General features: G+C 43.6%; 1 protein-coding gene across 3 annotated transcripts; it reads right to left on the minus strand.

The window, feature by feature from the left end:
• Nucleotides 1-13,287: 13,287 nt before the first annotated feature.
• Nucleotides 13,288-198,217, minus strand: NEO1 (neogenin 1). Of its 3 annotated transcripts, none has more exons than XM_084293686.1 (29): nucleotides 197,932-198,217; nucleotides 143,052-143,369; nucleotides 125,019-125,294; nucleotides 121,230-121,383; nucleotides 115,008-115,144; nucleotides 84,546-84,700; nucleotides 83,599-83,719; nucleotides 62,033-62,192; nucleotides 55,264-55,418; nucleotides 54,595-54,743; nucleotides 53,636-53,774; nucleotides 49,498-49,547; nucleotides 48,438-48,582; nucleotides 47,931-48,041; nucleotides 44,383-44,577; nucleotides 43,465-43,560; nucleotides 42,113-42,288; nucleotides 38,164-38,302; nucleotides 35,361-35,468; nucleotides 32,096-32,290; nucleotides 31,352-31,384; nucleotides 27,293-27,361; nucleotides 26,300-26,447; nucleotides 23,959-24,197; nucleotides 23,163-23,255; nucleotides 18,754-18,912; nucleotides 16,897-17,151; nucleotides 16,440-16,576; nucleotides 13,288-14,073 (listed from the first exon to the last, which is right to left on the minus strand). In XM_084293686.1, the coding sequence occupies exons 1-29, from the start codon at nucleotides 198,062-198,064 to the stop codon at nucleotides 13,990-13,992; spliced, it is 4,329 nt and encodes a 1,442-aa protein (XP_084149812.1). In that variant the 5' UTR covers nucleotides 198,065-198,217; the 3' UTR covers nucleotides 13,288-13,989. The 3 variants fall into 3 exon arrangements, with proteins under 3 accessions (XP_084149812.1, XP_084149811.1, XP_084149813.1); XM_084293685.1 differs by having other exon boundaries at nucleotides 62,033-62,252; XM_084293687.1 differs by having other exon boundaries at nucleotides 16,436-16,576; nucleotides 62,033-62,252.
• Nucleotides 198,218-288,358: the final 90,141 nt, after the last annotated feature.

Raw genomic sequence — 288,358 nt, forward strand, 5'->3', positions numbered from 1 at the left:
TCCCCTCTGGGGGTTTTAGAAGGGCTGAGTTGTTTTTTTGGAGTCCATCTGAAGAAGAGGAGGGTGACCAGGAGATGGATGGATGGGCCTGACTGCAGCTTGTTGTCTCGTTCCACCAATGCTCTGAGGGAGAAGTCCCGTCGCTGCCAGCCCGCTGGCCGCAGCAGAAGAATCACAGAACCACAGAACGGCTGAGGTTGGAAGGGACCTCTGAAGATCACCTGGTCCAATTCCCTGCCGAGCAGGATCACCTAGAGCACCTTGTGCAGGATGGCAGCCTCAGCATCCCTGCAGTGTGCACAGCGTGCGTGCTGCCCTCCAGGCTGGGGCGTGCAGAGCAAGGGAGGGATGAAGAAAGGCAGCACGTTAATCTTCCCTCTCGGTCTCGGTGTCTCAGTGTCCATGGGCTGACTGCTCTGAAGAGAACCGGGTAGGGTAAGATGTCAAGGTGGGGTGCAGTTGCCCCGGCCCTCCTCCTCCTTAGCCCAGGGGAGTCTGAGCTCGGAGGCACGGAGGGCAACACCGGTGCCCAGCCAAGAATCCTTCAGATTTGCAACTATGTTCATACCATTAAAACAGATTAAACCAGAAATTCGGCCAGCCGTGGTCCATGCTTCTCCTCTGATGGGGGAATCGAAATCGTTTGCTTGATTTCACCAGCAATAACAGCCTGCACCTGATTGATTGGCTTTGGTCTCGCCCTGCAGTTGCAGCATCACCGGACACATCTGGGGCCTGGCAGGCACCTTGAGCTGGAAAGTTTGGGCTCCCCTGATTTAAGGCAAAGTGGGATGAAGACAGAATGGGGCCTTTTGGTGCACACAGCACTGAGAAGCTACAGCCTTTACCTCTAGAGCAAATGTCTCCTTTTCTTTTGATTCTTTCGTTCTCTTTGTTTTTTCCGTAGGCCAAGAGGTGTCTCCAGCCACCTCACTGTAAAGAGTCAGGTGCTCAACTTTTCTAACACTTGTTAGAAACCCTTGTCCAGCTTCCCTCTGTTTCTAGCTATCTTGGAGTCCCTCCAGCCCACAGAGGGAAAGCGGAACTTCACGCAGCAGTGCCAAAAAACTTAATGTTATCACAGTAATGATACAGGTCCATACAACCCCTTCTCTTACCTCCTTCCACCAAAACCACTGGCTGACAGTTGATTTTTATACCGAATTGTTTGCAAAACTCTTGACATGTGCCTGTATCTTGAATGTTGCTGCAAGCATTACTGGGCACTCTTGCTTCAACGTGCTTTGGTGGCTCAGAATTCAGATGTAATCAGCTTCGGTCTTCCTTAAAGGGTCAGGGGAGCTCTTGAAATGTTTTTTTCTACTAGCTACATACAACTATGTATGTGTGAGTGTGTGTGGAGGGAGGGGTGTGTGTGTGTGTGTGTATAGATTTTTATATATATATCTATATATACACACATGCTTTTATATATATATAGTATACAGTTATACACATATGTAGTCTATTTATGCACATGTGTAAGCACGCACACACACATACACACACACACACACATTTATATATATATGTATCTCCTAGTTTTAAAATACATGTCAGTTTTGACCCTCCTGTAGGACTGATTGGCAGGTGATAATTGTAACGCATAGCTCCTGCTTTTCCAAAACATGTACAGGTTCATCTTGAAACAGAATCAGTTGACGGAATTGAAGCAGAGTCACAGACCCTCTCATAAGTTCAAAGGTACGAGTTCCTAGAGGAAGACTCACGATATCCTTTCAAGTATTATATTTGTTTTAACAACCTTTTTTTCCCCGTATGCCAGAGGGCCCCCTAGAGCGAACATCTCAAGAGGTTGGGAGTTAAGCTGTTTGGGTCTGGGGCATTTGATACAAGCGGGTGGGAAAGGTCTTCAGCCCAGCAATGCCAAGCCCTCGTGGATGACTGTCCCGTGACTGCTGCATTGGTACTTGAATCTCAACAACCCCTGTGGACACTCAGACAAATGGAGGTGCACAGAAACACCCTGAGGGCTGTCTCTGGTAGACGCGCGTTCCTTCCGCCAGGCCGGTGAACATCCTGCGTTCGGTTGGGTTCCTTCGCTTTGATTTTCACGGGGGTGCTGTTTGATTTTCCAGTTCTTAGCGGTGCAGTAGCCAATATTGAGTTACTCCGACTGGACCCCAGTCAACACTAGGCTTGTCTCAGTAGGTGGAACTATATTAATTATTATTGTTATTTTTTGTTTTATTTCGGGGGGAAGGGAGGGAAGAGTTCTAGGGGTGGGGTTTGCAATATAAAACACACAATAAAAAACCTTAGTAAATAAAAAAGTAAAAACCCAGCCCTCTGACTTGCTGTCTGCTTTGAGTGTTGAAATTCAGGCACTGTGGGAGGAGGTTTCAAGAAGAAAAAAAACACCTCGTTTGTCATTTCAGCCCTCCCTGCCCTACTGGAGAGAGATGACGAAAGGTTTTGTCTCACTTCCTATCTGTATTTTCCTGCTGTTTTCACAACTTTGGTGGCATGTTTACCTGCTGCCACCTCTCCACCTCACACATGCCTCTAGGCAGTGTATGGTAAGCCACTGACAGTAAAATTTCTACGCTTTTGCCTACACTTTAATTTTTAGCAGTGCAAAGGAGAAACCTGCTGGTTGTTTTGCTAAAAGTGTACGAGATTCCTTCACAGTACTGACAGATCTGAATCTGTGGCTGACTTTGTGAGCCTCAGAGAAGAGCTCAGGGAGCCTTTCCGCAGGATGCAGAAGTTAACAGCTTGGTATCAGGACTATCACAGAAAGCACATGAAAATCTGGACAAAAAGTCACCATTTCCAAGTCTTAAATTAAGCTCGGTGATGATGCCAGAGTCAGGACCTGAAGTACTTTTGGAAGGTAAAACTAGCCTCAAGCCTTATCTTTCACTTCACAGCCTTATCTCTCATTTCACTCCTGTGAGATCCTTTTAGAGTCTTTGTCCAAACCCAGACTAGGAAATGGGCACAAAATGGATTGCTGGGGTCAGTAACTCACACCGCAGCCGTGTGGCCTCGTGCCCCTTCCTCAGAGCCTGGTGAACACAGAGCAAAGCAGCCCAGCTGCTGGCGTGTGTCCTGCAGCCCGTGGCAGCGAGGTGCAGCCGGACATCCTCCTCCCTGCACCAGGAGCCTCCCCCCTGCCTTGCTGATCGGCTCACGTTCAGTTTTCTTTCTCTGAAATCTCATTGCCTTGGTTCCTTCTCATCCCATGGCTGCATTTAGCCCTCTAACCTTACAGCTCACCCAACCGCTGGAAGGCTTTAATTGCTAGCATGTGAGCAGTGTGTCCTCCTTGCTGGGATGAGAACAAGGTCCTGGATGTTCTTTAATCAGGACTCCCAATGCCAGAGATGCCATAAATAAGTAAATAAATGAACAGGAGCCCAAAGGCTGTGAATAAAATCAGGATTTTGCAGAGAAGGATGCTCAGGGACTCGCACACACTTCCACCAACACAGTGCAGTGCGAGCCAAGCAGGATGCTCCTTTTGGCTCTCTCCTCCTGCTTCTGATGGTACAGGAAAATAGGGGACCCTGATGGTCTCCCTCCATCAATCCTCTGACCTTGTCTGGCTGTAAAGGAGCAGAGCTGGTGAGGAAAGAGCAAACCAAACCTTTTCATCAGAAAATGCCATTCCCTTGAAACCAGACGGCTCTGCCCTGGAAGGTCAGTTCTCCTATGTTTCACAGAGGGAAGTGCAGGCAGGAAAATATTTGGTTTGCCTTTCAAAATAAATGCCTGCTCCAAGCTGTCTTACTTTGCATGCCGTTACCATTATGGAGGAAATGGGCTGGGAGTCAGTCCTGCCCTATCGAAACATAAAAGAAAATGAATTATACTTCACAGAAGATTTTGAAACTTCCAGGATTTTCATGAAGGAAGGAAGGGCTTGGAAGGGCTTGGCTGGTTTAGCCTATGCACTGCTGCCTCCTTATCTCACTGGAAGGACTCGAGACTGAACTGGGACTTCGTGGTACACACCAGCAGTCAGGAAGAAGCTGTGCAGGTACCAGAGCCAAGTCACCCTCCCATCCAACAGGGTGGTTTCTCTGCCTCTCTGCAGTGCCCCGTGAAGACCCAGCCTGCTGGGGTGGGGACTCAGAGCAGGAGAAGGCAGGATCTCAGCTCTGGGGATTTCTCCCTTGTCCCAGAAAACAGTCCCAGCCTGGCTGCCTGCCCCACTCACCTCCCAAGGAGAGATCTTTGGGTAGGGGGGTGATTAGCCCAAAGGGGGAGGGAGGAAAATGAGGCCAAAGCTGCACTGAGAAGGGGCTAGGGCTGGGGTTGTGCAGGCAAACAGCTGAGTCCTTTTTTTATCCCCGCTGCAAACCCCAGGAGCTCACAGCACGGTGTTGGTGAGCGCAGAAGGCCACGGGGAGCCTGCAGGGTGCTCCAGCGCGTGCCCTGGGGAAGGAGAAGGGATTTGCACCTTTATCCTTGCTGGGGGAGCCACCAAGCTCAGAAACACAGGTTTAAATAGATGAGTACATCATAGTGTGTATTTTATTTAAAGTAAAGAGAACCACACCCTGATGTCAGCATTCACTCCGTCACTCCTCTGGGGCCGAGCACATACCTGCCTGCCCGCGGCACCACTGAGCTGCACACTGCGTGGGCCAGGCTCTGCGTCCCCACTGCTCTGTGGGAAGGGAAACCAGCCACAAGGCAACACTCCCACCCACGTGCAATCCACAGCAGATAAAATACAAATTAAAATACCAATTAGCTTTGCTCTAGGCCTGCAGGATCACCCTCTGCTGCCCCACCACCTTCAGGCAGAAGAAGGAGGAAAAAGCATCCAGGCAGGAGGTCCATACCCTCAGGTGATGTGATGGGCAGAAATCTTTCCAGCCTGGCCCACCTCTGCCATGTACCTTGCTGGGACAGGGGTACAGAGCAGGAGCACAGCCCCCAGAGGGGCACAGGGAGGGAGCAAAGTGGCTGGGGAAGCCCAGGGAGGGAAGGGCGAGGGACCAGGGCATCCTCACCAGCCCCGGTGAAAAGCTGACCAGGATTTTCTGCTTCCCATAGGCGAGGGCTGTGTGAGAGCTTCACGGCTGCTGAGCCAGAGACAGCACCCAAGGAGGCAGGCAGGACCTTTCCCCTCGCAGGTAACTCCTCCTGCCCGGCACTGCTGGCTGGCAGCCACCTCTCTGAGCCCCAGAGAGCTTCATCCTCGCAGCCCCTCTGCACAAGGCAGCTGGGAGAGCCCATGCAGTGCACCCTGTAGCACTGTGTCCCCTGCTTGCCCCCACACATACCCAGAGCCATGCTGGGTGTTGTGTGCGCCTTAGGCCCCTCCACCAGGGTGTGACCACAGCCTCTTTGGTTTCTGGGCTCAAACCCACTCTCAGAAACCCGCAGAAGGTCAGCCAAGCCTCGTAGGCACGTGGTGAGCAACGCTACCCCCTTGCCAGTGCATCGCCTTGGCTGCCAGCACCTGATGGGAAGGGGAGGTCGCCCTGCCAGAGCTTGTGCTCTGCTCCCAGCGATCCCAAGGGACTGCTGTCGGCCTTGGCAAGGCGTCTTCAGACAAATCCCCTGGCTGCCTGCTGGCTTTTTCCCTTCTGGCGAAAAGGGGGTGAATTTTCACACGTGCACGTTGCCTTTTGCCACTGACAGCCATTTGCTCACCAATTCCAGCACACTGAACCTGTGCCTAAGCCCCACTTTGACTTTAGGCTGTGATTTCCAGGGAGCTGAGTATGGTACTGCCTAACCTGACAAATTAAAGGGAAAAAAAAATAAAAATCCTAACTTTATTATGCCACTTAAAATTTGCAGGAAGGTAGATTGATTTTTTTTTTTTTTTTTAATACTCTTTTTAAGGAGTGATTGCAAACCAGCTGCCTTTCAGCCTCCAGCTACCAGCTGACCCTAATCACTAGCAATGACTGCTCTGCTCAAGTCCACCTCTTAGCAGGCACCTGATTAGAAAAGACACTGACTGAAATCACTGGGAAGAGGTAGAGGCTCTTTCATGTTCATGGAGGAGAAACAGCAGCTTGATAGCTTATAGTGGGAGCCCAGCAGACAGCAGGCCCTTCACAGGACTTCCCAGGCAATCTCTTGCCCAGCATGAGCTGTGGCTACTGCAGCATGCTCAGGGCCAGCCGCCTCCTCCAAAATCCCCCAGACAGAGGGGACAAGACTTGAGAACCCTGCGTGGCTCCCAGGAGGGGAACGGGAGCTGCCTGAGGCTGCAGGCAGTGCCAGGCAGGAAGGCGTTAACAGCATCTCCAGCCCTGCGTGCCCGAACCTTCCCCTCCCTGGGAAGCTGCTCTCCCTGGCTGGGCTGTAAATTAGACAGCTCCTCTGGGTTATTCCCCCCACCTCCCTTTAGTTTATTTTTTTTATGCACCTGCCTTCCTCAGCTGTGATGGGCACGGCTGGGGCTCGCCCACGCACGGCTCGCAGCACGAGCACGCTTGCTCTGCCCCTCCAGCTCCATCAGAGGTGCCGTGGGTGGCTGGCAGGAGGGCACGGCCACTTGCCCTCCCCAGGCCCAGCGCTGCCTCTCCGGTGCCCTGTCCACCCACACTGGCCTCCTGCTGCGGCCAGAGGCTGCTGTCAGCTCCGTCCCCACGCGTACCCATCACTGCCAGCTCCTCTCCGCAGAGGCTCGGTGCTGACAAGCCTCTGCCCGCACCACGGGGGCCAGCACGGCCCCTGGAGGGGCTCACCGGGGATGGGAGCTGCTCTTTGCTCTCTCTGGTGCTCCGTCAGTGGCCTGGCACTGCTGCAGCAAACCCAGCGGAGGTAGGAGGGACCCGGGAGTGACTTTTTGTTCTTGGGGGGCAGGAAGGATAAAGGTCAGGGCTTCAGCACTGCTCCTTTGTGAGCATTTCTGCACCTTCCCCTGCTCTGCGAGGGGCACAGCACCCCAGCCTGGGGTCACACGCTGCTGGCCTGCCCCGTGTCTGCAGCTCCTGCCAGGCAGGAGCAGTGCCCCTGATGGGTTATTGGCCTCCCTGCTGCCTCAGCCCTCTCTTGCAGCTCATGATTTGTGGCAAAAATCGAGTGCCAGGACAACTTGATATTTCATGTCATTATAAGGCTTGTGCTGCCGGAGAAGCTGTGGCAATGGAGGAGGTGCACACCTAGCTCTGGGAAGGGGCTTAACCTGCAGCTTTTAATCAGCTCTACCAAGAAGACCCCAGAGAGCACCTACAGGAGCTGCAGATGCCCCAGGGACCAGCAGGGGCACCTGGAGGCACTTGTGCAATGACACATGACATGGATTGTTTTCATCCCCCAGCAAAACCGTCTCCAAAATCAGAGGATTTGGGTTCAAGCAGTATAAAAACAAGCAGCTGCCTGTCCTGGGGAGTCAGGGATATCCCCTGGGAGCCCGTGAGTCACAAGCACTGGGGGCTCAGCATCCATCACGTTTGCTGTGATGCTGTTGTTTGCTCACTGCGTTTTCCTCAGTCTCAGTGCCTCGGAGCACATCTCACGCAGCTCCTAAATCACCGCAGGCTGGAAATGGCTGCCCACACCCCAGCCTTCATCCCCTGATACCAAGCCCCAGCTCTCCAGGCCCACCTGCACATGAGCCTGGCTGGCTTGCAAAACAGAACCAGCCCCCAGTGCTGGATTAGACACCTGGGTTAATGCTCAGCACCTGGGAAGGGGCTGAGGGAGGGAGATGGGAAACACCTGGGGCAAGGGGCAGGCTCCAGTCGGCTCCTCACAGGGAGCAGAGAGCTCCTCCAGGCCTGGCTAGGTAAGAGCAGCAGTGGGGATTTGGGGGTGGCTCCCTAGTTGCAGCACACTTTTGGGGGTGTGGGTGGCCCTGTTCAGCCCTGGTAGGAGCAAGGCTGCTGGAGGCTGTGAAGGGGCAGCAGCAGGGGCTTGTGCAAAGGCTGCAGGCTTGGTATTACGTGGTTGGGAGCAGGCTGAGCTGGGAAGAAGCACCTTGTTTACCTGGGGGTAAGAGAGGCCAGTGAATGCTGTAGGATCAGGGAAATCAGCCCCGGGAGCCCCTGTGCAGCATCTCCTCGTGGGGCTGGGTCCCTGGGGTGTGGGGGTGTTGTGAGGGCCACAAGGCTGCAGCAATAGCACAGCAGGGGCAGGCAGAGATGGGGGAAACCCGGGATGAGGAGAGCAAAATGTGACTGCCAGAGCAGTCCTGCCGCCCGGGGCTGAGAGCGTTTGGGAGGTGACACTCCCACATCACTGATAACACAGTGGCAGCCCTCGAGACTGAGGGCTTCTGGAGGACAGACAGGACCAGGAAGAGGTGCAGGTTTCCTTGGCAGCCACAGATTTCTTTATTTTTTGGCCATGAGGCTCCAAAGCCTCACTGCGGGCAGGCAGGAGGTGGCTCGGAGCGGTGCGTGACCGGGGCTCTGCCTCGCAGCAGCTGCGGGGGAACCCCTGCACCGGAGGGAAGCCGCTGTCAGCACGGAGCTTGGCTGAGTTAAGTGGATGCAGTTCCCATGGTGATGGTGCCCACGGAGGAGCAATGTGGCCCGGCGTGCTCCTCGTGTGCAAGGAGGCTGGGAGGTTGCCCTGGGGGAGGGTGTGGGGTGGGAAGGGGCTTCAGGCACGTGGCTGCCCCCAGGTTCCCTGGGGAAGCCCCTTCCTCTTGCCCTCCCTGTGAGACGGGGTCAGGGCTTTCCAACCTGCTCCCAGCTCTGCCTGCTGAGGCTCTGCTGGCCAGGAGCAGTGACTGGGGTCACTCCTTTCCCCCTCAGGCCTGAAGCCCAGGACAGAGGCCCTCACCCCACCCTGACAGAGTGATGGAAGTACTCGAGCTGGACGTGCTGGCAGCCTGAAACAAAAGGGATGCAGCAAAACCACCAGGCATGGGCCAATGGGTGCTTTCCCCTTGTCTGGAGCCTGCTAGGTGTGAGTAGTCCTGGTTTGGATTAAGTTAACGTGGTGAATTTATTGCTACATCTCTAGCACGTCTCATTGAATTCTCCCAGCCTTTGCAGCAGTGGGGTTGCTGCTGTTTTAACCGTGGCTGTGCTGAGCCTGGTTCACATGAGCAGGGTTTGCAGATACCAGAGCAGCACCACCCTCCTGTTTGACAGAGGGTTGGGTGTCCTGAGACAGCCACAGCCAGGTTGGGAATTTCCTCCTAAGAAATCACCGAGGAAAATTAGCATTTGCTCTGAATTGCAGTCCTCTGAGAGTTGTCTCTCTCGGCCGCTGTCCTGACAGAGAGGAAGGTCTGGAGGAATGGCAGCATGTACTGGAAGAGAGGAGGGTCTGGGGAGAGATGGGAACTGAGGGAAGAAGGTGGGGCAACAGAAGCTGAAAATGGGGAATAACTGAAAAAATGAAAACAAACAAAAAATACTAAATTCCGCTCCCCTGGAGGACAGGGGATAGGTTCTTGGTCAAGTGCAACTGCTGCCGGGCCTGCCTGTAGAGGGGAAATGGGCCTGGCATCTGCATGTGTAGGGAGCCCTGAGCAGGGAGCTGAGCTGACTGGTTCAGGACACTTTCCCCTACAGCAAGTTTCTTTGCTCCCCCTCATTGTATTGGGTTCACCTCCCAGGCCAGCTGCCACATTCAGGCTTTTCTTGCCTGTTAAAAATGCAGGTTCCAGGAGCCACCATCCCCTGTGCGGTAAGAGCAGGTGTAACCTGACCAAGCCCCATGGTTGGTTAGGGTAGAGCTGCCCCTGCAGAAAAATGTACCAATTTAATGGTTTTGGCCAAGGTAATTTAGCTAAAATCACGTCTGCCTTCCTAGGAATGATCTTATTTGAGCTGAACGTTGACTTGCTGGTAGTTTAAAGCCAGCCTTAATTCCTGCCTTAAGACAGGAGGCTGCTTTTAATCGGAGAAGTCTGCAAGTGTTGCACCAATTTACCAAAGGTGTTTGAGTTGCTGCGAGTCAAACCTTTATGCCTATGTTGGAAGCATAAATGCTATCAAGGAAGGACACAGTGAGGCAGGAAGAAACCTAGTTTGCTGCAGGAGCTCATTACTATGCTGCTGCTAACAAAAGAACATCACTAATTTCAGTCTCCTTAATTAATGTAGGCTGAGGAGAAACAGTCTCTTCCAGGTAGATGCAAAAAATAGTGTGTTTGTGGTTTTGCCTTGCAGCTTTGCTTACCAGCAAGTCATCGCTGCCATCTAGTGTCCTTGCCGTGCACTGCCCAGCCTGCAGAAGGGCACAAATGCAGGTGTTCCTTCTACCTGCCTTACAACAGACTACGTGGCCCTCAGAAAACCGCCACCTTTCATCTGCCTTGACCTGCAATGCGAGTACCCAAGGAAATTAGCTGTGCTGGCCAAATAAGAGGTGGTCTTTCACTTCCTAAGCCAGAGGTTAGTAAATAGAGGTCATATTTTTCTGCTGTGTCAACTCTTTGTGTCTGCATCTCAGCTGTGCCTTGTGGCACTCCCAACTACATCACTAACACCTTTGTTCCCAGCTCCCTTACACGTCTCACCAACTCTTCCCTGACTGAGAGGCCCCTGCCCGGCTGCAGGGTCACAGCCTGCCTTCAGAACTGTGGGGTCCCAGTTTCCACTCACAACCTCAGCACAGTTGCAAAACTTTGGAGAGAACACTAGAACCTGCCTAGCAAAATAGGGATGGGGGAAGGGAGTGCAAAGCCATGCAGTAGCTTGTTCTCATTTGGCAGAGGTCAGGGTGAGGAAGGGTCTAATACCCTCAGGAATGTGGGACACCAGTAATTAGGGCTGGCTTGTGGAGAAGAGACTGATGACCAGCAAATCTCTTCAGTATTGGAGAGTGGAGTAAGCATGAAGGTAAGAACAAGGATATCACTTACAGTACTTTGAGTGCTATATTCAAGGATTTTTATATATATATATTTTTTTTTTTTTCTTTTTTTTTTTTTTTTTTCTGTGATTTACTGGCTTCCTAAGGTTCCTCTCTGAAACGTACTTCCACTGGCTTGAAATCCTGCTTCCTGAGGCTTGCTTGTTAGATGATATTTTTGCTATTGAGCTTGCAAACAGAGGGTAGGGAGTTAGCCAGGAAGACACTACATGCTCCGCACCTGTGTAGGGGTGGGAATAATGGTGTTAATGGTGTCCTCCTGTTCCCCTTCTTTCTCTGGAGGAAGCAACCTGACAAACTGCAACAAAAAAGGTTCGAGTAAAATCCCAAACCTGGTCACCACCTTGGTTAGGAAAACAAGGTAGAGGAATAGTTGAAAAGAGAACAAACTCTCCAAGCAGACCAGAATTTGATTGGATTAAAAAAAGTGTATTGGATGTCCAATACAAAATAATAAACATGAAGTTATTAAAAAAAGCCATAGAGTATACAGCAAATACTACAGAAAAGCAAAAAAATTGTACAGAAAGGTAGACGTCTACAGCAGTCCTCAAAATTATTCTACATGAGAATCATAAAACAATATACAGTTTTTTTTCCCCAAATCTCTCTGAGGGAAGCTGCCACTTAACAGCTCGACTATGACACTACAAGAATACACAATGTCCAAATTTAAAATCACAGGATATGTAAGAAAACGTAGCATTAAAATGTGAAAAAGTGCAATACAGATTGTACACTGAATTGAATAAATGTTTTTTTTTAGTTTAACCTTAAAAAACCAACTTTGAACAGTTGTTTTATCATTAAAAATATTCCCCTCCCCAAATTCAATGACAATATTAACATTCATGGTGTTATACATAAGTAATATTCACAAAGACCCACCAGCTAAGAATACTGTGTATGTAAGATGCTATTTCTTTGGGTATAGGTAAAAAATAGGCAAAGGAAAACATACACCCTTTCCTTTCAGGACAAGGTGTGTATTTTATTATTTAAATACATATTCTGTAGCTTATTTTGCCCTGAATTGTATTGATTAAAAGTCCAAACATCAATTTTCCAGGTGGCCCACGGTGCTCCAATCGATTCCCTCCCTCCTTTCCTTCAAATAATAAATAAATCCAGCAAATGTGCTAGAAATGATGGCACAAAGAGTCCAGGAAAAGAAAGGAAGTAAAACTAAAGCCCGAACCCCTGCTGCTCTCCAGAATGATTCGTGGGCTCTCTTTTTGTGATGGGGATTAAGAAAATGGGCCCAGAGCTTTAGCTGTAGCAAAACAGCCATTAAATATCCATTATTTTAATCCATTAAATATCCAATAAGGAGTGGGTGGGAAGCAATCAATTTTTGTTTGTTTTAAACTTAAAAACAGATCCTGGTATCTCCTGTTCTGTTCTAGCAGGTGCAGCCGTCTAGCTGAGGAGCTCTGGATTACGTTAGAAGTGCCCCACATCTGAACTGCCTGCCACCTGCACTGCCTCCATCATTAATGCCGAGCTTCCAAGCTAGAAATCCCATTGCTCAGGAGGAACGGAGTCTCCACATGAATCATCAGTAAGTTTGGGGGTTTCTTTCATCTTATCTTAAAAGTGAAAATACACACAAGGTTCTTGGGCAGATGGGTTTTGTTTATTTTTCTCACTGAAATAGTCTCCTTTTCTGCCATTCCTCCTCACAGAGTATGGCAGAGCTAAGCAATGATACTGAGAAAATAAAAAAAGCTTTTCTTTCCACTCATACAGGAGCTCTCTTTTAACTTTCCTTCCTTTCTAGACAGATAATGTGAACAGCACCTGAGTTGCTAATACTGTTTTTATTTTAAATGGTTTCAAAAGTGTAAAAAAATACATTTTGCCTTGCTTATGTCTCTCAAGAATCCTTAAGAGGATTCTCGTTTAAATGGCCTGGGATAGAGAAATTGCACTGGGGTTGGATGTGCTGCTGAAGGAGCCTGTGGACATGATGTGTTCTCAAAGGCATGGCGTAAAATCTTTAGAAGAGGTCCACAGCTCTCTGCTTGAAGAGGGCCAGGTTGCTCAAACCTCAGCAGCACCAGCAGCGAAATGCTGTGCCTGGGCGCTGCTGCCTGTGCCAAGTTCTCCGTGCTGCGTGAGTGTTAATCTGCACTTTAGTTTCATGATGCGGCCTTTAACCTAACAACAACAAAACAGAGCACTGATGCCAAAATAAGCTGTAGTGTCATCTAAACGTAAGGAACCCTACTTTACAGGAGGAATTTTTTTTAATGTTTCTAAATGACTCTCACTGCAATTCAGTAACCAGAGACACAGTATGCTGAAGTTACAAGGAAGGACGTTACAGAAGATGCTTTCATTTTCTTCAGTCTTTCGAGTCAATGTAGAAAGACAGGAAAACAACAATAATGAAACCTCCCACTGGATCCCCTCCCCTTCCCCATCTACTTTTCCCCACTCAAAATATTGAAACTGCACAAAAAGCGACAAACAAGCCTTTCAAATTACATTTCAATTCAAACAGACTGGTAATCTCACAGTGATGAGAGGAGAAAGTCAGGCTTTTAATAATTATAATATAAAAATAATAATAAAAAAAAGCTTACAAATAGCAGTGCAGCATCCCAAAAGGCCATGGATTAACTGCCAGAAGGGGACGTAATTATACGCAGAATAAAAAACAAACAAAACAACCCACACTGGCAATGAATTTTCATACACAATAGAACAAGCAGTCAAATGTCAGTCTAGGCTGTGGAAAACAACAGTTTCTCCTTTTTTTTTTGATTACATTAGTTTTTTTCCTTTTTATAAAAAAAAGATAAAATAAAAACACAAAATTGTACATAAATGCGAATGTCCAACACTGAAAAGGCAGGGCAATCACACCACTGAGACAAAACCTGACCAGAAAAAAAAAATGTGAAGTCCACTTTTTTTTTTCCTTTTGTCTGGATGCTAGATTTCAGCCTGATGCGTCCCATCCTGCATGGTCTCAGCAGGTAAATGGAATTCAACCTGGCAATGACTTCATTGCAGGATGATGACAAGAAAGGTCATCTCTCTTCGAGCTGTAGCACAAATGCACCAGTTGGTTTGTTTGCTTTCTGTGAATGCTCTCAATGTGCTGTCCCTCTTTTTCTGTATTTTTTATTCTCTGTACAATTCCTTGCATTCCAAGGCTGAGTCCCAAGACTTGTGATACGATTTGGAGTCATGTCCTGGTGAAGGTGGTCATGCTGTAGTGATGGCATTAAGGTCCTTCATAAGTCCTTCCAGGTGGGCCATCTCTTTGGTCAGCTCATCTGGTTCATAATTCTGTGGGAGATGGAAAGAGTTAGTTACTGACAAGGTGACATGCGGTCTTTGGAGAGAGACAAAGTAAGGAATAAGAAGTGGTCAGTGATTCTAGCACAGCTTGTGGCTCTGACACATGAGTAAGCAGAAGCAGATTTACTGAGAGTTATAGAACTAATACGTTGAATAACACTATTTTAAATGCACATCTTTTTGCAATGGTGATTTATGGTTTAACTGACTGTGAAACTGTGATCATCTTATTTGTTTCACCTGTGTCAGTTCCTGCCTCAAGGTAACAGCTGTCTTTGAACTGAAGTAGGTATTTTAGAAAGAGTGTCCTGGCTTGATTGGAAAAAAAAATTTGAAAAAAATCATACAGGTAAAATTGTTTTAAAACACACTTAGGCTTGCTAAAAAGATCATACTCCATTTTTAGCCTCAATTGTCTAGCTTCAGCTATTGTAATACTGTAATCTATACAGGTACATAGACGGATACCATGAATTAGTTCATCTCAAAACCTTTCTAAGCCAAGTCTTTCATAGAAGGACATAGAACTCTTTTCATAGGAGGCGAGCCAGGCTGCTCGTGGTATTCCAGTACCAGCTCTAATAGTGCCAAATCAGGAGCCCCAGAACTCCTGTGTGATCATTTCTGCTCTGTATAATTGAGGCCCATTATTAGACCTTCTGGCTAGAGCCTAGTATTAAAGCTACTGCTCAGCTGACTGCGTACCCCTAAACTGGAGTGCTCAGACCTGGCAGTGTTATCTCACTGCTGTGCTCCTAAATACAAACCCCTTCTTTCATTTAAGCAGAGAAGAGCAGCAACTTTCGATTTACCAAGCAAATCTAGACTGTTTTGTACCAGAGATGTCCTCTCTGTCCTGTGTCTAACACGCTATCTGCCAGCAATTGGCAATGATAAATATCAGTGAGCTGGAAGTATTCAGACTTACTCTTCTCATAAGGACTACATCAATTCAAATCACCTTCTAATCCTAATTCCTAAAACTCATAATTTAGCTAGCATATAAAGTGTGCATGATGACTTTATACTGTACTAATTTATTAATAAACTTATTCATGTATATTTTTAAGTTATAAATTTAATTGATGAATAACTAATAAGTGTTTTGGCACCAACTCTAAATAAACAAGTAACATAGGAGCGACAAATAGAGGAGTGAAAGTATACTAGATCAAGTACATGTATGCATATAATTTCTAGAGTCCAGCACATACAGAAGTAAAATCAAGAGGATGAATTAGAGACAACAACAATGTGACAAAGGCATGCAAGAAAAACGAAACATGACAAAAAAATCGTTCAAAATGAGCATTTCCTCTAACAGTAATACAATAGCTAATATAAGAACTTCTTGGCCTGTGATTTCAAAAGAAAGCTCTTTCCTGACACCTGGAAGATCCTCACCTCTTAAAAACTGTCTATTTCCAAAGAAGCTCAATAGTTGTATTTTTCTCGGAAAGTCAGAACACTTTCACAAGAATGAAATCTAAATATTTGGGATCACGGCTTTAATTAAACATTTTGGCTTTAATGCTAAGTTTTTCGTTCGCAATGACACTCTGGATGCTTTAGTGGCTATGCAACAGCACAGGAAGCTGCAGCTGCAGGACTTTAAAAGGATCCAGGCACGGTATGCTTGCAAAACAGATAGAAAAAAATGACATCTCAAAGTGAGCATGAACACAACACCTTAAGCTGTACAGAAGAGCAAGCGGCACCATTGGAGGCCTTCAGCTCTGTGAACAAAGATTCTCTTTACGCCAAGGTAAGCCAAAAAAAAGACGTGCAGGGGAACTTTCACAGCTCCAGTACAGAACCTTGTGTACTGAAGGCCAAGTCATAAATTCATCATCTCCATTAGGTGCTATGTGTTGTAAAAAATTAGAAGACAAGTATCTGGCTTTACTCCCTTCTTGTAATTGTGAGACCGTTACTCTACGTTCAGCTAATAGCTTCAAGACAGCCAGAATGTTGCTGGAGGTTTATCAGTTTTGACTCAGTGGGCCTTGTGGACTGGAATAGATGGAAGCACTGCGTCTGTTTAGTGGTGCATAACGAGAAACAGAGGTATGCTCACAGGTAACTTTCAGAATTAGAAAGTACTATTAATACCTGCATTTACGTGCTTATTCTCTGAATTCACAGCCTTGTGTAGAAGGTTTTGGCAGTAGATGATTTTTTTTATGTGGGTTAACAAGCAATGGCACTTGGTAGAAGTCAGAAGCCTCATTATCCTCTGCCTTTGAAAGTCTCAGTGCAGTCATTACTGAAGTTTACAACGATCATACACACAGAGGTTCACCATTTTGATACGCACTGCCAAACGAAGCTGCTGGCAGTGTAAGAGTACCTACGCTTTCCGAGTCCTCGAGCATCCTGGTGGTCTCCTGCACGTCAGGGGCACTGGGAACTACCACTGGCATAGGAGGTCGAGTTCTTCCTAAGGTCCCAATTGACGCAGTCTTCACCGAGTGAACGGGATGGTTAGGAGCTTAAAAGAAATTGTTATATAGTTATGCCTCAGTTAATTAATATTCTGCCTATTCAGAAGGCTCTTGGTAGTAGGAGAATAAAAAGGTTTCTATTAGAATAGAGGAAAATGAACACTTCAAATAATGAAATGCTGAATTTGAATTTTTGTCTAGTTAATCTATGTACTGAAAAGGGCCTTGAAAATAGAATCAAAAAAAATCAGTCCAGCGTCTGACACGTTTTCTTTGACACCCAACTCTCCCTATCATTTTCTGCTTAAAATCTCCTTCTTTCTTTCTCTGTGTGACAAGTGTCTCCGGCAAGTTTTCCCCTGCTCACCTTGCTGAGTCAGTAATGGGGTGCTTGGCAATGCAGGGTCGTACGTGGAACCAGCTGGTGGGACTGCTGGCACTGCAAAACTCTTCAGCGGGTGGGAAGGACGAACATGTGCTGTGGGGAGGTTCTGAGCTGAATCCTCCTCTTGTGCATTAGCCAGGTAAGCTCCTGTGGTGCTTTCAGGATCCTGATGGTCAGCACATGTCTGAGAGGAGGAAGCTGGCATGGTGTCCGTGCTAGGTGTGTTTCGAACAGATTCTACAACAGACAAGAAGCTGTGGTTTATTTCCTTTTACAGAAATTTTCTCTGTGGTCACATGGAAACAAAGCAGTAGTGTTTACAAGCACCATTCCCAAGATTTGCTGCTATAAGCTAAGAAGCAAATTCACGAGTCAGCTGTGTAGCAATTAACACCAGTTCCATGTAACCGTCCTGTTGTAGAGTGAACGGCAACAGCTGTTCAGTAACAAAATAAGCTGGAGAACTGAATGAGTCCACAGGTATAAGACCAAATCAACAGCTTTGTGTGGGAACAGCTACGTGTAAGAAGACAGACAGCAGCCTGGGCCTCAGACGAACAGCACAGAACACGAATCTTCAGTCTCATTTTATACTTCAGTATTTCACAACACAGGAATTCTTATATAGGTATATGTTCCGCATATATCACTGAAATGCATACAGAAGAGCTTTTTTTTTTTTTTTTTTTTTTTTTTTTTTGAGAAAGATTTCAAATCCATTTACTTGCTGAAAACTGAAATGAAATCCCAGGCTTCATTTGGCTGCCTGCAGCAGCTCCACCCACATCTCAGAGAACAAGATGGTACCTTGAATTTAGGGCATCGTGATCCTGATCAGACCATGTGCAGGAAAAGATCTGGATGGCAAGAGCTGACACTTCAGCAGCATAAACACAGCAAGAGGAACCTCTGCCTCTAACATATCATCTGTGTGTTTGCACCCTTGTGAATTGTTTTCAGAAGGAAAGAGGAAACAATACTGTTGGCTCTGGCACCTTAACTAAAATTTAGACCTTAAGCTACAGAAACCCAGAATTCACTTCATCTCAGGATGTTATCCACTTGCAATTTAGCAATACCGTTGCTTCAGAATTTTTTAAGAAAACTGGAGACATTACAAAAACTATCGCAAGCAATTGTGCGTCAAGCCTGAAAAACGCCGCATAGGAAACACCACAATTTTCTTTGTGCTTCAGGAGGATTAACTAATAGCTCTCAGTAACAAAATCTGGACTTTTGTTCTGTCTCACTTTTAAACACAACTAATTAGGAAAGTTATTATCACATTAAATAGCTCATATTAGATGTAAACTGATGTTTCAGACTCCAGGGCTGAAGGTTTTATATTAAGGAGTCTTCCTTTTTGAAGTTGTATGTATATAAAACATTAAGCCTCCTTTTCCAAGGGCATTATCACCTATTGAAAGGATCAGTATCTGAGCTACACGAGAAGCAGTCTACATAAAACGCAATCTAATTGTCAAGAATATTGTCTGTACTTAAACCCATCCCTCTGCCTCTTAGGGAAGTATTTTTTCCCATTCTTCCTCATAGTCTTCTATTGGCAACAAGCCAGGAAATGCTATGGGTCACCTACCGAAGCAAATACACACAGCGCTAGTTGCTGTCTGTCGTTATCTAAAAACCTCAGAAGTTAATTTTACTTTCATTCAGCACAAAGAGACTCAATGAAAGGAAGAAAAGTATCTGTTGGGACAGTTCGCATTCCTTGGGCAAAGACCAAAATGGTGACTGACCAAGTTAAGTTTCAGCTGTTGATTCCACATTTCACTCATTGTTCCAATACAATCAAAATCTACCTGCATGTTTATATCTCACCTGTGGAATTGGCCCTGTCTGAATGGGACATGGATGTGCCAATCGGCCACGGGTTGACCTGGTGATGGAGATAGCTGCGAGTTGGAGAAGCGAGGCTGCCGGAGTGGAAATGATGGTGAGGGTTATCGAGTGAATGGATGGGATGAGCACTAATCACAGCTGTGAATGAATATAAGACAGAAAAATGCTTAACATACAGACAAGCATGCACATGTACTGAAACGCACCACATCCCTCCCTTCTCCCACAAAGCCTCTGAGCAGGGGAGCTAGGACAAGCTCCCTCTGTGACAAGACACAAACCCCCCAAAGAAGCAGAATCCTCCATTTTCCTGCACAGCAAGTGCTCTTCTCTTGGCTGTGTCTTCCAAGAGTTCTGTTACACTCCCTTTAAAACTCCACATATTTTATGCTGTGCTATAAATGTCAGACCTAATACAGGAGACATCTGAGCTCAAATTCCAAACTATTTGTGACTGCCATTGAATTTCTCAACATTGTAATGGAATGTGGCATCTTTGGTTAATTAATTAATGTAAGACAAATAAGCATAGGACATGACAGACACCAAAGGCTCTATTCACTCCCTCTGTGCGGAATTAGTAAAGCTCTGCTCCTATACATTTAAAACTGAAAACAGTTTTTTCATTTTTTTCCCATTTTTTATCTTGCTGTCTTTATTGCATTTATTCCTGCTTGACACACGTGAATTTTATACTTACTGTAAAACATCCTTTGCCCTCACCCTCTTGTGACAACAGCAAAACAAAGTCCCACTACTCCCCACATGGAAGGAAAAGTGTACAGTTTAGCTCTTAGGAGAGACTGAAATACTGAGTTGCTCAAAATCACCCAAAAGAAGTCTCAACACAGAAAACAGAAGGAAAAGGCCAAAGGTCAGTGCTAGCATTAGTACCATAAAGAAAAACACAGTTGTAGTTGGTTGGTTTGAACCTTTTCTGGAAATTCTCCACATGTGGTGCCTTTGAAAGTTACTTTCTAGGACTGACGATGCACAAATCTATCATTATAATGGTAATCCAGTTAAGACTTCTTGCATTGATGCATGCTGTTTGAACTCAAAGGCTGACTAAAGAAACCTGAACCCTCTGACTTCTTCATTTCCTGGAAAATAGCCTGTCAGCAGGACAGAATATGGGAATTGATCAGAGAAGGTAATATGTGTACAGATTTTCAGCTATTGGTAATAACCATTAAGTTAGACCCACAGAAAGGCAACCCCATTATCATCAGCCTCCTATAAATGAAGAGTAACTACACTCCATTACTGAGCATTCGGTTCTAGATTTAAATCCTAGGGAAACATGTCCAGGGATACAGTCACAGTAAAATACCAGCTATTCTCACTAAGAGCCTCAAGGAAGATTACAGTGTCACTTTGTCTCACAGGGAACTGGCAAATCAAGGAATAAACCACAAGAACTGGGTGATCAGAAACTGTGGCAGAGATGACAGTCATCAGAGACACCGGGAGTTCTCCTGCATGTCAGCAAGGTAGGAAGCACGTAGACTGTAAGGCATAACATTTTATAAGCATGAACATTTTAATTACTTCTACTTGTAAAAACTACTGCTGTATCAATTTGGTCATTATCAAATATAATGAATGTCAGTACAAAAGACTGCCTAGACATTTCTGCAACTGCAATAAAAATCTTGCACATAACTCTGTGCCTCAGAAGACACTTCTTAAAAGCTTGGGGATGGAGAAAAAACAAGACCACAGTAGTTCTGAAACACCACCCAAAGCAGAATCCAGTGAGCAAGTTGGAAAAACTTGATCCAGTGAAAAACCAGGTCCTAGGTATGTGCACCTTCTCACCTAGCCATCCAGCTAGGGCAACTCTGCAATTACTTTTCTGGATACCTAAATCACACAAAGCTTTACAGTTCAAAAATCAGTATGCTGTAACACCAGATCACAATGTGCTATTTAATTTCAAGGAAGAAAAAAATTCATAGGAAGAACAAGACAAAGAAAAATGTGCATTAAGAAATAAATAGGTCTTTGCTTCCTAATATCCTTCCAGAAGTTTTGTTTTCCAGTTGTCAAAAGGTAGGGACTAACGAGGCATGCACCATTCCTGTTGCACTGCTGGAAATTATACTGAAATTGAACATACTAAGTTATCCTAATTTAGTACTTAAGAGGAAAAATATCTAGATTTGAACACTACAGTACAGGGAAATAAAGGAACAGGAAGGTATCTGCAGCCACAGGCTTAAACACACTAAATGGTTCTGCCTATGCTGCTTATTGAAAAGAACGTCATGTACCAGAACGTCCATTTTCAGTGGAGCTTCTGCAAGAAAGTAAAGACATCACCTTAATGTTTTCACTGACTGTAAAAAATCCTACAGTTGTAACTCCTTGGAGCTTTTGCAAACAGGACAAAAACTCAAAAGAGAGTCACAAAAACAATCTCAAGCCCTAAGGCACCAGAGGACCTTACTTATCCTTCCTGACATTTAGTGCATCGTGCTAGCCTGTTGCACCAAGCCAGCTGTGTCTGCAGCTGGTTCTTTCATTCTGGGCAAGGCAGGATCTATTGCAGGATGGAGGGGAAACACATATGTTTTTCAAGCAAACACAGCAGGACTGGCATTAAAAAAAAAAAAAAAAAAAAAAAAAAGATGTCAAAGCCAGGTTTGGTGCTGCAAGGAAAAATCATATCCACAACTGTATCTGCCAGCATAATCACATCAGCTTGAATACCATTATAAAGTGGAACTGGAATATGCTACCTCCATAAAATATGTACCACCACCGTATCTATCACTCTTGTCAGCTGCACATCTTCCCATCCTGTGTGGGAGTGATTGTGTAAAGTTGCCAGATCTTTGTCACTGAATTTTGTAGCACGAAACGCGCATTGCTCTGCTCTTTCTGTGCAGTACTCAGCATGTTTCAGCACTGGCTCCTGTACTCATTTGTATTATGTTGTGTTATGCTGCATCCCATTTACAGGAAGCCGCACTTGTCATTATCAGAAAAGTGCAAAGGAAGTCTCACTGCAGTCTGATTTTTTTTGTGGGGTCACACAAGTCTGAATTCATCACGTTCCAGAACCTGACATGGGACAGGGAATCATCAGAATCCAATAGCTGCCGTGTCCACCGTTAGACACCCATACATGACAGCAGGTAACAACAGTAGCAATTACCTGAGTTAAACATGAACTTTATGTTCATGAACAAGACATGTCCCTGAACAAGACATGTCTAAAGCTCATACCAAATAAGCATTGTGTGATTTTGCCTCACAGTTCTGTCGGTGCAGGTAAGCTTTTGTAAACGTTCACAGTTTTACTTGTGCTGAAGTCAAGGTTTCAGTCTAGTTGTTCAGAGGATTGGCAAAGTCCCTTTTCATCTCAGAATTTTATCATTTGAAAACCACAGGTATGTTTTAATTCTGAAAATATTTCATAATAATAATTGTATTTCTGTTACTTCAACACAATTTCTAAGTCAGCATACTTGCTCAAATTGTCATTAATTAGCAGCAAAATACACAAATAAGGAACAACAAACCAGACATCCTCCTCATTTAAAAGTCTGCTCTGCCAGACTCACAAAACCTCAGCCTCCAGCAGTGATGCATCCACATTTCAATAAATTAGTATAATAGACACATTGCGGAGCAAAACTACTGTACATACTGCAGAGGCTTTTGTTATCTTTTCCAAAAAAGAAGACAACTAATGGCAGAGAAGAGCCTGACTGAGATTCACCAACCCAGGAAGGCAGCAGGAAAGGCGAACACAGAATGCGCTACCGGGTCCTCCCGTACTAGAACCACAAATCTCTTGATGAAACCAGTAGGAGACTGGTTAAAAACAGACTATAGAAAGAACTATGTTACACAGCAGGTTTTGAACTTCTCGAACTTGCTACCACAGGAGACTAGAGGCAGACAGCAGTTTCAGAAAGGGGTCAAGACCTGTTCAGCAGGTCAGTAAATAGAGCACAGAAGTCTCAGCAGTGATGTACCCTCTGCAGTTCCTATCTAACAGCTGGATACTGGCAGAATACAAAGGGAATGGACTATAAAAAGCAGCCAGGCTCCTAGGCTCTCCCTAAGAGGCACCTGCAATTGTTGCTGCTGGAGACTGGGACAGACAGACTGCTGGACACATTCTAACTCTTCCCCCTTTTGCAGCATGCCACCCAGTACAGCTATTCCTTCTAACTCGATCTAACTCTGCCTTCATGATAAGGGATTCAGGATGCCTTCTTTGAACTGTTTCCACTGTGGATATGACAGAACTACTTAGGAGATGTAAGCAGGGAGACTGTAAGTGAACGTGTGTGCCTTTGCATACAGCATCAGCATGGCTTGTTTGGGTGCTCCCAAATCCAGGACAGCTGGTAGGTGGGCTGCTGACTTACGCTGAGGTGGCTGAGAATCAAAAGGCATCATCATCTTGGGCCTCATTCCCCTTCTTCCTGCCAGCGTGGACATGCTATCCTCTGACTCATGCCCTGAAGAAAGAATACTGAAGGTTATTTACCATGGAAGCAAGACTTCTGTGATACCATACCATGATGATTTCAATCCTCCTCTCGTTATTTCTGAGTGCAAAAGAGGGCTCTCCCATCTGTAAGCAGTTTTGTGACTCACAACTGACAAAAACAGCTCTCCCATCCTTCACCACGAAGTGGGGAGGAGGAGGAGTGTTAAAGATAACTGGTCACTCTCCAGAACTCGCCAGGCCATCAGGCTAACACAAACCTCTGGCGATGCAGCTCTGGGAAATGAGTGGTAGAACAGAGTCATGCGTGTGGGTAAGACGTGCTGGATCACCACGTAAACCACTCACCATGTGGAAACTCAGCCAAGCCTCAGAGATGAGCAGTAGCTGGCTAAGGTGCCGAAACCTGATTGTGTATTTGCTGAAAGAAATGTGTCACACACTTCTTACATGATCTTCTGATTACCGATCAGTATTTACTACAGGAAATTCATTATTTAATTCTCGTGCATTCACTTTCCTCAGTAAAACATGTGGTCCTTCCTTTTCATAGAGCCTTATAAACCAGGAACAAGACAAATTCAGTACTCGTAAAGTAAGAACAAAGGAATATTATGGTAACCAAATAACATGCCAATAAAGTGATTTTGACAGATAAAGTAAAATATCTATAGTTTTAAGAATCAGGATCAAAGTACTTGCTGATAGCTCACCTCTGTAGGAATTCCGCCTTTGATGGATATTGCTGTCCATGGAATTATCAACTGGGGTGATGTCTTGGGAGTTGCGAGGGATTGGGGTATCTGTCATGATTGGATTGGGATCTGGAGATTTATCAATGGGTTTTAGCTCCAGTCTTTCATGATGGATCCAAAGGTCAGGAGGCTTGACATCTTTGGAGTTTCCTTTGTACTTGTGGGACCCATTCACTGATTTGCAGGCAGCTCGTTTCCTTGGGAAGGAAAACAAATGAAATGTTCTTAGATGTATGCTTCCTTTCACTTGTTGAAAAAGGCAAATTTTCATTGAGATTTCTTTCTGATCTTGTATCCAGCTGAGCGAAAGCTACCCACTGGGCAGGAAGCTTTGAATTTTACATATAAGCACATATGACATCTCAAAGCATACCCCTGCATATTCTGCAACTCTGATGCCATGAATTTTGTCTCAAATGGTACCACATGCTGTAGAACTGTGCTCTACAGACTAAGCTTTCATTAACAAAAATTAAGTTTCCAGTGCTTATGGTTATTAAAAGAATATTCTAAACACGAAGTGTATGTACACCATGCTGTGCTGTACTCCAGGGTTTACAAACAACCTCAAACAATAGCTGCAGAAGGAGTGTGGAAATAGCCAATTATCCCAACAGGATGGTTAACACTAAAGATTAATGACAAGAACATTCATTTTACCACTGCTCAGGTTAGACACATCTAACTAATGTGCTTTTTCATCACTGTTGAACAGCATCAGCAGCCAACTGGGGAGAGTGCTTGTGGGGAAGACATTTGACAAGAAGGAATTTGGGAAAAATTAAATTCAGAGCTCCAGCACTGCCCCCCCTACTCACTTCTCCTTTTGGGCCCTGGCAGTGCTGGAGGAAGGCGTCCCTTCTAGGTAGCACATTTGCTAGGAATGGCTAAGATATCTGCCTATATACAAATTTGAAAGTATCGTCAAACAGAGCCTCTCGTGTAGGTGATACACAGCCAGACATGCTCCCAGCATCTGGCTGCGAGCTCTGTAGTTGAACAAATGAAGCAGATCAGAAGGTTGTGTGTTGCTGCATGTGGGAGGTGGCATTCAGAAACTGGGAAAGCAAAGGCAAGATTTCACAGGGTTATTTTTGCTGCTTGAGAAATAAATAACCTCTCTTGGGCACAAGACCCTGAACTTTCTCCTCTCCCAATCACATCTCCCAGCTGCTAGACTCTCATATCCACGTTCTCTTCTCCCAAGAATTTGCATTCTTGCAGGATAGTCCAGCTTCAGCAAAAAAGTGGGATTACCTTCTAAGCCAAGCTTTTAATCACTTTCTTATAACCCTGGTTTGCATAAAACAGTCTCTTCAAACTTAAAAACAATAAAAAGCTTTCAGCTCTGTTCAGTTCTTTAAAAGAACATGCAGAAACAACTTCCAGTAGCCTAGTGAATGGCAGCATCACTGCTGTCATCTTAATTCAGATGAGTGAGGGTAGAAGTCAGACACACAGTTGTATTTAGGATTCTGGAGCACTTTTCTAAGGAGTCCAGCTCCAGCTCCAGATTCCACTCCAGTAATCTGTCCAAGAATTAGCTATTATCATGCACAGCTTGGAAGCCTGCTGTGCACAGTGGAGGACATACTAAGAACAGAAGTGAGAATCTGCCTGAGCTGTTGAGCTCACACAGCTCTACACAGATGTATCAGCACAGGGTTGGAAACAGAAGAGCCAGGCCTGCATGCTGCTCTGCCTGAATTAATTCTGCCTCTGATCCTGGCGCAAGCAGTAACGGAAGCTGCATAATGAGATGTCAGCTCTCAGACGACCATCTGAGCTTCCAGCAAGACATTCACCAGAGATTGGTGTGATTACTGTAAGCACACAAAGCTGATATTCAGACAAGAATGCAAGATAATCCCAGTATTTTAAACAGTACTTTCTTCTCAGAGAGAAGGAGTGTAGGTCTATATGAAAGCATTGTTATAACATTTTTGTCTGTAAACCTTTGATGTTTTGTAAACTCTGAAATACTGATTAAGAAAAGCTGATGAACATCATCACCAACTTCATGATAACATCCATCAATACAACTGAATTATCTGCCAAACACTGGAGTTCAAACTCATGTCACAGCACTGCATTACTACATTGGTGTCAGAACAGAGCTTCTACAGCTTACAAGGCTTAAAAGTAATGAATTCTACATCATAAAGATATATCTATCATAAAGATCCATACATCATAAAGAACCATACATCATAAAGATCTATACATCGTAAAGAACAGATTAAGTGAGAAAAATAACTGAATTCATTGAGAAAGGTAGGACAGGGCTATGTGTCCTTACTTTTTCTGGTGAGAAGTGGTACGACGAGTGCAGAAGACAGCAACTATCACCACGATCACAATGGTGATGACTCCAACAGATACGATGATCACAAGGAGCATGTTGCTATCCAGGGGAGAAGTAGGGCTTCCATGGGGACTGTTACTGCCTGTAAGAGTAGGGAGAAAAGGGTTACTTTTTATTAAGACTTTACTTGGAAAAGATCCTCAACAAAAGCAAGGAATGCCAATACCAGACTGGGAAAAAGATCAGTAGAATAAGAAAGACAGTTTATCTGCTAGGATTTCATGTGAAATGCTTACTTATTTTTCTGTCATTCGCCAATCGTGTTTCTGTACAACTGTGTAATCTGTAAGGTGCTTTATAGATCCAGTTCCAACTACCAGTCTATAAAGCCTCAAGTTCACCCTACTCTAATAGCTATCATAAAAAAATTCAATAGTTGAGTCTGAGGAGAATTAACTCGGGACCATGCTAGAACTACAGCACAATGGGCATTCCCCTGGACCCAGTAATCACAGGAATTGTATCAATATTCTACAGCGGTCACTTTCCTCTGAAAAAAAACACTTTTTATGTAACACTAATGAGTGTTACCTTAGGGCAAGGCTCCACATTGCCCAGTGCTAATACGGAGAAAGGGTTAAGATGATTTTTTTCCATCCTAATATGTTCTCACTGAATAATTTTTACATTTGTGCACTAGAGCAGGCATTTAAAACTAAACCGAGAACAAGATCTACTGTCAAGACTGAAATGAAAAGGAAGGGGAAGGTATTTTTTCCAAATACCCTACACAGTAGGCAAGAGTGCTGACACAAGTCTGATAACAGTTTCTCGAGTGGGAACAGCTACCATCATACGAGAAAAAAGTTATGGAAACAGATTTGGTTTGGGTTGTAAACAGTGTACTATTTTTGGTGGGCTGTCTCATCACTCTGAAATACCACAAGTCACTGCATTTGAATTGAAAAGCTTTGTAACAACACTTACCACCGAGTGGTGGTTTGTAATCTGGCCCTATGTCCACTGGGCGGCTTCCCTTTCCTGCAGATCCTGAAGCTGAAAAAGTCACATATAGGGTAATTCTATAAATACATCTATACACATACATATACAGACACACGTACACCTACGTTCACATCAACACCCGCTCTAGCACTACAAGGCAGCTCCTTTGGAATTTCTCTCTGAACAATTGTGAGCATTTCTTAATCCTTTTCTCCCCATACATAAAGATACAGCAACTATGTTTCTCCAGGAAGAGAACCACTTCAAAAGAGCTATTAGCTTCCTGTGCTTAGTATCCATTTTAAACAATACAACAAAAATTATTTGCAGTAATACACAGGTATATATTGAGGTAAATGGTTTTGCCACACTTATACACACAGCTAATCATCCTGAAACAGTAGTTATAGAGGTTTCTTTTCCTAATCCCTAATTACGATAAGCGAGGAAGAAAAAGCACAGTAATATAATATTAAGTCCCTTCCTAACCTTAAAAGCTTGCTTTAAAATTCTCCCCATTCTTTCCTGTTTGTTTTACCTTTGCCACAAGTGACAATGAATTATCACGGAAATGTTTTTGGCAAAACCCAGGGAAAACAAATTAATTAGTTTCAAAGCATTATGTTTATAGGCTGGCAACAGAAGTAAACGTATCTATATGTTAATTATTACAATCCGAGGCACATGGCACAGCCTCTTAGCAGAATCTCCTGGGTGCTAGATGCAAGAGCCAACCTACCCATTGAAACGCCATCCTCCTGCTCCTCTACCAAGCACTTCCCCTCATGTAAATCAGGTCTAACTCAGATCACTTGCTGCCACAGCAAGAGGCATGAAGTCACAAGTTCACCTCTAATACCAAGATCTCTCCTGAGTTAGCAGAAGGCTTCCAGAAGAAAAGGTGCACAAAACCTGTTTTTTTCATCACTTATGTGTTTTCATTAGAATACACTAGTGCAAAATGACCACGAATGATAAAAACAACACTGTTCTTTGGATGTTGCATTACGTTTCCCCCCTTTACAATGTTCCTCTTAATGGAATTTGTTATACTTGACACATTTTTACAGAGGTAGGCACAAAAAGTCAAAACCACAAAAAACAAGTCCCCAGATACAGCAGTTTACATCTCGAAGAAGGGTTTTCTCAGTTAACAATCCACACTAATCAAGAACTAGTAAGTGTAAAAGTATGTGCCATGAATGGAAATTATTAATCTGAAGTCAAAAGTATGTAAATTAGTAACTGTGAAATAAAGACAACTGATAAGAACAGCAAAGGCACCAGCAAGACTACTGAATAAACCCCAAGGAGGACAATAAGAAGGAATGTTACACGTATACAGTGAGGAATTAGATGTAGTCTATAATAATGGGAAAGGCGTATTGCAGGACAAATCTATAACGAACAAGATATATTGCACCTGCCAGCCCAGAGAGGCCATAGCATTCAGTTAAACGAGTTTTCTCTTTGAAGTACTGGACTGGTAATTTTGCAGCATCGATGAAATAAATTAAACAGAATTTTCATCAGCTGGTATTTAATATATTTAGATCTGTACGACCATATAACTTGCACCAAAGAGATGTGAAAAAAAACTCGGTGAATTCTCTGAATCAAACCTGGCACTGAAGGCAGAGTGGAGTACCAGAGAAGCTTGGAGGGGGGCAGAGGAGGAGGCAATAAAAATAACTGGCAATATTTTAAAAAGAGAAATAGACAGCCCTATGCATTTTTAATGCAGGAGCTGGATCTTTATAATAGGCAAGATCATGGAAAAACTGACAGATAGGAGATGGGGGCATACTTCATGCCCATCTTCCTGTTTTACTGAAAACAGGTCTTTTCAAACAAACAATGTCAGACAATAAATTTAGTTCAGAACAGAAACTCAGAAACTATGCAGACATACTATATTTAGACTTCCATAAAACATTTCACTGAGCTTTGTTAAAAATAGCATAATAAAAAAGCAATGTGGCACATATTAACAAGATTAACAACTAATTAACTGATAAGAATAAGAATTATAATTGCAGAATCATTATTCACAAGGGATATTTCTAATGAGGTTCTGCAAAGACCTGAGCTTGGCCAAGTATAATTCAATATCCTTAATAACACTGTGAAAGAAAATTAAAATAATTGCTACTAAAGTTCACAGATGGCATAAAATGATGGAGTAGATAATAAGATATGCAAAGTCACCTGCACGGAGCAGCAGGGATGACGTGTAAATGTGGGTGTAAGACCCTGAGTCAGGGCAGTTTATCATGGGCCTGCACTCACTACCATACTGCCCCTGGACACGTGCATATGTGACAAGAGTGTAAATCACATTTTGATGATAAAAACGCTGGAAGTCAGAGATAGGGAGGAAACAATATTCTAGCTGTGGACATCCTTGGAACAACCACCTGCATGCAACCCTCAGAGGGGGGCAGCTCAGGGACACCAGGCGCTGGCACAGACCACGTGGCCTCTGTGCAGCAAGCAGCGTGCACACTGCCAGCCAAGCAAAGGTATCTACAAGGCACGAATGCCAGTTTTCAAAACATGGTGAAATTCAGGTATCTAACTGACCATGTCACTTCTCAGCGTCTAATTCCAGAAAGCAGGGACCAACAGCACAGCCTGTACACGGTGGGGAGCTTGCTCCTGAATACAGGAAAAGTGCTGACATGGGGGTAAGGAGACCAGAAGCACTGTGACCAGAGACTTGGTCCCACTGGACTTTGTTCCTTCCACTCTCGAATAACCTGTTCAGTATTCCTCAAGGACACAATTCTGCAATTATAGAACCTTGTCACAGAGCAAGCTCTTCTGCTGTTCAGCTTGTGTTTTCCTTTTCTACATTTAACCTATTGCCGTGATTTCTGATCTCCACATTCTCTTATAGGAATTCTGAAACAAAACTCTCTTGGCCTTTATGTAGGCTTTATGAGTTATAAATGTTATAAATTTATAAATGTAATCAAACTGTTAGTAGAAGAAAAGATTATTTTAGTATGAGATAATGTTGGATGAGAAGATTTAGTTATCTGCTGAAATGAAGTTAGAAGACTAGAGCAAGGGTAAACAGCAACTTTTAAGTAAAACCATTTAATCTTTCCCTATTCCATTCTACCTGCAAGAGAGGACTAACAACAACATGGGGAGCCTCTGCTTCCCCACAGACAAGCCTGACTCTCAGCTAGCATCTCTGTTATTCTAGTCTGAGTAAGAATTTACTTTGTAATTGCCTAGTAAAGCATATTTAAGAAATTACTTCCAAATAACAGGTTGAAAAGCAAGTTAAAAAAAAAAAGATAATTCTCATCCCCTTTAGGATCTATTTAATTGTATGTCTAAGCTGCTTGCCAATGTCCTTTTAAACATCATCCCTTTAGACTAATTCTTCCCCTTTTTATTAGGCTTGCAGCTTATTTGGAAGCAAGCAAAAATAGCCCTGGGACATTCCCCATATAATGCAATGTAGTAAACTCAAAGCTACCATTTTTCAAGCAAGTATTTGAAAGCCTTAAGGCTTTTAGTAGCTAATGCTGTGCTCTTCAGGAGAGTCTGGAGTCTAAATGAGCTGACAAACACAATCTCTCTTGCAAAAAAGCTTTCTAGAGCAGATATACTTTCCCTTATTATAAAAATAATTATAGACATAGAGCTTGCAAAACAGCACTTGTGCTAATTAGATAACTGTCTGATCTTCCTCCTCCATATACTGAGATCTTGCATCAATGGTCAGAGGCTGGCTGGAGTATCACTTAATCCAAATTCATTTTGACAGAATGATTCACCTCTGGCACAACCCACTCGTCCCTTCATGTGACATCTGACTACAGAGATCACTTTATATTCTGAACACCCAAACCACAAATAGAGCTTCCAGTTATTCCACTATTAAAAGCACAACAGGAACTTGCTCATTTATATTTAGAGCAGCAGATACTTGTTTCATTTAGGAAATGCAACAGCACATGGAAAGGAGAAAAAACAACACATGGAAAGAATTGAGTAAAAGAGAAAGCATGGCTCTTCATTTACCTTGATCATTAGGCATTTTATCTGAGGATTCAGCTAGTGGGACAAGCACAGGGAAGGAAAAAACAAGAGAAAGATCATAAGGCTTGAAGGAATGAGAGACAGAATTTCAAGTTTCCCATAGCATAAACAGACTGGCTAGAGTAAAGCTTTCAATTTTAACCATGAATACTCGCATGGAAAAAGCACCGTTAGATTCATAACTTTTTATTCTTCACCTCTCCTTAAAGCACTTTTTTTTCCAAGGTATTATGTTTGTACTATTTCACTAGGTAGCCCTCAGCAAGCACTTCGTGATTAAAGAGCCCACTGTGTCACACTAGTTCCCATTACATCAACCAAGCCAGCAGCGAGCAGTATTTCACTGGCTACCAGCTCCAGATCCTGCTGCCTTGGACCATTTTATCATGAGCAGACATGACACACAAGACCTAGAATCCTAAAGCAACTAGAAAGTAGTTTTCTAAAACACACATGTGGGACACGGATCCTCAGCATTAATAACTAGATGTCCTAAGGGCCCACCACTAATTTTGAAATAACACAAATAAGCAAACAGTTGAGCAAAATCTGCATATGCATTAACCATGTGCAAGAGCAATCAGAGGGAAAATTTTATTCTAATCCAACTTCATCATCTCCTTGTCTTTTCCAGTTTAAATATAAAATTCATGCTACTTGGTGCCTTATTCCTATAGGGATGGCATTCAGAAAACAAGGAAGCTATTTAGCTGTGTGATACTTTACCTTTTGGGGTTCTGAACTGAACTGCCTCAGACATAGGCCCCATGCCCTTGGAGTTGCGGGCCTGAATTTTGAAATAATATGGTGTATCGAGGGTCAATTCTTGTATCTGATGGGTCAGTCTGTTTCCTACAACAGGTTCAATAACCCAGTCATGTATTTCAGCATTCACATCCGTACTGTAGTAAATGATGTACCCTATTCAAAGGAAAGAAACAAAAGAACTTTATACATAAAAGAACAGGATAGTCATAAGATCTAACAGCAAGAGTTCTATCGACTTTTAATGATATTTGCACAGCTAAATGATTATGGGTTTTTGAAAGTGTATTCTTACATTTTCAAAGACTAGGAATGTATTCATGTATTCGACAGCCTTCCCATCTAAAATTTTAAGCTATTCAAAAGTATGTTGAGAGAAAAAATCTATTTAAAGTATCAAAATTATTTTTCATTACTGTTCATTAAGTATGGATGAATTCCTCGCTTCCACCTCTCTATCTGTTCATGGACCAAGTAATGTAAAATAACATGAACCTACTCTTATAAATATATCCTCAAAGTATTAATGTTTAGGGAAAATTGCTAACCTTGAAACAACAAAATATTCTCATGTACAGCAAAAGAACTTGTGTTTATGAGTTCATATTAAATCTAATTGGTTTATTACTTTTTCAGTTTATTAACAAGCAAACAATCCTGAGAGAACTGAAGCTATCTTGCAGGTCCTAGGAAAGCAGTACAGGAGGAGTATGTGATCTGGTGTTAAATATACTGCACATTCAAAGCAATACGAAGTAAAAGCATTGTGATTTCTGTCCCAGAGAACACAGAGCCCCTGGCATTAATTTGTCCAAATATAGGGCTAGGTCAGAGGCTTCATGCACAAATTGCTACTGCCCTTGTCCCACTGCCCACCTGTCTGTGGGGTTCAGTAGGAAGAGAGAGGCAGGTTCTCTGGAGCAGCTTTCAGTTCTTTAGAACAACGAAAAATCTTGCTGGTACCTCACATTCACGTAATTCCCAGCAGCCAGTATGGCATGGAGGATGATGCCTGAAACACCATTTGGAGGTCTGGTAGGTTTAATTTCTGCCCTTGGTGGTACATTAACCTCTGTGGGCTGGATTTAATAATTTGCTACTTGTACAGGTCACAAAGCAACCTATCTGTAACTTGTCTAGGAAGAGACAACACATGCACACAGCGACAGCTGAAAGCATTATATACAGCATAGTGGCACCAGATAACTGAGTTTCCTCATGACTGTACTAATTAGTCAGCAATTATTATGATGCAAAAGCATCTGGAATCCAGATTAGCACATTTCAGAATTTCACATCCATCTTAGCCACATCAAATGAAAATAGGAACTGCAAAGACAAGTAAGTATTCCACAGACATGCTATCCAGAGCACGGAATTACTTCATTGCACAGCATTTCTGCTATTACTGCACAGAATGAATTGTGCAGGGTTGATCAGTAATTAATTACTCAAGTCTCTGCTTTTTTCGCTGGCAGTGGCTCTGTCCAGCAGAGGGCACTCAGCTGCCACATCCCCAGAAATCCCTGCCTGGCTCCTTTGGCAAACCCAATCTGATCTTTGGTGGACTCATAGCCCTATAGACAAATAATATTTTAGCATTTAGCTCTTACGCAAATACTAATAAATACCGTGTGTTTCCATCCAACACCTATGAAAAAAATGCAAAGTTCTCCTTCCCAGTATAGACATTGCAAAGAGATTTGTTACCTGGAAAGTGTGTATGCTAATTTTGCTAATTGCACTGTGTAAGTGAATGCTGATCTTTTTGTATTATCGCCTTCCACTCCCTGATATACCCACATGATGTAAGGTGACAGACTTATCTTTTTAAGAGCACATATACGCTGGGGTTATTTGTGCCCTGCATTTCACACCTGTCAATGACCCTCATTGACCGTTAACAACCAAGTCCTTTAACCTGCAGTAAAGATAAAGGCTCCCGCTCTTCCAGTCAAGCTTTCCTTCCCATATGGAAGAAACATTTTGCTGATAATAAAGGAACGCAGAACTGGCTTTACAGGGACAAATGAAAACAGAGAAAGGTCCAAACAGCTATCTGTATGCACAGACAGAAATGGCTCGGGCATTTTGGCGCAGTGCGAGCTGCTGCTCTGTAGGAGTTGCATCCCCACAGCTGCACCTGGAGCACACAGAAGAGCAGTGTGCCGGTGTGTTTGCACAACCCTCCCACACTGTTGTTTTAGCACTGACACCAGGAAGACAGCGAGTGCACCTGGCACAGCCACAGCATCTTACCTGCAGGCTCTGGGCTGCAAGCTCAGTGCCACTTTGCTTTTTAGGGGTCTTTCTTACATTAATACTTAAATTACTGTAATTAAATACTTAAGAATACTTATAATAGTAAGAAAGTGTATTGCTTTTATTAAAGGCAGTCTCCAATATTCTGCCTTTTCAAAGGAATCAGACTCATTTTTGTATCCTGTCTAGAACACGGGCTGCAGCACTGAGTACTGTATAATCAGACTCTTGCCTTGGTGACAGGTTTCAAAGGTTTGATTCTTGTACCACAGTTAATTCTGATAACAAAAGCAAAATCATACAGTGCAAACTGTATGCTGATAAAATCTGCTTTAAGATTAAAGCCTGGGGGGGAAGAAAAGGAAAACTGAAGTGTATTATTTCAGAAAGCCTTTAGAAATGGGAATCCAAACAAACAGAACGCTTACAGAAAGGAAACAGTAATTATTGTTTTCTGTAAATGATTTACCCTACATGAAAGTGATGCAGTTACCAAGTCAAATAACAGTTTGCTCCTAATGATTATGTCAGGGGATTAATAAACAGGCTTTAAGTCTGTTCTGCGCCACAGCAATGGCAGGAAGATGACAAAGAGCACCGGGACAGAGACTTCTAAATAAAATACTGACAGGCCGGATGCATTAACAGATGTATTTCAGGAGGCTTGCTATTAGAATAGCACAAACTGATGAGGCCAAAAATTATTGAGATATTTAAACTTTCAATTATATTTGTGGTTAGACTCCCATTTCATACTGCAGTTACAGTTTATATCTTGATATATATTTTACTGGGTACAAAAGTAAATAATTAATCCGAGCTACTAAAAAGATCGGCAAAGAAGATATAGAACCTGTGGATAGCTCCAGGCTAAATATGGAACATGTTCACATAGTTATGTAGATTACATTCTGCTATTAACAAGCTATCTTGTATCTGCCTTTGTAGCTCACGCAAACTGCACCTGTAATTTTGCCATTGGCTTCGGATGGAGGCTGCCAGTTAACAATTATTGTCCGAGGTTTTCCCTCTTTGCTCACCACAGTCACATCTTTGGGAGGAGAAGTAGGAACTGCAAAGAAATGAAAAACAGGTTATCAGAAACAGTTTGCCCAATTTCACTGGATGTAAGTAATCTCAGCACCTTCACTTTTTATTAGAAGAAAGGCACGTGCAACAATAAAAACCCTGAACATTCACAGTCTTCAGATAAATCCACTATACCAGTACAGTGGTCTTACTGATTTACTCCATTAAACTGGCAAATGCCATCTGGTGCGCAGTATTTCCTTTTCATGGCAAGTTACCTGTTTCTAAAGCCTTTCTGTCACCAGATGCTGTGATTGATGATTGAGCTCATCTATCTTCAAAATCACATCGTCTTCAGAGAACTCTAGTAGTTGGGGTTAGTGACTACTAACATGAATTTGTTTGCTCATCAGAAAAACTGCATGAACTTGTGGAATAAACACATTTTATAGACACAGGCATATGAAATATCTCCATATTTTCAGGTTTATGGTGGGACCAAGACCCAGCAATGCCAATTTTCTACTCAAATCTGAATCAGCAAAGTAAATCCACCAGAGGTTTAGAAGTGTAGCCAGTAATTCTCAACTTACTTTACTGAACATTTATTTGTGATTTGCAAGGAAACCTGTACCACAGAAGCATGTCCAATACAGAAATACTGGCAGAACACACCTGTCCAACCTTGCTCCTTGAGTTACCAGAGAGCAAAACTTGGAGTGGGAGAGAGGGAGAGCTTTCTGCTCCCATCAGCCCCTCCTGCCTAAAACTCAGGAAATGGCACAAACCACTCCAGCGAAAGACTGAAACCTGAGACCTTTCTCCCTGCACACTCAAATATCCAGCTGGGGCTTGGATTAATGGCTTTCAAATGCACAGAGCCCATGTCTCCAAAGGTGCATTAACCAGCTACAGTTTGGAATGCCACATTATGAAAAACATGAAAACTTTTAATTAGGTAACTTTTAGCAAAGTATATTTGCCTTGGATATTTAATACTGTAATAGTAACATTTAGCGCTTATACAGTGCTTTCCATGTTTAAAGAGCTTTATGTATATTGCTTATTAGAAATTAATTTGCACATCCTCTGAGGTGGCTTCCTATTATCCCAATGCAGAATAATAGGTGAAAACCAGTGATGGCAAAAGAGATTCAAAAGTTACTGTAATCATTATCCTAGATACTTAAAAGCATGCTCCACAGAAATGATGTAAAGCACTAGTCAAGGCCCTAGAGTAAGCTTCAAAGAAAAAATAAACCTCAGGACTAGCCCTCAAGAGATTAGTAATGCAGAGAACAACACTGAAACCAGTTATCCTGTATTTTTCTTCAGTCTCAGTTTAGGAGCAAGTCCTGTACAACGCTGCAAGTCATGAGTATTCAAAAATAATGAGTCACACACTCAGGAATTTGGCGAGTAATATAAATCACAAGATCCGTTATGAGAAAATATATTTAGCTTTTGCTTTTTTTTTTTTTTTTTCGTTTGCCTCTTAGTTCCCAAGCTTTTAGGTCATATTTACAAATATTCCTTACAAGCACCCCAACTAGAAATGGACACTATTTAAATGGAATAAATGAAACTGCCTCTATCTCACCCTTGCTCCTGCACTTTGAGTTTCAAATTCTCTTCAAAGAACTTTATCTGTGCAACTTTTACAATCCCTGCACAGAGTTACGGATGAGAAGAGTGCGTGTGTACCAAATACAGTTCAAACACTGGATGTGCCTAGCAATCAGAAGGGGAAGTGAGCCTCCATGCAGACCTGGGCTAGTTCCACAGCTCTGACATTCTGTTTTTGGGGGAGTGCATTCTGACAAAGCCACCTACCTCTGGGCAAACACATCACTCTCACCAAAAACTAAGACAGTGTTTTCAAAAGCAACTGACGCTCACTAAGGGTTATGGGACTTCAGAATAAGTTAGGAGCTTTCTGATTTCATCTTTTTCTTAATCCTTGTTTTAGAATACTTGGATGACCTTACTAATTCTTTACATACTTGACTTTCTGCTGTGCTTTAATCTAGTCTGAGAACTGCAGGGTAATTTTAATAGGCTCTTTTTTGTCCCTATTCTTCAAATAAACAGAAACACCAGCATAACGAACAGTAAATTCAACTGCACAAAGATCATTTCACACTGTGGGATGATGGGGCTAATGAGGGACAGGTCAGGAGAGGTTCTGGAGCTCCCAGATACTCACAGGGCCCCAAGTTCCTCCCAGCGGCTACAAACCCTCTCCTGCTCTCCACTTGGAGAGTGCATCACTTCCACAGCTCTGGGAAGTGCAATGCCTATTCACGTTGAAGAATAATTTAGGGTTGATTTGGATGTCTTAATTTTTATTGGGATTTTGGTTTTGATTCATTTGTCTCATGCACTTCCTCACTGTAATAATAATCATCATCATGATACTGAATTTAAATTATTACTTGCTAAATTATTTTCTTTGTATGTTTCTTTATTCTCTCCTGCCTGTGAACTGTGGTACATTATTCATTACTTCTCTGTAATTTGATGTAAATTCTTTTGCATGCAATCATTGCTTTGAATTTTGGAGTATGTTTTTCTTTTTTAATCAGAATTTCTGACCAAACTAGAAAGAACCCCCCAGCAAGTACTCCTCAGCATAATCATTTTAAACACATGCTTTCCCTCCTCCAGGATTCTGGCAGACAAGACTTTATTGATCTCATCACAGATGTCAACCCTTCCAGAAAGGCACAGATGATTACCTAATTCAAAAGTTGTTCCATGTGCTGTCATACTCCAAGTACTTGATCTTCGACCTTTAGTCACCATCACAGAGAATTCATACAAGGTATTTGGTTTTAACCCAGTCACTAAATAGCTCAAAGTGGTTGCATTTGCAGTCTGAAAGAAAAACAAAGTGTCACTAACTTCTGAACTGAGAACCATCCATCACCAGCTCTCAGACACCCGTCTCAGGTAATATAACCACAGTCATCAATTCTCTAACGTTTTTGCTCAGTCATGCAATTCATTAATCAACTATTAAGGTGCCACTGTTTTATCCTGAGCTAGAAACTCCTTCTGCAAATAGCAAAAACATTTAATATCAATTATAGATTAAAAAAAAGAAACAACAATATGAGGTCCAGGGCACACTTATGCAGCAGGCCGAATCACTGACTACTTGGCAGGGGGTTAATTTACAGCATTTCATTAACTGATCTAACTAGAGAAAGCAATGAAGCACAGCTAACAATAGAAGTCCTTCATGAAATCCGCATCTTCCTTCCAAATTCCTGTTAACATTTTCAGTGAATTTTTAACATACTTAAATAAATAAATAAACAAACAAGTGAAGGTACAGGTGCTGAGTGACTCAAAGATGCCAAAGCTTTATTAACACTTAGGTTTTATCAGAAAGGATTGTTATCTAGGACCAAACACTGAACCACACATGGTTTATACTGTGATTTGTAACTCAGCCATTTACCTAGTGTTTTTGACCTTTAAATCAAACTATCTGATGGTTGTTATACGTGACCTAAACATAAATAGCATGTATTTGAGGCATATGGAAAAAATAAAGAGGTTTCTGTATCTATCTGTATTCCTTACCTTGACCTACACAAATCTAAATGTAGAATTCAAAAGCTAGTTGTTTCCAAATATGGCAGGGTCATACAACACCTGGATTATAACAGGTTTTATAACTATTGCCTTCAGAAAACAACTGTTTTCAGTGATTTCTTTTTCAAGGAAAAGACCACTTATAAATGCATATTCCTTGAAGACTCGACAAATAATATGGCCAAATTCTGCAGAGAAATCCCTTATTTCTCAAGTATACAGTGACACATTTTTGCTACACCAGGTGAAAGTTCAAAAAGCTGTCAGCCAAGTGATACTTAAATTTGTACAGAGTACTTTGCTTGTTCACAGAGGAGCATTTTGCCAGTTAAGACATCATAGGATTCGACAGACCATAAAGACATCATAAAACTAATCAAAATCAAATCTTCCATTACCTTTAAACCTTAACTTGTACAAAAGTTCAGTGTAGTTTCAAAGTAAATGTGATTGCGGCTGAATGGTTCAAATATTTAAGTGTAGAGTAGAACGGTTCCCATATTTGTTCAGTGGCAAAGCTTGACTGAACACAACCTCCCTAGTACAAACATGAAACCATGAGCTCAGAAGAGCTTTTCATCAGCTCTTGGGAGTGCCAAGCAACATCTTCTCCAGGCTCTTTGCAGTGCAGCTCAGGGACATGAGGAAAACAGTGATGTTACAGTAGAAACTGCAAAAACCTTTGGCCTAGACAATAATGTAATGTCAAGTCCAACAGAAAAGTCTTTTCCTAATGTCTTGCATTACTTTACCCCTGCAAAGTGCACCCATTTCTTACTCTCCACAACCTCTGGAAAACCCTAACACCATTTAAGCACTCAATTCTGTTTCCAGCACTTTTTAGCTCCCAGCTGAAGCCATACATAGCAGTTGGAACCCTTTTTAAAGGTTAAAGTTATATTTTCATCTATGACTTTGAAGCTTGGTAACTTTTAGTTTCAGTACACATCTTTCTGAATGTAAATGACACATGAAAGGCCAAACCGGAGTGCAAGACTTCTCTGCTTCCTTCTCTATTTTTATGCCATTTACTGTTTTTAAAATCACAACATATCGCATTATACTAAACCCTGCTCACCTACTAGAAATAAACATCATAAATATTACCTCATAAAATATATTTTCTTTTTATACAGTCCCATAAGATCTAAGTTAAGATTTAATATTTTAGCTTATGCTTGAGAGCACAGCTGATATAAATCACAGGAAGCCTGCGCATAGGACAACCCCTTGCCACCAACAAAGATTCTTTGAGAAATGCTCTCTGATCCACATTAGTGAAGCTACACGGTTCAAAGCACAGTGGAGTATTTCAGTTTCAGGAACTATATTACATCTGTTCCTGTGTTTATATGCTCTGCATGGACACAACCCCTATACAAACTTAAGAAAATAAGGCTCCTTGAGGTTTGTACTTGCATTTGAAGCATGCTCCCTCTTCTTGAATAAGTATTTTGTGAATGTAAGCATAGAAAGTGGAAAATTATGAAACAAACTATATCAACATCCCATTTATTGAAGGGAGTGGTGGATGAAACAACACCAAGTTGAACAGATGCAGCTCTGGATACCAGAGGACTGTCCTGAAGATAAGATTGCTGTGTGCGAGGCTGTGTGATGAAGAAGCTTTGATGCAACTCCGCAAACAGCCTCAAAAGGTGCAATAGGTAGCAAAGCTTCTAGAGAGATGGCCATGATGAGCAACACACTAGTCCATACTTAATAAAGTAACCAAAGACCTGACTAAAATACAGCAGCTTATTCAACAGGCACTGCTGAAAAGAGGTTTTGCCTGTCTTAAAATTGCCATTTGTTTTTGTTCAACTGAGCAGTACAGATTTTATCAGTGAAACAAAGAAAGAAAAGCCGGAAGCAAGTTCTCCAGACATCATGGTTTAAAAATGATGATTTAGGGCAAATGTTTCATACTTAGGTCCTCTGAGGCAAATGCTTTTTTAAATGAGTAATTTTGAACTATATTCCATCATTACATATTATTTTTGGTTCAGAGTAAAACTTCTTGACCACTGGCTGCCAGCACTGAGAACAGTGGGAGTATTTCATTTACCACAGTGTTTTTTTTAAAGCTCTTAACTAATGAAACTGCAGTATTATATAAATCACTCCCGAGACATCCCCTGCACATGACTCAGGAATGTGGATTCATAAATAACTTGCCTTTAGAGGAGGAACACACATACATACATCTTTTCATTTCAATCAAAAAAAATATCTGGTTTGTAACAAGATTGCTCTCTAAGAGCATAAAGGGAGCTCCACTAGCTGGATATTTTAACAACCATTTCCTCCGAGTCTCATTTCAAATGTGAAATTTGCAGTCAGCATTTTTCAGGTCTCCAAACAGCTCTGGAAATTAAAAAATGCAACCAACCGACTCAAAAGATCCAAACTGAAAAATCCAACCCCAAATTAGATCTCCAAATCAAGACAGGCAACAATATCATAAAGTTATCGTTATGTATTTTGTGCCCATCAGTTCCCAAAGAGAAGTTTCACTATCAACTTGGTATGAACATAAAGGGTTGTAAAAACAAAAATAAAGACTTAAAATTATCAGAGTAAATTTTTCCCAGTGCATGACTCATCACACAAATTCAGAGTCCTCTGCTAAGTGGAGAGAAGCCATTAGTAACACATACCTTATTAATGCATTATTGGCTCCTCTAAGGTAAGCCCACGTGTCGCAAAAAGCCATCATGTCAAGGTGAAGAACGAAGTAGTAAACTGTCACTGTGTCCACAGCTCCCCAGCAGAAAGTCATTCTGGAAGTGCCTTTCTTGCCCAAGTCAACTCTTCCATTCACTCACACGCAACACCCCATCTCCACCTCTCACACACATACCAGATACCACAAACACCTACTTCCACCAAACCCAGAAGAACTTTTGAAGCAATGATTTAACTGAGTACTACTGATGTGTGAACACAAATAAAACTGGATACACATCTATACTGCTTTCTAAGCACTTCTCTTGACTCTCAGCTTTTGCTTAACCATAATTTGAACATGAAACTTGTCATTAGAATATCCCAGCTGTGCTAGCATCGTTGAAACTCCAATACCTTGTACTTTGTATTTGCAGGAATATTGGTTTTCCAGCGAACTGTGTAGTAGCGAGCATCAGTGATCTTCTGGTTCTTTGGCAGAGAGTTGTCTGCCCAAGTGATCCTTATGGTGTCATGACTCAGAATGGAAGCCTGAACTCCCACCGGTGGCATCATGGGAGACGGATCTGGCACTGGAGTGTATGGAGCATTAATAACAAACAAATCAACTTCGGAAGTGTCTAGGGAATTGATGGGTAAAAAGTCGTGTATTATAATTAAAAAGGGAGAAGGTGGCATTTTAATGTAAACAAAAACAAAAAAGGGGAAATGCAGGGTAATACAATGAAATGAAGGTGAGAAATGGAGAAAAAGAGAGAAAAGCCAGAGTTAATAGGTGACATAAGACTGGCTAATACAATTACTGTTCCCGTAAGACAATGACGACATATCCATACTAGTTTGCCACCTAGCCATTAGCATTGAGTGCATGCAATCATGGCCTAAGAATCCCAGACATCCAATAGTTTTAATTTTGACTTTGTTTGCCTCAGAACATCCATTGATTCCTCCTCCAGAAAACACTGAGGAGGAAAAAGAGTGGGACTTCTGGATGGGTAAATACCACTTCATAAAAGTAACTCCCATCATCTTTTAAAGAATGCTCATGGCAGGCAAATCCCATATATCATGCAAATTTGCAGTAACTGAAAAAATGGAATTCCAATGTCCCCTATAAAATCTATCAGAATTCTTACTTTTCAGCAGATTAAAACAAACAGAAGTGTTAAACATTTGTACAAAATAACTAAATAATGTCAACAGTCTAGCAGGGAGCACAGCGAGCCATACGCTAGTAGTAGCTCACTTGCAAACAAATTTCTCTTTGTATTAATGTGTTACAAGACAAAAAACAATTAAGCCAAGAACTTGTTTAACATAAGTAATGGCAGACTGAGACTTAGACAAAGAAAGTGAAGGCATCATATTCAAAAAAGCTCAGTGTAAAGATAAAAAAAAACCTACACTTGTCCCTAAAAACAAAACAAGAACAACACCTTTAGAATTGTACCCATACAATTTTTGCTAATGTAATGGTAACATTTAAAATAAGAACATCTGTAAGTTGTTAAAAGATAAATTTTGTAATTTAGAAATAAAATCAAATTTAGGCAGTTAAATAAATGGACGAACCATGCAAGACAATCATTGAAACAGTATGGCCAATCAGTTAAAGAAATGGAGAGTACTTGATGACACTGAAAAACCACACATTTACATGAAATATAATCACATTTTCTGCTGCCGTGCAGAAGGCATGTTACTGATTTTCAGCAATGCACAACTTCAAAGCAGCCCCTTGCCTTTACCTGAATGAGGCCTGGTCACCGCGCTCTCATAGAGAGGAATTCCTTCACCAACGTTGTTGAACGCTTTCAGAGTTATAACATAGTGGGAGCTCGGGTCTAAAGGAAAAAAACAGTAGCATATTTTCAGTGCAACCTGTTTGTGAATCCTGTGGTGTTTTTTCCCCCCCCTCTATGTTTTCTCTGCTTTGTCCAGTATTTTAAGTAAATATATACGAAATAAGAAGAATAAGTTTGCATTGGAAATTTCTCCACAGAGACCTTCTTTTAGTGTACAACAGCTCTCATACAGCAGAAGTCTGTAGTCAGAGCACATCCACCTTAAGTACAGTCAAGCTAGTAATAAGAAAAAACATTTTAAAATGCCCATTTTAGGTTGCTCTACTAAATATTATCTAATACTCCAATTTTAGGGAATTTCCCAACAGTTCCCAATAGTAACATTTATTTTGCTATCAGGATATCTTACCTACCACAGGCAATTCTGTGGAGGGTCTATCCTGTATTTTAAAGTAGATGCCACAGTAACTTGGTGACATTTTAGTTTATTTTTCTGCCTGAAGCAAACTGCTTTGCAGCTCCAGAAGGAGAATAAGGAAGTGCTGCTCAGCATGAAAGTTCTTGTAATAGTTCTGGAAGGGAATGCATCAAACCAAAATGCACTACGCTTCAAGCTCAGTGAACTTAGGTGTGGTGGTTTTGTATTTTTTTTAGTTCCTCTGCCTCTTTGACATCAACAGAAAAATGAGTTTGTTTCAAATTTATCAACCGTCTGGCATCCCAATGTATTATCTTCATAATGATAAAGATCCTCTTAGAAAACATGCTGATAGTCTTATATCTTTGTCATATCATGATTAGAAAGCGGGAACATAAATTAGAAGTGAAACATTGGCCCTGGTGTTGATTTGTTTTCCTTACCTAAGTTTTCAATGGTGTAGTATCTCTGTTTATAGTCCACCTTGATGGTCTGTGCATGAGGACTGCCAATGCCATACCCTATAGCATAGCCTCTTACCACGATGTTCTGGTTTTCAGGTGGAGTCCAGCTCACCACGATACTGGTGACAAGTGGACGGACATGTAAGGAGCTTGGAACTTCAGGAACACGAGTTTCTGTTAAACAAAAATAATGGATTTAAAGGATTGCTCTTACATAAAGGTAATTACATGAAGAACCATGAGCTGGTATGGTGAAATGTAGCACTTGTACTGTGCTCCTATATTAAAATGAGTATGGTCCAAAGGAGAGAGTTTTATTGTACAAGAGAGAGCAGAGAGCTCTCTAATAAGCAGATGAAAGCTAACATTGTTTTGTACACTACTATATATTAACAGATACTTCTTTTTAAAGAAAAGACAGTCATGCTGAAGAAAATATCAGATCTGCTTCAAGGCAGATTTTTTTTTAATATATTTGTGCATGTCCTTTCCAATTTGTAATTTTTCAAAACACTCATTCAATTATCACACTCTTCTCCTCCACAATCTGCTTTTAGTTCCATCATATTACTTACTGTTGGCATTAAATAACTACCTTGAAAACACACTCATGATGAAATGCACATTCCTGAGCTCGCTGTAGGATTAGATAGAATATTCCAAAACTTTAACAACTGTCAGTAAACTGGATATTGCATTTGTGGCAAAGGTTTGTTGTGATTTGTCCTGTACCTGATGCCACCTTTCTTGTCACTGCTTAAATCCTTACGTCTGTTTTACATAACTCACAAAATGTATGCAGGGACTACATGTTCATACCGCAAGAATGAAAAACATTCAGAGTCCATGTCAAATGCTCAAACCTTACTCCCACAAGCAACACAAATCTAATCACAATTCAGCAGCAAGATGGAATGTAGATCCCTAAAAACAGAAGGGCTTACTTCCACGGTATCTAACTGCGGTCCCCTAATATTTTTACTGAAATGACTTTTCCCCAGTGCTGAAAAAAAAATTAAAAGCAATCTGAAAGCAAAACGGCGTGTACTAACATCCGTACCTTTGACTTAACTTCTCAGAAAAGAAATAATTGCTTTTGTCAGGTCACAGGAGCCCGCCATATGGTGACAGATATTAAATATTTTGTGCAATAGTAAACTGAGTTCCCCACTCTAAAATAAAATCTGTTCAGAGAGTTCTGCTTCCTGCAGGGATTGCCTTTTAATGAAACATGCTGCATTTATCTAAAAACATTTAATAAAACACCACAACAGTATTATTTGGATCATAATATGCCATTGGCCTGCTTGCCGAGGGAGTTTATTGCCTCCAGCTGACACAGCTGATCAATTAAAGTTCACAACTATTAAATACAGAAAAGCTACAGAATTGCAATATAAGAGATGACATTTTAAACTGCACAGAAGTTACCGTGCTGGGGATAAACTTTGTACAACTGTTTAACACCTTTTGCATATGAACTCCTTGTGGGACTTGCACCAACTCTGCAAAATTACACAGCCCTACTAACACAGACTTGTAACCGTCTGGCTCCCATTTGCATTGATGACATGATAAAGTTAATTATACTCTATTTAAATTCAAACACAACCACGGAATGGAAAGAAATTACATGTATAGATGTATAGATGCATACTGAACTTGAAAAATTAAAGATTAGTTGTAAATACACTATTTAAAACATCCACATGTTAAAATTGATGTATTAAAAACATCCACGTGAGATTACTAAGGAAAGAAAAGGAAAAAATATCCATCATCTTCAGCAGGAGGAATTAGCTGCAAGGTTGTGTCATATCCAGATAAAGGAAGACAGGCATACACATGCAAGTCATTTCAGCTCTAAAAAGCAAATTTTAAATAGCTACAAAACTGAACTCTACTGTTAACATTACTTTTTCTGCTGCTCTTGATTAAGCAATGGTAAGTAAGAAATAAGAGGACAAATATTAAGTTGAGCATCAGCTTTGCATAACACAGATTGAAAAATGGGCTCTCAAGGGGTTTAATCAGCTGACTGTTGAAGCAATCTTCCAACAGTGTAGAACAAATATTGGATCTCTTTTGTAATTCTGTCTTCCAGCTGCTAGCATAACTGAATCTCCAGTCACACAGATGTGAAAGACATTACTGGCAACCTGCAACATTAATTCAGCTAGAATAGCCCTCAAGCTACTGTAACACAATGAGGAGGGAGAATGACCTGCAAGAAGCATAAGGAACTTGTGTGCAAAAGAACTGATCACATACTTTTTTGAAATAGTAACTGCCAGAAATACGCTGCCCAGAATCATCAGCAACATCTAGGCAGTTCCCAAGTGATCTGCCATTGCCAGCCTGTTAGAAATGGCACTTCTCTGCTGCAATTTTAATTGCTTGTAGTCAAATTCTGGGAGATGCTCACAAATTTGCTTATTGGAATTCTGCAAGAATCAGGTTCCTGCTTGCAAATCATCCTAGTGTAGTAAATATCAAACCTTTGGGCCAATTGACAAAGGTCAACATTTTTCACAGAACTTTTTCTACTTTTACTGTTAACCTCTGCACTGAAAACAAGATGTTAGCATGGTTCTGTATGCCACATATCATGAATCTATAGCTTTGGTAGACAAGTCTTCATTTCTGGTGGAAGACCTGGTCTACAGTAGTCTACCAGCACTGGAAATATTATCAATCCCTTTTTTTTGAAGTGGCAAAAAGTAGCAGTTACTGTAAGCCAAATGTCCTCTTCAAGTACAAGAAAGAAAAAAATAGAGGAAAATGCTTTTAACAAAGCATAGTAGCAATAAAACACAGCGGTAAGATTCAGAGACCTACAGACAGCAGCGGTGTTCTCCACTGCTCCTTTCCTACCATGGCATCTCTCCTGCATTCAGCAAAGTTTACACTTACACCCCAACGCTGCAGCCACCATGCAGACACCCATACTCGGTACTGCAGTCAACAGTATGAGTAGTCACTCATTGTATCTCTGAATATCAAATCACTACGCTAAACTCTCTGAGCAATGCTTCAATGGTTTCATTAGCATAATTTAGGTGTGCCATAAATACATAATCACTATTTTACTTCCTCAAGGAAAACAGTCCTCCTACCTCCACTTTATAGCCTGTAAACAACTGCATGATTAACAAGACGAATTTTATTGCAGTATAAAAATCGAGCCATTATTATTACATAAATCTTATCATGTATTATAATTTAAATGTTGAATCACTGGCACTGTCATTCAATATTTAGTATTTCTTAGGAGGAAAAACATAGCGCTAAAATACAGTACTAGAAAGTGTAAAAGCAGAATTTAATTTTAAGCCATTTTATTGACTTGGTAAGAATTTCATAATTAGACAGAAATTAATTTCACTTCATTATAAATATAAAATGTTGCGACATTAGAATACATTAAAAACAACTCAAAAAAATCATCTCTGCCTTTTAAAAAAGCAATCAGACTTTACTGTGCCCTGTCTTTGGTGTCACAGATAGCTTCACACTTACTATCTTACCATCTAGATCGCTCTCAAATGTTTCTGCTGAAATCCAGTCAGTAGCTGGTCCAGTACCATTGACAGTCAAGGCAGCTACTCGGAAGCTGTATTCTGTACCTCGTTCAAGACCTGGGAGACAAAGAGCATCCATGATATCAAAACAACAATTCCAACCGTAAACACAGGAATCACAACTCTTAATTAAAATAGAGGAATTTTCTCCATACTTTTCTTTCTGCCATTCAGGCAACACAATGAGCTCAGCACCACCTTCTCCATGCAACTCCTATGCCTTTACATAAAGGTTTTAAAAAAGGCAAAACTAGGGCTAAAGAACAGGCTTTAGTTACCACTAGCCAGCCCAGACTACCTCAGAAGTTACAATCACTCCTTTTAAGTGTTTTTATTCTGCATTTACATGTAAGAATGCTACATAAGCCTGTAGATACAAGTCTCTGTGCCTTGGCCCACTGAAAGCACCTAAGAAACCCCTATGATAACAAATGCTTGCAAATAACAGCTCACCTTCAATTAGCTGAAAAAGCTGGGTCCCACCGATGCTCTCAGTTACATCACTCTTACGGGACACTTTTCGGTAGCGAATTTTGTAGCCTGTGATTTGCCCACTGTGTGTCCCTGCAGGAGGAGGCTGCCAGTGTAGCATGATGCTCTGTGGAAGGCAGAAGAGAATTACAAAGTCATTGCCTCTCACACAGCCTGAAAAAAAATACTCTACTGCTAATACTTAAGGAACACAAAGTGGGAAAACATGCAAACAGAATACACTGCATTTTCATATACATAAAACACGTGCTGTCTGTAAAAAGAGAAAAATGCTATCTGTAAAAAGTAAAAACTGTGATTCAGCAGCAACACAGGTCATAAAATTGACTATAAGTTTGCCTCAAAGTGCTTCAACCCTATTAGACCTCCTGATTCCAATTTCACAAACAGCCTCTTGGGCCGTTTCCCTTTCCATCTTATTTGGGTTATATTAAGATATGGTTTACTCGAGGGGCTGTCCTTAAGAAGTGGTATTTTCTTCAAAGGGTACAAGTTATCTGAACTGTAGTTTATGTGCATGAAGCTGCTGGGTTTTACCATATATGCAGTAAAAGACAACATTGGGGAAAGGGGTTAGAAAAGGATTTATTTTTTTTTAATCCTCAATCATAATCACTAAAGTAATAATGGTTAAGTACATATTTTTTAAAGGGCCCAGGACCTTGTAAACACACATACATATGCATACGCCCTGTAAACAATAGTTAATCACCAGGAACATATTCAAGCTCTGGTGCTTCAGGCTTTTGTTCCTGATTAACCCTCTTTCACAACTAGTCTCCATGCTTTGGAGTACTGTCACTGCCTCCACAGCATTCTGCTGTGCACAGCCCACAACTGGATTGGAATTTCTAATGCCTTGAGTCCCACATTCAGATATTTTCCTGTTGGGCAACTCATAAGCAAACAGCTGAAAAGCAGCATGGTAGAAGAAAGACCCAAAAGCAACTCCAAATTCTGGCTGATTTAAGACCCAACCTTCTATTTACCCGTAACAAAAAACAAATTCTCAGCATCTTACCTTGGAATTCCGCACCTCCAGCGTTAGATTCTGTGGTGGAGCACTGGGGACTAGAAACATTAAAGGAATTACAACTGAAACATTTCCAGATAACGTATCCCATACTGTATTTCCATATACAACTACTCTCTCATATAATTTGTTATGGAAGTACGAACCATTCAGGTTTAAGACACAATCTAAAGTGACTACAAAATTCTACACATGCTTTCTGACACGCGGTGACTGGTTGGCTTAGGAGATTTACTCACTTTCATCACAAAAAATTAACTCACTTTTTATTCAGGCCTTTACTTATCATAGGTATTTAAATAAAAAGCCTTATATTTAAAAGGACTTCTCGTTAACTCTATGAGATTACATTCAGTACTTTTCCAAATCAAGATTTTCATTTAGATGCTTGATTCTGGGAACCCACAGTTAAAATTCTAGCCCTGGATTTTGTCTCACGACTTACTGTAACAGGAAAACCTCAGTCAAGATGTGTCTGTGCTACTGAAAAGCACAGAGGTGAAGTGCACTGCTAAGATGGTATCTGCTTCTGAATCTCCATTCTTTGTTAGTTCTTTATTTGCTGTAGCAACTCGCTGGTCAGGACCATTGAAGTCCATTACACAAACACATTACTTATGAGAGAAACTGAAAGCAAGGAAGTCTCTGCAGCTCTCCAGAGGTGAAAGACTCACAAGTGTTATCTCAAAGGCATAGATAAGGGTTCCCTGACAGGAAGCTGAGGCTCCAACAAAGTACAAGGACAGGGAACTAGAGGTACAACAGTACTAGAGATTGTTCCGGCCACAATAATCCATTTTCCAGATAACACACACCAGGCAGAACAATGCCTAAGAAAACAATCCTGAGTGCATAAATGAGTGAAAGTGCTAAGTGAAAGATACCCCAGGGCGTGGTTTAATATCCCTCTCCCATTACCAAAAGGGAGATAATGACAACTTATTTTTCCTCCCCTCTTGCCAACTGAACTGAGTCTGAGATCACCAGATCTATTTAGGGGCTACATCCTTTAAAAAGCAAGAACATCAGGTAAGAGGAGGAAATGAAATAAAGTTAAGCCAGTTCTTGCTGTTCTTGTTTTATGTAGCTGGTGCCTGCTTTCAAGACAACCTAAAATGTCCTGGGTTTCACAAAGCTTGATTAATAATTAACACATATATCGCAAACTTGGTGAGAGACAGAAGATTGGCAGGACGCAGGAAAGGATTTATGCACGTAAATACATATACGTGTACCTTACTACACGCAAAGTTCATTTTATGTCAAAGTAATCCTAAACTCAGACCAGATTACCAAATTAACCAGATCAACAAATAAAATGTATTTCCTACGGGCTGATATTCCACGCTCAGGTAAGAAAGGCTTAGCCCGTTTTGGTAGGCTGTGCAGCAGGAGGACCTGACATGCTGCTGGTTCAGAGAGGCCGCAAGGACAAGCTGGTAAGGGACATGCCCTCTATCAGGGTGTGATGCACTGATGGTATTTCTAGTTGTGATACAGCACTGTTTCCTACAAATAAGGAACACTTATGAGGAGAGATGCAATCCTTACCAGCAGCACATAAACCCTGGTTCAAATTGCTGCACCTGAAGAGCTAATTATTCTGCAACAAACCAGTGTAACAGACTTGGGTTAGGAGAAGAAACCTACATGAAAACAAGGAAGCTTGCTAAAAAAGGTAGCTAAGAATGAAATATTTGCAGGAGGCATAGAGAGGGCGTACTGACACCACAATAGGAAAATCCAGGAAGAAAATGTGCGTTGTTCATCCAGAAAGATTCAATAAAGTGAAGGGGGAGAACAGCATGGTTAAGCAGCAGGGCTACACAACTGTTAGAAGCAAAAGGACATTCTTCAGAAAGCTATAGAAAATAAATTTCAACATGTTAAATGTGGAAACTTAAGTCAAGGTGATAAGAAGTTCAGGAAAACTTGAAAATGACATTAAAACTAATAATGCATTCTTCCTCAACAAGTAAGGAGCCGGAAAACCTTCAGAGTAAGCAGAGTTACAGATGACCAAGGTATCACAGGAAAAGAAAAGGTAAGGCCAGATGAACTACCTGCTTTGCATTTGTACTGAATGAAAGGCAGCAGAGAGGCTTCCATGACATCCTTTACAAGGTACTTAGAGTAACTCTCCAACTGAAATGTCAATAGGCAGGGTTACAGAAGCTCAGGCATAAGCTGCAGCACACTGGCAGGGTTAGATGCTATTCATCCAGGATTTCTAAGGGAATTTTGGAAAGAAACGGTTGCATTACTTACAGCAGGCTGTAACCGCTCACTTAAAGTTACCATGATACTGGGAGATGCCAGTATTTAGAAGGGGTTCTGCTGGAGCAACTACTGGACACCTCAGGTAATAAATCAAAAATCTGTATTAGCAAAAAAATCCAAAACTATAATAAAGTGTGAAAATCATAGATATGTGGTGAAATATGACATATCTGTCACTTTTTAAAGGGAAATCTTGCATCACAAACCTTCGGGAGAGCTCTTAAGAAACAAAGCAACCACGGGACAGGAGGGAAGTCCTTCCCGAGTACGCAACTGGCTAAAAGAAAGAGAAGGTGAGAACGTACATGGTGGGCGATGACCTGTGGAGCTCCAGCATGGCACATGCTGACAGCCCTGTCACTACGCACATTTCTAAGGGATGAAAAGGGGATGAGCAGCAATGTGAAAAATATCAGTACAGACAAGATCTGATGGTAAAGAACTGCAGAAAGACCCGGGGCTGTTCTGTGCCTGGATATTAATGTGACAAATTAAATTCATACACGGGAAAAATGATCCTAACTCCACATGCAAAGCGATGGCTCTAAGCAAACCAATTCCACTTAAGGAGCAAGATCGCTCTAGCCCAAAAATGTCACTTCAGTGCTCAGAATGAGCCAAAAAATGCTGGTAATTACACACTTGCATCTTTAATACAATTTTGGTCCTCCCTACCTCCATTTTTAAAAGCACATAAGAGACAAGAAACCTAGAAAAAAGTTCAGAAAAGGGCACTGAAGCTTGAAACAGCTTCCACAGCTGAAATGAGTAACCATTTCTGTCTTAAATCTGGGAAAGAGATGAATGAGGGAGAATACAGCAGAGGTCTATAAAATGAGGAGTGGGACAGAGAAGGCTGATGGAGACTGATTATTTCCTCTTTCAGGCAGCACAGCTGTTGGCAATGAGTAACACTAACACAGACTAAGAGGGATCAAAACAGACTACAAGGGAGGGATTTCTCATAGAAAGTTTAGTTGTGGGATCCTCCGCTTGATGTTGTGGATAGTAGGAGTTGACATGAGTTTAAAGAGGATGATTAGAGGCTTCGTGGAAGGCCAACTGTGTTAGTGAATACATAGAAACCACTGCAGGGACAAGAAGTCCCATAGAAACAAACTTCTGGATGCACAATTTGGGACAATAATCATTCTGCTTTGGCTCAGTCCTGGAGAGAGGATTCCAGGCTAGGCTCATTTTGGGTCTGACAGTTCTTATGCATAATTAAACTTCTGTAGAAAAAAAAAAAAAAAAAGCTAACATTAACTGTGATCATTCTACAATTGTTCATATATCCAGATTTGCTCACATTACTTTCTTATTTGCCTTACAGGAAATGCTGTTACCATCTCCTGCTTTCAGGATTACAAACGATTGATTTAATAATGTCTGTGCTGGAGTCCAAACAAAGCCATGCAACAGTTTTCCACATGACCACAATTAAAATAAAAACACTCCAAAAGCAGAAGTCTGCTCATTGGTAAAAATATTATAAAAGCTAAAAAACAATTTGGAGTGGTTGGGTTCAATATAATTATGTTTCTGTCCACTCTTAATACTTTGTAGACCCAATAACCCATGAAATAAACTTCTGTTGTTGAAATTAAGGACACTGTTGTTTTGTAATTGGAATACTGGATACTTCTGCAGGTATATTAATTTTCCTTCGACCAATTTGGAAAGCCCCAGGGGAACTTTCAGCATGCATGGCCATATGCAGAAACCATGTTATTAATACAGCAGTGCAGCACTGAACAACGACCTGAGAAGTCTTTCTGGTTTGAAATCCACTTAAAGGAAATTACCACATAATTCCTGCAAAAAGCCTTGGAATAAAGCAGCTTACCATCTGACAGCGTACGTACAACAACATCTTGCGTAGAGACACCAGGGCCATGTTTATTGTAAGCTACCACTCGGAAACTATACTCTGTGTATTTCTTCAATCCATTAATGGTGTAGGAGAGTCCTGCTACATCAACATCCTGTTCATAAGCAAATAGACATACGAGTCAAGGTCAGAATCAGGTCTGCAGTTACAAACCTCTCAGACTTTCAGTTCAGTAATACTCAAAGCCTAAAACAGGAAGGACACCCCTTGCACTCTGTAGCACATGCAAGTCAAACCCCCCAGTCATATGCAGCCAGGACTTGTAAAGATGCTATCAGTCAGCTTGCAAGAGGAAGTTCTGCCTATTCAATTTAAGTCACAACATGGACGCAGGTTCTACAAATGAAAAGGGATCTAGAAAATTTGTCTATTAGTAAAACTATTATGATATTTTTAACAGTGGGACACAAAAGTAGAAGAGGTAAGTTTATCTGAGGAATACTCATTCCTATTAAAAAAAATCTGACATCAAAATATTTTAAATGCTAACTAACGAACAAAAATATTCTTCCCTTAGGATTTTTTTTAAAGCTGGAATTGTAGTTACAAACCATCATGTGGGAAATTAAATGACTGGGTTTAATTCTCCCAAAGCCGTGATTATTTTTCAGGTGACAACCCGTACTTGCATAGAACATGCTGGATTCTTCCAGCAGAATCCTAAGCAAATTTAATTAGACACTCACCAATATCAAAATATCTATCACCGGATCAACGGACTCAAGAATTAAACCATTTTCTAAAAAAACAGGTTTTAATTTTAAATATTTCTGTCTTTTAGGCTAAAGGCTTCTGTCTGTCAGAAAAATGAATTCTTGGTAAGACGCTTCTAGAAATTTAAGGTAAAAACATAATAAAAGAAAGAACACTGTTACTGGCATTGTACATCACACAGGAAGAGCCATGCTCTGTACCTGCTCACTGTCCTGTCCCTTCTCCATGTAATACAGCTTGTAGTTCTGGATTTCTCCATTGCCAGACAACGGCGTTTCCCACGTGACAGTAACGGAGGTGGGTGAGTTGGCGTATGCTCGGATATTGGGTGCTGGACCAGGAAGCTGAACTGCAATGTAAGCATGAAACTCCGCTCGTCACCAAGCCTAACCAATACATTTTCAGGAGCTAAATATTTTGGCATCAACTTCACAAGTAATGAACTCGCATTCGAAGATGGATATTTTTCTGCATTTAAGCATTTCACATGGATTCACTGGTAGGGGGTAAAGGTGGCACCAAATTTCTGAAGGAGCTTCTCCTCCTTGCATCAGACTCCCAGTGTGTCCTGAGCAACTCTAACAAATCTCATCCTTTACATTTTCGTAGTTTTCCTTTATTCTCTGTCAGTTTATGATAATTGAAAAGTATTCTTTTATAACAAAGTTTAGAAAATTCAACAAGAAATGCTTTATCAGTTCTTCTTAAGAGTGAGAATAAAGCACACCAACGTGGTAGCGTGGAAAATTATTTTGAAACTCAGGTCTGCAAGTGCAACTTTTAAGAGTATCACCTCATTCTGGGAAAGGCCACGAACGGAAAAAAATGGCGATCACAAAGTCAAGAGGCTCAAAGTATTTATAGCTTACCCTCAGGCTGAGTGGCCACCTTCAGCGGTGCTGAGCTCTCTCCAGGGCCATGCTTGTTTTGAGCCACAACTCTGAAGACATAAACTGTTTCTGGCATCAGGTTCTGGATCATCACTTGTGTCTCTCCAGGACGACTCGTATTTTCAACACGTTCCCTTTGGGAAACAAAAAGTTTGGGCACGGAAACAATCACTGATTAGCAAGAGGGTTTTTGAGGGGTAGGTAAAGAAATGATTGCTATTTGGAACAAATCTAACATGCATCCCATTTGAATGTATCTAGTGTATTAATGATGTGGTTATTTATACCACCCTGACTACACAAAAACAGTAATCTGCCAAAATGGCTGGTGACAAAGCTTCTAATTTTGTAGCTTGTCTTTGAAAAAATACACACTAAACTAAAAGAATAAATTATACTCAACATCAAAAAATTCTAAGTAGCTTCATTGTTTTTCTCCCAACAGCATGCCATAATTCATTGTGACAGTTTATCCTACTACTCAGAAGCCACAAGAAAAAACATTTAAAAACTGTACACAGACTCTAGTGAGATTTAAAGACATTTCTGTTAATATGGTGGGGATGCTTTCTGTGTATTTTTCAAGGAGGCTGCTTTAATATTTTCTTCCATCTCCAAACTTTACTTAGTTCCTCCCTAATATTTAGATTTTTTAAAAACATCCAAAGGCTCTGACTCACACAGGCTGCAGCAGACAGCTGTGGCAGTTGCGGTATTACCACACAAGTAGTGGAGTCAACAGAAGGCAACGTCTGCCCGTGGCTCCGCTGCTGGAGACCATCCTTCGGCAGCGGTGCGCGCTTCTATCGCGGGCTGCCAGTGGGACACGTGAGGCAGGCTGCTCTCAGGTGCTCCAGCAACATGCAGGAGACAGCTCTGGGCCTCCTGCTTTGCCTGCCAGAGCCCTAAGGAACTGCCTGCTGAGTGGTAATGGGCATTTCTCTTCGATTTGGGAAAAAGGCAGGCATTTTGCAAGCTGAAAGCTAGAAGCCAGCTGGGAGAGCCCACCTGGTGTGCAAACCCAAAGATTACTGCCCTGCATCTAGTGAATTTCAATTACAGCCCTCAAGCACCCTGTGTGAAAGCCTGGTCTGGCAGCGATCATAGTTCAGGAAACGCAATCACTTCTTATCAAGCTCAGGACTGAGGTGAAGACCACGAGATTAATTATCAACTAACTACAACCTTTATTTCCAACACATTATTGTTGTCACCTGAACCTTCACACAGCTATGTTTGGGCAAGGACATCTACAGCCAGTCCTGGCTTGAAAAGAAGCTATCTACTCCCTGAAACAGAAATAACAGCACCGTTACAAAAGAAGCAGCAAAAAACTTCCCCACTGAGGAAATAAACACAAGGAAAATGTGAATGGTTTGAATACGATCCTTCCCCTTTTGTCTGGGAGACTTTGTTTAGCTCTACAGCAGAGGGCAGACGATTCTCATCCCAACGATTAGCTGCTATTAAATCATTTTTAATGCAGAAGCCTGGGCAAAATTATTCCACAGTCTCCTCTTTCCTACCTCCCAGCCATTATGATTTAATTTATACCATGGAAATCTGATGCCAAAATTCCCCTTTTTAATTTATTTCTTTTTAAATCAACTACTAAGGTTGATTTAGCATAACTAGGTTTAAAACATTTTCGAATCCCTGTTCATTTCTGCACTATTATACTGTATCTATACAGAGGAAAACAATATGCTAAATGTAACTGAAAAGCTGTTTAAACACATTTTCTAGAATATTCTCTTTCATGACAGTTGAGCTAAAATGGCATTGCATACGCAGCCTAATTTATTTCAGATTTTTTTTTTTAATTTTCATCTTTGAATGAGCAGCATCATTATATATGAATTTAAGAACTCTGCAAAGGATTCCTCTTCTTTTAATGTTTATAAAGTAATTTTTGCAAGAAAGAAGCTGGCAGAGAAGCGAGAGAGACACTGAAGCAATATAATTCCTGTTGCTGAATGAAAGAGGGGGGCAGGAAAAAAGATAAATATTTTCTCTCGCTAACTTTTCCAGTTATAGCTAAAGCAAAATGTTTGCTTGAAAATGCATTTTCAAATGGATAGCTTCCTTTAAAATGTATCTTAGCTATAATGAAGGTATCTGAAAACCCAGAATAAGTGCCAACTGATTCACAGCTGTGGAATAGCATTCATCTCCCATTGACATGCAAAATATATTGCACTTTCTGCCTCAAGTTTAAATGCGCTCACTGATTTTGTCTAGAAAAAAGTCAGCAATCCAAGGTTACTATTTAAAATCACCAAAAAAATTAAATTATTTTCAATGGAAACACAACATCTATCAAAAAATAAATAGATGAGCCAAAGCAATGCAATTTTCAGTAATAAGTAGGAATTGTGCCTTCCCTCACAACAGTATATTAAAAATATGTTGAGATTAATCTAATTAAGTGCTACATGAATCTCTCCTTTATGCCCTTTCTTAGGGAGCCTTGAGCACCTTTTATGAGCTCTGATGCGTTTAGGTTGGCATAATAGGTAGCAAAACAGATGGTCTATATGAATAACTATATTACCCAACAGAACATTATGACTATTCTAACTCATTCCAGTTTAATCCCCAATTAAAGAGCTTTGCAAACTGGTATTAAGGCTTAAAATAGCTGTCACATAGAGGGGGGGAAAAAGACTGCAGCTCAAAATCAGAAGCGAGAGTTCATCTGGAAAAGTAAAGTTTGAAGTCACACTTCCAAAAACAAAACCTTTGGGGAATTATTAAAAAGTGACCAGCATCTATGCCAGCCACATCAGCTGTGAAGCCAGGTAGTGAGCTCAGACGGACATTTTGACAGTGCCATTATGCACAACTAAACTCCATTTTGTGTTTGTAGCACACTACATTGCACCACAGGTTCAATATTATTTGAATCTATGCATTGGAGCAAGGTGTTGGCCTTCTCACAATTTTCTGTCCATATCTTGAAAATGTGAAGTTCTCCTGCCTAGCCGCTCACCTGAAGTTTCACAGAAATAAACCTCCCTTTGTCATCCGTCCTATACATCTGAATTCTCATACGCTTTCCAGGGGCCCTGTCTTGAATTTGGAATGCTAATGTAACCATATAATCTATGAGGAAGACAGGAATTTGTATCTGACCAGATTACTTGAGTTCTTCTGGAGGTATGGCAACAAAGCCACGATGTCCTCTTCGTTCCTACACAGTCCCCTCAATAAATGCTCCTCTCCTGCAGCTCCTTGCAGTTTCTGTTACAGAGCAGCCTCCAGGTCCTGTATTCTCACACACTCCTCCTTGACAGACACTAAAGTCCACCAAACCGAGCTTTAACCATTTCAGAAGCAAGGACCATTTTAGAAGACTGCCCTTTTTGCCGTAGTTCCTCATTTTCTGCTGCTAACAACCTTCTGTAGCACCCAAATTCGGCGTGCAAGCACACTCTGAGTTGAAAAGGGGAAAGGAATTCAGTGCTGCAGAATGGCTGCAAGGCAGGTGATTACGTTCCATCCATGAATATACTGAGGTCCTCTAAATCAGTCCAAGGTGCAAGTAAAGTAACACCTCATCGTGTTTCTGTGTGTATCTCACTGCACTGGAAGACTGTAAACTAAAAGGAATGTAAGGCAGCCGTGGCCAAGGCGAAGCCTCTCCCGGGGCCACTACCCCATGAACCGCACACCTCGTGTGCTGCAGAGATACGTAGGGCTGCTACTGTTCGCCATATCAAGTTGACTCTGCAAACCTTTAGTGATGAATTAGAGATGTCAGAATATCGCGCTGAGCTGTTCCACATCGGATGGACTTTCACAATCTCTTAAAAGCCCAATTTAAAAGGCAAATAAATCAAATGACCCAGAGTTTGATCGCTGCTCAAACCCAAGCAAGGAAGAGGCAACACGTAGTTTACTGTAAGGATCCAGTAATGCACGCAATGAAAAAGGTACACGTAGGCACAAATCTAAGAGTTTTAGGAGATGGTACATATGCACTTAAAGCCGCAGCAAAGATGTACGATCATGTATAATTCAAGCACCACAAGGCAGGCATTTAAGCAGTGTTTTATAATGCTGAGAGAGAAAGGAGGGTTGTGCATCCAAATCTGACTTCAAAATTTTCTGGTTTCTGACTGCTTCGTCATGTGGGACACTCACACCTATTTTTTTAGTCAATAACTAAGCAAAGTCACAAAAAAGCAAACAACTAGGCAAAACATACTATGTAACATCAAAAAAGGAAGAACATTTGATGAACAATTGCTTGCCTTTTTAAAAATTACTATACTACTTACCGTGCCTTTAAATTTCAAGCAAAAAATCCTACCCACTTTTAAAAGTTTAATCTCTACACAGTTGTTTTCTGTTGGTTTTGTGCCTCTTCCTTAAAGCCATATAAAACATTTAAATCCAGTCATAAATCAAACACCTCCACCCATGCACACACCAAAAGAACCCTAGCTAGCTAATGCTGGAAATTGGGATTTTTTAGACTCTTGAGTGCCAAGTTCAGATAATTTATTGACTGCACAGAATTCAGCTCAGGACTGGGAGTGGATGCTACCATCCTAATTATGGAGGGTTTTTCTCATTCTTTCATCCCAGGTGCCTGCAAATACAGCAGCAGACAGAAGCAGAGAGGCAAAGATCTCTGCACACCCCCAGTCCATTTTCTGTACCTCTCAAGGTGAACCTCTAGTGGGTTTGTCATCTCAGTTTTGTCCCTCAAAAATTAACTGGGTTCAGGGTGGAAGGGGTTTTAGTATCACTTCAAATACATTCAACATTTGAATTAATTTGAGCCATAATTTTAAACATCCTCTCAAATTCTCCAAGGAGTTTTTTCTGACCTCCCAGGTAGAAGGAAACACTCAGTTCAAGTTTAGCTGTTGTCCTATCATAAACAATGTATTACACTCAATTATTTGCTTAATTCAGCTTAACAGCTCCAAAATTCATGCCCTAATGAATTGACACTGGCAAGCTGTCAGCACCATCAGGGTGGATCTAACTTGACAGAGATGAAGCAAACAGTATCCGTACTTGCTTTCAGTGTGAAGGTGGAACCTACTGACACAAAGGCTGTCCAAGTAGGATGCATTTTTCTTGAGTGTGGTTCATTGTTGTTTTTTAATTCTATTGTTCTCATTCTCTAAATGCAGGTTTCAGGTCAGGATTTCACACTACTTTCACACTAACCTGTGAAATGCGTGATACCAACCGTACTTATGAGCATAGCAAAAGACTTCCTAAAACGGAGGAGCAGCAAAGGCCAGAAACTCGTGACCACCTGCCAGTGAAAGGCTTCCAGAGCCTGCCTTGAACCCTGATCCAGAAGAACACGTAAGCAAACAAAGATTTCATTGCAGCCAATGAAACCACCTGCTTACATGTAAGCACCAGCTCAAGTATTGTGCTGTGCAAACTTTCTGTGGGCTACACCACTCAAACCCCGGAAGGTTGCTTTTTGCAGGGTAGTTTCTGCAGGGTCTCCTGTAATTTCTTAAATTACTCCTCACAGATTAGGAGATGCCTCTCTCCTTTTGCTCTGCACAATGATTCTGACCCAACAGGGTCATTTTCTAGATTGCTGGAGTCCTGCATGTAGTGGAAGGGAATGCATTTTGCTTTCTCCAAAAGCAAGACCCAGTATAAGGAGAGGAATGAACCACCTCCAGCAAATTACTTTCTGAAAAACCCAGGGGGGAGATCAGTTACAAGCAGCAATATGAAGGAGGAAAGGCAGACAGCAAGGATAGCTCACAGGACACCACCATTTTTGCTGTCTTATTTAAAAATATCTCCAAAAAGAATTAATATTACCAAAATTAGGAAGTAGTAGAAAAAACCCATTTGTGAGGCACAGAAAATTTTACTAATTGCCCTAATTAGTCGTCTTCCATGAACCTAGACTCTTGTCTATCTTCAGAACTAAGAAAAAAGTGGAAATTCTCCAAGTACTAGCGCATTTGAGATTTTTTCCAGATGACTTTCCTAACTTTGCACCTCACTCTCTAGACAGTAAGTAGATAATTTTCTTTTGAGTAATAAATCTGATAATCAATCTAATTTGTAATTAATTAAGCACAGCTCAAAACGCCTGTTAGCTTTAACTTCTTCAATCTTATCACAACAATTGGAAACTAATTCTGAGCAGCAGATCCCATCAGTAAGAGAAATGTGTAGATTGAATTAAACCACCGGGACAGCATGTAAAAAATTCATGAATGCTTCACATTCACAAAAATTCTATTTGCAGGGATTCCTAGATAGGAATCAACATTTAACTGACACGATGGGAATCAACATTTAACTGACACCTACCGTGTGCCTCTCTAGAATCAGGCTATAGTTACAGGGTTTTAAAGCTTGAGCTGACTGCCCCCTCTCAACAGCACATGTAATACCTGGAGAGTGTCTACGTGCCTGCAGTGGGTGGCATTTACAGCCGTCAGCGTTCCCGAAGAGGTGTTACAGCCTCTGTGTTTAGCAGTCTGCTACAAGCAGGTAGCAACTGTTTGCAGTCAATCAAAAATAGGCACAAGCATTACCCCTAGCAGCATGTCTATGAGGCAATGATGCAGACAAAAATGCCTATCCCCTAATCAGGGTGCAGGAGGGAAGGGAACACAGCCCCTCAGACTACAGCTTGTAAGATTTTGAGCTCTGAAGACTTAAATTTGATAGCACTTCTAAGCAATGCTAGTGTGAAGAAGTGTCATGAAAGAGCACAACCCGCTTTACACGCTGAGATCTTTACCTGTTTATACCTTCCTTGGTGTAGAATATTGAGTAGGTGAGGTTGTCTCCCTGAGGGTCTGACACAGGTGTCCGCCACGTCAGCCTGATGAAGCGAGTGGAGACGAGGGTGGCCACAACATCCCGAGGGGCTGAAGGCAGTGGTCCCGTTGTAGCTGGTGCTAGATGGTCATTAGTGGCACTGGTCAGTGAAGTGGGAGGTAATGTTGGGATGGCAACATCTTGTCATGTGCAAACATTGGGGAATATGAAGGGCAAACATCACCACGGTTTTAAAAAAGAAAACAGAAAAAAAAAACAACAAAAGAAATAAACAAAACCACGATGGGAAACAAAACAAAATGAACACACACAAAAAAGGCCATTAAACTGAAGGCTGACATGCAGGCAAAGGTAACTACTGGAAACTAATGGGAAATATTAAAGGACACGTCACTGTAGAACAAGCAGACCAAATCTCCACTGTAATGGAAGTGGCAAGGGAAAGGGAAAGGTGAAAACTGAGGATAAAATATGCCCTCATAAGAGGGCATACCAGCAGCAAACAGTATTTTCATGTCTTTGTAAACCAAATGTAATACCAAGCATTTACAAATAAAAAACCTGCCTGTAGTGTTTATTCAAAAATACATCCAAACCCAATTTTCTATTTTATTTCATTAACATGCACAATTAATTCATACCATTCTTAATCATAAATAAATGACAGATGGAATATCCCAAATTTGTTGAAGGACTGCAAGCAATTGAAGGCTGGGGTGAGCTCACATACGACCTGCTTTCTGAACTGGCTGGGTCCTACTACTGCCAACGTGGTGACAGCCTTGGTACGGCAGGGCAAGTAGAGATTTGCCCCTAACTTTCCCTAAGATCCCCGTTTTCTTTCCATCAGTGTTCTTCCTCCCTCTCACAATATACTACACCACTTTACAAAGATACTAGCAGGCACAAGCAACTCGTTTTGTGTTACACGGAGGCTTTGCGAACTTTCTGCAGTCGGTCATGCACGTCTCCCTGTGTTACTGCTTTAAAGCTAGGCTAAATCTCCAGGATTATTGCATTAAAAGGTTGACAAGTTAAGAGCAGAAGTTGTAACGTACAAATAGCTGTTCTCCAAATCCTATTAAAGCAATCCATCCAGTAAATCTAACAGTAATATTGTGAGCAGCTGGACCCCAATTACCACAGGGTATTACAGGAAGCACAATTGGTTACAAAACCCGTAAGTTCAGGATACCCTGAATTTTTCTGGATTCTTAATTATTTACCAAGCTTAAGCCATCTGACTGCATTTTCCACACTGGAGTCTATGCTGCCAAACATGTTTATTAACTTGGTAATCACAGAAACTAAGTAAAATGGCTCAGGTTTCCCCAGGAAAGGAGCTCTGGATGAGTACAGCTTTGGTGAGAGCTGCAGCATCTCCACATAAAAACTACCAGGATGCAGGGGCTCATGTCATGAGAGACAAAGGAGACACCTGCATGTGAAAAAAGGACTAAACCAGCAAATGTTTCCTAAGCAGCCAAACCCAGGGAGTACTACCAGGCAGATGCACCGAGAACATCTCAGCTCCTGAAGAAGCCTACCATCAATCACAACCTTATTTTAAACTCTAAAGAAAACCACTGCCAACAAAAGCATCACCTCACATGTAGGTCTTCAATTTACAGAACTCATTTTTTCATTTTTCAAGCCACCGCTGATGATGGTGGAAGGAGAAAACATCTACTTTTATCAGACATGCGCAACGTGGTAAAAGCATGTGGGCACAACTATGAAAAAATTTGGTGTTTCTTATGAAGCACGTCTCTATGCAATGCCACAAGGACCTTCCTGAAACTCACATTCCTGCTTTGTCTCCTCTCTCAGAGGCTGCCCATCCTCTCATCTGGGAAGTTTCACTCCCCCAGATACTGCCATAAACACCATCATCAAGCTAATTACATTTCAATTATGTGTTTCTTCTTGCTTTGGTACTCAAATCAAAACTTCTCACTTCAGTAGCTATATTTTAGAGGACTCTGCAAGACTCCCAGAGCCAGCAAAATACATGTTTGGCTACTGGAAATACAGCTCACAGACAGACAACTACTCAAGAATATCTTCTTAATTATCCTTTCCACACTGCAATGGCCACAGATCACAATTAAGCATTCTCCAACACCCTCCTCCCATCAATGGGCAATGCCATTCACATCACATTCATTGCAAAATCTAAACTATTTTTAGGTCCCCATAATTACATTTCTTACAGGAGCACACCAGGTTTTATCTCCCAAGAATAACCATGTTATCACCGACTATGCGGTGCAGGATATTTAATTACACAGCTTCACCCCTTGTACATGGTACAGTATGATATACCAAGGGGCAAAAGCCATATCTCATGGGCCCAAAAGGTTCTAGCTGAAGTTACCAGTGCTTACAGTTACCACAACAACCTTCCTTCAGCCTACATCACCTCCATTTCCCAGAGCAGAGCTGTATGAAGGGAGATGTGGACAATTTTTTGACCCCATTGCTGGACGGCCCAGCAGAAGAGATGCTCTCCCAGATTCGCTATTAAAAAGATGGAAGATTTAGAGCAGAACAGAACAGTTGCACTTGGAAGTGACCTACAGAGACCACTGAGTCCAACAGTCAAAGGTCTGGTGGTCACTGGTGACTCAGATGGTGAGATTTAAGGTCCCAGCGACACTCAGGAAGGCACCTGGCATAACCAAGAAAATGGACTACAGGAGAAGAAAGCTGTGCATGTTCCTGGGACAAGTGCAATCCCATGGGCAGCCAGGACAGCTGGTTGATCTTCAGGAACGGACAGCACGAGAACAGTCTGTTTGTAAGTGCAAGGTACAAGCAGGCATGGTGAGAAGCCAGCATGGCTCAGCATGGAGCTCCTGGCCAAGCTGAAGCTCAGAGAGTGTGAAGGAAGCAGAAATGGAGATCAAAACAGCTAACCAGAAAAATACAGAGACACTATCCAGGTTTTCAGAGGTGGAATTAGGAAAGCCAAATCCATCCTGGATGGCTGGGCAGTGGGGTGTTTACATTTGAGTCCATGTTAATGGACTGGAGGCTTGACCACTGCACCTTTCTTTATTCCTTCCTCACAGCTTTTGCCACTGAGGATCAAGGTGCAGTGCCCTGCAAAACACCTCCATGGTGCCCATAGTTTTCTGCATCTTTCCCTAAGTGCCTGCTTCACTGGCATCCATTTCATTTCAAGTTTTCAATTTCTGTTCATTTTACAGTTCAACTGCCTATCTTCCTCTTTCAGAAACCTTTAATTTCCTATCCCTTTATTAACTAATTACATTAGTAATATTATTTAAAACCATGCAACAGTTTGAGGGAGGCTGTTATAAAAACAAACTCGTGCAGTACAGCTGCATCAGCCAAATGCCTTCTGAAGTAGCATCCTCTCAACCAGTCTGGTGAACACTTTGATTGACTGCTTCACACATTTATTAAAACTATTTAACATATGAAATGCCTCCATTTCTTAAAAAGAAAATTAAGACATTTCAAAAATATCCAACACTTCAGTGAAGAAGTTTCTTATATCCACCATTTCAGCTTGCTTTAACTCTAGAAAGACTGCAGGAAATTAACCTCTACTGTATGACCATACAAAACGCTGAAGAGCTGTTATCAGACTTCCACTCTTCAGTCCAGCAGCTCTTTTAGAGCTGGGATACCTGTACACACTTGAAATGTGTGAAGACACATACCTTCCATTACCTTCTATTAATACTTTGGTTTCCTCTGTTTGTCTTGGTAATATTGTCAGGTGATCTACTTCATTTTACATGCTCTTGATGCAAGGAATGCACCTTACCTACCTCTGAATATCCCTGCCTTTGGTTCAAACATAATACAAATATTTTAAGAATAATTAAACTGAAGTAAAAGGCTGAAATTTCTCTACAAAAAAATGTTCCTGATTTTTTTTTTCTTAAATTCATCTGGTTAATCTAAAACACCTCCCACGTACTCACGTATTTGTCTCCCTATGTAATGAAAAAGATCCATCTTTTATTTAAGTGATCTGCACACAGTGCATGAAGAACCTGCAGGCATCAAGATGAAGAGCCTGGGAGAGCTGCCAAGATTTCCCAGATTAACAGAAACTCAGTTTTCTCCTTGTGTAAAACTCAAAACTAGAAATATTCCTTCTGACAGCGTTATAGGTATATCGGTCAAACACAACAAAGGACTAGTAGCATCAGAAAAATAAACCATGAACCAAATAAAAGCACAAAGGGCTTGTAAATCGTACGAGTAAGGTAAGCAATGAATAGGCAAGAAAATTCACCCATTGAAAGCTGCAATTAAATACCAGCTTGGCAGCAATTTGGTACTGCTGATAGCCGTGGAATGTATTTAGAAGACTAGGTTATTTCTTCTCCTTTCTCCCCCATTCTTCCTCAAAATGCCTTGAGTGCCATTACAAACCGATTTGTACACAGCCGTGTGAGCAGAATGCTCAGCAGTGCAGAGCTGTGTTAATGAGTAATTACACTAAAATTAGTTTTAATGCCAGTAAGGGAGCAGCTTTATTACTTCAAGCTTTTAAGCATGGTGTAACAAGTAACATGCAAAACGAGTCTTTTCTTTCCAATATATACTTCACCACTTTTCAAAAAGCTACTCTGCTCTGGGATAGTCTTTACAGAGATATGCCGACACAGTTTCACATTAATCTCATTTTAAAAGAAAGTAAAATATGCATATTCAGCAAGTGACATACTAAAAACATGGGAAAATAATGTTGCACGCCAGACGTATATATAAAATAGATTTATCTTTTCAACCACTGCTGATAAAGCAGTTTTTCTGACGTGTGTTTTTCTAAGGGACCAAGACAAGATCTTTGCTCGATTTGGCATCACACAAAAGCTGTAGAGTCAAGATATAGCACATTGTCTTCAACAGCATTTCAAAGAAATCATTCAGCAAAAGAGCTGACACAAAATGAACCGCTCTCCCTAAACACTGGCTCCAGTGGAGCTGGGGGATGAAGGGGGCAGACCGAGGTTAAATAACTCAGTGTTGCTAAGAGGATGCATTAAAACTGTCCCAATACAATTTCAAATCGGGATCAATAGAGAAGGAAAATGGGAATCTGTCTGCATCTAGCCAAGTTAAAAGCTAACTAAAAAAAAAAAAAAAAGTTAAAAACACAGCAAAATATTTCAAATGGTCCCTTTTCTCCTTTGCGCAATGTATTTTCTAATGCTTATGCAGTAACCTGGGCAACAAAACAATGTCTAAATTCCTGAACAAACACAAATAGCGTTCAACTACTGAAACAACAACCATCACAGTACATCCAGAAATCCACCAATGTTAAGAGGTAGGCAGAGAAATTAGACTTTTTAGGATTTTTAGGCTTAGGAGGAATTAGGGCTTTCCTAACTGGCCACCAGAACCATTTGTTACCCGCAGTACTCATGGGCTAGAAGGGAAGCCATTACGTAGCTCTGCACTTATGTGATGCCCTGGGCTGGGGCACCCTGGGCGCCACACAAAGACTTCAGCTGCAGCACAAATCCCAGGGTCCACCTAAGAGAAGACTCCTCACCACTCTCTTGGCAGATTTTCTGGCAAACCAGGAGGTTCCCAGCTAGTTTTGGTGTGACAAATGCAGAGTGAGCACGCTGCGGACACACACCTGGACTGCTAACTGCTCAAGCCCCTCCTGTCGAGCTACTGTGGCAGGAATTCTTCTCCAAAGGCTTCTTCTGACTGGACATCACCTACTGCAAGTTTATTGCAGTGTTTTGTGGAGTGCACAAATACCCAGCAAGTATTAAAGACAGAAACGAACAACTAACCACTAGTGACTTCTTTAGTCTGAATCCTCACCCTCACAGGCCAAATCACAAGGTTTTAATTTTTCCAACATGATGCTGGTAAAGCCTCAGAGGTGTCTGTGGTGTCTGCCAGCCTGACGCACGCTGTGGTAGTGGCTTTTCATCGTGTAGGAGAAATGGCCCACGCTGCGATGAGCGTAATTCACTGCAGCCAGATAACAAACAATTCAAACACGGCTGTGATGCTATTCGGTCCTAACTGTTTCAGGATATTGATGGGATCTTTTAAAAACAACTCTGTCAAACATACCACGCCTGAAAACCAGTAATTGAAATGCTTTATCTGTTAGCTAATCAGCAGAAATATTTTCCATGTTGTCCAGCCCCTCCGGTTTAGATTTCCCTTTTCCTCCTCTTTTCCTCCGGTGGCATATTCACAGCTTCCTCCTGCTGTGGGCAATAACATCCCAATTACACCAGACAAACTACACGAAGTGCAATAGGAATGTTATCTGCTTTCAGCTTTGCCGCTGCATGACCTGGGACGAGTCCAACATCTCGTGCCCCAGCTACCTGGTGCTAACGACACGTCACTCCCACAGCCTACCTCATGAAGGTACTAGTGACATTTGTGAAGCCAAGATGCAGAAACACTTTAAAACCTACTGTGTGGCCATACTTAGACTGGTGGCCATATTCAAGTGCTGGCAAAGTCGCAGCACCAGGTATTTCTGAAGTGTAGTTGAGGTGTGTCTATGTCAGAAGGCAGCTGGAGGGGGAGCAGCACCCACAGGCTCAGCTGCTGGCCCTCTGCATTAGCTCTTGTGCACAACAGCAACTGCAGAGCGCTCCCAGTCCGGTCTCTTCCCAAAGACAGCGAGATTGTGCCAGGTCCAAGCCTATGCCGAGGCACAACTTGAGGGGCGAGCAACAGGGATGTGAGGGCTGAGATCCTAAGGGCTCTCCTGGAGCAAATGGAAATGTCCCTGTGGCTGCATCCCCAGGGCACGGACAGTGAGGCGAGCGGAGAACATGACAGAGCCGGCCAACAGAAAGTGCTGCGGGGACAACTGTGCTGTTTGGGGCACCAGAGAGTGGTTCATGTAACAGCAGTGCAGAAGAAAAGAAAGGCCTCTTTATAAGGACTTCAGAGCGGATTTTATAACTTTTGAGTATAAATAAATCTTTGGCTGAGGCAACAGAGACTTACTACTGCAACTAAAAATAGCAAATTACTATTTTGCCAAAAAATCTGCTAGAACAACATGACCTAAGACACTCAGATCTCTGAATGCCTTGGAAATTCTGTTCGAAAAAAATACCTGAGAAGCACCAACACATTCAAATTTTGATTTGGTGCACTCAGATTAAGCTGTTTACTAAATAACAACATTTTTCACAAAAATTATTAGTTAACTGATTCCAGAAAGGTAATCAAGAATTTCATATGTTTTTACTACTTTAACCGAGTGTGATGTTTTCCAAAATTTCAGCTTTAGTACATGGTATCATTTCTATTGCCTAGCAGCAGAAGGATTTAGCTTTGATCAGCATTAAGAGGTTGTGATACTTCAAAGAGTTGTATTCACATAAAAAAAAAAGAGACTTTTTTAAAAACACTTTTCATCAAAGTATTCAAAAAATGTAACAGGGACTCATTGCAATGTAGCAAGTATGAAGTAATAACATGAGAAAAGTCCAGGCGGTGAATCTATCCTTTACAATTTTGCTGTCATCTTTTTTCCCTGGGTTTTTACCCATTTATCAAATTGCTGTCCCTCTTCATATGCCTAATTCATAAATCTGCGACAGAAGGGACATCATCTAGTTATTCCGAACAGTCCCCTGCATCATACTGTAGCCAAAGAAAAACATATTAACTGGCACAAATAAGTTCATATAGGACAAACGGCTGAAGTTGGTACTTTGTCTCAATAGATCAGTTATAATAACTGAATTACTTCCTTCCCTTGGAAAAACTAATTAAAAGAAATAGATTAGACTGCTATTCCTCTGAAATGCTCTTTCATGAAAACTGAAACAGGGAAGAAGCAGACATGGAATGGAGTGTGTATTAAAATAATTTCTGCTGGATATGATAACACATGTTCAGGATCTCCTGGGCTCCATAAGGGCATCACCAGCACCTCCATTTAACTGGTGTGAGACACAGACCTGTGTCTGCTCTATGTGACCATAGAAAGTTGGCAGAATTCAATCATTCACAGAAAATTCAAACTTACACCAACAGTTGTATACAAAATTGTGCTTCATGAGGTAATCTGAACAGCAGAACCTTTTGTGTGAATTTGCTATATAAGGACATTTGTCAAAAAAAGAAAACCCATTAGAACATTTCAGGCAACACCTACAAGAAAGCCCAACAGTGGCCAGCTGGACCTAAAGCCCACTAACCTTGAAATTACTTCTAAAACTAAAATTGCACAAGCCATCCGGAAAGGAAAAGCGCAACTGACCCTATAAAGAGTGCCTCATGCATGTACAACTATGCGAAGCGGTGTATAAGGGACAACAGGCTCAAAAAATGAAACAGAGTTTGTATGTTTTCTGTTGTGGTGGTTTATACATTCTTTGCTATGATTAACCGAAAATCTATTACTATCACTCACCATTGCATATATAAGGCATTTGGCAACATAAAGGATGGGAAAATAACAGCATCTTGGATGCAGTATTTTTCCAGTAATGATTTTTTTCACAGCACCTTCACGTAGCACAAGCATCTGCGTGTCTTCCTTTCATCTCTCTGCCTGGCCAAGGAAGGATCCAGTTTGCGAGCAACTCTCTATGCTGGACACTTCTACCACTTCCATACTGGTCTCATTAAAGACAATGCTTTAAACTTCTGTACCATTTTAACTACTACAGAAAACTTTCTTTAAAAGTACCCATTATTTTCATAAAACAAAATGGAAATACCTAGTCATTTCTCTATTCTGACATCTTCTGCCTAACACAGACATATTTTTTTCCTGTAATTGCTTTAGATTAATTTACATTACCACTGGGAATGAGAACTGTTATTTACTCTTCACTCAACACATACTATTTGCAAAAAGATCACCAAAAGGACATACAAGCAAATTCCTATCTAATACCAAGTGATTATGAATTTTTAAGTGTTCATTTAGTCCTATAATCTAATGTAAAACGGACACTGAATAAACTGTGGTTATATAAACAAACTGACAAACACACTTTCCAACAACGAGCCCATTTTTCAAAGGAAGTCATAAAAGCGATTATGATAAAGGACACTCCTCCCTTTCTCATTTCATTACCAAGTGCCCTGGTGTAGAGGAAACAATCTGATTTTTTCCCGTCTCGCAGGACAGCCCTTCCTGCTGCAGCGCGTGCAGCAGCAGGGCCGCAGCGGAAGGCAGGAACCCCGCTGTTCACATCAGAGAGCAGTGGGTCAGGGGAGGATGTGAAGAAAAAAAGCCCTGCCTGTCTCTGGATCATGGGACCCGCACTGTAAAAAAAAAAAAAAAAAAAAAAAAAAAAGGAAAAAAGCCAAACATATCTCAAACTGTCCCCAAGGGGTTCAAAATTAAATACCTTTTAACACATTTTGTTATTGGAAAAAAATTCAACCCATAATTACGTACTGCAAAATGATGGGCTTACGTATTCATCACTGAACTTTTAAGATTCAGCATTTGAAATGTCTAGTGTTTTTGTTTTTAGCAACTACTCCCTGAAAATGGAGTCAAAACCCTCAACAAAACACAGATATAGGGCCCAAAACAGCACAAACAAAAGTAAACGCGTTAAAAAAATAAAAAAAAACGGTATAGGTTGTCTTTTTAATGTAAATACTCATAAACTGAACTCCTATGCAGAATAAAAACCTGTTTATAACAGTGGGGTCTGCAACAACATACCATACTTTGACTACAATATCTCATAACAGAAAAGCAATTATTTTGTTTCAAGAGCAAATGTGCTACACCCGAGCAAAGCTCTTTATGGAAGAGCAACTAATAAAACCATAATATATAGATTTTGGAAAGTGGTGGTTTTTACAGTATGTGGAGCCATTTGCATGTTTCAGGAGTTAGGCAAAACTGCTCCCGTGGTCTAAAGTAACTTGTTTTCTCACCTTGAGGGGACAACTTCACCATGCCTTCATTTCCAGCCTCACCTTTTGTGTTTTTTCACAGTTTCTCAGTTTTCACTTACTGTTTGCACACCGAGCATAACAGGGCCACAGTTGCTGTCAATGCTGTAAACACTACAAATGATTAACCACAGCAGTTTCGACAAGGCAATTTTAGGACTCAATAACTGCTCTGATGAGAGAGCAGTACCAGTATACTGGTATCACTATCAAACCATGCTACATGACTATTTAAGGATGCTTTTTCACTGGAAGAGCAGTGGTTAATTGCCCCCATTCTCTCTTTTCTTGGTAGCAGCCTAAACTGAAATAAATAAATTAATCCATCTGAGAGCAGCAGTTGCTGATCCACCAGGTGGAATTCCTGATACCACCCCACTTCTTGCAGGTAACTTGGATAATCCCTGATTTTAAAGCAAAGTATTTACATGACCACAGAGTTCCTCCAAGTTACCTCTGGATATAATGTCCATCTTCCCATTCAGGATGTAATTGGGTACTTCTCTCCTGTGTGTCTGATGTGCGTTGACCCAGAAGCGGCTAACAGTACACATAGGATTTACCTGAATATTAGCTTATATGGTATTCTCTGACACTTGGAAATGAAATATAATTTCCTTCAGTCATGGATCTGTTGACACTTCAAGCAGCGCTGCAGGAACACTTCTGCAAGCTGAAGTTTCAGCAGATGAGACTGAACAAGCTGCTCATATGTCAAAATTTACTCTTCATCAAACATCTATGTATTTAAATATCTACTTCTTATATGTATATAGTACACTCTCTTTCTTTCATTTAGGTGAATGCACATGATTTTTTAAAGGGAGAGAAGATACCAAAAACACCTTTCCACTTTTAAGCCATAGCTATATTTATAGCAATACTACTGTATGTGGTATTCGATGTTTATATTCATTTAAATTGGGTTTCTCTGTTAAAGACTGTATGTATCTGCTGCTTGCTTACCCTTTGCAGGCCATATCTGCCACACTGTTTTTACAGCAACTGGGTGAGCTACCAGAATGTTTGGGAATTTGGGATACTGACACCTATTGCTGAGACACGGCACCTATTAGCTCTGTGACTTACAACTGAGAAAAGCAAACCCAGGTATGAACTTTTTCTTTCTCATTATTTTCCTTTAGCACCTTCAGTACCAATGTGTCAACAGGAAACCATGCAGAATCCATTTATCTTTTATAAAGACCGTGCCTCCACAATTATCAGGTTCCTTTTTTTTGTGGGGGAGAGGAGGTAAAGGAGAGGGAAAACAATAATTGTAAGAAAACACTACATAGAATACTTCTAACACAGCAAGAACACTGACAATCAGCAGAGTTTCAATACTGAAATTAGGCAAACTTGAATGCATATTATTATTAGGAAAGTCAGATTGAGTTGTTAGGTATGTGCTTAATTTCCATGTGGTATAAAACCTACAAGCCTTTTTAGGCTATCTTGTCAACACTGCTGGGAAAATACGTGACATCAGAAGTAAGAGTCTTCTAGATTCAGTTACTCGGCCGTATGAGTCCTATTACATATGCAACCAAACTGTAAACCAATCCTTTCTGTTTTTTCTCCAAATGGCATTCATCTGTCTCTGATATTACTGTATAATTTAGCAGCTCTGAAATATAAGCAACCAATTAAGACCATATCCACGCGTTTGTTCACCCCCTCTGGTGCGAAACTGACAAAATCTGATATTTTCCTTTACAACACGAGACTAGGATCAATTACAAATTAAGGCTACTTCTGTCAATCTTCACAACCCTTTTTGTGAATTATAAAGGCAGAGGAAATGCTAAAGCTAATCCTTCCTATTATCCTCTTCACCTTAACAGGGAACCAACAAAACCCCCCTAAAAGCAAAAATCCCTCACGATGTAATGACTGCTTTCTTCTGCAGTCGATGTTTTTCACCCCAGGTGTTTCTGTTTTCACCTTGTAACTCCGACCACGCAGCAGCAGAGAAACAACCAGCCACTGCTCCACGCCTGGAGCTGCTCACAGTGAGCATACTGGCGGTGCTCCAGCATCAGAGCCACTTCCCCTCCTTCCCACTTCTCTTTACAACATGACCTATAATTTCTTCAAACACAGGTACCTTTGAAAACCAAAATCAAGCAGCTGACGCACAGCCCAGGTGTTTCAGAGTATAACTGTGTGAGCAGCAACCGGCGGAACCCATATTTGTGCTGAGCAGTCTTAAATTTAAAAGTTACGGTGCACAACATCTGATATGCACATCTTCACAAGGCTTCAAATTTCTTTGCCAAGTCAACTGTAAATACAGTCATAAAACAAGAAATGAAAACTAATAAGCACAATCAAAGCCTCCTATAAATTCTGTTATGCCTTCCTGCATTCACCGCGCACTGACAAACATTAATCTATTACTAATTTTATCTAAATTAGAGCAATTTATTTAAAGCACATGCCAACTTTAAACATGAATAGTTCATTGAATGCAGAATATGAGAGCTGTTTAGGTCCCTATTTCAGTAACTTAAAATGTGATAAGTTTGAGATCTACAGCAGTGTAGGTTAATCAGTTGGACTTCTTGATACCCCCATGTCGTCAGTGAGCTTGCTGAAGAGGGAATTAATAATGGCCAGTTCTGAAACAGGGGTGGAATCAAGAAAGGAACCTGACTGAATTACAACAGCTTGCTGGCAATGCTGAACACATGTGCAGCCATGAGAAACAATAATGCTGATTTCATGGAGGAAGACTAGCTGAGTAACATAAATTAAAATCAAAATTAAAATGAAAAAAAGTCTTCCAGAGTTGAAGAGGAGAACATACTGCTATGTTTACAGAAAATTAGCAAGGAAGTGTACACAACTAGTAGCAAAATATTCCCAGAGTTTGGCTTTGGTTTTATAAAACACTGTCTGAAGTCAGTTTGAGCTTTCAGATGCTGTTTATGTTCCTGAAACACAACTTTCAAAATGAGACTTACAAGCTGTTCATCTATCATTCAGATGAAGCCATTTTGATATTTTCAGACAGGGACTGAGACAGCAAGTTTGGAAAAGCTTCCACCTACTTCTAACACAAGCACTGTCATGATTTTTAAAGATTTCCTTACCCAATCAGCACTGAGGCCAGATTTGGTGCATTCATGGAGTTTTTTCAGAGAACTGCAGTATCTACAGTACCCTACGTTTGTTGTTTTTTTTTTTTTTTCTCATTTAAAAAATTAGTATTTATGTAAGGACATAATTTTATAAACTTAAATATGTGCGCACACAGAACAACAGCGTTTACAGGCATGTGCAGAGGTGTATGAGGAAGCAACTTGGATTTTATAACACAGTAACAGCCCCTGAACAGCCCAATTATCTTAAAAGGCATACACCATACCATATAGAAGGTATTTAGCTCAAATACCACAGTTCCGTAATGTTCTGCATTGTTTCCTAACTTTGAAAAACAATTTTTGACATAAACTGTGACAAATCCTGTATGAATATATGGAATAGGATATTGACATTAAGCAGCCGTGAATCTGCTGAGCAAAAAAATCCACAGCTACATGTTGAGATATGACAGACAAAAGTGGGATTTCTCCAAGGGAGAGGAAATTCCCCTGCTAGCCCTGTCTCTAAGGATACCCATCTTAGTGGGTTTTCTTTTTTTTTTTTTTTGCATCATCTCCCCATAGGAGACCAGAGCGGGTCTCTCAAATCCCACTGGGTTCTGGTGCTAGCAGAGGTGGGCGCACATGGCACCAAGCAGCTGCTGGGGCTCATTACCATCATCTGCTCCCCTGAGATCCAGGATCCATTTCTTTCGAGTACTGCTCCTCTTTACAGAAAATTTGAATGCTTGGCCACAAGGGTTTGCAGCCTTACTATTCAGTTGCAATCCACAAATCATTTCTTCTCTGGTGGACACTGTAAGACATCTGAAAGCCACTTGCATAACCACAGGGACCTCTTCTGGTTTTCCTTTCATTAAGACATGTAAAATTGTACCAGACAGAAAGAATGCAAAGACACTTCTATATGAGCAAAAATGTTGAACAGTTTTCAGGAAAAATACCCAACAGAGTCCTTCTCTTTGATTCAGCTGGCTTTCTTCATCTTGCTTTGACATTTCATCCACAACACCCTGCACAGTTTTCAAGTACTTCTACAGTCTCGGACAACCCTGTAACTACATGAATTGAGAAAATATTTACACTATCACCTTGAAAACAATATTAAATGTTCTTGATTCAGTGTGTGGCTGCATAAAAAATACTTAAAAAAAATAAAAATTACCTCTGTGAGATGTGAAAGAGCCTGAGAGATTACACTTGTTATCTGTGCAATCATCCAAAAGAGGTCCTGGACATGCAAGCTGCCTGCTTCAGAGTTTGAACCAGACAAAGGCCAGCAGTTGATTTTACTTTACTTCTCACATATGGAAAATCCCCAAAAGTGCAACCAAGTTTTTCAAATCAGAGCACAAGCCTGTTAATGCCAACTTCCATATTTCTTTCAGCAGAAGCCAAAATTTGTCAAAGATAAATCGTATTTGCCTCCTACAACAGAATAACGGAACCTACAGATACGGAAAACGTGGAGTATTTCATATATCTTGATTTACATAAGGCTTTTGACATTGCCTCCCAGGACATCTTCAAAAGCAAGCAAATATGTTCCAGATGAAGCTACTACAAAAGTGGATTCATAACTGGCTGGAAAAAAATCACATTCAGAATAGTTCTCAATGCTTCGATGTCAGAACGAAAGGTGATTTTCAACCAGGATGTAAAGGAGGGCATGTTGACTTCCATAAGATTTTGTGTGTGTGTCTGTGTATACACACACATTTTACCAACCCAGACAATGGCACAGAGAAAACTCTTAATATTTATAGGAATGCAAAGTCAGGAGGGCTGCAAGCACACTGAAGGACACGTTTAGAATTTCAAAGCATGTTGTCAAAGTGGAGAAACAGCCTGAAAACAGCAAAGGTTCACCCCGAACAAGTTCAGCAAAAAATTCAAGTCTCCATAGGCAAAACTGCACAAGGGAAGAGACAGTGGAGGCTTTTTTCTTCAGGTTTTTAATAATCAAGTTATGCAGACATTTATCAGGAATGTCACAGGTTGAATTGTCTCTACCAGGTCTGCATGACAACCTCAACTCCGTTTTTCACTGCTATTTTCCATGATAACATGTAGAGAACTCATTTGAGAAGTCTGCCCCAAAATTTCAGGCTTTTTTTCCCCATCAGTATTCAACAGTCAAATGCACAGGGAGCAGTGGTGTCCCTTGCAATGAATTCCACATGGGCGTGCTTTCAACCACTGCAATGGTCAACAGTAATAAAAATTGATTCCCATAGTGGTAAATCTGATGCAATTAAATTAAATTTTTCTCTCCCAAGATCAGAACATTCGCCATGAGAAGCACTAACAAACTTATTTCTCTATGCTTCTTGCTGTGTTAACAAGTGCACGGAAATTCTGTCTTTCAGGAAAAAACACCACCACAGCCTCGAGCAATGCAGTGACAGCTCTTTATTTCAAGCAGTAAAGCACTCTGATGTATTGTTTCCTGGTTTGGGGAACATCTATGGAAGAGACTCTGTGCTGGTTAGTCTGCTACTTTACCTGTTTTTTTCTGTACCTGAAACACTTCTTGAAAACTAGAAGAATCTTAACAAATGACTTTCTGAATTGTGATATTTATATGGCATGGTTGAATAGACAGCGGGCTCCACCCACGGAAAGGATCCTCTTTCACAGAGAAGTTACATCCAAGGTTTGCCTAATGGGAAGTCTGAAATCCTGCTAGAGCTAGAAACTCTTCTTGACTGGCATCAGGCTGAGAGGCTGTGAGCACGGAACCTGGTGGTAGCTCACTCCCATAGAAATCTTAAGTCTGTATCAGCCTGAGGAAACCTCAATCAAAAAACACCACTGCAGTATCGAAACACCGTATTTTGGCACCATTCCAGCTGAAACATGCTGACTCCAGAAAATGCTGACAGCGGATCTGATGTTCTCCACCTTGGTGTAGGAGGGGAAGCCCTGGCCCCACCAGAAGTCCTATAACCTCACTCTACTGCTACCAGACTTGAGAGAGCTGACTGCCAAACTCCGGCAGAGAAGCACCAGCATACAATGAAATTATTCATGCAGCAGTGGTCCCACACAGCATCCAATTACACAAAGAGAGCACAAATTTCAGGTCAATAAATGACGTCTTTAAAACTCTCTCAGAATTAGGATTCACATAAGGAAATTCAGTGGAGGAATTAAAATCACACAGTGCAGCCCAAGTGGTGTTATGCTTTAATCAAATTTGGGTTGCAATGTCAAACTGTGCCTCCAATACAAGACATTTAAATTTCTCGTAAGGAGATCAGTAGAAAAACACATACTACAGAACGGTGGTAATTTGACTATAAACAAAGAGCTAAACGGGATTCATTCACACCTCTCGGACTGACACTTTCTGAATTAGAATACTGCCAGTTGGGAGGGATCTCAGCAGTTCATCCATGAATATGCACAGACCAGAGCCACTTCTGAGCAGGCTGCTCAGGCCACATAGAGGAGTGCCCTTTACTTCCAGGAACAGAGACATCACAGCCTCCCTGGGCAACCTCCTCCCACTGCAACCACCTGCTCTGTGAAACTGTTTTTTCTTACCTGATTGGAAATCCCCTTTCCACAGCATTTTCCTGTTGCCTGCCATCCTTTCAATGCTGGCTCTGTTTTCTTGGGGATGACCTCTGAGCTTCCTGCCAGCCTGTCGGGTCCCTCTCTTCCCCTACTCCTGCTGCTCCTCCCAGGCTGTTGCAGATGCAACACCCCACCAGCACTACTCACCCAGCCAGACACAGACAGCCTGTATTAAGAAATCATCTTCAGCACACCCCAGAATCCTCCTTTACTGCCAGCCCCACCACCCGGTTGCCATGCTAGCACGCACCAGATGGTTAAAGACAACCACACACATACCAGGGCCTGCAATCACAAGGCTTTCTACAGTTGCATAAAGCAGCCTTGAACTGCCTCTTCCCATTCATTTAGCAGAGGTCTTTAGCAGAGATGCACAAAAACATCATCCTTCCATCCTCTGATCCTTATGCATAAGCTCTTGCTGGTTCATTGTCCTCTCCAAGGAAAAGCTGTAAGCACCACAGTCGGTCTCTGCATGCATGCACGGCCTGATCCTCTACCTTGCTTCCTCCCTGCCCCTCCGAAGGAGCCTGCACCCATCCCTTGGAGCTATCCCAACGCACCTGTGTAAGCCCAGTGCTCTGCAGCCACACACAGACTCCTAACTCCTCCTCCTTGTTTCCCATGCTGGTACTATGAATTTACACGTGCTTTCTTGGACTAGTTTTCAAGAACATTTAACATTTAAAGCAATGGACAGATACAACACAAAAACCGTGACACAGCTTGCTACTGGATACCAGCTCAATTCATTCACTCCTCTGCAACTCAAGGATGGCAAACACTAATTTCTGTAGTACAGAAGCACAGAATTTGCTCAGTGTACTACGCTTTCTTTGGAATTTTGAAGGTGATGTGCTGCATCTCAACTCATGTTTTGAAATTGTTCTCTAAATAACATGGCATATTTGTTTACAGTCGATGATTTTTCTTTATACAGCATTCAATAATCACTCCTTTTTTTGGTGCCTGAGTACTTGTCAAATGCCTATCACAGAGGGGTGACAGGGAACCATCTGCCTTCCTCCCCCAAAGGCACCTCCTTTTACTCATTGCCACCTGTTCTTTTTTCAGTCCCCAAATGGCAATTTTGAGCAATGCCAGAATCACTGGAAAAGGCCAGGTTACAGGTCCTGGCTGAATTTCTCAGTCTTGTCACTAGCATTTAACCTCCACAAAGAAAACCCAAATGTATCCATTACTGAGGTTTTCACAGAAAAAAAGTTGACACAAAACAATGCTGTAAAAATGACGACAAGAAATAGCTTTGTTATGATTAAGCGAGCATATCTGATTTGTGCATTGGAAAACTGAGGTCAGATGCTGACCTATCAGGATATAATCGTAAGTTAAAAAAAATAAATGGCTTTTTTGAAAAAGGACGAATGAGTGATTTTGAGATCCCTAACAAAGTTAGGCCCAAAGCACAGCTAGGGTTCTTCCTTCTCACTGGGATATGCTGAGTCCTCCATGGTGGCATCTGAAGGAACTATGGGGACACCATCTATCTGCTTCAGCAGCAAGGCAAAGACAGGAGCAGCAAAACCCCCATAGGCTGGCAGAGGGCAAGTGCAGAGGACTGCAGTAATTCAGGTCAAAATCCCCTTTCCTTAGGTAATTCTTCTCCTCTAAACTTATAAACAGAGAATTACAGAATTTAAAATAAAGCCACCACCCCAGTAAGCCTTCCAATTACCCTGGCATTTTTAGCCAGTCAATTATTTTCCACAAATCCCAAATATATTGCAAGCTTTTCAGAATTCAACACAAATGCAGAAAAGACCGACCCAAGAGAAACTTGTGTTACAATTATTTTAAACTGAGTGTAGCAGCTGAGTCTGCATGCGCTCCAGTCTGGGTCGCTCATGTGCACCTGCACACTGAAGGGCCGGGGTGCCGAAGACAATGAGGTGAATAACCAGACCTGGTTCCTGGGAAGCCAGGGATCAAATGCAGAACACCTCCTGCAGCTAAGCACGTCCTGTACTTTATGGCTGCTGTATTTAAAAATGATGCTACTAGGTAAGACTGAAGAAAACACAGACGTGGTGCTTTCCTTTCAGACCGCTCCGCAACCTGTCCAGCGCACCGCAGCCCAGCTACGGGTGAAGCGGCAGCGCCCCAGGCAGCAAAAAACAACATGCAGGAAGATTTCTATGCAAAGGGTGCAGAATGAAACAAGGTAATGCGCAAAGGAGACAACTAAGATCTGATCTAATAGGCAAAGTGCAAATAGAGGACACTTTTATAGGTTTATTTCTATTTATCCTTCCTCAGAGTATCTCCCTCACAGTCTGAGTGAGTGCCTTTTCCAACTACTCACACTCATCCCTTATGGCAGCCAAATATCCCCTTCCTTGTTGTCAGTTATATCATAGTCAATGCTCTACTCCATGTACAGATGACCAAAACAGTCACGGTCCATTTCTTCAACACTGGCCCATAAAGAATGCATGTGGCCTGGCTGTCTGACAAACTCTAAAAGGCTTCTATATTTTCTAGTATAAATTTCCTTTATTAAAGACCAATTTAATATGGTAACTGAAAGGGCTACCTGGAAATAGCTTGTAATTTGTCCAGATGTTTTCTAATTCCATTTAGGAAGGAGAAAACAGAGAGCAGGAAAGGAAGAGACATCCTTGCCAACTGGGATGGAGAACTTTGATGAACACATAACCAACATTTTTTCACTGAAATTACTTTCCAATTGCCAAGGTAGGTATTTCTCATCATCAGGTGTGAAATTGAAGAAAAATAGCTTTCTGAATTAATGAGCAAAGTATTCAGAATAGATTTTTTTTTTTGTTCAAATTGGTGGTTTTTTGTTTTTGTACCAAGATGGTTGTCATGAAAGAACTATCATACATCATGCCTTCACTTTCTTTCCCTGAACATTTCTTCCTTCTTCACCTTTCATATATTGTGACAAGGTGTTAAAATAAGATCTCAAATATCTATATTTTCTTTGACTGTGTACATTATACCTCTTTTCATACATCAGGACTGAATAACACACAACACATTCATGCCTAATTGCACTACTTGTTATGCCACTATTCAATAGCAAAAAAAATAAATGTACTTTCAGTGAGGTACCATGTGATCATCTCTACTGCTGGAAAACAACAACTAATATGCATCAGTGTTACACAGGGAGTGCATTGTTAAAAACATTGCAGGCCATGTAACAGCACGATATGACTTCGTGGGTGTATTTTTACACCCGAGACTCCATCAACACTGCATCCATAATCCTTTGGCAGCATGCAAAAGAAAAAGGACAGCATTATAAGGCAAAGTCCTTTAGTGTAACAGGACAGGTTGCCAGAGCAGAACAGGAAGGAGAAACCACTGGGCAAACAATGGGGAGGGAAAGGAAGAAGAGTGAGACCACAGGAACTAAAATAATAACAGTAATAATAATTTATAAACCACTACTGGGAACTGGGTGAAAGTACAAACTTGGGCAGGGCTTCAAAACCCAAGTACATTAATTATTCAATATTTTTCAAACACAGAAAATATGGAATAATGCTTCCGTTTGAAAGATTTGGAAACTACTCAGGTGATTCATGCATACAGCAGAAATAAAATTACTTTTAATAATTTTTCTGGCAACATGATGACAGTAGGCCAATGCTGGATCCAGCCGCCTAACACCAGTCAGAGGTGAAATCCCATGGCTGTGTAGTATTAAAGCTACTGAATCCAGTAGAGGGCACCTTTCATTCCCAAAATTGTTGTGGAAAGTACATGCATCCCTTCAGCCGGCAAGGAAACATACCCGCATCCAAAGCAGAATTCAGAAGAAGTTAAAAGTTCAAACTACTCTACAGAACAATGGGAAAAGAAATGGGAAATATCTCCCTTCATGGCACACTTGTAACAGTTCACTCTCTGTACGCTGAACAACAAAACCAAGTCTAGCAGCAATCCTAAAATTTCAAGTGTGAAGTTATATCATGTCCCTGGTCATATGTAAGTGTTCCTTCTAAGTCTTTCCATCCAAAAGTTTTGTTATATACAGGGGAAAAAAGAAACTGCAATTTTGAAACAATATCCAAAAAAGAGAGGCAACACTAAAGTCAAAAAAGTATGGAGTTAGTATTTTCTTGTCTGACTTATTTCCCTTATCCTTCTTTCTACTGGTTTTCTTCATTATGCTATTAGAAATTATTTTCAAGAGCTGTGTGACCTGAAAGAGCGAAACAAGTTGATGCCTTAGTAATGATATTTGTACTGCCTTTTCTTTCTGGAAGACAGTAGTTCTTTTATCCTAACAATAATTATTCTCTTATAGCATTCAAAATATGCAATGCAGAATACTGTGTGTTTCAATGGCAAACAGGTGAGCACTGTTAGTGATACCACTGACCAGAGCACAATAAATATTTATCTTCAACTGCAGCAGCTGCAACTCCATCAATTCTTTTGCAGTCACAGTCTGCAGAAATGACAGAGTTTACTACTACTTTGTTTTTTAAAACTGATGGCAGAAAAAAGCTTCTGACACTGGAATGACTTCAGTGTAAAATACTTCATTTGTTGTGAGCCCTGTAAGAACTTATTTTTCAGTTTTGGAATTGCAGTGACTATTTTCATATTGGATGTCCTATTGTTTTTCAAAATCTCAGCATACACTTAATATTTCAGATTTACGGCTATGGTTTATTATTGCACTAGGTATTTCCAATATATTTTCCAAAATGCAAGGTGAATGCTGTAGAACTCCCCAATTTCTCCTCTCCCTAAGTACCTGTAAGTGTAAAGGGAGAAGATGACACTGAAACCTTCATATGATTTAAAAAAATCATCCTAGTCAATCTGAGTTATAGGTAACACGTATCATGTGGAAAAGGTCCCCTGAAACTGTTCCTCCCGAACTTTGGCACTATACTGCCACTTTTTATCTTACCAAGGTCAAGTATTATCAGCTGGGCTCCAGCCTGTGCATTTCCAACATCGTTTTCTGCAATGCATTGATAGAATCCTTCATCTGATTTCACCAGACCCAGAACTTGCAGATTATGTTCTTTCTGAGGAGTGAAGGATAAAAACAATACTTAAAAATGGGCTGTGACTGCAAAAACAATGGTGTTATTATGACACATTACTATGATAGGAGAAACTTCTGAACAGTAATACACAAAAGTGTATTTCGAGCTCCCGTCAGATTTCATCTCTTTTACTTTGAATCCTCAAATTATACAGCATCAAAAAGCAGCAGAAGCTCTTACTAATGGCTATCATTTTCTAGCATCACATATCACTGGCAAGTCATAACATTCCCACAGCCATTTTTATGATATTTTAAGCACTGCGTATAACCGCATAACTCACTGTTACAATCCCACAACCTCAGGTATACCCAATTATACAACCATTAAGTTCTAAGCTATGTCTCAGTAATGACTTTCACTACATCTAACATTTCCCACTAGAAGTACCAGTGTGCCAAAACTTATGATCCACAACTCAGGTATATTTATATTTCAATTTCTGTTTGAAATTGTAATTTTCATCAATCACAGATGACTGCAGAAAACAGACGGTGTTCACAGTGAACTTGCACTCCAACAGGTTCAACCAACAATTTGTGCTTTGCCTCTCTCCCTCATGGAAAATCTAAGCTACCAAGAAATAGACTCACAAGCAAAGTGTTTTAGAATTTCAGTAAAATGACTGAGTTACAGAGCATTACAGAATTCAACATGCCAATTAATTCTTCCAGGCCCTGAAAACATCAATAGCATAAAAATAGGAAGGTGGTCCTATGGAAGAACCTAGCTTCCGTATGTTTGTGTTACAGGACTAAGGATCAGGTCAAGAGCTGGAAATGGGCAAAACTGACTATATACTTACAACAATTTTGAAGTAGTCACTTGGAATCACCATGTCTCCATTCTTGACCCATTTCACAGTTGGAGTAGGTTTTCCAGTCACCTCACACTCAAAGACAATATCCATGGATTCATGAGCATAAATGTTCGCTGGCCGCTTCAGAAATTCAGGAGGAACTTAAAATAAAAAGAAAGACAAAAGATAGTGTTAGCATCCACAAAAGCAATTAGTTTTGCTTGTACATGTAAAGATGGCTTCAGGGATGGCAGCACAAACAGCAGCAATATTGGCAGACATTTTCAGATCAAAGTTTGATATAAGCTGATACAAGCTCTGTTATTTCAAAATTGCATTTAGGCCAGTTAAATAGCCAGCCAGTCTAATTTGAAATGACCTCTTGAGAATACGTGAAAAAAGAAATTGAACCAAAATCTATAAAGTGTAACATAAAAAAAGTATTTTTAAAATCGAGACATATATACTCTTTGGAAAAGAACACCTGGGTGGTTGAAGACCATGCTGCTCTCATATCTGCCTTAGGCACGATGCTGCACGTTAAAGAACAGCGGGAGCAGCACGTACAGGGAGGATTTCAGAGAATATTCACACTTCCTTCACTAACTCAAGAGCTCATCTGAGCAAATCATTTAGTGCTTAATTGTGCAACATTTCAATGCACCTTTCACAAATAAAGAATCTTGCAGGCTAAGCTCCCAGCAAGACAAAACCCAGGTTACCGAAAAGCCTTCACCCTTTCCTTCAGCAAAGCTTGTTACTTTATGAAGTGGGAAGACTGTAGTTAGATTTGAAATTTTTTTTAAAATGGGCTTTGATTAAAATTGCTGCGTAAAACTTTCTTGCAATTTACACGTGAGGTGCACGACAAGCACCCCCTTGGAGGTCCCCAGAACAAAGAGCAGTGGCACTGCAGTCGGGCTCCATCACACCAAGCACATCATGATCAGCAACGTCTTATTATTCAGCCAAACCTCTGCAGTTGATACAACAGAGGGTTTTCAGAGAGTTCTTTGTACTTAATATTTAAGTCGAAAGGTAGCAGAAAGGTCAAATTACATTCAAAAGACTTTCTGAAGTCAACGGACGCAAAACTAAGATGAAACTTTCCTGGGGTACCCATTTCCTTGTGTTTCTGTGGAGAAACTCAGTACATCAAACAGAGAGTGCTGCATTTATCTGAAGGCTTTCTTCTCTGCCTTGTGTAGGCACAGCCACATTTCACTGCAAGGTATAGATCCTTGTCTCTTATATGCCTGTTCGTATCTTCGGGCATCTTAAAGGAATTAGACCTCCAAAGTTAAAAATAAACACCCCCTTGCAAGAAGCACTAGCTGCAGAACTGCAGACACAGCTTTGTACCACATCAGTAACGTGCTCCAGGCAGGGGTGCCCCAAGATGTGTATTTCAGAGCTCAGTAATGCACAAAGGTTCTTCCTGAAAGAACATAAAGCACACAGCTAAGTTGTCATCTCTGGGTCTTGACCACTTTTTGAAAGGTCTTTTATGTTCAGAGTAAGGTTAGTTAAAATAAGGAAGTTTAAAATCCAGAAGAACTCAACCATAGAGAATTCTTTGGCCATGCAAGCCCCACGCATCCAAAACTTTGTGAGCACCACTGGGACCCCAGGAAGCATCCAGGAGCAGGAGAGGACTCCAAGCCTCTGCAGCTCACTGGCAGAAGAGCCCTATGCAGGCACACAGAATTTGAGTCTCATCAATTATGAAGCACATTCACCTATTTGTTTTTATTAATCTCGCCGACATAAGGGCAATTTGCTTACTTCTGGTGGCAGGTCTGATTGTTCAAGTTCCCGGAAAGTCAAAAGCAGCCTTTTGCCCTTTAATATTTATCAAAGAAAGTCAATATGGCTGGGCTACAGAGTTTAGGCAAACATTTTACATGCTTCACTCATCAATGGGATTTATTTCATGCTAGGGAATAAGGAATGCTAGATTATGTTATACTTTTTTCTGTGATATGATCCATTTTCCTTCATGTACAGGTTTGCAGGTGGATTTAATTTAAAAAAAAAACAACACACAGATAGCTGGAGACAAGCTGCTCTCCACAAACTGATCTCTCTTCTGATCTCTCAAGTTTCAGACCAGAAATAAGAGAACATAAAAATATGAAACTACTTATAGAGTAGGAAGATGACTTAACTCTCAGACATACGTAAACCTACACCAGCAACTACAAAAAGATGCTCACACACATTTACAGCTTGACCTCCTTCACAAAGGGTTAAAGATCTGTATGGGGCTGAGTCCAGTTGCTGCCTATGACTTCCACGATCCATTTTGTATAATCATTTTCTTAAATTTACCAAAACCTCCATGAACTCCAAATGAAAATGATTTAAGTTCTTTTGGACTTAGTATCTGCATCAGATGGCTGTTGCAACTGTAACTTCAGTCCTCTGAAGTTACATTTGGAAACTGTCATCTGAATTTATTCCTGACCAAATTGCAGTAACCTATTATTTTATTGTAAATTTGCATTCCTCCCGGGTGTTTATCCCTTGGCATTTCTATTCCGAATGAGCTGTGCTTTTCCGCTACTCCCTTCCCATATCCCAGCCTCTGTTTTGGCCGCTCAACAAGCCGTGTTTGCTCAGGTTGTTCTGGCATGACAAGCCACCACACCATCCCCAGTGACCCTCTGTATTTGCTCTACTTTGAATTCATCTTTGCAGTCTGTAGAGCTTCAATTACTTGCATGCCGTTTCAGATGTGTCTCACCACTGACTTGAAAAAACAGCATAAATACAGTGTTATCGCTACAGCAAACATCTTGCCCAATTCATAATGCTATTGTATTTGCCCTTTCCTAGATGCAACATGCTGATCTCCGAGTCCGCGGCTCTCTCATCTTTAATCATTTTTAACTAATGAGTAATTTTGTCCCAGGCTGCTTTATCACTTCCTTTCAATCTCTCCTCTGCACACAGATACAGACACATACACACCAAATGTTGAAGCACCCATGTGGTTGTAAAAAGGGAGCATAAAAACTGGAAACACAGGAAGTTGTTTTTCTATGAAGGTGCAGTACCCTTATTTTCTTACCGTTCTCTACAGGGTGGCATTAATTCCTTAGCTATTAAACTTATGGCAAGAATCCTAATAAACACAAGCAAGCAACATTCACTGTTAAAAGCATAAAACTTGTATAAAAAAATGTATCTGCTGATGTCAGAAGACAAGCAATTCGCTGTACCTAGCAGCTATGCCATGAAACTCCAAGATAACTGTGGGATCACAGAAGCATAGGATATCCCGAGTCAGAAGGGACCCACAAGGATCATTGAGTCCAACTCACATGTAGGGATATACACCAGAGGGTCAATAAAATAACGAGTGGCACTTAATATAAACAAATAACTGCTCTGGGTTCAAGATAGCCTTTGCTAGAGTGCGTCCTCAGTCTACAGACATTGTCTGTTCCTGTTCTCATCACTGGTGTTTCCCTTGTAATGAAGACCTTTGGAGCCCCCTCAAAATCTGTAGCGACTGGCATTGCTTGAACTCAGGGCACCATCCACTAGCAGGCATTAATACTGAATTATAAGATTTGTCACGAAAATGAAAGTTGAACTAGATATCCTATTACCTGCTCTCAACTATTTTTCACTTAGGAGATTAACAATTTGAAACACTTCATTTTTCAAAGTGACTTTGCTTTTCTGGCTTTTGGAGGAAATGCCACACTATTTACAAAGGGAAAGTAATATGAGAAGTGCTCACTTTATTATCCTTTACTTTCCAGTTAATGAATTAAAAATGCTTTTGAAACACACTTTAATAGTTTAACTATGTCAATGTTTAGCATTTGCACCGATTAACACAATGTAAGTGCAGATGTTTGTGGTAGAGAAGTTAAATTGATAACCAGAGAGCAAATGAGCCAATTACCATATAAAATAAGATTTGTAATGGAGGATTATGTGTTCCGTTACCAAACAGACAATTAAACTTCAAAGAAAACTTGGCAGCTCACCCTACTCTTCTATCCCTCCGAATGGCAGCATGCAAACAACTATTGCAACTGCAAGATGCTTGCACAGAATTTCACATGCACTGTAGCATCCTAAGAGAGTCTTTACACAACAGCATCTTCCACCCATCTGCAGATACAAAAGACAAAGCATTTTGATCCCAACGGTGAGCAGAGAAAAGAAGGAAGGCAATCTACATCAGCAGGTGACTTAAACTTTTAGCTGGATCCCTGTAAAGTGAAATACTCTAAAAATAATACGCTTTTTTAAGCCCACGGGTGTAAGATGATGAGAAGAGCTAAGGAAGTACGTTAGTCGAAGTGGAGACGGGAATTGCTGGTGGGCACAGATGCCATTTTGCAAATGCAGGTGACCAGAAGGAGCAGAAAACCAGGAGCAGCGAAAGGCAATGTACAGGACTGACGCTCACCTGATTCGTGCTTGTGTGCCAGCAGGGGCCAACAAAGAAAAACGCTGGCTTAGGATCCACATTGTCTACAGGTTAATTTTTAAATGGCAAAGTATTAAGAACCTTTGAATAACTATGTGAAGAACATTAAAGCAGCATCATTTATTCTGAGCCTTACAGAATGACTGCTTCTTCAAGTGTCTTTTCAGTGGTCAGCAGCTCTTGCCTGTTCTCTCTCATTAAGACCGAAAGAGAACAATTTGGTGGCCTTCAGGGCCGTAGCCAAAAGAATCTATTTTCAATTCAGCCATCTGTACTGCTTCAAATGAGAGAGAAATTAATTACATTCAGTCCTCTCCAGCTCTTGAAGAGCTTTCCTTTCAGTTTTACAATCACGGATGGAAGAACAAAGGTTCCTGGTTTCGCAATCTCATTTCAAACGTGAAACTATAAATGTGAAAGCTGTAACTAAACAAGAAAAGGAAAAATTCAAGTTCTGCACAATTAAAAAAGCAGAACTTTCTGTTTGCTTAGTTACAAGCACAGTGAACCTTGTCCTACAATATTCAGACCAAAATGCTGCTATTCTAGTTAATATCTAATTTTTGCATGCCTTCCTCTTTTGCCAAAGCTGAATCCCCTCCACATTGCTCCCCAGAAAGAAAAGGAAGATGGCAAAGTAGTGTTTCTCAAGTCTGACTATCAGGAAACAAAGAAAACCTTGCAGAGGCAGGAGTGCAAGCAAGCAGGTCATTTAGGTCTTCATAGTAAAAAAAATAAATAAAAAAATTAAAAAAAAAATCACCTGAATGTACAATCTACTTAAAAAAAATCCAAAGCTGAACTAGGCATTATATATCCAGTACTCCTCAAAGAACAGGCAGCTGCAGCTGTGCCATTATCTCCCTTCTGAATAGGTGTAAAAGTCTTACTCAAAGTGTGTAAGAATAGTCTCATTTTGACACAACAGAAACACAGATTGCAAGCCATACTTTAGAAAGACTTGCTTTCTTTTTAAAAAAGCATTAGCACAGCTGTTGGGCAAAGCATAGCATCAGACAAAAAACAACTTACACATGATCAACTGCAAGAGGTATCTGTCACAGCATTTTGCTGTCTCCTCCAGTCCTCTGTCACCTCCCTGCTTCAACACGCTACGGCTGCCGAGGGGCTGAAATGCAACAGCTGCGTTTCCAAACAGAGTGGTCAAGGACCAGGCTGAAGTAGCCATTTCCGCTTCCTCAGCCACTTCCAAATGCTCTCATTCCACAAAAATTACAAGTGTGTTCCCTGAAATCACACCATTAAATCTGAATTCTTGTCAATGTCTCCTCGCAGAACCTTCACTCTCTGTACACACTTCTCTGGATGACCCGAGGATTTCCCTTATCAATCAATGCCAATCGTTCAAATACAAAAGCATCTTCCAAACCCACAAATTCCTGCGTACTCCCGATATTGATAAATAAAACCCTGAGCAGACTAGATAATTTCTTGTAGCACATCTCTGATTAACCACTCCTTAAGCATTCTTGCTCAAAGGACTTCTATTTTATAGCTAATACTTCCATTTCATAACTACACTGTGAGTAGAAACCCAATCTTATATTTCAGTAAGCAACCAGGATTACCATTATTACATAAACTGGGCATTTTTATTATTTTTATAAACAGCTTTTCAATCAGCATTTCAAATGATAAGCCCAGAGGAGTTTTACCTTCTGATCCTGTGAGGACAAATACTCTATTAGGCTATGTTACAAATCCTTCTTTAGGATCCTTACAATGTTAAACTTAATTTTAACAACCGAAAGTTTGTTTATGAGTAGGGTATAACTCTGGAGCATGATGATCACACTGTTAATCCATTCAATCACACCTTGAATCAATATTAACATGCTCACTGTATCACTGCAGTACAGAACATTTTCTCCAAATCTACCTGCCAAATGGCAAAGCAGCTCACGCTTCCACAGACAGCAGGCTTCTGTTTTAATGAGACATTGTACAGGATTTCAAAATCTTTGAACTTCTTTTTTGTTTTAAATTCCCCAAGCAGAGGCTGCTTTAGAGGATGGGTCCACCTCTAGCTCAGACTACAGGACCCATTTCACTGCCTGGGATAGCTCAGCTTTTCAGTGCTAACCACAGAGAAATGTCTGAGTTACATACAGAGTGCATTTTATTTAAACTAATAGCAATTTCCTTGGTCAGTTAGCTGAAACCAACTAATTTCTGTCAGCCAGTTGCCATGACACAGACTTAGATGAGAAGGTTTTACGTTATTTGCATTAGCACAGTGCTTAGGAGCACCCACGGAGCAGAGCCATTATGTTACAAACAAAAGCAAACTATTTAAGTACCACAATGCAAACAATGAAATTAAAGAAATTAAGGATAAATTATATCATTAAACCATTAAGGAGAGAGCAGTCCACTCAGCTATGTCTTATATTCACCTAAGTCTATGAATACATCTTCTGCTTTGTGGTATCAAAGTGTAATCACTTCGGAAGCCTATTGGCCTTCTAAATATGTCTTTTTCCAAAATTTTGATTCTACCCCAAAACAACATGACATCCTCCAGCTCCTGCCATTATTACCAATACAGAGGAGAAGTTTCAATTAGCTTTTAATTGTATCTTCTAGTTGTACAAATTAGTTGGTTTCCTTCATGTATATCACAGAAGGAAAGGAAATTACACTTTAAAGAGAAATAGGGAATTATAATCTTCTTTCTTAAGAACAACAAAGGTATACAGATAAGTACTTTATTTAAAAAAAAAAAAAAAAAAAAAAGGATTTAAAACCAAAACAATGCCTCAGGAAAGTCAGAAGTCTTCCCAACCTCTGAGCAGGGCTGACACGTCCTTAAAACACACTTAATATGCAGTTGGAAATTTGCACAGCAGACAAAAGCTGACAAAATGAAACTTTTTAGAGAAATAGCCACAGAACAGAAAACTGTCAAATGAATATAAAAAAAAATCAGTGTACCAAGACAAAAAAAAGATTATAAAAATGTAAACTAGTACATGCGCAGCATTTCTATTGCACAAAACCCAAAGTTCCAGTTTATGCACAGGAACTGCAGTCAGAGGATGAAAGTTTCTGATGCAGTGACACAGTATTACTTCCTCTTACCTTGTAAGATAATGACTTCACGTGTCTGCTTTTAACAAGTAAACCACTGATGGTTTTATTACATTTTAGACAATTAAAGCTAACGTACCAGTAGATCAACAGTTCGCTGTCTGTGGGATGCTTACCAGTGTGAGTTCTCTGCTGCTTCTTTAACAGATGAAGCAGAGAAAGAGGCAGCATTTTTCTCTAAGTGCAGTCTCTGGGAAGCTACCCTAAACTGGTGAGATTCTGCTCACCAGCTGAAATGGCAAGGCTGAGCCCTCAATATGTTCTAAGCTCTTGCTCATGCAGAAGGGGCTGGTGCTTTATGGCTTCATCCACAACCACCGAAGCATCCACGACCTGGATTTCTGTGGCTGGGGGATGGCAGGGGGTGGCCTGACTGCATTCGAATTGATTTGAAAACAAATATTTTACATTTAAAGTGAAGAGCTTTTCTTCAGAAATCATTAACTTATGAAATACTCTTCAGAGGCCAGTCCCTACATAAATATTTTGGAAGCAGAAAACACACAATATTACAACCACCAAGAAATCAGATGAGGGTGAAGAGTACAGATCATAATGAAAAATTATCCTAATCAACTAGAAAAGGAAAATAACGATATCAGGATAAAAGTCAATAAATATGTATTTCTTCTTCAGGGAGACATATTAAACTGGACATTTACGGAATAGGACATGATAGCAATGGCAGGAAAAGGTCTTAGAAATAAGGATTTTGCCAGAGATCATAAATATGACCATGACCTGAACACGACTCCCAGTATCCTACTGATGTGAAAAAAAAGTAATCATACAAGAAGCTGCTGCTTACACCTCCTGAGATTCCTTTTCCATCCAACACCCAGTAATCTTCAGCCGGCGATGTTATTCAAGCACCACATTTCAAGGAAAACACAGACTCTGATTTACAAGAAAGCTCTGCAAATGACCAATGACTCAGAAAATTGGCTCTAAAAGAAAAATGGAAGCCCTGGTTTTGGTTATTTGAGCAAAGGCAAGATTAAGCAGTAATAAAATCGGAGACCTCAAATAGGTAAGAGAGCTTAATACATAAATACTCCCTGAAAAAAAAAATCAGATGTGTGTGTCATTCTCCCTACGTTCTTGCCATACTCTAAAAATGATAAAACTCAAAACAATTAATTGTTCAGTCTCCAATCTGATATGGAAAGGGGTTCTTCTCAGTATGAGCTTTAGTAAAATCAAAAACTATCTTTATATATAACTGTTCTGAACTTGTGCATACACAGGACTGCAGAGGAACTATCATTAAAGGCTGTGAGACGTTAGCTCAGCACATGAATTTGGACAGCAGACAATTAGAGGTTATGTATATACATACCCGCAAATAGAATTGTCTGGGAAGTTTTCCAGGTGCAGAAACATACGGTGAGTGCTCTGAGCGTGCCCTATACACTAACAGTAGTTTTATTATGGCTTTGACTTGTGGGGTGCCTTAGCAGTTGCAGACCAATTCAGTACCCTAATTGCATGCTGGCATTAAAGCTGTGGCAAGATTGCAACATCATCCACACCTCTCTTAATCCTATCTATACAAAGATAAGCATAAAAATTGGCTGTAATTGTCAGCTGATCTGTTCAGCAAGAGCAGGAAGTGTTTAAAAAATACAACTCCCTTATCTAAGCAGTATCTGCAGATGGAGCATCTGCTTCGCAGGGCTTTCAAAGTCACCCTACCCTGATAACCTGCGAACAAAGGTTGCTTATCAGCAGGACATATCCAGCAACAAAGAAACACAGCGAAGGTTGCACAGCGCCAAGCGGCAGCCAACTGCAGGCATCAAGGAGAGAATTGTGAGAGGAGTGAAAGCATAAAAGCAATAAATACATCTCCATTCATTCTCCCAGTGTCTAGCAATCCCTGGATGAGGGAGTTCCTGAGAAAGAAGAGAAACCTTTTTATTTGCTGGTCCCTTGCCTGCCCTTGTTTCTTTCTGGACCCAGGTAAGTTTTCAGCAGCCCCAGTGCTCACAGCATCAAGTTGCAAACTTCATCGACACTCCCTAAGAAAATTCACAGTTTTTTGCATGTCTTTGAGTTAATCAGCCGTGTGATGTCTCGTGGTTCAGGCAACCAAAGGGAACCAAGCATTCATTCCCTATTTGCTTTCCCCACGGCACTCAGGATTTTACGGAAAAGAACAGTTTTTGACATTGCATGTGTCTTTGATCATCCTTGTTACATTCCCCATACCTTCTTCAGCTTTACCGCATCTAACAGCTTTACTACATTCAAGCAGCACGGGAACCAGAGCTGCTTGCAGCATTCAATATATATAAGACCATCACAGATTGAGTCAGTGCCACAAGGATTTTTCTATTTAGATGCCTATTCCTTTCCTAGTAAGTCCGAACATTTAATTTGTTTTTTAAAAGCCTACCTTTTCTAAAGACCTACATATTACAACCTCAATATTTGATGCCTGTGCAAAACCAGGCAGGTCAGAGACCACTGCCATACAAGCAGAGTTTGAACCGCATTTAACCGAACGTGCTGCTTTATAGCACACTGAACTTCACCTGCTGTTTTACTGCTTCATTGTTTCTTGCACAACAAGGCACTTCTACAGCTGACCCCACAGCCAGCATTCATTCCTACAACCCCAGTCCGCTCAGAGCCAGCAACGTTTGTCACCTTACAGTCCTCTTTTCCAGATCGCTTACAAAAATGCTGAACAGTGCAAACCCGGCCCCGCTGGTGAACAGAAGCCCCCAGTCCCACTCGGATTTTCTGTCTGTTCAACATCCTTACTGATTTTCTTTCATCTACACGAGGTCATTCCCTCTTCCTACACAGCACCATTGTCTGAGACTCTCAGCAAGACTGGCAAAAGAATTGCAAATGGAGGAGCACACATCCACCAGCCTGAATATCCCCAACTTCTCAGCAGATCTCAGCAGTCAGGTGAGGCTTTTCTCCCCAAAACATACACAGTTCCACTACACTGTACTCAATGTGTCTGAAAACACTATATATTTTTTCTATTTCCATCAATTTAACCAGTCTAGATGCCAGATTACCGTGGCCACAGTTTCCCAGAGATCCCCCAACAGACTCTTAAAAAACTGATGTCATGTTGACCAAATATCTTTAGTCTGATTTTTTCAGACTGCCTAGCCAACTTAAGTGATAGGTTACACACCACACTCAGGATTTCACACTTAAACTCCTTGAGAAATGTGGAGTGAATGCCATCTGGTCCGGATGATTCGCTACTGTTCACTTTGTGGATTTGCTTTGAAAAATATTTCGCTAGCTCGGCAGTTGCAGGTAGGTCCTCCAACAAGCACACTCGTTCTAAAAGGGAGGAAAAAAAAAAAAAAAAGAAGCAGCTTCCAACTCCACGAAGAATTCAAGAACTCACTTCGCTTCAGGCCATCTTCTCACCCCTTTCCCTTCATGTTCAGTCATCTGCTGACCCTGCGCCTTCTCTGGCAGACTTCCTGTCTCTGACAGGCTTCGCAATAAAGTATGAGAGATTTCTGTGTTATTAACAAATGGCTCCTCAAAAGCTTTGTATTATTTTACTTGCATGTAGATGTGAGAAAAATGTTTTTCTTTACCATGCTGTTAACAGATTTCAGGGTCAGTGGTTTTTTTGTTTTTTGTCTTTCCAGTATCATTTCTGACAGGTGTCAGGCATTCACTGTGAGCCTTGCACAGCTCCTTAAATGACTGCCACGCCGCTTTCCAAGCTTCACCTTTTTGACTGTGCCTTTGGATCTTGTTTTCAGTCAGCTTCCTCTTACCGCACTTATCGCCCCCCCCCCATCTTTCAGTTTATTTTATTTTTACAATTCAGTGCTTCTTTAGAGGACTTATGGTTTCTGTTGGTCCTGTAAACATAATAAAGTCCGTTATGAACACAGTTACAGGAAAATAGACAGTAAACTTTTGAATCACGTCACATGCACTGCTTGGAATCAAGAACAAAACCTACTCCTGAGTTTCCAAATCAAGCTCCAGCACAGAACGCTTCCTCTTGGTGAACGCTGCTCCCACGTTGCTTCTTGCCATGCTCAACCATACTAGACTGGTGTTTGGAGTTGATGAGACATGCATGAAAAGCGCAGGTGAAATTCTTCCCTCATCCCTCACTTGACTCACTTAAGAAACTGAGTTTTGCAGTGCCATGGTGTGTGATGTGACTCCCCCGCCTCCCCCGTGACACAAACAGGTGAAGAACACAGACCAGCCTCAGATAGCTCCTGAGGTCCCAGACAGGTTCTGATAGCTTTGGGGACAGCTCATGTGCATGCATTTAAGTGTGCTGCCTTGTCCTAGGAGCAGTATGATGCATGATGCACCTTGTTCATATAGAAAGAAACCACCCCCAAAGAGCCCCATCCCACGTGAGATGCCCAGCTGGGGCCCTGGGAGCACGTGGCTCCATCATTGGTCACCACAGCTGGTCAAGCTGTATACGAACATGTGAAGGAATGAAACTGGGAAAGCAGCACAGCTAGCAAAGGTTTCCTTTGGAACAGCAGAAAACCAGGGTATGGGCATGCTGTGCTGCCTGGCAGCCTGTTTGCAAGTTAGTGCAGATGAATGTGAAAGAAAATTACATGTAAAATTTGTAAATATTAGCCAAAAGGATAAGTAATAGTAGAGGTGGTTTTTGTTTTGCATTAATTTTCTTTATTCTGTAAATTTCCCTTAAAAAAAATGGAGGCCAATACTATTGGCAAGCCCATGGAGACTAAAACCCTAAAAACACGGAGGCTGCCCTGTGTGAGGACACTTCTGGAAAGGGTCAGTGCCTAGGAATGTCCCATTACAGCAGCTGTTAGAAGCAGTAGCCTCAGTCTGTGAAATACAAGTGAACGTGTGACAAAACCTGTGCTTGGGAGGTGTCAGCAGGACCACACAGGGGAGGGACACAGGACTAGCAGAGCTTGGCCCTGCACAAGAGCTGGGCAGAGGCTGAGTGCGATGAACCACAGCCAGGAGGACACAGCAAGCAGGAATGAAGTACAGTAAACCCCGGCATAGGTCACGGAGCAGCATGAGACGATCACTGCAGCAGAAGCAGCAGGAGAGACAGAAGGTGGCACCTGATGCAGGGGTCCTGCCTAGAAGACCCCACAGGGCAATGCCAGCCCCCAGCTGTCAGGGGCAGGAGGGGGACAGCAGGCAGCTCTCCCCCACAGCTGAGCCCTTACTGAATCCAGACAAGCAATGGCACGTTGTTCGGTGTCCTTTCTTCCAAGGGAAAGCTTGCTTCCAAGTCTGTGCCTCCTGTTTCAGTCTGACACTGATGATTTTTCTTTAGGTGTTTTTTTGATTTAGACTACCCGCACACACATTTCCCCCTTAAGCTTATCTGAATTATGTTCCCTTTTACGTGAGGATTTTGTTACGTTCAGTAGATGCTGCCTCAATACCATCTGCACTTCTCATCTCTCCTCCTGTCCGTGTAGTAAAACCCAATATTTAATTTTAAATACCAAACATTTATTTCCTTTTGTTAGCATTGAACCCAGCCTTTGTGTATGGACACGCTGAAAAAACTTCTGAACACACACTCTGGAATTAGCATGCTGTTATCAGTGGTGAACTTTACAATTAAGGAAGAGCTCAGGACAAACAGAAGAGATGACATTTCTGCATTAAGATAAGCAGATCATATTGTAAAAGCTTGTCTATTGCAAAAAATTAGAGTACAACACCTCCAAAGTGCTTAGCAGCAGCTATTATAGATTATCATTCAAAGCACACCTAAGGTAATTTCCAGGATTTTATTTTTTTATTTTTTAAGAATAATTGATTTAATCACCAGGAATGCAAAAAAAAATTACTATGTTCATTATTTCTTTGTCTAACTAAGCCTTCCTTCTCCAGTCCTTGTAGCAGACATCAAGCTTGTTTGACCCTGAATCTACTCCAAGTACCATGGAAACATCTGAACAACAAGAATGCTCATCAAAATTTAAATTTCTTACAGCAGTACCAAAGGCAATGAAAATTTTATTGAATTCTACAGCCCTAATTCTCTACGCATAGAACACACGGCGAAGAGGCAGCAGGCACAGCCCTCTGCAAGATGAAGGCCTGCAGCCTCTGGGCCCTCGGTTCCCAATTTCCAGCATAAAGCTGAACCACTGAACCTTCGGAGTTTCTACTTCCAGGTTTCTACCACCCCAGCTCCCATAAGCCAAGCTGCAGAAGAACCACGGGAGATGATGATTCTGCTCAGATTTCACCCCAGCTTGCTAAAACACCTCCATCTAGAAGCCACAAACGCGCATCCCCCATTCAGACTATTTAATGAAAGGATTTGCAGCACTGCTTCAATCTCCGTGGCAAATGAAAAAAACATTACTTCTGGCATTTACGAACACTTGTTCCAGATACAGGGATATTTTCCTACCTGTAAGGTAAGTTTAAAGCAATTGTTTAAAGCAGATATGTCACGACACACTAGTTCAAACTTGCTGACCCAAAGGTTTTGGTCTTCAGTGAAGTGTTTGCTCTATCACGCTATTTATCCCTACTCATTTATTACTGTAGCAGGGACTTTTTAAAGATGATTACCACAATTAACGCAGTGGTAAACACTACAATGCCACCATCATGCCATTCTGTGACAGCTTTTCTACCAGATGCAGAACAAAGGTCTGGCTGTTTTCTGAATTACTGTTACAGGCACGGCTGGTGCCTCCACCTACGCTGAATGACAACCAAGTGCCTTGGTAATAACAACTTTATGACTTGCCAAGACATGAACCTGGCAAAAGTTCCTCAGGCATTTTCTTCCTTGAATTGCATTTTTCAAAACCTCAAATTTTAAGTCTACAAGGGTTCAGATCAGTTTGATCAGTGAAGGAAAAAAATGGATTTATTTTAACTTTTTTTTGTTTTAGTCAGTGATGCATGACAGAAGGGGGATGCCAGGAGAGAGGAGGGGACTGGAGAATGGCAGTGATGAACGTGGCAGGTGAGACGGCTCAGGGACAGGCTGGGACATCAGAGCAACACTGGAAGAAATTCAGTGAGAGGTGCCCAACAAGGCCAGTTTCCTCCTCAGGTATCCTCAGAAAACGGACTTAAGTCTCCCATTTCCATGTGCTCCCCTACCCCAAAGAGCCCCCCAACTGTTTGGCACACAGAAGACGGGTGTCCTTGGTTATCCTCCCTGCCTAAGTGGCAGAGATCAAGCAAATCCAATTTCTGACAGGTGACAGCCCTGTCACTTGGGTCTCCACCAGACAGAGATGGAAGGAAGCTGCTGACCGGTCTTGAGCTCGTGCCGCCAATCACAGCTCTAAAGGGATGTATTAAGGGATGCATATTCTGAAAAATCAATGTTTAAGCATCTCAAACTGGGCATTGAAACAGCTGGATACATTTCATCTTAATTTTTCTATGTCTCAGTCAATTTTTAAAATGGATTCCGTACCACTTCATTTCAGCAGAGTGCAAAAATACATTCATTAGTGGTTATGAATGATTCAGGTTCCACGGTGCTGAATACCAAAACAGAAATAAATATGGATTTGAGCTGAGCACAATAAATAAATCATGGTACTATCCCCCAAATAAGAAGAAAAATCAAATATTGAATATTTTCTCAGTAAATTAGTACTATGAAGCTTATGCGCTGCACAAAGCGGTAAAATCCTGTCAAGAAACAGTACAAGAACACTTAGTTCAAGATTTTCATAACTTCCTCCCATAACAAGTGGGAAGGAGGAGATGACAGATTAAAGACAGCTAACAATCCTAGCCTTGAAGTTCCTTATTTTTGAATATTTGCCTGTGGAGCCTCCACAATGGGGCAGTAAGTTTGTGTGCAGGAGACTCAGAAGCTGGCAGGAGGAGCATGATTTCAAGATAATATCCAAGATTGAACTGTTTACTTACTGAATACAGACTGGTGCAGTTCACTTGGGGGAAAAAAACAAACTACGTCTGCAAATGGTAAAAATAATTGATTGAATCCACTGCTTTGGCAGGTCCCTCTCATCTCTACAGAAGTGCGATGCGAACTTCTGACAGCACACTACTGCGAACTAGGCATTTCCCCAGCAATCACCCACTAGGAAAGATTTTTTTTTTCTGATCGAGACCAAAGAAGAGCTGGTGCGTTTGTGCTTTCCCTTTTTTAGCTTGCAAAGACACAAATTCTGCAGGCTTGCTCTACACATCAATTAAGAGTTATCCAATCACTTCATTTCCAGATCAATGCATGTGGGCCTATCTTCACATCAAAGTCTCTTCTAATTTACAAATCCCCAAAATAACCTTAATTACAATCCACCTCAATAATAGCTTCCATATAAAGGAACAAGTAAACATCTAGGACTGCAGTCTGAAGGAAACAACTGAAGGGATACAACAAAGGCCTACAAATTCATGCATGGGCTGGTGGGGGGAATAAGAACAAATTCCTTCAACCTTTTCCCAGGCAAGCTAAGAAAATTACTAAATAAATCTACATTAACAATGACTGGTGCAAAAAAAACAAGATGGTGCTGGTCCTCACAGTGTCATGAGATGCTGTGGATATAAGATGTTTAAATGGGTTTGGGGGACAGAGTGATTAATAGGAAAGAAATCTACTGAGGATTGCTAAATAATGGAGAAACCACTTGTGGCTCAGAAAATCCCCAGTCTGAGATCCCAGATCAGTCTCATCCCCAGTGATGAGTGAGACGGTATACTCAAGGGAAGCAACATGTACTTCTACCCTTCACATAAATTCTCTCAGCCATCTGCTTGTGGACACTGGTGGGAACAAGACACCAAATACAAGAGCCTGTCACTTGGTCTAGCACAGCCACTTCTGTATTTCTGTGCTCATGTCTTTCCCAAAAGCTGTGCAGCGGGAGGCATAACCCTGACACACTGCTCAGCAGGGTAAGGCGAAAGCCACAGGCCCTTCACCAGCTTGTCTTTGCCAAGGGAGCACACAAGGAAAGCTCTTCAAACTGCATTACAGCAAGCACGGTCCCAAAGCACAGGCTGCCCTGCCTGAGGGGAACTGGCTGTTTGCATCTTGCAGTCTATTTCAACCCATATGGCAAACCCTAAGAAGAAAAAAGCATTTTGCAACACTGAAAGATAAAAATCTTACAAATTTAGATGTGGGTTGAGTTAGAGGAGGGACTGATCTGGAGTATCTCTCAATGACTGAACAGAAACACCACACCACTACAACCCTGCACTGTACCACATTTGGCTTTGTGGCAAAACATCAGTTCCTAACAATTTAGCTGTGTAAAGATACAAAAAGAAGAACTAATAAGGCAATCTAGCTGTAAACTGTATGATCAGACGCACAAAAGCACATCTTCTAATTGACCTTTCAGATTTCTAGCATTATTTATGTCGGAAGTTATGGGTGTATTAAGAAGTCAAGGAAGACATGATGAATTTGAGATATGCTCCTTATCCATCAAACAAATTTCTTAAGTTCAGTGTTTTAGAAAATAATCCTTCCTAGCAACCAGAAACAGACTATACCCTTTAGTATGTTTTCAAAAAGCGTTTTTACACATCTCTGAGCTATTCTAGGCAAACAGGAGAACACTATTCAACTTCAAATAGAAGTTCAGAAAAATGCTAGCTATGGAAAACAATAACCAACAATTATAATCCAACCTCAAACTGTGGAAACCAAGCTCAAGTTCTGCAAAGAGACAAACAAGCCTAAGATTTGAAGTCACATTATTTTTCCCAAGTACTTAAATTACTGGTTTAACATTAATGTATCATTAATATGATGCAGAGTTTTACGAACAGCACTACAGGAATAAAGCAGTCAGTGGAATCCGCCTAAGAGGCATCATAAAATCTTTACTTCTATGCTATTGCACTTTCTTACAATCCAGCTAAATTTTACAAAGTTAGTAGGTTAATTGTTGAAATCCTCAGTTTTCTGCTTGTAATCCTCCAAATCAATGCCAATGCCAGTCCAGTCACAAAGAAAAGTAGTAGCAGGGAGATTAGCAGCTCTGAAAAAATCAGTCCTACAATGGTTAAGCACACTAATGATAACTTAAGCGAATTAGGAGAACAGTAATCCTGCAATGTTGAGATTGAGTTTATGACTGGAAGGAAATCTATGATCGATGCCCAGGACAGACACGCTACATTTCAGTAAACCTCTTTAGCCTGATCCCATACAACAAAACCTCTTTCTTTCATCTCCACAAAGCCTCCAGTGCTGTTGGGTTTTCTTTCCTTCCCACATAAATTCTTTGACAGGTCTCCAAAACAAAACTTTCAGCTAATTATTTAACGTACAATCATTTGGGCCTTATGTGTTTTCCACATCAAAGAGAACGCAGCAGGATGTTACTCATGCGTTCTAGTTTTCCATTATTTTCTCACCAGAATGGCTTCCTAAAAAATGGGTTCATGTGGCATTTCAGGATGTACTAAAGGAAGCAAGAGGGCAACAGATAAATGCTCTAATTCAGAGCTATGTTGTCAGCGACACTGTCAATAAACTAAGTTATTAATTTCACATGCACTGAAAAGGCAAAGAAAAATTGTTTCCCAGAAGGGGACTGAAATGGCAAAATGGTATTTTAAACATTCTCCCCAAAGCATTGCACACGTGTAGCAAAACATTTGAATTTACTAAAAATGTATCCATAACAGCTTTACTCAACCCTCAGAAGCTATGAACTGCTGAATTCATCTCAGAAGAGATTTTTATTACAGAAGGCTGACATTTTAAATTGCACTTTAGCCTTTTTGCTTCATTGCTGCCCTCAGGTTCTCAGAAGACAGTAGGCAGACTTGCAAATATGAACCACATCACTCATTTCTTAAAAGATACCCTATTGGAATAAACAAAGAAAATTAATTTGAAGTTGGAGGCCCAAAATGCTCTTGAGCTAGATGCATTACAGAGCACGAAGCATGACTGTTTTCAAAGGTTGCTAACACTTTCACATGCCCTACAATTCTATTCTGCAACATCACTACAAAAAGCTACCTTGCCTTACCTAATTGAACTGCTCCCTGAGTACCTAGATCCATGTCTTTCTTGTAAAAAGTACTTTTCAGGAAGATGTAACCTGCATGCGTATCACCGCTGCAGTCAATACAGTTACTCTTTCATAGGGAGAGCTCTTTAGGAAGCCTACATTCTGGTGGTTGGCTCACCAATGGCAGCAAGGTGACAGTAGCAGCCCCAAGGGGTTGTGTTTGACCTCTCGAGTCTTCAATACACTGTGGCAACATCCAGCCTCCTAAGGATGCAAGGACAACAGGCCATAGGAAAAGAAATCTTGGAGTCATCATTTGAAAACAAAGAAGACTAACAGGGCTGCTGGAAATCAGGACTGGTTAGAAAAAAAAGAATCACAATTTTCTTATTTTCAGTATGAAAATATCCTCCTGCCGTTACCTAATCACCAAGTGGTTTGCTGCACACCTGGTTTCCTTCCACGTGTTATTGTGCATCCTGCTCACATCCCCTTACAGGCAGGATGCTCAACACCCTTCCAGCATCCTTCTGCAGGGAAGCCTCAGATGTGTCACTGAAGAGTATGCAACAACTTTATTACAGAAATTACACCTGCCTCAAAGGTTTTCACAACTAACGTGAAACACTGTGCTTAGTTTAACTTGACACTGTAACTAAAGAAGTTGTGTTTACTGTGGAATAAGAACTCAATGGTGTTTTCTTTTAAATTATTCTCATCACGAAGAGAAACTAATTAACTGCAAGACTGTTTAGGGAACAAGTCACCACAGATAACCTATCTCCTTACAACAAATTACAGAATTGTTTCATCTTTGTAACTTTGGGATAAACTTCCCTTCCAAGGACTCTGGTTTTTATAAAATGACACCTAGTAACTGCAATAATCTACCTCCCATTAGAGAGATAAATTATCTTGTACTATGAGAGTGAGCTTAACTACCACGAAAATTAACTTGAAAGAAAGTATGCCTTTACTTTATGTTATGGTCTCTCCCTAGAGACCATCTAAGTAATGCATGGTGTTCTTCAGCATTTCCATTTTACTCACCCTCATGTTCCATCTCAAATTTTGGGGGTGCAAAAACGATGCACAAGTGTCTGTTGAAATGGAAAAAAAAACCTTAGACAACCTATAAATCCAAGAATCAAACTTAAAGCTTGATTCAACCAATTAAACACAGAAAGATGACCCTGATATACAGAGGAAAATACTTGCCATTTAGGGCACGATTTCTATAAAAAGAGTTCTCACTTAGAGGAAGAAGGCATTTTAATGAGCTTCTTAGTTCACACATTTAAATTTCTTGAAAGTCTTTGGCATACACAATTTCAAAATTATTACTGAATCCTTCAGCTTTTATTTTTAATTGCAATTTTAAGTGTCATGTCTTTTGATAGGGAATAAAAATAATAAAAAAAAAGTATACTCTATTTTGTATCTACTATATCCTTCAATCCTTAGGAAGTATTCAAATGCACTTAGAACAAAAGCTGAGCTATGAACTGGCTTACCTTTCCCACATTAACCTATGAGTTATAGCCCCAGGTCAGTTGTGCAGAGGGTGAACTTCCCACCCAATGTTAATTATTCCTCCTGTCAAAGTCACAGGGGACCTAGCAGTGTGCTCTACATAGCGTGCCACATGTATCCGTGCATGTCCTGCAGGATATGGCAATTCAGGGAATTCAATCTCCTTGTTAAGCAATCTGAAGGAAAGCACATTGCTCAGAATCAAGCTGAAACTAGGTATAATAGAGGTGGCAGGTTTCACTCTCTGTTTTCTCAAAATTGGGAAAAAAAAAAAAACTGTTATTTTAAACTGGCATTTTAGTAGAAGGAAGAAGTCAAAATGTAGTTGATGAAAGCAAGGGAAAGGGAGAGGAAGGCTGACTTATTCAGGACTGCCTGTCTGTGCTGCAGCAAGCTCCTCTCTTCCCTAATTCACAGCGGTACACATTTCATCAATGCATAACTGACTCCAGAGTCAAAGTCATAAATCTTACTCCAGGTAAATCCCACTTTTATTTAAGGTAAAACCAACACTACAGATTTTTGTCAGCATTTATGCTGCCTCAGAGGTATGGTTCCTGTGGGGTAGAAGCCCTGGCTGTAGATTTTCGACACAATTGTACTTCTCTGAGCTTTTCTTCCTTCTGAGGTCTGAAAAAAAACAGCTTTGCTGGTACAGCAGACACCACATAAGGCACATTTGGCTTGCTTAGTGTAAGCAGTACTCCTCCAGTAGTAAATCACTACTCATGCAGACACAGCCCTTTGTAACAAGAACTAAATGTAATGGTATTTTGTTGAGTTTACTCAACCAGCCATGGCTGATTCAGTAATAAGAGGGAAGGAGTAAGTCAGTTCCAAGATAACTGCCATGAGTTATTACCAACAGCATGAAAAAAACACTTAAGTTAAAGCAAAGCTGAGAAAAGGATGGATAGAGTGGACAGAGTAACAACTGGATGTGTCTCTGAGTTGATCATAACACCATCCCCACTCAGGACTAGTTGGAAAGGAGGCAGGGTCCCACACTTCCTCAGCTTCATACCTAGGATTTCTAAGCTGTAGGTCACCGTGCCCCTGTCCAGATTCCTTTCGGCACTGCATGCAGCCAGAGCCTACAGACAGAAAGGATCAGTCTTCAGATTTAAATCCAACAGCACGATTCTGGAACCCCTGCCAACCTTGTGCATGCTTACATCTTCACCTAATCCAACTTCTGCTTCCCAACACTCAGAACAAACACAATTTCAAAATTACATCTGTATTTGTGAAATACGTCTGCACTCACTTACAGGCATTCCTAACCTGGTCCTAGGCAATTCCTTTACCTAAAACTCAAGCGGCATGGATACAGAGCAGAGTTTTCTACCCAGAGCAGCACACTTTTCAGAGTTTGCAGTTATGTCAGCATCTCACGAGATCACTGGTTGCAGCACACATTCAGAACATTGGAGACCTGCAACCAGTCCACATCTTAGACTTAAGAATTGTACCTTTTGTAAGCATAGCACCTGACCTAGCAAACATCCTTTTCTGCAACAGATAAGCAATAAGGACACCAGCTCAACCCACAGACAAGTTAATGCTAAGTTGGGGTGCCTTTGATGGAGATAGCGGGGAGAAATGACAAATAGGATGGTGTGTTCAGTGCAAGAACATCCATACCGCTTTAGCCATCTGTCCTGTGTGTTAGTTAAATAGTGCCTCATTGCTCCAAAAAGGGCTGAAAGTGTCGAGGACTGTGTTGAAAGCCTCTGATCTCACGCAGGCCTAAACCTGGATGCAAAGAGCATCTGTCAGGTTTGGTGATTTGTTGTTGTTTCACCCTCTGTCCTGCAGCCTGGTCTCAAAGCTCCCATGAAAAATGGTCTTCAGAAAACAGATGTCTGGTTTAACAATCCTTTATTGAAATACATTTTGAACTGGGAGAAGAGGAATTAAATCTAAATATGAAACTCAAGCAAAATTGTGCATCTTTCTAACCGGTGGTCCAGGCCAACAAAGTTATTGATAGCAACCTTAGCTTATAGTTTTTTAAAAGCCATTCTGTGGTAGAATGTCTTTCTTTCCTTAAGGCAGCAGCTGGTTCAAACCCCCATTAATATGATCTTAATTTATTAGAAATTCTAGCTGAAAGAGAAACCAGCTTTTACAATTCCCTTAGTTCAATATCAGTTTCTACACTGTAGATATTTAAGCCACTGCTGCTTAATTTAGTAACATTTTCATTATCCCCAAGGATTACTCAAGAACATTTACAAGGAAAACCATTTGTGTGAATTGTATGGCTTACTGATAATTTGGTTTAGGCTCTCTTAATGGTATTCTCTCTCTACCTATATTTGATATATATATAAATTAATCACAAAGCTTTTTTATTATTTATTTTAAATTCATGGTGAACCTCATCTCCATTGCATGTGCACTTCTGAGGCATAACCTCCCAACTGTAATTCAGTTATGGATGCTTTGGCAGATGGATCTCATCTTTGTCCCCCTAACACCTCACCATTCAGGGCTGCTTTGTGATTGCTTCTTTGGTGCCACAAAAACCTGTTTGTAAACTATACAGCATCTATGTAACAAAGAAAATGTCTCCACATGCTAAACAACGGGATTGCAACTTACTGATGCTCCATGCAGAAGAACCTCCAGAGGTTCTGCAGAGAAACTACACCCGTTCCCAGTTCCTCTCCCCCATCTGTCAGCAGGGGGATATCGTGCTCTGATTGCTGACTGTGCCACACTCACACCTCTGCTGCACAACAGCTAGTTCAACCAAACCCAAGCTACTACTGAAATGAGCGCCTGGTCTGCAAAGCCTCCAGGCCAGCTGATGGGCCTGCAGGTGGCTGGTGCCAGAGGGCTGCAGCTCTCCGCAGGGCACCAACACAGCCCTCATCTTCGTGCCCTGTCTCAGAGACTGTTCTGTGCGCTCCAGCTCTCGCCCCCACCCCAGGAGTTGGGCTCTGCTCAAATGCACACCACCAGCACCGAGGGCAGCCGCCTCCCCCATTGTATGAGAACAGGGCAAACAGCCCTCCTGGTCTTAGAAAGAGGTCATGCAAAAAAAAAAAAAAAAAAAAAAAAAAACCAACAACAACTATTCACCAACTACAGAGTAAGATTTTGCAGAGGAGCAGCTGTGAGCTGGGACAGGGGTTCTGCTCAGCTTGCCAAATAGTGGTGGGCAGCAGAAGTTAGACCACAGCACCTTTAAGTATCACAGAAGTGTGATGCTTCGCAGGATGTAAGGAACATGTTAGTCTTGTGGAAGTTTATATGTAGTATTAAAAATGATTTCTCACATCTAGATGGGCATGCTTGGTCTCCAGGTAAAGCCTGAGCTAGTGATGGAGTCTTAGGACAACAGTACAATCTTGTCCTTCCAAATCCATGCGTGTTTCTCAGTATTTCTTGAGAACTTTTTCATTAGTAATGCGACAGCTGAACAAGAATTTCAGTCACATAGGCAGAAATGACTGAAAACTATACCTATATTCACATTATCTCATTGAATCCACAGTTATACAACTCCGTAAGCATGAAACCATACTTCAGAAGAGCAGCAAGGACTACTAGAAAGTCTTTTCAGCTACAATGGTGAAGTGCAGAAATACCGACGAGTATTACACTGAGTTAGCTCCAACACCTTCTCCGCATCAGACTCATCTGACTGTATTTCTTTTGTATCACTTGAGCAAAGATCATTAATGGAAGTCACGTTACAGTTTCAGCAGGAGGAAAGAATGTCTAAAAAGCTTCAGTATGCTTTTTAGTGTTAATAGCCTCCCCAGCCAGAGTTTTGAGATAACCAGGACAGAATACTGGTGTCCCAAATATGAGCCTTTGACAGCAGCAGGTTTAATGCAGCATCTTCTGAACCTGTAATTGAAGTGCTGCCTATTATCAAGATACAGCACAGAGCTTAATTAGAAACAGAAATCAATAATGATAATCTAGAAGGTATGAGAAAGGTTTTAGCAATTTTCACTGTAGGTTCGGATTTCTTCCTGAGATTTGTTTCCAATAATAATGGCAGCTTAATGCAAAAGTAAGAGTCACCCCTATGTATTACTCTGCTGTTACACAGTTTAATGCACTTTTCCAACATCTACGGTTTCCTGAGGAGGACGGCCTCCTCTCGTCTCGAAGTATCTGCTGCAGATGAGATCTCATCAGCTGTACTTTAGGAAGACAAATCTAACACTGTAAGATGTTAAGGCTCTTCCTTCCACAGTTGTCGTGCATACTTTTTCAACATTTTGTGGGATGTTAAGAAGGGTATGGTGGGCTGTTCAAGGGAAAGCAATCATGCCAGACAGTCTAGACTTAATTTACAACCCTATTTGTCTTAAGTGGAGAAGAACAATAACAATAGGAGGTATGTTGGTCTTCAGAGAAGCACCAAAGCACAATCATCTGCAAACCTCAACTGCGATTACTTGGCTCAGGATGCAATTAGTACCAAAGGATACCCATACCCTTCTAAAACATCGCACAGGCTCTCCACAGAAGGCAAAGAAAAGCAGAGATTACCTGAAGACACAAGACCTCCAATTTCATTCATCTTAAGAAGCAGAATCATTCTTAAAACTAAATGCGGGTCTTCTTCTGGGTGCGCCAAGCCTTGCCCCAAGTGTAGAAACTGAATGTCACCATCTCAGATGTTTCTGCCCCTGACAAGGCAATTAAGTGTGCTGCACCGATGGTGTAACATTTCTGCTGGTATCACCACCAACCAGCTACAGTTTGTGCTGTGCTCTCACAACAATCTTTTCAAATCTGATTTGTGTCACTGACTATCAATTTAAAACCTACTGGCTAGACAAAATATAGACTTTATCTGGATTTCTTTTATTATCTAAATTACTACCCAGCACTTGCACAGAAAATACAAAGGAAGGTGTTCTCACACGGAAGGAAAAACACCATAACTTATGTATTTTTTGCTAGAATAAGAATTCTTCGTTAGCATAAAGCTTTTAAGCTACACTGAAAATATTTAAGGCATTTCTTTTCAAAGCACAAAATTGATAATTTTATCAAAGCACTTCTACATATGATTTTTTTCCCCTCTATACAATTTGCTCCAGCAGCATAGATGAGGCAGCCATCAGACTACTGCTGTGAGCAACCTGAAATGTATCCCTAAAGATACCTAAAATAACACTTTTCTTTTAATTTTGGTATATCAACACAGGAAGGCATTTAAAGCACGATATTTAAGATGCATCCAGACACTGATTGCTGTCCTAGATGACTGAAGAGCCAGCTTTCTACAACTGAAGAACAATGAAAGGTAATAATACAGACAAAAAAAAAATGAACAACTCTAAATCTTCTCACACAATTGGGAAGCATCCAGTGATTCATTTTGAAGACCTCAGACCTGCCATATCAATGTTTTAAGGAAAAATGAAAATGGAATTGTGTTTTGTTGTTTTATTATTTTGCAGTTCAGAATTAACTGCAGTAAATATTTCAACGCAAAGAGAAAACTCCCCCTAAACTCATTATCTACAATGTAAGTACCAAGACAGGCGGCAGGAAGCTCACACAGCGATCCAACTCGCGTCACAGTATTTACAGAACTCCCAGGGGCTCTGGGCACCATAATAAATTTGAAATATTTCCCAGATGAAAAATGAACTTATAACCTTCCCGGTATTGCACTGCCACTGTGGCTCTTCCAGGCCACAGGATTCAGACTGAACAGAAGCCAGCCAACAGCATTTTCAATACCTTTACTACTGTTTCCCCAACTTTTCTTTCACCACTTTCCACTCTTATCTCACGGAAATACTACAGATTCTTTCATTGCTGGTGAGAGCACAACAGATTTTTCCAGCGCTCTCAACCCATTACACGTGTTGTGAATAAAGCCGGGACCCAGCACTGTTCCTCCTGCTGACAGGAAGGGCAAGAACGCTGTCAACACAGAAATCTGACATCATACCAAAGGTTTTCGGACAGCAAGTTATTGCCTACCCTAACAGGAAACACCCTACCCTGGCAATGGTACCCACAAGGTACTTGGTCTGAGACCATGCCCACACATCATGTTTTGTACCAGAGATTAACTTGAAGAAAAGCACACAGCAGCATATGCCTTTTATCTGTTTCATACCTGTCCCTGAAGACCATCTCAGATGCAGATGGGATTCAGAAGCATTAAGCTTTAGGGGTTAGGATCATCCCAGCCACGGATCTCCCCCCCAGGACATTTCATGTTTTCTTCCAGGTTCAAACCACTTCTTGAATGCGCAAGTCAAAAACATGATGCAGGAATCACGGGCATGTGAAATCTCAAACTGCACAGATGTAACCAGAAACCTGTATTTTCTGTAACTTTTTGGTGCAGAGCAGTCTGGTGAGCTCGCTGCAAGGTGCCTCTGTACTTCAAGGCAGTGTGTACCTCTCTCTTTTGAAATAAAATGCCAGAAAACCACGCTTCCAACAGATCCATCCTTGAGCTGTTCAGGCAATGGCTACCTAACCCATTCCAGATCTAAAATAATCAAACTAGCCTAAAAGCATCTGTTGAAGTTAAATAAAGTTACCTCACAAACAGCAGCTGAACCAGTAGATGACAGAAGGGCCTCATGAGGAAAGAAATGGGGAGGCAGTTACCACTATTCTTGTGGAACAGTTTGGGTCACTCAGCAGGAGATACAGAATTAATTCCTTGCAGCTGATAGAAGCTGTGCAAAGTACCATCATCTTCCAAGATGAACTTCAGACTTTCACCATTCTGAAATTCCTATGCATTTCTCAAAACAAATCTTTGTACCCTAGCATAGACTATCCAGACATAGCAGAGGGCTGAAATTCAAAGATGTTCCACAGGTAAAGGTACAAAGAACATCATTAATGAGAAAAACAGGTCTTCCTTTACAATCCTTTCTTTTAGCTTCCACAGTGTAGGCTATACAGAAAACAGTTTTTTCTTCTATCCAACCCCTCCTGAAATGTCCATGATTTCTCAACTAAGCACACTTTCAGTGCCACTATTACTTCTACCGGTAGCAAAATATCATGTCTTCCTGTATTCTAGGACCTGTATTGCATGGCTTATGGATATTCTTAAAACAGTCTTCAAAATGTTCCATTCATTTTCCACCATCCTTTGAATAAGAATTAAAAAAAAAAAAAGTTTGCCTAACTCTAACTCCAATATACAAAGGGATAAAAGATTTATTATTTTTTTTTTTAGAATATACTTCTCAAACCTTAAATACCTTTATAGCTAAGTTGTATAATCATTTCCAGTTAAAGTCATTTTTTCAGGTTCAGTCCTTCTGCAATATAGGTAAAGAAACTAAATTAAGTACTTAAAAAAATATATTAGGACAATATAAGGCTCTGCTAACACTTTCTAATTACAAAGGCTAGCCTGTCCAAAGGACTACTTCCTAGCATGTGGAAACAGATAGCATCTTTAAGTGTCATCAAAACTGAGCAAAATGCATTACTTGAAGGTAACATTTATCTGAATTCAAATGATGCCAAATTTAACAGTGTAGTGGGCTTACGTGCATGAAATTACAGGGCTGTTCAGTCCATGTATTTGCGTGCGGTTAGAAATAAGCTATCTCCCGTTTCCCTTGTGCAAAAGCACAAGAGGCACAGCAGAATTTACCAGTTACTCACCACTGTAGTACAGCACGCGTTTAGACGTGAGGCAGGAGAAGGTATGCCACCCTTGGGGGATGAAGGGCAGTGACTCTGTCTCTGCAGCCAGGGAGGGCCAGGTATGCATCACACCCCACAGCAGAGGATGCACAGCAGCTTGCTGCCACTGGTTTCGCATCAAGGAGAACGCATGTGAGCTTCCAGGGGTTCATATCCGTAAGAAAGGTTAGAGAAAAGTTGCTTTGTTCCAAGACCAACCATTAGTGAGCACTCTTTTCATTCCATGCACAATTTAAGCTTACAACTGGATAAAATGGTTGTTTCTAACTACCTGCACGTATCAGTTGGCATCTTGCACTGCAGGGAAATCTCAGTTAAGAGTCATCAGCAGGAACGCCATTTCACTTTAGCTGTCCTAACACTGTCAAATAATGCCATCTTACCCACACCTAAGTAGAGATTTACAAATGACTCACTGAATTGCCATCATGAAATATTAATCGGGAAGAAAAAGAGATTGACTGCAGTAGTACTACTTCTATTATGCTTTTGAAATCTCCAAACAAAAAAACACATAGGTGCTTCAAGAGATGCAGAAAAATAGACGAGACATGGGAATTAAATACCAAAGTCCTAGATTTCTTGTATGAACTTCTGCCAGACTAATTCCTAAGAATGACAGAAGAAGCCTATATTAAGCAAAATCATGTAGTTAGTCGGTGGTAGGAGATGACAATTTTTCTGTTCTAGAAGAAAATGATACAATCATCAGGTAACTCAAACTATTCAACCCTTCAGCAAATTATAGTAATGGAGAGACACAATTACTCTCTGCAGTGACCTCTCAAAGTAAAGTAGAATTAAGTAAGATTAGAACTAAGTAATAAAACCAGAAACGCAACTTCCAAAATGCAATCTGTATAATCTTCAATATATTTTAATACGAAGGCATTAAAAGAAATCAATTTTTTTGTGTGTGCCGGGTGTACAAGAGAAATTCAGCATAGAAGAATTGGCAGAATATATTCTAAATCGTTACAATGGAAAAAAGAAATTACTTGCATTAGTTTAGATAAGTATCAAAGAGTGATCTCAAGATCACTTTTATCCCCAAGTGACCCAGCTGTATATCCTACATTAAGGCTATAATCTTGGTCCTATCTTTGATTTTCTTCGCTTAATTGTATGATACCATTAATAATATTAATTTCTGCCACTGCCCATAAAACTGAAAACCTCATGCCAATTCTGTAAAATTGATAATTTGGAACTGAATTAAACACAGCACACAGCGAGATACATTAAGCCATCATAAAGTGCAATGAATCACGAAGCCCGTAAGTACTGAAAGAGACACAGCACCTCTCTTCATTCCTCAGCCCAAGAACCAAGATAAGAGAAATGGCTTTTGCTGCACGACCAGAATTTGCTTTCAAAATACTTAAGTCAAAGCAGAGCTATAGTAACACCAGTCCCCAGAGCAGGTAGCAGTAAAACACAAGGTGAAGCCTAAATTAGAGGTAACTAGTAGGGAAGAGCGCAAAAGGTGTCAACCGACCACATGCTCTTGAAACAGTACACCCTCTGCTATGTTCACCAACAAACGTTGCACCTTGTCAGTGTTCAGTTTTACACAGAACTGGACATGGTTATATGGCTGTGATGCAAAAATGCTGCAGATACCAATAAAAGCCTTACTTTATACCCTACTCTCCTAACAAGGTAGGCTTCATCCATTCAGTTCTGAACAGCTCACTGGTCAACTCCCCTTGAAAGCTTGCAGCCCCTTCTTTATTTTTTTTCTCCCAAGCTAATTTTTTCCAGTTATTCTATACCAGAAACATAGCCCTTTTCCCAAGTGCCAGGTAAGGCATGTAAAACGTAAGTAAGTACACCTCAATTACTAAAATATGGCAAACATTTATACACTGTTGAGTGTATGAAGAGTAAGAACTCTGCTAATAACATGCTTTTGCATTACACTGCATGGTATTAGAATCTAAATTACATCATATTTTTGCCATAAATGTTTTGACTATAGATAAGCCTTCCTTAGCAGTTCCTCCACGATTACTTATTCTTAGTCTCTTCAAGACTTATTGTGAGGACAAACCTTCTTGTACCACAATCCCTTGTAAAACAACTCAATTGTCTTACAAGGACAATGCATACTGTCACCAATGTGACACACAATTAAATTCCAGCTGAAATATCTTAAACCAATGTAAAGCTCCAATTAAAAAAAATCTTATTTGCACAGGTTATATAAAAGGCTTTTAAATCAACATTATCAACATTTCAGTGCTGTTTCTATTTAAAATAGCTTTCCTGAATAAACAAAACAGTTGCACACACAAAATAAAACCTGGTCTTACAAAATAACCATCTCTGCTCTTATCTTCTGGCAAGTTCCTTGAAAACAGCAGTATATTTAGGACTATAAAAAAAAAATACTCTGTATGATTTCAAGGAGGAACCTAAGAAGTATTTCACATTACGTGAGCTTATACAGCAGCTTTTAAACACACTCAAGTGTATTATATAAGCAAATTCCTCATTTGAATATTTATGAAATCATATGCAGTTCAAATAATAAATTAGAGTAACGTAACTTGCAATATCCACAGCATACTCACGTTGGTGGTTTTTTGTTGTTTTTAACTGGGACATGAAGAAAAACAGCTGACAAACTTCAAGAGCTTTTGCAGCAAGGTGTTTAAATGATTGTACACGAATAAAACTTACGAACAATAATTCAGAGATGTGTTCTCTCTGAAAATTAAATATTCTTCCTACCTTGCACTGCAAGTTCTGCTTGAGCTTCAATCGTCTCGTTCCCATTATCTGCTATGCAGGTATACATCCCCACATCCTCTTCCATAACTTCACTGATCACCAGACTGCCTCCCGCAAGAAACAGAAACCTTTCGGAGCTGTGCAAAACAGGACAGTGGGGTAAATTGATGGACAAATGGATTTAAATGGACAAAATGATTTAAAAACTGATTTAAGTTCACAGAGAAGCATATACAAGTCCTTTGCATTAAATGGCTAAATGAACTTAAGCATTCACACACAATATTTCTGAGTGCCATTTACAAGGAGCATTCTCAGAGAAGAATTTTTAACTAGATAGTCATGTTCCATGTTTTGGCATCAGATTTTACACTAAGATAACTACCTCAATTCCAGGATTACCTGCCAACAGGTCCTAACTAAGAGGAAAACAGAAGTTTGTCATGAAACTATTTTGGGAATCGCTTGACAGCAGTTCAAGGACAGTAAGTAAAGAGATGCATACATATGGTATTGTTGTTATAGCCAGAAAGAAGCAGAAGCCTTCTATTATTGAGCAGGAGAAAAATTATTACACAGGATAAATAGGCACTTTAGTGGTAATCAAAGACAGTCAAGGACAATCCTTTTCCTATCTCAAACAAGGAAAATCTGTACAAAAGAGCATCGAACCAGAGCTGTCAAGCTGGCACCACCTCCTTCCCTTCCCTTCCTTGTATTTTTTATTTCATCTGCCCAGATAAATTTTCAAAATGATGCTCTATCCAGTCCTTGAAGTTCATGGTCTGCTTATGGACATTGGCAGTCCAAGAATATGTAAGGGCTTTCCAAACACTGCTAAGGGGAACAGAAAATGCCAATAAAGCTCGTTCTGCAAAGAGTATGTTAGACACATTAACATTGCACTAAAAGTGTGCCTAAAGAAAAGCAAGTGAATTAGGCAAGTGCCTTGTACTACTGATTTTCCCCATAGCCAGTCTCCAGAAAAGTGAAATCACACACACATGGCATGGCGGCAGGCTAAAACAATCCAAAGTTACTAGAAACTGTCACATCAGCCAACAGAAAATCCTCTAAGATCTACCTACTTGAAGCACACAGTACTGTTTACATGACTTTATCAATTCTGAATTTGACCAGCTTTCTACTTCAGAAAAAGAGTTTTCTGAGATTCTGAGCTGTAAGAAAGGTGAGCAGACAAAACGCTCTATTTAATGTCCTTACACACCTCCTGTACTAACTTGAGGTTACTGTCAGTATTGGAGTTATTTGTCAAACTTCAGTGTTTTTCCTTTGTGTAAAAATGTGTATATAGTTCTCAGCCATCTAAATCAGGGGCTATGCTTTTAAAAGAAAAAAAAAAATATATTCCAATTGATTATTTCCCTCAAGAAAATTTAAAAGACAGTCCATAGTCTACCAAAATGGGATCCAAGTTCATTGCTGTTAAATACATGGAAGAAAAAAAAAATCACATCAGACTACGTGGTGATTCCATTCGCATGCCTTCACTGTGGAATACTTCTGGGCTTAAACCAAAACTCCTTTTGTAATAAAGTAAAAAAATATATCTTAATTTTGCAAGGATAGTAAAGCATTTCCACAAAAGAGTGAAGCAATCAGATTTCAGACACTGGAGACAAAGAATCAGCTTAATATAGAAGTGATAACATAATTTAAAGTGTCATTAAAAACAACAGAGATTGATCATTCAAATGTCAGGGAACAGCAAAATCAAATTCAAGCCTTTTGTATGTATTTCGTACAGCCTTCAGTTACCACGTTACACACTCCTAATACACAATTACTTGAGCTACTTTGGATACCTAACTCACATCTTTTTTTTTTTTTTTTTTCTCCTGGATTTCATTATCACATAATATGTAGTGAACCTTTATTAAAATGCTGCAGTCAGTTCTAGCCTGAGGTTTTGGCTTTTTTTCCCCTTTTAAAATACCATTCCCAAAACATCTTCTAATCTCTTCGCAGTCTTGCTGAAGCACAGCAGATAAAATCAGACAGTAAATTAGATTATTTTGTGAATCTACTACCAGAAAAATCTCCATAATTACTCTGCTATGTTTAACCTTCACTGAGTTGGGCAAATGTAATTCACTTAACACAAATCACTCAGAGTGCCTGGCAAACAATAATATATAATAATTAAAAGATCACATATTCATGTGAGGTATTAAGGAAAAAACCCTGCATTAAGAATGTGTTCATACAACTAAAGACTTTATTTTAACACATACAACAACAGCACAAAATTAACACTTAAGTGCAACCTTAGCTTTGCAATTTCCTCGCTTTAGAAAATGATTAACCATACAACTAGGTTACAGTTTTCTGTGGGCACTTCTTAATCATATAAAATTTGGCTAAACTGAACAGTCCAATAACACTGAAGAGTTAGCTTTACTTCAACAGCGTTAATAAAATATAATTATTACTCCAGGTCCTTTCAACTGTTTATTTTCAGATTAGCCATCTCATTTACTGTGTTGTTTTTTTTAGAATAAGATTTTCTTGTGATGATTGCATTTGAATTTCCTTCCATATATATATATATATATATATATATATATGCATGTACAAATATGAATTGAGTTGCACAATACGTGGTGCCTGAGCACAGACTAGTAGAATGGTGATTTGCGTGCTGTGCAAGGGTTTCCAAGTAGAACATCCAAATATTTGAAACTCCCAAAAACTGAAAATCCATCTTGGCAGCCACTTCAAGTGGAACCTCACTTTTCAACTTCAGCAGCATCAAGAGCATAAAATCACTCCTGCATTTACTAACAGACCCTCACACAGTAGGATCCTTAGCCAGACATGTTTCCGGAAAAAAAAAAATCACGGCTTCAAAGTCAGCAAAACTGGAGAAAACTATTCAACCTGTATAAAACATTTCCACTTGAGCCTTCTGTATCAGATTATGCTGGCTGTATGGCAGACTGAACTTATTTAGAAAAAAAGGAAGTAATTTTTATACTGATAGCTTCATACTTAGTGGTTTTTCCCACTTCCTTCCATTCTCTATCTTCTCTGATACTGGCACAGATATTACTCATTCTGAGCAAATAGAGGAAATCCATCTGAAAAAGCAGAATGCACGTTCAAATTGCTGAAGTGCACGTATGGCAGGTCCAGTATGCATCAGTATGGTATTAATAATAATCTGGTGGGTTTTTTAGAATACAAGATCCTATACAGATTCTCCTTAGAAGTACAGTTTCACAGTAAAAAACTTAATTTTACGTTACGTTAATTGCCATAGTTAAAAATAAAAATACAAGACTATGTGCCTAACCCACTTCACAAGGAGAAAAAACACAGATATGCTGAGTTTTGTTTCCTAACCTCATAGATACACACACATCCAAATATTTACACGTGCATTTATATATATGTACATTTAAGTCTCTGTATTGTTTGTAGACAAAAAATACTTTAAGAGATTTTGAAAGGCAGAAGGTACATGAAAAAGCAGTCCACAGGAAAATGATCCACTCCTTGGGATAAAGAAAAGCCATGTTAATAACAAAAGTCATACTTTTACATAACACGGGGACTTTAATACAAATTAAATACAATTTGGCTACTAAATTAACAGAATCTGCTAACAAGCTAAGGTACCTATTTCACAGCAGTTTAACTGCAGGCTTTACTCCAACAAAACCTTAATTCTTGGTTCTAGAGATTTTTCAGTTCCTCTGCTCAAGAGAATGATATGACAGCTGTTAAGGCAAACCGAGTTTAAGCACTTTTTGTTGTCTGCTGTTTGAATCACTTCTCTGTTAAGCTGTTAGTCATGAGGAGTAGGCTTAAAGTGATCAAACTGCGTGGAAACTCTTCGTGAACTATGAAGCAAACTTCTTCCTACAGAGTGGGAAAAATAATCAAATTTCCTCCTTTACATGCATTAAAAGTGAACTGTATAAGGAGTACACATTTCACTGTAAGGAGAGAAAAAAAGCTGTGTGTTGGAACAACTGAAAATAAAAATAATAAATTTCATCAGCAAAGTAAGGTAACTTTATTCATTCATGTTTAACCAGACTAGAAAGATTCTGTAGTACATGAATTCTGTAGTATGTTAAGACAAACCCAATACAGTTTTCCCTGTTCAAAACCCCTTTTTTACTCCTTTCTGGTTCTCTCTCTGAACAGAAGAAAACACCTATTTCAAATTGAAGGGAATTCTTCTTTGTCTTTTCAACTTTACCTTCCTCAGTGAGTACACACGCAGAGGATGTGGCAACCAACAGATTCCAAAAATACACAGGCACCTGCAGTTTGGTGAGAGGCTTTCCTGAGAAGATGCATTAACTCGTTCATACAGGAAGAAAAAGGTGCGATACTGCAGGTCTGTGACTGCTGGCTGGGGCCTGGCAGAGAACCTACACAGCTCAGTTGTTGAGTAGACAGGTTCTTAGTAAAGAAATGTTTAGTAAAGAAAACTTAGTAAAGAAAACTGACTGTCTTGTGGCTCTTGTTCTTGCCTTACCAGGGTCCACGTGGTGATGGAGAAACAAGAAACCATGCTTTAGAAGCGAGCTGGTCATAGCACACACAAGTGCTGTTCTGGCTGCGCCATAACAAGAACCTGGCATACAAATCTATAGTCTATGGATTTGTACTGAAGCATAAATTCAACTGGAAACCATACTTGTAACCAAAGTGAAACAATGCTAAATTTAATGCTAAATATTCTGAAAAATCACGTCATGCATGGCTCAAATTGTGCATATATTAAGATCAAATATGCTTACTAATATTACACCTAAGCTTGCCAGTTATAAGATTTCTCACCAAATTTTGAAAAGCAATAGAATATTTGGGAAGCCCTCACAACATGTACAGAAAAGCTCATAACAGACTCAGCAGCACTGTATCCAGAGGAAGAATTGATGTTTTGAGCTTTACATCAAAAAAAGTGAGAACAAAATCAAGCAAGAGCTCTCCAGGATGTGAGCTTCGCCTTCCTTGTGCACTGAATGTGACATAGCTTGGAGAAAGATGGCGTAACAGAGGGGGGAGGCAGCCAACATTTGTAAAAATATATGTAAAATGACGTTATGTCATAAGAAAAACAAATTAAGATCTTACCAGGCACATTCATTTTGACATTTCATCATACTCAATTGTGCAATTCTAATGAGACTGTGCCATCCTTTCTATGAGAATGATTTCTTACATTTACAAAAATGAATCAAATATAATCACGGGCCATCAGATTGACATCAACACAATTTCTCAGAGGTATTAGAACCGTTAGTCATTACCTGCAGAAGCTTGCATTTTCCTGATAAAGACAGTTCACACTACAAGCCCATAGACTTTTTAATATAAGAGTTGATAAAAAAAAAAAAAAAAAAAAAAGACGTATTGCTACTGCTGTTGCTGTAAAATGACTTGTGTATTCCTCCAGCTGCACCAGGTGGTAGCCATGCCGTAGCCCACAACACAACTTCACCTCTCACTGTTTCATGACTAACTTGTTTCTTCTACACGAATCTCACCAGCTTGGAATGATATAGAACATCAACTATCTGGTTATAATTTTCTTGTTCTTCATAGGATTTGTTCTGCTTTTTAAATACGTGTATTTTTTGGACCACATTGTTTTGAATGAATACGCCAGTGGCAATGCATAATAGTTTTCACTTAACACACTCTTGGAAGCCTACACTTTTTCTTTTTAAATCATGCCTAGCATTTTGATATTCTGCTTTAATGAGAAATTATGAAATTCTTCTTTAAACACTTAAATTTTTAAGGGACACGTAGATGCATATTGGACATTTCCATCACAGGAAGAGTAATGTGAGCGCAGGAATCTCCAGAGATAATATGCTAGCATGAAGACAACTTTGGCTTTTCTGCCATGTCCTCATCCCCTTAATTGCTTCTTTTGCTCCAGCGGCAATCTAAAAGTAATTTACTCTTAATAACTTTCCTGCTTCAAATATGATTTCTTGGTTTCAGATGTCTATAAAAAAAGGTACTAGATGTGACTGTTCTACAAGTCTCATAACTACCCTGTCATAGTGCTCAGTCTAGCAACCCTCCACCATTTGAAAGCCACGATCCGTTTTACCCGTTCAAAGACTGTAAGAAGAGTAGGAAACAAGTTAGGCATGCATCTAAAATTGTAACTCTAGCTGTGTTAGATTCTTACTCTTACATAAGCAATATGTATTAACCATTACTCACCCTTCTGTAGTAAGCTCTTCTTCATTTCTTGCCCACCTGACATATGGAGTTGGAAATCCTACAGCAACGCATGGGAAAACCGCACTTTGCCCAGTAACTTTCGTAAGCGATGATGGCTGCCTTGCAAAGACCAAGCTCTGTGGCTCCTCTGGATCTGCAAGTATTTTGTAAATGACAATGAAGTTACCGGATGCAGAATCAGGAGGTGATCATACCAATAAAAAAAAAAAGTGCCTAATTTTTTTCCTGCCTCTACACTGTCAGGATTTTGACCCCTCAAACTGCCTAGGAAACAATTTCAGCTAAAAGCTACAGCCCTGAAACAGAAACTTCCATCAGATAGTCAAGATTTACGAAAGAAAGAAAAAAAAAAAAAAAAAAAAAAAAAAAGAAAGGCTTGACTTTGTCCTCTAGCCATCACCACAAGGCTGTCTAGTAAGAACCTACATATAACAAGCTTACTTCCTACGCTGGGGCCGAAAGCTATGGGGAAAGAACATCATTACACAAATCCAGGATCATTTTCATCTTCACCTTACTCTGCCCATCCAGCCCAGGAATACATTCTACAGAATGCACTGGACTCAGGCGTCCCCATTTATATCATACTTCACTTTATCAGGTGGCTGCTTGAGAAGCTGCCATTATGCACGTGAAAATCAAGTTGCCAAAGCAGAAAGTGAACCCTAAGAAAACGCAACAATAAACTAGACAATTTGCACACTGAAGTAATGCAACCTTTGTCCTAAAACAGGAATATACCACACTTTTCCATCCCTATAACGGTGAATCCTCTCAATTAGTTTGGGCTTTGCTTTGATTTGGACTGGATAGGGCTTTGCTCCTTTTTTCTTTTCTCCTCCCTCTTTAAGAAAAAGCAAAAGCAAAGAGCATATTTACTCAGTCTCTATCAGAAAAGGCCTTCGTAAGAACTGAAAATGTACCCACCGATAAGTACTGTCCAGTAATCTATGCCTTGCACCATAATTTGAACTACATGAATTTCAGATGCAGCATTTCTGCTACATTCATTATCGTAAGTCCTCCACTAACAGCTCAAAAAACTCCTTTGTTTGCGTTACATTAATTGCTGTACTCTCAATACTCAGATGCATGCTTACTGGTTTGGCACCAAGTAAGTTCTAGAACTGGAAAAAACCCTCAACCTTTTATCAAAAAGTTATCTTTGACCACCTAAATGGAGGAATACTACTCTGTGACCACACCACTTCTCCTCCCTGAAGCACCCACCATGTCCATCAAGCATGGTATTTGGCCCATCTCACCTGGGACCTACACAATACTTGCCGGAACTTTTCCAAGTTGTTGGCTTTGGTGTTCTCCAAATATTAACTGAGCATTTACAGCCCTACACCAAAGGCATGCGTGTCCTTCAAGGTGTAACAAGAAGAGGCTGCCAAAGTATTCAAGAGAACCAGGGCTGATGGAAGTCATGTTTCAGGATTGTCCTAAGCTGAGGGAGCCAAACTCCAAGTGATTTTGGATCACACCATCTGTCCCAGGCCCACGCACAAACCATCACAGCATCTCCGTCCTCATTTCCTATTAGAGGGAGCTAGTCTGCTTGCTCCAGAAATAATACCATGTGTGAACAGGCATGAACGCAGTGAGAGTGACCCAGAGCAGCATATGGAGCAAACCAACTTGTAAAAAAAATGGATGTAACAGATTGCCAGCGAGTAATCACTACACTGGGGAGAGGAGCTGGTCTCATTCACTGGAGACAGAACTTGCTTATCCTCCAAGCTCAAAAAAAGGAGTTGAGTTCCCAGGTTTGTGGAAGTAGGATTCAAGAATTATGTGGTTATTTTTCTTGCATTCCTACACTTGGAAGTACCTGCTAATTAAGGAGCAGCGCTCAGAAGTGCGTCCTACCGCATCGTGGCAGATGAAAGGCAAACTGAATGCTCTAAGGAAGCTTGCTATGAGGAAAAGTACTGCACTGTCCATGGATGAAAATCTGTATTATGCAAGCGTGTGTTGGGCTTATTTCAAAGATTTAGATGCAGAACATTGGAGTGCCTGTCATGCACACATCAAATAATGATTTAAAATTGGAGTAACGCCAATGAAGAGCAGATTAATTCAAATCCTTCAATCAAATGCATCTCAAACCTAACAATTATGTGGCTACTCAGGATTAAAAGAGCTTTCTGTGCAACGTTTAATCCCACTTTAAAAAAAAGTGCCTGCTGGGGGGCTTCACAAAACTTCACTATTGACACTTCTAGACTCACTACCATGTAAGGAATCAGCATTATTTGTATCTGCGAGTAACTGTCTTAAGTCACCTTTAACAACACATTACAGAGATTCCGTCTGTATCGGGAATCAAGAACTCAGAAAGATCAATGCAATACTGAAGCATATTACAAAGTCTTTAATTGCCAAAAATCAGAAAGATCTTAATATTCCTTTGAGAGTCTGTAGAAACACCAAGACCAAACAAACTAAAATAATTCAATTAAGTGTCTATCAAAAAAGCGCTCTTCTTCAAAAATTATTTCCTTCATTGAGGGAAGATGAACCTTTTTTTCCTCCCCCAGAGGCGAAGAACTTAATGAAACTAATACCTAGTTTAAGCATAATTTATTACCTAAGCCTAGCAGACGCCTCTACTCTAAAATGGAGACAGGTGCAATAGTAAAATTGGGGTATTTTAAACAAAGAAGTGATATTGCCATGAGAAATGGAAATACTCATTGAAAGGGATCTCTGAAGATGTTTGATGCAGCCACCTGCTTCAAGTCCACTGTTGCCAACAGTAGGTAAGGTGAATCATGATATTGCCCAGCCTAGCCCTGAAAACCTCCAAAGATGGAGTTTTAGCTACCCTCTCTGGCAGTCCTCCAAGCAGTAAAAATTTAATCAGAATTCCAACACGAAGACTAAATCAGATGAGACAGCATGAAGCTCTGGAAATCATTAAGACAACCATTACAAAACACAACCCATGTTTTCCTAGTTTGGGAAAGAGCGATTCCCATTCCTGTCTTATTCTTGGTCAATTTTCAAAACTCTGTGTTAGAACATCTGGTAAGACACAGTTCTGTTCAACAGTGTAATACCGTTTTAGAAAAAAGCACTGTTTCAACATTCAGTGAGAATTGGACTTTTGTTCTCATTTTTAAAATCTACATATTTCAAAACAATATGCATAGCTAAACCTCACAAAATAATGGGATTCATGGTCATCCCCTTTTTGGGATCTGGAAACTTCCTCAAAGGGGCTAGCATTTAAGAATCAGAAGTTCGTCAATACTGGAATCATTAAAGTGCTTCAGCATCCCAAGAGCAAGGGACAAAGCAACAATTCATTTTGGAAACTTCAACAATATTTTAAACAAGGGACTCAAGTCTGAGGAACTTACACATCACTCACAACTTTTTAAGAGAAATTTTACCCTGAGAGCCAAACCATCAAATACGGCAAAAACTATTTGCATGTCTGACCTATTTCCAACCACCGCAATGAGCTCAGACACTGATAACTGATTTTGCTTTTCTGTTTTCCAGATGCAAAATTCAGGTTAGTCTTCCCGAGAGCCAAAATGCTTTATAGTTTAAGTGCCTGTAGTCATTTTAAGCTACTTGGAAAAATAGCTTCCACAATGCATATTAGAATTAGTGCAACTTTAAACGTATAAAAATGCAACATGGGGGATTCTCACTTGTTGCCCTTGCAAGCATTCTTACTTTCAGTTGGTTTTGGTTTCCTTATCAGTGGACTAATCTTTACCTATTTTTTGAAGAAAAACAGATTAATACCTGGAAGAATTTTGAGCTCCGCTTCATCACTGTATTTAGGGGTCCCACCACTTTCAATGATGCAGCGATAGAGTCCTCCATCCGTATCAGTAGCATTACTAATAATAAGAGCTCCACTTGGTAATTTAAACACACGATCATCCAGAAAGACTGGCTGACGATCCTGCTCCCACCTCACAAATGGTGCAAGGTCAACATTGACTTCACAGTTTAGGATTGCACTGTTTCCTTTGTAGACAGACGATGATTCTGGCTGACTGGTGAACCTGGGAAGACCTGCAAATAGGAAATACATAACTTAGTAAAGTGACAAGAATTAGAGGTATTCTGAAGGTGACACCAAAGCTTCCAAGTACAGGTCAAGATTCACGAACCTTCTATAAAATAAGAAGTATGACATTCTCCAACTCTTTAGAAATCTTAGAATTTGATAGCAAAGTGATAAAAGTGATAGTATAAAGGCAAATAAATCAGTTGTTTTAGAAGTAAGCAAATGTTGGAAAACAGAAAAGTCTTTGGAGTCCTCAAAAACAGGAGCAGACATACCAGTAACCTCCACTTACTTCTCCAGAGTTGCTGCTTAAGAAATACATCGCACAGCACACCAACATCAAGACAGTATCTCTGCCTTGTACAGTATAATAAGTTTGAACCATATTTTGTAAAAGCCATGAGTTCTCATATAGCATTAACACACACGCCCCCTAGTATACACTGGGACATTGTGACACTGAACAGATAATGCCACACAAGAGAAGGCTTCCTGTAGACTTTCCACTCTGATGTTTACAATGCAGGCGACATCTTAATTTACCACATACAGAACTATATATAAGGAGGTTTTTTTTTTCCCACTGTATTTTTAGATATCTAATATTAAAATTATAAGATTAGCTATTAAGAATTTAAGCAGAAAAAAGTTTAAAATATTTTCCACAACTTTGTCACCAACCACGTATAAGTAAAGGTTTAGCTCACAGTAAGTAAAGGTTTAGCTTCACTGAAATTTTAACCAGGCCACAGAAAGGAGCCTGAGGGCATTAAAGGACCAAATCTGACTGAAATTCAATGAAAAAGGGATATCCCTTTGAAGCTCTCAGCTTCCCAAAGCCTTAAGCATCGCATCATAAGGTAAAAATCGCATTTGCCCATAAGAAAATCTTTATCTTTCTCACATTAGTACCTTTGAGAATGGAGTCTCTTCACAAGACAAAGCTACAGCTGCAACACCAAAACAGCAGCTCTATGCAGAGAACACATTCATCTCCCGAATAAAAAGGTTTTCCACAACAACCTCCTGCACAGGATACGTGATAGAGCCTCTGACAGGAAGACCAGAGGCCTCCAAACAGCTTTGTGGTTGTTTGGGTGCCTGGTGCTGGCAGCGAGGCGGGTGCCATGAGGCGAGGCGAGCACCATGAGGCGGTTGCAGCTGGTTCCAGGCGGCCCCGTCACAGCCAAGCCTCTCAGCAGCCCGACTGCAACAACAGTCTCCAAGGAGGATTTCTGGTCTTCTTTATGCTCACAGTTAAAATTAATATTGTCATAGAAACAGCCTGTTGGCACTCTTGACATCTTGCCTTTTCTTCTCCCTTCCTGCTTCAAGGAAATTTTAAGCTTTTTCCTTTCAAGTCACTACACTGTGTGCCTTCAGTGCAGAAGATGGAAAGCAGGACTGGGTTACACAAAGGAAACCATCCGAGCACAATTATTCTGGCATAGGAGCAGAACCAGCTGGCTCTGGTAACATCTAGATCAATCTAGATCAGGGCTGCTGCCCACGGCCGGGACCAGCACTGAAGGCACCAACACCGCCATCTTGCAGACATGGCTCAGCTCTCTTATTGCCTGGCTCTTCAACATGAAGGGAAGGAGAGGGGAAGGACGAGTTACCTACCTTTTGTGCCCCCATTTCCAAGAAAATAACTTTATCATGTGTGGTGTATCAGTTGCATACCTGTGCTTAAACTCCATCTCCTATAGTTTTTCTCTGCCTATCTTCACTAAACACCACTGCCTCAAAGAATCTATAACAAGTTGCTTTAGTTAAACAGTATTTTCCATCATTTTAGCTTGAATCCCTACTTAAGGAAAGCCCACAGGGTTTTCTTGTGTTTTTGTTTGTTTGGTTTTTAAACTTAGAACATTTTTTTGCTCTCCAATTTCTGTAGAAATCCTTGGAGAAGCAGCAAGAAGCAATATCTGATGTCACATGTTCAGGCTTTTCCCACCTGAATAAAAAACATTGTTGCTTGGACTGTAAAATTCTTAGTTATTAGCACCCACTAAGTGCAAATTTTAATTTGTTTTTCATAAACTTTTAGGATACGTTATTTCCCATAGAACAGTAAGCCTGGAGTAAGCCTGGACCAGGCTAACAGCACTAATGACAGTGCTCTGCAATCGAAGCCAGCCACATAAGAGAGATTTGTTTGAGCAAACCCACAGAACACCATCTTCACATCCTATATTAAACCTATATAAGACCTCTAGTAAAAAGACCAAAATCCACAAACCAGAGAAGAAGAGGTCAAGAATATTGATGCAATGAGCTGGAGCAACATAGCTGGTCTCTAGGGCTAACCTCTAGTGCTACAGAGAGAAACAAAACAAACATAAAATATGTATATGACTTGGGGGGATATGAGGGGTGGATATACAAAACCAGAGATCTTCACAATCCTTGAGAATATCTGAGCAGACTTCTAGTACACTACATCTCCAAAATTTAGATCACTTCTGTTTCGAAAAGTAATTCCTTCCTCGCACAGGTCCACCTCGAAACACTGCATGCTTCCCCTTCCCCGGAGAACTATCTGTAGGCTCCTTGCACAACTTCACTCCTCTGAGAAGAAAATAAGTTTCTAGTTTCCACTCCTACTGTATTTCCAACCAACTTCTAGTCCTTTCATCTTGACCTTGTTTTGGTATTAATTATTTTGCATCTTTCATATTAACCATTACTCCCTCCCTCTAAGGTATTCACATGAATAAAAATCTTCTTTCAACTTTCCTTTTGCTCAGTTAACGAAGCCACAATCTTTAGTTTCTTTTCCTAATTCCTCTTACCATCCTAGTTATCTTCCTTCAAAGATTCAGAATGGCAGAATCGTTTGTGAGTAAGAGACCTAGGTAGAGTATGGTCAGCTACGAGGTCAGAGTGGACTATTCAGGAATTTGTCCAGTCAGATACTGAAAATCCCAATGCACAACCTATTGTGGAACTGTGTGCCTTCACAGGGAAAAAAATTCTCCTCAAATCCAGTCAGAACCTCCTTTATCCTTTGCTTCAACTGGTACCCAGCACTTCACTACTAGCTAAACAGAGACCCAATGATTTGATATGCCTATTGCCATTTAACATTTGATTAAAGATGTCCAGGTTAGTATCACAAAATTGCTTCCTTGTGTTTATTGAAAAATATCTTCCCTATAGATTTAAGAATCACATTAGCTCTCTGTACATCAGCAGATGATAGTCAATCTTGGAATCAACCAATATAACTAGACTTATCTATAAAATCACCAGTCCCTCCATCCCAACTTAATACAATACCAAGGATATTGCTTGTATCTGCATGACTTTGCACACTGCTAAGTTTCACCATCATTCAGTCTATAACCTCATTTAATTGTTCCTATGAGACCAGCAAGGCTTCAGCAAGAGTAACAAGGTCCTCCAAATTTGCCGCACTTGCTATTTCACAAGCATCTCATTCTTACACCGAAACAGCTGATGAAGATGTTAAACATGATCTTCCCAAAACCTAGTCTCTGAGGCCTCTTTCCATTCTGAAAATTTGCCTCTCAATATAAGCCATTAAGTTTTCATAATTACCTCAGATTCTTATCAATCTCAATATTCTCATTTAAATTTCCATCATTTTGACCTTCAATAATTTCTAACAGGAGAGCATATCAAAAGGCTGTGTTGTGGCATGCCTATGCCGCTCTAAGACATCAATTGCTTCATCAAGAAATCCAAATGCAAACCACAGACACAAGTCATGTTACAGTTTAGCCTTTTGTCCATCTTCCTTTGTCTCAATTACCCTCACCTTCAAAATCCTTCTAGCAAGGACATACTGTTGGGATCAGACTAATTGGTCTAGGATCACCCTTTCCCTTTTTGGGCACACATTCTGCATCAGTTATTCTTCAAGAAGAATGCGCTAGCCCTGCATTCACAACTCATTAAGAATATTTACTAACAGACCTGTAAATTAAGGCAGTTCTTTCAGCAGCCTGGACAGGAGATCTGGACCTCCTCATTTTGTCAGATGAGCATTGGGACCTGTGCTTTCATCTCAACCATTGAAATTTTATTTTCACCCAGTACGGTCACTGTATTAGCAACCTATAGCATATGTGAGAATGTTAGCAGAGGACTAAAGCCCTGCAATTTCTAATATACAGTTCAATTACACTTTATTTTAAATCGCTTATAAGTACTATTCGCTTTTAGGGCCAGAAAGGCATTGTATACTCTGTTGTGGGCAGGCCCTCCATTAAGGTTAAATAAGCTTTATTTAAGATGGTTTCATTACTCGCTAGCAATGAAATTACAGTTCCTTTTTCAGGTCATCTTAAATGCCAGTAAAATCTTTATTTGATCATACTTTTGTATGGTTTTATGATATATAATTTTAACCCAGGTCATAATTTTGTCTCAAGAGCAATTTTCTCTTATTCTAGGATTACTTGCAATTTGCACTGCTTAAAAGTCTCCATTGTGTAGGAGGACCCTTTTGCTTTAACCAACAGACAACCACAAAACAATGACGACGCATTACAAAAAGTATTCAAAAAATAAGCTTCAATTAAAATTAACTCCCAGACTTGTTTATAAATACAATAGCAGGTCCAGAGCACTGGCATACATCCCCATAGCAGTATGCTGCTAGAAAATACCCTGCCATCCATCAGCCTAGAGTCTTTCAATTAAAGAGCTTTTCTTTTCCACTTCAAAGTATCAGTAGAGTTCCTGCATTTCCCTAACTTTTCAGCACAGTTTTCAAAACCATGCCAGCTAATTCAGTCCATTTAAATTGTGTACACATTTTTCAAGCTACTCTTCAAACTTAAATTTTGAAAAAAAAAAAAAAAGATACATTTTTCTCATAATGGTTTCTATTTCCCAGTCACTTCAATCAACACATCAAAGCAAGATGATCTATTATAATGAAAATTAGTTAGATTTCTAATGAGAAAGCAGCACCCACTCTTCACCCACATGTTGCAAAGCATTCAGTTGAAGATATTACCCCATCATTTACTGAATGAACATAATGATAAATGATACTTTGGGGTTCTGATATTAAAGATAATTTTTTCATGTTTGTACGTACATTAATCATTCCATGGCAGCACAAATATATTATGTATCGATTTTAGGACACTGCAGGAAAATACTCCTGACCTAGCAGGAACGTGGGTTAATAAACTCAATTTGGGAGGATGATTTTCCATTTGGAATGTTGACTAAAAACTGGCAGAAGAACACACAAGCAATAGCGCGATTCTCACATGTATACAATAGAAATCAGATGCACCACGAACTTCAAATTTTCTTCTTGGACAATGCAAATGCAGGGGTGTGGGAGAAACAACCCTGTCCCTATTTTCTCCTTCCCTTTTGTCTCTCCCCCCACCAAAAGACCAGAGCGATGGTAGGAATGTCAATGAACAATCTACTTAATGCAAATTTGTTCCATTCAAATTGTATTCCCAGTCTAAGCATTGCTGAGATTTGTGGCCCATTGTCTTGATTTCTGAAAAAGCAATGACGTGCCTAGAAGAGCAGTAATTCCCATGCTCCTGGAAAACACAGATGGTAAAAATTCTGGCTGTAGTCTGCTGCCTTCAGCAGAGCCAGTATTTCATCTCCTGTACTTTCCAGGAGAAGAGGAATTCATTACACTGAGCCAGATGCTAATCTAGTTCAGCAGTCTCACTGCAGCCACAGACAGTGCCAATCATTTCCAAGAAGGCTGAAAGAAAAAAAACACATCCCATAATCAACAATTACTAAACTACTCACTCCTGTGACAATGTTCCTCCCGACTTCAGAGGAGCTGCTTGCCTTCTGCTCTGAATACCATCAGCAGTCACTGTAAATGTTCAATTTTTATTTAACGTGGATGCTATTACCATACATGTTTAATCCTCTTTAGAATCCTACTAACCTTTTGGCATCAATCTTGCCCAAGCAAGACTGCAAAACAAAAATAGGGAAAAAAAGAGTAACTTGCTCTTCTCAAGGGCAACAGATGGCTGCACAGGAATTCACTTTTTCCCTTGCCTATGACAGGTTTGTATACCTTTACTACACAGTTGCAGGCCTGCTGGATCAAATTTTCACAAACATTTTTTGTTGTGTACTTGGGTCTCCTCCATTGCTACTCTACATAGCAGAATTTAACACGATATTTTAAGAATTAAACAGTTCTGAAACACGCTACTGTACATGTTTACACAATTAACTGTTTCCCAAAGCTGGTTTCAGGCTTTTTTTATGATATCCCAATGTACTCCGCAAATGTTTTCTCCCATATTTCCCAGATTATTTCTATTTCAGTAGGGAAAAAGCAAAATGCTGGAGTAGCTGCAAGTTTTTCCAAACTACTGCTTCCCAAATGCCTACCACAAAAACACTGTTGCCTAATCTTACTCAAGTTTCTTGTAACTTACCAAGCTTTAACGGTATCATCTACAAATATTGCCACCTTACAGCTAACAGCTGGCACCTTACGATCCTTACACATTAAATTGTTCTGTTCATACACAAAGAGAATGAGAAGGATTAAACAAACCACTGATAGCTTTCAGAAATTTTTCATTTTCCCCCCAGTTCTCTTTTTCCTAATCAAATCTGAACTGCAACAAATTAATACCTCTATTACTACTTCGTTAATTAAAATAGCCTCTTGGGAAACATGAAGATTTTAGCAACATACGTAGGTGAAAGTGTGTAGAAACATGATGCCCTATTGTTAAAATCGCTACAACATCTGTTATCCTCTAGTGAAGCAGAGGATCTCAAAGATGTCGCATATTTTGTTAGCGCATCAGCTTCGCGCCCGAACCCTGTTAAAAAATTATTAAGTCCAGCCATCTGTGGACACTTCATTAAATTATCACAGCTCCTCTTCTTTTCCTTTGCTTGAACATTATTCAGCATCATTTGTCTGAGTGGCAGAGGTGTGAAACATGTTTTAAAATATAATTTTGTTAGTAAGACATACTTCTTCAGTCTCACTAGCATACAGATTAAGCTTCATAATTGCAAAACATTCATGGAGAACAGAAGTCCAGCATTACCTGAATTAAGATAAAACCAGAAGCTTCTTACATGGAATATTCTTAGAACTACAACTTGAAAGAAAAAACTTAAAGTCTCATTGGCTAAACTAAAGCAAAAAGCATGTGGAATACAAAAAAGGCACGAAAAGTTTCAGTGCATACTCAGAATTCTGACTCTCAAACACAGCCTTGGTGAGATACTTCTTACGGCACATGCTGACTTCATACTGTAGTGATTTGTTAATGTATGCCATGACCAGAACTGAATAAGCAGGGGAAGAAGGAGAGGATGTCAGTGTACATATCAGTAAGAACAAACACTAAAGCATACAGCTATATGCATGTGATGTGCATACATTCACTAACCTGGTGTGATGCCAGATCTTTGGAAGAAGCATTCGAACTAGAGATATTCTGAGGTCCCTTCTGAGCTCAGTTATCCTATGGGCTATGACTTGGGGAAACTATACAGAGAACTAGAGATAAAGGAACAGCCTCAAAAACATTTCACAACACTGCACAAGGAGGGACAGAATTACATCTGCCAGAACAGACTTCCAACAGGGAAAGTTCAAGAAAAACTGATCATGCCCTGGAGCACAAGGTTGGATTACAGGAATTCTCAGGTTGCCATCAAGCCCCTTGGACTTAGATCTGAGCATTGCCACAGAAACACAAATTAGAAAACAAAGAAACCACATATACAAAAATTTAAGAGGGTGCTTTGACTAGTAAAATACATAAGAATATTATTAAGTTTTACCTGGAAAAAAAAAATAGTTTTTCATAGAATTTATTTGAAACAAAACACATTTTTATAGTTGTCTTTTATGTACTAGTGTTATTACTTTGCAAAATTTAATATCTTGGAAGCTCAAACTGAAATACAACAGCATAACACAGCCGCGTACACTGTAAAGAAGCTTCTTTCCACATTGCATTAATGTCAACATACACAATAGTATTACAGGTCAATTCTGATTTTCAATCAGAACACAGACATCTCAGAGCACCTTCTGACCTCAGCCCAACACTGGAAACAAACAAATAAGATCCTGACTTCCTACGGAACTGAAACAGCTCTTTATACCATGTCAGCTGCCGACTCCTCTCGTGTATGCTTGATGAAAAGAAATGATACAGAAGATGATCCTGGTGAAACCACTGGACTCGTGACTGACAGCATAATATCGAGCATGAGACAGGTCACATTTCTAGAAGTGACTGTATGATGCTATTTTGCCAAACACTACCTTTGACAGAAGTCCTAGGGATAACAAAGTATTAAAATGGACCAAGAAAAAAAAACAGACATGATGTACATCTTGATACTGTATTAACTGGGGTGCCAGTTCCCAATTCAGAAAACTGTAACACCTGAGTGCGTTTGCTCTGTGCCATCGCAAATCTGCTGTGAGGATCCGGGCTCGCAGCCCTACAGGCTACAGCTCCGGGAGCAGCCGCAAAGCAGTGCTATGAACAAGTGAGGCTGGCTCTGAGAAGGGATGCACTTCTGGTGCCTGTAGCTTCAAAATGAAAGAGGGAGAATAGAGAAATTGGTTGATTAAATACTGTTTGAGTTGGAAGAAAAAAGTCGAGCAGGCTACCAGCATGAAGAATTTCACATTGAAAACTAATTTATCATTGCTCTACCATATTTGCCCTTTCTGAGCGATGGAAATGCATTTTGACAGCAGGCCACCAACAGGAATGAAAAACAGACAACCTCACCGTCTTAACAAGATTGCTCTGCAATTGCAGAACACGTCCTGGCAGAACTTCTATGAAGACAACTGAGCGTGCAGAGGTGTTCAAGCTAGGAGTGAAGCAGCTACAGAAAGCCCTGACATGGTAAGGTTCAGCTATATTTAAATAAATAATAAATAAATAAATAAATAAATAAATAATAGGGAAGGAAGCAATGTTAAGTGGGAAGCTAAACCAACCTTCCCTGAAAAAAAAAAAAAAAGTAACTTGGAAATCCCTTGGAGGAAAAATAAAATAAAAATCAGAAGTTAAAAATTCATCTTGGGAAGGTATTGAAAGTGTTTTTCAGTGCAAGGACAGGACTAGAGAATAGACCAAGGCTAAACAGAAATCCAAATCCAACCAGGTGACAGCTAGAAGAGATCAATACATTAATTCCAAGAACTAAATGGGAGCAAAAAAAGTGATTCAAGCAAGATCTTCGGAAGTGCAGAGGTGGTTGATGATGACCATAAACTATAAGAACAGAAGATGGAGCTGGGGTGTCCACGGTACACTGGGAGGTCAGGCTCAGAAATACAGAGAAAGTGATTCTGCTATGGTGTAGGTGAAATAATAGGATTAAATTAAAATCACAGACAGGACTGGCAGTTGAAGGGGCAAAGAACGGAGAAGCGCCACGACCAATAGCACTCCAAGGCAGCAGGAAAAACTGTAGTATCCACAACTAATTTCATCTATTTAGGTGCTGAGAAACATGGTAAGGAGGCATTTCTAACAGCACATGTAAACGAATAGAGGGGGAGAAACAAATGCAATAATTTAATTGATACTGTTGAAGATCACTCTAACAGGGTAATGAAGAAAGCACTGCAGAGTTTTAAGGGAAAACCTTAAGATAACATGCAGATTGCCACAGCATTTAAGAAACCTCAGGTCTTGATCAATAGAAAGCCTTACAAAAAAAGTACAGGCTCACAATTACTCTTTCTAAAACAAAATCAATAGCCATAACAAAAGAAGAATAAGATCTGAGTATTCTGGTGAAAGAAAAGAGCTTGACAGGTTAAATAATTTTAGATCCAAGCGAGGCTATCAATTACGAAAGCTCATGTGAACAAGCTATTCAGAGAAGATTAATGCACAGAAAGGACTGCCAGGATAAATTTATCATGAAACTGGAGGAAAGATCAGAAAAACTTTCACAAGCAACTCTATAGACAGAGACAGCTGGTACCTGAAGACAGACATTTAAAGATGGGAAGTAACCTAAGCAATTTCACAGAAAAACATAGAGAGCTGACAAATAGCAAAGAACTCTCCCTAAAAATAAAGTACCTGAAGACTGACATACCAAGAGGCAAAAAAAAAAAAAAAAAAAAAAAAAAAAAAGCAGAAGAACGAACTTCAATAGAAGCATTTAGCTGAAAAAGATGAGCTTAACTAGATTATTTGCCAGAGCTGTGGATCAGTCACAGAGATGAGGATTAAAATACAAAGATCTGGATTATCACACCGCTGGCCCTAGAATCATGGACACTTGCTAACAATTAAGCTCATCATACCATATATATATACATATATATATATATATATATATATATATTTTTTTTTTAAAGGTCTCTCAGTAATTAAGCCTTTCATGGCTTTGTATGTGCAGACTACAAACACTCAGAAAATGCACTGATGGTGCATCTAATCCAGGCATCTGACTTGAGCTGCTATTTAGAAAAGAAGAGCAACACCTTTGCAGAAACCTATAAATGAAGATTTTTTTTCCTCCCCAGTGTCCCTCAAAACAGGGGGAGTTATATGCAAATAAGAAGGGTCTTGTTTGTTTTTTTATTTTTATTTCTAGTGTAAGTATATGAATGATGAGACATGTCTTACATTTGTAGGGATATTGCCAAGACCTCAACCTCACTAAAGTCAGACATAGCAAGCTTCATAAATTATTTTTCCTTATTAAATATCACTTTCCTCCATTTTGTTTCCTTTTCAGTGTTACTGAACTACCTCTTGAATATCTATTCTGAAAAATACACCATTTATCACGCACAACCCTGCCATGATCCCTCCTAGCCTTAACCACTGTTGTGTCATCTTTCATTTGGGTAGGTGTGATAGCACAGCTTCTTATAATTTTCAAAATGTAATACTCGGTTGATCTTAAGTCTGAACAATGCCATTGTGGAGATCCATCACTTTTAGCCTGTCACACTAAAGCTGAAATATCTTTTTGAATCCCACACTCTAAGACACAGTTAGAAAAGAATACAGGCAGTGTATGTAACTATCACTTGCCTGACAGTTCAGGATTTAGAGTGAGCAATCTCTGCAAAACTTGTCAAGCAAAATTACAAAAGGGATTTCTGGTGCTGACATGCAGAACATAAATAATGAAAAAAATACACATTTGAGGGAAAATATTAACAAATGGGAAAGCCAATCTAAACAACATTCATCCAACTTTATTGTTCAGGGGTGCTGATGAATCATCAATAAACTCTCAATTTTCACTTCTAAAAAACCATGTAGAGTCATCCATCAACAGACCGTCTACTAGAAACCCAAGTGGCTTTAGAAAAATGAAATTTGGGAGTGAAGCTCCCTTTTACAGAATTCATGCTTCTCCTGAAATAAGACTTACTGCTGTGATATTTTCAAAACCAAAAGGCAAAAGGTCAAGATTTGAATGTATACTGCAAAGAGTATATCTTGATGTCAGTTATAATATAAAGACAACTTTGTCTGCTAGCCAGCATGCACAAAGGATACTGCCTTTGCTAATTACAAGGCTAATCCTTAACAGTGCAAGTTCCAAACTGGTAAACCAATAAAACTAATCATCCTGGTTTATAATGAAATGGAATGTTATATTTAAGATAATGCCTAATTAAGAAAATAATCTTAGTCTGAATGAATGACTAGAGGCTTTAGAGGTTTCAGTGCTGCATGTCTGGGAATCAAAAAGACCAGCTACCACAGCCATCTTCAGCAGGAAGGAAGACTTCCACTACATGTATGTTAGCTGGTAATGGAGATGTGAGATTTCACCAGTTCTGCATTTTCTCCCCCACACCTACCCATCTGAGAAACAGATCCGTAATCCCTCCTCCTCTCTCACCAGGCTTAGTTTCACTGCACAGAACATTACCTCCACTTCTAGAAAATATGTACTAGTTTGCTTTTTCCTGATCAGTAATATTAAATTGCTATAAAAGCAGAAACTTCAGACATGGGTGTTGCAGATCTACTTGTGCCCCCTTAGCACTCTAAAACAAAGAATACTTAGTTAACTGAATACACAAGATCTTGAAAGTGCATGCAAAAATAAGGGGGACAGACCAATTCATTCCTACGAGGGAACATATCCTGGATCAGAAGGGACATCGTTTTTTCTAGTCTTACATTGAAAATATGTATAACAGGTCTGAATCTGGATCTTTGCTTTCAGTCCTAGTCCTAATAAAGATCTTTTTTTCTACTTTAACTGGACAAACTGGATTGTAAGAATTCAGGGCTACATACATGTATAATCTAGAACATTTCTTGCCCTCTCTAAACTCTACAGTTTGTACAAACAGCTGACAAACTGCAGTTTTATAAAAACCTTTCCCATACTCGCTGAAAATAAATGCTTTTTTATCCAAGATAATTTGTTATAGAATGAAACGGAAAATGCAGATGATTTTTTCATAAAGACATACTTTTGTGAGGAAAATTTATCACCCATGTCATTTACTTTTATTGGTTAAGTGTTCTTAAGTACCATTCACCAAAGTGTCTATACTCTTACATTTTTTCCAATTCAAAAGGTATAGAAAGTTCTTTATTCATGAAGAACAAGTTTTTCTTTCCCCCCTCTTAAGGGAAATAAGTAATACCGAGTATTCAATCCAAAGTGCTGTAGTTTCTGACTACATCTCCAAGGAGCTGGAAGAAGCACGCAGTTCGTTCTGCTCAGCCACTGCACTAAGCTTCTTTTATCCTTCAGGAACATCACGCACACAGTAAGAAATGAAGTTCTCTTCAGATACCATCTTCAAAGTTAGGCAAACTTTAAGAAACTTGTGCAAATCCAGAACTATATAACCTGCCTATTTTTATGCAGTTCTTAGTAGTTATAGCAAAGATAAACATAGAATTTCCATCCAAATTACTATTTGAGCAAAACTCTTCTCTTCTCACCATTGCTTACAGATACATAAAAGGAAATTATTTAAGTACCCAAACACTAGAAAATGCGACAAGTTCTTAAAACCACAACACACCTCTTCAATGACGTGCCTGGCAGAGGCCTGGCTTTAATTGCAAGCACACATCCATCCAGGTCTCCCTCCCCTCCACCAGCTGTGCTCACTGCAGGTCCTTGGTCTTCACTTCTTGGCCACAGCTTCACCTACAGTATACCATCCCAAAAACGTAATGGATACAGAATTTTCTTCATGGTCTTTCTTCCAGGGTATTCATTTAAAGCATCCTGGTACATTACAAAATATAATACTCTAAATTTATTGAAGACAAATTCTTTTGTAACTCATTGAGGGCAAGTCAGATCACTGAGATCTCCTTGAAATCATAATGAACCAGCGAGAGAGGCAGGATTAGGCATCAGCCATCTCCTGACTCCTAATTCAATTAATTCCTCCAGACAACATTACATTAAATGTAGTTGTTCATTGAGGCCTCCCATAATTTCAGTGGCAGTTACACAAACAGCTCTTCTAGCCATCAGATTGAAAACCCAAAGCTTGATAAATTCAAGCCACAAAGCTTTAAAAGGCAATCAGGAGCCTGAAAACAGGAACAATTTCTCAAGTGAAGTTCTTTCTATATATGACGTATTGACATCAAGTAAATTACGTTGGTCAAACACAGGTCAAGAGCCCGATGTCCCCATTTTTGAGGGGTTCTGTGTGACGTCGTGCAGCAAGCTGGAGAAGATAGTTAACAGCCTTCTTCCACTGGTCTTCAAGTCTCATGCTCACTAACGAGCCTGTCCTTTTCCTAACAGTAATTCCAAAATGAAGGTTTCAAAACACAATTTCTGTGAGTATCTAAGTGAGCTATTTAGATATTACTTAATTAAAGGGAGATTACTTAATTGAGGAAGAAAAAAAAGGTCAATAATTTAACATTAAGAGTTTTTTGAAGGAAACTCAGTCATACCTGTAATTAATAGTAAGGCAGCAACACAGCTGCCTTTTATATGAGCAACTTGTTACAGCCAAGCAAATTAAATATAAAGCTCAAAGCCAAGTATTAGCAAATGCAGGCAAATGGAAGAAAAAAACAGATGGATTCACTTGGGAAAAAAAAGAAGACAATGGATGAAATAAATGTTTTAGTGAACAGTCTATAAATGGCTGGGTAAAACCAATAAATCCTTATGATGAAACTCACTGCCACTGTCACTTCACACCTTCTAGCTCTTTGTATGCCCATTCTCTTAATAAAAGATTTATGAAAGCTTTAACTAAGGAGTAGTAAACAGTAACTGGGAAAAAAAGATTACCTCAGGGGCATTTTAAGTTATTGTCATCATACTTTTTTACTAAAATACATATAAATTTATTTTTCCAAGATGAATTACTTACACAGTTCCCCAAATTTGTATTTTTTTTTTTTTAAATCTGTTTTGTAAAAGCTATCGCAACCCTTTACCCTTCTTTAGGCATAACTGGTACTTAAGTATCAAAGCCAGATTTGCATTTCAAAAAGCAATTAGAAAACACACTGTAGTAAGACACTGATAAAAAAAATGTTGTGGCTTTACATATATTATCAATTTCCTTTGACTTCCCCTAGTTAAATCCATCATAATAATGGCAATACCCATAAATTAGATGGGCAATGCAACTGCCACACTTTAAAATCCCTCCCTTGCTCTGATGTTGGTGCAGTCATATTCTGGTTTGAAAGACACAGAACAAAAATGCCTTTAAAAAGAAATAAATCGTTTCACGAATCCAGTTTAGAGCATGATAGTGGTTGGGTTTGCACAGCAGGAGGATGAGAAACAAAGAAGGAAAGAAATACTGGCATTGACAATGTCAACCTGATTTTGCTAAAAAGAAATAAATATAGAAGAACACACTTCATAGAAAAAAAGACAAATATTTCCTGAAACAACTGATCATTAAAGATAACTAACAAATTTCACGATGTTTGAATTTAAAAAAAAGAAATCAAAGCTTTTCTACCAGACTTATTGTAGAATGGGAAATAGCTTACTATCAAATTCTAACAGCATACAATTTCAAATTAGACAAATCATCCTGATTTAAAGTGTTTTTCATATTTATTTTTTTTTTTTGAGTCACATGAGAAACGAGTTTAGAAAAGGGAAAGAGCAACTTTCCAGCAACTTTTCCAGCAAAGAGTTCATAGCGCTGTGTCAAAAACATAAATTGAAGGAAGAAGCCAAGAAAGTAGTTCTCTAACAAAAAGCATTCACTCACTGTCTGACACACTGGACGCAGGTAGTGAGTGTGTTTGGGTTTGATTTTTTCATGCAACGGTTGACTAAACACCTCTGTCACCTTGCAACACGTTGCATTATCAATACCTGTTGTCATATTGGCACGAGCTGCTTCTTCTGACATTCAAGATTTAGACCAGTCCAATTATTCTAAATCATTCCAAAAATTAATCACAATTTTAAAATCTGTTAAACCTGTGCACGAGATTCACAGCAGGTAGACTGTCCAGCATTATCCATCAACTGTCAGGGAGAATAGCACAACTGTAAGACTAAAAGCTCAAGCCCTACATATATAAAATTATGTAACACTGCTTGGTTTTACTGCCTGTTTCTATGCCCTGGCCTCCCTAACCAACCAGAATTTGTCATTTTCAGGTAATGAAGTTATTTAATGATTAAGTAGCAGTTAAAATGTGCATAACATTCTCTGATAAAGAAATTAAGTGCATCACAGTGCAACATTCACACATACCATAGGAATTCAACATAACAGTGCACAATTAAGAGGAAAATGAGCTGCCTCCCACTGTTATCTGAGACCAGTGAGAGATTTTTACCATGCTAACTATCCCCACAGCTAATGCATCTCGAAAGCTTCCAATTACAACAAAGATGGGGGAAAAGAAACGTTAGGAACATACCTGATAAAGCTGCAGAATCCAAATGAGGTCAATAAAAACAATATAGCACAGTTAAAAGGGAATATTACAAACCCTCCGAAGGTACCCTTTCCCCTGCCCTCGAAGGATTTAACACTGTGTATGGGCTTGCACAGCTCCTAGTTCTGCACTCAGTTATCAAATGGGCTTTCACACACCTGCATTTCATATTCTGGAGCAGAAAAACAACTTAAGCACACTGCAGCCAGAGGATGCTCTTGGGCAGGTTTCAAACTTAGCAGGAGGGTGTAAGGCAGTGCAGAACAAGCATCAACAGCATTTTGTCCAGTCCTGAACAAAAAGGTTATCATTTTCATTCCCTGTGATTGACCAATATTCTGCTAATGCAGCTGGCAGGCCAGTATCAGAGAAGAAACTTCGTGTAGTAAACATCTGAATTTGCTTGGGTTAGACAATATCTTCAGGTTTTCCAGTATACATTTTTTGAAAACAAAACTCACTAGAGTTCATTTTTCATTAGTGGAAGGGTCTTGAAGACTATCCTTTTAAAAACTACCAATTACAGCAATATATTTTGCATTGATAGAGGAAAACTAGTAAGTTTTAAAGGCATTTTGGAATATCTTTTTTTTTTTTTTTTTTTTTTAACCCCAGTAACCTTATGTAATGATCGTATGGACCAAAACAATAACAGAAGCATGACACTGAGTGATCTCTTGGGAAGCAGCAGAACTGAACACAAGCAGCAATGCAAGAAGGTGATTATGGTGCGTTGGATCTTTTATTGTCCTCATTGCCAGGAAACTTAGAAACATATTTCTCATTCAATAGAGATTCTGAAAGTCACTTACGGTATATAAAAAAAAAAATGCAGGTTTGTTTATTCGCAGCATTTCTGATGTTTCACAATGCTACAAGCTAACTTAACAGAAACAACATCTGAATATAAATGGCAATGAGCAGCAGCTCTGGGAGATGTTGTAGCACTAGTCAGGAAGAATTCACTACCTGGAGACATTTATTAAGCAAAGAAAAAACTGTTTGAAAGGCTGGCAGACATCATTAGAGAAACAAAAGAAAACTGCTTCACAGGCTTTTTTATTTTCTAGTCACATTACTTTAGTTTACCTTTTTTTTGTTGGTTTTTGAACTCTCACTCTTACAAGGTAATTCTAAGTCTCTTGCAGCTGTACTTTACAAAACAGTTACATAACCTGGCAGCCCTGAGCCCTGATTTAAGCAAAAATAAGCAAACGTCATTCTGGAAACACGTCACTTTCCCAGTCAAATTCTTTGTGCTTGCCTGCAAAATTCACCTGCTTTTCAAATTTCTGAAGCTTCCCTGTTCACACCTGACACTCAAGAAACAAACAAACAAACAAAAAAGGCAAAGCCCAAGCATTCACGCTTTTTCCACCAATCTTCTAGTTCTTTGGGGATTCTTCACATCACTAGCTTTTAGAAGCTTCCCAAATGTTTCATGACACAGAGGGCAGACTAATTTCAACATACAAGCCAAAGAAATTTATCTTTAAGAGTATTTACACAGAAAGAAAGTAAAAGCCCACATTTTATTTTTGGCTCATTCTAAGCTGTGGAAAATCTCTGTAGTGATTAGATGTACCTGACGTTTTTCTTAATCCATTCATTTTAATTTTCCTCATCTTCAGCATTTCTTGAGAAATACCCACACATTAAGCCACTTACATGAACAGAATGTATGACAAAATTCACCTAGTTGAAAGAAAAAAAGGAAAAAGGAACACATACAGTCCCAATTTCATTGATAAGTGATGCATCTGCTTTTGTGGAAAGCTTTTTTTTTTTTTTTTTTTGAATAAAGAGCATATTTCTATATTATCACGATGTTAGTTACACATTAAAACAAAGAAAAAAATAAGCAAAAAAAACCCTTACCTGCTACCGTGAGCTTTGCTGTTCTGCTAACAATGGTCCCCAGGCTTTCTACAGTTGCCACACACTGATAATATCCTTCATCAGGTTTATTATGCTTGGAATGCACCACGCTGTTTATTAATAAAGACCCATCTGGCAGCAACTGGCGACGGTCATCTGACACCAAGTTCAGCAAAGTCCCATCTTTTTTCCATTCAATTTTTGGGGAGGTTTCACAATAAGCTGAACAGTTCATTATAACAGACGCCCCACGAACTGACAGAATGTCCATTGGCTCCACCAAAAAGTGAAACGGAGTGAAGGTCCTCACAACAGATCCTGGAAGATATAGAGCACATGAAGCAATTTGGGGGTTAGCTTTCTGCCTTTTTTTTTTTTTTAAACAAACAAACAAACAAAAACACATCATTTAAAAATATTCAACTGTACATGACAACTCAGTTCTTGCAGTATCATCACCCTAGAAACACCTTGGTCTGTACGACAGTATTTTCTGCTAACTACATATACCAATGAACTCTTGAAACTGAAGTCAAATCTTTCACACCTAAGACATACTGGTTTGTTCGTGCTGGAATCGATATGGTCAACAGTCCTGAGCGACCTATTACACAGAAATCTGCCTCATCAAAACTTAAGCTGTTAATTTATGTGCCCAAATAATACATTTATACAAACAGCATATACTCTGAGGACTCTTTTCTTGGCCTTTTGTGGTACGGGTGCCAGTAACAGCAGTGCATGAATTTGTTTTGTGTAACGAAGATTAAGAAACATTAAGAATAATTCAGCCCTTGAGAGAAAAAGTCTCCAATTCTGAGCTTAACACGTCATGCAAGAGCCATAAAACATCTTTTACTTCTATTCTAGTTCAGGATAAACACGATTACTTCTCTAGTTTAAGTATTCCCAAAAGACATCTATAATTAGTGTCTACTTTCCATTAAGAAGTGAATTTTAATTACTGTCTTTCTAGTGTATTTGGTCAAGCAGAAAGATTGCATGTTAGTATCACTTGGACTTGTCTTAACTTAATAATCCAAGGAAAACAGAAGGAGGAAAGTTTCTTTCAGGGAAGAACAGCATAATGTAGATTTCAGACAAGAGAGGGTTTTTTTTTTTTTTTTTTTTTTTAAAGCCAACCTTTCAAAATAACATCAAGGTTCCCTACTCATATGCTGGCAAGCTCCACTTCTCCTCCATTTGGGGACTAATGGTGGACACATACAAAACATCATGGTGATATAAATGGGAGCATTTAAGAGCTGTCTGCCAACAAAACAAAACTGAAAGTGCATAGAATAAAAGGTTAAATTGGGCTAAAAAATCCATTCTAAAAATTCCAAAATTTTGAGGCAAGCCTCAACTACAACGCAGGGCTGCACCAATTCCTCCTTATCTGGATACAAGGAAGGAAAGCTGTAAAAAGGGAACACATGAAACAAAAACACTGGCTGATAAAAAAATAGACAAGATCTCTTTGTAAGAGCTGGAAATTAACTATTTTCAGTGGACGCAACAACTGAAGAATGGTTTAATGAATGAAAACATCAATGAATTATGCTTTTTGATCCTAATGAATTAAGGCATCTTCTACAAGCATAGTGTCTACTACAGTACTCTCAGCAGGAAGAGACACACTTGGACTACCCATGTTTAAAAATTTTAGAGAATAATTTGAAGTCACATGCTGAAAACGTACTGCACAAGGATGTTCTTTAACAACTACAGAAAGGAATTTTGACTTTACATAGAAATGGATGTGTGGCATCCCCTTTACAGAGCTACTTACAGTCACTGAGAAAACAAAAACAGCTTTTAGCTAACAAAAACCTTACAGTTTTGCAAACAGGTTTGTTTTTTTTTTTTTACTAGGCTGTTTAGAGACTGGAAAGGCAATGACACGGCTATCACTTCTTTTCTTGTTTCTTTTTTCTTTTAAAAAATAGTGCAAGTGTTGTTCATCATTAAGCTATTTGTTAGCAGGTGCTCTAAAGAAAACAAGGGGAAAAATCGGTTGGGCTTTGAAGTCTCCTTATAGTTCTTAAAAGGGAAAAAATCTTGAACATGAAGTGGGGGTGTTGCTTCTGAATTCTATACAGCCTTTAAGTTGAATATTCAGACAATATCACAGTGAATAAAAACCTGTTCTGTTTTTCTGCATAGGAAATAACAGCATTATTTTTATCTGGCATTTGTGTAGCAGAGCTACCTGCCAACCAGTTTACCTGACCTGGCAGCAAGAAACACCCAACACATTAAGAATGTATTTTTCCTTGTAGGCAATTCTCCCAAGAACTTAAAGGTAACGTGTAACACTTGCGAAAGGCATCATACAAAAAAAAAAAAAAAGGTCTAAATGCAGATGGACAGGTATCACAAACTGATCAGCAGAGACGCAAATTGAAGCTTATGCACACACAATAAACCCATCAGGAAGGGGCATAAAAATACTTGCTAAAATAATTTCACTTTTCACAATAAGGTCAATACTGGTATGCTTTAAAATGTTATGAGGAAAATCTAGTTATTAAATGCATATGTTTCAGTAAGTGGTGGAATAATTACTATGCACGTGTTTTTAGAAAAAGTATAAATAGGTGGGAAGCCTTTACCTATAAAGGCAGACTGTGTCCTGTAAGCATTTTAGCGTCCTCAGTCACTTGGGGGTTTTGGTTTTAAGAGATTTACCTTCTCAAATAGCCTTAATTAACAAATTGATGCAATTCCTGCTATCACCGAACCACACAGAAAGTCCCTCATCTCCAAACAGACTTCAGCTCCCCTCAGAGACGGGCTCAGCCTTCTGCACAAAGCCTATTGTTTTCCTCCTCATAATTCACACAAACTTGAAGATAAGGCAGGAGGGGCAGTGTGAAAGAAACAACAGATAAATTATGCTTTTGTAGGTTATATCATTCAGATATTCTTCTACCTTTAAGAATTCAAAGATAAAGAGAGAAAGACAGGCTTCCCTAGTGACAGTACTGGTCCTAGACAAGATTAGATCTGCTATGTCACTATCCAAATCCTTGAGATTTTGTCTTTCCTGATGATAAAGAAGCAAAAAAAAAATAAAAATAAAACAACAACAAAAACAGAACAATTATAAAGATTGTATGTGCTTCCGTAACTTTGATTTGTACACACCCACCTATACATGAGCACCTCCTTGATTCTGCGTGCAGAGCTCTGAGTTTTGGCTCTAATCTACCAGATGTGGCAGAAAGGTCACAGAAGTACAAAAATACTTCTAAATGCTTACCAGTATAATCTCATCCCCCATTCCACAAACCTAAAGACTTTCTCTAAATTAAAGATTCAGCCTTACTGCCATGGGCCTTCCAATAGGAAGCCTTGTATCCAAGCCAAGCTATCAACCTTTCTTCCTCACTTACCAACTCTGTTTTTTCCAGTAGAGCTCCAGATCCCTACCAGAACAAATACAACCACACAGTTTTATTTTTCTCTGACTCTTTTGAGTTTTCAAATAAAACCTTAAAAAAAAAAGGGGTGGGTGGGAATCGCTAGAAAGTGACAGAAGCCAATTTTAGCCATGTCTACATTGAGGTAAGCTTAAGTTCACTATGAGGAGCCCCTTCAGCACCCATGTACCCATATTTTTAACAGGCTCAATGCATTAGCTTAGATCCATCGCTGGATCTAAACCATCATTCTTCATTTTCAATGTTTCTGTGACCAAGCACACTAGGCAATACACATCTTGGTTCTAACTATGGCTCCTCTTGCCTTCTAGAAAAGTCAGTTCTGCCCAAACACCTCAAAATCACAACCTCACTTTTTTATTCTGCAGGTCAGCACAAGCAGAGCAACCACCTTGAACTGAACCCTATTTCCTACTCTTAAGATTTTTTTAATCAAGATGAAAAAAAATAGTTTGCCTTGTTTCATCTTCATTGCAGGTTGGAGCAGATCAAGTCCACTGATGGGCTACGATTACCCTGAAGAAATGAGGTGCCCACAGAAATAAAGCTGCAGAGTATGGAGCAGAGGATGTCAAGAGAGAGCACACCAAGAAGGAATAGCATAGATCAGAGACTTTCAAGAAGAAAGCAGATTCTCAGCCAGGTTTCAGAGGTAGCGTTAAAGAGCTCTTGCCAAGAACCCTGTGAGGACTACACAGGCTGCTTCAACTCCTGCACACAAAGCAGTGGATGAAAAATAAAAGGGTTAGTAAATACATATGCCCCATGTGAAAAGAAAGTTAAACTCACATTGAGAATTTCCTAGCTCATACTCCAAGAAAGGTTTTGCAGTTTGGAGTTTGTGGCACTCGGCAGAGAAGCACTGGTGGAGCTGCCATGCTCCAGCCAAGGGAGTTCAGAGCTCATTTAACCCTTGATTCAGCACAGGAAAGCTTTGTGTATACAAGAGCTTAATCAACTTCTACTGCTGCCAACCAGCCGTTCTCTCTCGCTCCATCACCCTACTGATTATTCAGTTAATGACACCGCGTTACTGAAGACTGGACTGATGGATTTTGTGGAGGGAGTCCTTCCTCTTCCTATGAGCTTATCTTTTATCAGCTGGTTGATTTGTGTTAACGTTGGCCCTGAAAGCCTAAATTAAAGAACTCTGGTCTTTTCTTTAGCCCTTACATTCCTAGCTTCTCGATCCTGCCCTCAGAAACTGCCGTGAAGCTGGCTCTTTGCCATTTCATGTCTGGCTGATTGCTCCTGCCTAACTGTATGAACTGCCTTTTAGCTCCTCAAAATTTCCCTCATCCGTAAAAAAGTTTACCATTTCTGAACTCTAACATCTTGTCCCCTCCCTTTCAGCTTTATGTCATGAAAATTTAACAAATATCACTTCCTTTGCCATGCAGGCTGTGAACGGAAGGCATCTAATTGAGATTAACCCAGGACGCAAGTGCAAAACCCCACACAAAGCAGCTTTCATCACCATCACTGCTTCTCTTACCCAACCCTTTCCACAGCCATCTCATGACGGGAAAGAAGAGCAGCTTTCCCTCCTTCATTAGGAAAGTGTTCTTGGATGGTGGCAGCAGGATAAACAATAACAATGACTTTTTCCATTAAACTTTTTAAACCACCCGAGGAAACTAGAATGGTCTGAAAGTATTTCCTTAACAATTCCACAGCAATTAACTCTCATACCCACGCTACTTAGATGTTAGAAAAAAGTGTTTGTTTGCTCACTCACTTGTGAATGTTTCCAGGAATTGAAGCTAAGAGGACTCCTTTACACATCCCTAGCTCCTTCTCTTTCCAACTTTTAAAATACTTTGGGTTTTTATAGTCCTCCTTGTAGCTCACCGCTCCTCAGTTTCCCAAAGTTAACCAACAGTTCTGAAATGGCTTTGGCCAAGACCAAGTTCAGCACATGCAAACGATTCAAAGATATTTAACAAAGAACTTTTAAGCTGCCCTTGGCCTAATTAGGGCAACAATGTAAAATTAGGGCAACCAAACATCCTTCATCGGAAGTATGGGACTCCAGTGATATGCAGGGATTCACTTCTTAGAAGGAGTCATTCCGGGCTTTGATAAAGAAAAATTTCTTGCATTTGTGTGTTGAGGAAAGACCTATCAGTTGGGAGACAAGATACTCGTCCTTCCAAATTAAGGCTCTGAAACAATTTAAGAGTAAATATATAGTGCCCTTGAAAACTGATGTTCAAAACAGAAGTATTTGACAGAGTCCTAATCAGACTGGTGGGAACTATTATAGAGCCTTTATGTATTGCAAGTCAGTGATAAAAGATCCAATATCTCTTGCTGCAGGACTTAACTTTTAAATGGCTTTTCACCAGAATTTAATTAACATTCCCACTGGCCCTTGAAACCCTAAAAACTGTATGTCATGCCCTTCCTAATCTAGATCATCGAAAACACTGTCTTCAAGAGTTAGACGAATGTATTTTAATTGAAGATGCTACAAACATTGTTCTTTGCAAACTGCCAGCGAGAGCTCACAAGGAACTTGTTTTGTGGTTTTGTTAAAATATTCACTGTTAAGAAGCACATTAACTATATGGATAAATTGCTACGTCCATTAATCTCTACATAAAAGTACATATTAGCAATAAAAGTACGTATCACCAGCAGGTTGGTAAATTTTTTTTTCCTTTGACAACAGACACATTCTGCACTGCCCAATAAGCAATATTTATATGTGGTACTATAATATACCACAGCAGAACTAATGCATAGGTAAAGATGGATAGATTTTCCTCTTAATACCATATTTTTCCCTCTTGGAAGAATATATATCACCTGACCAAATTAAATAACATGCTGCACCAACATACATCAGCCAACCAATGATTTCTTGTAATTATCTTTTTATGGTACCTCCAACCCTCAATCACATGCACAGTGGTTCAGAAGTTCACTCCTACTAAAAAAAAAGCAAGAACAAGTTCTCCAGACTGCATTCTCTAAACTGAATTTCATTGCTTTCTTTGCAAAGACTCTGCAATCCATAAATTATGAGACAAAAATGATATTGCACTTAAGCGCCAAGAAAAAACTAAAAAGTATAAGAGCTAGCCATGACGGCAGATGAACAATGTAAATCGTGCTGGTGCTTTAATAATTCCAAAGGAAGGCTGACAGTGGAACCTAGAAGAGCAAATGATGTAACATTATAAAATAAGTAATGCCACGTATAAATCTAGACTTCCCCAGACTTACTAGATTCCTTTCTCCTTCAGTACAAGCAGATTTCCTCTTTTAATGATTTAATACACTATAACAAAGATATTCATCAAAGCGAGATACTCATCAGCGCCCCACCATCATTAAGCGCTGCGGGCTAGCAACGATGACTGAAGAACGACGTGGTGGCTCGGATTTGCTGTAGCTTGCAAGGGAAGGGGCTACGTTCCCAGGTCTGTAGGGAGACAGATCCTTTTCTGCGGGATACAGGAAACAGCACGTACAAAAACTCTTTCCCCCTTTAGGAGGACTCTTGTCCTCCTTTTCTTGTCTGTCCGTGCTGTGCACAGGTGCCTTCTTGTAATACACACTGAGCAGACAATACTGAGTGAACACTAACTGCCTGGGCTACTGTAACAAAGATTGTATTCTCAGCCCATCTTCTCAATAAAACATTAAGTTTTGTGAAATTACAGGCCATGGCAAACAGTGTGTGTCTTCATACCAAAAGGCTGTCACCAACACAGAGAGGGATTTGCTTTCAGTTAGACAGAACTCTGCTCTGCTTCTAGCTCCTGTGTTTTTCAAAAGGCATCCATCTAGAAATACAACATAGAGAAAAAGCTACACATTTCTGCATGTCATTCTATAATGGCTTCAGCTGCAGAGCTGAGCAGGTTTTCGACACCACGTACTAATGAGAACACAAAAGTCAAGGTACTCATCATCGTAACACAAATCTGTACAAGAGAAAAAGAAAACTTGTTTCAAGGCTTTGTCTTCAGCACAGGCAGGAGTGTACTCGCCCTTCAGGAAGCTCTGTCAATAAACAAAGAATTAATTCAAGAAAAGCATACTACAGTATGCAAAGATGCTTTTCCAGCTTTGTCTATACTTCCAGTTACCTTTTTCTCAATAACGAATTACCGGTTTTATCTTAATCGACCTTCCTTAAAGATCTCAAGCAGGAAATTATAAAACACAACAAAAAATAAATAAATACGGCCCATTAAAAAATGTATGCGGAAATAACATTGAGAACAAAGCGTCCAAACAGTGTGCCTGCAGTAAAGCTTTGCAAAGTACGTGGCCATGCATTTAGTCTAACCACTCCTACTGTAAGTGATACCATCTCCTCATATATTATTAAATAATGGGAAGGAAAACAAGATAATGATCAACAGCAAAATCCAAACACAGATTCTAATTTCAAATAGCAAACGTCATCTTAGGAGACATATTTAGGGCTGGGGCCATTTGCCTGGCCTTTCTGCCACCTCAAGGGAGTCAGAAATTTTTAACTCAATTTTGAACACACGGAAGCAACTTTCCTACCTAGAGTGTTGCTGGATTTAGTTGCCCCAAGATCAGTGACACCAGCTCCCTCAAACAGCCAGTGGCTCAGTGTGGCAGTGCTTGTTCACAAGCCTTATGCCCCTTTACTGGGGTGCTGCAACTTTATTGGGATGTCCAGAAAAAAAAATCCTGACCAAGAAGATCTCCAGTCCATGGTTGTGCTGCCAGCAAGTTACCCTCCTGGCAAGGGTTTGCTAATCTGACCAAAACCTACCCTCACAGCCAGAAAAGTGTCAGCCAGCCCTGCTTCAGAAGCAAGCTCTGCTGCACTTATTGCTGGTGTGCAATGAGGAAGAACGCTTAACAACTGCTCAGAACAAAAATCCAGGTTTCTTCCAGGCTGCTTAAAAATAATCCTTGGGTTTGCTAGGATTCAAATCTAGGAGCTGTGTCCCACACGTCCCTCCTGTTGTGAAAGGAGCGTCCTTTCAAGGAGCTTTTGCTTTTATAATCACCCAAGGAAAAGCAAGTCAGACCATCTAATGCCATACTTCCTTTTTTTTTTTCTTCAAGCCAATGAAAGCACTACTCTGAATATCCTAAGAGTAGAATTTCATTTTCATAATCATTTCACAGGAAGAGTTTAAATCTTTTTTTTTTTTTTTTTTTTGATGGAATTACCAAAGCCCTTTCTCTCATTTCAGAAATCTACCAGTTCTCATTCCAACAGCTTATCCCCTGACCTGACACATCCCTTCTAGGCTTGCACAGGACGTTAAAATGGTACTGTGTTTTACTTGATACAAAAGACATAAGATATCCCCTCTCCACTGTTATAGTGACAGAAATAAGCTAGCACGACAATCAGGCAAGAATCCTTTTGTCTTCAACACCAGGGACAGAAGTTACCTCAGTTGCAGCCCCTGGGATTAGCTGCTCAAGGCGTGATCTCGCAGCAGACTAAAGCACTTTCAGGGCGATGACTGCCATCAACGCAGCACAAAACACCATGTGCACTCTACCCCCAACAAGGCCTTCACCCAATGTCAAATTTCTCTTTATTCTCATCTGTCAAAATAAGCCAGACTGATTACCTTTCCTATTAAATTAACAGTATGCCAGATTTTTTTTTCCCCCCATTCCAGCCCATTTTGGAATGCTTTGTGGGGCTTTTATTCCCCTGCAATTTTCTTCCTCCTACTTAAACTCTTCCAGCAACGTGTTTTCATTACTTTCCCAAACTGGTCTGAGATCCTTCTAGCATTTCTAGAAAAACTTACTAGAGGGCACTGTAAAGACACCTACAAAGAGAACATTTATTTCTGTTCATCATTGAGAACAATAGTACTTTGACTTTTCCACAGAAATAGCTACCACATGTTAGCTATCGACAATGCCACATTTGTTACAGCAGGTGAGGAGGAATTTCCATTTTTCCTGCTGGAGAAATGGATTTCCCTGCCTCGAGTTCCAGTCTTTGGGCACTCAGGGACACTATTCCTCTCTTCAGATACGCGCCATACTGAAAGCAAACAGTGGCCCTTTCAAGAGGTTAAAAATAGAAAATGAAGTCTTGAAAGACTCCAAATACATACTGCTCTCAATACAGGCAAGATGCTAAAAATTAGAATTAATTCCTCCGTCTTACCCTCTCCTCCTTACCACCTCACTGGTGAAACCCCCAGCAGCCTCAGACCTGCCCGCCACCGCAGACTGCCCTGCTGCTGTGCAACGCACACCCAGCTGAGCAGGCAGCAGACTCCCTGCCTCAGTTGTTTTTTTCCACCAGGCTGGTACTTCAAACTGGTTTAGAATGTAAATACTGGAAAAAATCCCCCACACATCACAAGAGAATTATTTGCTGAAACCAATTACTTAAATATTTTCCGAGCAGTAAACACGCTGCAGCATCCAAGAATGCTACATGAAGGGTAAAGTAATAGTTCTGTTTCTCAGAAGCCAACGAGGTTATGGGTCACCCAAGAGACCGTATTCGATGCAGCAAATTCATTTAAAGATGCATAAGAGTTGCACTTCAGCGAATGATCTTCCTGCGTGCCGTGGATGTCCTCCAGCCCACCTATCCAATTCACCACCTCAGAGCGATTACGGGATCACAAAGCACACGTGCAGAGGAGTGAAGGGCAAAGGGGAACGCTGCTACGAAGTCAGGGGCCCTCCCGTGACAGACAACGGTCAAAAATGGCACGCGGGAAGATGTATGAGGAAGAAAAGAGGAGAGCCTGATTTCTGTGGGAAGTTTAAAGTCAAAGAAGGGTTGAACAATAAAGACGTGAGCAAGAACCAAACTGAAAGCTGCTGAACATCATTTCCAGTGTCTCCTTAGAAAGAAAGACCTCTGGCATACTTCATGAGAGGAAAAAAACCCTTAACAAATACCTTTAATGTTAGATCAAGCAAGAATTATCTAAGGGGACCTGGAAACAGAGGAACAGTCGCATCCGATCTGAGCAAAAAGAATCCCTTTCACACAGCGCCTTGTCACAGCACAGTTGAGACAGATGCCAGGCAGCACCTCAGAACAGAGTAAACATATCAAAGCGTCCCTGATTTACCCTTTGGGCATCTCACACTCGTGAGCAAGGGACCTTGGCAGCCAGAAGCGGGTTTTGCTCTTCACCTCAGCAGCCTTCAGCAAGTAAGAAACCACCACCAAGCACCGCTGGCACCTCCAAACTGACCCAGGCAGCCAGAAGAAACAAGTGAGATGAAACATGGGGAAGGGTCCAACCAAACAACCAGGATAAAAAGAAAAAATACCCCCAAACTGGCAGCACGATACAAGTAAGGGCAGCTCCTCTGAAATGCAGGGTGCAAAGTTGGCTTCTCCGGACCCTGCAAAGATGTCCCAGTGGGATAGAAGTATCTGTCTTTCAGCCTAGATATAATTAGGGAATAATTTATGCTCTGCACATACCTCTGAATGCTTAACGTTTTGAAGTCATTTTAGCAACAGAAAAATATCAATGTTAAGACAAAAAGCCCCAAATAATCAGTACACGGACAGGATCAGAGCACCACTCGGACTAAATGTCAGGCAAGTACTCCGCTCATGCTGTGCACTCTCCAGTCCTGTGTTTTTACCTCCCTATCCATCTCTTCTTGTTTGTTTTTACATTCAGGGTTAGCCTGCTCATATTTGAAGACCCTACCAGCATTTTAATAACTGAGGCAGACAAATGCCTTGGGGTAGAGCATCTGACGGTCACCAAGGAAAAGCGGCAGTAATTAGAACTGAAGTCATTTCCCTAGCAAGAGCAAAAAAATAATAACACACTCAACACCAACAGATGCCAGAAGAATAAGCCAGGTGCTTTACAGTAGACAAACAGAAGAGCAGAAAATTGTATGGCTTTGACCCCTTGGAAACTATTTAAATCACCACTAATGCTTAGTGATGTCCCTCCCATCCACACGGTCAGTGTGGAGCCACGTCCCGCAGCAGCCACATGGGTGGGATGCTGCTGCCCAACAGCACTCAGAGCACACGGCAGCAAGGAGGAGAGAGGAAAGGGCATTAGGACTTACATCTAGACCACGCAGTAAGGTGCTGTAGTGCTTCTCGATACAAGGTTCTGCTTGGGCTTTGTATTACTTCACTGCTCAGCAAGAGCACTGGAGTGAGGCAAGGAAACAGCCAGCTGTGTGAAGCAGCCACACCACCCCTTATACACGGGTACTTCACAGAAGTCACTACACGGTTATGGGGGTACTGCTGCAGCACTGCCTGAATGCGAATTTCTGCTTGGTGATATGGACTGCAGCAGTGATCTCCTGAAGCTGGACATTGACAGTGATAATAAAGCAGTAACCATTTAGAAGCCTGCATAAAACACCTCGGTGAATTTTAAGTGACATCAAGTCACACACTCCATGTCTTTTATTTATATTTATGCACACAGAGCACACAGTACATAGCCGCATATAAATGCACACTATATACAGAGATGTGTATCCACCACTGTTTTCCATAGTGATTATTTTTCAAACCTCTGCTTTTCAAGACAAGCATTTAAAAGTGACTGATCAAACCATTAACCATCTTAGTAGTACCACTGATGCATTGCCTATAGAAAAAAAATACAAAATAACTTACAAAAACATGATTGTGCCAGATTCCAGGAAAGGTTAGCAGATCTAGAACGGGTTATAATGTAAAGATAATGAAGATGCAGAGATTAAAGCCCAATATCCACATCAGCTCCACTACTAAAACCAGAAGATAACTAGCGACAAACAAACAACATTTCAGCCACGGCCATGAGTACAAATAAAGAAAAGACTCACCTACATCACAGACTGACATCCATCAGAAAAATAGTTTGAACTGCTAACTTTAACACATCACTGAGTTACAAATGTAGCTTTGAGGAGTTGTTAACTCCAAGCAGTGGATAAAACTCTCCTTGTGTGTCACCTGAACAATACATCAGCTTTACAACTTTACAACTTTTTTTTTCCCCCCTCAGCTGTGAGTTGTGCACATTGATCCCGGAAATATTCAATGCCTTTTAGACAATTTGGCTTGGTCAGGATCAATAGCAGTTAGAGAATTTCATCGTGCTTGAAGACCAGCGGAAGGCTTTGGCCAGGCCAGCAGTGCCCTGGCAGCAGGGAACACCCACCTACAGCACAATTCTGCAGCACATTCGGGTTCAGCTTTGCACCAGTGCCTCTGGACCACATCCACGCATCAAACTTGCTGGCCCAGGAACAGGAGAAGATTCGCCACTGCAAACTAACCTCGCTTCAGACATCTTCAGCAAGAACACGACACATGTATTTGCAAGCCTTACTGACCTTTTCCCACGAAATGCACAAACATGGTCTGGAATCATAAAAAAAAAAAAAAAAAAAAGTCCACAAGTCTTACTGACTGCTACTTAATAATTGCAAGTGCACCGAACATACAAGGAGTAGAGGAAATTACTGGATCATTGTTTACTGCTTTTTCATATATGAAATCAAACAGCTACAAGTCACGAAGGCAAATGTAGTGTATTAACGACGCATTGTATTCAAACCAGATCCCTGAACAAACCTAATTGCATGAACCCTTTATTACAACTTTGCAGCCCTGTTATTTTACCCAATTGATATTTTTCCATAACGGATTCCTACTAAGCTGTTACCTAGCACTTTAGAAGTGGAAAAAAAAAAGAAAAAAAAAAAAAAGACAAATAGCCCAAGGCTTCATTTTCACTCCCAATTCTTGACTTCTTTCTCGGAGGAGTGGCTGGTGTAGCGTTAACTGCACTTATCTGCCAAGGAAAGGGGAGACGCAAAGCACACGGGCAAACAGCAGCATTCTTGCACCTTCCCGAAAAGCAGCGGAGTTGTATGCAGAGATTTACTTGAGAACAGAAAGCATGTGGTGCTAATGGAGCATGTCTAACTGCCGTCATTTTCCTTATTTGATCTCAGTTGAAAGTACAGTAAAATGAAGTGAAAGGCCAGTTTTAAAAGCTTTGCACAGATTCTTGTCTCTTCTGAAAGTGTATTAATGAAGCAGCTTCCTGTTTCATTTTCTAAAGACAAACAAAAGCTTTTATCTAGCTTGTTTACTCACTTAACCTCCTAAATTCCCATGAAGCACTGTAGCTTTGATTGGCACAGTTTTTGTCAGAGTAAAATAAAAAGCCTAACTGTAGCTTTGCAAACATATTAGCAAAAATATTTGCAAGTATTAGCTTTGCAAATGTTAGACAGATATGTAAGGAAAAAATGGATCTGTTCATTTGTAATAAAGATTATTCCATCAAAGTGGGAAAGCAAATATGTTTAAAAACTTACATAAAAATGGAAATACTAATATTGCATATATTAAACAAATTACCATAGCAAATTACACATACGGACATTACCTGATTACTTAGTCAGAAATGTTTAAGAAAAACAAATTCCTAGGTCACCATTAGAAGGAATTGGCTTATATTCCTTTTTTCCTCCCCCAATTTCCCCCTAACAGTGAAAGTTCTCGTCTCTCCCTCTAAATATTTAAAACCTCCTAAACAATAATTTGACTAAAGAGTGCCAGAGGGGTTTAGCGCACAACTTCTCCCTTCGGTTCACCTGAGAGATGGCTCCTTTTAGCTGTATTCCTTCTGGCCCATTAAAAAAAAAAAAAAAAAAAAAAAAAAGCAGAAAACCAGCAGAGGCAACACAGACAACCCATCAGCAAAGATCCCCAGACTGCAGGCAGGATCAGGGAGCTGCACGCAGGTACTGCAGGCTCCTGTTCAGCCCCCCCGGACTGCTTTGGGCTAAACAAGCAAGCTCCAAGCAAGCCCATTCCAGCTTAATCAAGTCTTTCACGTTGACAAACTGGGCTCCGGTCCCGATATCCCTCTCTGCGTTGAATTGGCACGCACAGACTGCACGCCACACTCTGACAGCTACCTGCCTGGCTAGTGCTCCAGGTCAGGATGCTCAACACACAGCAGAATTTTCAGCTCAAATAAAATCAAAACAGGACTTGGCTCTGACCTCTGCGTATCACGTTGGAGGACAGTACTCAACTGACATGGCTTTACGTTTAATTTGTTAAATAAACAGACCTGACTCCATATTAATTTGATCGACTATGGCAACAAAACCCCAGAAGGAACAACTCCACAGAAGCAGAGCAACACCCATCTCCAGCACTGACAACTGCACGTTTCAGATGTGTAACAGATGGCTCGGAAAAACCTGCGCAGACTGTGTTGATAGCACCCTTTCACTTTGGCTCTGCCTTCTTGATTCAGGGATGCAAAAGCTCACCTGAGTAGGGCGAACTCAAGCACAAGCTGCTGAAGAGAACTTTTAAGTGAAGACAGACACACCGAGTATTTATACTTAACATTTCTTCCGATTCATGGACTGCAGCCAGGTTTCAAGTGCTCTTGCAAGACAAACATTTACCTTCATATGACAACAAGCTCTTTAACCTGCCTGGACAGGGGAATCCAACAAGCTGACTACTTACTGTCTGAAATAAAGCTTCAGCTGATAACATTTCTCCAAACACAGTTTGGGTGCAGTTCCAAATGTCTTTTCATATGCTGCAGCTGAAGGAGTCACATCTCAGAACGATGGATTAATTTTGGTGGGGACTTCTGGAGATCGTCTCGGCCAGACACCTGCTCCAAGCAGGTCAGTTTGGATCAGGCTGTGCACAGATCTGGCCAGCCAAGCTGGAAGTACCTCTAAGGATAAGCAAAGCACTGTGAGAGATGCCCCCAACATTGGTTTCCACTACGTCGTTTCTGACACACCACACCACGGTTAAGCACCTTCACATTGAAACCACAGAAATCCCAAGCAGCAGCACAAGCAAAGCCACAGCAATGGCAGCATTAGGAAAGATGTTTTCTGAGGAATCCAGTAATGGAAGCTATGCAGTGTGCCTGACCCATTTGTGACTATACTTAGAAGCAAGGAGGAAGAGATGCAATACACCGATACACTCTGAAAATCAGAGCTGAGATGTGTTGTGCTAGGCAACAGGAGGAGCAGACCTGACCCTTAGCAGCACACCAGTCTCTAGAGCGCTCCTTCCACTCATCCCACAATGTAGGATTCTGTAAAACCTCTTGGAAAAAAAGTTAGGTTATCCTGGTGGAAAATGAGGCCATACCATAACCTCACCGAATCCCAAGACCCTCTCTTGACTGCTGAGCTTGCTGATGGTAATTACGGTTTTGCTTAGGCTGACAATGCTGTTGAGCTCACTGCTTTGCCACTGAGACCAAAGGACACAAGTTCAACAACCAGGGGAGTCAGTGAAGGCTTCAGCCTCAATGCAGAGGTGCTAACTACCTCCAGTGTCCCCAGGTGCCTCTTTACATCAGTTCCTGACTCCAGCTGAGCTCCAAACTGCAGAAGTTAACCCATTCCTCTGCTGTGTAAACGGGGTTGGGTGTTGGTGGCCACTTACCCACCAGCTACAGCCACTTAGCACAACCCAAGCACAGGGTGAGCCGTCACCACCCTAAAACTGCAAATCCACTCCATATCCAGCACCAGGGAACACAGGGAACACGAGGATCCCAACCACCACCATTCAACCCCAGTCTCTCATTCCCTTTCTGCTGTGACCTGCTGTGTGTTACCAGGCATAGTTTTCTCCTCTGCGTTAGGGCTCCAGCTAGCAATAAGGTAAGGTTTTTAGCATATCCTTCACATTTGCATCACAGTCGCTGCCTGCTGCAACAAGCTTTCTATTTTAAATAATACATGCTGATAGAACAGCATTAAAATACAAAGCAACTTGCAGAAATAAGTTAGCTCACGCATCACAGCACAAAACAAGTTTCAAAAGATGCTACAAGCAAAGCTTTTCCCAGATTCTTTAAGAATTTCTTCTGTAAAGTCTCCCAGTCACCAAAATACTACCTCTGAGATAAAACCACAGACATTTTCAGCTGAAGGGCAGACCTACCCCGCCTAGGCATCCACCACTGACCACTGTCAGACACTATTATAAAGCTAAAAATTCCTTTGGTCTCATTCTCCATGTCCGTTCTGGGTTTTATGTAAACAGCCTGCACAACCTTCTCCTGAGAAACTTTCTAACTCAAACACACCTTAATCACAGTATAATCAAATAATTAGATCAGTCCCTGGCAAGTCTACTATTAACACTCAAAAGTTATGTTTAAGTTTAAAAAAAAAGTTGTTTCTTCCCTATTTCAATCAATTCAGAGTGTGTTATGCCTATCACAAATGGGAATCTTTTCTTGCAGAGTAATTTCCCTTTTTCAAAGAAATATTTCCATGAGAAAATTGTCTATTAATGTGTGCAGTGGGTCGGTTTTTAAGACCTACAAACAGAAAACAGAACTACTGAACACCTCCTGTTGGTTATAAGAAGGACGAAGCACAGCTTTCCAAGAAAGCCGAGCACTCGTGTCACCTTTACCCATGAAGGATGCCCAGACAAGAGCACGTAAAAGCACTACATCAGGCCTGTAACAAACATCCAATGCCACCAGTCCCATTACAAAACAAAACATTTATGGTAGAGGAATCTGCAGGGTGATGCACTTCAACAACAGCACCAATCTGCATATACAAATATGTTCATATGAATATGTTAACTTGCTGTTGTGTTTTTTTTTTTTTGTTTTGTTTGCCTTTTTTTTTTTTTTTTAAATCAAAACCTGTGCTGTTTCTGCAAAATGTTGTTTGTCGCAGTGTCTGGCTTTGAATCACCCAGCACACATGCTACATGGTTCCTCCTTCCCAAAACCATACTATTACCTTACTTGCACAAGAGGGGATATAAATCACAGAATAGTAAGTGCAGAAAGAAGCTGTCCCCTTATTTCAATGGGATTTCTTTGCAGCATTCTTCTTACTGCCAAGACTAAAGTGCTATTACACTGTCTCACAAAGCTTTTTTGTTGTTTTGTTGTTTTGTTTGTTTTTAAATATGGTTTGCATGTATTAAGAGTGGTTTCATCCTCGTAAACATGGAGGAGAAAAAGGGAGGGGCAAGTTATTCCCATCTGCACCCTTACCAGTTTCAGGTTGAACACTATCTCCTGCCCAGACCAGTACATCCAGCCACAGCAATCCAGCAAAGCTTTCCTCACTGCTTCAGCTGAAAATGATGGAAAAATTGGGGGCATTAAGTATCTGGGACTAGAGCTTGTGAACTCCAGGGATACACTGCAAGCCTGTGAAGCAAACACCAAAGCCAGGACGGTTCCTACAACATCTGAGCCCCAGGCATTTAAGCAACCCCAGAAGCCTACGAGTCTGCCCAGTACAACTCAACTGCTGGGAGCAATCACAATCAGGGCAGCCAGATGAGCCACAGCCTACAGATTTGTCACAGAAGTTATGAAATAGGATGTTATAGACCAATACCTGACAATCCAGGTGCCCAAAGCTAGGACACCCTTGCTTTACCATCTGCACATACTGCAGACATCTCAAATACCGCGCATTCAGTGCCGAGGTCACCTCTTCCATATGGTGTCACTTCCTTGTGCATTCTCAGTCTCGTGCCATCCTGGGAAATCAGCTCGGGCTTCTCACCAGTTTAACTGGGTTCAAGTATACAGAGAAAAAGGTGATCCTGGATACCAGTGCTATTTTTTTAACTGATCATTTAGGAGAACTGTTTTTATCAGAACTTTTTCCATCAAAAAAATTTCATTGGGAGCTATAACTATCTAAAGATCTTAGGAAATCTGGGGCTACATTGAAAGACAGTACGATGGAAAAAGACCACAAAATGTAACTGGACACTGTCTAACAAAAGCCCTGTCTAGGGTAGGTGAATGAAAAAAAAAAACAAGACAAAGCAATGTCCTATGGCCATAAAGCACAACAAAAACACAACATGGGAAGTACAACATCTTCTGGTGAGCGTTGAGCATTTCTTCTACACAGACCTGAGTCAAATCTCCAACGAGTGCATACAGAAAACTCGAAAGGCCCAGTTCATTTAAGGTTTACCACCTGGCTGGGAGTCCAGAGGTGTGATGGCTGCAGCACTGCTTCCCAGGCTTGTGGTACGAAGCACTCACTATCACAAGCTCCTTCTTGCAGAGGCTGTACCAAAAATGAATGCCTAAAGGCTGGTGGGATGGTTCTTAGTCCCCAAACTATGAACGCATCAGATGTGACACTCACATCTGAACAGCAACCTGAGAACGTTTCAAGAAAAGCTCATTAAGTTTGCATAACTTGCTTTTAGTTCCTGGTAGAAAAAAATTCTATTAGCATGGTCAAAACTACTATTAGACTAAGGTGCCTGGGTATCTCATCGATTAAATTAAATATCATTAATTTTGAATGCAACTCATAGATCATTCTCTAAATGCTATGCCAAAAATATAATTGAGTCTTCATTAAGTGATCAGATGGGAAACGGGAGCTCTCTCCCCACTACACAACTCAAGGTTAAACTGCAGCTCACACAGGATTGTTAAGAACTGCCACAGACCCCTCACCTTCCAGAGCCCCCGAAAGGAGCTGGTTTTGTCAGCCCAGATCCACCCGCTCCTCCTTCCAGCTCACCCGTAACCTTGAGAGAATGGGAGAGGTGGAGCTGCTAAATGAAGATAGATTTTTCAATACAGTCAAAGGGACTTAAGAAAAAGGAAATTATCCCCAGCTACAATTAAAGTATCACCGCATTCACTACGCTACGTTCAAGTTTTAATTTCAATTAGCTCAGAACAAAGCAAGCTGTCCTTTCAGCCACATTCCTGTCATTTCATCTCTGCGGTATCAGTGTCAGGACAAAAAAAAAAAATTCCTAGCCTTCCTAACAACTCAGTATTACAGCTATATTTGGTCACTGTGTGCAAGCTGGAACAATCTATTTCTTAATAGGTTGTACTTAGAACTAGACTTTAAAAGAAAACTAGTAATTTAAGATGCAAAAGACAACACTGGTAAAACATTCTGAGGAAAAGGTTTAGGTGCCTGATGTAGCTTTACAGACAGTTGGGACAAGAGGAGAAGCAGCACTGGAGCTCACTAGGGCAAAGACTGAATACTGGCACTTCAACATGGATTTGGAATAGAGCTTTGGTCAGGATCCAGAGCTGGGTTTTCCTAGTGGACAAAACAAGCCCTTGGCTAGCACCTGGTGATGCCAGAGGGCACGGAGAATCACAGGCGGGCTCTGGGTGCACACAGGGATGCGTTCTAGTGTTGCTCTGCAGGAAAAGGACTATTAGCAAAGACTCATTACATTGGCAGCGTTTCCCTCATCACTCCAAAACTGTATGTTAAGATGCAGCTTTCATGATCTTGTCCTGCAATTACGCCTCTAGATCAGAAGTTTTTTATTAGACCTTTTATTTCAGCATAATTGGTTATAAAGCCATAAATGTGATTTTTTCAAGAGAAATATTTTGCAGAGATGGCACTTTGAATCCTCCCCCCCACAGGACATTGATCCGTTATTGATCTAGGACGAAAATACACCACTGATTTTACACTCAAGTATTGATCGAGCGAGGTCAATTCCAGCAAGATATTCGGGGTACTAAAAACGTACGAGTGCACAGCTGGAATGAGTTATGGTACTTCCTAGCACACAAATTCCTTTCCTTATAAAATCATAGTTGAACAGCTTGCTGGATTGCAGGCTACTTGCAGGAGGGGCTTCGGCAGCTCGCGGATTGATTACAGGGGAAGACTGTGGTCCCCATTTTGCGCAAAATAAGGGAGGATTCCTTGAAAGCAATTTGTTGAGAATCTGGCTGCTTCCACTAGCTCCTGTGGGCCCAGCGGGTCCCGCACAGACACACCTGTCCAGTGATGCTCTCCGCCCCGACACACACGCCGCCGGGCGGTCTGGTCCCCATGGCACGCCGGGATTCCCATCTGTCTGTCTCCATGGCTACAGCCGCAGAGCAAGGAGCATCCTACAGCACACCCTACAGCAGCCAGGCCGCCGACCCTCCGTGGTCCCTTGCCGAAGGGGACCACAAGCTGGGGTGGGTCAGAAAGGGGCATGGCAGCCCCTGCTCAGGCTGAACAAGCTCCGAGCCTCACGAGCTGTTTTTTGTTGTCCTCACGTGCTGCAAAGCAAGGCGGGTTGTCTCAATTCAGGTGAGCCAGAGAGCATGTCAGGGATCGCAGAAATGAGGGGAATCTGAATACTAAAGGCGAGTGTCAAATAGCAGCTTCGGCTTTGCCAGGAAAGCGCTTTCATTTGCCATGGCAGGACTGGAGAAAGCACCATTTTGTGCACGCTTGTACTTTCCCAAACGCTGCTATTCGCAAAAGTCACAATGAAGTTTTAATAAAGAACATACGTGCACTAACTGCTGTTTAAAAGAACATTCTCGGGCGCTGCTCTGTGGTGTGTTAGACTTGAATTACCCCGTTGCTCTCTGAGAAAGCTTCCTTTTTTCATTTCTCATTGCCCTACAGTCTAGCTTTTAATCAAAACTGGAATAACTCACCCTAGTAAAAATGCCGGAGTCGCGTCTTTTGCTATTAGTTACCTTTCAAAATACCACTATCCGACTAGTTTCCTGCTACACTTCTTTAGAATAGACTATTAGGAGATTTGTATTGAAAATCAATCACTAAGAGCTGCAGGTAGTCTTGGCCTCCTTTTGTGTTCCAAGGCACATTAGTCAATCTGAAATAAAGCGTCATTGTCTGACTTGCAGCCCGCACCATGCAAATTCTGGATGCGTTGTGCTGCAAGTCCCGAAGACAATGACATCACCCATCCCCATGTGGGATCTGCTGGAGGTAAAGCACCAGGATTCCTTCCCACTATTATTTCAGAGAGCGCAGCTCCAATGCTGACGCCGTCCTCGCAGCAATCAAGAAATAAGAAGCACGTTCACGTGATGAAGCGTAGTTTCGGCCATGCAATTCCAACAGTAACATTTTCTCCCATTTTCAGCCATTAAAATGGGAGAGACTGTATACACAGAGCCTGCAATTCAATTTGAGAGATCTTTGTTAACAGCAGCAGTGAAAAGGAGAAAAAAGCCCACAGAATTCCTCCACTTCAAGCACAATCTCAAAACATATGCTTACAATCCTGGAAATCTTTGAGAGATTTAGTGTGTTAAACAGCTGCAGCTGAGCTTAGAATGAACATTGCAAATAAATGCTAATGAGATGCTTATAGATCCTGAACAAATTGATTTACTGAGATCTTGTCGAGTGTCTCCTATCAAGGGTTTGTCAGAGTAAACAACCAAATCCTTATAAACAGAAGTGACTCATTCATTACAGCTGGAAAAAGACTTTAAATAAAAATCCAGGCTTTAGTTCAGGAAGACGATGAGCCAACCACATACACATATATCCATACGTGTTTTATGTTTTGTTTTTTGTTTGTTTCGTTATTCGTACTTTTGAAACCACAATTATGTTTTCCTGCCTCTTCAGAAATTTGTCAGCAAGAGAAGTAGCAAAGGGTGTTGTTAAAAAATGTACGTATAGTTTAGCTCCCCAGAAGCTGCAAATCACATTGCAGTGCCATGACTAGGTTTAAAGTCTCAAGGAACAGTTATCAATGCGAGAACTGACCAAACTAAAAGCAAAACAAAAATGCTTACATAAACCTTTAGAATAAAGCCATGCAAACCAGATGTACAACAAGCTGACGTTCACATTTTTCACTGGAATTTGTTTCAGTATAACCTGTGTGTGTGTGTGAGATCAATGCCTTGGAAATCACACAGGTATGAACTCCATCATCTTTAAATGAATCTTACTGTTCATAACACTAAGTTGTATTACATCATTATGAACAATAAGACACATTGAAAAAAATGAGGTAGAAATTTAGTTGCTATGTATCAGAAGAAAAAAGGTTTCTAGTTCAACAAATCTGGATGACTGCACAGTATTGTAACTGTTGCAGTGTGGAAACCCTGCAATTTCTTTTGGACCATTTACCTATAGAAGATAAACGTTTAATAGTTTTGTAATGGCAGGCAGGGAAAGCAAGAATATGTATCCTCTGCCAGTGCACAGCCAGAGTTTCTCTCATCAAATGAGAGACTTGGAAAGATGAAATTCTCCAAAGAACTGGGATAAAAGCAAGGGCCAGTTTATTAATGCCAATAGTCTTTGGGGAGGTTGTGCAAAATAGATTTAGCAGGGAAAAATAAATGCAAGAAAATGAATCCCTTCACCCTTTCATCCTCCACAGCTCTGCTTACTGACAATCCCAGCAGCTCTCAGGGGTGGCTGGTTCAGCAGCCTCAGCCTCCCAGTCCAGCAGGAGCAGCCCCAGACCTGGTTTCTTCTTGCTTTACACAAGATCCTCAGCAATCATGCACTGCTTTTACCAGGTACCCTTGCAGAGACATCCATTTCAGATGACGGTGACTTCATTTTTTTCTAAAACAAAGCTTTCTTTCCATAGAAGAGAAGCCATCCTCATCCAGCTAACTGCATACCTGAAAGATGGGCTTGCACTACAGTCCCAAAAAAACAATCTTTCCCCTTCTTTTGTTCTTGCAGGAAAAGAACTTGCCAAAGCCTAATAACTAGCTCTTCAACAGCAGCACAGCAATATGCAGCACACTAATTGTTCAAAGTCTGTTTTTTTCATTTCAATTACCACTTTAAAAAAAATTTAAATGAAAGCAACAAACGTGAGAACTATGAAGAAGCAGTAGCAAAGACAGACTATCCAGATGTGTTTACTTATCCCAGAAAAACATCAGCGTTTTTCCATGTAAGTGGACATGATTTCTGAGTGTAGCTCTGCAAAATCTGAATAAGGACAAGCCCACACTAAAACTCTACAGCTTGAGTGCCTTTCACATGTCCTACCCTCTTGATGCCTAACTCCGCCAAAGAGCTCACAGTTAGTATTGAACAAGAGGTCCGTTTGATACAACCGAGCCTCTAAGTGTAACTCCTACGCTTTATTTCACTACTACCACATTAATTGGTTTATCTGAAGATGACACGAAGGACACCTCACAAACATCACGGAGACAGTATTTCACTCAGATTGGGCAATGGGTAACTCTGACATTCAGACTGACGTTTTCTTCCTCAGAAAATAGCCCAGCCTGAGCTTCAGGTGATTTACAGCCAAAACATGCATGAGCAGTAACGCACTGCCCAGCAATCAGTTAATTTGGACAGCATTTGGGTATGAAGCCTAACAAACACGAGGTACTTCCAGAAAGCAAGTTTCTTTTGACTCTTGTCTCGATTTAAAAGCCCTGTTTCAAACCCACCATACTATTACTACCAATCACTTGATATTTACCTCATGCTTTTAAAGACACTGTGTACCAAGCAGAGCTTGAAGCCTGAAAGGCTCAGATGAAATAGATTCATTTCAGACCCACGTCAGTCCCTGCGAGAGGCATTCAACTAAAGTATCTGGCCATCAGGCCGTCCCATACTCCAACACCAGCTCCTCCACTTACTTCTGTCAATAATCTCACCCACTTATCTTTTACTACACACATTTGCATTTCTTGTAGATTGAAGTTATCACTGATCTGTTTGCACTGAGCTTAGACACCTTGAGAAAAACAGAAAGTAAGTTTTATTTGCAAATAGCACAGAGGTTTCAAAGATTTTTAAATGAAAACACAACAAAGAAGTTCCATGTCTTCCCTATAACGTTAACTTTCAGATACTGGAGTTATTCTGCCACCACTTAAGGAAACTCACACCCCGAGCAACACTCCAGTGCTGCCAGGACAAGTGGATGAGCATGGGCCATATCTCCCTCTACAGACTGTCACACAAATACAACAGGAACCATGAATTCTGCCAGTGATATGGGTAAAAACTTACTATAAATCTGCATTTAGATCCATCAGCTACAGCACAGGCCAAACTTAAAACAAGGAGACTTTAACAGAAAGCTACAAAAACAAGCAATACAGAAAACCTCTCCAGAAGGCCTCCTAGGACCTAACGTTTATTGAGGAAATTAAAAAGCAACTCAACCGCAGTTATTATTTACAGAATGACGCCATAAAATATTAGATAGAGTGTATTTCCATTCCTTGTGTTACCTCTGTCCACAAGCTTTACTTGGGGATTTCACATTTTGAGATGAGTAATTACTCACTTGACTGAATGGCCAACCAGGGTGGTCTTCTGCTCAAACCTGAAAGATTCTCAAGATGCATTTGCCATTGCAGAACACCCTGCATTGTACAGGCACAGCTGTTTTGGGTTTTCTAGGAAGCAATCATATATAAATCCTGTAACTGTTAGTTCACAGCTACCAAATGCAGACTGCAGATTTGGTAGCATATCAACATCCCACATTCCTAATCATAACACTGAGGGAGTGATACTCCTGTTCTTTCTGTTAGGACGTAGCAGTATAATCACCAAAAACAAACCTTTCCTTGCAGCAGAGATCCTGCACCTTGTGTCCCAACAGTACAGAACTCGCAAGGTACAAAGCTCCCTGAACAGAGAGGCATAGGATCAATAGCATAATAGCAAGCAGAAAATGTACACAACGTTCAACTAGAAGCTTAATTTTTGTTAAAGAAGGATGCTTTTCCTAAAGCTGTCACCACATTAGTTAAGAAAACATAATACCACACTATGTGAGACCTACAGTCCAGATACCAAGGGCAACAGCAGAATGTTTTTTTAATGAATACACCCAAGCCTGGCCACTTCTACAGCCCATTCTCCTTGTTCTCCTCCAGCACCTACAGCTGTTATATGGGAATTGTAGGGGGTGAATGGCTGCTCAGACTTCTGCTGCCCCTTCAGTGACCCATTGCTCATCAACAAGTCTAACCTTGTCCGCATGTGATGTCTGCCTCATGTTCTGGGGCAGAAAATTCCACAATTTAAATCCCCACTGTACAATACAGTTCCTCCTATAATCCATTTTTAACCAACCTGTGAGTTTTGCCAAGTGAACTGTAGTTGTGGCACTTCAAGGTCTGACACAGAGTATCGCGTACTCACCAGCCTTCTTCTCCAGCCTCAGCCACCTCCTCCCCAAACAAACTGCTCAGAGCTCTCCCCTTCTCCACCTTCTTTCCCAAGACGCAGAAAGTAGAGCTGCCCACAACAGTGTTTTATGGAGTAGCTGATGATGTTCTCAGTACCGCTCCCTAGTAAATGAGGCACTGCACTTGATCGACTTTTTTGGCCGCTGCTGCACGCTGCGCTAATGGCAAGAGAGAGCTGGCACCCGTGGCTCTGCGTGCCAGCAATGAGCGCTCCTCAGAGCTGTACACACACTGACATTCACCTGCTGCCTTTTGCTGGCACGCTGGATGCTGTCAGGTCCTTCTGGATGGAAATGCTCACCGTCAGCACCGCCTGTGATTACCTTGGTCCACGATCTGACACATCTCACCACACAACTACACCGTGGATGAAAACACTTGACTACATTTTCCCCGTATTTCATTTCTACAGCAGCTAAATATATCCGTCTCAAAATGCTGACACTGGCTTACTGGACTCTGTACAGTTGAAAAAAAAACACAAAAATTCAGAGTTTTACTTAAGAGATTCTGCTCTATTATGTACCCCAACAAATGTATGCAGTTAAGAAACGCTGATACCACTTGGACCGTGTTTTCTGACACTCAATCACTGAGGAAAGAGTTTTTAAAAAGCTACACTGAATTACATGTTGCTCCCAAGGCAAAATACATCAAGGCAAACTAACAGGAAAAATACTTTAGAGCCATAGCAACTGCAGTTTAGGACCCTCACAGCAATTAAATATTGATGCTGTTTTCTTTTGTATAATTTAAAGCAAACTACAATGACAAGTCGTAGTAACACTGAAAAATAAAAGCGATATTGAGATGATTGAGATGTCGCAAAGTGCTTATTTAGTAACTAAAAAGGAAACCTCGACACTTCATTATTCCTTCCCATAAGCAAGACTAACACTGCTTCTCATCAGCTGTCCTTGCAGAAGGGTGGATGCTTTCAAACAGCTTTTCTAGCTTTTCAAAGACCTGAGTTCTCTGCTTTCACAGTGTGTTCTCAGCATTCCAGGGCTGGAAATGAGGCGTTTGGGGAATGATGTTGGACATTTTCATGAACTAAATCTGTGCAACCTAAAGAAAAGCACTTATTTCCCATAACAAGTCCAAAAATACGGTCCAAGATTAAAACAAGAACAACAACAAAAAAAAAAAAAAAAAAAAAAAAAAACACAAAGACAACGTGGAGTAACATCTCAACTACTAACCAATTAAAAATATATATACATGCCTTTGCCTCTCAGGTAATTAATAAAATGAGCCAAGGAATATCATTTCACACTTTTTTTTTCTTCTAAATTACAAAGAAAACATTCTCAAAAATACCATGACATAGATGTGACAGAAGGAATCAACACCACAAGCTTGGGATTTTAGAGAGGTTTTGGCATTCAGCTTGTAGGGTTTGTTTTTTCTTTAATGAAGCCAGCATCTTGTAACTTCATAATTACCTGTTTTGACAATACTGTTTCACAAACGTATTGAAGTTTCACTAATTGTACCTCACATACAGTACACAACTGCACTTTATTTAAGTGACTTTGTAAAAAAAAACAGCCTACACAGTTGTGTACATCACGAAACCTTTTAAACGGGACCTACCTACAGCATTTAACATTAAAGTGGGAGTGTTTTTGCAACTTTTAATTGCTTTTCAAGCTACTAGTTCTAAAACATAAAATAATTTAGAGAAAATTAAAATGTTACTTAGTATGCAGCTTTAATTCTGGCAATTTTACTTGACTTCAGCCATGGAAGAGAATTTTTAAGTGAAGCTGCATTAATTCCTAAACATAGAAAATGAACAGCATATGAATAATTTATTGATGGCTTTTGCTTCATGTCAGCAGCTTTGCTGGAGGAAGTGATATTTATGAAGTCCCCCAGGACACCAAGAAGTTGAAGATGGGCGAAGAAACTGTAGGATAACGTTACCACCTCTGCAGAACGGTATCTAAGGTATGCAGGTGTCGTGGGATATTTCTCTGACGTTGTACAATGCTGAAATCCATGTTTTTCAGGGTGGGAGGAAGACAACAATCAATGAGCTGATCTGAAGAAAGCCAGCACCTCTCCAACTGTTGATAAGTAGGACCGTGATTCTTTATGCACAGCAGGTATTACAGCAGGTATTACAAGACCACATTGTAATTCTGAACCGTTTTCCATCTCCCCTTTAACCACCCTCCTGCCACATCCACCTCCTGCCTTAAGGAACGCCCCACCAGCCCTCAAGCAGGATCACAGAACAGCACCTAATCACAAGGATGAGGAGAGGAGGCAGCATTTCCTGACTCCCATTCATCTCCTCTTTAATCCCCCTGCCAGAAATTGCTTCTCGTCCCATCACATCACCATCCCTAGCCATTCCGCCTCTCCTCCACAGCCCGTCTCCTCCAAGGCCGGGGGCTGAGGATTAAACCTCTGTGGGCATCTGCAATCCTCACCCACAGCTCTCTTCTTTACAGCACATACTGGTTTTATGTTATGAGGCTAGTTTTACAAAGAACATGATGGAAATGTCACCAAGACCAAAATCAGTTTCCCCTCACTGATATTTGTCCTTATCCTTTATGAATTTCCAATTAAAAACCTGAAATATGCTTTCATTATAGCCTTTGTAAAAGCTTTTCCCAGGTAGGGATTAAGGGATCCCAGATAGGGATGCTAAGTAGTACTATAATTCAAACAAGAACTCTGAAATCCATATATGAAACAGAAATATCCTGCTGCTAGTCAAAAATAACAGATGAAACACTTCTGAACCAACTCTTCTGAAAATACGAAATGACAAACCAGTTTATTAGGGATCCTGTACTGGTGGGTAAATTTGGATTTAAAATAGCAATGAGTCTAGAGCTCCTCTTTGGGGGAGAGAGGTGAAAGCCTACCACCCTAACCTGTTTTATAGAAACCATTTCATCCAGCAAATGTTTCTGCCTTCTAAAATACTGTTCAGATGTAAAACAAGAATCAAATTATTTTTTCTCTTCACACAATGCTATACAGTAAATTAATGCCTCAGACCGCAGTGACTTTGGATTAGGCTAGTCTTGTCAATAATTAATACAGCTCCGTAGCACGGAGGCATAGCAACAAGCTAGATGAACCAAAATCCCTTCTGTTATGACACCAGCTTCTCCCCCCTTTCAATATGCATACACAACGCTGCTAAAAAAGGACAAGATTCTTCAGGACCTTGATGTAAGAGTTTTAAGTGCCAGCAGTTTTTTTCTTCCATTTAAAGAAACGCTTTATAAAATAAACATTTTTATTGGAACAAGTCAATAAATTGAAATCAGAGCAAACATCATTGTCTTTAAACTGGCCTCAAGAAATAAGCGAAAATCTTGATCAAGTGAGCTCTTCTCAAATCCCGGGGATTGCAGATTCCTAATGTAACAAATAAAAAGCAACCAACACAGACAGCAGCAATGCTATTCCATCAACTCAGGCACTGTGATTCATCATTCTAGAAAACAACAGATGAAGCCATCACACACCCTCTATATATAAGCTTTTATAAGCTTTACCCAGTCATCTCTCTGCAGACAGGCTTCATCTTCCACTGAAATGGTTATGAATTACAAAACTTGCATTAAAGTTGGAATTGTGACTCTCATCATTAGATATGCAAGTCACAGACAGCATTTATGTATATGCACACTGTCCTCTCTGTATTTTTATACTACTCAACAGCAAAAAAGTACTGAACTTATTAACTTCACAAATGGCTTGGAAGGGGGAAAGAAAAAACAAGTTTTCAAATTAGCAGATCATAAAAAATTGTTTTAACAGTCCCAAGTATCAAACTGCACGAAATAGAACACAAATCTAATTGGCTGCAATCTAAATTAATTTCTTTGTAAGAACATTTTGTTCAAATAAATAGCCTCTCCCGGATAACCCTGAGTTTCAGCTGCATTGTTCATCTCGCAACCTCAGCAGGACCACTGGTATGTAAGGATGCGATCCAGTTTCCTCAAGGGTATCCAGTAGAGTTTGAACACTGAGCATCTACCTTGAAATTCAAGGAAGCACCGAATCTAAGTACTTTTTCCTAATCTGACACTTCGTTTTGCCACACATTTCACACTGTGACTTATCACTCAATTTGTGCAGTGTGGAAAACAGATGCAGGTGGTCAACATCCACAGGCTGATTTTGAGACAGTTGCACCTTTCCAAAAAGATTTGTTGCAAAAAGATACAAGTCCATTCTTCTTTTTCTTTTTTTCTTTTTTTTCCCGAAGCAGGTGTTCAGAGTGTTTGATTTTATTTTACTACACAAATAAGGCTTTCCTTTTGTCAAGGGTGGAACAAAGATAAAGTTCTGGTACTTGTGGTTGGGCAACAAAAGTATCGACTTTATGACTCGACCCACCCATTTAAACAAATACCAGTTTAAACACATTTATGTTATAATCCCTAAAGCTGTGAAGAGAGATTACGTAGCTCCAGCTGCTCTTCTAGCTGTTATCCTTTCCTTCACTGCCTACTCCATCATCACACTCTGAGCAAGGGGTCTCTTCCCCTTCGCAGCCCCTACAAGAGCAAGGATGAAGCCATTCTTCGTGTTAGTCTCACCTGAACTGGACTCACACCGCGAGGAGGATGATAATTTGTTGAAGTGTCACAGGAAAATAATTCATATTCCCTATTCAATCAAATGTTTGCACTTTAACTCCAAATAAAGGTGACTAAAACAATCTGTACCTCTGTGTTAAGTCCTATTCCCGTATCAAATACTGGCTTTCCATCAGGTCTGGGAGAATCATGGCACAGAGCCTGTCGAAGCAGCATTACCTGTGGGCATTTCACACAAACAGGTAGAAATCCAAAGCTATTTGGGTAAAAAATTTTGGCAACTTTCCACAGCTTACTTCACCCTTGTGGAAAATCTCCCATAAAATCACCAATGCTGGCACTGTTGGGAGCTTAACACACAGCAAACCTCAAGCAAAATAGTGATTTGTGATAAATCACGCTTCGCAGGTAGTCCTATCTGTATGTTGCCAGATGCTTTTTCTTTAAATATAGTTAGATCCCACATTTAAAAGTTTGCTTTATGCTGAAATTTGTCTTTTTATTCAAAAGCCTGACCCCTGCCCCAAAGTACATTTAGTTAATATTTACCAGACTAACACACCGTTTAATAAATCAAAATCTTTTCTTGTCCATTTGCCTACACATGCAGACATTTTCCCAACAAAACCTTCTACAATGTTTGTCCGTGCAGGCTTGAAGCTCGAGGAGCCAGTATGCTGCAAAAAGCTCCAATACATAACCACGAGGGCCACATCAAAGTAATTTAGCATAACCAGAAAACACACCAAGTCAAATTAAACCCCAATCCTTTCATTAGTGGATGGGGGAAGTCTATTTACGTTCAGGCATTCTCTACTTAAAAATTACCAAAAATAGCCCTTAAAAAGTTTGCTGCCCATTTCCTTCGAGCCCGACTAGCCTGAGCTCCGTCATTACAGCACCCGACATATTTGGTGCCTGTAACACAGCCAAGATAGGAGCCACGTAAGGACACCAGAACCAGCGTGGACCAACAGCTTCCATCGCCAGGGATGAGAGCAGCAGTGTTTCCACAAAGCTTGGCCATCAAGATGAGCACATCCTAGGGAGTCTTTGCTGTGATTCAGCAATTCCTCAAGCGCCTGAGCGATCATCTTGGCTAGCACAAGCTGGCCTCTCTCAACTTCCTAACTGCCCGGGTACTTGTGGACACAGTGCTTACCTTTCCATTCCCAACCTGTAGATGCAGGTGTCAGTTCTTGACTTCCACAGCCCTGAACTCAACACATCGCAAGCTCCGTTCCTACAGAAGGAAGGCAAGTTCTCTGATGCTGGGTAACCCAAAGGAAACTGGATTAAAAACCATCTCTCATATCCCCAGACCTGCTGATATCTCCGGAGAGCTTAGGAGAGCTGAAGCACCAACAGCAGGAGAATTGTCCTTTGCCCCTGCACCTTTCTCCTCCTCTTTGAGATTTCACAGACCTATGTTCATGAACACAAGAAATTTCAGCTGTGCATAGAACATCACTGGACTACACATTGCAGCAGCTTTGTAAGCAAACATGCTACATTTTGGGAAAAGAAATGGCATTTCAGAGAACCAAGTGAAAAACATTCTGCACGTTACAATCCTGAGAGCATCCCCCCCGCCCAGGCACCTCGTTGGGATTCAGTGAGGGTGCTCACAGTAGCAAAACCTCGCCCAGAACAGACCCATTCAAGGACAAATCCATACTTCATCTGAAAAGGGGCTTGATCACTCCATCTGCAGTATAAATGCAAGAGCTCTTGGCTACAGTCTCACCTCTCCTGTAACACCACAATTACACTCACTGAGGATAAACAACGCAATTCTGAGGATGACAAGCATTTCTAACAATCACAGAAATGAGAAGACGTGTACACTACAGGAGCATTCAGAATTAGGAATAATTGAATTCTATTCAAAACTCTTCTTGAGGACTCCACAATTCTTTCAGCTTCAAGAGAGTATTAAAAATGTGAATTTTAAACTGTCCTCAAGAGGCTGTTCTAACTCTTACACAGCAGAAATCTATAAATATTGGATCAAATTCTAGCACCACTTTTTACATTATTAATCTAGAATAAAATAGCTTTCAAAGTTCTTTTACTCTATCAAATTACTTTCCAAACCCAGGAGAGGGGCCGGGAGGGATGAGACAAACCCTGCACGTCCGCGTTTAAGCGCTGCTCACACTGCCTGTGCCTGAAGGTCTCTGAGGTTTGGGTATCACAAGTGCCATCCAAACACACTTAACTGCAAGCCCTGTGAAGTTCCCGGCTTACTCTGGAGTATGTGAAGGAAGAGGGGAAAAGAAACGAGTTAAATGGCCTTCTAGAGTTCATTACTACATCCTTAGCTTTCTGTTCCCTTCAGAAGTAAACCAGCTTAATCACACCCCAACTAGCTCAGTCCAGGAGGACAACTATGACACTCCACATAAGAACAGTTTAAAAAAAAAAAACAGCTAAAAAAGCACCCAAAAAACTATCCACAAGCTGTAATTCAGCTGAGTAGTGAAAACAATCTGCATGTCAGGGATGGAAGTAGCAAGCAGGTCCAAAACCTTTCTATGTGCCAGCCCTCAGCTACTCACGTCTCTGTCTCTAGCTAATTTTAAGTAATCAGGGCTAATGCCGCACACATGTGTATGTACATAGGTATGCATACAGTCCATACTTGCAAAGACTCTTGAGTATATATTTGTGAATTTTAAGCGCATTTGACAGTAGAAATGAATTCAAAGAGTTCCCATGAAATTAATAGGAAGGCAGTCAAATCAAGGAGGAAGATTTACTGCTCTCTAGGGAAAAAGGCTGCAAACTCCAATTTTTAAAGCCATGAAAAAAATCCACATGGTACTTCAATACCAATAATATATCGAAAGAATTCAATATAAGAGTCTTCAACTCCAAGATTCATTGCATTGCTCACAGAACTACTACCACCCTCCTTCTTCCCAGGGTTGTTGCAGCAATAAAGCAGAAAGCAGCAGAAATGCTGAATGCCACTTGGTGAAATGGTGCAAACACGCCTGTAGTCCACAGGGCAGCACCGACAACAAGCCCAGGGTGCACGGAGACAGATTCCCCAGGGCAGATTCAAGCATCTTGTTTCCTGAGCAGGCAGACACCCAGCGTGCCACCCGCAGCCAGCTCGGACAACTTCTTCCTTTTCCTTCCAGCCAGGGCTTAGCCTCAGCACCCTCCCATGTTCTTCTTTAAGCTGCAGCCTTCAGCTTGCTGCATCTGCAGCTCAGCTTGAAGAAAGCCTTTAATAAACACCCAGAGCACAGCTGTCTGCTCCCTCCCAAGGCTGAAGCTGGCCAAGGAGTGCAGCTTCTTTCCCTGCTCGGTCAATGCCAGCACCAGTCAATGAACCGGTGCTTATTTTCAAGGGGTAAAGCCCTGGCTATGCTGGAGACAGAACTATAATTTGTGAAGCATGGTTACAGCTACGTTCCTAAGGGACAGCTTCTCCCAGCAAGAGTGCACCGGAGACACCGTGCCCTCTCTGAGTAGTTACGGAATTGCTGCCAGGAGAGTCTGCCAACTCAGAGCGCGTTTAAAGGAGCTCAGTCAGTCCCTCTAACTTCATGTGGGTGCTGTGACTGGCCTCTCCCTTCCTCTGAAACCTGGCAACTCACCATCACTCCAGGGGAGACTCCCAACAAAGGGGCAGGGGACAAAAGGGCGACAGACAGCTTCTGTACTACTTGGGCTGTTCTGGGTTCACGTTTTCTTCACACCTTCAACACCAGAGAAACTTCATGTGTTTGTTTGTGAGGACAGGTGACATTCTCAAGCTCAAGAAGCACCCTGATATTCGTATGTCACCAGATGTAGGAGTCTGAACTCACGCTTCAAATTTCCAAATGGCCACATCCAAATAAAAAAGCTATCCTTCGTCAGCATCATCATAAAGACGGAGGACAGACCAAGTTTATGCTTTCAGGCTAGTAACTCAGTTATGAACCAGCTCCACCTGACACTCCGTAGTTGCAGCTGACAGTTCTGATTTACATTAATAAGACAAAACCAAGAAACTGCTTCTCTAACAGCAGCCCCAGAACACATTTAATCATCTGAAATTTTCTTTGTTATCATAGACTTTGGCTCTCCACAAAAAACATAAAAGCGTGTTTAATCAGATGGAAAAGACTACTGTCTTTTAGAACAAATCAAACCTAACGAGGATAACACGCAGATGGGGACAGCAGTGCCCCCCTGCCTCCGACTAACCTGGTCCGGCTGGCAGGTGAGAGGCAGGGCGGGGGAGCAGCAAGACAAAAAGCCAACAAAAACCACATCACATCACTGCTGCTAATAAAGCGAGTGTTCCTGGAGAGCACAGCGCAAGCACCAACTGCGAGACAGGTTTCAGACACAGAAAAATTTGAATATGAAAAACCAGGGGATCCCTGCAATGCGTGGTGGCAGCACGCAGATTCAAGCTGAACTCTGTCTCCCTGTTCGGGCCTCCACACTTTCCCTGGGTCTTTTCTGTTCCTGCCTCTTTCCCCCAGACAGGAGCACGCTGAAGCTGACAAGCTGCTATGCAAATCTAAAATGGGAGCAACAAGAGAAATAATGAAAATCAGATCCATTTCTGCCAGCAGCAGAGAGCAGCGCGCTGCCAAGAGCCGCTGGGCCTTGCTCCTCACGGTGCTTAAAAGCCCAAGCTCTAACAGCCCTCGATACTGCATTTCTTACATCCAACCCCTAAAGTAGGCTTCCTGTTATTAAAAAACAAACCCATTCTTCAGGTTGTGCTACGGAAAAAGCCCAAGCACTTTGCACAGCTCGCGGACAGGAGCAGAAGGCCGCGTTTCCTAATAACTTCCTGGATATTTTACAATTGCTTCCTCTCAGGAAGTTTGCTCAGTCTTCGCAGCTCCAACACCAACAATTCTTGGGGAGAGGTAAGCTGTCCAAGAATATCAAAAGCGCATTCCTAACACGCAGACACGGACCTGGCTCTGGCTCACTAACAACAGGTTTTTCTTTTGGCCGCATCAGCACCACTAAGGAAGAAGAATGACCCGACGGGGCGATGCCCAGTGCCTCCCGATTCCTCTTATTCCATCTCCAGGCAGCGTGGTCTCCAGGGGAGAGACAAGTCTGAAAGAATAGCAGTACACAGTATATCGCCAACACAGGAAGGGAAGAAAAGGATTTTTTCAAATTACGTTTAACCTGATGCTGCTTCTTGCTCCCAAACTCAGTTTTTCCCAGGTTTAAGGTATTAATTCCTTCCAAAACAGTAAAATATGTCTGCACACGCAACAAGTCTTTTTTGATCACCCTTCTTCCAATTTTTCCATCATTAAATATTTATCTGCAATTGATCTTGTACAATACACTACTAGCTACTTACTAAAAATCACTCAACCTCATTTTCCATTTATTTTTGTACTTCCAGTGCTGTACTTCATATTAAAAAATTAGATTGCCGGAACTTTTAACTCAGAATCTTGTCAGGTGGTATCCTTGCAGTGCTTAGATGAAATGAAAAAGAAAGAAGTACCAACTGTTAGTTCCAAAGAACAAGGAAATAGTTTACTTGTGTTCCCTTTCTGTTCCAAAACCACTGATTTTATTCTTAGAAGCCATCTTCCCCCAAAGCAGGGCTGGTTGTTTTCAAGATGATCCTGAAATCATAACACCAAACCTTAATTGCTGGACTGAGAAAGAGTTTACATATATCATTAGGTAATCATACTGCTTAAAACCCACCTGCCTTTATTTTTAATTTAGTAACACAGAAGTAATTGATACTATTGCATAAAATTACTGAAGTTCCGTGTCAAGCTGCTCTTCTAGAGAATTAACTTCAATGCTGTAAATAAACATAGAAAAAGTTGTTTGTCTTTTTTGAAAAAGAGACATTAAATACCGTTGACTTACAAGTTTACTGTATTCTGCACTTTTAAGATCTCTCTGTTGAACAAAACACTCTATAGAACAAAAAAGCTTTGATCACAAGGTCCTATGATCTCTGCTTCATGCATGCACTTTTTAATTTACAGACTGGAACAGAAGACACTGTTGTCCTGATTTTTCTGTTCCTTATTAATATTTTAAGGCTGTGTGAAGTATCTCCTGCATATTCCTTGAAATGACTGTTTCTTGCACTTCCATAAAGCCTGATACCTGTCAGAATCCAGCTGATCAATTCAACTCCACCTCTGGGACTTATCTAGTGACATCCCCTCCTGCTCACAGGAGTTCCTATTAAATATGAGGCTCGCACTCCCAGGACGTTTAGTTATGCATTAATAGAAAAATTGTTTTTAACATAGGCAAGACTTTCAATACTTAGCTTTTTTTTTTTTCCTTTAGAAAAACAGCTTTAAGAGATACCTACTGTCAGAATACTTTTTTTTTTTTTTTTTTACCCCTTTTGCCAGAAAATATTCAGAGAAATCAAACAAAATTAACAGGAGTTAATGAGTCAGGAATTGCCTGAAAATGAGATCTCAAATTTAGAAAAGAGGGAAAGAAAGCAGCGATGATTCCTAATTCCCCCCCCTTCAAATTTGTTATTAATAACCAACTTCACAAGCAAAAACCATCATGACTACAAGTATTTCTGCGAATAACTAGAAATTTAGACTATTTTGCCATAGATGGTGCCCATATCAGTCACCTCCTTCAAACCTTCATCAGTGTGATTAACGCTGCCACAGGATGAAGGCTGCTCATCACTTCTGCAGCACTCGACATCTCCAAAGCCCCCGAACAATGCTCACCAGTTCTCAGGACAAGATTACCCTCGTGCCTAAGTTTCACCCTTAGCTTTTCATGAAAGACAATTTACTGTAAGCTTGGACAACAGAAATACACTGCTAGAACACTGTTAGGAAGTATATTACTATTATACCCTATTTGCAGTCATGAAACAGCAAAGAGACACTAATTTGAATTGTTGTTCTCTAGTCAAAATAATTAAGAAATTTGTCCAGCTGGCTCACAGAATACTCCGGGTCTACTTGAGCACAAAATTGGTGACACCAGGACAAAAATGAGATATTAAGAGACCACACGCACACACAAGTTCTTTGCCCAAAGCTCTTAACGTTAAAGAGATTAATGGAAACTACCGAAGTTGCAGAAGAAGCCTGAAAGTGGCTAAGGAGGGAGCAGAGGGAACATTAGTGCCACGTTTCAGTAATTGATTGTGTATGCTTGTATGCTGCATCTTTCTCTCAAACTACATTTCGCCTGCATATGGTTTCTCTTTCTGCCACTTTTAAAGTGATTTATTCTCTTCAGAATGGGAATTAGGCCTTATTTTGATCAAATATTTAGGACATTTTAGACATTAAAAGCCACAGATTACAAAGAAGAAAGGACAAAAACAGTGAAGCAAGATTAAAATTGAAGATAAGCCACAAATCCTACAATAAGGAATGAAAAAAACAACTAGCAAAACAAAATGCAAGGAACTAAGAGGTTTATCCACCCTCCTTGTACTGTCTGGTTCCTTACTGCTAAATAATACCATGAAGGTCTTAACCACACAGGAGCAGATGAAAGGCATCTGAATATAGGTCAGCGAAGGGTTTTGGATCCAGCTACGGACACTAATTAGATCACTTGCAGTTACTAAAAACAAGAGAAGAGAGAAAAGAGCTCCAAAACAAAGGGTTTATGCTCAAAACATTTGGAGTTGCTTTCCTCTAATTGTCAGCGGCCTTTGGTTCGAAAGCAGCTGGTGGCCAATGCCCCAGCAGCGAGGCTGCACCCGAGCAGCGCGACGTTTGGGCGAGCATCCGCAGAGGGACCTGCGGCCAAAGCAACACCAGGCAACATTCACAGCCCCGCACAAAGGCAGGGGGGTCTTCAAATGTGTTTTCAAGATAGAGCAGAATTCCTTCGCTTTCCTAGGAGAACATTGGCTGTTTTGTTTGACGCTGCCAAAACCTACAAAGCAAAAAAAAAAAATTACTTTTTTTTTCCCCTGCGGTATACAGTATAGCTCAGTTCACACAGGGTTCCTTGTAACAGCCTGTTTATGCCTTCTCTTCTGTGAAACAAGCCTTTCTGTCTCCATAGTGGAAAAACCCACTGGTTTATATCCTTTTCGAGATGTATGCAGCCAATTAAATTGTAAAGTAATACCTGTTTCAAAGTCTAACTCAAAGAAACGATACATTCCTGGGCTGGGATTGGAGCCAAAGAGGTCACCTTACACCCTGCGGTCACGTGAGAATATTCAGGTTTGGGAATTTGGTATTTTGATTTCCTTATAAAGTAAAAGTGGAGCTTGAAAGGCTGAAATATCGGGGATTCTGCACATACAAGTTGCATGCATCGCTCAAGCCATAAAGATAATATTCTGAGGAACAAGAGAAGACAGTACAAGAGTTCACAGTGATCCCAAGCCCTTCACAATGACTGAGGAAAGCAGTAAGTGCTCATGGCTCTACATTTCTTCCCCAAATTAATGCCTGTTTTAGTCATATGAATAAACTATTATGTGACCATTGGAGTATATGCATAAGAATGGTGTAATCTGCGCAAAACAACAATGAAACGACACACTACAATAAAATCCACCCAGCAGAGTAACAAGTCGAGCCGATTTATTTCCATATGAAAACAGTGGTGAATCAACTTATAAGTTTCATTTTAAATCTCTAGCTTCCTTCAAAGCATGCAGGGAGCATGTAGAGCACCCCATGCCACTGGCAGCTCCCTGGGACGGGTGCCTGGTGCAGCTGTACCCCACTGCACGCTGGTGCGTGCCTCAAAGGTGGTGACCACACAGCAGCCAAAAGATGCAGAGATCTACAAGAAAAATACGCTGTACAAGCTAGCAAAAACTGCTAAAGAAAGCAAGATGTGCATATGACTAAGGCAATTAAGAGCTGGGGATGAGGCTAAGCCATACTTTAACATCATCAGGTGGTCATTATTAGCGAGGTGAGGTTCCCTGATGCAGTACCAAGACCAAGGGCATCCTCTGCCTCCAGAGGTGAGCAGTGCCAGGCACTCACACCCAGCACCCGACAGCTACGCCTTGCCACCAAATTCAGAGACCTAAGTCATACCTAAAAAAAAGCCTGCCTTTCAGAGAGCTGTGTCCCCAGCAGTGAAATGCTGTTGCTATTACCAGCACACAACATGCTGATGGTTCACAGGTGTATAAAGTGACACAACTAAAGAGGCAGGTGAGTGCCTTTATACCCACCCTGTTTTGGGTTCTTCAGTACAACAATCAAGTTTTCATCAATTTAAGTTGTGCCCTGATGCTCTTTAGCTTTCGCCATCAGAGCCACCAACTCTCCAGCAAGGTTCCCCACTTGGAGCAGCCTCACGTCTGCTCACCTCAGGGCAGAAGCAGAGCAAAACTGACTCTGTCTGTGTACAGCATCTCAACACGACTCTGCCACCAGTCACAGTCCTGTTTTCCCCTGGCCTTAACACCCATGTTGTTCCAGTACACCTCGGCTCCATTTGGAGAAACGCCTTGCAGATTGGGGGCATCCCCTCAGTGGTAAGGATCGTGCTTTGTGTGTGAATGTAGCAGCCCAAGTCTGCCTTCACACCACCCTTTATCTCTGCCAGATGCAAATTAAAAGTGTATCCTAAAGTTTGCATGCAACATACAGGTTTGGATGGGTCCTACACATCAAGCAAATCCACCAAAACAAGTACTTATGTTTTCATGACGTGTCTGATAAGAGCTGTCGAGTCAAATTCACAGGTTGCATTCTTCTGAGCCAGTGAAGTGAGTGTAATTGCATTGCTTTCTTTGGAGCCTCCCAGACGCAAGGCAGCTAGCTGTGCCGCCTTCTCACGAGCCGATCGGTTTTAATGTATTAAAACCTGAATTGTTTAGCCTACATGGAAAATCCCTGCAATAACTGCACGCGTTTAATAAGTTCGCTCCCTTGGTCAGAACCCTATGTCACAGAACTGATAGCCACACCACAGAGATTTCTCTACCTGTTCACTAAAATAACATCCCAAGAACCCAGAAAAGCTAAATATAGATAAGTAGTAGTATTAAAATCAATTTGTGACTCAAAAAAAAAAAAATCTGTATATTGATTAGCTACTCAGTTTTCACAGAAGACATTGATTTAATATTGGCATCATTAACATCTAATGGCGAGATTCATAGCGCTGCTCAAGCAAAGAGCACAAAGGGCTACACCACCGACGGAACAAGAGCACAGAGCTGCATCTCCATATTGTTTCTCCACACCCCAGTATTTTTCAAGTGTTCCAGCAGAATATTTTAGCTGTTTAACCCCAGACATCAGAGAAGTAAATTTTAATGTTTAAGTCATGTGTGAAATCAATTGTGTTGACGGAAATATTATTTGAACGCATTTACTTTTTGGAGACTGTTCTGCATTTGTCTTTGGGTAATGAAACTCACTTCATTTTCATAGCATAGGTATTTTTCTTGCCAAGAAATACAAGTCAGGATTTATTTCTATCTCTGTATAAATCCACAAGGTAGCTCTTCACCGTGAACACATTTCCAGTGCAAATGTGAATTAAAAATCAATGAAGCACCTACACAGACTGCCACAACAGATTCTGGAAAGCTTTGCCTTTGATACCCGCAATAGAAATAACAGCTTAAGTTCTTAGGCTTTCTAGGATTTGTCACCACTACGAATTTACATCATTTTGATGCAACTGTTAGCCAAAGCTGCTATCAGAGCAGCATGGCACAGCAAGAGTCGCTGCAGGTATAACGCAATTAGTTGTAATCCTGGTCCTCGGTGTTCCAGGAAAGGAAATTTCTCGGGCAAACAAAACTGCACAAATTCAGCCTTTGCCTCTCCTAACATCACAAGCCAAGTGTTTTGCATGGTGTGTAAATTACTTCTTATCCTAGGAGGAACAATCTGCTCAGCTCTAACCGCTTCTTTTCGAATGCAGGGAGCGCTGCAGCCTCTCCCCGAGCCCAGCTCCGTCCTGGCTGCGCGATGGCTCACAGCTTTCTCCAGCCCCCCGCTGCGGCCTCAGACATTCCTCTGCTCTGTCAAGCAATGAAAATATCAGCAACAGGATTAGAGCAAGCCTCTGAAAGAAAGACTAGCTCGCTTAACATCCAAAGCCTAGGAAAGAACACGGACGTCTTCTGGGGTTCACAATGCTGGTAATCACTCTAAATTACAAGCAGTAATGGCATTTTTTTGAGCTTCAAACAACTGAAGGCCTTGAATTCAGTGATATTCCTGCATCATTAAAAGGCCTCACATTCCTGCAAGATGCAGCCAAAGTTTGTAAGTGTTCATTAGGCATGGCAGGCTTCTGCTCTTGCACTAATACATGCTAGAAAAAAAGAACAAGCTAAAAAAGAAGCAAGATTTCTCTTACCTTTTAAATCTCAGTGCAGGCACAGCCAGCAACTCTATTCTTCTATTCAACCTCATACCAGAGTGGTCAAGGGTTAAAACGTTTAAGAAAAGCATTAAGAAAGAAAAAATATTTTTCCTGCACTGAGGAACAAGAGGAGCACTTGAGAAAGGCTCCGAGCACCACACAAATTGAAAGAAAACAATCCTGCAGAAGCAGGACCTCACTGCGGCATTCAGGTTTGCTTTTCACAGTAGCCTCCTCAGCCAAGTAAATGCATCTGAATAAAACCATTCCAGCCCACCTTCCCAACCACACTGAGCTACTGAGATCCTCACAACTATCCTCCCCTTTCCAGATGAGAAAAATCCTTTCAATGTTTACTTCAAGAGCTAATGACTTGAAAACAGTTAGAAACAGTGAAAGTGCTGTTCCAATTTTGGGGTGGGGAGCAGCATACTCTTCCCCCTCTACCCCTATTCTCAGGAGCCTCACTTAACTCGTAGCTCTGCTCCACATCCTTACATAGCCTCACAGCTTTATAGCAAGTCACCATGTAAAAGGAACCGTCTCCCTGAGAAACTAAACGGAGTTTCTGTAGCTTTAGCAAGTTAAATGCTACTTCTAGAATGCACGTGCACATCTATGCATTACATCAGCACTAGAGATGCACAAATTTCCAGTTTTTAAGAAGGTGGATGACTGCAGAAGTTATGGTGCAAGGGACTTGAGCACAAACACGTTGCTCATGCACATCAGACCGAAGCTCAGCGTGGCACGTTGCTCATTGCACCCCAAGGTAGATTTGCACAGGAGGAGGAGGACACTGGGCGATCCGTCAGACTCCTTCCCCACCAGCATCCGATACATTATGCATGCCGGCGCTGTTGCCTAACAAGCAGCTGTGGCACTTTATAGCTGAGCTCACCTCCTCCCTGCTTCCCCTTATGCTCCACATCCAGATTGCATCCGATCCTGTCTGTTTTTCTTGTATTTTGTGTGTATTCCTCCCTTAGCCAGATTTGTGCAGACGTTACCCATCTCACCAACTTCCCACAAATGCTGCAGGGCAGAGTCAGGGGATGCTGAAGGGAGCCTGGTGTCTTCTTGGGGTTGACAAGTCCATCATGACATTTACACAGAGACCTTTTGATGGAAATTCTAGCAGGGATTTTAAATATGGTATTAATATACAATTTCCTACTTTTTATTTAGCCTTGTCTGTATTCCAGGACTGTAACATAAAAACCTTATTTTCATACACTAAAGCCATCTTGTACAACTTCAGAAGCATCTTCCACTATATTTAAACCAACGCACTCAGAACTATTTCCAGGTTATCAGAAGAGTTTCTTGAAACCTTACAAATTTATTTTAAACGGCCGTCCCATTAACCAGAACCGCTCAGACTTTGTGACAATTCTGATCACCAGATTTTCTTGGAGTCAATTGCAGTAAAGCAAATAACATTGCCAGATGTCACACTTTTAAACAGATTTTCACTATAAACGATTTTATTGATCGTTTTCTGTAAAATAAAGTGTACAAGCACAAAAACATATGTAAAGGAGAGGAATTAAATCAGGACCAGCTCTAGTTTTATAAAGATACAAAATCAGATATAACGATGGCAAAGGCACAGCGATGAAGTACTTATCCCAGAGCTATGCTGCTGCTTTTATCACAACGTTGTGAAACGCAGCACAGCACTAACTCCAGAGGCAAACGCTTTGAAAGGCACTGCAGAGTTTACACAAAGGGAGGGGATGGGAGGAGCTAGTCCAAAAAACCAACAGCCACCTCCCCCCCGAGGAGTTTATTGAAGCAAAAACTCTGGCGTGGAAGCGTAGTCTTGCACGATACCACCAAGGCGTTGTGCATCGCTTACGTAAGTTACTGAATTTGAGTGCTGCTTTCTGGTGAGCCAAACGGTTTGTACAAGCAAAGTTGCTCAAGAAAAAAAATCAGGGAATTGAAACGTAACCTTCTGGTAGGCTGACTTGTAAAAGCACAGTTGTCTCACTGCTCTTCCCCTGCACCAAAAGGCTGCAAAGGAAAGGAGCACTCAGAGACCACGCTCACAAACCCTGGGTGCTTCTCGGTGACACCTTGCTTTCTTCCAAGTATTAAGAGCGCCTTGATTTGGTTTTGTCGTATCTATGCTCTTTGGTATACTGTAATGCAGATCAGTTACAATGCAAAAAAATTGCTCTGAATTTTGTACAGCTGATTTTTGCCCAATGGTCTATTCAAGGGGTCTTGCTCACACTTGCATTTTGGCCTCATTTATAGCAAGGAGTAAGGAACCTGCTACCTTCTTCAAGCCATTTTCCCCCCTATGTGCAAACTGAAGGGTTGAAAACAAGTGTGTCTGTTACATTTATATGTTCTAAAAACATTTTGCTTAGTGATACAGTTTCGTGTAGGACTGGTTAGTGTTAGCTCAGAGGTTGGACTAGCTGATCTTGGAGGTCTCCTCCAACCTAGATGATTCACAAAATGGTGCCTCAAAAAACTACTTCTCCAGTGACACCGCTGAAGTCTGCATTACAGCCTCCGAAAAGTGCACAAGCAATTAAGGAACAAGAATGGATGCTTCTGTTTCAAACTGCCATAAGGGACTGCATAAATCTCAACAGTTATTATCATAAAAGGTGGCAGAACTAATCAAACGTACATCTACTACTACAAAGACACCCAGGTATCACGTGGTCAACATCTAAAGCCGTTCTATCAAACCCTTGGAAAGTTGCCTGAAGAGAAATTTTCCAAACAATGAAGCAAAAGGTGTCCTCTTTGCTACAGCTCCCAAGTGTTACCCAAAAGGCTGTAAAAGCTTCCAGAATTTAAAAAACCAAACCGCCAGCACAGCATTAAGTGTAGGTAACAATCCCCCACCCACGCAGCACCTTTGGCAGCCGAGAAAGGCAAAATAACATCTCTGAAGCCACAGCTAAGGATGTTACAGCAGATCTGCAAGACGCAGCCTCCAGCTTTCCAAAGATGTGTGCTGGCTGGCAACCCCCGTCAATAACCATATGACTACGAGACAGAAGTGACAACACCTGCACGCAGTCACTAAAGCTGAAACCAAACTCTACCTTTTTCTGAGACCACTGGACAAAGCTAAATCTGTCTGAGCAACTTGAAGGCGTTCCTGCATCTTAAAACCGTTTGTTGATTTCACTGCATGGCAAAAGTCACACTTTTTTTTTTTTTTTTTTTTTAAAGATATGTAAATGCTCAACCTTGGGGTTAATGATAAAAGTCTTCAACTCAACCTACAACTCACTTCCGTTTTTTTAAATGCAGTAAGACTGCCCAAGTTCCAAGAAATCAGATGCTGGTGACAAAGGCAGGTCACTGAAGGCACTGTGATTTGAGGTTCAGTTCAGCAGTTCAACCCAGTTGCTTTGTATGCCACAGGAATCACAACTGAGCCAGGCTGGCAAACCTGGCTTTGTGTTGGGCAACAAGAGAATGAGGCACTTGAGCCCACCAGCAGCCGTGAGGCAGAATGGACAAGATATAATTATTTCTATTTTGTAGGAGAAGTAACACCATCAGCCCATCGCAGCCTCTCCTCAGTCCGTGCACTTCCAACAGCCATCAGCTTGCGTGCAAGTTCAGGGACAAATAACTCACAGCACAGGAGCCGCACTAGATTTAAGCAATCAATACGCTCTATCTATTCACATGCAATTATAACAGAAGCTATCAGGTGATAACCCTCCAAAGCCTCCTGCAGAGACAGGGATGACCAGCGTATACGCAAAATTGGGAAAAAAATATCAACACACATGATAAAAATAAGTCAGAAGTCCATTTCATGCAGATCCTTTTTTATTTTAATAAAATATCAAAGGACATGCCTGAAAATGCTAAAGCAAAAAAGCCTACACTTGACAAACTGAATGCAAACGAAGATAAAAGTACAAAGCCCAGGCTCGCTGTGCTCTGGAGTCACGACCAGTAGCTCCAGAGAGCAAGAAGTAGGACAGATCAAAATGGAGACAGATCAGATCTAGCTCAGACAGGTATTTTCAGCTACTGGAAAAGCTTTATTTCCTCCTTTAGATTATTGATTTCCCGAGTAAAAAGAAAAGCTCGGCAACAACAGTAAATAAAGAGAACTGGAAAACACTACTTCAAAAAATAGCACTGCACATTTTCAGCTGATAATGCCGTTACCATGAGCACAAGATACTTCACGTCGAGCCACAAAGTCAGCATACATCAGATCCTGCTCTGCATGCACCTGATGACTCTTCTTCCCACAGTCAGATATCGACTGTCCCCCTCCAAAAGCCTCGAATTTCAACTATGAAAACATCACAGCATACGAATAGAGGTTATCTTCCAGATTCTGCTACCTGATTTTTAGCTATTGCCAGACTAGAGCCACAGCATTTCCATCAGCTCCACGGAAGAGCACTTGCTTGTTCTCAAAGACAACAGATTCTGCAATGCAGAACACTCATTTACACTCAACTGCACAACTAGGGGAAAAAAAAAAGTAGTCCCAATGTGGTCATACATCTCCTGTAGCTATGCTTTGCGTACCATGTATTTCATCTGCATCACAAAAAAGTTGCATGGAAAATCACACTGCTGAAGTGGTTACCAAACCACCGCAGGTATCTGAGTTGTTTGACCTCTTTTTTTAAGCATTTAGAAATTTCTCAAGACACAACAACAACAACAAAAAATAGCACAACTTCAAATATGGGGACAATAAGGAAAAAGAATCCTTAACAAGAAGAGAAGAGCTACAGAACCTAAAATTAAGGCTCCAAAGACCTGCACTAGGTATAAACAACGGCATGGGAAGATTAGGATAAATAAGCTATTTTACACTTCAAACAGAAGACAAGCCATTTCAAATTCTAGAAAAGGAAGCAACCTGGGAAAATTACGAAGTAGGGCTGTCACACCCCAAGTTTGCAGTACACACTCTAATAGCTCTTAATGCTAATTAAAAGTGTCTCTTTTTTTATTATTATTTAAACTTGTCCTTGCAAATGAGCAAAATTGGAATATGCTCCTCTAATTTTGGATCTAGCTCCCAAAACCATCCCGTTACCAGCGTCTAAACAGGTCAAGATGCACTGCAAAACTACCATGTGTAGTAGAGACAGGGGTAGCAGCATAAAAATGATTTCCATCTCTGCGATAATATCAAACTCCACAAGCAAAACGGATTAAATCATTGCAAAGGCAGTATGTACACACACAGCACAGCCCTTATCACCACATACGTAACTGGATTAAAGAAAAATCTCCCCTAAACCACACAGAGAAGGGCACCAACAGTATGCCCAGGCAGAGCACTGTGGAGGAAGAGCAGTTCTCCATCCCAGCCCATGCCTGCCCCCAGCATACACCTCACCTCACCTCCACACCAGTCTCCCAGCACTCACAAGTTCCTGACACTTGATTTCAGCATGAATTTTTCCTGGGAACCACGGAGCGATGTCATCATTAGCCATTAAATTGGCTGAAAGTCTCCACGCATCAGAAGCTGCTGTGGCTGCCAAGGCTGCTTCTGTCACATCACCTCCTGTGTAAGCTCTTCTTACAAGCCCGACCAGACTTAGTTTTGGTGTTCTTCTTCAAGGGCTTAATCAGAGATGATTTAAAAGTCCTGGTCCCACATAACCACAACACAGCCATCAGCACACGATGGATTGAAAGCAACACCTGCATTGAAATGCTACACAAGGCAATCACCATCAGTTTCCTCTGGACTTTAAGCCCGTGGCTGGTGCATCCAGAGAGCTCCCAGGCCGCCACCCGCTGCTCAAAATGGAAGCCCCCTCCAGTAGTTTATTTTTTTTTCTCCCCTCAAGGCAACATATTTTAAGATGAGACTTAGAGCTTAGTTCCCACTTCAGGACCAAACAGATGAGATTTCCATGGGGGCGGGAGGACACTAGAGCCAAATTGACAATTCGTTCTAATTTAAAGACTTTAACATTTAAGAAACATTTTACTGGAAAATCCAATTTAAAATAACATACATTTTCTGACAAAACTTTAGCCTACAGATCTGGAATTGATGCGATACGATACGTCAGAACGTTAAGGAGCGGCACGGTGACAGAAGAGGTGCTGTATTTTGTTCACAGCGCTTTTCGTGTTGAAACACCAACCACAGCGGCGGCGGCACCTCCCCGCAGCGCGGCTCCCACGTGCTCCTGTCACCCTCTCCGACGGCAGGCCGTCATGCAGCCACATGGCACGGCAGATCTGGGAACCCATCCAGTTTGCTACAGCCTCCACAAACGCTTGTGGAAGCAAATGGAAGGGCAGGGTGTGCGAGAAACGCTGAAACTAAACACATGAAAATAGGATTAACGCTTGGCAGCAACTTCCTATCTGCTGCGCTTCGCTTTCGCCCAGATTTCTAATAAAAAAAAAAAAAAAAAAAAAAGACAAATGGGTAACAAAATACTGCTTTTTCTGCAAGGTGAGCACCAAAAGCCCAACCTGGAAATGCCACCTCCAGCAGCACAGGAGCCTACCACCAGCTGCTGGGGTGTCCAACCGCATCACACGGACTGTTTCTGGATGCAGTTCTACTCCATTTCCAGTTCCCTCACACTGCCTTCCTTGCCTGTTTTCAAACAGGAACATTTGGCTTTATAAATTGCTGTTGGAAATATTTCATTTTCTCATTAATACCCGTGCTTTCGTGTCTGCTGTGTACAATCTGCAACAACCATTGGTTTCAAACAATTACTCTTTTTTTTAAACCAGTCTGACTGTAACCCCTTAGCAGAGAGAAAGCAACTTACACTCCGCCTCTCAACACACACAAGACGTTTTAGAAGTCATGACAGGTCTAATGACTTAAATGACTTTTGGCAGCCTGTTCTACTTTTAGAAAGCATATCCAAACGCCTCTATTTGTGGCTCTCCCTCTCCCTACAGTTATGTTATAAGGTTTCAATGCCTGAGCCCCAGAGCAGCGTTAAGAGGAGATGTTCAGGTTCATTAACTACAGAAGAAAACTGAGAAAGATGAAGCTTGCACAGCAGGACCTGACTGCACCTTAACCCAAGTGGGATCAAGCTGCTGGGCCATTAAACAAAAAGCTGTGAGCTGAGAAGGGGCTGGAAGATGCCCCAAGCCTGAAGCCAGGAGCAGCTGGCAGCAGTGTCAGTAACACGAAGGTGCCTCTGTCACAAGGAAGGGCAAAGAAATCAGCGTGGTCGAAACGATGAGATGCAGTTTCTACACCCAAGCCAGCATACTGTGAAGTGCTGTATCACAGACATAACACAGCACATATTTACAGATGCAAATAAAGATGGACACAAGCTCTGGCTCAGGATCTCTTAGTGAAGAAAACACTAAGGAAAGCCAAATTTCATAGAAAAGCAGCACTCATCATGACCTGGCTGTAAACTACACGCAGAACATTAAATGCAGTGAAGCTGCAGCAAAGCAGATTATCTCTTCAAAATTGTAAGCCTAAGTTAAATATTTTAATTGGCAAGAGTCACCAGTTACACCTACGTGGGTACAAACCTCCAACTGCAGCACACCATGCCCATGCTAGCAGCATCGCATTATTCATCCCTAGGTCAACAGCAACGTTAGACACATGTCAAAAAATGTTAAAAGCACATCAAACAGGATAAATTTATCTAACTGAAACAATAATGGAAGACAACCGAGCTGGCTACTGACATGCCCTTCGACCAATTGTCACAGAGTGTGACAGCTTCAAGACATGTAAGAAAGACATCAAATAAAAACATGAAGGTAAAACATTGAAACCCCCCACGCACGTAATGACAGAAAGCTAGAAGCAAAACTCAGAAGTTGTCCATACTTGTAAGCAAAAGAGAAAAATACAGGAACAGGTGGGGAAGTCCAATAGAGAGACACCCACCAAGTATAAATCCAAGCCCAGTGAAACCCAACAGAAGGATATGAAGTATTATAGGCAAGAAGAATATCAGGAGAAATGGAGTTTTATGGGAGCAGGTGGTAGAAGTACAGAAAGATACAAATTCCTAGTCACGTTAAACAAAACGAAATTCAGGTCTTCAGTGACAGTAAAGCATACGCAAGGGATTTCTTTAGCATGGCTCTCCCATCAGCACAAAATAAAAGTACATCACACAATCGGAAGGGCTGAAACATTTGGTGGACCTGGAGAAAGCAGCTCAGCCACCTTCACAAATTAGCACACTTTCTAAGCTTCTGTAGCAGATAAATGACAAAATAGTTAATGCTCAGGGGCTTTACGTTGATGTTATTGTTTTGGTTTGGGTTTTTGAAGGTAATAGTAGAAAAACATTAACAAAACCCAACAGGATTCACTGCTGTATGGGGTAACAAGCAAATTGAAATCTCACCTAACCGAACTAGGAAGGGCAGCTGCATTTCAAGTTCTGTGAACAGACGAAGCAGGGGGCAATTTAGTCACACAGGTGTTTTTCCATGTTTAAAAGACCTCTGGACAAAACTATATGACTGGAGGATGCTTATTAATTAGAATTATCAAGCTTCTACGCTTGATTCATCAGAACTCACGCTGATTAGAAAGAAGTCATTCATATGAGCTAACACTTACCCAGTGCACCAAGATCAACAGATGAAAATTCGCAAATGAAGAAATTCAGCCCAAGCAGAGCACGTGAATTTCTTCAATGGTATCCAGTATCGAGTCAGCTGCTCAAACTACTTCGTGGCAAAGAAAATTCACTGCTAATATATGCAGAAGAGCACATTTTAAAGAAAAGCTCTCTCCAACATGCAATTCACTATCGCTAGATCAACTTAACAACTCAAGAGAAAATCTCACTAGCTGTGAGAACAAGAACACCCACGGAACAGGAGGAGTAAAACAGCCACATCATAAATTAACAGTACGCTCTTCCCTAAGAACGCCACACTCAGTCTTGCTAACTTCACAACAGAAAGCTGAGGCTGAACCAGGAAAGCTCAAAGACAGACCGTGAGAATCAGAGACCAGCAGAAAACACAAGCCCCTGTTCCACACAAGCCTCACAAGAGAAACCAGAGAGTGAACGTGGGCTGTTCTCGTAATAAGGGAGCTGTTTTCTGACCACGAGCTTTCTCTAACGGTAATAAAATCAAGGAACACTCGAACCGAGCCTGACCCCCACTCAGACCAACCGTGTTCAGCTCCAACCACTTCCAGTGTCCCAAATGTCCAGAAGCAATGAGTAGAGTGATGCTTATTAACAGTGTACAGAAAACGCATCTTGCTTTATAGTATTTAATTCTTACTTGGATTGCTAAAGAGGCACCGAGTCATTTTTATTAAAATTAGATATTAAATCTCTCCACTTTCAACACAACTCAAACATCTCATGGTTGTCACACACTCCAGGGAATTGTCCAAACTCCCAGGAAATTTGTTAGCACAAGGCTGCTAATTCCTTCTCTCCCTTTGGTAGGGGCAGCTTTAGAGTTCTGGGGTTTGTGTTTTTTTAAAAGACTTTTTTTAAGCTAATAATTAAAAAAAAAAAAAAAGCTTATCATAAATCGATAGTCTGTTTATTTTGTAGAATTAAGATATGCTCCCTAGCTTGAATACTACATAGTAAAAAACACTTGGAATTAAGAGCATCTAACAATTTCCTACGGAAGTCTGCAACGATGCACGTACAAATTGGGCTCACTTATTTATATGGAATTAATCAGGATTACCACTTTCATCTTAGCAATTTAACTGGAGAACTAAATCAATACCATCCAATCAGTAAAATATTACTGTTGTTTCCACAGCACCGAGACATTTTCTCTATTAAGAACTGGCGTGCCCTTCCTGAAGATCGATATCCCCGGAGCATGACGTTTCCCGTTCCAGGAACGGAGCCCGGATTCAGCAAGACAGCCTGCAGCAGCTCCGGGGTTCACCTGGAAATGGAAGTCATGCAAGGCCTCTCTTCCACTCGCTGACTTGTGGAAGCAGGTTCCTCACGGGAAACAAGCGGCACCAGTTATTAAGCAGAACTCCAGGCATTCCTCCTCCTAGACTAGACAAAGTGACACTTTACAGGTCCTACTGCTTCCTAATAAAAATGAGCTACGAACACATTGGCATCTGTTTTGTACAGAACATGACTGCCATGCCAAGCTAGAGACAGTGCACCAATCTGCTTTCACCCTTTTACGACGCTCAGGCTGATGCTGCACAAGTCATATGCTTTTATGGCTTGAAAGTAAAGGTTAACAAACATATCATCTTGCTCTTTGTGCAGTTTTCTTAAACTCCCACTCCATTTCCATGCTCGCTCCTTATCACCCTCCTCTCCTTCAAATTAAAACAAACAGAAGGGAAAGTGAGTGGGAACTGTAGGCCGGAATACCTCACAGAGGGCAGCCAGTTATTTAAAAATATGCCCACGTAGTTCTCACATCTCTCTGAGGATCTCCTCTTGAAGGCCTGAAGTCTTACAAACGAGAAGGCCACTATCATCAGGAAGAAACAAACACGTATTTACATGAAGAGAAGCTGCAGTGTGTAATTATCTTACTTCACCTGTAAGAAGTTAGCGGGACGATAGCTAGAGACAGCAGAGCCCCTTACCCAACCTGCTCACACCTGCGTGTAATCAGCAGTGGTGGTGCGTGCACATCCCGGCAGCTACAAGCAATCAAACTGCTCGTATTCGATCGCACCCAGCAGCCAGGACAAGCAAGGCTGACACACGCCGCGTTTACATCCAGCGGGGAAATCAGCTGGGGACCTGCGCTGACGGGGCGTAATGGAGACCTGAATATTTGTCTCTATTCTTAGCTCGGGATATATTTAGAGATAATCAAGAAACACACGCAGATCAGGAATGAATTAGGACTCCCGTTTCTCAGGAACCCCAAACATCTATGCTCCCGCTTCCTCCAGCTTTCCTTCCGCTGCTCCCACGTCCTGCAGCAGTGCCCGCGGTGCCCGTTTCAGAGCCTGCCACCAACACATGCCTGAGCACCCGTTAAGTTGAGGGAGCCCTGTGCATCCTCGATTACCAACTCCAAACCACATTTCATTATGGACTTTCTAAACTGCCAGTTTGTCCTTTACCAGCGCAATACGCACCGATTCCAAGGATTTCGACAATATCAGGGAGAGAAGGAACAAATTTCCTGCTTCAGAATAATCTCATCTGCAATCTTAATAGGGCATATATTTTACCATAGCTTCTCCATTAAAAATTAAAATCGACACCAACTTCAATTTCATTCTTAATAATGTAATCCTGTATAGATCAAAGTTGTCACATTCACCTCAAGTCAGTTTCAGTTACAAGAGGCAGGATTTAGCTAGTTGATGCTTGTTCCTTAACATGGATTTTGGGGGGTTTACTCTGCAAGTGAATAACTGTCCTAATTCTGAAATAAGGACTCATTTCGTCTTATATACAAAGCAAACAGATAGACTGGGAAACAGACTCAAGCTCCTAGATGCGCAAACAAATGCTTGCAGTTACACAGGTGGTTTTTTCCTTAAATAATTCAGCTACGCTCTTTCCTTCTTCAGAGAGCAACAACTGCCTATTTACAGATGGGCTCAAACATCATTCAAACATTAGGGGCTCTATACAAAGAACGCAGGCTTCCAAACCTCCAACTTCTGCGCTTTTGTGTCATTTTTATCAACACCAAAAGGCTCAGAAAGAGGAATCTGTTCCTTTGGGACATAGCAAAAGCCACCGGAGCTTTGAGATGAGCGCCACATCTGAACCTGCCCCGAGAGGCCACGCGTCCTCCCCAGCCCCACACACCTCACCGCGACCGCTCAGCGCTCGCCCAAGAGCTGGAGCCCCGCGCCAGGCCCCCCGACAGCGCTGTCACCCCTGCACCCCCAGCACAAAGGGAGCGCTTTGTGCGTGACGTGGAACATCTGTGTCCGATTCCCTCTTCCACCAGCAGGGAGGGACTCGAATGCGCCTCTCCCACCTGCCAAACAGGAGCATACAGGGAACACCCCGCGTTTAAGAAAAAAATACTAATTATCAGGTGGGAGCTAGTGCAAATTAGGCTGGAGTTCATCCGCTGCGCACGAAGCATCTCACGTCTTCATCGAGACAAAGAACCAAGAAAGGCTCTCCCCCTCCAGTGACTCCCTCTGAAGAGCTCAGGGTCAGGCAAACCCTGCCTCCTGGTCCTTACTGCGGGTGGAACGGGGCAGCACATCGACGGGGCAGAAAAGCACATTCCACAAAAGAGAGAGAGAGAGGAGGCAGCAGGGGTGCGCTGAACTTCCAGCGTTTCCACGCTGATGCTTCCAAATTGCCACTCTGAGAAACAGTCAGCTTCAATGAATGCTTTATTTTGTGTTTCTGCGTGCTACTCCCCCTTGGCTGACTTAACTCACCTATTTAGCTGCAACAGATAAAGCGTCACCTATCAGTTTGATGTTCTCAAAACAGAAAGGATTTTTTTTTTTATAAGTAGCAAAAAGCACCCGACATGACTATAACTGCAGCGAGCTGTCAGCAGAGCAATAAATACTGAAACAGAATTGTCACATGGTAAGATTTTACACATCAAAACAGTAACTTATCTATTACACAGAGATCTTGGAACCTAAGTATAATGTTGTTGGTGTTTTTTTCTTTTTCAAAAGGAAAACGAATAGAAGTCTTCAGAGCTGGAATCGGCAAAGCTCGCGCTATGTGAGAGGTTAAATAAATACATTCCCTGTCAACAGGAGTCAGCACAGGCGATTACATCAGTAGTGCCTGAGCTGAGAACTAGCACGCGCGGTTCTGCCTGGCGTGATGTGCAGCAGGACAGCCCCAGCTCACCGCCAGCAGCACGGCGCGGCCGCGCTCGCGCCAAGTTGCCGAGAGCCGCTCGTTGAACCACCACTTGGGTTTGCTCCAGGGTCCACTTACGCAGGGCTTGCCTTCCACACACCAGCGTTCAATCCACAGGGAAATATTAAAAAAAAAAAAAATCCGAGCGTTCAACATGCAAGATTTTTTTCTATCTTTCTCCTATTCCATCGCTGACAAGAGAGGGGGAAAAAGGAAAGTTTTTCCACGGCTTCGTTTTGCAGCCCGCGGATGCCCCCGTGCCATGCCCAGCTCTCCCTGTCGCGGAGGCCTTTCCGCAGGGCAGCCTCACACGCACGCCACGCTTCATCTGGACGCTGTTACGGGGCTGCCTTTCCTCGGGTTTATTCATTTTGTGGTTGGTTTGATTTTTTGGGAGGCAGCGAAGCCGCCCGCTCCGCTAGCGGATGGGCAAAGGCAACAATGGGGAAAGGTGCGAGCGGCGCCCGGAGAAGGGGGCTCCCCGTGCAGGTGCCGGGCTGCGGGCACGGCCGGACAGAGGGACGGACAGAGGGACAGGAGGGCGGACAGACAGGAGGACAGAGGGACAGCAGGGACAGGCGGCCAGGAGCCGCTTTCCCGAGGCGTGCAGTGGCCTCTACCGGCGCTCGCCTCAGCCCGTCCCGCTCGGACAAGTGCGGCGGGGCACGGAATCAAACAGAACCGGCACCGAGCCGAGCCCAGAGGGATTCAGCAACCGAAGCAGCGCCGGGAAGGCGGGGAAGGAGCCGCCCCCCCCTCACCGACCGCCCCCCCCCACCCCCTTCCCTCCTCCCGGTGTCTCCCCGTACCTGTGCGGGGGCTCGGGGAGCCGCTGCGGGAGGCGGCGGCCGGGCCGGGCTGGCCGAGCAGCAGGAGGCCGAGCCGCAGCGGGCCGAGGAGCCACAGGGGGCCGAGGGGCCGCCGGGCTCTCCCCGCCGCCATCGCTCCGCTCCCCGCCGGGCCGCGGCGCCCCGAGGAGGCGGCGGGGCCGCACCTCCCGCCGAGCGGGGCCGGGCCGAGCCGGGCCGAGCCGGGCCGAGCCGAGCCGAGCCGGGCAGAGCCGGGCTGAGGGAGGCGGGCGGCAGCGGCGGCAGCGCGGCGCTCACTCCATGGCGGGGCCGGACCCGAACCCGGACCGGGGCCGCTCCCGGCCACTGCCGCGCACGGAGCCCAGCGGCGCCCGCCCCGCCCCGCCCCGCCCCGCCCCTCGCGGCCCCGCCCCCCCCCGCACACCACACACACCCCGCGCGCATGCGCCCGCGCGCTCCCGGGAGGCGGCGGCGGCGCACGCGCCCCTTCCCGCCATCGCGCGCCAGGTGTGCGCGCGCTCTCCCCTCCGCCCCCCCCCCTCAGGACCGTTGGCCCCCTCAGCGCCGTGAGGGCACCCCGCCATGGCGCCGCCTTCCCCTCCTCACAGCAGCCCCCAGCACCTTGTGTTCTCTCAGGGAGCGCGGCTCGGTGTTTCAGAACGAGCGTGTTTCCCAACGAATCAAAGGATTCATAAACGCGGATTCATAAACTTTGTGAAGGCGGGCGATGCGTGTTTTCGCCCTCCCGGGGGTAATTCGCTTCAGGCAGCATTTGCCATTCAAATCGAAACTGTTTTGGATGGTGCATCGTTACCGGGCGGTTTTATTCCGACTGTTGCATTGCGTATCCTTACAAAGGACACAATGAGAGCTATAAATATACATTCCTCCTCCATTAATCATCTGAAGTGTACCCTTATATATTTTCCATCATGGCCTGCTGCCCACTAAATGACATTTTTACGCTCTGTACGCTATCCTTGCACCTCGTTTTATTATTGACTAATTGAATCGTCTCCTTCAGTGCATAATTACATAGCGCTGAGGCTCAAGAAGTGGTGCGGAAACCCTGCAATAACCATGCCCCTTGGGCACTGCAACAGCAAAACACAACTAATTGGGTACATCTCCCCAAAAAGTACACTTCTATCACAAAAAACAACCCACGCTTAAAATCGTTCCTTCAGGTTTAACACTCATCCTAACACTGCTGCTGAGGAGCTGAGGACTGATTACAGGAAAGTTTGTCATTTGCCTTGATTACCATTTGGCAAGGGTGTCCCTCTCCATGCAGGCACCGGTGATGCTCCACTGAAGTGAGCCCTGAGGCAGCGGAATTTGCAGATTTGTGCATTTAAAGGCTTTTCTGCAAGGCAGAAGCCTGACACAGCACACCTGTGCACCTGTGAATCTTTCTGCACCTACAGATGCAGAGATGTGCATGATTACTTGAACACCAGCATGACTGCAAAGCGTCAGCTAATACCAAAGTGTTTTTCTTTGTGAAACCTACTTCATTATTTTATAATTTTGTCCAGTGTTTCTGTCAGGAAGCGGGAGGCTTGTCCTCCACTGAAAATATCCTGGAGCGTTCTCACAGTGGTGAATAATTACCTCCTCAGAAGGATGTTTGGTTTTCTCCACGTTAATGCTTGCCACGTTAAGCTGATGGTTGATATGCCAAAAGGATTACCATCAATGAACTGTGATCGTTTATACTGAGAAAAGAAGCCCTGATTAAAAGGTGGCTCTGGAAGTGTAACTATTATCGAAGCTGGTTAGCAATTCCTGTCATAAAATCCCATCTTCAGTCACCTTTAATAATGCCAGAGTAACTATTGTGCTGAAATGAAAGCGTCTGAAATTCATACCTCAGGTCAAACTTCAAAAAGGTCTTCTGTCATTCCTTCCGTCAGGCCAGAGGTAAATGTCCTTTGAAAAATATCTTTGAGCCTGAAAAGGAGAACAGTCACCTTGTCAGAGATGCTTCCTCAAAAACCTCTGTGTAAAAACCTACCAAAAATGCCATTTGCACTCTGTGGGGGTTTACCAGAGCTCGGCAGTGACATTCCCCAGCGGTTTCATGCTCACAGAGCCGGTCGCAGGCCAAGGCTGTGGGAGCAGAGCTGGACCTGCAGTTCCAGTTCCCCGCTGCCCTGGACCATGCCAAGTCTGAACGTACCCAGGGCGAGCAGGGAACCCGTCCTTCCAGTCCTCTCCCTGCTTCTCAGGCAATGTGAGCAGGAAGCTCCTCCGTGGGGCCAAGAACTGGGTTGGGGAAGTTGGCAGGCACAAAGGGTCTGGAGAAAAGACAGGTTCTCCAGGGCGGTGAAAGGGAATGGGGCTTGGAAGGGGAAACTGGGTCTACCTGGAGGGAGGGATAAAGCAAAGCTCAAGAGCAAGAGTCTGGAAGCCAGCTGAGAGAAGACTTGAAAACAGACTGGGAATGGGAGAAAAATGGGAATGGGAGTGAAGAACATAGGGAAACTGTCACATCTACTGGCAGCAAGTGTCTGAAATGCACCGAGAACGTACCGCATCCTCTTGCAGCGCTGGACTACATGCAGGAGAGCCAAATTCTTTCTTTCCTCATTTAGGATAAGTTTCCACATTGCTGATGGCCTACATAGATATCAATACAACAACGCAGGATTAAATTGCTGGTTTTTTTAGGTTATCTCTACATGGGAGAGAATTGCACATGGAAAACTACATTAAAACAACATTAGTTGGGATGCAAAGTAAAACACTCCCAAGTTATGAAATACCAGAATACAGATTGTCAATGCAAGCAGATATGCCTGGCTCTGATGCTGAAGCAAGGTCAAGGAACAACATTAAGTGCCTAAATAACTTCTACTTCATTTGCTACAAAAATTAGATGTAGGTATGCTATGTACCTTGCAAGGAGCTGCAAGAAAAGAAAGCACTGTGGCTCAGGTGGGCAACTGCTGCTCCAGGAAGGGGCTTCAGCATCAAAACTCCTGCGCAGAGCAAAGCACAGTGCTTAAAACAGAGGCTTCACATTAATTGTGCAGCCTGCATTTCCTAGGTGCCTGATTTGACATTTTGAAGTCTGATTTGCAGAAGTGAAGAGCTCTTACAGATAGAACCACAGTAAATGAGAATTTATTCAACTCTGACTAAATTAGATGCTTTAACATGTTATATTTTCTGACAAAATCAGGCCATGAGTATTTCTAATTGGATATCTAAAATTAAAAGATATTTTTTACTATTCCATCTGTATGCCTAGATTCCTCATCTGTAAAATAAGGGTAATACCAGTTCTCACACAGAGTTGAGAAAATGAATTAGAGTTTGCGAAGCACTTGGATACCATAGTGATGAGTACCATGCAAAAGCCCAGGAGGAAATGAATAAATCTGTCTTCAGAACAATATTTGAATGGTGTGCAGTAAATAAAGCATGGGCCACATAGTGAACAGCGAGGAGAAAATAAAATTATTACTTAGTGAGCACAGGCTATTCTGTACAATGAGCGAGGCCGGGAACCTGTCGAAAGAACAGCGTGTGCTCTAATTACAATTAAATAGCGCATCATAATGCAAATGCACAAAAGGGGACAAATTACAGTTGCACAGGCCACCTTAATGTTAGCTTCTCTTAACTTTGAAACTCTTAAATTAAAAAAAAAAACACCTTCAGGGTGCAAATGTCTAATATGCACGTATAAATGACTGCATTGCTCTATAATAACTGGAGACTGTGTTTACCTCATCTGCCTCAGCCACTTCTAAATGACTGAATGAGAAAAGTTTTTCTCCTCTTGGAGATATCTAAGCCTTACAGCCAAGATTTAATGCTGTCACTCAAATGTTCACATTGTACCTTTATTAATTTAAAATTCTGCCTTATCTGGGAGTCTGAGTATGATCAACGGAGGCAGAGAATACTCTCCGGAGGGGAGATCCAGGGAGGACCTTAATTTCAGTGATTAATTTTTTTTCTCTTGCTTGAGGTGCTTCCTACTGCAAACCAACCTACTGCTTTTTGGCACAGAAGCAAGGTTATGGAACAAAGACAATTTCACTGACCTTTTGTGACTCCCAGTCATGAGGCTTCCACCGAGGACTACTGTACACTTCAGGGCTGCTGTAAATTGCACTGGGTTATCTGTTGCCAACAAGAAGAGCAATGAAATTAGGATTGGACTGGTCAGTGGTGCTCTAGTTGTGTCCGTTTTTCTGACCATGGCTTCTCCAGTGCTTAGCAGGACGTCAGGTGGCACAGAACTGTTATACCAATTTACTGTTATCTAGAGAATTTCCCATTATTGGGCATCCTCAAACAGCCGGTTAAGGCAATTCTGGGGTAAGAAGGAGCTGCAGCACAAAGACGTGACTCATTAAGATTCACATCTATTAGGTACTCACCTTAAATTTAATCTCTAGTGCTGCCTCCCTGGTGTATGAGGTATGAGCAACAACCACAAACTTCTTCTGGCAACCAGTTTGCTTATGCCTACATTGGTCTTCATACTGCTTGCAGCACCACAGAGCCCAGGTCTGTTCTCCTTCATCACTCAGCAGGGACTAGATTTTTTTTTATTTTTTCATATTGGTGACTGATGTGGTTTTGCAAACTGCTCAGAGGTTAAAAGTCATCCTCCCAACTTTGCAGAGCAAATTCTAGGTTAGCAGACCATTTGCCAGAATGCCTCTAACCCCAGCACATATTTATGTCCTTCCTGATGTCAACAGCTGGACAATTCCGACTCCTCACTTGGAGCTAGAGAGGGTGGCAAATGGAGGCAGACCTTCCAATAACTACGGTTAGTCTCCTGGAAAGTTTGAGAAGGACGACTGAGCTTCTTAGCTTGACTCCGTGTTTAACAGAGTCTGAAATAGGAGCAGAGCAGTTGGTGTGAAATGCTTTTAATGGCTTCGTTTACTGAGCAGAGTTGCTGTTTAGATCTAATCCAGTGTTTGTTTATTCGGGGATTTCAGGTGCAGATAGAGGGAAACTAGAATCCAAAATGCAGGGCTTACTGAATCCAATCCATGCTTTAAAGAATAATTTATTTGTTATCAGAATGTGCATAACACTGTGGGATGCGGCTGTCTGGGCATTCAAAAGCAGAGAAATGCAGTCAACCCCAAGGGGAAAGCCTGTTGTTACTGCAGTCAGTGGGAGTTTTGCCATCCATTGAACCAGAGCCAGATTTCATCTCCGGAAGCTTGTCATGGGATGACACCGTGCCACAGGCATTCACAATGTTATCAGCGACACTTAGTTTGGTGTTTTTCTCCCTGTTTTGGTGATTGTCATATAGTCTTTGTCCTCAGGTGAGATCATTTGTGGAGCCATGCTGATAACTGAGCCTCCATTCTTCTTCCCCACTGACAATGCCCTTGCTTTTCCAGCATCCCACTTCTCACTGAGGTGCTGTAATATGTCTTTGGACTGAAAGACTTTTTCCACACCCAGAAAGAGAAGAGACAGACAATCCATGCCCTCTCCTGTGAACAGGATCAACCTCCTCTGCAGCTTAAAAACCACATAAGCCAGGCAAGGATTCCAGGTGGTGTTTATCCCAAAGCATTTCCAACAATCCCACAAGAATGTTAATTACTGACACCAACAATCTTGTTCTCATTCGTATAATGGGAGTGCCTAAAGGTCTTACCTGAGGTTGGTCCTATTGTATTAGACACCGTACGATCACACAATAACATCAGGTCCTTTCCTCAGAGAAGTTAGGAGGAAAACCGAACCAAGAGAAGGTGTTATGAATCACTGAAGGTAGTCCAGCAGGTCCACCACAAAGACAAATTTCACATCTCTTTGAGTCCTAGTCTTTCAATGCCATGTAAATCCTACCACATTTTCTCCTTGTCTCTGTGCCGGGAAAGGTGGGGAAGTGAGACTGCAGTGGTCTGAGAGCAATTCAAAACAGAGAGGAAAAAAGTAGAAAGGCTAAAAACAACAGGAAGAGAAACTCTCCGGCTCTGGGACCCATCCACTGCCCAGGGGCTGATCAACTGCCTTTGGTTTGTGGAGTCCAGGAAGCAGAGAAGCAGCCGCGTTACCTGCATGGGAAGCAAACGGGTCAGCAGGAGTCAGATGAGCAAGTCTCAAGCATTTTGCCCAAAGAAGCTGTGGGTGCCCCATCCCTGGAAGTGTTTAAGGCCAGGTTGGATGGGGCTTTGAGCAAGCTGGCCTAGAGGGAGGTGTCCCTGCCCACGGCAGGGGGGTTGGAATTAGATATCTTTAAGATCCCTTCCAACTCAAACCATTCTGTGATTCTATGACAAAACTTGAAACTAGACAGATTGCACTGCTGCATCAATACCTGCAGCTCCCATAAGTGTCTGGTGCTACTATAGGTCAGTCATGGCTGGGTTGTATCTCACACTCCTGCTTCAGATCTTTAAAACTGAAGGAAAGATATTGATATAAAGGCTCCTGTTGGAAAATACTGACTGAAGTACTCCCATCTTAAACCACAGAAACTGAAGAATAGCAGTTAGTAGAGCCTTGTGACAGTACAGTAAATAAAAACAAAATTACCTCAGCCCACGATTTTAACAGTTCGGGAACAATGGCACACACCACTAATACAATATAGTGAAGATAGATGTGCAGAAACAGGTAAGAATACTGACATCCAGACCGCAGATCTGGACTGGGACAGAGTCCTGTTAGTAATGAGCAACTACCTTATTCATATGCTTAGCAGGTATCCCTTTAAAGTTTGGGGTCGCCTCCCTTCTGTTAGAATGCTACTCAAAATCTCATCACTCTTTGAAATTCTGTGAAGGCATTTCCTAAAAATGTAATGGACATTTTATGGAAGAGATATTGTATTGGGCTTCGTTATTTCTCACGGAGGACTCGTCTTTTGTCAGTGACCTCCTGCCCCAGGATCTGTGAGCACTGAACGTGGTGACCCCACAGGGGACACATGCCCACCCTTAGGACAGAGCTCAGTTTCTGGCTATGACGATGGTAGCTTTAAACTGGACTCGGCTGGAATATTTGAGGTGTTCAGATTCAAACTTTGTGTTATTTCTATAGGCAAGAATCAAATGTTGCACCTTCCTGCCACGAAAGGCAGGGAGTCATGCTGCAGCACCTGAGCATGCTGCAAAAGTCCAGACAAAAGCTCGGTTACGTAGCTCGTGGAGGAGAGCGAGCAAGTCTCTTTGCAGAGTAACAGCAGCGATACAGCCCTGATTTGCTAAGAAACAAGCTCCTGTTCCCAGCAGTTTCTAGTTTGAAAGCAGAGCTACGCCTTGAAACATTCTGCATAAATTTTATTGTAAAATCGTTTCTAGCCTCCTGCAAATTTCAAGTATCTCCAAAAGCAGGGCAGATTTGCCAGTGTTTCTTCCTAGATTTCAGAAGTCCGGCTTCTTACCCCCATTAGTACTGCCTGAATCTTTCTCAGATGCAGGACTGAGCAATTTGGAGAAACAAGGGACAGCTTTAAAAAAAATAATAAACATTTCACGCTAAGGAGTGGTACTGCACTGACAGCTCGAGCAGATAAAACGTGGGTAGCCTTCAAATAGGTAAAGTGTTTTACTCGCTAAGGCTGTCAATCTGGCACTTTTCACACACGTTAATTTTACTTTCTTTTTTTTGTTTAAATATCCCTTCAGGGCAACAGTTCTGGAAAAACACCACCATTCTGCCACCGCTCCATGCTCCTCCCAGGGGAGCAGTGATCAAAGCCAGGAGAGCAAAACATGCACCTCTGATGGGGTACGAAATGCGGGTGATCGTGCCGTGAACCCTTGTATCTTCCTGACAGATCCACAGCACGTTAAGCACATCAGGGGCTGTACGTCTGCTGTCACGATGTGGTTTTACCACACACTTTGATTTCCTTAGTACCTGAACGGCAGCTTTAGAAATCAAATTACAGTCTGAGTGCTACAGGCTGCAGCCCCCTGACTGAGCCACTAAATCAGACTAATTGAAACAACAAATATGCCCGAATAGCAGTTCCTTAGGAAAATGTTGCCCTTACAACACATTGCTTTTACTTCTAACATAACTTGACTGCACTTATTGACTAGTTGGTATTCCTGCTACTGCATTTGAAGTCTATTGATTCTAAGAAATATGAAATGAGTTTCAAAGAGGTCAGAATGCGACTTTGTGTCCAAGAGAGACACAAAGACATTCAGAAACACTTAAAGGGAGCAGTGGGAACTGCAGAAAACTAAATGAGGTTACTAGTTCATACCAACAGAGATCAGTGGTTTTGGAAAATCACTGCCCATTGGCAGTCAACTGCCTTGCCCCGGAAGAGGTGAAGGTGCTAAGTCACTTCCTAGCAAGAAGGTAGCGCTACACTGTAAGAAAATGTTGCCCAGGCTGTCGCACCACCTACTTCCCCCTCCACTGACGCACATTTCTGGGAAGGAGGATGTTCTGAGAAGGACCGAAGGTTGAAATGGCATGTCCTCCTTCAGTGTAGTGTGAGGTACGTGTTGGCAAGGTAGCCTGGGAGGAAAATATTCTTACGCTATGCAGGTAGCACACATTTTGTGTAAAAGCAAAATGCCTTCACACTCACAAAGGCATTCAGCTAAAAAGCATCACTCCCAAAGACCAGTGAGAATTCAGATGTTTGGAACAAACTCACATTGCTAAAAAAGGAGAAATAGTAGAGAAAAGAGGTGAAGGCTATCAGAAGCACCCTTCATTTCTGAAAGTACAGAAGAGCTTTATTCACCAAGAAATCCATTTCTCAAAAAGACTCATTCCACATTCAAAAACCTCCATTGAGGGCTGAAGAGAAATTGAGGTTTATGTCTATACCATCTAGAATGAACATTTACATTCCAGGAAGAAAAGAAATGGCATTTTTCAGATGTGAGCCCTCTGAGGCAGGTAACAAATAAGATATATTTGACAGAGGAAGAAAAGCTTTCTCACGAATCTAATGTTTTTCTAGCCCCAAATGGCTGCAATCTGCCTCCAAAGCCTTCTTTCAGGCTGCTGCTTGCTTCACGATCTGTTAGTTTTGTCTAAGCCACCCTCTCAAATGGTAGTCCAGCTTTTTCCTTCTGACCTTGAGCCACTCACCAGATAGCAGGTAACAGTCACCGGGTCATTCTGGGGTTGTCGTCACAATATCTGCCGTGAGCCAATACTTCTCCTGCTGCCAGGTCACTCTAGGAAGTGTTACTTTTGGAGAAGACAGCGTGGGAGAAGACACAGTATTACTGACACACTTCTGATTTTTACTGCTACTACTGGTGTTAATGTGTGTTTTTACTAAAGAGCAGAGCTCATGTGTAATCCTTAGCTTAAAAATAAAGCTGCAAAAACATACCGAAGAAAATATCAGGAGGAAAAAAAAAAAAAAGACATAATACTCCCAGTTTCTTATTCTCTCTCTCTCTCTTTTTTTTTTTTTAAAGTGTTACATACAGTTTCTGACAAATGTAATAGCCCGCGGGGGTACAGTGCCCCCAGAAGACTCCTGAAGAAGCAAATGCTGTGCCGAGGCTCCTGCTGCAGGAAGCGAGCAGTGAGAACTGCAACACCGTGTGAGGCAAATTCCTCACTGTGAGCAATTTCCAAACCAGGCAGATGAAGCAGTTAGTCTTGTTCCTGGCTCCAGCCAGTTCGGATGCAGGAAAGGCTTTTCTGATTTTCAGCTGATGCAGGTGTACAATACGGACTGTTTTAGAAGTGACATATGTAAGAAATCTTGCACTTCACCTAAAAATAACAGGTTTGATGTATGTAAAGAATGACTGAGCACAGAATGATAAACCATCAAATGATAAACCAGATCCTGACTGGGTTTTGGAACAAACCACTTCAAAGGAGATTGTTGACTCACAATTACCATGAGCAACAGTAAGCCCAGTACTGGATCTGTTGCACTGCCAGCGGCTGACTTGGAGACCACCTTTCAAACCACGGGTCTGAGGTTAGTGAACCAATCTGTTAAAACAGCACTGGAAAGTCACTGTGTCTACTCTAACACTGACTGAGAGAAGGCAGGCCCAAAAATCTGAAAGTCTGCAACAGAGCGGAGTAAGATAAAGGTCTGCAGCATTCAGAAGCAGTTTGCAAAAAAATACAGGCAATGGAACAGGGCAGTGGGGTGAGCAACAGAAACCAGTCCCCATCTTCGGAAAAAGAAAGGGGAACTCAAGTGATAACATCAAGAACATGTGAATGCCCACGCAGCAGTCAGCGTGGACAAAATCCCCATTTGGAGTACTTCATGGTCCCAGAGTGGGTTGGGTGACACAGGTGAGGAATCCCCAGCCTGAAAGATAAAGGGATGTTAATTAATTATAAGTTGTACGGCAATTTACACAGTGCTAGGAACAGCAGTAATTAGCTCTAAAAGAAAAGCTACAAGCAGACTCCTGAAAATGGTCAGAAGTGAGTGAAACTGCTCAAAGTCAGCACTTAGAGAGGGAATCTTTCAACTAAATTAATCCAATGTTAAATGTACGGGGAACCAACAGACAGCAAGAGATAGCCTGAAAAATTAGCCTATACAGCTGTGTTGAGAAGCCTTGTTTACATTAGAAAAACACCATCAGAGCACCTGAACAATAGTGAGTTTGTTTTTTTTAAACAGGGAAGCCTGCACAGGATGCTGAATAAACCTAAATAGAGCTCACCCATCATAAAGCCCACATCCTACATAAAATTCTCACGTGGAATACAGCAGGCATTAGAGGAAAGGGTGAAAAGGCTCACAGCTCTGTGAAAGATAAGAGGAAATGCAGAACTGACAGCAAGTGGACGCTCGTGGGTCACCAGAGAAAGGGGAAAAACATAACCCTTTGTGATTACAGTTAAGCACAAATAAATACATAGGAAAAAAAAAAATCTGTTTCCTGCAAGGAGTAAGGTTTTGGGGGAAACGGACTCTGCCAAATATTTTTCTCTGCTGGAGGCATCAGCAGGGTTCTGACAGACACGTTAGGAAAACAGAGCATACGTTTGTGCATATTCAACAGCCCCTATGGGAGACATAATTTTCTCAGGCAGCCATTTGGGTTGTGTTTGGCACTTGAACTGTTTCATGGGCTTTGATAGCCTAGGATCTGTGTAGATGATGTTTTGTTCTGCGGCAAAAGAGTAGAAGCACATGACCAAAGGCTCTGATCAGCTTTTGAAAGACCCAGACCAGCAGAGCTCAACCAACAAAACTCCTTTGTAATGGAAATGCCATACCTAGGCATGAAATTAGAAAAGCAATGTGTACAAGGAGATTACAAAAAGATTGAAGTCATCCCCAGTATTCCTGCCCTAGCAGAAAAGGATGCAAAGTTAAGATACCTTTGAGCAGTGAACTGTCTACCCAATTTAGCTGCCCAAGCAATCAATGACAGATCTTTATGTGCAAGAGCATTCCCTAGATCTAACATACAGATCCTCACAGGGAAACTGAAAGGAGCTAATTAATAGCCCCAGATAAACAGAACTAAGTGCAAAACTGGACATAGATCTTTACAGACCAGTGCTGACCAAGCTGAATTCTCTCCTTGCACTCTTACTAGCACTTATGACCCCAGTGAGGCACAAAGATTAATGCTTATACAAAAAGCATTTGCTTTCCGTTTTTTGTGAAGCACTTGTAGGCTGACTGCTCAAATGTTTCGTCTGGTTTCAATTAGAGATATTATTAGTCTTTACTTACAGTCTGAGCCGGGTGTAGTCTTGCTCTGGACAATTCAAGGTACTAACCCCCATACCATTCCAGCGGAGCCTGAAGTGATACCTTTCTATCCTTACCCTACGATTGCTAGGAAGTTAATTCAATAATAAGTCAGACTCTGTTTACATTCCCAATTGACCAGCTCCATTCATGTCAGCAGGGTTGCCCTGTCTGCAGTGCAGTCTGAAACCCTGGGTGCCCTGAGCTCCAGAGAGGTAATGACTGTTATTCACAGTTAACCCACAAATCACTGGGCAGGCAGGAGATGTGAAAAGTCATGCAAATCCTCTTTGTTCACAGGAGGTGCAGCGTAAGTGGCCTCATAGGAGCTTCAGGAGGAGTTTCAAGGCTGTCCTCGAAGACAGGATGCTTCCTGGTATCACAATGGCCAAAGAAACTGTCTTAAACTGTTCTGCTGTGTAATACTGAGGCAGTGTACAAAGGAGACACCAAACACCCTGATGGCAAACGCTCTTGTAGGCTGAATACACTCAAACAGCCCAAAAGCATGAAGCTGCACAGGCCAGTTCGCTGTGTAAGCAACGAGCCTCTGAAGACGTGTATGCTGAGACAGCACCTAGAGGGAAGCATCTTCCTGTTTGACTCCACTTGCTCTCTTAATTAGGCTTCTGTAATCATACAGCAGTGAGAAAAAGCTGGCTCCCTTTGGAGAAACACTGCAGAAGTGGGTAATGCACATTTTCCAACATCAAGGCCTACCTAGCAGAAAGGGCTCCCCAGCCATCAGCAGATGCCCACAAAATCTCAGGGCAATGTGCTAGGTAGGGTTCCTGGGGCTTTCTTCTAGAAAATGTAAAAATACATTAATTTACTTTGAGGATTGGATTGCACATGGTGTTCTGCAGTGATGCACACGGTTTCTGGGATAAAGCTCTCCTCCAAGCCACCCTATGGCAAACCTCTCCAGGGAGAGGGAACAGAGGGAGCAGCCTGCATACCCCGTGCTGTCTCTTCCTCTGCAGAAGGCAGTCATGAAGACCTGCAGTCCTTCCCCCAGACTGGGCACTGAGAACATGTGCTGCATCATCACCCATACAGTGCAGAAAAAATATAACAGCACCTGCAAGACATGTCCAGAGCCCCCTGGACCTGTAATGATTACCAGCACAGTCAGGACAGCGGAAACAGCTACTGCCCTCTTCCATCAGACCAGTTCATTTTGACCCAAACATTTTATGGAGAAATCCCAGAAACAGTTTGGCCAGTAAGTCAGCAGGAAAGGTCTGTCTGGTGCAGAGGAAGAAGTTAAAATGCTGAAAATGAAGAGTCTGCCATGTATAGACAGCCCCTGCAGCATGCAGCGCTGAGAGCAGGTTTTTCAGGATCATGACTTTGGACTAATGTGCCTAAATTCTGTGCAAATTTCACTTCAGATGTTTGGATCTAGCATCAAATCTCCCTTTATTCCTGTGGAGAACTGCAATACTTCCATGGTGTTCCACAAGGTCTTTGTTAAACTTGTCAATCCCTCTTCAGGACCTAGGGGTGGAAGGTCCCGCTCAAAAAAAAAAAAAAAAAACCACATTTATTTTATAACTAAATGTAAGCTAAAAGAGAACATCAAGTAGCAGAGACAGCCTGAGGGTACTGCTAGGATTCAGAGAGATGTAAAATGCTTGAGAAAGGTAAATCTCAGGTTCAAGGGCTGCAACTAAACTTGGGCCTCTCACCTCAGCTGACACGGGAGCTGCAGCACTGCATAGCTGGATGTGTCATTCCTCAAGCCAGGTCTCTTGGCTCCCATTTCTCAGAGGTGCCTTTCTGTATGGAAGCTAAAGATCATTAAAATCTTCCAGAGGACAACCATGAGATCCAGCCAACATTCCTCCCTTCAATAAATAAAACAGTTTCTAGCATAGGCGGCTCTGTGAATTATTGCAGAGCACATAATAGTCCCTGTATTTGCCTACACAATCACTGCGCTCCCCAGATCTAACTCATTACTGTGCTTAGCGAAGCGCTTTGAACTGCCTCAAGCATGAAAAGCACCATATAAGAACAAATTTTATTCTCATAAAAAGGTATTAAGGCAAGTTAGAGGCACTATTGACGCACATGATATGTTATAATTGGCAAATGTTCACAAAGGCAAAATCCAGCATTGTGCATCAAGCTGGAGGGTACCTGTGTGCACATGGATTGTGTCTGAGTGCGTCCCCTCCTCTGCCCTCCAGCGCTCCCAGCTCCCACAGCCAGGCTGGCTGCGTGACAGCCACGGCTTCCTAAATACAGCTGTTCTGCTTAGCAGGAGAAATCTGGACTCCGCTTGACCTAATTTTAAAGGGAGACGTGAACAGCACTGGCCAATACCTGGCACTCTCCAGCTGAAGGACTTCAGCCCTTCCTGACCCATCGCTCCCCCATGACCGTTGCAGTCACCAGTGTAGCACCTCCACGGATCAAAACTGCACCCTTGCACCTTAGCTGAGGCACGTTCCTGTGTCACCCTTTCCAGAGCTGTCAGCTCCGCTCAGCTGTGCCCTGCAGCACCCTCTGTTGTTCCCGTCCTGGACTTCACCCACCTCTTGCTCCCTACCAGGACATTCACTTTCCTGTTTCAGTTTCTGTCTTCCAAAAGAACTGTGTCAGGGCACCACGGTTATGCCAAACTGTCCTGGTCTGCACTCTCATTCCCTCCTTGCTAGTCTTGCCAAATGTAATTTTTTCCAAAAAAAATGATCTGTGGAATGGAGAGACACTGTAGGTATGGGACTGAGACAGCTGAAGTCCTTCTTGCTGGGAAGAGCTACAACAAATAGGCTCTAGAGACCCAGAACTCCTGGAAAATAAAGAAAGTTTGAAAGTGTCAGGTCGCTCTTACATGAAATTCTTTATGTCAGTGCTGCAGTTAAGGATGTTATCAGAGGAGCCAGGAATGTTCTCGGAGTTGGTGGTAAAGGACAGAACATTTTTCGCAGACCCACCGGAAAGCCTTGTGCTGTCCCAAGCCAATGTCACGTCCCAGAGGGACACCAGAGTCAGCACTCTCACTGCTGTAATTGCCAGCAACCAAGATAAATACATTAAATATTAAAGGGAATATTGAGAAATAACAAAAACTAATACAGAAACCACAGTGCTATGTGCTTGCAGGCACATGTGCACGCACGTGTCTGCAGTCTGTCCAATGGACTCATGCGATCATCCACGATCCCGGCCCACAAGCTACATTCAATCCCTCCAACTTTCCACTGTCTTGAATTCGGTCTGTAAGAAAGAAGCCTCGTGGCCCATTTTAAAGCACTAACAGCTCCTTTTTGGCTTGACAGCTCAGTACTTTTCAGGAGGTTGGGGCACAGTTTCTCTTCTGGGCTCTGAGGTATTTGGGATGCTGCAGGGATGGCACAGCCATTCTGGAAGAGACAGATGTGCCCCCCGCATACACTCCATGTGCGGCAGTGCCAAAGCGAGCTCCACACCTGCCTTCCAGCTTCGTAGTCCAGCACGCAGCCCTGAGTCTTAGCAAGAGCAGGTGAAGGAAAGAGTGAAGGGAGACCTCCAAATACCTGAAGTGCTCCTATACTACGGGACTGAGGCAGAGGGAAACACATATGCACTGGCACCTTCGCCAAAGGCTGTGCACCAAGATCCTCATCCGCTTTTTGTTCCAGCACTTCTCATGGGCTTCAAGAGGAACTCAGTGGACTAAAAGCCCCAGGATTTAACCCACAATGAACCTACACATAAATGATCTGCACGTAAGGAGAGGCCACCAGGACCATTGCTCTGGAGAATAAGGCCCAGGGCAGAAATCCCATTCTGTGAGGACCTGACTATGAGATGCAACATCGGGCCTACGGCAGCAGCCGTGTTGAAGACAAAGCTTTCTAAAGAAAGGGGCTGGTGCGTGTGGTATCTCTGTCCTCAAGCATACAGGAAACACTGCTTGAGAGCCTTCACTTCAGCTGTGCGCTAGAAGGTTTTTTGTACCTCTCCATATAGTTAAATTTTCTTGGCCGCCCTCCACTCTGCCCACAAAGCACTGCTTGGAAAGGAGGAAACTCTTATTTGCATGCACAAAGACTGGCAGATTTCTTCCTCCACACAACGATGCACTACTCAAAGGAAGTGCAGTCCAGCAGGTCCCTTACCACGTGTCCAGGGGCCTGCTTGTCCTCACCAGCGTTTCAGCTGAGCTCATTCAGTGGAGTGAGCCTGGTGCTAGTAAGTACGAGAAGACTTGGCCTAGCGATGTGCTCACGTAGCTTCATTTTTAGATCTTCCCCGATGGGAGAAATTGAGAGCCAAAGATGTTACACCAAACATACTCATCCAATTACTGGAGCACTTTGAAAAGGTGATATGGATCAGTCTAACACCCCAAGCTCCTTCTAGAACAGAACATGAGCATGCAGACGCTGCACTTTTGCGAAGCATCAAGAACCAGACAGATTAGCTTTGTGGCTTTTGTTAGTTGGTTCTGACTTGCTTTTGACTTCTTGCCTGCTCACTATTAACACCCCATGGTGCAGTTGTGTTTGACTTCACTATAACAAACCCTGATTTATATGGCCTCACACCATTCCTCCTCCTTTGTGTGGCCTTGAGAACAGCATAACAGGCATACTAAAATGGAACCCATTTAAATCAGTCACTACTAAAGGAGCAGACATCTTCAAAGAGAGCTATCTTTGTGAATCAAACTTCACCCTTCCTGAATAACTGTTTTTTTGAAATGAAATAGCTTATTGGGGTTTGGCAGAAGCTGACAAATACCTACTCCAGCGAGTAGACTTTAAAAAAAAAAAGGTGAAAGCATGACTGAGATTCACAGAGCTGCACAATAAAGAGAGAAAAGATCCAGAGGAAAATCAAATGTGCTATATTCATCAGTCAATCACTCAATTACAAGTATCCGAGCAGCTGTCCAGTGAAAGGAATTCAAGCTCCCTATTTTATGGTGCGTCTCTGAACATCGCTGATGCTTTTCCACATGGAAATGCAGCAGATGAGCTGTATCCTTTCCTAGACCCATTGCCAACAGAAAATCTGCAAACCATTGTCACTGATACTAACTTAGGAGCCGTGCTGTAACATACCCTGCCACCAAAGTGTGTCCAGTACTTAACGCACTGCTTGCTTTAGGAATGTGGCTTTTCTTTGGTACACAGTGAACACTGCGATTATGTGTTGCATATGCCAAACAGGCAGGGCTGGGTGGGGAAAGAGGAGGGAGGCTTCAGCTCAGAAATGATAGTACCTATTTTTAGGTTCCCGAAGCCAAGCTGTGCTGCTCCCACTCTCTTCTGATGATCCAACACGTATCACTCTAGATGTCACCAATCCCAGGCAGTCCTGTCAGTTTGTGGTGCTGGGCTTCAGCATCCTGGGGGTGGGAAGATAAGCAGCAATTTTTCTGAAGTCTGGCAGGAACAAACTGTATCATGATAAATGTAATTTTATTATTAATATTTAGATGAGTTGTTTTTTGTTTTGCTTTTTTTTTTTTTTTTTTTAGTCTGAACTTGCTTTTAGGAGATACGTACCTGGCTCTGCCTGCTCTGACAGCCCTCCACCAGAATGCAGCAGAACGTCCCCTTCACTGAAACATCCTCTCTGAAAACCTGCTGGGCAACCACAGGGGATTTTTTTAAGATCTGGTTTAAGGATATTGAACGACCAAACACGCTCTCGCTCACTGCTGCCTGGGACACATAAAAGGTCTAACTGGAGTAAATTCAGGTCCCAAGTCAGTTTTGCATAATTATAGTGTTTATTGGGGGCTGCACAGTCTTTTCATAGCACTCTAGGTACCACAGTCCCCGATTCCCTCAGAGATTTGACCCACAAGCAGTTTACCATACATCTGCTTTGCACTAAGAGCCCTCTGCATACTTTTAACACACTACCAGCACAAGACAGGGGTTAGTGCAGCCCCTTGGTGACAACTTATTCACGTTAACAGAATCCTCAGGTAGCACAACCCAAGTGTTCTGCTCACATCACCTGCAGCAAGTACCCACTGGAGTTATGGCAGAGCTCTCTGAGAAAGCAGGGAACCAAACTGCAGTCTCTTAGGTCTTCAGTTGACCTACTGCAGGAACATCCCTTCTTTTTTCAGCTGCTTTTCTCCATTACATTATCCTGCAGTACACTCTGCAATCAAGTAATTAGAAACACAAATGGTACTGTTTCTCAAATGCTGGAGCATTTATCTTTAGAAATGTAACAGTGAAAGAAAATGACACCATGTAAAAAGACACCATTGTAAAAAGGAAGGGTTCACTATATTAAAAAAAAAGTTACATTCTTGATCAAGAAACAAACTGGCGTGAATAATCACAATCGTATTTTGCAGCCATGAAATCTTTTTATCTTCTTCTCTCCCAAACATTTGAAGAATACGAAGTCTAAACCTTTTACATGAAAATAGCTTAAACTAGCATTGACAGAAAACACGCAGCCATGTATTGACCTGAGAGGCCAGAGAGAGTTCAAACATGAGCGAACTGTCCCTGATCTTGGCTGGGGGCTGGCAGAGCTCACCTGGGCCAGCCGCCCCCTGTGTCACTGCACACCACTTCTGCCAGCCACGCAGCCTGTGGGTGCCTCAGCTGAATTCCTTTTCAGCAAAGGCTGGCTGAAGGAGAGCAGTGCCATTATATTTAATCACGGTGGAGTTTTGCTATCCATAGAAGAATCCTGGAACCAAAGTGTATATTCATGATCGGTGACTACAGCCTGGCATAAAATGTCTGCACTGCTTCTTTCCACTCCAGTCTGTGCCTTTGAAGTCATGGTAACAGCTTTTGGATTCGAATCCTCTGATGAGACTCCTTGATTTATTAGGTAAAACATCTGGAAAAAATGAAGACTTGTGGCAGTATAAATCCTCCAGAAGGAGCAGAGAGGTTTTGTCTGAGCAGTACTCCTGTCAAAAATCAAGGAAACCTGAGCCCTGGTGACTGGCTTAAGGTTGCTCCGTGGTTGCAAAGCTGCAGCTCAGAATGGGCCCGTTCATGTTTCACCCACTGCCCTGAAACCATCAGGCAGGCTCGGCCGAGGCCGCGAGCACAGAGAGGAATGTACATCAGCTAACAGCCCTTGGTGCTGGGATCGTGCCACAGCTAACTAAATGATTTTCATACGCTCTTGCAGCTTGAATGTCGGTAGCAATTCTGCCCTTGACATTAATAAGGTAGCTCCTGTTATAAATCACTCCGTACTGTGGAAGCAGTATGAAATGTAAAATACCTGCCTCTCTCCCTCAAAGAAAAAGGCAACAGCAAAATGCAGACAAGCCAGGAAGACGTAGTTCAGGTCACCTACGCTGCCGTTCTGTGCTGAAAAGGGGTGGCAGGGTGACTCCTCCGCTCCCCAATTACAACCACCTATGTGAGGAAAGGAACGCTGGCTTCGGCAGGAGGCAAAAATTACCAGCCTTGGATAACGCTGATTTGAAAGGAATAAAACCTGCACAGGTAACAAACAAGGAGACGCACATTTTGCGAAGTGGATTTCTTCTTTTATTTGGAATGAGCCCTAAACCAAGGCAAAAAAAAAGAGAGGAGGCATGGACCTGCAGGAGCAGCTTGCTTTGCCCCAGAGTTGCTGCTGATGGCTTCTTCTACAAGAGGAGTGTGCAGGGACACGTGTGTGAGCAGATGCATCTGTGCCTATCTGTAAAATATTTGTTAGGTGAGGGCACAGCTATAAAGCACAGAGGTACTTGACTAAGAATTATTTACTCTCTCTGCCTCCTCCATACCCCAACCCATGATCCAAATCTCAGAGCTCCCGCTTTTTTCCCCAGAGAGCCATCTTTTGACAGTCATTTTCCCATCGAAATCCCCCTTCCAGCAATTTGAATAATGCAGTTGTAACACTAGCCCGAGTGCCAGTCTTCTTTTTGGAGGGGGTGTAGGGCCGGCAGAGGAGGGGGGAGTTCGGGGAGTATTTTTTTAATCAGATAAATTATTGCTGGGAAACCAGCCACTTCTCTCCATTCAATTTATACTCTGTGGGGAATCCATCTAATACCCCTTCACCGAGTGTGAGGCAGGACCAGCGAGATGCTGTCTCAAACCAGGGAGGAAAGCAAAAGATGGGGTGGAGCGCTGGGAACGAACAAGCCACCGGAGGAAGGGGCTATGCAGAAGCAGGAAGGCAAGAAGAAAAGCCTGAGACATGCACGCAGCTCCTCAGACAAGGGAGGAAAGGAGAAAATGTTCCCGCTCACTTCTCCGCTGGCAAACTGGAGCCGAGATGAACTCGGGGCTGGCGTGCGGAGCTTTTCACCTGCAGGGAGGTGGCGAAGCTCCAGGCAGGTCCGTGGCTGCACGGGATGGGGGCTCCTATCGGACGCTGCTTGAGTTTGTAAAATGGGCTTAGTGATTTCACTCTGGCTCCCAGTGGAACTGGGACCGTGCCAGTTCACCTCCCCATTGTAACTGGAACTGGTTAATGCCTTGTTGGCCAGCTGAAAGAAGCCGAGGGCTGGGAACAGAGACGGCTCCCAGCACATCGGGTTTCAGACACGCTTGCAGGGCAGCATGTCTGGGAAGCTTGCCGTGCCGTCTGGGCATACCTTTTATTCTTGTTTGTATTACTTTAACACCTAAGGCCCCAACCAAGACAAGGCTCCATTGTGCCGAGGCGTTGTGCATGCACGTAGCGAGAGATGGGCTGTGTCCTGAAGAGCTCACAGCCTAACCAGACAGACAATTAGAGGTGGGGAGTGGAAACAGGTGCACAGAGAAGGGAAGCGATTTCCCCGAGCTCAGGGAGTGAGTCAGTGTCCAAACCAAAACCAGAACTCGGTGCCTGATACCAGGCCACAGCACTTGCTTCCCTTTCATGTGCTAAAACCAATTTAGCCTTTACACGTCTCACTGCAGCACTTCTCACTGACTCTATGTTCGTATCAAGTTTGTAAAGAATTACAGGGCAATGGCACCTGAATGGGTGGTGTCACAGCACACTTTCCTGGCCTTTTCTTCTTCTGCAGAACAAAGAAAGAAAAGCTTTAGTGGGAGAGTTGGTGGTGAGCTTGGGAGACAAGAAGACTTCTGAGGAAGATTGCCCAGATTCTGGGAGTGACTACAGTACAAATAATGGTAGAAAATAAAGGAATTGACTCAGCAGGAGGCAAAGGGGAACAAGTGGAAGAGTAACTCTGATCTGGAAAACTGCATGGAGAATATGACATACCAGGCAGAAAAAAGAAGGCAAAAAGAATCCAGACGTGTATAGCCTGCATTTCAGATAGCTTCCTTCTGACAGTCTGTCACCAAACTGCTCAGTACCCATCCTCAGAAAAGCAGGCCTTACACATAGTCCAGTTATTTTGGGCCCAAAACAAACAAAGAGAATCCTTTAATTCAGAGCTCATTTCCATCTGCCAGTCCCCATGATTTTCCGTCTCCAAATCCAAACTGCTTGAAGCTGTTGTTCCCAATACCACAGTTTCCTTTCTCAGGTAAAATTTATGGTTAAAGTAACACAGATCTAAACATGTAATTAAACCCCTCTAGCCTATCTACCAAATAAACTTATTTTCAGACTTCAATTAACCTCTGAGGTTACTTCTTAGAATTGCAAATCTTGCTAGAAATGCCAGAACCACTTGTGGCGGGATGAAGTGAGCCCACTGTGTCGGGTTACAGGGATCATCTTAACCTGCAGTGGTTCTTGTCCAGCTCAGAAAAAAAAAAATCCTGAGCTGTCCACTCCTGTCCATTGTCAGGAAAATTTTCTCCTTCCTTTCTAGGAAACAGAGAAGAAAGTGTTACCTCCTTCTCCTCTTCAGGTACTGTTTTCTTGTATATTGAGTCCCCAGACATACGTACTTTATATAAGCGCTGCCCATTTCAGAGGTTTTATCCTGGACTGGATGATCTCTGGTGGTAGGGGTATTCAAACTGCTTTGTGCATTTAGTCATCCCTAAGTGTCTTTTTGGCAATCTGTTCCAGATTCTAAGCATTTTACATTATGACTTGGGGACTTGGTAATCTCCCCTCCCAATCCCCACCAACAATAGAAATATCAACTCTTCAACCTTAAATCAAACACAAATCTCTCTACAATCCTCACCTGGAATCATCTTTCACAGGTCTCTTATCTCAGTGACTGCTACACTGCTCAGGATCCACAGTAGTCTCCCTGTCAGAGGAAATAAAAACAGATCCCATGAATCAGGACCTCTTCTTGACATGAACAAGGTGGAGGGGCTGCTCTTTGCCTGCAGCTACAGTAAATTGCTGTTTAAGCCTTGCCAACATTTCTGGAGACTCACTGGGCTGTGGGAGGTTTGGGCTGCTCCATTCTTCCACGTTGGTTATCATCTTTCATTTCTTTTACACCTGAAACCATGTGGTTTATAGAAATCTCTCTGGGCCCAATAAACTATGGAAGTGAGCCTCCTTATTCTGTTTTCTTTCTTCTCCTGCCCTTCTTCATTCATTTCCTGGCTCTAAACTAAGCAACCGAACCCCCCAGGGTTCATCGGTAAGCAAAGAGCAGCCAGAAATGACAGGAAAGAGGGTCCTGCCCAAGCATGAAAGTAAAGTAAAGACAGAAGGAGTCCCCTGCCCTCTAACAGGGAAGTATGCCTGACTGCATCACTCCTAGCTTCTATTACACACAGGGTGAGCGAAGGACAAGGAAAAGCAGCCTTTATGCAGCCAGGGATCTGTATTCCTTCAGGAAACAGTTCATGTGCTGCTTCTCAGGGGCAGCTAGAAGCACTCGGAGGTTTGTCATCACCTGGGCTGGAGGCCCTGACAGGCTGTGTCAGCGCCGGGCTTTTCTTCCCAGCTCCCCTGTGACCGTCCCCGCGGCGCACCTGTGAGAGCAGAGGCAGCAGGACCGACAGAGCTGCTCCCCACACCTCCGCACGGGGCTGATGCACCCTGCTTCTCTTCACCATCACTCCGCTAATGGAACATGTGCAGCCACACGCGGCTCCCTGAGAAGCAGAAATACCCCAGCCCTGTTATTAGGGAACCAGATCCTGCAGATCATCTTCCCCCCTGCCCTTCCCCTCAGCGTTCCAGCTCGCTTCCAGCTCACTTCCATGTGCTTGGCTGGACAACTGGCAGCACATGCTAGGTCGGAGCAACACGTGTGCTGCCTGGCCAGCTGGCTGCTGCTGCTTCTCCCAGCGGATGTGGGGCTTCTTCCACTAGTGGGGATGGCAATTTGTTGCTTTTTTATCCTCCACTCAGCTGCAAACCTTCAGGTAACTGGTGGGAATTTCATATCCCTCTGATTGACTGACACTTTCAAAAGTAATTTGAGGGAAGGGAAGAATGACAGCGTAACAGTAGGATATTTCTTTAGAAACCAAGATAAAAATGCTGGTGTAAAAGGGCTGGTAGCAATCTTGTTTCCTTCACCCACAAATTCTTTGATGCTGGAAAACATACCCCCCCCTCCCTTTCCCATATTCTCCAGTTTGCTACAAGTTCTGACATGAACAGCTTCTGCTGGGAATAGCTGACTGTGCCAAAATATGATAGTTGCTGTTCCTACGCTGCCCTCCCCTCCCCAGATCATCACATTTCAGCTATTGACATTGCCCAGAAAATGAACGTTGCTCAGTGTTTACTAACCCTTCTGCTCCTCTCTGTTCTGCAAGGACCTCCGCGGGACAGCGGGCTCTCTGCTGTTTACAAGCCCATCTGCTTCTGTTGCTTTTCTCCACCTGAAGTTGGAATGCTCTGCTCGGGATATTGCTCACAGTTGTGCTGGGAACTGCAAAGAGCAGATGAGGATTTCAGGTGGTAAGCAAGCAGCATGAAACGAAGAATACAAATATGTTTTCCTCTAAATAGTCCTAAAAATAATCTAAACAAGAACAAGATGACAAAGGAAATTCCAAAAAGCTAAGGATGGCTTCGGCACCACAATCACTCCAAGGAGAGACCCAAATTATGACAATTTAAACATTTAGAATCAAACCAGAAAGGAAAAAACACACGTGCTCCAGTGGCTGTTTTCCTGAAATTACACTGCTGCTCTCTGCATTTTCAAGACTCTCAAGGTAGAGGTACAAGACTCTACTTTGCCCAAACCTGGACAGCTGCTGTGAGCTGCTTAGCTCAAGAGTTCTCCATGCAGTTTAACTCAAGGCCACATCTCCAGGGGTAAAAGGGGGACCTTGGGAGTCAGAAAGAGACTGGAAACCTGTCTGCCCATATCGCCTTCAGTGGAGCGCCCAGAGACAACCCTCAAAACCAGAGCCGCTTTCCTGAGAACCTGAGCTAAGCACAGCTGCAGGAGGGACCAGAGGGGGCTCTCCAGAGTCTTAAGGCACTGAAACACTCTCCGTAGCCCAGCACGCTGCTAGGCAGCCAAGCACCCCGTGCAACAAGCCTGGGCAGGCTGCTGCAGACATCCACGGGCTCTGTGAGAGGCAGCTGCATGGATGGAAGGCAGACGGCTTGGGAAGCATGCTGTGCTAACAGAGGCGGGTGCAGATAGAGTGAATGCCTCCAAACCCTGTGTTTCTTTGTGCCACAGCCTCTGCACCTGGTTCTCATGGTGGAGAGGGGCTGCGCTGTGATGGCTGGGCACTGCCTCGGCCGACGGGGAGCAGCAGAAGGTGGCAGTCACTCTTTGCTCCCAGCTGTGGGCTTCACCATGTTGGTGCCTGGCTTGGAAGAGAAAACAGAAACCGTTGCTGCTTCTGGCCCTTCTGAGAGTTAAGGAAAACTAGCAGACCCCGAAGAGAGGAGCTCAACTACCCCTGATGAGATCAGATCAGAAAACAAAGGTGACCAGAATAACCTCACTCCTGCCTTGTGCTGTGTTTTTCACCAAAATTTGCTAATTTGGGCCAAGAACTGGCTAATGGAAGGGATCAGCTAAAGCATTTGGGATGGTGTCCATGCTGTGTCCCTAGTTTTGTAAGGTCAGCTTGCCCACAGAGACATTTGCCGCTCTGTGTGACACAGCAGATGCAAATTTTACAGGACACACACACACTGAAAGTTCACACTCTGTGTCTGGACAAAGACTGAGAAGAAGAAAGAAATACTGGAGGTGGAGAGGGTGAGATCTCAGGGAGGAAGAACCCACTGCAGGTTCCTTCTAATCGTCCCTCTGCGCATGGCTCCCTCCTGTGCTGGTCACCAAACTCCACCAGCTCAGGGTCAGAAATTTGCTTTATTTAGGGAGGAACACGATGCCCCAGTTGGCAGCTTCCTGACTCTGCCCCATCAGCTCAGCTCAGCACGACTTGCACAGATCATGTCCCAAGTCTTGAGGCTATTGAGTAAAGAAGCTGCGAGCTCCCGGGAAGGGAGGAGCTTGCCAAGGCAGCTGCTCTGCTCAGATGTGCAACCTGTGAAGAACATCTCCTTCCCTCTGCAACACTAACGTGCCCTTTTCAACAGATGAGTGGGCTGGGATTACCTCTTTTTAAGCACTTTATGGTAACTGGGCCCCGTGCAGAGGGAGATCTGAAGACCTCTGAGCTGCTCACGGCTACTGGCTGAAATGCTGGCTCAGCTTACACCCACGGACAAAGGGCACCCTCACCTCTGAGACGTGCACGTGCTTTGGTCCCAAATTCCAGCAGAGCTCAGCTCTGTGGTGGGCACCAAAGCAAACTGCTAGATTTACAAAGATGCTTTCACATCTGTGCTAACAAAGTGCTGGGCTGCTCTGAAAACTTCACCCTTAGTGGGCAAGGGGAGGAGGAGCGAAATCACACTTTGCACAAAGCTTCTGCCTCGTTCACTCTGGGGGAATCTTCTCGTTCAGCCTAACCATTCCTCTGACCAGCTAGGTGCAACACCCCGGCATAAAACAGTGCCTGCAGCAGTGCTGTAGCTCTCAGGGCCTGGATCAGGACCTCTCGGCACACATGCTCTTCATTAATGCTAGCCCGGGAGCAGAAATGATCCGAGAGCAAAACCTCTGAGAGGATTAAGCAAAAGCTCTGGTGCAGGGAGGGGATCCAACCTGAGCTTCTTCCAAATCACGCAGTCAGATCTGGTTGCTCTGGTTTGGACCTGGCTCTGGCAAGACAAAGTGACGCAGTGAGATGCTGAAAGAGGGGAGCAGAAAGAAAGGAAAGCAGCCCACTCCCTCTCACCCCAAAAGCGCAGCGCCTCGCTTCTAGGCCCCTCAGTGTGCACAATAAACTTGTCTCCCTTCCCTCACTCCGGGTTACATTGTTCGCTTTCCTGCAAATTGTTTCCACATTCTGTATAAATAACCCCAGTGCCAGGGAGGGGGAGGGAGGGAGCAGAGGGGCGCGCGGAGAAGGGGTGGGAGGAAATCAGATGTCTTTGTTACTTTTCAAAAAGAAGGTGGAGGATGCCGAGAAGCAGTTTGGAGCCGGAGCCTTGGCAGGCCGAGCAGAGAACTGCCATCGAGCTGTGTTCAGACCTGGAGGAAGAAGAGTAAACAAGGGAGAGATTATATATAATTATAGACAATCATGTTGCTGGGGATAAACAGGAATCAAAAGCACGGAGGCACTGAAGTCTGGCACGTCCCCAAGCACAGAACAGAAGCCAGCCAGCGAGAGGCAATGCGGCTGGAAAGCGCTTCCCTTTGGGCCTGTTTTCAGTTAGCTCAGGGGCTGTTTTTTTTTCCTCTCTTTTTGGCTTGAGGCATTCCCCCATAAAGAGAAGAGCCTGCCCAATGGGAAACAGAAGCCAAACTGAAGTCAGCAGAATCCTTGTCTGCGACATTAATAGATTACTCTGTGAGAAACGTCAGAAATGTTTGGAAAAGATACAGCCCGCTTAGGTCAGCAAAAACAACAACAACAGGAATTTCTGAACAAAAACGGCTTTAGAAACACTCCCGAAGTGGTGCCTGCATGTCCTGTGGGCACACTCCTCGCAGGCAAAGCCACACAGGAGCAGGAGGCAAAGGGTGAGCTGCAGCTAAGGGTGGCACCAGAGGCCTGCTCCCAAAGCCCCTGGATCAGGGCTTCGTGACAAAATGGTGTCCAAGCCCCTTGGCTGCCTCACCTGCTCCCAACGTGCGTGGTGCTGAGCTGTCTGGGAGAGCTGTGTGTTTGACAAAGCTCCCTCCTCGCTTTGCTGCAAACCAAAGGCAAAAAGATGAGCCACTGCCTGCGCTGTGGGGCACCCCGCGCTCCCTCCCGCCTGCCTCTGCATCTGCAGGGAGAACAAGCAGGAACCCGAGCGTGATGGGGCCCTCCTGCCACCGCCTGCCCGCCCGTGCCGCGAGGGCACCCACCTTGCTGTGTCACGGCCCGGCACGCCAGCAACTACTTTGCCTTTGAAGAGCCTGGGAGGGGGAAGGAAGAAGCCTCTGCGTGTGCTGGAGATGACTCTGGATGTAGTCAAGCGAGCAGGCTCTGATGCTACAAGTGTTGTGGCCGAGACCGGGGACGCTCATCTGCCTTGGCACAGCTCTCCCTGAGTGCCTAAGAGTGCCCCGTGAAGGGGAGAGGAGGAGGAAATGATGAAGAAACAAAGGCAAGAGCACAACTAAAACAACGGCATATGGCCCACGAGGTTTGTGTTGTTCTGTTTCTTTTTTTAAGAAGGACCTTGGGGGGTTTGAAAAAGAAACAAGAAAGAAGCCTCGCTCATCCTTCTTTTCCTTCCCTTGAAGGCTCCACAGCTCACTGGAGAGTTAGAGGGAAGGCGACATGACGAACAAAGGATGGCAACCTCAGTCGGTGACAGAAGGAGGATTGTTTAGCAAGGCAGTGTAAAAAGCTCTCTCCCAGGCATTGTTTTAAATCCAAATAGCTTACAGCCTGCTGAATTCTTAAGCCATTTTCCTGATCTCTCAGCTGTTCTTCATTGAGAACTCAAACAGACATTTCAAAGCAAGAAAGCAGAGAGAAAATATAGATATAGATATGAGAAATAACCAAACCTGTATTTAGAATCAGCTTAAGAGTACAAGAAGAAAGGCATGCACAAAGGCTCTTCTACTTTCTCTCCTTCACTAAAGGTGCTCTGAATGTCCTTTTTCCTAAGGAAAGAAAATGGATTTTTTAAGGGAAATTACATTTGCTCTCTGAGAACAGTGTCGCAGTTTGGTGAATGGTATCACCTGGCTATCTGGGTATAGCACTTTCTGTATTTTCTGTGAATTCATCACTGTGGGCATTTTCCTCCAGGATTTCTTATACCAACAAATCCCTCACCAGTGGTGGATACGTGTTGTGGGGGCATATACGCATCTGTATAAGTGCAAGATCTCTCTATTGGCCACCTACAAACTGCTGTGGTGTTACAGGAGAGGTCAGTTTAAGCATAAAACAGGAGCCATGTTTATCTCAAAACTGCTAGAAATAGATCAGAGAGGGCAGAGAGAATGGAATTGGAAAAAGACAGCAATGGGTTAAAAAAGGTGTTTGGGGTCCAAGCCTTATCTGCTCTACATTTACATTGTCTGTGAGGTAACAGCTAAGCAACCTACTCCCACACGAAGTTACAGCAGTTACTTCCAAACATCCCAGGCACGAGTGTACAGAACCGAGAATAAAAACAAGATAACAGAGCAGTATTAAAAATAAGCTGACCGTGTCCTTTAAACACGTGCCTGTGTGCCATGCTGGACAGAAAGAGCGTCAGAAGTTTAGTGATATGGTGAGAGGGTACAAGTGAGCCAAACTGACAGACCTGGACAGATGATAGCTGCTCTACTTTCTCTTTCATTTAGAAGTAACCAAGAAGGGAGAAGGATACAGAGTGCTTGTCCTGATGTTCTCTCAAAAATAAAGTGAGGTTACTGGTCTCCTGCAAGCACAGATGAACATCAATCACAAGTCCTTCATAAAGGCAGGCCCCCAGAACAGTCCCTCAGTGTTATTAGAAAGCAAGAATTAAAAGTTTATCAAAGTGGAAAGAGCAGATCCTCAGGGGATAATGGATTTCATAAGCAATCACCAAATTCTTCTCCAGGCACCTCAGTGTGACTTGCAAGGCAGACAGAAAATCAAAAGAGCTGCTACCTAAAGAACATCCAGAGAGTGGTCCCAGCAGGAATCATGGAAAACGCCCTCGGTGGGACAAAGAGCCATTCCTTCCTTGCCTCTTCCAGTTCTCCTAAAGCAAAGAGGAAAAAAAACAGTACATCGTCTGCATCGCTGCTTATTTTTGCGTTGTAAAACTTATTTGTATGTGCTGAGGGAAAGGTTCCCTTTGGCTTGTCACAATATCTCCATGGCTGGGTACGTCAGTCTCTGCTTTGAATGGGCTGAGGACAGGAGAAGCAGACCAACACTTCGGTACCCCAGAGCTCAACAGCTCAGCAGCTGCTGAAGGTCAGCAGAGGCAAGACCCAACTGCATTTCGGTTCTGATAATTCCATTTTACATACTGGAACTTGGCCATGGGGAATGAAAACACAACTGAAGCATGAATGCTTTATCCTCACCCTGCCTGGCGGCCAAAGCGATGCTTTGGGGCACTGGCCTGTGAGTCCCACTTCTGGCAAATCCAGCAATTCAAAGGAAGCAGAGCAATGGGATTTTTTTCCTTGGCTCCTTGCTGGTGGCACTGGAAATCCTTAGAGGCCACCGAGAAAGCATGCTGCCCCCTTGGCTGGTGCTCACACCTCTGCTGTTGCTGTCATCCCCAGCACATCCACTTTTGAAATAATTACTTCCACGGCTTATGAAATAACTCATGTCACTGACGGAGACTGATGAGAGCAGCCCTCCAGGCCCGAACTGCTGGGTGCAGGCACCTTTCAATATGCTGCCTGCAATAAATGTGGCAGGGGGAATGCAACGTTTTGTTCAGTGAAAAAAAAAAAAAAAAATCCCATTTCAAGCTTCTGAAGGGCTATTATAAGATGTGGCATGATAAAACTCAGGACATGAGCCTCTTTAGATTTAGTAATACATGCTATCGATTTCTTCCTGCAGAAAAACTTCAATGAACACCCTTTTTTGTTTAAATCTTTTGTTGCAAAATTGATTATTCATTGAAAACATAAATCCCAAAGATTTGACTGAGTGATTTCTTAAAATGTTCAGATTTCTGCATCAAAGCAGACATTTCCGAAAAGCAACAACCATTTTGCTGTACAGTGATCGTTAGCAGAAAAGCAACTCTGACAGTAAGTTTTTAATTAGCCCATATAAATGTGCATGCAAATGTACATAACTGCATTTCAAAGGAAAACGACTCACTCCCTAAAACAAAAATGCTTCTACAATAAAAGCTACAGAAAACCAGCAAACAGAAATATTCTGATCCTAACATAGATGTTAATATGTCTGGTAAGCAGACGAATAGGGTCAATTTATCTCCCCCTGCCTGAGCAGGGCTCCCAAACTGTCCAGAAAAAAGCCACCCACAACACAGTTCAGGAGCTGTGATCCACAAGCCATATCTGCTGCTAAAGTACCATGCCCCGAGATCATTGTTAAATTGCTTTCTGAAAGATAGAATATGCTGGTTAATCTGACTCCAACGTGTGTATTTTTATAACCGATGCAACATGGAGGTATCATCATTTAAGGGATGCATTTGTACATCACATTCTTTAAAATATCAGATCAGGAAAGCTCCTGAATGCTGCCTACACCACACGTCTGATTGGCTTCTGTTCTCCAAATGGGAAGGGGGCAGGGAGGGGAGTGAAGCAGCCGCCAGAAGAAGAGGATTGAGATGCACACAAGAGAGAAGGGAGGCAAAGGGAAAGAGGAAGATCAATTAACGATCCGATCCCGGTGAGAAAACAAGTACAAATGTGGTCCCTAAAGTTAACGCCGTTGGTTGCAGCGAGGAGCCGATCGATCGATGTTGGCGATGGCGTGGGGAGCGCCGCGGCGCGCTGCCGTGGGAGCCCGGCGCGGGCTTCCAGCGGGCAGGGCGCGAGTCCCCAGATTACAATAAAGCAGCTTGAAGGTGACAGATTTCATTGTTGAAGGTGATAAAATTCCACGTGGCGCGCTGCAAAACAAGGGCTGGAGCTCAGCCCGCAGAAGGGGAGGCAGCCCCAGACAATGCGGCGGGAGTTTCTCCTCCTCTCCTCTCCCTGGAAATCGGTCCAAAAGCGCCTGGGTGCCCGAGGTGTGCGACACGTTTCTGCCTGCCCCACGGCTGCTGCTCGTGAACTGAGCACCCGGTGGGGTACCCTGCCTCGTGCCTCTATTCCCACCCGTGCGGTGGGAGCACAAGGGTGATGCAAAGCAGCAGAAACGTTGGGCTGGCCTCACTGAGAGTCCTGCAGCAGGCAGGATCCTGCAGGCCCTGTGTCAGCGTCAACAAGTTGGCCACGGCACCTTCTCCCCTTCGTGTTTCGCTGAATTCTCACTAAGAAGATCCCTGCTGAGGGACAGGGCAGAGGGGCCCATCATGAACAGTGTGTCCAAAAGCTTCAGGTTTTGTTTTTCGGAATAAGCCCCGACTGCCGTTACAGAGGCACACGCCCACGCAGCACAAATCCGACCTTCGTGCCACACTTTGCTGCAAACGTTTTGAGGAAGGACTGAGAAAGGACAGGTGTTTGCTGTTCTGCTCTGACAGAGGCTGGGTTTGGTCTGGATGCTGCCCCCAACACGGCTGCTTGAGATGCAGGGAAGACTCGGCAGCAGCGACGTGAAAGGAACAGGAAAATCAAAGCCTGAGACTAAACTAGCAATTAGACCAGCCCCGGAATATATTCAAGTCAAATCAATCCATACAAGAATTTCAGTCACGGTGTGCTCGTGCCCACACTTCCTCCCTCCCTCCCTCCCTTCCTCTCCCGCAACCCAGGGCTGAGATCCAGCATTCCTGTCTGCTTAATCAGAATATGCAAGAAGTGCAGTGACAACACGTCTCCTAAGATGCTTTATCAGTTTTGCAAAGTCCCAGTTCATCCTCCTCTTGTGGATCTATTTACATATTGATGTATTTATTCGGCTCTCTCCACCAGGCATGCCCCATGAGATTAAACCATTTTATTTACAAAGACATTGGGGTTGCAGCTCCTAACAATTAAGTCAGCCAAGATATAACTTTGCATGTGCTTTCAGATTGATGTGTGAACAGACAAAAGCGGCCTCGTCAGCGATTCAGGAGCAGCCGGAGGGAGGACTGGTTAAACCCCATCTATATAAACCGGTCAATAGCTGCTGCAACTGGGAAAAATGAATTGGGGGGGTGGGAGGCGCAAATACGCCGACGGGAAAGATAATGAGCCAGTAGGAGTGATGGATAAAACCTGCAGAAGAAACTTTGCCAGCGTAGCTCACCTTAAAGAGCGGGTTCTTCGGAGTAGCTTGTGCTTCATGGGAACTCGCAGGCTCACGGGATTTGCCCCTGCTCCGTCTCGCCCGTCAAAGCCACCTATTAAAAAGGAGAAAAGCTGTTTTCTCTCAGAGGGCTACACAGGAAGGGAAGGGAGGATGGGAGGAAAAGGGAGAAATACCTTGCAAGATGGAAGTCAGCAAAAGGTCATTGAAGATAAACTGCAGCTGACTTCACGCTCCAGGCAAGGTGCTACAGCCCCTTCTGCAGAGAAGATCTTTTCCCTGGGCAGATCTCGAGAACCCCTTCTGCTGCCCTTCTGTTCCCTGCTGGCATCTGATCGGGCTCCAGTTGTCAACGCTTCTCTCCTTACCCTCCCTGGGCACGGCGTTGTGCTAACAGGGTGCACGCTTTGGGCCAGCTTTGCAGCATTACCCTCCCGATCCCTGCGCAGCACCAGCGAGCCCTGCAATTAAAAAAGCATTAATCAAAGCACATCCGCTGGATGTGGAGGTGAGCAACAGGAACCTGTAGGAATAGGGATGTCCAGCACACGTTCCTCTTTGTCTCTCTGCCTTCCGCCAGCTGAAGTATGTCCATCGGAGCATTGTAGGCTCCACCAGACACAAAAGCTGAGAAGTCACCTGCATATCGAGACCAGTATAAATCTGGCACGCTGCTGCCTGCTCCTGACAGCAATCTCGTCAGTGCCAGCATTCTTCTGAGCATCTCTGACATTTCGGAATTATATTTAGAGACCTGCATGTGAATTTAATTTTGAAGTTTGCTACAGAACATTGGTATATAAATATTCTGCACACCCCGCCGGAGGGTCTAGTGGTGCACAGCAAGGCCGTGCCAGTGCCTGTAACTAAACAGGAGCGGGCAGCCCAGGGACGGAGCACTAAGCAGTAGTCTCACCATCTTAACAGTCGGCACTTGTCTCCTTATTAATTCTCACCCTGATCTTTTGCATAGCACTATCGCCAGGCTAATTAATCACAGGTGCAAGCATAAGCATTAATTGCAACAATGAATCACTCTTTTTTTTTTTTTTTTTTTTTGTCTGTGCCTGGCCGTGTCTAGCCTATAGGAATGCTGCTACTCCCGTTACCTTTATAATTATTATAAATATAGAGGCAGCAACATGCACTACATTTGTAGGCATTAAAAAAGACATGGTATTTGGCCTCAAGCATTAACAATCTGGTGCATATTCAGGGGGGTGATGAATGCATTTCACTGACAGTCTGAAAATGCATTTCCTGGATCATTTTAATTCAGGAACGGTCTGAGGACATTAGGTAAAGCACAGGTTTGGGGAATCCAGCGGCTGCAGCTCTGCTGGCCAACACGCTGCAGCAGGTATTGGCTGCTCATGGCCTGTTGGGACTGCCAAGGCGCACAGCGGTCTCCAAATCCTGCTGCCCAGCCTGCCTCGGCCTCCCTGGGAAATCACAGAAGACAGGAGGGCTCTCGAGTGCAGATGGCTGGGGGAAAATGCTCGGTAACCTCGGGGTCTCCAGGCTCGGATTCAGCTTGAGCGAGATCAACCCAAAGCCCTGACATGCGGATGAAAGGAAGGGATGTTGTGAACCTTCGAAGCCAGGCACGTGCCCGGAGACTCCCAATACTGCTGGAGCTGTCAGCAGACACTCTGGTGCCTGACTTCCTTGTGCCCTCGAAGAAACTGGGGGCTCCAAGGGCTCCCAGGACAGGCACAGGGTAGGCAGAGGGGAGCACAGGGGAGCTGAGGCCCCTGTGGCCTTTGCTGCAGGGAATTTGGAGCCTTCCAGCCCGGTGCTGGGTGAGCTGATGTCTTCCCTGGCATGGGCACAGGACAACACAGGGATGGAAACGCGTCTCAGCGTACTGCACAAGGGGTAAAAAGCAGAAAAGCTGCTGACTGTGCTGCGCTGAGAGATTAGATTTTAAATGTATTAAATGACTAACGTGCATTATGCGTCCTTCCCAGGCCAAACCACCTGCATACACAATGTGTGGCTATGATGTGGGGTTGACAGGTTCAGGCAAATGGTTCAGGACTAATTTTCAGTGTCAGACTGGCAGAAGGCGCTCCAGACAGAGGCTCTTGAGGCTGGGGGAGATGAAGCCAAAGCTGCGAAAACACTGCTTTTTAGGGAGAAAACACAAGCTAAAATTTGAACAGCTATAAAAACACAGTTTGTCAACCAAACTACAGTAAATATTTCCTTTCTTTGCTAGCACAGAGGCTGGGGAGATAAAGAAATAGCTGAAGGAGAACTCAAGGTGAGCACCCGTTATTTACAGCTGCTGATGAATAAGCAAACCCCCACACTGTGTTTTCCTACAGGACAGCAAATGCTCTGGCCTGCTTAAGAGTCTGGTTAGTTGTTATTTTTTCCCCTCCTGGGGTGCGCTTTACATGCTGCTCCAGTGAAACGCTGCACCACTATTAATTGCTTGCACGCACAGAAAGCACCCGGCATCCTCCCTCCCCACCGCTGCGGTCCCAGCAGATCAAATGGGGGAGCTGGAAAAGTCACCTACCAAGGCAGAGGCTTGGAGAATAATGTAAAAAAGATCCAAAAGGATTTGTGTTGCTTTTGTTGGTCTCTCTTTTTTTTTTTTTTTTTTTAATATAATTTACTTCCCTCTGCCAGCTTAAAAGCATAGGCTTGTTTGAACTTCCTAGGGAAGTCGGGAGCACTGAAGAGAAATTGGCAGGCTCCAATCTGGCTGCTTTTCCTTATTATGAGAAAATACACTCTCGTCTCCTTGTCTAAGGGTATGAATTCTTCATCTCATATTGTGTTTGCACAGAAGCGTGAAATGTATCCTGAACATTGGTCGTCACCCACACTTCACAATGTGAGAACAACGAGGGCAGTGAGACATGGAATGAGAACGGGAACGCCACAAAAGTGGGGGAGCGGGTGGCTGCTTCTGTTCCAAGGCCCGGGCTCTCGCGCTGCATTCACCATATCCATGGCATTTCAAAGGAAACCAGAGGCACGTTTTTCCTCCGAGATGCTCAGGGGCCCTGTTTTGTGAGCTGTTGTCCCTGTGGGAAGCTCCCTCCTCCCTTTCCGTAAATGTTCCCCCTGCTGCCGCTGAATCACCAAATAATCTGGAGACCCGTGGGAAGGGAATTAAATGGTGGTTATCACGCTGCCATGTTCTGCTCACTTTATTTGTTTTAAATGACCATGAAAGCAAAGGGGGGAAAAAGAAAACACCCAAGTGGAAAGTTAATTGAGCTGCTGAAATGTCTTTAAAGGAGCATTGTGGGCTGGATTGCAATGCCTCGGCTCCCACTGGTGGCATTTGCTCACATGAGTGGGCACCTGATCACGCAGCACGGCCGGGACCCCTTCTCTAAAGGATCCGTGTCTCTTGGAGCCGAGGACAAGCAAAGCTACCCAGCTGCAGGGACCTGACAGGGGGCTTGATGGGATGGCATGCTCCAAAACTGGCCAGGAAGGGAGCAGGCTGCAGGCACTCGACATGGATGAAGGCCGCAGGGGTTGGTGTCCTGGGTTCTCAGCAAGGTTTTCGACTGTAAGGAGAGCAGCCCAGGAGCTGGCTGAGCCAGGCTCTGGCATTAGGAAGGAAAAACTATTCCCCTGTCTGTCCTGGCTGCTTAGGAGAAATTGGGAACCCAGAGCAACGGGAGGGAACTTCCCATAGAGGTGGAAGAAGGAAAAAGACCAAGACGTGGGGAGAAAACCCAAGCAGAGACAAGGGAGGAACTGTCCTGAGTGACTGCATGGAGCTGGAATCTAGGAGATAGGGAGCGAAGAAAAGCCAAGACGTGGAAAGGCCGGAACCACAGAGCAGCAAAGCAAAGCAAGCCACCCACACCTGAGGGAGAAATCAGGGCGGGACCGTGTGGGAAAAGGGGGCTCAAGAGATCTGCTGTGGGAGCCCAGGGATCGGGCAGGGAACCTGCTGGACCTGCTGGAGCAGCTGCGTACGTAGAACACAACTTGCCTCTGGCTTCTTACACCTGGATTTGATTGTGAGCCCAACACGCCGCAGTAAATAAAAATGTGTTCCTCTCTAGTCAATCTGCTGCTAGATCTTGAAATCCTCTAACCTGCAGGAATTTCTCTCAGAAACCCTTCAGGAGGGATCCCTGCATTTTTACGCAGAGGTTCTGCGTCCTCTGCAAAGCCAAACAAAAGCGCACAGAGGAGGGAGAGCTGAGCTCCTCTCTGCCCTGCCCCATGCACCCCTGTTATGCTACCCAGGCACTGCTCGTGGCCCACTGCAACTTTCTGCTCCCTTTGTCTCCTCTCCCCCCTGACAGGGGCGCAGTCCCTCCCTGTCAGCTCTCCAGGACCCAGCAGCGTTGTCAGGACAGCCCAGTTCCCACACAGCTCCTCCTGTCCCTGTCCTCCATGCCCTAGATGCTTTCTCAGGAGCCTTGCAACCACGGCCACGATCAGATCACACTGCTGAGATTCGCAGCACCTCTTCGAGGGGGTGTCCAAGGCTGCTTCCCCAGTCACCCTCCTTTCCTACAGTTTTGGCTGCCTGCGTGGCCTCTGATCTGTTTTGTTCCCCATTCCTTAATGCTTCTACAGGTCTGACAGCTAACCTGCACGGAAAGCAAGCTGGGGGAAGCTCAGGGATGGATATAAACTGGGAGTGGTATGCTACAGCTCTCCAGGGACACTCACAGTAGGCTGCCTGTGGGCTGTTAGAACACAAAAGCTTAAATGTTCCCTGGACAAGGCAGCCAGCACACCTAGGAACACCTGGCTAGAAATCAGCACTGAGATTCTTTTTCCTTTTGTTTGTTTGTTTGTTTGTTTGTTTTTCAAGGAAGAAACAAACCCACAAGAAGTCTGTTCTAAGGACCACCAGAGGAAGGCAGATTTCCCCCGGTGCTGGTACCTCCCGTAAGCCTGCCAGGGACCCCAAGCCCAACGAGAGCATCATATCCAGACCCTGGTGCTCTGAAAAACAAGCAGGCAGCAGGAGTGAGGTGGAGGTACGCGTCCTACCTTGGCTTGGGAAGAGAATTAAAAGGGCAGTCAGGGATGGGAGGGGGGATTAAGGACCTTCCCTGAGGTCCTGCTCCACTAGGTCAGCACTTTCTGGGAATTGCTGTGTTGCCAGATGTTGATTGGGCATCTGACAGGAGATGAATAAAGTCAATAAAGTTCTTATTTCTGGCTATAAAAAATAATAATGAAAAGCAGACAGAGGTGGGGGGTAGGCTGCACAAAGCTTTCCCAGGTTGCACTGAGCTGAATGCAGAGGGAGCTTTCCCTTCTCAATTTCTCCTGCCTGCACGCCACGAGCAATCGGTTGTAAATCAAGCAGCTGGATGGTACTGGTGTACAGTCAGAAGTATTCCTTGATTCCTGTCAAAGGGAGGACCTTTCATTCATTTTGCATGACCTTCTCCCACTGGCAGTGCCAGAGCTCCCCAGCCGCAGCCCTCCTTCAGAGTGCCTCGTGCCAAGCCAGCCCCACTGGCTCAGGGCTCAAGACCCAGGGGTCTGCGAACCAGAGCAGCTCACATGTCTCCACGAAGGCCACATCACCTTCTTTTAATGACAACTATTCTGCCTCTAGCTCTGCAAGTGAGAGCTCCTGTTACCATGTCAAAGGCTGCCCCACTTCCTCGCACCTCTCCCCAGAGGTACAAACGTGCCTGTGCTCTCAGGTCCTGTGTAGCTAAAGATCGAGTTCTGAATATCAATGATTTCCTTTGTGCTCTGCTGTACCAGCCTGGGGATATTTGGCTGGGGCACTCTGAGCAGTTCTGAGACTTTGAGATGTCATTTGTGTAAAGAGCTCTGCTACACAGCCCCTGTCAGAAGAGCTGCCTTCGTCCCCACGTGCAGCAGTGACCCCTCTCTCAGGAAGCTCTGCAGAAGGTACAAATTCCTACCACGCCAACACCTCCCACAGTCAGGTGGTAGCTGCTTTGAATTTGGTTTAAGAGGTGAAAAGAGATAGCTATAAACAAATTCATTGGTTTGAAACCCTCAAAACCTGGGATCAAGCTCCTGGGCTGCATCCCCCAGAGGTCCTGAACACCCTGAAGCGCTCAGACAAGGGTATCTTTATGCCATGTCAGTGCTTTCCCCATTAACAATTCTTGCACAGCCTGAAACTCCCTTAGTTTCAGAGCCAGCCCTCAACAGGTCCTGTACTGCTGGGAACACTGGCACCTACGTCGCCTGGCTCTGGATAAGCTTGTGGATCCAGCTCACTCCACAGCAATCAGAGCAGCCCTGTTCCCCACCAAGATCCAGGTTGATAACCGTCACTGGCTCCACACTGGCCTCTCTACAGGAAAAGAAACATTCAAAATGTGTATGAACACGGTTTGACAAGGTGGGCACAACCCCAAGGAGAAGGGCCAGCATGGCTGTCACTCCTTCCTCCTCCCCAGGATGGCAGGAAGCAAAGCTGCATTACTGGGGTTGGTTTCATGGGAAAACCTTCTACTGGACCTCTGAAAGCCAAAGAAGAGTTAATTGCTGATCTAAAACCCGGCAAGTTGCCTAGATACCTCGGGGCACGATCTGGTTACGCTTGTGCAAACAATCTGGCACCAGGCAGTGACGCACACACCTTTGCATTTAACATTTCTGTTTTCCCAAGCCTTAACCTCACTTGTCGGCATAATGGACTGGGAATACACATTTAAGGTGGAAAGCATTTCTGGAAACTGGCTATTCTTCAAAGGCATATTTACTGGCTGTTCCAATAGCCACAATTCAATAAACACACAGCAATATTATGTTGGGCAAAAATATTTGGGGTGAAAGAAGAGTGAAACTCCTATTACCGTTTTTTATTCGATATTTTTATCAACGATCTAAATGACGCTATAAAAATCCTTGTTGTGGCAAAGTTTGCAGATGCCAACAAGACCAGCGGTAGGGAAACAACAAGCAAGGCTGGACTATCAATACTCAGCGATCTGAAGCAACTGGGAGTTGGCCACACTCCAGTGAAATATGATTTAAAAAGTCAAATGCAAAGTAAGGCATCTGAAACCAGAAATGCAGGTTACGCTTACAGAACGCTGCCTCGGAAAGCAGTTGCTTTGAAAAGGACTTAGAGGACATCTCAGAGCTCTGCTTTAGCCCCAGCTGCGGTGCAAGCTGCCATAAGGGACATCTCTGATCCCTCCGTGTTCAGAAAGGGCAATCACAGACCCCAGCAGGGGGTGATCCTTCTCATTTGTGGCACCAGTGACAATCTGCTGGGAAGCTGTGCCCAGTCTGTGTTCTTCCCTTCAAGGAGAAAGAGAAAACACAGAAGCAATTCAGGCAAAGCAACACAAAAAGACCCAGCAGCTGGGTCCTGAGTGTTTCTGAAGGAGCCCAGGCCTGTTGGCTTACCGAAGATGGGACTGAGAAGGGATCTCATTGCTGCTCCTGGCACCGATATAGGGGAAGGCAATTGTGGGAGAGGGCTTTGGGGTACCACGGTGCCTCTCCTAAGACAACGGCAAAAGCTGGAAATTAGAAATTTAACCTTGAAACAAGACACAAACAGCAGCGGAGGCCACTCAGTACTGGAAGCATTTGCCAGGGAACTAGGTGAAATTATGGGATTAGCTGTGTTTCAGAAGCCACGCTTTCATTCACCTTCTGGGAGAAATTACACCGGCTGTAAGACAAAACAAGGCTGTCGTAAGCCCAGCTGGTCCCAGAGCCGAGTTCTTGCTCAAGCTGTTCGGAGCAGGCGTTTCCCTGTGACTACTTGGAGGAAGCATTGTGGAAAGACTCAGGCAGCCTGAAAGATTTTTCCTAGCTGCCTCGAACTCTGCACTGTGCTCTGGGGGACACTTCCACTGCTTAAGCTTTACATACTGTAAGTTATATGACTGTCTTTTCCCAAATTAAGCAAACACAGATTCCCTCCTGCAGAGCTGCAAATCTCAGTATCAGTTTCTCCAGTCCTCACCAAATCCTCACCAGTCTGGCTCTGGAGAAAATGCACAAAGAACCCCCGTCCGCTCCTCGTTACAGCTGGGGAACTCTACAGATATCAGTGAGGTTTCAGGGTGTAACAGAGCAGAAACCAGCTCAGCATGCTCATCTTCTCAAGCTAAGTCTGTCCTTCTGTTTCAATAGATTAGCTCTTCGCCTGCATTTCCCCTTGCACAGCGATGCCAGCCTGGCCACAGCAACAGTGAGCAGCGAACAGCGGGAGGCCCCGCTTCATCCAGCACCAGCTCCCAGATCTCTAACAGTGGCGGCTTTTGTTCTCCTGGTTCCTGTCTGATCTCTCCAGCCCCGTCTTACAGCACTCTGCATTCCTCCTTCAGGGCCCCCTCCTGAAGTATCTGTGTGAAACAGTGTATTGCTTTTCCATTTAAAATCTAGACCTGGCATCTGAGCAAAAATAAGAAGTGATCAATCATCACACCGATGCAGAAGGGTCTTTCTTCCCTCTCTCTCTTCATTTTGTAAGCTGAACTATCAAAAGTGAAAATTCATCTTCTGTTTGAATATGCAGGCAACACGTAGAGCTGAGCACGGAGATGCAAGGAGTGTGTTTTCCAGTTTGAAACAAATGAATGCATTGCAGAGAATAAACTGATAATGCTAATCTTACCTGCACATCTTCCTGCCAAACTGAAACTGGAAACTCTTGTCACAGCTACTGGGTGAACTACATTATGGACCAGCCTCACCTGACACGGTGCCCCACACATCTCTTGGCTCCTAAAGCCAAAGTCACCCGTGGGAATCAGGCAACTTTTCCAGTTGTAGACTGGATCTTGGGTGGAGTACCAGAAGCAAATGCTCTCAGCAGATCCGAAGTCTGTCCAGACAGTGCCGTCCCTTCCCTCTGGTGAAGCAGCAATGCTAATCACGAAACAAGCAACTTCCTGATTGCAAAGTATTGCTTCCCTAGAACAAAAGCATTGCAGAGTGAACATGGTATAAAAACAACAAAACAGGCTGTGCATGTTCAGATCGTCTTTCCTTAAACACTTCCAGGAATGGGAGGCTGGTTTGACTGGCTTCCTGAAGACTCTTCTACAGCTGTATTGGCATTTGTCTTATTTTGGACTAGGGCAGCCCTTCTGAGATGACCTTACTGCACTTTGGTCCACCCTGCAGAACTGGATTTCTTTCAGCCAAAACTAAATGGCAAAGCGTGCTCCAGAAGCTCACCTAACATGTCCCAGTGCTACTGGGTATTCCAAGCCATGGGCCCAGATTAGAACTATCCCAAATGAATCACCCAGAATGCATGTAGTGGACCAGCACCAAATGTTTCACTCCCCAAAGCTGCTCTTACTGCACCTTGCTGCTTGCTAATGCCAGCACAACCGCTATTAAACCTCTCCCTGCATTTGCTCATCTCCTGCAAGACTTCATGATGCTTTGCAGTACACGGCCCCTTAATTTTTCCCCCACTCTACATGGTTTAGCTAAGCAAGGTTTCCTCTGGCAGGAGACAGAAGGCAATAAACACACCTGGAGCTAGCAGCTCACCCTGTTTGCTTGCAAGCGTAGCAAGTTCACAGGTCTTCATGGAAGTCTGGCTTGGCACAGCGAACCCTAGGGCTTCTTAAACTCACTCACAGTAATTTCTAGACTACAGAAAAGCCAGGGCTGAGGTTCAGGTTGAAAAACAAGTGTTCTCACGCTGGAGGCACTGAAGGAAACAGAAGGGCAGGTGAATTTCCATAAAGAAATTACCGGCGTCATTAAGGATTAATAATTATTTCTGCATCTGATAAGTGATTGTAGCGTTAATCTCCTGCATTAGTTTTTTTCTTAGCTGTTGTGTGTACAACCAAATTCTTTGCAGGATCACCTCTGGTACGTTACCTGACGTGCTCAGATGACAGGTTGTGTAAGGCGTATTCATCCACTACTTATTTTCCAATTACCATGTAGCTGTGGTATGATGAGTAATCTTGTACAGAGAGAGGGAATCTTAATTTGCCTGCCCTAAAAACAGGTTACTGCGATTTCTAACGAGTGTCAAACAATAGCAAATCCTAACCAACCAAAATAAAAGGTAACTGGCTAGTGTCATGTCTAATTTCACTAAACAATGGTATCATTAAATTCTCCTGCTATGGTTGATTTTGAACTGTCGGCGAGAATGAGTTATGCCAGCTACACAGGGATTTCATATTTCTCCTTCAGTTCTATCTTTGACTTATTCAACAGATTTATTCTATGGTTTACATTTTAATATTTTTGCCCTTCTGTTAATGATAACAGATGTCTGGAGATTTGTGGCTCAGCTTCTCAGTGGCAGAGAAATCAGGAACACGGCACCTGGGTGTACCGTCAGTGTAACTGGTCACCTTTTAACAACTACGCCAGCTCAGAAATGCAGGTGGTGGCTACCCACAAAAGATTGGTCCTACTGCAGGAATCTCAATACAAAACCATCACTCTTCTCCCAGAAATGAATGCTGCCTCAGAAGCTGATTTAAATCAGAGACTGAAATAGGGGAAAAACCACTCTCCTGTATTTTCACTTTTCCCTTCCTCAGAACCCCATGCAACAAATGAGCCGCTGCTTATCGTACGTCTTCCAAAGACTGAACTTTTTTTCCACAGAGTGGCAGGAAGATGAGCGTGAGTAGCACCATCAGCAGAGCAGCAGAGGCATCGCATTACCCTCAAAAACTGGTCAGAAAGCTGCTGGAAAGCCCTGAGCATTGTCTGCTGGACAGCTCAGCTGTCTCACGCTCGGTGGGAGCGATGCAGCAGGCTGAAGCGCAGGAAGCGCCTTTCTTGCCCGGACTGGCACGGTGCTGCAGAGATATCGTGTAACGAAGAGCACCTAAAAGCAGAGACCCAGACGAGCATGGTGTTCAGTGGCTCAGATGAGGGCCGTGACAGGAATAAAACTGTTAGAGCTAACCATACACAGAGGCACAGCTACACTTCCACATCACTGTGTGCTATAACAGGCTAGGGACTAGAAGTGTAGCATCTCTTTCTGGTTAACGCTTCAGCATGTGAACGTGCCTGCATGAGAACAGGAGTGTTTTGTTCCTATCCAGTTCCCCCTCCTTCATCTGCAGGTAATCAGGAACAGCTGCATGCTGAGGTTAGTCCTTGCTCACACACCAATATAAATTCTCTGATATAATTGCTACATCAGCTACAAACAGAATACATATTTTATATACTATAATAAAGCATGGCCAAACCCAATATATATTTTATATACGACAATAATGTGTTCCATCAACTGTATTATTTGTTACAGAACCTTCTATCAAAATGCTGCTGTGCAAATGTTTACACCAAGAGTGTATAAAGGGCTCAAAAATCCAGAAATGAAGGAAAAATCTCTCTCACTCCTCCTGCCGGTCACTCCTCACCCCCATACCTCCAGCAGACCTTGTGATATAAACTGCCCGTCTCCACTGACAAGACTGCAGTCCAGGTCACACCTCCAGTTCTCTGTCAAAGGTACCATAATTGTCACGGAAGGATCTTGGACCAGTCAAAATCGCATTGCAATTTTCAGCCCACTTGCATAATTTAGCAAGATAATACTGCCAAAAAGCAATTTCTCTGAATAGAAAGACCGTTGAGGCTTGCCTGATCCCTTGAGCTTTGTGTCGTCTGAAATTTAATGATCCTACTTGTTGTGGTGTTGCATTCATCTTTAGTAAAAATATTAAGACACTGCAGCAGAAGATCTTGCAGGACTCAATGCCTCTGCCACCTCCCCATTGACACCCACCTTTCACTCCAAGCCGCGGCTCTGCCTTCCTGCCAGTATTTTATCCTTTTCAGTAATGGATTATTTTAACCTACATTTAGGGGGGTTGTACCATAATCCATCACGCAAAATTTTGTTAAAACCTTCTGGAAAACCAGATAGATTTATGCTATCTAGACTGATAGTTATTTCATTAGCATAAGCGATCAAATTAGTCTGACATGATTTACCTGCAATATATCCATGCTGACTCACTCCCATCACAGTACATTTATTCTTTTTTAAAAAAAAGAGCTACAAACTAGCTGTAAATGAAGGCTACCAAAAGGCTTTCCTAAGAACAATGTTCTTCTTGAATCTTTGCCTCCTGTTAGTAATTCTGCTGGGGTGGAGTGTACACATTTTTGCATCATTTTGGGAATGGGCCAGATTCAGAGAGCCAGACAGTACAGTTACAATTGGAAGTACAAAAGAATTGTCTCCCCAGAGAGGGCTGCTATAGTCAAGGACACTTGACTTCTTTCACAGAGAGCCTCAGCAGAAAGAATCAAGCCTGGTATGAGACACTCAAAATAGGATTTCATCTGATCTGATTTTCTACAGACTCTGATGAAGCAGGAGCACCAGTAAGGTCTACCTCAGTAGCTCCCAACCACTGCATCGCCTTCTACATCAAACAAAACTATTTATAAAAAAAAAAAAAAAAAAAGAAAGGCTTTTCCATAAACTATCCTCACTGCAGGAAGAACTTCCTGACACGTAACCTACACAATTCAAATCCATCATTTCTTATCCTATCCCTGCCTAACAGGAGAGTCAGGTCCAATGAATCTGTTTTTGTAGACCAAGCAGAAAGACCTGTTGCTCTTTCCCCAGGGCAACAGAGAATTTTCTCTCAAACTGAAACCTCCACTTCCCTTGCTCCACTGTCTGGCTGGGACCTGTAGCTGGACACTGCAATCATGTTGAGAGATCTTTGTCTGCCGAAACAGGGCTTTCAAGGGAATTGCTTGGGTTTTTGGTAGGAAACATTTCCTTGCAGGAACAGGGCTGAAGTCCAGAGAAATAAACTCCACCGACACATTCAGCCACAACACGCTTCCTCTTCTTTTTCTTTTTTTCTTTTCTTCTTTTTCTTCTTTTTCTGCCCCAGCCCATGGCTTCAGCTGCCTGCCTCCCCCAGGCACCTCCTTCTCCTGAGCTGCAGGGAAGCTCAGGAGGCTTTCTCAGTTCTTCTGGGTACACAAAATTGCTTCTTACACTTTCTTTACCCATCACAACAGCTTGCAGATAATAATTTCCTCCACATCTGAATGCAGTTGTCAAACCACAACGAGCAAAGCCCGCAAGGATTTCTGCTGTTGCAGTGCACAGGCACTGCACAGGGGTCAGGGGTGTAATCCCAGCTGTGCTAGTGGCCCCTTGTGCCTCCTTCAGGCACGTCACCTTTCTCTGGGAGCCAGCCTCCTCTCCACCTCGAGTCTGCTTTGTATGTTTAAATCCTGAACTCCTCCGAGAAGAGACAAACTCAGGTATTTCCCAGGACCCTCCATCCAAAGATACCTAAATCTGTTTCCCTAGTAAAGGTACGAACCACTCTGCATTAAAAGAGTTTTCTTTCAGTTTGCTGTTGGCCGAGTATTCAGTAGAGATTCAACACACAGGATTTAAAGACTGCAGACGTGATGACTTGGGAATTTACTGCGTCCTGCCTCCAAGCTAGATTTTGTCTAAGGAAGTGCTCCTGGACAGAAGGGTGCTTACAAAGGTCCACTCCACAGGCAGGCTATCAGGAAATCTGTCTGTTACCAACTGAATCATTAAATTATACTTTTAATTTCGACTGTTCTTCAACACAGGGAAGCTACATGCAACATCCTGCTGAGGGCAAAGTGAGTCAAGTGGTTACTAAATGGTCACAGCTAAGAGGTAGAACAAAGGTCCAGGCATTAAAGCAAGCACAGGAAACCAACCCTTTTCCACCATACAGCAACCCTCTGTAAGGCTTCCCCCACTGTTTAGCACGGTAAAATAATATGGCCAGAGATGACATTTTTCCCCCTACATATACTCTAATTTAGTTTCTAGGGAAAATAAAATAAAATAAAATAAAATAAAACTTTTCAAACTCTTAGGGATTTGCTTATTGTGTTTTAAATGAAATAAAGTTAACCGTGACAATCACCGGGGTGCTCGAAGCCTGCTCTGTTGGATCGGTTAATCGAGTGGATAAGATGTGTCCTTGGGGAAGAACAGGTGCCAGCCAGGCTTTATCCCTAACTCGCCAGCGGCCTCGATTCGGCAAAATTCTCAAGTGTGTGACTAAAGCTGAAGCACATACTTAAGCACCATTGACTTCAAACGGTTTTAAGCACATATTTAAAATTAAGCAGAAGCTTTGATAACTTGGGACCTTAGTCAAAGCTAAGGACCTCCAGGAAATCAGCAGATCCTGCGCATGTTCAGGGTCTGGCTCCAAGCACAGGATACACATGCCGCTCCATGTAAACCCCCTAATTAGCACATAATCTGTAGGCTACCAGGAAATATTGGCCTCTTCTTGATCAGCACTGTCAAAGTCATGACAATGCTGCAGAAACCGTTCCCCTTTAATTACATGTGATCATTGAAGCTAACCACTTACTGTATAATTAGTAAGAAAAATGAACTATTTAAGCAACTTGCATTTAATAAACAGTAGTGGCATTCTGATTGCAGTTCAGTATTCATTTACCATAAAAAAGATCTTATGCAGGAAATGGATTTTTCTGATTCTAAAATCTTGCAAACTTGAGTTTCTCCAGGGTTTTCAAAGAAGAAGCCCTATGTTCTGAGCAGGCTGGAGGGCCAGCAGCCACAAGGTAGCTTACCAGGCAGTGTGACCTCTGAGCAGGTTCCTAGCTGGATTAAGCCCAGCTATGTATTACTGTGAATGGAGGACAACAAAAACAAAACAGAAAAAAAGGGGGAAATGATAGGTTTTCTCTCATTTGACAGAGATCTTGCTTTTCCCTCTTTTTTCCCTTGCACATTTTCATGGTTTTGTAGACAGGTAATTACATGTCTGATGTAAAGACCAACCCTCATCGTTCCTGCTTCAGAGCTGACAGGGTTTAGTTGCAATTTTATTACAGTAATCACAGTCAGTAGGACTGTATCTGGGATGCAGCTGGGGTGGAGGAGGGAAAAACAGCTCACCTGACCACCTGGTCAAGGTTTCTAAATGGGTGATGTGGAATCAGTCACAGAGTTACTGCTCTTACCTTTGGCTTCATCTTCTAAGCATGGGAGAAAGAGACCTGAAGCAATGCAGAGCTGAGCTAAGTTCTCACAACACAGACCAGGGTTGCAAGATCATCCACGCTCGCTTTCAGGAGCAGATCAGCACACCTGAGCAGAGAGAATGTGCTCTCTCAGGAAGGTTAATTAAGTGGGGTGAACGCAGACAGTCCTAAGCTTGAGCCAAGTCAGCATCTCAGCCCCGCAGTTCCCGGCACTTCCATTCTGGCGTTAGCAATGGCAGAGCCAGCTCAGTCTGCCTGGCCTCCCCGCCCAGACATGCCCTTCGTTTCCCACGGAGCCCCACAGCTACATGAGCTTGGACTCCAAACCTTACACCAGCTAATTGCTGGTAGCGGCGTGGGCTAGTGAGCACATGTCATTTGTGGAGGACAGGAGTGAGAAATGTCTCTCTGAACTTACGGCACCACAGCCCACATGGGGGTTATCTTGCAGCTTCCTCTAAAGGATCTGGGAGTGGGCTCTGCTGGGGAGAAGCTGAGAGGACACCACTGTAGAAGCACTACATTGACCTTTCCACCAGAATGTTGGCACAGAGGCTTTGCTTCGTTGTCATTTGCTGGTCTGAGGAGGTCAGAGTCAGAGCTACACTACCAAAAACCACCAAGACCAGGTGTAAATGAACAAATGAGACGGTGAGAGAAATAAGAAGGAGTGAAGTGAACAAACATTTGGTTTAACAGCAGCTTCCACTCACCTCTCACTGAATCTTGTCAAAACATCTTTAGCTCATCGCCAGCACTGCTCAGTAAGTGTCATGCCATCCATGGGCTTGTAGGACAAATAAACCCTTTTGCAAGACCCGAAGAAAAAGGAAAGAGTGAAAACAGCTTTGCAGGTTTTCTAGTGGCGGAACAGCCAGGAGAGAAAACTGATATTCCCCGTACAGAATCCAGTGTCAAAGGCTGGACAGGAAAGGGGTCCTGAAATTACCATCATGAGCCTACACTTGCTCAATGAGGGACAATCTTTGGATGAGAAGATAAAATCAGGAGCATCACAATTAAATCAGGACGCCTGGTCACAACTCTGCTCTGCTGGTGCTATTGAACTCCCTTAAGCTGCCCTTTAGCAGCATGTCCCTTTCTGAAACTGCCAGCGCCTTTGTTCTTCTCCAGAATAGCTGCCCGCTTGTGCACACAGAGGCAGGGGAAGGTTGGACACTGTGTGTTGCATTGTACTGTCAGCCTAAATAGAAGCTGATGGGATAATAATTAATTGCAGTCTCCCTGTAATAAAAGACAAGACAAAGCAAGAGATATAAATAAAATCATCAAAGGAACTCACAGAATAGGAGCTGTGTCTGCATTTTGTGGGCAATTTACAAGCCAAAGGAAGGTTGGGAACCCAAGGACTGAAAAGCCATAAAAATCTATGGAGCCCTCACAAAACCGTGACAGCGTCTCACTGATCTGTCTTGTTACCAGGCAGAGGTATAAATTCCCCCAGCACCTCTGTTGTTTAAGGAGCTGGAAAGGGAAGGGAAAAGAGGCCTGAGGTGGGAGTGACCCCAGGCTCACTCAGACCCGAGCAGCAGGGAGGTGCCCTCAGAGAGAATAGGGGGGACAGAAGGCACCGAGCTCTGCGCCGAGGGCAACAGGCTGCCTGCAAGCGCCGCCAGCCCAGAGGTATGGGCTGGAGAGCTCTGGGCTGCTGGGAGCACTTTAATGGAGACATTTTTAACTCCCTTTGTACTGGGAGAGCTCCTTTCCTTATGGCCTGCATGAAAGCAATCCCTGCCCTGCCCTGCCACTTGCCAAAGCCCAGCTGCTTGTCCCTGCTCCCCGGCTGTTGTCGCGACTGTCACCTCCCAGCTCAGAGGGAAGGATGCGGCGGTGATGTTGGGGGGAGCCACTGCCCCCAGCGCTGCCCCAGCCTCACAGACAGCTGCACCTGGAGACAGGGCCAGGGGACAAGGAGGGGAATCCTGCTCCTGCTCCCTTGCCATGAGACTGCAAGAAAAAAAAATCATGTTAAAGAGGATGGATGTGAAGGGAAGAGAGGGGAAGATCCTCTGTCCCAGACTAACCTCCCATTTAATGTCCAGTTCTCACAAAAGTCACGTAACCAGGAGCCTGAACACCCTCACAGCAGCACCAGTTACATGACACATCCCAGAAGAACTGAAAGATTATTTGGTGCTTTCATAAAAAAGAAAATGCTACAGCCCTCACAGACATATGGGTTAAACTGCTGCTGGTACAAGCCCCTTCTTCTAGGAAAATTGGCCATTATACATTCAGCTCATCTCCATATTGCCATTAATCCCACCACGGAGATACAGACACTTCCCTTGTTCGTTCCCTAAAGTGAATGTAGAGGGTAGCAAGAGAGAGAAAGAGATGAGGCACCTCCTCTGCCTCTCTGGGAAAAGCTTTTCTTGGTAAATGGGTACACACCGGGGACAAGCTGGAAGCACAGATCCTAAATCCCAGGCAAATCTGGGCTTTGTTTTGTTGTTTTTCTCCCTCTCTTTTAAAAAGTCTCCTTTCAGAAATTCCTCCTCTAGTTAAACAAAGCCAAGGTAAAGAAAAGCAACTAATTAAAATGAACTGCCATTACACAATAACCCCTCCCTGCCAAAGGCAAACACAATCTTCTTCCCCAAAAGAACACATAAGCTCTCAGCTAAACAATAATTTCCTTAACCCAGGCGGCAAAAGCTTTCTTTCACCCGCTACCTAAACAAGGAACAAAGCAACCAAGAGGAAAAAGTCGCCTCCCTTTCCCCGTGCCTGCCTTGCCAGAACCTGACATCTCCACGCCAGCGCTGCCCATCGGGGAGGGCAGCGTCTCCTTGCCTTGTACAGCCCGCAGGGCTCTGCCTTCCTCGGGGCAGTGCGCTCCTGGGGACGTACTTGGCAACCTGGTGCTGCAGCCAGGGCAAAGGGATCATTAAGGATCACTCCCTGCCCAGTGTCTCCTTGCAGACTGGGAAGAAGAGGCGGCATGGTCCGAAGAGTCCCTCTGCACAGAGAGCTCTCGGCAGCCTCGAGCTCTGGTCTCACCCTGGGCTCAAACAGCTTTTGCATTTGCTTCTGTGCAAGCAAAAACCCCACTGCTGGGTTGGTTGTCTTCAGTGGCTGAGCCTTGGTTCTAAAAAAGCAGGAACCTGCGCTGCCAGAGAGAAGGGTAGGCTACAATTTACAGGTCTTCACATTTTCAACTTTCTTTGTGGTCCAGCTGGAAAGAGAGGAGAGCGCAAGCGATCCATGCAGAGCACGTGGAAAGCGAGAGGAGCTCTCCCTTCCCAGCAGCAGGGGTGATCCAAGGATCTAGAGGCACGATGCTCAGCTGTGCAGCGTCCCCCACCAGCTCTACAAACCAAAAGCAGATGAATATTTCTCTCACCACAAAGGCCAGGGAAGGCTCCCGTCACCCTGCAGGTAACCTGCGCTCACTAAGCAGAGCACATCTTTGTCAGACAGCATAGCTAATGCGCTGCGTGGGGGAGAGAAAGACAGACAGGGAGTTAATGTGTGTCCTTGACTCCAAGCAAGTTGAGAGCTGCAACAGAGAGTAGGAGAGATCTGGAAAACACCCAACTGCTTGTGGGGGCTGCCACCAGATTCTCCCTCCAGCTTGCAATCAGTCCTGTGGGTAGGGAGAAGGGATGCAGGCTCCAAGCTGATGCCAAGGGAAGAGTGCACGGCGGGGCAAGCGAGCAGAAAACTCCCAGCTCAGCTGCGGCTGCGCCAGCTCGAGCCGAGCCTGCTGCTCACGCCTTGTCACCATCCCACCCCTGAGAGCAGCCCTGCTCAGACCCGCCGTGGTGATCTGCTTGTGAACGCTCCCCGAGCCAGCTCTGCCAGAAAGGGCTGCTGTTTCCCGTGCTTTAAGTGTGCACCGATGCTTTGCTTCTGCCTCCGTGCTCTGCTGCAAGGGATGGATGTTTTGGGGTGAGCCACGAGACTCAGCATGAACCTAAGGGAGGGAGAGCCTGGGCAAGCAACGCCAGCAGTGCCTGGGCAAGAACCAGCTCCATCGACCCAGCTCCCAGGTCTTCGGTGCCCAGCAGCCACCCAAATGATGTGTGCAGCCTGCTCTCTGTGTTAGGGGCACGGATCAGCCCCAGAGCTCTGACCCCAGCCCTTTGTTATGGCACTCAGCTACAAGAGAGCCTCCTCACCTGGCCGGCACGAGCTCCACAAGCCTTTGCTGTCTATTGCACTCTCCTGGTTGCAATTTTTAGCTCAATCTATGACCTAAAACTCAAAACTCTTCCAGTGGTTTATGCAGGAGCCCCTGGGCTCACCCCCCAAAACCCAGCTCCATCCCTTCATGGCTGCTACATGGCTGGGAGGACAGAAGTGGGGCTGGGAGCAGCACGGGGCTGCCTTCCATGACCTCAGGACACGCACGTTGAGGCCACCTCCTGCAAAAGGTCAGATCCCCGACCTCATCGTGTTCAGAGCACGAAGAGCGTGCCAGCAGGGTTTGCACACAAGCCTCTTTTACTTTGTGCTGCGCAGAACAGAGGCACGAACAGTCACTGCCTGCGCTGCAGGAAGGGACCTGACAGCAGAGGGGCATTAGCTTTAGCTGAAATACAGGAACTTTAGTTAAAAAGGGGTCTAAAGATGGATCAGACGCTCATCTGATCACATCTTCAGCTACAAAATTCCCCCTTTCTCCTAGCAGTTTCTTTTACCTGCATCCAGGCAACGGGAACGAGGCTCACTGCTACAGTCATTATTGCACACACCGCTACGACCTGCTCGAGGTAATTCCTACTCTGGGGCAGGGGAAAGGGAAAGCGCCGGCGTTTGGAACAGCTCCTGCTCAATTGTCTGGAAGGTGATTGAATGCTGTAGCACTTAGATCCATACCAGCAGCCAGGCGGGAGCGGGTCAGAGGTGACAGAGAGGATCTTGCCATGTGAATATAGAGTTTAAAGAGAAATATTTCACTCTGATCCCATTTAAAGCCCCACGTGCGGTGTGAGCAGGAGGAACATGTCCACAGAGAAGCTGTCTGTGCCGTGATGCCACCCACAGCAGCATCCAGAAAGGAAATGCCTCGGTCCCAGGCTTAGAAACTGCCCCAACCTTTGCACCAGAGGGGAAGAAGGGTGCAGGCATCAACTCTACCCACCCCGAGCACGGATCCCACACTTCTGCTCCTTTGATCTCTGCTTGCTGGCACGCAGCCTCGGACGGCTGATCAGCCAGATGCAAGATATGGCCAGGACCTTGAACCTCCTGCGGTTATTGTATCTGAACCATCTTGCCTGTCACGCAGGTTAGGAAACAGGACCAATACTCTGCATGGCAGCGAGCACGCTCTAACGCAGACCCAAAGGCAGTTTGAAGCCTTTTTATCAGTAAGCGATAACACTTGGACTTTGAGCATATATTCAGCTTATTTAGCAATTAGTAGTTAATTCTTGCTGATAGAATGTGTGAACTGCAAGCAAGAGGGGTTTTTGGTCTCCTCTCCGAGTGCTCTTGGATCCTGGACTCCTTGGCAGGAGGAAGCAGCTGACGACAGCCACGGTGAGCAGCTGCTCGTGCCCGTGAGGAGCGCTGCCGCCCCATCTCTGGATCCTGCCGCCTCCTGACAGGCCTGCGAGGTTATTTGGAAGGAGGCAGCCGGGGGTGGCCTCGTGGAGTTTAATCAAAACTACGGTCACCTCAGGGATCCTGTTGGATATGGCACACGCACAGGTGGGGGCCCAGTGTGCTCCACGGGACGGACAGGTTCCTGAGCCTCGGGAGAAGGTGAGGAACACAGCACGGTGCTGTCAGGCTGCCCGGGACAGATGCACCACGGTGATGGGCTTGGCCCAGTCACACCTCCAGCACACGGTGCCCAAAGACACTGGCCCAGTGATCCTCAGGTGTGTGGGCATGGACCTGCAGACCCAGCAGGGGAAGGAAAAGCAAGAGACAAAGCACGCGGGATGGCCACGACAATCTAACCAAGCTGTACTGCTAATGCTCCTAGGAAAGAAGTGCTGGACTGTGTGGTTTATTTCTGCTTTGCTTTACTGCATGTGCCCTAGGAGAAAAAACAGACATGAGCAACTCTCTCCCGCTTCCACAAGACCTTCAGAAGAGAAAATGCTCCATCCAGCAGAGCTCCCGCATGCTGAGCTCCTGCAGACACGTGAGGACTGGATCAGGACTGAGCAGATGCATTACAACTTTCCCTCTAATGGCTTGTACAGCACCTGAGGGGCTGTAGGCCTTCCTGTTAATGCTCCACATGACTCTCTGAGCTCTCTGCCCTTCACTCCTGGCCTCTTGTGATGCCGAGTTGAGCCTCTGTTCCTACAGCAGCGTGCAGAGGGCACAAAGCTATTCTCTTGACCCCCACTTTCAGGCTGATGAGATTTACCTGCTGCAGCCACGAAGCAGCTCGCAGACAGCAACAGCATCTTAACAGGCTGATCAAGGGCAGGAAGGCAGAAAGCTGCTAAGTCCTGAGGGGACTTGTCTGCTTAAACTTTATCTGCTCGAGGCCTGCAAGTCCTGAGGTAGCCCTTGCAGGGCGTTATGCTCACAGAACAGCTCCCGCACTTCGACAGTAGCCCCTCCATTCCGTGCAGGAGCCTTCCTCCTTCACAAGGTTTTGTTTCACAGACATTTTCTTCTCATGAAGTCTCTGCCACGCTGCCAGGTGCACAGGTCTCCACTGCAGTGTGCCTGTGGTGCTGCAGAGGTGTTGTACGAACACCACATTACTTCCTGGCCCTGGGACCTGGTTAATGAGCAGAGCCACATGCTCTGAACCCAGGGGAGCTCCCATCCCCACGATCCTCCAGGGGTGGATAAACCTTATCACGGCAAGGCCAGGATGTTCCGTTCTGTAGCCCCGGTGCATCATGGTGCGACGACGCAGCCGCGTGGATCAGAGCTGAGCGGAAGGCACAGGATGGGCACCAAGGACTGCGCAGGCACAGGAACTTGGTTCACTCAACAGAAGATTAAAGTTGCGCTGACTCAAGGGAACCTACTCCAGGGTTTGTCTAGGACAAACCTCTCAACACGGGGATGACAGCCAGGGGTTGGCATGATGGCTGCTCGCACACCGGGGGGTCACAGCTCCCGCTCAGCGGGGCCGTTTGTTCTCTGCCTTGATCTTCATCCCTCAGCTGTACTGAAAGGAAGTTTGTCCGAGACAAGCGTGTATGGCACACAATGTCAGCTTCAGAACAAGCTGCGAGGAAACAGATTGAGTTCTCTGTGCAAACCAACTGCGAATCCATTCCTTGGTGGCTTCTCTTGTGGGACACTTCAAAGGCACCAAGCATCCACAATGCAGCTGCTGCCCTGGGGAAGGAGCTGTTGAATAGCCTCCGTGAATGAGAAGTAAAAAATTAAGCAGTTAGATTTGGCACGTGCATCACAATAAAGATCCCTGAATGCTCAGCTTCTTATTGAACCTAAGGCGGGCTGTTAATTCGTTATTCACTTCCCAGCCTGGAAGGAAAAGCATGTTATACCCGAGGGCCAGAACCGATGAACAGAGCCATAAATCAAGCAGTTTACAAGACCAGCAATTAGGAAACAAGCCGACAGAAGGGAGAACTCTGTCAGTAATAAAGCAGACACACCACAGGATCTGCTGAGTGCTCAAAGCAACTGGGGACACGCAGTCCTTTCTACACTCCATCTCTAATTCTTCCAGCCATTTGCTGCCTTTTCCCTCTGTCTCCCATTTCCTTTTATTTCCTCCTGCTCCCCTTTCCAGTTTTTCCTCTGTTCTCTTTCTTCTCTCTTCTGAAAAGCCAATCCCTCCTGAGAAAGCACGAACATACCTGCTGAGCCAATGGATTCACCAGCTGCTGCCCAGGAGCAGAGGTACATGCTGGCACCAGCAGCCGCGTGCACACAGCCCCGCGAGCCCTGCGCCTGCCCAAGCACTGCAGCGGTACCTGAGCTTTGGGGCAGGGGAGGACATCCCTGCAGGTCCCGGGATGGTGGTGTTGGGGGAACAAGTGGCTGTGGGCAGAGCTGCTCATGTAAGGAATGAGTGGGATGCCTCTGCGAGCACAAGTCAGGTCTGGCTCCCTTGACTTTGACCACTGCCCCTCCAGCATTTCCTACTCCATTTCTGGCTCCTTCTCCTGACTCACCACTGGAAATCCTGCCCCTGCTTCCCCTCCCGGTGTTACAGCGTTGTGTGCAGCCCAGGACACTGGCAAAGTCAGGCCTGTGCAGCTGTTTTCTGCATGCAGCTCAGGCACACGCATGTGAAACCTGAGTGCAGGACTGGGGTATTTAACCAGGCTCTCTTGCTTGCTCACGTATCCCCTCCTGCCCAGCACACTACTGCATCTCTAGGACATCACATATTTGGGAAATCACAGCCAGCATTGATATATTTTGTCTACATCTGCCTTTGGCACTTGGTATCTGTATAAAGAAGAGAAACATGGCAATTTTAGAGCCTTGTTTTGTCAAGGCAGGAGAAGACCAGATATTCCTCTCATCATCCCAAGACCAAGTGGATCCAGTTACGCCAAGAATTAAGACTGTGATATTCCAGTGCAGCCTCAAGGGCCTGGAGGAATCTCGGATCTGTGACGTTTCTCTATGGAAACACTCGCTGCCATCACCCAGACACCGGGCTATAAGCACAAGCCACCAGATCAGCGTTATCACACCACGGCACGTGCTCAGCCTCTGCTGGCCCAGCACATCCCAGCTCACAGTGCCGACACCTCCCAGGAGGGGGGCTCACAGCCCAGGGAGTTTCCGAAGTAACAAACCCACCTCAGCTGCTGAAGCCTTTTCCTTTTGGGGCCTATCCCCCTTAAAGACATCAGTCCTTGGTCAAGGCTGAGACTTGTGCTAGGCACAAGCACGCCCAGGAAACACTGTGAGCTGCCCTCGTGCTGGCTGGCACGGGCAGAGATGACCCAGCAGAGGCCATCAGCCAGGCTGAGAGCGGTGCGTGCTGGGGAGCACAGGAGCAAGGAGGGAAGGAGGGTGCCCCGAGGATGCCAGGACAAGGCCCCGTGTCACCAGCGACCACAGCCACTTCCCAGGCAGGCTGCTCTCCTCTGCGGGGTGAAGCCAGCCTGTCTTCAGCACATCAGAGGCGCAGCTGATAGGCACTTCAAGGAAACAAAGCGCTGCCTTTGAGTGCACGTTACTCCAGCGCGCTCCCAGCTGTCTGTGGTTTTGATCTCAAATGGCGAGGCTAAAGAGTCACTAGTCCACAAGAGAAGGAAACATCTCCTCCAAGGCTGAGCACAGAGGGACTAATAATCCACCTCCCCCAGCGCCGGGGCAGGGAGGCTTTGATGAGCTCTTTGGCAAGTGCTGTAGGAAGAGGCTGCAATATAGAGTTAACTAATTAGGTCGCTGCATAGCAAAAGGAAAATAAAGTAGAAATCGTTTCTGTTCAAAGCAGATTCCAGCGAAGGAGAGAACAGCTGCATTACCGGAGACAGGCTGCAGCGAACTCCGCAAGAAATCGGGGAGGGGAACGGGCTTCAAGGTCTTGAGGAAAGCAAATCCCAGACACGAGGCCACGGCAACAAGAAAGGCTCAGCAGCTGGGGAGTCCTTGGGAGATGACGGAAAATCCTCTTCAAAGGAAGGCTTTTCCCACCCAGATCTTGGCAGGCCACCGCGAGCAGTTATGTTTTGCTTATCCAAAGTCTCTTCCAGGCCGGCCAGCTGCAGATTTCACACTCGGAATGGCTGGAGCGTTTCTGAACCCATCCCAAATGTGCTTTGTCCTTTGATGACAGGATCCCAACAGACTGCGTGTGGGGTTGTAGAAGCGTGCCCTCAGGCCTCCCAGTCCGTTATCTGATGGTGCCCTGGGTTCACAGAGCCATGGAAGGGGCAGCAGCAGGTGCCCATCAGGAAGCATCCATGGAGCTATGCTCCTCGTTTCCACCTGTAAGCACTGAGCCCTATCAAGGAGATTTTGTCGGCCTCCTCCTCCTCCTCCTGCACCACCAGAAGACATTTTTTAGCTGCCCATATCATACAGTAAGGAATAACATGAGAGAGCAGCAACTGCTGGTGCTTTCCCCGTGGGTTTATTTTCCCAGAAATGGCACGGAGGCTTTCCATGGCATCAGGTAGGCTTTGGAGCAGCACTTGACGGAAATCCAGCCGCTTGGCTTTGCCCCAGATCGCTGGCACCCTGGGAAGGTCAAAGCACCGCAATAAGCCATATGCTCAGCCTTGGCTTCCCCTCCCAGTGCCAAGGCATGTCTGCAAGGGATAAAGCCAGAGGGAACGTTAACTGATCACCACTGAAACGGAGCCTCTGCTTGGCTTCCACCCTAATTAACTATCAGGAGGCGATGCCGGAAGGCCCCCGCATTGCCAATAAAGAATGTGGGGTTGATAATTAATTAGTAGCCTATTGGGATCCCAGCACCTCTCGCCCACAGCCGAGCTCTCCAGATTGATACAAAGGGGATTTAATGGAAACACAGCAGTTTTCCCATTATGGCCTAAAGCAAAACAGAACTAGTTTTTGAAGGAACCTCATTTGCAGTCCTCTCACATGACTGATGCTTAGCACCTAACCCTGCAGGTACGGGAATGTATTGGAAAGAAACCTGCCTGCAGAATGCTGGAATAAGAGAGAAAGCCCCTCAGGTAATCTGGTGAGCTATCTCTGTTCACCATCCTCCATGCATAAGAAAACAGCCAGAGCAGAAGGATAACAGAGACAGGTCTTGCACAGTGTATAGCTGGCAGCACTCCTGGAGACTCCTGGCAGCTCATCTCTGCCAAAAGAGCAAGAAAACCCCGCTAAAACAGGACATGGGCATGAAGTGGGCATCAGGACATCCTGTCTGGAGGGGTCAGGAAGGGACAGCTTTGCTGGGCTGATAATTGTGAGGCCAAATACCATGACTCCTTCCCGTGGTTGGAAGCTGGAGGTGAAAGGCCTCAGAGAGCTGGAAAGGAGACAGCCAGCAGAAGATTGGGTGGCTCTCATTGCTCGTGTAGGGAGCAGTGATGATGGGTGATGTCTACAACCACGTTGTCAGACCCAGGGGGCAGAGGGAGGTCAGCAAGGGCATGAGGAAATCACATCAAGGCAGTCGAAGGTAAAGGACGCTCAGAAGACAAGATGAGGAGCAGCTGCCAGAGGTCAATGGATGATCCTGGTATAAGACTTCTCTAAGGTTACCGAGGGTTGCTCTGACTGGAAAAGAGTACAAAGAGGGCATCCTGCTGAGAACAAGATATTCCTGTATCAGAGCCTGAGATAGCACAGTATCGCACTGACAGCAGAGGACAGGCGAGAACACCCCTGCACACCCACAGAAAGAAGCCAGAGCTAGTGCTGACATGATAAAGAGGAAGCCATGTGCACTTGTGCTCTCCCTGTGAAGGGAAAATATGCCTCATACACACTAAAAAGGTGTTAGAAGCACTCAAACAGTTGCCTCAGACCATAGTTTCATTCCCTTATCCTAAACTTTGCAAGTGTCACCTTCTGGTTTTCCTCCAGCTCCAGCCACTCTGCAGTCTTCAGCCCTCTGGTCCAGCCGTGTTCCTCTCACCCAGCGAAAGCTCTGCCTTCTCTGCAGCTACCTCAGCTCTCAAGCCCAAGCTTGCAGTTGCTCCATCTTCCTAACAAGCTCTCTGGCTCATTAACCTTTCATTTTGCTTCTCTTCCTCTGTTCAAGCTGAAGCCTTTCAAGCTCCCTCTCCTGACTTGAATTTCCTCTCCCTTGGACTCTTGCTCAAAGCAGAGGTCTGCCGTGCTTGCTGTGATGTCTGTCAGCAAGTTGCAGCATCTTCCTGACACCAGCAGCTGTGTGCTGGCCGCTCTCACAAGTGGGCTCCATGCTGGGAGGTGCTGTACCCTCTCCCTTCAGACTCCTGCAATGTTTCCAAAAAAATCTTGTCTTTTCCTGTCCAACGGACATCATTTTCACTTCTCTTTGTAGGCCCTCGTTTTTCCCCATACAGAAAGCTGTTGGTACCATGAAAATGTCAGCTTAACCATCAAGAAACAGATCAACTGGTATGAATCATTTGGAAAGAAAAAAAAAAGATCAGAACGGAAAAATCTATGATTCATCCACACCTTGGATAGTGTGTGCACTCGTGGTCCCTTCATCTCAAAGGGGATAGCAGAACTGAAACAGATTCCGAAAAAAGCACAACAGATGGTCAAAGACACAGAGCATAATTAAAAGCACAATTACCGAAGGCACAATGAAGTAGGCTCAGACTTGTTAGCGTGTAAGAGGAAAGGCTTGCGGGGAAAAAGTCAGGGTGTGAAGTCATTACTGGTCTGAAGGGGGACTGGCTCTTCACCTTCTCTTCCAAAACAAGAGCTCCGGGCCAGCGATGAAGCTGAGAGGAGGGAGGACCAGCCCCACGCAGCCCACCTTCTCTTAGACCAGGTAGGCCACCCTCCCTCACTGCTTCTGAAGCTGGTATAAGGTCTTAGCTTTGTGCTGGACTGAGGACCAGCCATATTTACCCCTGTAGTTCCCATTTCCCCAAGACTCTCAGCCAAAAATCCTCTCTTCCTTCACATCAGGAAAAAAACATCCCAATGTTCTCAGAAGACAGTTAATTACATTACTGCTGAAGGCCTTTCCTTGCCTTCCCCCATCTGTCATCTTTCATTCATTATGAAGGAAGCAGCCCCCATCTTACATCAGCTCACAGCACCAGTCCACCCACCACATTTTCAGGGAAGCGCTGCCATGCTTTTCCTTATTCATACTCGTGGAAGGGAGGAACACCCACAAAGCTGATTACTTGTCTTCTTCAAAATCTTGCCCTGTGATTTCTGCAGGAAGTTTGACAGCCATTAGCACGGCGTAGCACCAAGATCACAGCCAGGATCACTTCGCTGCTCCTCTGTTCAACTCCACAAGGAGGTCCCACAAGGAACAAGTCCTCTTTGGCCACAATCAGGAAAGAATCTCCTCCTTTGTGCAGATGCTATGAGTAAGAGGAGGGCTTTGCATTAGAGGGAAGCAAGACCTAGAAAACCATGCATTGCTTGCCCTGCCCTCCCAAGAGCCAATCAGTCTGGATGGATACTGTCAAGTGAAACGACAAGAAAGTGTTCTGGCCTCCTTCCATCTCCTGGGCATTGAAGACACGGAAAAAAACAGAGATTTTAGAAAAGATTTCACTCTCAGCTCCAGGATAACCTTTGTGCAGCCATTTTTCACACTGAGGATAGCTAAACACTGGATAGGGGACCTTGAAGATATAATAAAACCTCTCTGGAGGCCCAGATCACCTGGACCTAATTTTGAAGCTGCCTCTGAGCAAGGGCACAGACCGAAGACTCCCTGTGGCTCCTTTCACCCAACATTATCCTATGACTGTAGGAGTATATGGCCCTGAAACAGCAGGCAGAATTTCACTTGCCTTGTTAACAGCAGGACTCTCCTCCAGGCGCAGAGCACCCCACGGAGCTCAGCTCTCCTCCTCGGCTCACTGGCACGAGGTGCCCACACAGCAGAAGAATCTGGCTCAGTCCCTGTGCTCATTGCCCTTTAGATGTAGGAGAACGGCTCCTGTCTTGACAGCATTCCCAGAGGCTTGTAGATAAGCCAGAACTAGAGGGTGCCCCTGGAAAAGTAATCTGCAGGAAAAGTAAAGTGCTGCTGTGAAATGCTGATTGGTTTGCATTTGAGTTTTAGTGGAAGTGCACTTATATCAAGGTTTGACTCTTCAAAAAAGTTCCAGGTTCGTAAGAGCCTTGCTAAAGAAGAGTTCTTGGCAGAGGTGGGGTGTCTGCAAGAGAAACACCAGTTCCCATTGACAGATCCTCAGGATGAGAAATAGCCCTCCTGTACACACACAGACACCTCGGGATTGGCCTCCTGCAAGGACAGATTTTACATCCTCATCTGGAGATCATCATGGAAAAGAAGGGTTTTAGAAAGCCACTTTATAACCCTGAGCATCAGAATAAGTAAACGTGCAGCATCTCACATGCTTTGCTCAAGAGATGAAGTGTCACAGGCTTTTGATGGGATTCCAACTAATTCCACTACGCACACAAAAGCCGGCTTTAACTCTTCCTGTGCTATCAGCCTTAAGGTTTTTACATTCAAGCAGATTTTTAGTAAAACCTTCCACAAAACGGCCAAGTGCAGCAATTTGCTGTGCTCACTGCAGCCAAGACATTCTTTAGCCCTTTCTCAGTGCAGCACTAGGAGAGATTGGACCGAGCTGCAGGGATATGGGTGGGAGAAGGTTGCTTCTTGTTGCCCTCCGTTGGGAATGCAGCAAATGTTTTCAGGGGCGTTTTCTGTACTGAGATCAATTGAAGTTGCTTGGACAGTTCTGCTTGGCAGCCTCAGCCAGTGCAGCAGTGTGGTGGAGGAGAGTCCTGCTAGCGGGAAACTCAGCCCTGAAGGCCTTGCTTGGGGTTATGTGTTTCCTGAATGGCATGCAACTAGGGAGGAGTAGACAGAGTCACAAGGGGAAACATCAGAGAGCTCCCTTGGAATAATCCCCTTCGTGGAGAAGGGCTCGAGCAGCTGTAGGCTCTTCCAGATTATACCTTCTGAACCCCCAGGGTCAGCCAGAAAGGGGCTGGGTTCTCATTTCCCCAGCAGCCTGACTCTGGAAACAACACCCACTAACACATGCACACACAGAGAAGGGTTCAGCACTGGATATGCCCTCGTTTTCTACATATGTGATAACAAATGGGTGTGCTTGCAGTCCAGAGAATCCCCTGCTGCCCTGTTCTGCAGCTGGCTAGTATCCTTTTCAATAACCAGTGGATCCTCTAATGATACTCCCTGCATTCTGTGTTCTTGCAGGCAGCCAGCTAGAAGTGCTTATGTGCAGTTAGACCCTGCGTGATGATTACAGATGATAAACGTAATTATTCTGGGTCCTGATTGCCTCTGCTTTCTTCATTCTGTTGCTAATGTGTAAAACCACCCCAACGTTATCAGGTCTGTGGACAAAAACACTGTGAAGAGACAGCCTTCCTCCTGAAGGAAGGGCCACGTGGTCAGGGAAATGAACAGTGCAATGCAACGAACTGTTCAAGGCACTGAGCTGCAGCTGTGCCAGCCTCCTGCCTCCTGAAACACAAAGTCTTTAAGATGCACCTGAGCACTCTGCAAAACCAAGGTCAGAGAGTGATGGGAAGTGGGTTTCATTATTCGGCTGTAAAACCAACAGACAGGAAAACATCAGCGATGAACCAGTTAGACTGACTCAAAGCAGCGCTGTCACACAGGTATCACAGAACGCAGGATTTTAGGAAGCTGAACAACATCAAGTCTCCTGAAGCAGCAAAATGTCCCGTCAGACCTGTTACTAGCATGTGTGAAGCTGTGGGGTGGGAGAACACTTTCCTGCACCAGCCAGGAGCCGACTGCCTTCAGATTTGCAGCAGCAGATGGAATCCAGAGCACAGATCTCTGACTTCTGTTCTGAACCAGAACTGGGACCCGATGCACCAGCAGCGCGGTGCAGGGAGGCTCTGCTCTGCCCCATGAGCCCAGATCTGCTCAGCCAACCCTGGCTTCTGGGAGATCTGCTGCATGCTGAGCAGCCACGCTTGGACATGGGTCCATGGAGCAGCAAACACGTGCTGTGACACTGAGCAGGACCTGCACAGGGAAAGCAACAGATGGCAGGGCCACTCACTCTCTGGTCTTCTGTTGTCTTCTCTGTACTCCCATATGGTCCTGTTCGTAGAGCTGGGGGTGAACTCCCTTTTATACGATCTGTTCCACATGCTGAGGGACAGAACTGGCAAGGTCTGGGCGTCCTGAAGAGCAACATAATCTTTCCTGCTAATCCAGGAGAAGGGCGGTATTGGGAGAAGGCTGAGAGGCAGAAGGAACAGCAGGGATGGCAGAACTGATGCTCACACCCAGCAGCCCTGTTTCCTTCCCGCATGACCTGGCTCCTCAGAGACAGCCAGTGCCTGGGACAGAGCACTCTGGAAAACAAGGAGTTCTTTAAGTTTTCTTACTAGATAAATAAATCAATCCAGCGATCACGAGGCCCTGAAGCCAAAGTGGCAAAGGATAGGAGAAGCTAGAAAAGCTTCAGTGAGAACAGGTAACAAGAGACGTGTTTACCACCGAGGAGAGACAAGGCTTCTAACACTAGCAGGCTGCTGCACCACAAACATTCCCTATGGCCTGGTATGGCTGCACAGAGATATTTACACGTACAGGCAGGGAGACGCCAACCCCTGGCTGGTGAACAATCAACTTTTATCCTCTCCAGACCAGCAAAGCCAAGATTTCAGTAAACACGCAACCCCAAAAATGTGCCTGCGGATTGGGTAGAGCAGAGCCTGTGCTCTCCTTGCCAAATAACAAAGCCGTTCTCCTGTGGGTGGTTTCATGGTGAGGTTTCTGTGGGGAGGAAGTGTTTCTAGTGGTCAAGGCAGGGAGCAGGGGTTCAGCAGACCTGGCTCCCATCCCTGGCTTTAGGCAAATCAGGGGAGCTCTGACTGCAGCAAATGCGCGCTCTCGCAGGAGTCACTGCTGCCCTCTGCTCACCTCTCCTTGCTCAGGCACAAATTGCTCCTCTGAGGAACAGAGACGCGGGCTTTTCCCCACCTGACAGCGCTTCCTGACCTTGCAGGGTTATTGCGGAGCTCGTGTGATTGATGCCTGAAAGACTGGCAGAGCTCTTTGGATGACAATCTGTCTGGAAGGTATTGGAAGACGTGCACATGCAAGTGCTGACACGTGAGAAGGAGACACGCATCTCACACGCACTCTTTACTTCCCTCCACGCTCACAAGTCTCTACCCAGACTTGCTGCATCCGCTACTCATGCATTTAAATATTTACAAGATGGGTCTGCAGAAAACCTGTGTTTCAGAGCAGAGTAGCCAACGCTCTGGCTGAACAGATGCCCTTACAAATACCCAGCCCACCTCCCTGCTTGCCCAGACTCCACATTTTACTCACAAAATCAGCGAACGTGAAGCCAGGCTGAAAGCCTACGGCAGATACAACCCAGCTCTACTCAGTTCTGATGGGCTGGTGCCAGTGACCTCCCCTGGCCCCTGCATCGTTCCCTCTCCACTTCATCCACAGATGTCATTAACCTGCTGCTTATCCCCTCCTCCAGCTCATTAATGAAGACACTAAAGAAGACTGGACCTAACCCTGATCCCTGTGGCATGCCATTAGATAAACACCTCCTTGAAGAGTTCCCATCAACCTCTTATGTATGAAGGACTGTTGTCCTGAGGTGTGCATAGCTATTAGAGCTAATGACTTCACCTGTCACAGCTTATTTGCAGTGAACCCCACAGGGAGAACCCACCAACCGCATCAACAGTTTGTGAAGACAAAAATGAAAGAAGGAACACCACATTGTCACCCAGGATGGCTCTGTGTTTAGCGGGCTCACCGGCTTTGTCTGTTTACAATGTTTTATCTGACTGCTGTTTGTGATTTCTCTCCTAATTTTATCTGCATGCTGTTATTTTTTTTTAAATCTTCTCTTACCTTGTTGGCTGCATTTCAAAAATAGGTGGCATGAGTCAACTGCAGTGGACCAGTGTAAAATCTTGTAAGATACTTCCCTCAAGTGGAGGGAATAAAAATCACTCAACTGCGTGTCACAGGCTCTGAGGTACCTCAGGTAGCAGGAGATAATGGGAGATGGACACCTAGATGAGGCAGAATCTGCCAACCTGCTTGAAAGGTGCTAGGAGCGTAGAGAAATTATCAGTGATACTGCAAAATAAACCTCCCTGCTCTACAAATGTCAGGGCACACAAGACAACACCCAGCCACCCTTTGTAGCAGATACCAAAGGAGCATATGCTCTGACAACCTGTCAAGTTACTACATGGACAGCCAATGTATATCCATGAGCAGGTTTTAAAAAGTCCTGCATGCAAGCTGAGCTGAGCGTGCCGAGTGCTCCTACATGATGTTTCAGCAGACGTGGAAGAGGCTGTGGGGTGAAATACCTGAGCCCTGTACAACAAGGGGGCCTTGTCTAGCAGAGCCTGCAGCAGGGCTGCGAGGCACAGACGGGAACGGAGCGAACCAGATACAGATTGCAGTCTGTTGGTAGAGCTGGTGTGGGTGGTATCTATACTCACCCTAAGGCTGATGTCTGATCTCATGATCACTGTTTTCCTCAAAGCAGGCAATGAAACATGAACAAAGAATTCAGATCTCGCTGTAGTTTTACTGTTACGATGATAGCAGCTCAGCTCTGGTCTCTTCCGCGTACATTGAACAGGAGAACATTTCATCTCCTGCAAATGAAAAGAGATAAGAAGGGCTTAGCACAAGGCAGGATTTGTCTCTGTAACTGATCAGTCCAACAAAGGGAAACACAAACCGTTTATTACAGAAAATGAGTTGTGCCATCGAGGCAGATGCCTGCAATTATTTCTGTTAAATATTATGTTTCATTAACTGTAAAATATATAATTAATAAACTTGCCCCCTCGTTTTTGTTAAGTTTCACTGCAAAGACCTTATTACTGGAATAAATCTTTCTAGCAGTGCATGTTGACAGAACAGAGGAAGGTGCACGCCCCTGTGTGTGTGATAATTTCCTTATGCGAAACTGAATTATTAGGGAGGAATAATCACCTCTCTTCACAGCTACGACTGTAGATACACCCCACTCCGAGACTCGTTGATTAAGCTCATGCCTCTTAGAAGCAGGGAAGAAGACACTGCTTTGGCTGGCAAAGATGATTTGATCTGAAAGCCACCACGCTCTTCCTTCACTGGCAAGTCTGCAGAAACAAAACGTAAAACCTGATTTTTGATTCACTCCATTAAAACAGTCCATTAAAAAAAGTCTTCTGCCTATAAAGCTGTTCAGAAAGACCTCTGTGGTTAGGCTGCTACCCAGACTCTTTTATAAGCCCTGTGTTCATCTACCTCACAATACTGTAGTAGAGCTGCAGGACTGTGATTTGCTTTCCACATACATCAGAACTGGTTAGATTTGGGGATGTTTGGTGATGGCTGTTAAACCATACCAATTAGAAATGCTTCAAAAATGCTGCTGAAATTTGACTCCAAGCATAAAATTCCCCTTAGATTTTGTCTCCACTTGTGATCTTTACCTCAAGCTAGTTGATTGCCAGTTCACCAAGGGTAATTAAAATATTTCCAAAGGCTGTTCTGGGCAATCTTTTTTGCCTTGCTGCAGGCTACAAATGTTCGTGGTTTGCCCTAGGCCGATGTTCATTCCTGCCTGAGTTGGCACAAGTGACGACGCATGCCAAACAAGGAGGAAAGCTGCCTCCATCACAATTCTCCCCTCCCAGGGCAGGTGGCAGAGAGAACAGGAGACCAGAGGTGGAAGGAAGGAGTGCACAAGCACTCACTGGGTACAACTTCTGAGCACCGAGGAGACAATAAAACTTTGGGAGGAGAAGAGGGCTGTAGGTATTTTAATAAAACCCTGTGATCTCACTGTTCTGAGATGTCTGGATGCCCCTCAGCAGAGCCAGGAGGCTTCAGAGATGAGGGAGGGCAAGTGCGCTGCAGGTCGTGTGTGCTGGGAAATGCACGAGCCCTGCCTTGCAGCAGGTCAGGCCTCAGGATGCTGCACAAGATAACCTCACCCTGCTGCTGCCCTGAATCTGAAGAAAGGGGCCCATTCTCCGCATCATTTCAACTAGCACTTAGGAATGTTAAAACAGCCAATCAATTTGATTACACAGAAATTTTAGAGTCAGCAAATTATCTAGTTAAATGATGCGTATAGAAATGTTAATTCAACAGCAACTGAAACCTTCTTAAATTTCTTACCATCTGAAGGCAATAACCCTATATGAAGAAGAAAAGTGAGGGGCTGCACATTCTGTCCTTGCAGAAGAAATCATAACAATATTTTAGATATTGCCTGTAACGTAACCTCTTCGCAGTTACACAAATAGCACAGGTTGAGATTGAGTTTGGAAGTACAGAAATGGAAGCTCTGAAATTGCATTACACAACCATTTGCCATGGTTTTGCTCCAGGGGAGGGGCTCATAGTTCAGCTCATCTTCATCAACACGTCTCTCTGCATAACCGTTGTGTATGAAAGTATAATTTTACTTTTGTATACAGAAGTATGATGACACTTGGCTGTATGACCCGCACACCCCTATCCCTCAGCAGCTACGAACCCCTCTGTACATACACGCCGACCCTGCTGACTATCAGGCATTATTTTGTTCCACTGGATCCCTGCTGGGTCAGACCACGAACACTGGAAAACGAAGATGGAAAAGTTAAGCAGCTGAACTCTCTGGCTCTTGGGCCGCACAAGGGGGAGGGAAGAGGGAGGCAAAGCATCTGGCTTCCCTGCTTCTCTAACAGCCTGGCGGGAAGGCTGCTGTCAATTCCGCCTTCTGCCTTGTTGGAAGAAAGTAGAAGTGACAAGAGGCCCTCCAGGCAGGCAGCCAGGAACCAGAAATTCAATTGAGTTACCTCCCGAAACTGGACTTTTTTGGAGACCCTTTCCCTGAAATTGTTTTGCCTTTAAAAAAAAAAAAAAATCATCACAGTTCAGGGCCAATTCATCACCCGTGGTCTCCTGGCTCTCCTTTCCTCCAAAAACGCGTGATTTGCACAAAAGGATTTCCATTTTCCAGGCTGCTCTACAACCAGCCTCACCCACAATAAATACACACACACATAAATATGCACACACACACGCATGCATAGACACAAACACTGTTATTTATAGACGCAGGCATTGCCCCAGACAGATAAATACACGGGCGCGTTTCTTTCCTATATAACAGGCAGGGAGAGAGGCGATGCTGCAGCTGAATTCACTCTACATTCGGTGATTAGGAGACAGAGTGTGGGACATACGGTCTATCTCTAGGGCTTAGACCAACCGGTTATTGGCTGGTGCTGCTGTTCTCTAACAAGCCCCTGGATATATCACTGTGGCTGTAGAGAAATGCAGCTGAAAGAGCCTTTCACTGTCAGTAGCAATCTGTCACTTCATGTATCTTACCCTGCCTCTTCCAGCACAAAAGCTTCTGAGCTGCAAGTCGGTGCTAGGAGAAAGGTCATTTTGCAGGTAGGCTGGGGTATTTTTCTTGATTTCTGGGAATGCACGGCCAGCTTGAGGCACCGTCTGGATGCTGCAGCATGCATTTCAGCTTCACATATGCCTAGCTATAATTTAAGACAAGGGAGCATTTCCATTACAAATCCCCCTTTTTTTTTTTTTTCCTGCGGATTTATTTCTTAGCTATTTGGCTTCACTTTGGGGTGAACCTTCATAGAATATATTCACAGGCAGGGAAAAACTATTTTTCTTGTACAATGTTTAAATCCAACTCAGCCTCTTTGGGTTGTAAGATGGTGAAGGAAATTACGTATGCACACAAACACTCACAAGCACATACAAAAGCTTATACAAACATATGCCCGCAGAGAGATCTGTTACAAAAAAGACAAGCCAATGCAAATAAGCTCAATTTTAGAAGTGAATTAATTTGACTGACTTTATTATTCCAAATTATTAACAAGTTCTAGCAAACTTAGAATGCAATAACCACACATGGGCTTTCATCCGAGTTAAACAGAAACAGATAACTGCTCCTGATATACGTGGTATCAGCATAAATCTGGGAGAGCGAACTTGGAGGCAGAAACCCGGCACACAATGAGCCCCTCTCCTTGTAGCATGGTGTTTGCAGCTCCTGTACGGCTCTCCTCCCCTGAAATATTCCAGTGCAATGAATCACCCTCCGACAATGCCAGAACCCCCTATTTTCGTGAATGCCAGCTGAAACCTGACCTCCGCAGTACTCTAATCTGTTTATGACTTGGTCTGGCTTAGCAAGCCTGTTTTGGGGGCTTTTTTTTTTTTTTAACTCTTTATCGATTCTACTTTGATGTAGTCCAATAAAGCACATCGACTGAAGCAATTTATGTTGCCTAGAGCCTCTAGTTCCAGGAAAGCCCATAGCATATATGAAGAGAGGTAAAGCAACGTCCAGGTTACCCGCTGCTTATCCCAATCTTCCCAGCTCTGTTCAATCCACCTCTGTAACTGAGATAAGGAACAGTTGGAGCTGGCACAGCAGGCACTGGTTCCAGCAGGGTGCAACCCCTGCTGCCAGGGCTGAGGACCACTTGGCCTGGGGAGCTGCTCGTGGAGCCCCTCGTCTCTCTCCCTTGTCTCAAACAGTGGCCTGTAGCTCCCTGCCTGTAAGGTTAGGCACCTAAAGTGATGTAGAAAGCCAAGATAAGAGGCATCTATGCCAGATGGGCCAGCCCTGCAGGTAAGCGCTGCCCTCCCACTGGCTCTGAGGGTACTGGTGTGGTTGGAGATACCAAATGGAGATGTAGGAGTTCCCTGAGGACCCCACAGCTCTGCTGAGAAAAGACAGTGGCAGGGTGCTGGGGGTGGGGGTGTCCCCATACTGTCTGCTGCCCAGAGCCAGCCTTCAGCCCACAGGAGCCTGCCCGTGCCAGAAAGAGAAGCTCAGATCCCCTGGCACATGCCTAGAGAAGGATGCTACGCCCCAAAGATTCCTTGCGTCACCTGGCAGAGGCTCTGTAGCCTGTCTGGGGTTCGCCTCCCCATCAGTGAAAGGGGGATGTTAGCTCTCCCCTGCACTGCAGCACTGTCACGCTAATGATGTTAATGCACATTGTTCCAGCGCCACTGAGAGCCAGATTAGGCAGCCAGGAACTGTACAGATTTATCCTATCAGTTGGAGATGCTGTGGCTATCCTCAGGATATGCTGGATTCCCTCTTCCTTTCTTGGTTTCACACTCAGATCTTCCCCGAGGCTGGGAAAACACTAAGAACATCATCCAGGAAAGATGCTGAGTGAAACCCGTAGCATTTGGTGGCTCCTGTGAGCAATGCAATAGTTTTTCTCTTTAAAGAGAACTTCTGGCTACGAGGACACAGCAACAGGGCAGAGGAGGATAGCTGAGAGCTGCAGAGACCGGAAAAGCGAACCCACATTTAGCCACGGGGAAGTTTAAAGTTCCTGATGCATTTTTCCACTAAGTACAGCAAATCCCCCACACCGAGCAGCAGCCCAGGTGGCCACAAATGCCACAAGGCTAACTGCCTGCGCGGCGTGCGGGCGTTAGGGAGGGCGTGCGGGTAGCAGCTGAAGGCAACACAGGGTCCTTCAGGGAGGCGATGCCACCTGTCAGGAGCTGGGCCTGCCACGGGATGGCTCGGGAGGCATCTGAGAGCTGCAGGATTCCCATTCATCCCGAGCCTCCCGCGGGTCGGAAGCGCTGCTAGAGTTTCGCTCTGCGTCAGCCGCTGCTGTGCTGCGCGAGCGGCGTGGCAGAGCGATGGCCACCAGGCACCTCCTGGGCCTGAGGGAGCCCAGGTGGGGAAAACGCAGCTCGGCACCCAGCAAAGGGGAGGAAGATGAAACAAAACACGGGCTCTGAGCCTACCTGGATCTGCTGCCACTGCTCAGGCGAGATACCACAGCTCAGCCCGCCTCCTTGCAGGGCTCCTACTGCAAAGAGCAGGCAAGCTTATTGCACATTCCGTCAGCATCAGAGCACAGGCACCTAGCTGCAGGCTCTTCATTTATAAACAGAAGAGCTGAAATGCCTCCCATCCCCTCACGGAGAACTTTGCTCGGTGCCAAGAGGAGGAGGAATTCCCCCCCAGCTCGTGCCACATGGGTCTGTGAGCCATATGGGTAGGTGGACATGTGCAGGGACAATGGCACCGCAGCCAGGCTGCAGCCCAGGTGGGCAGCGTGCTGGGTGCCCCAGGAATGGGACCTGCTTCAATTTCTGGAGGGACTGCAACAGTCCTGGGTGATACATGACGGACACAGGAGTCTGTGCAGTCTGGCATTGGTGAAGGCTCCACCTGTGGCCCCAGCACGTGCCTCACCCAGCACCAACCGCAATTCCCATGTGGTGGTCACCAAGCGACCTGCTGGGCCCGGCAGGACCAGCACGCCAGGCTTCCTGGCGCTTCGGCCAAGACTTATGAAGCCATCACGCATTCAGACTGTCTCCAAACAGAGCCAGCACGCCTCAGGACACTGCCTGCTTTTCACCTGATTGTCATTTTTGGTCACTGTTACTGAAAGGCATTTCAGAGCTTTGAGACCTGCTGGAGAGATGGAGGCCAAATTCCCAGCCCTTCCGCCTCCCCACTTCTCCCCTGCGTCCTCTCTTCTGGAAAGCCTTCCCGTGCTAAGTATAGTTCCTAACAGGTGCGTGACCAGAGGGGACTGTCAGGGCCGCAGCTGTCCCCACAGAGGCCTGGATCCAGCTCCATCTGTCTCGCTGGAGTTATCCACGCCGCCTCACTGCGCTCTTCGGACACGGGATGGGGGAGCATCAGAGGTTCAGCCAGGGAGGAGATGCATGTACACGCGCACACGCACGCAGAGGGAGGATAACTGTGCCGGGGAATGCCACAAACAAAGCCTCTGACATCAAACTAATGCGTCCTTTGAGGCTTTAAAGAGCCCTTGCCACACACAGGCAGGCTGCCAGCTAACTCATCTCTCTGCCTTGCCATGCTAACAGCCTTATGCCAAGGTCAGGCTTAAAACAAAAGCTGACTGCTTTGTAATCCCCTGAGCCTCATTTGGGGATGCCACAAGACTGGTAAGAAGCAGTGGCAGAAAACGTTTGGCTGGAGCCAACCCCAGCACCAAGCTGTCCCTTCACTGGGGAAGGAAATAGAGAAACGGAGCCGTGCTCACCATCTAAAGGTGCTCCCTACCCCTTAAAGCGCCCTGCCATCACATCAGGCTGATGTGGAAATAATGAGGAAATAATCCTTTTGCAACACACCACTGCTCCTTGCCACTGCACGTTGCAGAAGAGCAGCTGATGTGTCCTGGGATGTGTTCTGTGCTAACAGGCTGCCGTGACTTAATAGGAGGCTGATGAAAACCATATGCAGAGAAGAGGACGGTACCTTGACACCAGCACCACTGCTGAAAGAACAAGGAATGGCTTTCTGAACTCCCACAGTGCCTCTGCACAACACGCCCCGTGCTGCACTTGGGCCACAGGGTCTGAACTCGGGGAGCCCAAAGCCCCAGGAGCTGCTAAGGGGCAGGGCCCGAAGCTGCAGGGCACTCGGGGAAGGGGCGGGCCGAGACAGACGTGTGTAAATCTTTGGCAGAGAGAAAATCCATTTCCCCTCTTTTATTTCTTTGTTAAGAAGAAACCACACGGCTGCAAGCAAGCCTCTGCCCTGTCACAGCCTCCCAAAGGAAGAGCGACGAGTCCCTGGAGCTTTGTGGGGGGAGAGGACAGCATTTGCCTGCAGCTCTAGGGACAAGCTCCGAGCCCAGGCAGTGTCACCGGGCAGTGAGCCCAAACGGCACTGCCACCTGCACTGCCCTGCAGCCCCTGCCCCTTTCCTCCTCAGGGCTTCCTCAGCAGGGCTGAGCACATGGCTGAGCGATGTCTGGGGCCTCCCTGCTCCCACTCCACACCTTTTAGCAGGGCATAACACCTTCAGACGCAGACACGAGCAGGACTTTCATCAGCAGGAAGCACAGGATCAAGTCCAGACTCACTAACACCAGTGCTGATTGCAGGGACTGCATCACCTCAACCTTTTTTTCTTAAATTGCCTTACGCCTTTTCAGATCTGTTTCTGTCCTCTCCTCCAGGTTTCCAGGGCTACATACAGTTACATTCCCTTACCTTTTTTTTTCTTTTTCTTTTTTTTTTTTTTCTTTTTTTTTATGACAACTCTTTTCAGAAAGAAGAGCTGACTGAAGCAATCAACTCCCTTGGGGCTCTGGGGCAATCAAGACTATTCCATCATATCGGTGCTGACAGGGCTGGGGCTGCCAGACTGAGTTATCACAGGTCCTGCCCTCCCCTGCCATCACTCCCTGCTCACCAGGAGAGCCCCGGTCCAGACCGAGCAGGGAAGGTCAACCCCAAGCTGCAGAAGTCTCCCATTATTAGGGAGACATCAAAGAGAAAGAAGAGGAAAACAAACATATCCCAGACATCTCCCCTTTCTAGGCATCTCTGAAAATCATAACCAGCTCAGATGGCCCCAGGGAGGGAATGAGGTATGGGGAGCCACGAACCTTTCGTGACCAGCTCACCGTGTATCAAGGAGACTGCAGCCACATGCCAGGCGTCCCACAACACCCCTGTCACACAACCTGACATCTCCTTCTGTCCCCGTTCAGCCCCTGCCCAGCAAAGGGCTGTGCTCCTCTCCTACCACAAGGACCAACTGTGCAAGAGAAGTGGTGAAGCTGATTCTGAAGCAGGAGAGCCAGGACTCCTACTGGCAAGTGGTGAGGGAAATTCTCTCTGTCTTTGCTCTTAATCCCAGTTTGAGACTGCCTCAAGCTCCAGGGCCCTCCCCACCTGCTGCAGATCTAAGCAGCCTTGGTCAACTTTGCTCCCGTACCTTACAGTACATGTAACAGTCCAGTGGGGTCTAATAAACTCTGGGATTAGAGATGGTGGATTAATAATCAAACAAGACGTTGTCCAGATGGGTAGAAGCCCTGGAAGCCCCAGACTGCCAAGAGCTTGCACTTTACTGTGAAGCTTTCAGAAACAGGGTGGTGTTTTCAGGGTGTTCTCCAGTTCCCAGCTCCCAGGGCCCTGCCTCCACAGCCAAAATTCCCCTTTTGTTAGTGCAAAAATGGCACTCCACTCTCACAGATGAAAATCTGAGGAAGTGGATCAAGGATGAAAGCCCTGCTCCTCAGACCTACAAGAAAATCAGGGTTAAAGCCAGATTTTTAACCTCCGTGGGTTTTTAAGCCAATTTTGACAGCCAACTGTCTCAGGCAGTCCTGGCTGTTCTTTGTAGCTGGTGACTCACTGCATATGGGGGTTTGACCTCGGCGACTGGGATGGTTCTCTCCAATGCAGAGATTCCTGGACATGGAAGAGAGGAGGCACAGGACGCAAGAGCAGACACTTGAGAGGCATTTGCAAAGTGCAAACCGGTCTCTGAGCCACAGTTTCCTCTGAGTCCCGCCTGAACATCTCTGCAAACCCACCCGGCCCTTGCACGGTGCTTCGAGGACAATTTGACCCGGAGTGTGAACAACAGGATTAAGCACTGGATCAGCAGAAAAATGACTGCAGCTACTTATTATCACTTGCTATTGAAGAGTTATTGTTCCTACAGAACGCTTGTTTCCCTGAGCCACATTGTGCAAGTGTCGGTGCCTTTGCTAGATTTAATGGTCCAATTATCACGGGCTGTGTCACCTCCTCCCCGTTCTACATGACGAGACCTGCTCTCCTGCCTTCATTACGAGACCTGCTCTCCTGCCTTCATTTCCCTCTCCTATTTCGCTAGCAGGCAAACACACCTCTGCCGCTCCTTCCTGGGTAGCCTTCTTTTTAGCTTCTCCCATGCTCAGGGCTGGCAGGGGCTGGGGGAAGGCAGGCAAGTGGAAGAGCAGTCTCTGGGCTGGACATGTCACCCTACAGCTGGCTAGTTGGTGTAGTGAACTTAGTGAAAACATAACCTGAAGTTCTCCTTTAGAGTTGAAGTCACGTCAAGGTCTTCTCCCACCAGTTGCAGTGAGCTGCAGTCCTGGTGCCCAGCTGCTGACAATACACTGAGCTGCTCAGCGGGCTTCGCCCAGCACTAGCAAGCTTGGCAGGAATGTGCAAGGAGAAAAGAAGTGACAGCACACCGCCAGATAAGAAACTGCTTCCATCACCTGCAGTAGCTGTGAGGTTACAGCTGACTAAAGGTTAACCCATCTGCAATTAGCTCCAAAATCTGTCTCTAATAAAATATTCCTGCAGATATTCCAGAGGCAAAGAATTTACCTTTGGTACACCCCTACCCGTAGGGCAGTGCCTCAGCCAAAAATCAACACAGACATGGGAATTCTTCTCCCCATCGTGGTCACTCTATGGCAGGACCATGGGGAGCATCACTACAAAAAAAAAATGAGCAGGAGGAAGGGGAAATGAACGTGCTGGGGTGGTGGCCAAGGGGCTAAGCTTCTGGATCCCCTGCCAGCAGCAGGCCACCAAGGACGTACCGTGAGTGCCAGACCTGAGAACATCAGCTCCTCGCCAGGATATCAAAAAAGCAGTATAACAAACAGCATTAGAGAGTTTCACAACAGGATCAGACATTTATGTGAATAAGAACAGCATCCGCAGCGACAGTAGCTCAAATGAAAATCATAACAGCTATTGATTCCCCTGCTTCAGGGTATAAGCTGCTTGCCAGCTGGGGTCAGGGGGAAATCTCCCCCCATAGGGTAGTATTGCACAATTACGGGCATTATGGGATTTTTATGCCTTCCTTTAAGGCATCCGGCCTTGGCTTCTGGTGGAGACAGGATACCGGGCTGGAAGGACCATCGGTCTGTTCAGCTCAAACAGTTTTTATGTCCTAATACAAAATTAATGGTTCTCTCGCTCAGATACCATGCAGTAAAGCTGCCTGCTCTGAGCGCTGCAGCTGGCAAGGCAAAAGCAGGACTGCAAATGTGATCCTTGTGCGTCCCTTCCAACTCGGATATTCTACGACTCCATGAAATTCACTCTTTCAACCCAACAAGGAAAGGCTCTGCTTGGCCGGGAGCAGGGATGGGACTGCAACAACCTGTGCACACCGGTCGATTTGCCTTGACCTGCCCGCACATCCTTGCCCACAAGCCCCGACTGACCCGTTTTGGCCTCCCTGCTGAGCAGAGTTACCGGCACGTTTCCTTTGCCTGGGGGAGCCCAGGGAGCTGCACGGCCAGGCTAGCGTGGAAAGCCGCCTGGACATGACTTCCCTTCCTTGTGCACATCTCAGCTTGGTTTTACCCGCGCTGATGCTCCTGCCTTACCCCCGAGCTCCCTGCCAGCGGGTGCCCGGCTTGGGCAGGTGAATCTGTGCCCTCATGCCCCGCACAGGGCCCAGCCTTCTGGGCTGTTCTCTCTTCAACAGCCTCTCACGCCAACAAAAGGGCTGTCGGCCTGGTCAGGCAGGCTGTGGAAGCAGGAACGACTGTCTTAAGAACTGTATCTGAGGATCCACACGGAGGTCCCTTCTGCTTGTATGGACCCACACCTCATCCATCATCCAGACAGCCAGGCAGGGCCACTCATCTTCATTTGACGACACCTTTTATCTACAAACACCTAGATTAAGTCTCACAGCCAGTCTGTGAACTGGGCAGGATCTTTTTACCAAGCCAGGGGCACACTTTCCTGGCTCGGATCCGGCGTGGGGCTGGAGCACGAAGAACTGCTTGCTCCCAGCCTGACTTCTACAGCAGGACTTCTCCGAAAAGCCGACCGTGCCCCCAGCTTGGTGAGCCCATTATTTTGGTGTCTAAGTGGAAGCCAAGTTCTGCAATTGCAGCGCGTGCGGTTGACTTGTGGCTTGCCCTGAGGGAGCCAACGGCGCTGCTGGGAACCCTGACCCAGGAGCCCTGACTCAGGCGTTCTGCGAAACCACAGGGCCTGCTGTTTCCATGCCCATTGTGGAGCTCCAGTTAACAGAAGGTTTGAACCTCCTGTGCAGAGGCACAAGGGGATCTTGCTGCACCAGCACTGCACCCACACCAAGGAGAGTTTTCAATAGCAGCCCAGAAACCTCTTCCCTTTGGCTCTGCATCCAGCTGCTCCCCTGCAGCGCCCCACGCCACGAGTGCCCCAGCAGCCCACCCACGCAGCCCGCCTGCCCAGCTGCTCACTGCCAAATTTGTGTGACCCTACTCAGGTCAAACAAATGGCTTTGGTGGCTGCACGTGGCCCATGCCCGGCACTGGACACCCCTACTCACTTGTCAGACTATTCTGGGGTCAGTCCAAGTGCACAAATACGTCTGTAGGAGAACTGGGACTGACAGGCATTCTCCCCACATACGCTGTATTGCCTTAAAGGATGGCAGCAACATCCCATAATGCCCATAACCGTGCAATACTACCCTCTGGGGGGAGATTTCACCCTGACCCCAGCTGGCAAGCTGCTTATTTCACTGGGAAAAAAGACTCAAAAATTAGGACCTGACTGAAGCAGCCACGGGCAGGCTGAACTCAAGGTTATTCCTCCTGGATGGGATTTTGAAATCCCATCCTCCGTGCCTCACAGCCCCTGCAGCCCCTGCTCTGCTCCCCTCAAACACAGCACCACGCTAAACTTCACCCCCTTGTGCCCCCGGCTCTGTCTGTCTAGGGCAATGACGTCCTTACTCATACAGGGATGTTGACCAAATCATAAAGAAGATGTAATGACATTGTCTCGGCCGACACGCTGATCGATGCTTTTCATGCAAAATTATGCTTTCTACGACTAATAAATATTGATCTTTTTTGTTCCTGTGTAGCACTGCAATAAACAGTGACTTAAAAATCTGCTAGCACCGAGCATCCTCCTTGCTTTGCAGCCTCCAGCTCTCTCACACCCAGCTCCCCTGCAGTCCCCACCAGCACCTGTTGCCTTTTGGGGTTCTCTTACATCTGCCTGGGCCCACCTGATGTGAGAGCACCACACCTGATCCCACAGGGGTCAGAGAGCTGCAAAGCTCCATCTCCCTTTATTTATCTGTCCTTTAAACAGTGCGAATGCTACAGTGATTCATAGGAAGAAGTAGAAATTAAATGGAATTGGAATGAGTGCTGAGGAGGGCGGGAGGGTCATGTCCTGGGCACATTTAGGATAACAAACAGGAGAAACTGGGCCAAGCGCAGAACAAATGGAAACATTTGCAATTACTTGGCAAGGGAATCGTGTAAGCGCTAATAGGCATGGTCAGACAACTTGAAACTCCTTAAATCAACGCTTGGAGCTTAGTAAGCAAGCGCCTGGCTGCAAGCTTTGCTGGACACGAGGCATCCATTCAGCCCTGCTTCAAGCCCTGGGTCCACGTCGTGGCTGTCCTGCTCTATTTACTCCTCTGCTGGAGAGGGGTCAAGCAGTGTTTCAAACCCACTTGGCTGCCTCACCTCACTCAGTGCCATACCAAAGTGCAAAGCAGCGGTGACTCAGGCCTGATCCCGTAAGTGAAAGTGCTCACAGATAAAGGGAGTGTCATCTCCAAAGGGTCTGGGGTGAAGGAACCTCAGGAGATGGAAAAAAAAAAAAAAAAAAAACACATCACAGTGCAAAGCAAAACTCTGTAGAGCTGTGTGAGGCAGAAGTAGCTGAGATTTCACCTCTGCCTCCAGGACTGCAGAGCCAGAGGGAGAGATGCTGGCTGAAGGATCCCCATCCCTGTTCACAGCAGCACTCACAGAAGGCAAAGTGGTGAGAAGTCACAGGACTCCCAGATGGTACCAAGGTGGTTCCCTGTCCAGGAGACAGCTCAGTTCAGCCTCGTTTTTCCCCATTAAAATCGCCCTTCTGGAGTAACAGCAGGTCCTGGTGCATCACCAGGCAGTGACAGTGCACGACAGCAGGCTGGGAGTGAGCCATCATGGAAGCAGTCATGAGATCTGGGAAGAGAAAAGCCTGGTGTGTGTTCACAGTGACTGCTGCTCTGATGGGGACTGCAGAGGGTTTCCCTAAGCAGGGTACAGAGGTCTGTGAGGCAACCCAGCACCGTCAAAAGAGACAACAGCATCTGAACAGCCAGCAGAGAAACAAAAACAACCTTTGAAACAAAAACCACAGAGCAAAAAATTCAAAATCAAACACCTGCTGCAGTGTGTGGGGAGAGCGATGTGCTTTGGGGTGGGGACCACAGTGACCAGCGCCATGCACCGAGGTGGACACCACCTACGTCAGCTCCCAGGAAAAGGCAGGAGACACCTTGCTGCTGTCCGGGGGCTGTGCACCTTACTGCAGGGAGACACTTCTCTTCTTCTGGGATTCACAGCTCCAGACTCAGTCCCCAGGGAGAGCTGGCAGCCCTTCCCTGCCACTCATCCTCTTATCACAGCTCTCCTGCCTGCAGATGCATTGGAAAGATGGCACGCAGGCAGCGGGAGCGTTTGGTGCCGCACAGCCACGGGACAACAGCCCTGAATTGTTGGACAAAAGGCTGCAAGTCAGACGGGAAGGGCCCTAACAAGGCTGGAGTCACGGCCTCTGCTGCTGACCCGGCGCATCCTTCGGGACGCTCTGCGAAGTGGAAGCCAGAGACAGGACTGCAAACGGATTGATGATGACAGGCAGAGGCCTGGGCTCGCTCACTGCTGCCTGGCAGCCACGCCGGTGATTGGATTTGTTCAGGACACATTTTGGGGAGTAGATTGCTTTCCCTTGCCAAAGGGGACGGACTGGATTCCTACCCACCGTGAGCAAAGGAGTTGTGAACCAGAAAGGAGGGAGGGCCAAAGGTCTCTGGTGCTCTGTGCAGTCTCAGACATTCCCACAGGCGCTGCACACGCCGGCTGCAGCAGATGCTCCTGCTCACCGCTCCTCCGTCTACCATTGATCTGTGATTATCTCCCTGCTCCAGGGGAGCTGCTGCGATGAATCCTGTCCCTTGTCTTCCTGAGGACTGCTCGGCCAGGCAAGGGCCTGCGCTGCGTTTTATGACCTGTGGCAGTGTCTGAAGGTGTTTGGGGTGACCCAAGCCTTGCCCACTCCCGATCCTTCCAGCACAAGACCTGCTTCCACCTGCAGTTTTAAGGAGCCATATTTCCCCCTTCCCCATGCCGACAGCTGAGTGCTGAGAAGGCACTTAAGGCGACAAACCTGCAAATCAAGACAGATTCTGGACTACAGAGCTTAAAATATGACCACATCTCGCCCAGGCTGTGAATGGGCTCACTTGAAGAGCTCCCCCAGTCCTGAGACCCTCCCCTTCTCCAACCCCCTCCTGGGAAAATCAGAGAGGCCAAGGGCTGCTGGTCTAGCAGATTTGCAGGAGTGGGAGTTGAATCAATGAGGCTCTGAAAGCCAGTGGGGAAAGTCATTCTGCACCTTCCTGACACCAGGAATAAATGATTCAGCGGGAAAGAAAAAAAAAAATAATACAACAACCCTCAAATGAGGCTGGAATTACCCACCGGAGAGATATTTCATCTTGAGGAATTGGGTTTGCTGCAGCGTTCATCTCACTGAGCCACAGCCAGGCTTTAATATCCAGCAAAAGGTCAAACCTAAATGGGAATTGTTACAGCTTGCCGGAGCCCCCGCCTGCACAAACGCCACGCGCTCCCCAGGCCCTCGTGCGCCCGGCCCTGGAAACGCTGCTGCAGGTTTCAGCGCTCCAGGTGCTCGCGGGTCTCTGAGTGGCTCTGCAAACATTCATCAGCCCTTCCCACCCCTGCCAAGGATCATCACGCCCAGTTTATTAGCACTCATCTTCCCTGCTTAATTTGATAGCACTTGCCATCTCGCAAGCACGCTCTCAGCCCTACCTTCACAGCCTCTCGTCTTGCTAAAGGGCCTGGGAATGAAACCCACAGGGCCCTGCCTGCAAAGGCAGGCCCTACTTGGCCTGACCCTGCAAATTTTGCCTGCCCTGTGTCCGATTCCAGAGCCGGGGACCTTCTGCCACTGCAGCGCCGCGATTGTGGTGGAAGGCAGCCGGCTCCCCAAAGGTGTTGCCATCCTCTTTCGCCTGCCTCCTCCCCGTATCCACATGTAAAAAGGCTGCTCCAAATGGCAGGAGCGGGGCTGTCCGTTCTTCCCCTACACACCAGTTTCTAGGGGTGCTCTGGCACAGCCCTCAGCAAAAGCTGCACTGCTGTCAGTGCCAGGTCTGTGACACCGCTGAGCTCAGGCAGCACCACAGAAGTACCACAACCCTTTCTGCCCTCCCATCCCCAGGAGGCAGCTCTAAGATCGGCTGAGCCCATGCAGCACACGGGGAGGCAGAGCACGTGCCCAGAAGCCTGAAGACATTCATGCAGGGCTTTATTCTAAGGCCTGAGCCTTGCTGTTAAGGGCACTCTGCTGCTTTAAGGGGCCAAAAGCAGCGCAGCAGAGCTTGCCTCCCCCAGAAGGAATGGCAGGAACAGAAGGCACAGCAAAGTTGGTCCCTATGCTGAATCCAAGGCCTGAAACAGGCAGCGGGGCACGGCTGGACCACAGACACGCACCTCCCTCCCTGATGGGTTCCCAGACACAGTTCAGCCCAGGTCAAAGCACAGGAGCACAGCTTTAAAAGCATCCTGCGCTCACCCCCCTTGGCAGAGGGTCTGCATACAAGAGGAACTGCCCTGCCTGCTTGGGTGTCTTGAGCAGGGTGAATTTGGGGTGAAGGCTGGGGGCTTCCAGATGTTTCCACTCAAGACATCTATCTCAGTGAGGCACCTGTTTATCGTAAAGGAAGGTGGGATTTCAAGGCACTGGAGGGCTGCAGGAGGGTAGCTGTCAGTTCCTTGATCATTGGAAACATCAATGCTTTAAATCTGTGTTCTGTGCAGAACTGCAGAGCCCTTCTGCCAGTGCCCTGATCCTGACCCGCTGCCCCGGCAGCTGGCTCTGCCCCTCGCTCCTGACCTGTCGTTCCACTCACCTCCAGCAGCACTAACGCTGCCGGCTCTGAGGAACCCCAGCCCTCTCAGACTTCTTATTTAAGGAATTTGTTTTTCTGAGGATCACGTTGCACATTTGGGTCAGCTTGGTAGTACTGAATCTTTCTGCCTCCTCCCAGCCCCAGTGTGTACGAGCCCTGGGTGGTCCTTTGGGGCTGTAGGAGCGTTCTTATCATGCCCACCTACCTCACAGCCCCCCTGGACATTTCTGTTCTTCCCACTTCTGCTTTGGTAATGCACACACTGTGCTCCTCTTCCACCCCTCTGACTCAGCCTGCCCTCTGGGAGCTCAGCATCCCTATCCCATGCAGTAGCAGAGTTCTCCAGGAATGAATCAGGCAGACAGGAGGTGGGAGGGAAGGTGGAGATACCTGGAGAGCTTCTTGCCTCCTCTTCACCATCCTTCTGCGTGACAAAGGCGAGGGATCAAAGGAACAAGAAGAGGGAGTAAAGCAAATGAGCAAGCTGAGCAGAGGGGGATTTCACCTAAAGCTGGGCTGACAATCAGCTTAAGCACTGGGGTTTATAGCAAGCCTGGTCCCAAGCTACAGGGATTCCCTTACACGATCACGAACGTGTAAGGGAAGAGGTGAGAACTGGCAAATCTCCTGACAGCCCTGTCTCATTTGTCTCATTTCACCCAATAAGACCCATAGCCCTCCTGCTTTCCTGTTCAGGAGCAGATTAAACCTGGCCAATGCACCTCTGCCCTGCCCAGCCGTCCCAGCTGTCCTCCCAGCCCTTCCTGATGAGCAGGCTGCCACCTAGGATGGGCAGCATGCTGACTGGAACTGACATCCACTGGGGAATCACCTGAAACTACCACTCTCATTTTCACTTGTGACTTAAGCCAGATTTCATTATGTACAGAAGGATTAAATTTTGCTAAGGCTAAGAAAAGAAAATTTTTTGTTCAAATATTTACAGTTAAAGCTCACCAGAAAGTCAACAAGATTCTGCTGGACAACACTCAGCTATCCACATCCCCCAAAGGAAAATAGGGCTTTAACACGGTATTTAAAAAATCCAGAGACAACCAAAATTCAACCTTCCCGATTGTTCCTGGGCCAAGCTGAGTCTGTGCTATACATCCATGCCTCCGGGGGAAGCAGAAGCAGTCAGCTGGAAGAACTGCTTGGTCTTTTCTTCCTCCTAATGCTGAACACGAGGACATGGACACAGTGGGTCAGCCAGTCCCTTGCATGGGCATGCTAACAGAGGAGAAAGTCTCTGAGCCACAACCAGCAGACACATACTTGGGAAGCCAGTGCTGTGGAAAATGTGGTCTGATTGCTTCTCCCTGTGCTTGGCTTTGTTGAGCTGTTTGTGTCTTCTGGATGCAAGACCTCCCTGGCAACGAACTGGAGGTGCCATTTAGAGATCCCGTCCTTGCTACTCAGGATGTTTAAATTCAAAACTCGAACTTGTGGTTGGCAGGGAGCGGGGCAAACAAACAGCAGAATGATCAGCTGTCAGCTCCTGACAGCCCGGCACAGGGCAGCCAGGCTGGTCTGCAATAGCTAACCCCTCTGTCGGTGGGGAATAGCTGAGGTAGCAGCTCAAGGGCCTGTCACAAGTTTAAACTGCTCAGGTTTAAGCATGACAACAGAAAATTAAAAAACAACAGACAGGAAGTGTATTGTAACATTCAGGCCATGTTCCCTCCTCTGTGAGGTCTGCTGATTGTCCTCAGATGCCTCCTGAAAGTCAGCCTCTCATATGCTCTCCTGTTTGGTACCTACCTCTCACAGCCACGTTGCAGAAGTGTTTTTTTACCAGTGGAAGGAAGGCTGGACTCACCCAACAGACACCGGAGGGCTTGGGGGTTATCCCTCAATGACCCAGCTGCCACTGATGGCTTCTAAATATGTTTGCTTCTTACCCCAGCCCTACAACCTTTTCTTGGCACGTCAATCTCTATCTGAAGTTTCCCTCATTCACCTCTGCAACTGTTCATGTTCCGTGTGTGCATCTTAGGTTTAATGGTTACCTGTGAGTAATACAGCTCAAGTTTGTCAAAGCTCCTGTGGCAGATGCAGAAGCTCAGGTAGAATTGCTCTCTCCCTTCTCTGCTTCTTTACAAAGGTCAAGGGGCGGCAGAGAGAAGCTGATCTACTGATGAGCACGAGCTGAATCCCTGTGCGGACAGCTGTGAAAGGAGAGCAGACATCTTCAGATGTTAATCCCACAAGATGAAGGCCGAGTTGATTTAACAGCCTTATTTCCCTGGGTAGAAAATAAGCTTCCCCAGGGAGCCAGCAAGTTTCTGAGACTCCTCAAATAGGCAGAGCTTTCCTGAAATGAAGATCCTATCTTGGAAGATTTCTCATCTATCTCCCTGTGCCCTGGGCACTGCATAAGCAAGGTCTGTGTTCACATACACTCTGTTCTCTCATACAACCGTGTCCTGCAAAAGGCTCAGCAGCAGCCGCATCCCATGCCAGCTTTCCTCTGCTGGATGCAGAAACACGTGTGTGTGACCCTGATGTGATCCCCAAAATCCACCAGGCTCACAGAGACCACAGGAGCAGACACAACGCCTTGGTCACCGCCACCTGGCACTCTGATGATGCAAGCTGCGGACCTCCAGCCAGCAGCTCAGCATTCCCCCCATGCCGCAAAACAAGGGAAGGCTTGGGCGGGAATGCAGACAATATCCTAAACAAATCTGCTGTTTACAAAGTCCCCTGTAAACTGTTTACATTGCTGGGGAGAAACCATGGAGGAACAGCAGCTGGAGCATGTTCTTCCCAGTGCTCCTGTGGGAGTGGAGCTGACGCATGTCTGGAATGGGTGCAAACATATGAGGGAAAGAAGAGGCAGCAAAATCCCTGCGCCACCCACTCCCCCAGCCTGCCAGGACCTCTGTGCGCACACACTGCCTCCCTGAGCTCACTGGGGGGAGCTGGCGTGACCCTAGGGCACAAGGCGGGGTGGCTGTGTCAGCTGGAAGAGCCCCACGCCCCAGGAAAAGCCAGCCTCAGGCTGCAGGGAGAGCATGGGCCACGAGGCTGGTCAGGGGCTGCTGGGCGAGCTGCCTCCAGCTGCTGCGGGAAGCAGACCTGAAGGAGCCGGTCCTGCACCTCCCCTGGAGCCCCTTGGCTCTCGGAGGCATGTGAAGCGTCTTGTGACTCTCATCCCATGGAAACTCGCTGTGTGGCTCACAGGAGTCAGGGAAGCTGGCCTCCTGCTGTATTATATACATGTATAAAGAGTGGTTGAAAACGGGGCCTCAGAAATACCAACAGGAACATTTTCAAGCCCTGGCATAAAATAAAAGCCTCAGTGTGCCTCTAATCTGCCCTGCTTCCTGTCCACGGAGCCCCTTTGAAGTGTCTGTGAACAGCAATGCGTCAGCACAGCGCAGGCTGCCTGCGATCCCAGGACAACCGCAGGGAAGCCACGCGACTGCCCGAGCCCGAGCCCGTCTGGGGGCTGAATCCAGGACAAGAAGGCTTTGGTGGGAGAGATGGGAGGGTTAAAAGTCAACCAGCCTTTCCCAGTGCCCTCACAACGTGCCTCGCACTCGCAGTCCCTTGCACGGAGGAAAGTGTTTGTTACATTACTTGAACAGCTGAAAAGGACGTGAGAAAATATGGGCATCTCTCAAGGAAGGTGATAAGTGCTCCGAGGCCAGAAATAGCATCGGGGGGGGGGGGGGTACGTGTATGTGGGGATGGGCAGCTCGCTGGAACTGCAAGGACGTGAAAACGTATTCCCTACACATGATATGGCAACGCTGACCCAGTAGTTGGAAAGGAATACAGGTACAATGACTAACAAGGAAAACGAGTGGGCGCACTCACCCATTTGGTGCTGAAGGCCAGGCAGAGAGAGGCACGGAAATCTCTTTGCTCACATAAGCAGGGGGTAAATGATGTCCATCCGCATCTACTCTCAACTGTGTCACCAGGAATCTGCTGTCAGAGCCAGTCCTGCCCTCATTCTACACCCAGTCGGTCTTGCTGGGCCCAGGTGTGCCCCCCTCTGCGTGATGCATCCCCAGCATCTCAGCTGGCACGAATGTTGGACGGATCTGGAGGGCTCCTCAAAGACTAGACAACAACAAAGAAACAGGGAAAAAACACTCTCAGGACTACCCATAACTAAAGATATTGTCAGGTTCTTTTGCCAAAGCAAAAAAAATTATTTCCAAAACCCTTTTTCATGATCAACACAAGACTGCCCAACCCAAAAGATTGTTTTTTTTGTTATTTTTTTTAGTTTTGGTTCCAGATTTTGCAGTTTAAAAATGTCATCCAACACAATGTCTGAACAAAACATTGCTTCAGAAAAAAAAAAAAATTTTTTTTGAAAAAATCTGTTTTCAAGAAGTCAGAAATGACTGAAGACCTATTCCCACAAGTGCTGGGTGTTTTACCCGGCTGGAATGACCTGCTGCATTCGACTAGAGTTTTGCAAATAGCTTTGCTTAGCCCATATATGGCGCAGTTCCCATGACAAAGCACCTTCACATTCAAGGCCTTCCAGAGAAGCATCAGCCTGGAGGGATACCCCGGTGCTCTCAGCCTTGAGAAACCCACCCTGGAGGCAGGCAGACACTGCTAATCCAAGCTAGTCCTTCTGTTTCCTTCCGTGCACACCGGTGCCTACCCAGGTCTCTCCCAGTGATGCCTTCTCACCTCAGCACCCATCATTTCACTATGAGATGAGAGGCAAAGCCATCAAGCTGCTGGTTTTGAGTATTCAGGCTGTGATTTAGCATAAGCCTTCAGAAACTGTGAAGTGAAGCAACTCTCCAAAAAGCACTTATGCTCCCCCCTTGCACCCAGATGGACTTGTTATTGAGGGAGGCTCATAAAACCTGCTTGGGCCAGCCCAATGAAAACCTTGGTTCCTGAAACGATGCTGAACACAGTTTGTCTTTGTACTTGGAGCGAGGCTGTGTTAGCACCAGTTCTGCAGCTCTTACTGCTGACAACTATTGTCAAAAATGAATCTTTTCTTTGGTATGCAGCAGGGCTCTGATGGATGTAAAACAGCCCTAAGCATTCATGTTTGCTTGCAAGGGCTTTCTAAAAGGAACTCCAGATGCTAACCCAAATGCCTCACGCATTTTCCACTTCAATTTTAATTGTTGGTGCTGATGATCGCTTCTTTTCGTACCATCAGCTGCCAGGTTCTGCCCCAGAGTTAGCGGTCTTTCAGAGCACGGGAAGTGGGAAGACATTCCTTTAAGTAAAATCCCTGCTGCGATCAACTTGCCCAAAAGATCCCCCAGGCAAAGGCGGAGAGAGAGTACAGCAAGCTCGTGTACCGCAAATTCACTTAGGCTGCTGCGACAAGCCCACCAGAAAGCATGCGAGTCCTGCTGATGGCAAAGGTCTCCCTGCCTTCGGTTAAGTATCTCTTCCCTTCCTGTTCCCAGGGTTTTTATTCCTACGAACCATGAGCACACTGCCAAGATGGCCATGAATTAAAACACAAACTTTCTCAGCACGAAGCTCCAGTCCCATATGTTTGGCGATGCCCCAAAACCAGCTGCTGTAACGCTCTCACAGACAGCCACCTAGCCCAGCCCCATCCTCTCAGCCTCCTCCAGCACCTCTGGAGCCTGGGCATCTGGGCATCCCCCTCTCAGCCTTTGCAACAGAGAGGGGACAGGTGCAGAAGAGCAAAGAGCTTCTAACCGCAGCTCAGAGGCTCAGCTCGCTGCCGCTATTTGCTCGTTATTCGGGTGGGGATCAGAGCCCTCTGTGACTCGGGAGAGGAGCCGGAGCCTGCCCTGCACGTCCCTCACCTGCTTACCCAGCACTGCAGACATTCCTCCCGCTGGGCAGCCGGGCTCTCTGAGGGCCCTCCTTCACATGGAAGCATTCAGGAATTCCTCTCGTAATTAATTCTCCATCATCCCTGCACAGCGCTCCCGTGCAGAGGAGCTCAGAAAGCAGTGGCACAGAGCAGCAATTAAGGGGCAAAGACAGACTGCGGGGAAAGGCACTGCAGGTCACACCTGCGCTGCACCGGAGCTGCTCCGGGAGAAAGCCCTTACCAAGCTCCGGAGGGAACGGCAGCTCCTAAGTCAAACCCGAGTAATAAGATGATCTTGTAGGGGGAAAGATTAATCATTATTGGCAGCCAAGAATGTGCAAGTCTAACAAAAGCCAAAGGTGTTTTTTTTTTATTATTTTTTTATTACAGTCCAATGGCGGCTGGGAAGGCAACGTTAGCTACGAATTATTAAACCTATTGCAAGAATAAATTTTCTTTGAGCCAAACCATAAAATGGGAGTAAAATCCTCTTAAGCCAGTGACATTTCCTAATGGAACAGACATTATTTTTTTTTTGCAAACCAAAAAAAAAATTAATAAAATTGCTTTAGATTATTAAGTGAACAGATTAGGCTCCACAATGGAAAATATTTACTCAAGCAAAACCCGCTTAATTTAATACCTGCCTCAATTAATTTTTAAGTTTGGGATTATAATTGGAGAGAATAATGACATTTTATGCTTGTATAAATAGGGACTCGTGAGCCCTATTTGCCCAGAATTCAGGCAGGAGAAGAAGGATCTAGGAAAACTTTACCTTGCTAATCCCCAGGTAACAGCAGGCTGCTGTATGTGCCAGTAATGAGATGGGCAGCTCTTGCAGGCCTGGAAGATAAAGACTGAAGCCTACGTTCCTTCTCACAGCTGGTCATTAAATTTCCTGAAATGTCTGACCAGGAGGTCACTACTGATATTACAAAACAGAAAAAATACTACAGAAAATGGAAATTGTTTCCTTTTTGAACGTGGAGGCAGAACACCAAGTTAAAAGCACGATGAGCTTGTGCCTCATCCCTCCAGCACGCAGGGGGGATCTGCAGCCAGTACGGGCTTTGATCCACCTGCCAGACCTGGGATGAAGAGAGTGCAGCAGCTCCTTGCAAAGACCTGCCAGTTATTAAGGACCTCCACTGGACACTGCTTCCAAAGTCAAAGCACAGGTAATTGCTCCTTTTACACCCCAACAAGACTGGCTGGAGGGCTCAGTCTGACGGAAAGGAAAAAAATAGATGATGACTGGCTACTGCTTTTAGAGCAAGCTCCCTCAGTGCTTTTGTGCTTTTCTCTCTCTCCCAGCACGGGCCATGTGGGAGGCGGGTGGAAATCCAGGCTCCAGGACATCCAGGTGGGAAAATATGCCTGAACGGTCACCTCCCTGCACAGTGGAGCTGAGCCCACCAAAAAAAGGTCTCTCTCTACAGAAATCACCTGCTGCCCAAGGGCTGAAACCCACCACCACTGCACTGTCTTCCTCCTTGCTCTTTTTTTTTCCAAAAGCCGTCCTCGGGGCTGAACTAACACATGTATGAAGCACTGACATGCTCAGTAACTGCTCTCCTCAACTGCTCGTTAACTGCACCACTTGCCCGATGCGTGGCTCTCCTATAGCTGGGATTCCTGGAGCAGCTCCACACCCCCCTGACTTTGCTGGGAAGCAGGGAGTGGCCCCGTGTTGGGGAAGAACGCCGGGAAGAACACGCTGGTTGGCTTGCAGCTGGCAGCAGACTCTGATATCCTGCTCCTGTTTCCCCTGGTGTCAGAAGTACACACTGCATAATAAGCAGTAAGAGGAGAAACATTTGATTAAAAAGCTTCCTGCCTGGAAGCAATTCTAATCCTGGCTTGACTGGCTCAAACTCAGCCCCAAGAGCGTACACGTTATATATAAAGTCTTTGGGGGAAGAATATGAGAAAGCATAAGGGTTTTATTTGACATAGACCCTGCTGGCATATCAGAGCTCCGTTGTTTGTGTTTTCAAGACAGGAGCCTTGTTAACAAGCGCTGGTGAGTGCAGCAGGCACTTGCAGGCTTTCCACTGAGTTACTGCTGGGGTAGGTCTGGCTGAACGTCGTGCGGAAGGGTCAGTGGGGACAAAAATGAGAGAGAAAAGGATCCGATACTGAAATCTTTCTTATATTAAAGTGAAAATATTGAAGGCTGGATGACAGTGACAGAGAAGCTGAGAAGTGTTTCAGACCCAAATAGCGCTTAAGTACAGGTGAGAAACAGGGAATATGTGACAAGAACAGAGACAGAGTCTATCTGAACTACCTGGTAATCGTGAGCTGGGAGTTTGTCAGGAAACAACCTCACCAAGGCGATGGGCAAACCGTACAAGGTAACTGTAATTCTGCAGGCCTACGGAGTCAAATGGCGATCAAAGAGCCATGCAGGGCCCAGAGGAAACAGCAGGGAAACCAGAATCCTTCTCCTGAAGGCAGACAGAGGCAAATTACAGCACAACAGACCTGTCCCAAATCACCCCCTAGGTCCCAAATGCAATTGATGAAGGACTGTGCACGTGATGTGCTGACTGACAAGCCTGGAAGACTGTCTGTGGGAAAGGAACAAGAAGGGTAATTTTATTGTCATGTACCACAGGGGGGTGTAAGTAAAATCACAGCATGAGAAAATGACAGTGTATCTGTCTTAGGTCATTTACATGCCCAGATAATCTGTGGGAGGAGAGCCAAAGTTGCTACATTTGACAGAGGCAACACAACTGCAATGCGCTTGGGAAATGGAAGCGTACACACACGATTTGCATGCACTAAAACCAATCTTGTGTTTGCTGCTCCCAGAAACTAAAATGACCAGACTTAGTAATTTAGCCTCCCAAATAAGAGCTCTTTGCCCCCTAACTATGGGCTGTATCACAGGTGCAGCATTAAGCCACGATCTCATCTTGCTGAGCATGCTGCAAGAATGCCGCAGAGGGGCAGTTCCACACTCAGAAGTGTCCGTACATCCCAAGGACACACTTAAATGCAACAAAAATATTGTGCACAGGCTAAAGAGCTAAACTGTCACGAAGGCAGATGCTGGGTAGCAGTAGCAGACATCGGGTATGTTGGGGCTGGTAGGCGATGGAGAACAGCAGAGTTTTTAGGAGGGGTCTGGAGGATGGAGGAAAGGCTCCGTGAGTGTTCACAGGTTGCTACTCCCCTGCAGAGGGAGTGACACAGGAGGAACGTGCAGCTGCATGTTGGAACTGGCACGGCTGGCAGACAGGCAGGGCTCTATCTCCGCAGTGGAAAATTTTGATGAGCTGGCTCGATGGAGCAGGGCTGGAAGAGGCTGTCTGTGGAAGACACAAGCACTTTGCAGTTTGGGTGAAGATGATTAAGAGGCTGGTGAGATGTGCCCTGCAGGACCTTTTACCATTGCACTGCCAGAGGTTCCCAGTTAAAACCCTGACGATAAGGGTCTGTGGTACTCCACACGGAACTGAGAGGCTCGGCAGCAATCTGGTTGCTCAGAGAAGCTGGGCACCCAGAAGGATTCCAGCCAGGCAGACAGGGAGGAGGAGCTGGATCTTGGAGATAC

The sequence above is a fragment of the Netta rufina genome, assembly GCF_964035555.1.
Source record: "Netta rufina genome assembly, chromosome: 11".
Lineage (NCBI taxonomy): Eukaryota > Metazoa > Chordata > Aves > Anseriformes > Anatidae > Netta > Netta rufina.

Bases quoted from the DNA above. Each gene is read 5' to 3' on its own strand.
- NEO1 (XM_084293685.1), bottom strand. From the start codon at position 198,064: ATGGCGGCGGGGAGAGCCCGGCGGCCCCTCGGCCCCCTGTGGCTCCTC. The intron at 49,548-53,635 runs GTAAGCTGCTTT...TAATGTTTCTAG, and splicing joins TGTACGTACGCTGTCAGATG to TCCCCAGTGCTCCACCACAG. The intron at 17,152-18,753 runs GTGAGATATAAA...TGTCTGTTGTAG, and splicing joins AGACAGGGCCAATTCCACAG to AATCTGTTCGAAACACACCT.